Below are 288,358 nucleotides of genomic sequence, written 5' to 3' on the forward strand. Positions count from 1 at the left end.
GAAAAATCGATGAGAGATAGTAGCATATCGTCGCTGCCCGATGAAACTCACGTATGTCCAAAACGGTTACTTTTCAGGAAGTGGAAAAAACACAGTATTTCAAAGGCAGTTAAATGTAGCGTTGTCATACTTGGTACGGCATCTTTACATGTAACCATATTCTTGCCAGTGTAATGATATAATCTTTTTGACCAAACATTTGACCAAAATTTAGTTTAAATGGACATACGTGCATATTTTATAGTAACGGTGGTCGATACGCGTTCTTCCGATCATTAATTAGAGTGGCCAAGTCGCTTTTCATATTGACAGATGTATACGCTCAGTTTATTAAATACGCTTAGTTTATTTAATATTAATTAGAAATTCATTAAATGTCTCTTGCAAACTATGAAGGGACAATAAATCAATACACTGACATGGTAATGCAAGACAGATACTTTGTTTACACACTTTGTCACTCCTAGACGTACGTCTGGCATCAGGGGGGAAACGTTTACCTCGATGAAGGAAAGTCATTGTCTCACCAGGCTATGTTTATTTGGCTATCCCGTGCTGAGTTTCGATGAAACTTCACGAGACCGGCGAGATGCTTCCACAGGGCGGGAGATGCGCGGCGTGATTGACAGCTTTGACACCAAATGGATATATGTGAAAATCAGATGACATGATTTCACAACTTTTCATTGGCCATTTAGATATGTGAAGCATACTGTATACGGAAATGAACCTGGACATTCAATCTGTCGAAAAATCTTAAAGTCGGCAAAATGGACATACGTGGTTTTCATCGGACAGCGACAATATGAAGTAGCAAATATCTGCTTATGTGCTCTTCTCGTTTCCTATGTGATATTCCACCCCTAACTTAGACTTTGAAAGCAGGTGATTGAAAATAAAAATAAACGGTCATTTGCATGCTGTAGGTTTTTCTTTGGAAATTACAACACTACATAAATTAAATCATGAATATAACGCAATAAGCTAGCATAATAAGGTTTTAATCCTTTTCTATAACCGTGCTACAATCCCTCTCCACACAGCAATTATCCTCTGTAAACGGTAAGTATAGAATTGCTTTAGATTAAAAGTCATTTCTTTTATTTCTTTTCTCTCTCGCAATACAGATAAAACTGTCAGCACGGCCAGCGGCAGTGCATTGGGCACTTGAGGTCATTGAGATCTAAGCATTACACACATTATAGTAGCTTTGTGGCCTTAGGGAAACACATTTTGTTCTTTCTATAAAGAATGTGACTGTTTCAGCTCTATAAAGCTTCAAATGAAATGGTAAAAGTACCATTTTCATGATGATGATGTGTCAAAGAGGAATGCAGGCTGGGTGCGATCAAGAGTAGTGTTATTTTCGAAAGCCCTAACTAAACATCTTACCCTTCACATGATTCTTTTTAATGAAAGACCACTGCGTGACTGCAAGAAAGGGGAAATGTTGTGAGCCGGTCAGGAAGAAATGTTGTTATAGTCTCCCATTGGTGTGGGTTTAGTAGCATGACCGATCCTGTATGTTAAGTAAACAGGAGACCCCCGTGACTTATAATCCCCAGCGAGGGGTCTCGCCGCCTCTGGCCACAACTTTTCCAAAAGCCAAAGGGAATCCAACTCCGGGTCTGATAACTGGTTAATCCCCTCAGCTCATTAAAACGCTTTTATCTTCAACCAGCTCCATTCCAAGAAACATCTCTCTACAATTCCAATAAAATTTAAACTGGAAAAAAATCAATGGTTTTGAACGAATCGCCACAGCCAGCAACATCAGAGTGCCATAAACGTGTTTTATCGTCTCCCGCACAGAAAGCCTCTAATCCAGCAAAAGGTTTTGCTTCTAGCTGCCAATCCCCAATCATAACCTGTCATGTTGATGCAGGTGACAATCAGGGGTCGTTCGGGGCCATTTGGGACCATTCAATATATGCATATCTGCCATCACCTAGGTGTCATGGAAAGGTATAATCTGTCCATGAACGCTACACTTGCCTGAGAGCTTTTCCACACGGAGACGTGTTTAGCTGTATACGTAAAAAATTTTATCGAATCAGTATTTCGAGTGGATAAATCTGAATCTGACACTCTTGCATCTTCGTTTTTACAATCTATATATTTTTCACACAGATTACGGAAAATACACGAAAAAGATATGTACGTTTGCTTATCATCCTCTATTTCTCTCTGGAAAAACTACGCTCGTGCATTTATTTTCTGATCTGATCATGACCTTGCACATGAAGCGATCGATCTCAGTTTCAGCACAAATAGTGAAAGCTCCCTGATCTCTGCATTATTCCAATTTGCACACATTTCTTGTGGTGAATGTTGATCTGTATTTAAAACCCCCATATCAAAGAGATGAAAACATTTTGTGATGACACGTACGCATCCTCACTACGACACGCTACTTAAGACATTGCCACTTGTTCACACCTTACACATTTCTTGGGACGACTCTAGTGCTTAAGGATTGAAAAAGTAAAAAAAGATTGGATTAGGGGAAGCACTGGCTTTGTGTGGATGTAGCCTGAGATGCAGACACATTGCAGAGATGGATTGTTAATAAATCCAGTAGGAAAATCAATGGCTTAAAAGAAACATGATGCTTTCTTATCAGTTGGCCCAGAAGAAGAGAGGACACACCAACAATACAAAGAAATCAGACTACTGTGAATCAGGATTGACAGGTGATGTGTATAAACGGCTAATGCTGCGTATCTTGCCGGTGATGAGGCCATCTCATCTTTGCTCATCCAGTATCTCAGATAAGAGGACAAATGACTGAGAAGATGAGAACTCCTCACAATGAATGATCTGATGCAGACAAAGAGCATTAGTGCTATAGACTGTAAGGGGGCCACAAAATCATTTAACCCTGTGCTTAAAGGAAAACACCACCGCTTTAAAATATTTTACTATGTTCTTACCTCAACTTAGACAAATTAATACATTCCTTTCTATTTACAATGCATACACTTAATCTTTGTACAGCGCGTTGTGAATGTGTTTGCATTTAGCCTAGCCCCATTCATTCTTTAGGATCCAAGAAGGGATGAATTTAGAAACCACCAAACACTTCCATGTTTTCCCTATTTAAAGACTGTTACATGAGTAAAGACGGATAAAGCGGATAAAAATGCAAAGAAAAACCAAGGCGCTGTCCGAGTGCTGAAAGGTTTCGGCTCTCCGTGTGTTTGTAAATTCTTTATCTCCTGTTTGTTACAAATAAAGTATTTTTTTAGAGTACAAACCTTTTCTTGCATATTTTTGAATTATTTTATATAAATTATGTAGGCTATCCATACATTTACAGCAATTAAAAGCCTGCTAATTTTACTTCCATGACTGAAAGAAACGACTTTTAAAGGTTTTAATCCAAAAAAAATAACATTTTTAAAAAGAATCAAAACAACACAATTTTTTTACATCAATCTTAAACTGGTGGTGGTCTTCTTCCTCCGCTTAGTTTTTCAGTTTACAAATCTCACCATCTAAATAGGGAATCGGCTTGGCGCGAGCGCAACTGGCTTTTAAAGGGGATGAGAGATGAGACTCTCATTGGTTTATTGCACATTATGCCCAAAACACACCCATTTCTATATACAAAAATATCACAAAAATCACATCAGTATTGCAAAACAATGGGCACCATTCTGGTAAGTTATAACTTGTAAATCCTCTATTTGAATAGGCATGAATAGGGCAAGAATGGATGAATGAAACCGAGAAATGGAGCAGCAAAAGTTATTGACGCAGAAGAAATAAACGTGATTGCTTATTTCTAGACAGTCGTATCTCACCTCGAAAATTCCTTGACTGCAAGGTGCCCTCAGTTTACACTAAGCCCTATTTGCTTATCTCAGCCCTTCATTTTCATATCCTCATAAAGCTCAGGCCGGTAATTGGTGATTGGATATCATGCCTGGCTGAACTCTCCAAATGGGCATTAGGATAACACACAGGACCTTCTATGAGTAATCAATCATGTTGTTCTTGTTGTTATGCAAATCATCTGTTGATTGGTTCTGAATCAATTAGCAGCCTTCAGTTATTAAGCACAGGGCGATCCAGACGTCAGTGATGTGGGGATGTGTGTGTATGAAAGCAAATCTGCTCCCATAGGTGATCTGTGCATCTATGTGAATTTATCTCTTAGCTTTGTACAAAATGTTCTCGAGCATTTCTGTGCATGTTCATTTTTAATTTTCGAACTGAGTAAGCTTGGATGAAATGTACTTAAAGACCCACTGTAGTTTTTTATTGTTGTTTATGTGTCTATGTGGTGTTTTTTAATATGCTTTAAGACCAACCATGTGCAAATTCATCATTCAATACCATTGTTATTGAGTATTTTGTCCATAATATATGATTTTTCCAAAGACATCTCATTCCTGTGTAGGGGTGCCGCTAGCAATTTTGGGCCCTATGAAAGAATATGAGGTTGGGCCCCCTACCATACCCATTTCGCACCAAACATAAATTCCCATTGACTTCTTAAAGCTGTTGCAAGGTGAGAAGCATTAGATGGCAGCACAATCAACTACATATAGGTAATGAACATTTAACATGCGGAAAAACATGTGCCACTTACGTGCTGCTTGCACGTGTTAACATGGGGGCAAAAAATGTGACCTGATGCAGCAAAATGAGTCACAGTGACCCAAATTTCAAAATTGAGATTTTGGTATCAATGGAAAGAGCTTTCAAATGATATCCTAGTCAAAGTCATACCTTGAATGGTTTTAAAGATATAGACATTTGAATTAGGGTTGTCTGTCCTCTTATTCCAACTGAAAACCTGAGAAAAACGCTTTTGCCCGTGTTTTGTAGATATCTTTCAAAATCCATTGCATTTTTAAAGGAATAAACGATTTATTTTACAGCTTAATTTGACCAAAGACATTAATACAAATGCTATTACAGTAAACCAAGAAACAAGCTTATAAATCAAACAGAATTATATTTATTAAAAATGTGAAGTAACAAAAATGGTTTCTGTGATGGTTGGGGTTTGAGTTGGGGAAGGGAATAGAACATTACGTCTATGGAATGTCCCCACAAAACCAGAATGTGTGTGTGTGTGCGCGTGTGTGTGCGCGCGCGTTCGCGTGTGAGAGAAATTGAGAGAGGCAGAGAGACAAGCAAAAAGAAAACAAATAATGCTTGCCTATGCAATCATATCTTTGTGTAGGCTAGTTGACAATAACAGTGTAAACCATGGGGGTCCGTGACGGAACTGCAGGGGGTCCGCCAAATGATGTTTAACGACAAGCTATTTTTTGGTTAAAAACGTAAAAAATATGTACAAAAACGTAACATGTCTCCTTTAAGTTGTGCACGTGGCCGCGTAGGTTTGAAGGCGCGCGTTCAGTTTAGCCAGCGGACCAAAATAAAATATCTAAAGATTATAAATGTCCATTCAGGAAGCAGCAGTAGCGACGGAAAGTCATCATAAAACAGGTAAATCTTATGTGTGTCTTTCTTTCAGAATGTCATTTTAGAATCAGCGCGACATGTTGTCTCATCTATATTTCTGAACTTGGATGGCTGTTTCACGCGGCTCAGAAAAACACGCACTGCTCATGCATGCGCTGTGAAACCAGCATGACTACATGCCCACTTTTCCTGCTTGTAGAAAAATGTACTGTGGCATAAATGCCTTTTGCTCCGATACCTCTTAATCTTCGCACAGTTTGTCATGCATTCCATGAGAACCAAAAGCTGCTTGTTAATTCTTATCCTCTCTAGCGAAATTCGAAGAAAAGTCCCCAACCGAGCTTAAATAATTACCCCCTATATTGAAGAAAAATTAACCCCACCCAGAAAGCACCACTGCGGTATTCGAGTTCCATTATCTCCGCAAGTAGCCTAATAAACATTCAAGTCCTCCAAGCTTCATGTGGAATGAGTGAAGAAGCAGATAAAAATTATATTTAAATAACTGAGAGATGTCATGCACAGTTTTAACCAGAACTTATAAAGCTGCTGATAATAAACCGGAGGTATTACACACAGAACAATCAATTCTGCTTCTGTCCAGGAATGGATCGTATATGCAGAGCTGTATTATGGCAGGTGGAGGAATTAAGATTATGTCCTGTGAGAAGTTAAATTATTCAAATAATTGAAGCAATCTAACGCTTGCACGCTCGTGTTAAACAAAAAATGGGAACCATTTGGCTTTTGTGTGCGGCCTTGCAGATGGATAAGGTGCGGATTCTGTTTGCAGGGGAAGATGTGTTTTCCTGTGCACCGCTCTTTTTACACTCACCCCCTTTACCAAATATTGAATCACATAAAACTGAAAAGACCACATTATCCAGAGGATTCAAGGCAATTTGCATATTCATTAGAATTAATTAAAATTCGTTGCTGTCTCTATTTTTTCTCTTCATTTTCTGCACTCAAGAGGGGAAAAAGACAAAAAGAGAAACAATCTTAATTCACCCCTACAGAGAGAGAGAGATAGGAAAGAGAGATTTGACAACACCAGCAGAGTCGAGCGTTGAAAATGTGTTTTCATTAAAAATCAAGCCTTTCTACATGTATTGACTCCTTTAAAATTAATCAAACATGGTAGCTTTCTTCAAGGCTGAGAGAGGTGAGAGAGTTTGGGTGCTTTTCACATGAAAATTTTAATTCTCAAATGCTGCCAGTGCCACGCGCGGGTCACACAAAGACCCCCGTTGGCTTTTTGTGCATGTGCTGTGATGTATAAAGCAGTCAATCAGTGGAGTTGAATACACACCCGTCAACACCTTGAGGCATTTACAAGTGTTGAAGCGAGGTATTCAAGGCTGTGGGACAGGTATGAGATGAAGTGAGGATAGCTTTATGTAGCACTCATATGCACAACATCAACAGCTTTTTAAAGGTGTAAAATGTGTTTTTAGTGGCATCTAGTGGTGAGATTGGAAATTGTAACCACCCTCAATTTCGAAACGCAATGAGAAGCTACCGTAGCTGCCACAGGACAAACATGTCGTCGAAATGCACTCTGTAGAGCAGTTTGTCCATTTAGGGCTACTGTGGAAACATGACGGCGACTTCCATTGTATGTAGATAAAAACGGTTAATTCTAAGGTAATAAAAACAATACAGTTCATTATGTAAGGTCTTTTTTCCAGTGTTTTTTCATGATTTTCACTAAAGTTTAATGCCTTCCAGAAAATGTTCTTCTTTAAATATATAAACATACAATATACCAAATGAAAGAAGAGACATCTGCTTTCAAACAAAAAAAAAACTTTTAATCCTACCTTCAGTGGTTCTTTTGTAATCAGCTTTTGAATATAGGTTTGTGCAAAAACACCACATTTTGAGCAAAAAGCAGAGATAATTCCATTTTTGTGACGGACTTTTCATAGAGATCCCATTCAGAGCGATCTTTAAAACAGACACGGACATGCAGCCGCTTTCTATAGGGCAATACTTCCGGGTTTAAAAAGTTGCGGAAGGTGGATAATAGCGGTATTGCAGAAAGACGGAAAATCTCGTCATTGGCGGGGAAGCGTTTTCTCTTAATTGACGAGATATCTCGTCAATGGCGGTGAAAGAGTTAGAAAATAATCAATTTAAATGAATCCAATTTGTTAACATGAATCTGACTTTCCAATGCAATTTGAGTGACAGCTCACCCGTTAAAAGCTAATTATTATGTAATCGAAAACGTATTTTACATTTTGTCACCACAACCCTAATAATTGGAGAAAAGTAGCTTGTTGCTACTTACAAAGCTAAACTTTTTAGAGCTTTAAGTAGCTACTTTAAAGCGTAACTAAACCCCTAGTCAGAGCCTGACTCCACCCACTGGCAATATTTGAAAATGCAAGAAAAGTGGGGAGACCCTAACGGAGATAGAGGGGACGAACTGAGCACGTACCAAGTGTGTGGTGAGATTGTAACAAGGGCGTGGTGAGCTTGAACCTGCTTACGTCACGTCGTACCGCTTACATAACGCAGTACCGCGACATCCAATAGTGAAATTCAACTGCAGTAGCCACTGTTCAACCTGAAGAGGGCAGCACTCCATATTCCACGTTTTCACACCATATATTGTAGAATTAAAACACTTTATACTAAATGTCAAAAAAGTTACTCAAATCAATGAACAGCACTAATAAAGCATCATTCTTACAGATCATTAACTAAAAAAAGTTGGTTTAGAGTTTAGTTACTCTTTAATACTAAAATGTAGTGTCTGGCATGAGCCATTCCCAATGAATGATCGCTACAGCTCCACTCCATTAGTTGGCAGTCATTGTAAATGTATCCTGTGACAAACACAGTGTTTACGAGATGTTGTCGTCACCAAGCTGATCTTTACCCCTTTAAGTGCCGTCTTCTTTTATTCATGCTTCAGATGTTTATTAGCCTTACAGCTCCTGACAAGAGGCTCTGGGGAAAGAAGGAAAGTGAGGCCGCGAGGAAAGAAGTGAACCAAGTGAGCGAAAGAGAGGGAATGAGAGAGAGGGCAAACAGCATATGCGCATTAGGCAAACCCGGATCCCACCAGAGACAGTAATGTTCTGGGTATTACAGTCATGAATACTGCATTGCCTTGTTGTTAATGTGCCGTGCCAGAGACGGTTATCCTCTCCATTCATTTACGCCGTCTATGGTCAAGGGTGAAACTTACTGCTCGTCCGATAGGAAGGAGAAATAGGGACTCTCTGCTTCAGTAGCACTTGACCCGAGTCTCAGTCTCATGCTGAAAGCTCTAGACGGCTCTTTGGAGCCCACAGTACAAAGTTGAGCAAGAGACTCCTTACATTTGTGAAGCGGTGTACAGGGATCCCTGTCACACAAGATGCAATATTTGAAATGAAAAATTACATTGATTATGATTGGAATTGCTTGGTAAACTTGGAACTCTTTGATGAAGATGTATATTCTACAGACACGTCCTACTGGATTTTAAAGCCAGCTGCCAACTTACAACCTTCATACATTACCATTATCAGTCATGTATTTCTTGTATATTGTTTTAAAGCTCCTTTAGAGAAAATGCATGTTTATTTAACTAACCCTTTCATCCAAAGTGCATTCTAGCTATACATTTTTCATCAGTATGTGCATTCCCTGGGCATCGAACCCACAAGTTATTGCATAGCTAACGCAGTGCTCTACTACTGAGCTACAGGAAGAAAATATCACATCATATTACTTAATAGGACATATCTAGGCACTGGCGGTATGATAACTAAGCAAAAAAAAAAAAAAAAAAAACATTTTCACAGGCGGATGCCCGCTGTAGGCACTTTCCAGCTTTTTTCAACTTTGGTTGCTATGATACTTCTGTTTTGTTTATCATACGTTGAACAATGGGCCAGTTGGTTGTTGTGATATTTGTCCCACCCCTCCTTCACTGTGATTGGACGGCCGAGTGAGAAGTGATATTGACGAGCTGAGCGTGTCACCCAGATTTGAACTTTTTCAACTCTTGGCGCTCTGCGCTCAGCACCCAAACATGAAAAAACTCTGAGTAAAACCCACCAGCTGCTGGCATTTTTTAAAAGCACTGCGCTTTCATTGAAATCAATTGAAAGCATATGCCAACATTAACACCTTGGTGTGCACACCCCCTTAATTATTTATTTAATTTGTGTAAACACAGCTCATACCTTGGAATCAGGAAATTTTGGGGATTTTGAGACCTTGACTCTTTAAAACCCTGGTAATACCTTAAAACTGGTAACCGGTTCATGCCTAGACATATCACTGACCAATGTCATTATAGTGTATGTCCTATCACCTTATATTGGGACAATCCTAATGAAGCTGGTAAGATCCATCCTCAGGTAAAAAAAGCACACTAAAATACATTTTATTTGAGTAAACTTAGTTAAAGCAACACTATGTAGTTTCCATGTAAAAATGACTTACAGCTCCCCCATGTGGTTGAAAAGCTCAACAGTGCCTGGTATCAGACACTCTTCTGCAGTCAGGGGGAGGGGCGGGGCTGTGTGCTCTACCCTCCACCGCAACTTTCAGAGTGTGCTTGTAGCAGCTAGGAGGTTGCTCAGGTTGCAAATACAGTACAGTTTGTCCAGTTGTTCTATCACTGAAATAATTTTAGAGACATTATTTAAAGGTAAAAAAAACTACATAGTGTTGCTTTAACTCTTCAATTAAGAGAAAACGCTTCCCTGCCAATTACGAGTATTTCCGGCTTTCCACAATATCACTATTATCCACCAGATGGGCTCTTCATGCGCAACTCATAAAACCCGGAATTATCACTCTAGGGCAAACAGCTGTATGGCCATGTAGGTTTTGAGGATCGCTCTAAATCTGATCTCCTGAAAGTCCTTCACAAACATGGAATTATCTCAGCTGTTTGCTCAAAATTTTGAGTTTTTGAAGAAACCTACCCATAATTGAGGGGTGATAAAAGAGAACGAATGGATGAATTTTTTTTGTTGTTTGAAAGAAGAGTGTTTGTTCTTTCATTTGTTATATTGTATGTTGATATATTTAAAAAAAGAACATTTTCTGGAAGGCATTAAACTTTTGTGAAAATCATGAAAAATGCTGGCGCTGGCTGGCAACTTTTTTTTAAAGCGCTGGCGGGGGAAGAGTTACAAACATATGCAAAACATAGTATTTAATAATTATTAAGATAAACCTAAGAACATCTAAAGGGGCGTGCACACCAAGGCGTCTAAGCCGGTGGCCAGCATATGTTTTCAATGGTTTCAAGTGGAAGCGCTGTGCTTTTCAAAAAAGCCAGGAGCTGGCGAGTTTTGTCCACGCTGAGCACCTCCGCTCGGCATTTTTTTCACACTCAGTGCCGAGAGTTGAAAAATCTTCAACTTTGGGAGAAAAGCTAAGCTCGTCAATGTCACTTGTAAAATAAGTATGGATTCTCGTGAGATCAGGCTGGTGCTATTGTAAGACACCATTTATTTCAATACATTCAAAGTCAATTTAAGTACTACTGGTATTTAGTATACTTTTTAAAGTGCACTTAAGTACTACTGAAGTAGAAGTATACTTTTAATTAGTATTTTGTAGTAACTTTTACACTTTTATTTATCTCCCCCCAAAAAACAATGTACTACAAATGTACTTGCTGGTATTTGATATAAATAATATATATGAATAAGTTAGATTAAATACATTAAATATCATATATTACATAACTATAATAATACTAAAAATACTATATTTAAATCTATTTTTAGTACACTTCATTCATAAGCAATAAGCCATAAACAATTCCCATGGTCAACATTTTGCCTCTTGCAGTAGCATTTGCAAGTATATGTGCTTTTGTGTTCGATCAGATACAGAGTGATGTGTATTCTTATGGACAATCTAAATATACCTTTTATACCTGTGTATCGGCCTTCCACTTGGAGCTCACCGGTGACTGCCAAGACCAATCCTGACTTCCCACCAACAGCTGCCAAAAACTGTTTGTTGTTCCCAGAGGCCATGTGTAGGTAGAGTCATTAACCCAGTAGGCAGTTGGTGAGCTTTTACATTCACTGGTGACAAACACGGTCACATGTTGTACTCCCTTCAATTTTTTGCTTGCGTATGCAAAACAGGGAAACATCTGCAAGCCAATGGAATAATGGGCACTGGCTTAATTTTGCTTCATTTAGCGCAGGCACAGCAAGACATGTCTTGGATTTAAATTTTGTTCAGCGTGCCAGTGACCAAGTTTCTAGCTAGTCACCAAAAATGCAGAATGGAAAGTTCCAGAGAAAACGCAGCTTGAGAAAGAGATATTTTTAAGATCATAAAACGCCACAACATAATGTTATTCGCCTATTCTTTAGCAGGGGTTTAAACAATGGATCTGGTGAAGCACTTCAAAAAATGTGACATTAATTCCAACAAATTGTGTGGTATAAGTGTTGTCCTCAAATAACATTAAATTAAAACTTTCCCTTTAATTTTCTCCCCGCCTGTCTTGCTCACAATTCTGCCTCTCTGCCAGCCTCCACCCTGAGCTTGCAGGAAAGGGCCGAGTCTCATCTGTGTTTTCTCCAGCTGTGGAAAGCAATTGAGAGAGTTCAGAGCGGAGCAATATACTGAACTGACCTGGCCCCCCAGTGTCTGTTCTCTTTGTTTTTATTTGTAGGATATTCCAGCCAAATATCAAAATTACCCCATGTTAGGGCTGCAACAATTAATCGCGTGTCCCATTGAAAATTTTGAATAGATTCTGTGTTTCATGCACAGCTTGTGTGTGTACTACGGCATTTGGTCACTATGAAGTCCTTATCAATCTAAAATCATTATGAGTCGGAGTCGTTTATAACGTGCATTTAAAAAAGCAACACTCGTTAAACAAAATCATTCAAAATATTCTTTATTATCATGAAAATACGTGAAACAATTTGAAGAACAGCGACATAAATATTCCTGTAGACCTTTCCTGGAATAGCGTTCTTAATGCTACTTCTTCTGTGGTACAAGGGGAGTTTCTGCACGAGAGCGCCCCCTGGCTTTGGGATGTGCCGCGATTTCACCGTAATTCATAAAAAATCATTCATTGAGAAAACGCACATTTTCACGATTAATCGTTGCAGCCCTACCCCATGATACACATGTCCATCATCTTTCAGAAGAACACATTTGAATTTATTTTAGCAAATGTTCTTGCTTTTCCAAGCTTATAATGGTAGAAAACAGGGATCAGGGAACAACTTCTGGCTTTATTAACCCATTGGAGCCGTGTGAATTACCTCTGTGAAGAATAGATGTATTTTGGGGGGGGGTTAATGGTCTTCTGCGGGAAACCGATATAATTTTGTAAGAAAAAATCCATATTTTATACTGTAACAATGGCATCTTGGACTCAAGTGATTTACTGCGTGACTCATGAGTCCAAGATGGTGCAGTGACCGGAAGCTAGTTATTATGGTTTATAAAGTTTTAAATATGGATTTTTTTACAACATCGCATCGATTACCCACATAAGACCTTTATTAACCTCTTGGTGCCATGTGGATTTCTTCTGTTAAGGATGGGTGCACTTTTTTAGGGTTTTTCCCTGATCCCCTTTCTCTACGATTGTAGGCTTGGAAAAGCAAGGACATTTACTAAAATAACGCAACACATTCTCACTCCCCAAGGCATCAAAATCTGAAGCATGTTTCACTATTGGTCACTTTATCTACGAAAATGGGAACTCCGTTGCTTTCATGCTAATCCCCCAGCATCGGATATAGACGAAAGGGCATCCCGGAAGGTGATGCCGTCATGTTATGCGACGTCAACATATGCAATGATCGGCAGGATCATGTCGCTTCTGGACGATAACTACCTATTTTTAAACCATTGTCGCTTGGGGTTGGGGTTAGAGTTCGGGTTTGGATGTCAGTTTAAGTATTGGTTTATACTTTTTGCCTTCTGATTTTTAAACCATTGTTGCTTGGGGTTAGGGTTAGAGTTCGTGTTTGGGATAGGATGTTTGTTTTAGTTTATACTTTTTGTCTTCCGATTTTTAAACCCTTGTCGCTTGGGGTTAGGGTTAGGATGTAATTTTATGTTACAGAAAGTCGTTTTAACCCCAACCCCAAGCGACAATGGTAAAAAATTTGGAACAAAAATTCAATAGTTAACGTCCAGAAGTGGCATGATCCTGCCGATCGTCGCATACGTTGACGTCGCATAACGTGACGGCATCACCTTCCGGGATGCCCTTTCGTCTATATCCAATGCTGAGAGATTAGCATGAAAGCAACAGAGTTTCAATTTCATCGATATAGTGACGCATAGGGGCACCTTTTGCGTCTTCATACTGATGTGAAGGCATTTGAACATGCTTCAGATTTTGACACCTGGGGAGTGAGAATGGGTTGAATAACTCCAAAAGTGTTTGTCTGAAAGATGATGGACATGTGTATCCTGGATATCTTGAGGGTGAGTAAATCATGGGGTAATCTTGATCTTTGGCTGAAGAATCTCTTTAAGGGATCGCAGCTATTGAGTAAGAACTAGGGATGCACCGATATCACTTTTTTTTTAATACGAGTACGAGTACTTGCATTTCAGTACTTCTCGATACCGATACCGAGTACTTAAAAAAAACATGATTTAAATTACAGGTAACAGCTTTAGTCATATAATTTAACAAAAAAAACAAGGGACTAGTTTTCCAGTTTGTTGTAAACTCTGCCTCTTTGGACAACACAAGAGGCATTAACCCCTTACACGCCGCTCGAACATAGACATTTCTCAGACCGTGGTATCGATTCTCGGTATCGGGGGACTTTTAACGAGTACGAGTACTTTAGAAAATGTAGTATCGAGGCCGATACACGATACCAGTGTCGGTATCGGTGCATCCCTAGTAAGAACGTTTCAATAGTTGTCTGTGGGAAAACAGGGAAAAACATATTCAGTAAGTTTATTTGTGCCTAAATGCAATTAAGAAAGACCTATTAAAACAAAGAAATGAAAAAGTTACAACACAATGTGATTCTGAGGATCTTCAGCTCTCCCTTGAGTCACATTATAGGAAATTAAACTTATTGAATTAAATGATCCTAATTAGATTTGATATATTCCATGTCTGCCTTAGCAGATCTTTATTTCCCATTTCTCTTTTAAAAAACAAGAAGCAAGGAGAAATATCTTTCATATCCCACAGTGACTTAAATACGAGGACACTTTCCCAAAACAGCCAGAATATTAGCCAATCAGGCCACGAATGGCTTCTGCAAAATTACACATTTGTCAATCAGAATGTTCACTTATTTTCCGCTCCTCCTCTGCCTGCTCCAGGGTCATGGAGAGGGTGCCAGTACTCATTTGGCTGGAAGCGTTTAGCCTCTCCATTCCCAGGACAAATTTTGTTATTTTTCGCTGGTGTGAAATAGCGCACACAGGTCACTTCAAAATGTGTGCCCACGTTGAAGTATTCAAGAGAGAGAGTCTGATTTTCAGATATTTTCCCACAGAGGTTTTCTATAACTTGTTGACTACTGGCTGTCACTGCCAGTCGATTCCAGGAACTCGTGCACCTGTTTGCTGGAGATGTTACACTTTATTACGCTGACAGCTTTTTTGATGTATTGGCCCTTTCCTGTTAGCTTTTCAGCCTGGTTTCATCTGTCATGGAGCATTTTGGGATTTTACTTTGACTTTAGCAGCAGTCAGCAGTTGGGCTTGTTTTCTTTGCTAAAGAGGTCAAACATATGACAGACAGTACTGTATTCTGACTAACAAAAACAGCAGCATCTATTAACACTACTGTGAGATGCAGGACACTCATTATGCTGTTTATTGCCTGTAGGGCAAACTAAGAGTCATGCCACTATATATTATCATTTATGCATTTGGCAGACACTTTTATCCAAAGCAACTTGGGATTGAACCGATGACCTTTGCAATGCTAACACAATGGTCTGCCATGCATGCACCTGGCTTACAGGAACACCATGCCAATTCGTTTTGACCTATAGAGACTCCACTCAGACCCTGAGATCCCATTGTAAAAAATAAAAGTAATCGCCCTGTAATACTTTTAGTACAAAACATGATTTAGCATTATTGCTTTGTGCCATCACGGAGATCTGGTTGAAAACCCTGGCACCATGTATGCACCAAAATCTGGCATCTGTGTGTGTATCCGTGCATGTGTGGATGCACCTGGCAAACACAAAGCATTAAAAATTAGACTGTTCTAGTAAAATAAACACCCTAAATAACCACAGTGACCAAAGGGCACATGAACTGGCACACTAAAATCTTCTGGAAAAACCCTCGGTGCCAGGCTCCATACCAACTCGGTGAACTCATCACAACCACATGGGAGGAAACCAGGGCTGCCATTTAAACTAACTGCCTAAACTCAATAACCCCCGTATTGCACACTGATGTTCCTGCATGGGAATTCGGGGAGGATCTTTCTTGCACTCCTTTTTATGCCTACCGTTTTTACGCAAACAAACAAAAATGAGTCTGCTTGTCTAAGTATATTAACCTTGTGGGTCTTTGGTTGATCGTCCTGCCGTGACTCAGGAAGGCACATAATGAACACAGCTATTCAAAGAACATATCGTCACGGCTGTGTTATTAGAGTCAGGCTGTTTAGTCATCATGTCTCTTCACCTCCGAATACAAACTCGGATCACAACCGCTTTAGGGTAAACTCACAGGAGTTGCTGGGAAATTATGGGTACGTGTTTTATTGCCAAGTGTGAGAGAGAGAGAGACAGTAAGCTACCGTAGCTTATCATTGTATTTCGAAATTGAAGTTAGTTGCCAGATGCTTCTAAAAAAAACCATACTGTACCTTTAAGCCTTAAACACCAGAATAGCAAATTGCCCTGTGTTCATGCTGAGAGATCTGCTTTGGAACAAAACCAGAATAGACAGTTTTGTAACAACCACACAGCACAGTGAAAGCTTGACATTCAAGCTCGACTAAACACAAGATACACTCTGCAAGGAGCCGTCTTCGTGTTTCACAACAAATAGGCCGGCGTCTATACAAACATATAAGACAATGCGCCAACTGTAAACAGTTACTTAACATTTGGAGAGAAGCGATGGTAAGAGAATCAGCAGTAAATATATGCATAGGTCAGCTGCCACATCTAAAATCATCTGTTTGAGGACACTCGAGTTGAATAAGCGCTGTACTGGTCGAAGCATGTTAGCGCACAGGTCTCCCTGGGGCTTTGAAAGAGTGCTCAAGATATCTGTTTACTTTCTGGCTTTAAGAGGCGAAAGCCATTTGCTCCCTATAGATACACATACATGCACCATAATAGCCCAGAGTGTTGACACAAAGAGCACCGTTGCATGCCAGTAAATGTATATAAACCTTACAGGCAATACATATGCTTCACTTAGATTGCTCACTCATTATTTGGCAGGTCGTACCAATGCGCGAGATCAAAGAGTGACATTGTATTAGACAACTATACCAGATACCTATAGGCTAAATTTGTACTGCACCCTCAACAGCTTTGTGATACATTACCTGTTTACTTATCAATGAATTGACAGCTTTTACTGTGTGCAGCCTGACAGAACAGTAAAAGCAGTCCTAATCTTAACATTTTACGGAGAACATTTTAGTCATGACGGTGCAAAAGCAACCTCCACAACCGTAGGTAACTGTGGCACCGTACACACTGCAAAGTTTAGGGGGTGACAACCACATTAAAATGTGGGAGTGAATCCTCTAAATGATTGTTTCCATGTTTTTACGGAATAAAACTCGCTCCTGAAAATGTGATGATTGACACAGGGGTAACTATAGCAACTTTCGCTATTAGCATGTTTCCGTTGGGAACATAGACTGTCAAAAGTATCGACGTAGTGTCCATGCCGTCACCCATATGTCCGTGACTTCTGAGAGTGCTGTCTTGCGGTGTTTCCGTGACCATATAATTTTGGGCGTACCCATACCGTTGTGCCGCATAACCGCTTTTTTGACCTTGGCATTATTAAAATGTGAATGAAACAGTTGCGATATTTTGCTCTTTTAATGTAAATTTGCATTTGGATCTATTTTAGTTTATCATTAGCTTTTTTTGTTCGCTTTGTTTTTTTCTTGCAAGATCTGGTTTCACAAGAAAGTAAACGCTCGTATTTATGGGATTTCCTGCACAGTGCAATCGCGCACATAAAATATTTTTTTCTCGTCTATGTATTTATTGTTAAGAGAGACATGTGTTGTCTATAATGCATGTTTAAACACTTCTTCAACCACTAGTTGTAAATATGGGCTCTTTACACACTGCGCAATTTCTGTAAATACGGTTGTCACTACCTGTATTGTGCCGAAATAAACTTAGTAGTATGATACGGTTCTCACTGCCGCAAATAACTGAACTTTGTGTGTACAGAACAGGATTAAGGGGCTGGACACACCAAAGCTTTTCAAACATACTTGTAGCCAATCATGTCTACTAAGATTGATTTTACTTGCAGACTTCAACTGGCAGCCCGCGGGCAAAATGCAGCCCTCCAAATCATCTTTATCTGGCCCGCTGGTCATCTTTTTCTGATTTTAAATTAGCGTGGTTACCTTTAAGTCGCATTAGTTTCCACTGTACATGACAAATGATGGCCGATAAACCGGAAGGAGAGTCTCAAAGGGGCTGCGTTGGGTGCCAATCATCTGCGGGTGTGTAATTCGGATCTAATTTGACCTTTGGACACTAAAAAAATTTATTTGTGCGACTACACCGCATGTGACACGCCAACCGGAAGTGGTGTATTTCGGTGTGTTCCAATCAAAACAAGGATTGATTACTGAGGTAAATTATTTTATATTTGTAAATTAAGGCACTTGTGCTGGAATGAGCTTCTCTCCTATGTTGATATCGATTTATGATTAAACTGAAATTTCATTACCACTGCCACTAGGGGGCGAACTCCGACAGTCATGTCCGAATGTAGTGTACAAGGGAAAGACAATTGCAATTTTAGTCATTTGGAGGGGACTGTCTATTTTGTAAATACTTGAAATATAACAATTTATGAAAGTTAAACCGTTATAAACAGAAGAGGTTTAGAAGCTATGCATTACAGTTAGTGCTATACAAAAATACATGTGTTGATTATTTACACTCTCACTTTTTGTGCAATGATCATAGTTGAAATATTAACATTTGGCTCTTGCTATGTTAAACTACAATTGTTTTTAAAATATTAAAAAAGAAAATATTATTTTTTTTAGTAATTAAAATGCAAAATACTGAATACAAGATGTGTGCAGGGGCGGACTGGCCATCTGGCAAACCGGGCAGTTTCCCGGTGGGCCGACGTACTTTTTGGGCCGATACATCTCATACTATATTTGTCTGAGCAGCCCAGTTAGCGTCTTTTTTTCTTAGACAGACCGGTCCACTGACATTTAAGAAGCAGCCCATTGGTTATTTTTTTTTAAATGACATTAAGCTGGCCCAATGACTGACCAGCACAGTCATCGTCCTTTCTTTTCTTAGATAGACCGGCCCACTCACATTTAAGCAACAGCCTATTGGTTATTATTTTTTGAATGACATTAAGCTGGCCCAATCACCACTTTGGTCTCTGTGCAAGCGAGCGTGCATCGTCGGTCAGTTCACGTGTCAAAACAGAGAGAGAGAGAGAAAAAACGCAAGGGAGGCGCAGAAAAACTGCGTGACAAAAAGAAGCAGGCTCTTCAGGCAGACGCTGCAAAATGTGTTAAAAACACACAAATGTTTTCTGCGGCAGCAGAACCTTCAACTCCGCGTCGCTGGTGATAGTGATGATGATGATGGTGGCGGCACTGGAAGCACCAGCACGCAAAGTGTCAGTGAGGAGAGGGAGAGAGACGAGGGAGAAGTGAGTGTAGTGACTGCGGTAAGCAGAACTGCTTTCAAAACACAAGTGTAGATAGATACCCCTTGATAAAACTGAGTCAAAAACACAAAATATGGTGATAAAGCTGCAATAAAATAATTGCACTCTTTGCTCTGTGACTACGAGAGTGTATCTGATTCGTAGATTTTTCGTTGATTGTCTGTTTCAAAACGTATCATTTCTCTTCAAGCAAAATCAAACAATCGAGGAAATCTGCTTACAGAAAAATATATGTTTATTGTATAACTTCACATTTGACAGATAATGTAAAAAATCTCTATTACTGTGTTTAGTTCAGTGAATGTAGTGAATACTTTCCTGTAAGTACTGCAAGTAATAATCAGTTTTCAATATTAATGTAAGCAGCACTTTTGTTTGTTTTGTAAAAAGTCAGCAATCCAATGGCAAATTTTGCCAATTGCATGAAGCTTGTTTTAGGATTCATAAGTGTGGATTATACAGTTTTATTGCATTAATAAATAACACGTTCTAGCAGTGTTTGTTGTATCAACTCTCACTCTTTTCTACCTGCTATTAATTGGGTTTAGTGCTTTTATGGAATTGGAGTTGCTATTGCTATACATATTTAAAGGCGTGCAAAGATGGGTGGTATTTGTAATTATACACTGCAAACAATGATTTTCAAGAAAAAAAATCTTAGTATTTTTGTCTTGTTTTCAATAAAAATATCTAAACATTCTTAAAATAAGATGCTTTTTCTTGATGAGCAAAATGACGCAAGAAAATAAGTCTAGTTTTTAGACCAAAAATTTTAAATTTAAGTGATTTTGTGCTTAAAACAAGCAAAAAAATCTGCCAATGGGGTAAGCACATTTTTCTTGCATTTAGTGTTTAAAAAAAAATTTTTCAAGACATTTTTGCTTACCCCATTGGCAGATTATTTTGCTTGTTTTATGCACAAAATCACTTAAATTAAAAATTTTTGGTCTAAAAACTAGACTTATTTTCTTGGGTCGTTTTGTTCATCAAGAAAAAGCATCTTAATTTTTAGATATTTTTACTGAAAACAAGACAAAAATACTAAGAATTTTTTTTCTTGAAAATAATTTTTTGCAGTGTATGTAGTGTGGGCCGGTTTGGGCCAAAATGCCAGGGCCAAATTATTGTCCCAGTCCAGCCCTGGATGTGTGCATCTTTTTTTGAAAATGCATGATTTTTAATATATGACTTATGACAAAAGTAACAAAAACAACATATAATTATAATAATAATAATAATAATACATCATTTAATAATATTAATAATATACATAATAGATAAAAGTAAAAATATATAAAAGGTAAAAATAGGGTGTAAATTAGCCCGCATCATTTTTCAGCGCAAATTGAGTTGAAAAATCTGAACTTTGGCGAATAATCGCGCTGCGGTATCCAATCAGGAGCTTGCTCTAGTAGTGACATGATTACAGGAAGTGAGCGGAGTCGCAGAAGCCCCTCCCATGATGCAAATTTCCACGTGAATGTCTCGAATGACTAGAATTTCACGCGGAATGAAGCAAGTAAACTAAAAATGTTCAAGCATCCGAATACATGCAAATAGCGTGTTTTTGCCACTTCTACCGCGTCTGGTGTGAATGCACAGTTAAAGCACCCAGATGCTCTATTGTTCCCGATATTAACCAATAAATATTACCAAATATTATTTCCTACTCTTCCAGCTGATTTTACCCACAATTCATTGCAAGTGGGAGGGGTAAATATTACATAAATAATGAATAAATGAAAGCTGAAACGCAAGAAAAGCTTGTATTCTATGTGTGTTATTGTTAACAATGTTTGTCTAGGCCACTTCCTTTACACATTAGTACATCCCAGTACTTTCATCCCCTACGCACTTGAATGTATATTCTTTTGCCATAACAAAAATAGTACATACTTTTAGGGCATAGGTAATTTTTATGTGTTCTTATGGTTACAATGGTTTGACGGGTGGTGATCCTGACGAAATTGTCGAAATCGTCATTTTCCAAATAAACGCATGAGCACCTACAAAAGTATCATCACATCAAAAAGCAGCACAATTTGAGGCGTAATTCACATCTGTAGCACAAATGGTGCAGGATAAGTTTAAAGTCAGGGTCAAGAATTTAAATCTCAGTAACCCTCAGTGCCAACAAAAGCAATACTGATGCTTGCCTTACAAAACACCACCAAAAATAATGAAAAGCGATGGAAACCCAGAACATTTTAGTGTTTCTCCATGATACAAGAAGCTGTGTTGTATTGTGTTGTGCGAGCAAAGCACTTGATATTGATTTTTGGTCACACAAATCTTCTGAGGTTTTTCTATCCCATGGACATTTCGCCACTTCAGTTCAATTACTGTATCAAAATAGGGTCCGCAATTTCAATGTACAGGGCAAATGGGGTGGAAAAACATTGACACATAAAGAAAACAAAGAATGGGTGCTGTAATGCCCCCACGATGTCTCTGTCAAACTGAAGTTACGATGTTCTCCGAGATGGTGTTGGAAACTGTGTTATAGAGACGGCACTTCTCATCAACAGCAGCCCCTCAGGTATGACCCTCACATCTCCTCCGTTCTAGATCCCCCTCGTGGATCCCATACGTTCCGCTTCCGCAAACTTCCGCCCTGAAGGACAGGAAATGTCTCTGTGGGAAAAAGACTCTCATTTCGGACGGCGGCGCTCAGAACCCAATCTGAGCATTTATTAGAGGCGTCAGAGCAATCAGAGGACCCGTGATAGCTGTGAATGAATGAATAACTCATTTCTAGAAGTTGGGGTTAAAAGGCTCAGGAGGGCCCTGTTGTGGGTGCCACGGCCTCGGAGAAAGAAACTATCGGCGTATGAATTCGGTGGTGAATTTCACACTCCACTAGGAACAGTGTCATTATGATTCTACTCGCTTACCCTCTCGCATGGTCTCTCTCTCTCTCTCAAAAGCTTTTGGAGCTCCAGCCGAGCAGAAAAGCCCCAACCCAAAAGCTTAATTACAAATCTACCCTGAGGAGGAAAGAAAAATATACCTCGTTGCCCTAACACACGCTCGCCCGCATACACACACAGTCGTGTGTTTAATCAACTTGACACAGGCGTTCTAGAGAAAGTAGAGGAAATGGTTTTGTACGGTAGGGTCTGAATATCACTAAGTAAAAATCCTTCTATTTCATGTTTTTCCCACTGATCTATATAAATGACTGGATTGCGCATAGAACGCTTAACGTAACAGCGTGAGATGAAGCCAATGCAGAGTTCGAGCGGCCATCTTGGTTTACCCAACCGGCAGAGGGTGTCATTGACTTCCATTCAAAATCATCATCTAAATTCACCTGGTTTACAGCGTATCAGTAACACAAGATTAATTTATAGGATATGTGTACGTAAATTAATTGTTAATTCTGGTATTATTTGTAATGTTTATGTTTTAATTGGGCAGGAGAAGTGATTTATAAAACAAACGTTAAGGTGAGTGTGTCTGCTGCATTCTGTTAATGACACGGGTATAAATAAAGTTTTTTTTTGACATTCATCTACATAATCAGCGTTATTTCTCTGAATAAGTTTAGGTAAAATGTAAGTTTAGATAACATAATTACAAAACCAGCAAATTATTGCATGCACATACGATACAAAGCATGATTATTTCTTTAGAATAAGCGCATTTGTCATTAATACTAAATATGCTGCGGTCTGTCTGCTGATCTAATACAGTAATAAAGATGAATGTATAACAGTGATTAAAAAGCAAAATGTACATCTTTCAGTAAATTACTATGTATATGCTTAGGACGTTTGCATTGTAATAATGTACAGATATAAAAACAAAGACTAGTAAAGTGATGTTTTACCATCAAAATCTGATAGCGTCCATTGATTTAATAAAATGTTTGGCATACCAACATGGCGGCGTGATGGCTTTACAATTGTGACGTCATGCGCAATCCAGTCATTTATATAGATCAGTGTTTTTTCCCCATTATTTGACACATTTCTTCAATTAAATATTGTATTGTAAAAAGTGATGGGAAGTCCGACTCTTTTTTGTGAATCAGTTATTTCGGACAGTTCGTTTCAAAGAACCAGTAAAAAAAACGATTCACCAGTTCTTTAACGTACTTTACGTAATGACGTCATTTGCATCTAGTTGATTTATTATTATTTAGTTGTCAAACTAAAGCATATTCAAAAACTTTTAAAAGAAACCATGATCAAGCTCGTAACAACTTAAAATATAATCTGCACACACACCTAACAAATACATTTTAGTCAAAACGGTATTTAATATAATTAGCTGTAACATGCATATTTCCTGTAAGTTTTACGGTAATATTAAATACATTTACTTTATGTCTGTCAATCATCTCAGTTCATATAGTATTACCACAGCAACTTACTGATGTCCGTACTGTTTGGCTCACGCATGCTCAGTCTTTGATTAGTTCTTCTGACGCGTCCGATAGAAACTGTTCTCAAATCAGTGAACTGGTGACTCCATAAATGCAGCAACCTGTTCCTGACTCGAGAATCGCTGTATCGTGCTTTTCAGTAACGCATGCTCAGAATTAACGGCTCATCAAGTCGGACGCGTCCGATAGAAACCGTTCTTGATTTGTGTATTCAGTTTATCGGTGACTCTGGAATGCCAGTATGTTTGCTGCGCATGCTCAGTATCAACAAAGCTCACCATGTCTCGGTTCACTCAGTGATACTGTTGGGGAGAGCTTCTACAAGTTTAGATACAGATTACTCTCTCTTATTTAGAATCGGAATGACTGTCGGGCACATCTGAAAGTGAGTAACACATGGATCATTGCTGTCTCGAGACACAAACTTTTTTAACGATTCAGTCCGATTAGGTGTACTGATTCAACTCGTTCAATGAAAAGAATCGGTTCAAAAGAACGATTCGTTCACGAACTAGACATCACTAATTGTAAATATGACAATATGGGTGAAACATTGAGAAATGTACATGCATTATAGGTTTCTAATCTAAAAAAAAACGAACTTCTTTGGACATAGACGTTGTAAACAGTTGCAAAATTGCTAAAGATGCAATTAGAAACACCACACTTGATGAAAGTCTGGATCAAAAGGTAAAAATGAACAATCTAAACCTGACATTAGGGGGCGCTGTGATGCATGTGGTAGAGGTCTTCTTGGGTCCAAAGAAATGTACCAGACCCGAACCCTATGTGCATAAATATGTTTTTTAAAATAAAGACCTGACTTGAGATAAACCCGAGAAAATAAGACCTGACCCCGACCCAATGCCATTATTTTTAACCGACTGGACCTGAATGTAACCGGCACTGATGTGTGTGCAGTCTGAAGCCCTGCACGCACCGGTCAGACAGATAGAAACCCTATTGGCCTTGCATCCAATTTGGCCCGCTGCTCCATTTATTTTCCTTTGTTATCTGACGACGACACCAAGGTAACCGCTAAAATGTACATTCAAAACTGATTGACAGGTCTAGCTCAATCAAAATTAACTTACGCGCACCACAATATCTCCAAGCGCTCGTGACAAACAGAGGAGGGGTTGGTAAAAGACTTGATGTACACACGCGATATAGTTCAGGTCTTATCGAGTTTGTTCTGCAAAAACACATTCGTTTTAAATTACCTGAGGCCGCTAATATTATAACAGACCCATGGCCGAGGCACACATTAAACTTTTAAACCCAATCCCGCTCGGGTCTCGGGTCGGACCTCAGGTTTTCGGATCAAAGTGGACCCGTGAACACCTTCAGGGTTCCCACACCTTAGTTAACTTCAAATTCAAGGACTAAATGTGGGGACACATTTCAAGTGGGAGCAAGGTAACAACGTGTTACCTTTTAAGATACATTGTTACAGTTTCCTTTCGAGAGAACTCGCGCTGCGTCACTGTGGTGACACTTTGGGGACGCCTTCAGGGGTAAGTGCGTCTGAATGTGTATATCAAATTCAACCAATGGTGAGAAAAGACAGGGTGACGCGGGAGTCAGGAATTATATCACTATCTGAAATATTGCCAAAGACGGCGTTACAGGGCTGCAGGAAGTATGGCTAGGGAAACGCAGCGTCCTCGTTCCCTTCTCAGGGAACAACAGTACATACATAACTCGAGACGTTTTCATGTGTCAAACACAACTATGCTAAAAAGTATTTTGGTATGAATCAACATTCGCATAGAAGATATAAGCATTTAAAGTGAACAGTTTATCACATGTGCTTAAAAAGTCTAGAATTTTTATGATATTATCCTACACTACACAAGGAATAATATGGATTTTTTTCCCAGAAAACTTACTGCATAAAATAGATTTAAGCACTTTCAATGACCTGTATCTATGTATGTATATTTTTTAAAAACTTTGCAGGAGCTTTTGGAAAGGTTTTAAAAATATTTCCCCCAGATTCACAAACTTTCAAGGATTTCAAAAACCCGTGGGAACCCTGCACCTTGAATGTGGCTGGGTTGTATTCAGGTCCAAGGGCACACAAGGGACCCAAATTTGAATGTGATCCACGGTCGTTTCACATTCATCATCTGTGCACTTGGAGGACTTTGCTGAAAAATTGTCGTGCCTTTTAACAGATTCTGCCAACAAGCTGTTTTTCTGAATAGCCTGAGACTGGGATAAAGCGAACTGGGGGCCATAAAGTATTAGATGAACAAATAATTTGTGCCAAGAGCATTCGGTTAATATCATCATCACATTTTATGAAGGAAGTGCCGTTTAGTGGCTTTTGCATCTGAGCTTTTCATATTAACCCAGTATAATTTTATGGTCCCATGCACATTTGACCTACTGTACTACGGACTTAAAGGATAATTCCGGTATTTAACACTTTGAGTCTCATTTCTGGTTTGTTTTGGATGAACTACAGTGATGGACACTGAAATTTTGACAATGGGTCGTGTCTTGACTTTTTGACTCGTTTAGAAGCATCTCTTGACTGCTTCAGAATGGAAGTCAATGACCATGCACAAACATTTCATTCAAACAACACTTAATGTTCATTTTCAAAACTGTGCTACTCACCGAGTGGTTTGTGGTGTTCGTTGATGATTAAAAACAAGTTGGGTAGCGAAATACAGTTTCTGTCGTGTTTTATTTGGCACTTTTTTAAATTCCATTGACTTCTCTTGGAAGACTCATTGATCGGTGATATATCACTCCGCCGCCGGAAAAACACAAAAGGGTCTGTTTACATGTGGTTGTAGTTTTTTTGCTCGGTTTCTCTCAGAAGAAATTTTTCCCATATTTGATGGCTCAGTAACCAGCTTTAGGTTTGAAGTTGAGCTCGATTGTGACTGTCTATACGCTAGACACCGAGCGTACCTGTATGGCAAAGTGGTTGTCGCCATCAAGCAGTGCGACTTGAGAATCCATTCTCTGGACTTGTGACTCGACTTGGACTCGCGGATTGATGACTCGTACTTGGACTCGGACTCGAGGATATATACAATCGGACTTGAGCATTCATCACTTTGTTTTTGACTAAATATGTTATAAAAAATTATATAAGGTGTTACAGAGCAGTGCTAAATGTTGTGTGTGTAATCGCACAATTGAGGAAAAGACTGGGACAACCTCAAACTTTAACAGACACCTGTCACGGATGCACCCAGAAAAGTAAGTAAAATGCCTAACGTTAGCTTTTTTCAAAAATATTATTGAGTAATGCATAGTCAAAAAAACAGAATAAGCTAGGGTTAATGTATGTCTGGTTCAGATTACAGCATTTTTTAGTCCTCACCGTGCAAGATTGAGCAGTACCATGCTTTCAAATCTGATGCTTTTAAAATGCAACATGAAAATGCAGCATGATTAAACATGCAATTTGTAAATTTTCTACGCTAGTTCTCAATCACAAGTTCACAACAATGGAAGTAAACACATGCTTTTGATGGCGTCGTAAAGTTGCAAAGTGTGTTGCAAAGTGTATATGTCAAATGAGTAAATAAACTCCCTTTGCAATCGTAACAGTGGTGTCATTTTTGTTTAATGTAGAACCTCTTTAATTCATTTCATCAGTTTTTTGAAGGTCCCAGAGTGGAGACATGTAGGCACTCTCACACTCGAATACGGGACTCGAGACTCGACTCGGACTCGAACACTGGGGACTTGAGACTCGACTCGGAATCGAACTCTGGTAATGGTGACTCGACTTGGACTCGACTCGGACTCTTCTTTGGTGACTCGGACTTGGACTCGAACACTGGGACTCGAGACTCGACTCGGACTCGACAGTTGGTGACTCGATCTACTGGCCGTCCTTCAACGTTATGCCCAGCTGATGCCTGACCAACGATCACCGGCAGAACCGCTTAATCTCCGCTAATTCTCCTTATCCGTTCTCCCAAGGGTTTTTCCCTCCTAGGACTTATTTTTCCTCGGATAAAAGCCCAGGGTTTTTTTTCTCCTAGTCGGTTTTTTACCCCGGGGAGGCAGCCTTTTTGGGCTTTACCTAGCTTCCTCTTCTATACGTTGCTTTAGTAATACTTGCACTTATAATATTGAGTCATAGCCGCAGCAAATTTAACTGCTCATGCTATCATGTATTTTGTTGTGCTATCTGTCGTTTTTCTGTGCTTTTCACTGCTTCTATTTATGTAAAGCTGCTTTGAAACAATTGACTTTTGTGAAAAGCGCTATATAAATAAAATTGAATTGAATTGAACACTGCCATCAAGTGGTCGGGAGTGTGCTAACGCTTCAGACTCAAATATAGAGCAGAAGTATATACGCCGTTGTGAGGTATCTGAAAAAATAGTTCCCCTATAGCAAATAACACGGATTGAAATCATACATTGCGCCAATATATTTGTTTTTAATCACCAACGAACACCACGAACCACTCGGTGAGTAGTACAGTTTTGAAAATGAAGGTTAAGTGTTGTTTTAATGACATGTTTGTGCATGGTCATTGACTTCCATTCTGAAGCAGTCAAGAGACGCTTCTAAACGAGTCAAAGGCTACGTTCATACTGCAGTCTGAAACGACCCAATTCCGATTTTTTTGCCCCTATGCGACCTGTATCTGATCTTTTCATGACAGTCTGAACGACACAGATCCGATCTTTTCAAATGTGACCCAGGCCACTTGGGTATGTGGTCCTGAATCCGATACGTATCCGATCTTTTGAAATGCGACCTTCGTCTGAACGGCCAGGCCACATGGATCCGACCCGTACGTCACTGATACGCTACAAACGTCATAATTCTGCATTGAAGTAGGCAAGAACGATAAGATAAACAACAACCATGGGCGACGTTGCTAACACTGCTCCACATCATTAAATTTTGGCCGTATGGGTGCACACATTATATGATTTCACATATAACAGCGTTCTCCAAATATATTAATATATAGCATATTATTATAATGCTGCGAATAATATGTGAAGTAGCAGCTTTCAATAAATATTTTTAAAATGCGTTTATAAATCCAACAACCCCTGTGACCGGTCGACACGTCCATAAGAGGTTTCTATGTTTATAAACCATTGCCTCTTTGTTTCTACATTTAAAAGACAAAGCTGGCAATTCTGGCTATACTTTCGTTCTTTTAATAATTTCTTTATTTTATTTATAAATCACTCTGGGTTATCTGATTTAACTATTTGGCTTGTGTTTTGTTTCCGTGCACTTGAGGCATTTTGCATATTTGTTCTGCACTTTGTTACTTCTAACCTTATTTTATAAAAAAAAATTGTATTTATAATAAACGTAAATTCTGATCTAATTTAAGTCTGTAAATTTTGGATTGCTTTTCGTTGTATCGATGTTGCGCTATTGCGTGCTGGCCATGCTTGCGCATGCAATTTAGCCGAACGTGCTAGGTGCTCTTCGTCTCATATTTAGGAGTTCATCAAACTAAACATTAAAAAACGGATGTTTTTCGACGGGTATAAGTTTTTAAAATGTAGTTAAAACAAACTGGTTATTTTGTCAAAAGTTAAACTACTGCCGTTTCTTTAAATTTCGGTGCTGAAACGGAAAATATCTGCACCAAACCTATATTTATGCCTGACACGACTGTCTTCGTGTGTTCACTTTCAAATGATAGCAAAGAGATTCCTGAAATAAATAATATCATCAGGTCTTTCTGTATCTAAAGTGAATACAGAGATGATCAAAGTCAAAGCAAGGAAGCAGGTATTTCTATGCTAAATAATAACGCGAAGTGTCTATAAAATCATTAATTTCAGTGTTTTTCTTGTTATAAATTAACGTTTAATGAATTGTATATAAAGCTTAGTTTTTATCATTTACAGTAACAAACACAAATTATTTGTCTTTTCTCATTTGTCGTTTTTTTTGTCATGACTGCTTTGACGCGCTAAATCTCCAAATTATATAAAAACACTGAATTGTAGCCGGAGTTTCCAAGGCAGGATCACCTTTATTTTTTTTAGGTGTAGTTATCAAAATGTTTTTTGTGTGATGTTCTGTAGATCGTGCCTTTAAAATGATATGAGGAATAATTAAACAAATGTTACCTTACATTTTACATAAAAAACAGAAGATTGTAATTGTGCTGGCTCCGTTGGGAAAATAAATTTAATATTGCTAAAAGAGCTCCACTGTTGACTACAACGTTGTTGACATCCATGTTTAACGTTAGCTTACAAGTGACGTTCTTTGAACTTGGAGTACTCTTATGCGCATGCGGGTCACTTCTGGGTTATTTCACGTTCACACAGGAGACCACAAAAGGTCGCATTTTATTGGAAATGTGAACGGCCTTGCAAAAAAATCTAATTTTTTCAAAAAATCGGAATTGAGCATTAAGCCCTGCAGTATGAACGTAGCCAAAAACTCAAGACACGACCCATTGTCAAAATTTCTGTGTCCATCACTGTAGTTCATCCAAAACAAACCAGAAATGAGACTCAAAGTGTTAAATACCAGAATTATCCTTTAACATGGTCAACGGTCAATGTCAAAACACATTAATGGCTTATTACAGAATCATAAATGGTTAATTTATTGTATGCTATAATGTCTCTTCATTATTTTCAAAATCCTAAAACTGCATTTAAATTAGATTTTGAATACCAGACTTTCAACGTAGGTTTCAGACTTCCCGAACCATCTATAAGGGTTCAGAAGGGTAAAGCTATCAGCTTTCAAAACATCGGGACGCTCTCTTGAAATGTCCTGACAAAGACAGCATAATGATTAAAATGAGTTTATTCCCTAAGCACAGCCCTCTGACTTCTCCCGAGACAGTGACAGCTAAACTAAACCATCACATTAACCCCTAGCCAAACCCAGACCGTTTAACGTGGCAAAACTATGAACCTCCCCCACGAACGTAATGAATGCATCTGCTTCTTTTCTGAGTGAGATTGATCGTGCCGATGAACGCTACACTTATCATAGCCTGCCCCAATTTTTCATCCTTACGAAAAGTATGACAGAACATCTACTACATGCGCAAAAAGTTACTTGATTGGGAACAGCTTGCGTGTCCTCATCCCGACAGCATGCAAATGTATTCTCTGGGTCATAATGATGCTTTCCTTAATGAAATTAATAGCAATCAGAGGCTGCTTTCTCCCTCTACAAGGACAAAGGCAATTAAGGTCACCTAACAGAGCAACTCTGGTTAAGCGTCTCCCATGCAAATGAGAATACTAGTTAATGTGCCATCTTGACATTACTCACAGGCTTGGGGGGGCAACTGTATGCAAATAGAATGCAAATGACCAGATCAGGGACACAATGTCTTAACCCGCTATCTGAGGTTCTTAGATGGGACGGAAAGGCGTTGTCACTCTTATGGGAAGTTTAGTATATGCCTCTGAAGGTAGCATTAGCCAAACAAAATCTGCACATCTAGTTGCTTTACGCAAGAAGTGTTCACTTTAACAAATGCTACATGTATGATATTAGTATAGTTCATGCATTACTACCATATATGATTTTCTGCATTCCCTTAAATGTGATGTGCTGTTCTATAGTTAGAAACTGACAGTCACCAGGACAGCGCAGGGTATCTGTGCCATGCCTATTTAAACTGACAATCACCAGCTGGTGCTTATGAAGGGGGCACACATTACCTCATCTCACACAGACATTGCCATTATTAGTACCTTATTTAATTATTACATTTACATTAATGTATTCATCCATGACCTTTGCGTTGCCTGTTGAGCTACTGACTTTTCACAATTATTCATGTTCTGGCAAGCTGGGGCTTTCAAATCGCTCGCGCAACACTATGACATCATTCGCCGTACGTTCTGCGCAGCGCCACGTGTAGTCGAGCACAGCAGCATTGATAATACAGTTATGTTATTTATGTTATTTATGTATTTTAAAGCTTTGATTGTGTTTATAGTGGTCAATATAAGATGTGTTCATGATTCACGTGTAAAAAATGCAGTATTTTTCACACAATTGACTTATCTCTATAGCGCTGTTTTCACTGTCATCAAAACAGGCTGATGTCTTCCTTGTTCTATGAAGTCCCTCCTTCAGAAATACATATCGAGTTCTGATTGTGTAGTTTGTTTAGTGTGTTGTTATCCAATAGCAGCTTAGCTTGACGTTAGCTTAACTGGCGACTGACGTATTCCTGTGGGCGGAGTTTAGTCAAAAAACTGTTCTAGTGACGTCATTAAAGCAGGAAGTAGAGGACTGTAGTCCAAACCGGACGTTCGCTGTATGCTTTGAAAGGCGAATTCTGTTAAAGAAAATATATCGCCTGCAGAGAACTTTTAGCTTTATCATTTTACAGGTATTATTTATGCTCTTATAGCAACATTACACACTAACTAGGGTTTAAAAAATGGGATCAGAAAGAACGTGACCTGAATCCTGGTAGTATGAATGAGATTCGGATGTTCTACATCTGCCATGTTGATACATCACGTGACATACGTCATCATCACGTCATGTCATACCAGCGCAAATACAGCCACGCCTTCCGTCATTTCTTAATATGACGCCTCTTCTTCGTTGGACAACTTCTCTCCCGGGGCATCATGGGATAGTGAAGTGTCCGTCGTATGCACACTTCAAAATTGAACCGGAAGTAGTAGGTCATCTGGGTACTTTTCGCCATAGATATGTATAAAGGCTAGATGGCTTACCGGCACTGAGAGCCAATGGGACCCGACGACGTCACACGGCGGCCATCTTAGGACAGGACCGCTCGTCCAGTTATAACATTAAAGTCTATTGTGCATGTAGTGCTGAAATAACTATATTTTGCTCAATTTTCAACCGATTTTCAAACGGCTTGGTGTGTCATAAACGTCAGGGATGCGGCTATTTAACTGCATACTTGTGAAAAATTATAGCCACGGAGTTTATTAAGAAAATAGTATATTAAGCAGACTAGACAGGTAAAGTACTAGGTATACCATCAAGAATTCAGCAAGTTACGAGCATTTTAGTTGGCGTATGTCACTCACCTTCCGTCCACAGCAGCAGGGAGCAGCACTATGGCAGCACTGACCTAAGATGGCCGCCAAGTGACGACACAGCTGACTCCGCCTTGAGCCATCTAGCCTTTATACATATCTATGCTTTTCGCCTACTGTTTTTGTAATACTATGAATTCGGACATACTACTCACCTCGCCTACTGCTTTTCGCATACTATATAGTATAGAAGTAGGCAGTTTCGGACGCAGCAAAAGTAAAATGTCAGACGATAGGCGCTGGCATGTTATACAAAAACGTCAGTTTGGACACAGGGCACGTGCAGAAGGAATTGTCTGTGGAGTCTAGAGGTGGAGCTGTGGTATCAAACTTCGCCCAGACCCTTGCACGCCCAATTCAATCACGCCCCTTGAACGTCTCATTTGACTGGCTTGCTAAAATAAGGTAAGTTACATACAACTCAGAGAAGCTTTCAATCACAAATGTCAATCATAACGACACCCCCCGTTTTTATAGCATCAAATTACTAGCTAAAATGAAACTAATCACAAAAAAATGAACAATTGAACATATATAACAATTACCTTAAAGGACCAAAACCATCTTTAGGAAAATTTTATTGGAAGTGTAATTTATTTTTATATTTTGACACAAGTTCCATTTGTTTGCATGGAGAGGGCGGGGTTTATGACTTGTACTGCAGCCAGCCACCAGGGGGCGATCAAAGAGTCAGCAGCTTCACTTTTCAGGATGTATGAGGCACACCCAATATGCAATTTTATCATCACTGCATTTTATAAACACACAAATAATATCGCAATAACAGTACGCTACGGAGCCCCTAAGGGGACATGGAGCAAAAATTAAATAAAGTTTAGTTTCACATGCGCACAGATAAAAGTTTTTACTCCAATGTCACCTTAAGGGCTCTGTATTATGCCACGTATATAATTATGTTTTAATGTAGCAATTTTATATTCAGAAAAACATGTAAGCAATGCTTCTACTGAGAATTCTGGGAAGTGTAGTTTGGTTGCTCAAGCCTGTTAGATCATAAACTGACTAAATGATTTATTTATTTTCTTTATTAACATTAACTGCATAAAAACTACCATTGTACTTTCTGCATTACTATCTTATGGTTGAAAATGTACGTTTATTTAAAAAAAGAAAAAAAAAGGTCAGCAAGGTCAAAATAAAACAATTTCCAGACAAACAAACAAAAATGCACCATCAAAAAATTGATTAAATTGAATGATGATGTGTTACACGTTGTCCTGTAAAACAATAAACTTGGCAATATCTGTCAAAGCCTAAAAAAAATCTAATACAATCAATAATAAAATACACAAACAGTACATTCACTCTTTACAAAAAATCTTATTTTGTCTTTCACCAAGAAATATTGATCACTGTCAATTTGTATTATATTAAGTATTGTATAAATATAAAATTAACTAATATTATATAAGTTCAAAAGGTAAAGATAAGCAGTTTGGGAAAAGGCTTGCATTATGACATAACTATTAATAAAACACCTGTAATTCATATAAAATATACAGCATATACAACATGACCCATGTGCAATATCAATGACAAATCATCGCAGACACAATTAGTTTCGTATAAATTGGGGCAGACGTGCTAAACATTTGGCCAGCCAGTAATCTGAAGGGGCATCTGTCCGGCAGCATGTGGCAATTTAGTCAACAACTGCACATCTGGGTGTAAATATCAGACATCTGTGCATTTCACAAAATCATGAACAAAAATGACCCATGTTCCCAGCTGGATAACCCCAATCATTTTCCCAAAACACAAAGACTGGCATGATATACATTTTAATTCGAACAACATAGCAAGAATCCGGTGCGTTTAAGTTTATGACTGCCTTTCTTGCAACCATGGTATGCACACACCAACACCAAGATAAAAAACGTGAAATGCATTTAGCGTTTTATAAACTCAAGTGTTGCATTTGTTATAGGCCTCTTCTGCAATTTTTGCAATGCAATAACCTTCTGTTTTTTGTTGGCACTGTACAACAGACCTCTGATTGCAGCAACAGACACAGAAATATCCAGTTTAGTAATCAGACTCACTACTGAAACACTAGAGCAGAGAGAATGGAGAGCAGCCCGCTTCTGATTGGCCACATAGGATGCGGCGTTTCGCAGCGTAGTGTACCAGTCAGCCAATCAGTGCCCATCATAACACGCCGCCTGCTTTTATGAATGAGGAGTATCGTACACTGCGTTTGAGCGCACGTGTGTGGCGTCTCTACACTCACTGTGCATGTACGTTTAAGGATGGATCTGTGGGATCTAAACAGTAATCTATTAATGAATAAAATAATGTTTTTAAAAACATTTTGGAAAGGTGGATCATAAAATAAAGATACAGGGAATTAGACGCATGTGTGGTTTACATAAGTGCTTTGCAACACCGGCTGAAATTTCCCAGTGGTGCCTGTTTGGACAACAGCAGCAGCAGCTGAATCAGGCATTAATCAAGGGCACCCAAATATCAGTTTTCACATAACCAATGGGAACAGCTGCAAGCATTTGTTTTAACTGCTGGATGCATGCTATCTTCTGAATAACTGGTAAAAAAATCTGTGACTTTCCATGAACCTCGTGTCTGGCAAGCAAAACTGGGGAATTGGGTTAAGTGTCTGGGGCCTGTTTGGTGTCTCAACAGTGCCCCCTATTGGCAGACGAAGGAAAGACTACTAAAAACACATTACATCATAGATTCAGTGCCCATTCACTGTTCCTTGCTTTCAGACAAAGAGCAGACAGCCACAGAGCCACAGTCTTTTAAAGAACAGAGGGCGCATAGTCAATACAAAACTAATGTGAAATGAAACATTTAACCACATGGGCCTCAAAACACAAATAAAACATTGTTCTTATATTAAATAAAAAAATAAAAAATGCATGCCGTATGCACCTTATTAATATAATCCATTAATAATACTGCAGAAAACAGTGCACCTAAGCAATTATAATAAAGAAATATGCACTTATTTTGTTTATATAAAACAGTTAAATAGCATTACACTGACTACATGAGTAAAACATTTTCAAGATTGTGGATTGTGGTGACATCTAATGGCAAGCAAAGGAAAGGGAAATTATTACAACATATATTTTTGATAAATTTAATGGTTACCTATTAAAAACAGTTGGCACAGATCAGTAAACATTATTCATCACTATAAAAAATGTCTGTAAAAATGACAATATTACGGGCAGCTGTTGGTGTAACTTACTGTAGATTTAAATGTATGTTATTTACTGGCAACAGTTTGTTTAAAGTTAAATGAACATTAAATATTAACAAGTCTATCTTTGCAGAATAAAAATAAAATAACAGCCTCATGCAAAACATTCTGGGAACCAAAATCTGAAGGAAAAAACAGATAAAGGTTGATGAGGATTTCTGGTTCACAGAATGCTTTGCATGAGGCTGTTATTTTATAGACTTATTTTTTTACAAACTGTTGCCAAATAACATACATTTAAATCTACATTAAGTTACTGACAAACAGCTGCATAACTACAGCAAATTTTTATGAGAGAGTAAAAAACAATCACTTTCAAATATAGTTTTAATTTAAGTTTTAAGTTTTAATTTAAGTCCTCATATTCAGAAAAAAATGCTATGTGAGCAACTTCTAACAACAAATCCCTCAAGCCCTTTCAATCACTAAAAGGCAAGGAATTTTAGGGGAAATGTAGGTCTTGTATATCAAATTAATCCTTTTATTTAAAAAATGCAAACAATGTATGCACAGTTCTCAATAAGAAAACATCAAAAAAAGAAAATAAAAGATAAAAAGCCTTAAAAAAAATCGTATGAAATCAGTACTGTGCAGAAGTTTTATAGGCAAATTAGATGCTTCGCCAATATTACAAAAGATGTTTACTTATCTAAATACTGGTGCAAAGTGTTCAAATTAGTTGTATGCAAAATGCCAATTTGTTTTTGCTATTTTAAATAAATTAAATGATCAAATTAAAATTATACAAGAATAATCATTTTATTATAGAGAACTGTACGCAAAACATGCCATAATTAAAAATACTAAATTGTATTTTTGTTTCGGTGACAATGAATCATCCCTGTCAAACTGAAATAAAAATTGCAATTGACGTTTTCACATTTCATTTTCACTACAGTCTTGATGAAAGGCTGCCAATGTTAAAATTAAAAGGCAAATATAAAAGCGGCAAATAATTTTTTTTTTAAAGGCTTATTTTGTATTAATGCTCACATAAAAGTATGTTTTTGTATGATTTTCATTGTTTTATTCAACTGTCTGCAAAAATGCTGGGTTAATCAGTGGGTGGTTTACTTGCTCAGTAACTGTGTCTGTGTTGCCAACTTAAGCCTGGGCCACACAATTAGATTCTCAAAATGTGAGACAAACATTAAAGTCACCATAAAATTAAAATGAAAAACTGTAATTTGCTTTGGAATATTGTGGTATTTTTCACAAATTATGAATGAATGAATTTTATTCTTTTCTTTTTTCTTCTTCAGAACATGATCATTAGTAACAAAACATATTATAACAGAAAATAAACAATTTAAAAGTCTCAGCATGTTCAAAAGAAATGAAAAAAAAAAAATTACTTCAGTGAGCTTTATTTTTTTTAATTAAAGATGCAGTTTGAAATTTTTTCGCCGCTAGATGGCGCCAGATCAAACAATAACAATGATGTTGTTTACTGACGCTCTGAAGCAGCGTGGAATTATGGGATTTGTAGTCTTTAACTCAACCACTGATGGCCATCAATCAGACGCGAACGAGAAATCACGTAAGGTAATCAAGTCTTATAAATGTTGCGTTTGATGACATCGTTTATTTCATTATGTAAGTTTATATGTGATGTTCAAAACGAAATTGTTAGTCATATTGATATTACAGTATTAGTCCAAATTTGATGGTAAACACAGCACAGAATTAAGTTTTCAACTTACAATCTACAATGATTTTTGACATAATGTATTGACAGTACAAATCTTATTGTGAAGTGTCTTAAAATGACCATTTATATTACTGTACAATACCTTTGATGTGCATATCGTCCGCGGGAAGACGCGCTGATTACAGTCTACACACTAATGTTGTGATCAATATAATAGCATACGTTTTTTGAAGGGTTACGAATCAAAACAACTCACCCATCGCGTAAAACACAAGCAGGATCAGAATCTCGGTCTAGTTAAATGATGTCGTGAAGCTCTCTCCATCCAGATAATGCAACACCAAATTGATCCTCTCTCGTTTTCTTCCAAACTCTTCTTGGGTCGTTTGGTTGGCCCGTACGCTTACAGGAGCTGACACAACCAGCGGCAGAAGGTACAGAGATATCCATAAGTTCATAAGCAAGCGCGTAGCTTGACAGGCGCTATCGCATAGTTCCGCATTTGTCCACAACACTGTCTCGCTGCGTCCGAAAACTCAAGGCAGTGAGGACTTGTTGCCTCGCTGCCTCTTGAGGAAATGACTTCAGCTTCGGAGGCCTGAAGGCCGCTCAGAGAAAGGCTTTCCGACGCACTTCAAAGGCAGCGTGTTTGAAATATAAACAGAGAGCGCCTTTGTGATAAATAATCACATATTTGAAAACTACAATACTAATTTCTCGCTAGAAATGCAATTAAAATGCTTAAAAAGTGAAAATATACGTTTATTTTCACTAAATTTGTGCTCCAGCTGCTTCCTTGGCCGCAATTTTATTTTTTTCGAGCTCGACCACTGTTGTCATGTGGTTTACGTCAGTAAAGGCGGTGACAAAGGGTCACATGGATATTAACGTCATTGACAGGAGACTGCACTGCCCCGTGTCAATGTTTTGAATGGAAATTTTCTCGTGATTTACAAGTAGTTGAAGACATTACAGATATTGATAGTAATCAGCTGGACAAAATATATAACACTGGCCTAGTGGTTTTTGGACATTTTACTGCAAATATCTTACAAATTGCACCTTTAATGTGCCCTAATAATCTTTAATCAAAAACGCAAATCTCCTCATCTCCTCAAAACGATCTCTCTTTACGTCCGATAATATAGTATGGCAGTTGGGTGGGGTCCGGGAGAAGATCGCTGCAATTAGCAACACGACCCAACTTCAAACGATTCAATCATATCTCGACAAATTCAAATTCAGCACTGCCTTATTTCATTTCACTCAGATATACGTCACCAAAGGGAAAATAAGAATTGCTTCTTCCGTTTCATGGCAAAAAAAAGAGATTTAACAATGGGGTGTGGAGTGCCGCTATGTGGTCATGACTGCACACCACACATCATCAGATTCCCTTAAAGGTAGTGTAAGTAGGGTTTTAAGTGTTTTATTAATCAAAATCAATGTCTTTATTCATAAATATGTCCTCGTTGGTGTCAAATGACCTCTACCAGTGATCTGACTTTTCTTTTAAGCTTAGCATTTCTTCTCTTTACCTACATTGAACGGGTAAGTCCAAGGAGGCTTCCATGTCTTTCCGCCGTATTGATAAACTATAATAGCAGAGAGGGACAAAAAGCACTTGCCTACCAACGCGTTTCCACAACGCGTTTTCATTCAGAACACGTGAACCAGCTGCAACGGACAAGGAGATCAGCGATTACATAACGGCTACCGTAGTTGCAACACGCATTTGGAAAGGCGAGGCGCTAGAGAGCACTGTTCGTTTGAATGCAAAATACAATTTCACCACTAGATGGGGTAAATCCTACTTAATGTCCCTTTAAAGAACGCAAGTCTTGAATGGGAGCACAAGAAATCTCGCGGAAATCAAACGTGACTTCACAGTAAATTAACATGGCGGACAACACGGATAAATAAATTGCAGAAATACTATCTAGACTGCTTTTTACATCTTTGATGTCTGTCTCATACAGACTGTGCCTGCAATGTTGTGACTGGTTGTTTTGCTTTATGTCTTTCATAAAGCAAAACAATTCTGATTGGATATTGGTTCGACTTCTTTAACAAACCGTGCACAAGTGGGGCAGTACAGGCACCGAATGTGTACAGAAGTAAAACTAAGGTTCATTCAAACAGTCGCTAGGCACATTTTTGTGAAATAAAAGTTGCTAATGGGTTCCCAAAAGCTGCTAAATCTAGCAAGAAATGTTACTTATTTGTCAACACGACTTCATACACTCTGCTAGGCTAGCAAGTAAACCACACCCAATGATTAACATAGAATTTGCATACAAGTTAACTTTGAAAACAAAAACTATTAAAAACAACTTTGCACAATAATGATGACAAAAATAAAGTTAAAATGTAAAAATTAATAAAAAGCCTTTTATTTATTTGCAGTCTCTTTTCACGTTTGCATTTTAATATAATATATTGGCAGTTTTGTAGTGAAAATTTAAAATATATATATATATAAATCTGCCAGGGAGAAAGGATTGTCACCATAAAATAATTTTATTTTCATGTTTATTTTAGCACATATTTTGAATACAGTTTTCCATAATGAAAAGGCCAAGCGTGTTTTCATTTAATTTAAAATGGTCAGAATATACCTTCCACAGTTGACATCAATATTGTCCTTATTCCAAAGACAGAACTGAAGATCTAGCACAAAATCATTATTCACAATTTAGTTTCACAACAGCAAAACTGCATTAACAAGTTACTTCACATATTGAAGTATTAAAGGTGAACTTCCTAAAAAGTTACACAAGGTACAAAACTACACAAGCAGTATATCCACCTCATCCAATTTGCAATCATAAAGTGACGATACACTCATTTCCAAACATTTCTCAGGACTGGAGAAGGGAAACTCTTTGGGCCAGGGGTTACATATCCGGAAAACCACACTTTAAAATATCAATTACATCTGGCTGCTAGTGGGGGAAACAGCTTCACATCTTTAAATTTCTAATGTTGCATAATCAAGTAGCAATTTATTCACATGTGCATGATAGCTCGATAAGATTCCAGTCTTCAGTGCAATTCAGATACTGAAATACAATCATCTTTAAGGGGGGGGGGGGGGGGGGTACAGATTAGGGTCTTTCCAATATTTTGCTTTCAATATAAGTACAGAAGAACCTACAGAATCATTACATACAGAACATATGTACCATGCTGAATGAATGGAGCAATATAAAATTAATTTCTTGGCATGCAGAAATTATTTGGTAACAAAAGGGATGGGAGTATAGCTTAGGAACTTCATTCTAGATTCTTCTTTTCATCAAAATGACTACATAAAGCTCTCACTCCCTTATCTGTGCCCTGAGATTGACCATAGTGGCTAAAAGCAAAAACTAAATTAAACTAATTCACAGAAGCCACCACTCTGGATTATTCAAAACAAAAACATTTGATCTTGGTCATAAACCAATCCTATGATGTACGAAGAAACTAAATTAGATGCCATGGAAGCAAAAAATTGAACATTTATACAACATCTGCTCAACGCAGAGTAACACAGAGGTTAAAAAATGGCTGCCCATCACAAGCACCAACACGACAGAAATCATGCAACTGTCCACGCTACAAACACCTTAAAATTACATTGTGGGTATATCTACCCATCCTAAAATAGTCCAAACGGTTTCATCCAAAATCCAAGTGTAAACAGTGAACGTCACTTTGGGAAAAAAGGTCTAACACCAGTATGACTTATCACAACAAGACAGATCAAGTTCATATCCTAAGGAGGTCATCTAATGCCAGCGTGTCCAAGTCACAGGAGTCGAAAAGATCACTTATACCCTGCTCATCACCCAAGCTCATCATGTATTCATCACAGAGCAAAGCAGGAGACAGAGGCACGAAGGGAACAGACTCATCTGGCTGCTGGAGGATGGAGGACAAGGAGGAACTGAGGGGCGACATGGGTGCGTTTCCATCCGAGGAACCATAACCATAAGCGTTGGAGCTGCCATTCATCTTCACGCCATCAGTCGTTTCACCCGAAGCACATTCTAAAAAGAGAAAAACGGTGAAAACACATTCCTGTAGCTTAACAGGTAGAGCATAGAATTAGCAGCGCAACGGTCGTAGGTTTAATTCCAAACCAGAAAAAACATCATCAATGCAATATGCTTATATATTAGGGGTGCACCAATGTATCGTCCTATAATCGGTCTAGAAAAGCAATATTCCCACTATTGGACATCGGATTATTGTTTAAAAACAGATCTATAAACCACTGATCTATATAAATGACTGGATTACGCATAGACCGCTAATGTAATAGCGAGAAGTGAAGCCACCAAAAAAGTTTAAGTGGCCATCTTGTTATGCCCAACCGGCAGAGGGCATTATTGGCATTCAAACTCATGAAGCATATTCACCCAATTTACAGTGTATCAGTCATATAAGATTAAGTTTTAGGATGTGTAGGTAAATGAATTGTTACTTCTGATGTTATTTGCAATGTTTACGTTTTAATCGAGCAGAATAAGGAATTTATAGAAAACGTTAAGGTCTGCTCCATTCTGTTGTAACGACACGAGTGTAAATAAAGCTATGACATTAAGAACATACACGGTAAAGTAAAGCAGCCCTATATTCTATGGCTTTTTTAAGCATGGCAGCTTTGAAATTGGGTGTTTTTATTAGGGATGCACCAATCCGATACCTGGGATAGAGATCAGGGCTGATCCAGACCGTTAAATAGCTTGACAGTAACCACGGGGTAATGCACAGTATGGGAGTTGGATCGGTCCTGTTAGTCCAATACCAGATCCAGCAAAAGAGGACAAAGTATTATAAAAGCACCATAAACGTTTTTATGAACTATAATCAAATTCTTCTTAATGCACTTTATGTGACAGAACAGATCCATGTCAGATTTTTCACGGAGACTCCGATGTGGTACTTACTACTGCGTTAAAGGACTGGAAAAGCAGACTGGATGAAATGTGTTGCGCACACAAGGATTAAAAAAAGTCTCAGTAAGGGGCTTTTTACACATTTTCACTTAAAGCAACACTAAAGACTTATTGCTCTTTGCTCCCCCTACAGGTTAGAAGTGTAATTGTTCATTACCACTGTCGTAAATACTGCAGCATAGCTGGCTCTGATTGGATTGTAGGTCTGGCTTAAAGTTTTTGCAGTTTTCACTCGAACTACAGGACCACTACCAGACCGTTGGAAACTTCTTTAGTGCGGTTTTGGCCGATAGAGGGCTGCAAAGTGAATGTGAAAGTGCCATACACCCTGTTTTGAGTGGATGAACCACTGAAACTTTTTTGGAAACTTTATTTTAAGGTAAAAAAAACTCTTTGGTGTTGCTTTAATGCGTTTTCTCTGATCGGATAGTCAATCAATCAATCGTAAAAACACCAGGTGTAAATTAGAGGTCGACCCATTAATCGTCCGGGCCGATAATTTGGCCTATTTTGCAATATAATAAAAATAAAAAAAACCCGGCTTTGGCCGATTTTGCTGCAAAATTAGGCTGATTAATAGCCAGGCACATCTGCGGGCACCCAAGCGGTTGTTGTAGAACCATAGACCGTAAAAAAATATGGACGTAGTGTCCGTGACGTCACCCATTGGCTTGTGAAGATCGTTTTTGTAGCTTAAAGTAGGCGTTGCCTGCCGTCGCCATCTTGGCCGCGCGTCACCGCGAATCACTCGCGGAAAACTGAAAATGGTAAAGAGGCGGGACATGGGTGAAGCTGAGGTGAAACCACGCCCGCCTAGCACTACTTTAGGGACAGCAGTGGCTGGTCAACCGTCACTCAAGCGGCCACGCCCTTAATTATGCAGAAGTTTATGGCTTAATATAATTTAAACGGATGAGTTACAAAAAAATTCACCCCCCACCACAGTTTTCATAAATGGCAAAATTAGCTATACAGACCAAAAGCACTTTTTTACCAGGCTGTAAACATTATTTTCAACTGTATAAAGTTGGGCATTTTTAACATGGGAGTCTATGGGAATTGACTCCCTTTTGAAGCCAGCCTCAAGCGGCCAGTTGATGAATTGCAGTTTAAATCACGTCCGTATTGGCTTCATTAGAGCGATCGGAAGGTTGCCCCTCGTGTAGAACTCGTGACGCCGCTTCTTGTTGCTTCAAGCAGATCTCTCCCTTACTGACACGATAGCAAAAGGTCGGAAGGCCAAATCATATCTAGCAAGGAAATGTTTTCAGTGTTGTTACAGTAACACTGTTACAAGTTTTGCGTTGGCCAAACTGGATTAGCACAAAACGCTCACAAATCGTTTCAAAGGAGTCAGTTCGCGAATCGGTTGAATGAACGGTTGAAACAACAGAGCTGTCCAACACAAGACGTCACTGTCAGCGCAATCCATCACTCACAGCACCTCAGAAATGAGAATGTAAATGTGCTTTAAGAGCGATTAGAAAGATTTGCCCTAAATAACAGTCTAAATAAAAAAAGTTTACTATGTTAACTTTATTATGATTAAATAATTTAACTTATCAGGTCTACCAAAGAAGGATTTTATCCTACAAAGCAATAAAAGTCATGGAACAAAAACAGAGCAAAGAGCAGAAATGACGACGGCAGAGTTTCCGGTAATATCTATGTCTGATAAATGCATGGTGTGGAGGAGGTTGTAAAACTCTTCAGAAAGCCATAATTTTTTTAAATACTTTGGCGTAAAAAGTGACATTTTTACATTTAAAATATCTGCTAATGAGGAGGATGATTATGTAAACATAAAATCGGCTGCCCTGATTTCTAAATATCTGCATCGGCCAGAGAAAAATAATAACATGTCGGTCAGCCTCTAGTGTAAATGCCCTCGTAAAAGTTTGAAATCAGATAGCTATGGATGCAATACTTAAGCAATATCGCACGAGTAGGAGTGTGATATAGCTCTATATCATCATGGCTGTGATTAGGCCAGAGGCACGAGGCCGTAGGCAATCACAGCTGTGATGATATAGAGCTATACAGGCATGTGATTGGCTAAGGACAAAAAAGCAGGAAAATATATTGAGACCCCCCCACACACACACACGCCAATCAAACTGGTGGCGGATCTATACGGATAGTAAAGTAGGACCCATAACAACTTATTTGAACAAAAAAACACATTTTAATTCATTTTACAGCTAGATGTGCAACATGCTACTTTGTACAGTATGACACATAACAACTTATTTGGTGGATGTGTAACAGTGGGAATCAAAAGCAAGTGTCTTGTCCACTGCTCCATCACCACCTCTCTCTATATCAACAACCATGATAAAAAATATGTTTTAACTTATTTTTGTTTTGCATTTTTACCCAACTTTAACAGCTAAATGTGCAACATGCAAATGTTCATGTCAAAAGCAGGCCTATTTTGCCGACATCCAAATAAAATGTAGGCAATGGCTTATAAAGAACTAAAGGCATGGCTACTTTTAATTTTATACTTTAAATAAATTTCCAAGCCTGTACTTTGATACTTTTACTTGAGTAAAGAAGTTAAATCAGTACTTCTATTTTTACCAGAGTATTATTTTAATACAAATATCTGTAAAATGTGCTACACAGGACCATTAGTTATAATAAAGTGTCTTAAAGGTCTCTTTTTCTAATTTTAGACCCCTGTAGATGAGTAACTTTGTTAGCTGTTAAACATGAACAATAGAAGGTTGACACTAATAAATAGAAGTAATTGTACAAAAAAGTGCAGGTGCTATTTATTTTAATCAAACTGGTCAACCTTAAAACTTTAAAACACACGAAACCTTTGAAACAAACGATGATACAGAGGCCGTTTCTCAATCCTAAGTCTGCAGCCTTCCGGAGGTCGCATTTCTAAGCTGCATACGTCATCAAGACTCATCAAGAGTCACAATATTAACAATAATGAAGTTTACTATTATTCTTAGTTAATCGTAAATTGTTGTAATATGTTTATCAGGGCTTGACATTAACTTTTTGAGGAACTTGTCCTTCGGACAAGTAAATTTGTGTTTCACTTGTCCATGCACAAAAGTCACTTGTCCGGGTAAAGATTTATAATATAATGTATTTTTTGAGTTTTGCTAATCAGTGGCAGACCAAGGGATTTTTTCATAGGGGTGGCCAGGCAGGGGCCAGCAGTTACTCTGGGGTGGCATATAAAATCTCTATCATCCAACCTTAAAATACTTTAAAGTATTATAGTGTGTTAATCGGAATAATGTAACATACAATTGCTACAATAATTTAATTTTTATTAAAATGAATTGAGATTAACATACAATTTATAGTCATAATTCAACCTCCATGTTTTTTCATGTGAATCATGTGAATTTTGAAGGCTACTTTAATGTATTTTACTAAGATTTGTTTGGCTGCTTCTTGCTACTCTTTCTGAAGAAGGATGCTATATCTGCTGCCTTTCTCTTCATTTTTCCCTCATTTCAATGATTGTCTGGCATTAAAACACTAAAGCAAAACATTAAAACATTACCATGTTTTTAAAAACTTATTAGGGTAAATGTATCTAGATTATCTGTTATATATAAAATCAATCTTAATCCTAGCATTTACGCTGTAATGTCTGTGTGGGATTTTTTAATGTACAGTGACGAACTCTTGTCAGATTCAAATCGGCTGTCACGCGGCGCAAACACACGTAGGCGCGCTAAAAGAGAGATTCTCATTATAAAACAGATTCTTAAACAAGATTTTAAGCCATTTATGTGTTTTTACCGAACTTTAGAAGAGAAATTTATATTCACGTCGGAGCCTGAAGAAACATCACTCTTGACTCCACTCCGTCCCGCGATTCCCGCCCCTCCGTGTTCGTCGATCAGGTTTCATGCACGAATGTAATGCTCAGTTAGGTTAAACCAGGCTCGATGAGGTAACTTATTTCCTTGCCTTTTTTCGGAACCAATATTGTTGCATCGTCCCTCTCTCAGTCGCCACCAGGATATTCTGCAATGGCGCTCGTTTTTCCTCTCATTTCTGTGAAAATTGCTGCTCCAAATCCACCAAGTAAACCGACGTGTATATGTTTGCCGCTTTGTTTCGCGTCACGCGAGTGACAGCCAAACGTCGCAAATGAGGAGAAGAGAGGAGATAAACGATCGGGTCTGATTGGTGAATACAATCATACTTCGCCATCCGCCATTTGCGAACGGTCAGAAACACGTCCTTGTTGACACTTGGAAAGGAAGGAAAATGCATCTCTTTGTCATCTGCCACCGGTGTGGCCCTGTTGCGCGGGGACAGCTATTGTGGTTCCGTCCCGGGTTACCATCGCGACGGCTGTGAGATACCCCCCTCCCCCCTTATTATTTTTTTTACATATCTGCATGATTCACGTAGGTCACATTTTCAGGTCGGAAAATCCGGAATTCCGGATTAATCCGGAAAAATCACATCCCTGGCTATATCACACGACCCCAAGAGCAATATTGCTTTTATACAACAGTTCGACGGCACACGTTTGAAAAACGAAAACTAGAAAACAACGGAGTTATTTTAAAAGCCCCTTTGTTAAAAGCCCCCTGTGCTGTTATCAGTACAATATCGCACGCCTCTTAGCCAATCAGATTCGAGAACCAGAAAGAACTGTTGTATAATCATATCTATTATCTTTGTGTGAAGATGCTTCAAGAGTGTTATTCTGCACCTGGGAAGTACATAATGCTTTAGGCACATCAATTCGGCACCTGGGATGTGCATAAGCGTGAAGAACAGGTGAAGCACATCATTCCCAAAAATAACCATCTGCACACTAAAGCCTTGTTTACAGTGACAGTTTTGCACAATAAAGGACAATACATTTAGCCTATTTATTTGATCAAATGTACCCATTATGTCCTCTTAAACACTGCCATGATTAAATAATTACTAATGCTCTTGTAACTGATTTTGAATTATACTAGATGTAGCAGAAAGCACTGCACACATTTAACATTCTCGTGTGTGTGTGCGTGTGCGTGCGTGCGTGCGTGCGTGTGCATGCAATTTCAAATTCATCTGCTATCAGGATCGGACGATACTCCGAATTCTGGTATCGAAAACGGGTCGGTAATGGATAAGTTGAATCTTTGCATTCCTAGTTTTTATATTGCTGAATCAAACTTTTGTTTACGTTTCGGTTTCAAAATACATTAACATCAACACTTTTTACTGTACAAACAAAAACAATATTGTATAACAATTACAAAACCAGCAAATTATTGCATGCACATACGGTACTTAAGCATGACTTTAGTTGTCACAATGACAACGGAATCACAATTTGTAGGATACGCACATCTAGGATTTCATGACTTCATAATTTAAAACGAAGAGTGAAATTAAAATCCATAATGGCACATTAATTTGGTATTGTGTATCCCTAGCCTATGTGTCTAACAAATGCAAAGAATGTGTTCTTGCCTTGGGAGACTTTCAAAAAGGAAGTGTGATTTCCATTCACGTCAAGGCTGTTATGGATCAGACTACCGGAGTCACCACCATCCGTGCAGAGGAAGACATCAATGGGACCCTTGGAGCTACTCAGGTGGACCTGTAAACTCTAAACGAGCATTGCAAATATGGTTTAAGTACAAAAGTCCAAATAAAATTCACACTTCGTAACTTTTTAAATCAAATAAGCCGCCATTACCTCCTTTGGGTCGGGCACTTCCAACTTCGTCTCAGAAGGTGCTTTGACAGCTATGACTGTTTGATCCTTTAGGCTTTTTATTCTTCGGATGTCCTGGTATGTTACATAGGCATATGTGAGAAGAGTTAAGGACAAGACAACACAAAAGATAAGTCAAGCTGACATCCAGGTCCTTGCTTCAAACTTCACTGGATTTCAGTGATCACTGCACGCATGAAAAAGCCAAGCAAACTGCTAGCGAAGGATATTTTTTGCTGTGGATCTCCTCTGTCATCTGCTGGACATTGTGCGTGCAGGTCTGAATGAGCTCATCCAGCCGTCTCTCCTCCTGAGTGAGCTCCAGCATCTCTCGGGCAAGGCTGTGACTGGACATGGGTGGAGACAGCAGTCCTTCCTCTGCTGGCAGACTGGAGCCCCTGTAGGATCAGATCACAGGTCAATGCTTGGCTTTACAAAAAAATGTTTTATAGTGAGCTGAACCCTACAATAACACGTTTGGGCTTTAAATGGTTTCAAACTAATAGGCAAGAAGGATATCTGTAAAAACACTTTTCTACAACAGAAAAGCACAAAGCATGACAGACATGCAAAAATGTTTTCTTTTGTAAATAAGATTGAATAACTGTCAATGTTTGCATAAACATGATAAGCTAACATGTTAAAACCTAAGGGTATCCTGTAATCTGTTATATTGTGGGTCAAAATAAAATAAAAACTTAGTTTAAAAATATGCATTTCTTCAAGGTGGATTAACATTTAGTTACGCATTGCCATGCAAGTACTTTAAAATATCTATAAAATACGATTTCCATAGTTATAAAGTAACTCCGTTTAAGTAACTATATTTTAATATCAGCATTTTATGTTATCCTTGTGCATGTGTGAAAATGACTTCCTCTGGCTAACAGTCAAATAATTTTTTTATCGGCTAAAGAAAATTGGCAGCCTGTATCGGTCATCGGCTAAGGCTGATGGGGAAAAAAAAAATCGATATCGGCACAAAAAAATCCATATCGGTCAATCCCTACTTGAAACGGTCTTTACTAACTGATAAAAGACTATTTATTAGGTGCACTGAAAGTAATGATATTAATATACGTCATCTGTACACAATGTAGGGCCTTAAAAACATCAGCCAATCGTTTACGCGTTCGCATCAGCAGATGGCCGTCTGGCTTGTCAATCACTGCCATTACGTTCCTTGTTAGGGCACGTTGGCTCTATAGTAACTTTACCCAGGCGACACATGCGCATAGTGCACGAAACTCCGTTGTTAGTTTCGTGTTGTTTTCATTGTCGCTCCTACTTTTCTCCTCGAATTTGAACCATGGAAGAGAAGAAACCCGAAGGAGGACGCTGAGAAAAGGAGAAAACTGTCAGAAGAACATAATCTAACCAGAGTCGTTCTTGGAGAAACATTTCAACGCTAAAGAGCAATGAAGGAACAGAGAGGTGTCAAGAGAGACGCGCAGTTCGCAAAAATTCTTCTGGACAGGTAACAGTGATTATTCTTTCTTTGTGGAACAATTATTGTTGTACTGTTAGTCAGGTATATTGACATTGTTCTTCTACTGTAGTTGTAAGGCAGTGACCAGTCTGCTACATGCTAGTTGAAATTGGAGTGGCGTTGACTGAGCTAACATTACGTCTTATGTGTGTTTATTATTATATAATTTCACATAATTAATCCGCTGACTCGACACAGCATATGCCGGTGGTAAACAAACACTCGTGTTCCAATACTCGAGCAGTTTTGGGAGGCGTTCCCTAGAAATGAGCTGTGAAGGGGGGGGCTGTTCTTACGCATGCGCTCATTTAAAAAACTCTGTAAGAGTCGGCGAAAACATCCGCTTTTGCAGCTTTAACGTCAATACAGTTATTCATTGATTATGCATTAATGTTAAAGCCTAGAGCAGGGGTGTCCAATACGTCGATCGCAAAGGCAATGCCGGAAGATTGCACATAAGTTAACTGCTGCTCCACGCGCAAAATTGGCATCATGGTCTTAAAATACTTTTTCACAATTACTCTGAGTTGCTGCGCATTTCTTCTCAAATGTGTTTTTATAAATCTTATGCCAGGCAGCTGCAGCTCAGTCGTCTAACTTCCGAAATTCACCAGGATGTGCATTCTTGCCTTCACCCAGGAGCTGATCCACGCGCACGGTGTGTGTGTGCGTGAGAGAGCAAACGAGAGAGAGAGAGGGCGAGGCAGCGTAGCGCTGATTTATATGCTTTAATTACTGTTGTCATTTTCTAGTTTGTTTCACTAAACCGCATCTCCGCTATTTTAAGGAATACTTGACATGTACTCAATGATTTTTTTTTTAACTCCTCAAAAAGTAAGCCTAAACTCAATGTAGAGGTATAGTCGTAAGAAGCATTTAAAGTGTTAAAAAAAATTAACTGATAAACAACTGATAAACAAAGGTCTTCTGAGGTTAATCCGCGCAGTGTTGTTGTAGAAATATCCATATTTAAAACTTTATTAACGAAAATAAATACCTTCCGGTAGCGCCGCCATCTTAGTCGCGTCCGCATTCAGGATAAGAGCTTACGCAGCCTACGGAGGCTACTCTGCTGCTGCTCTGTGCCCCCGCCCTCCGAATTTGTCATACGTCACTAAGAAAAGTGCGCACACTACGCTAATAGTCTCTCCTGAATGCGGACGCGACTAAGATGGCAGCGCTACCGGAAGATATTTATTTTCGTTAATAAAGTTTTAAATATGGATATTTCTACAACAACACTGCGCGGATTACCCTTAGAAGACCTTTGTTTATCATCCTGGAGCCGTTTGGATTTAAGTTGTGAAGGATGGACGCACTTTTTTTGGACTTGAAGGTCGTGGACTCTGGGTGGACCCTGTAACATTATACATTTAATCAACTGAAAGATCTTAAACATTTTATAAAATATCCGAAATTTTTCCATTTCCTGAAAACGATGGACATATGCAACTCGGACAGCTTGGGGGTGAGTAAATCATGGGTTTAATATCATTTTTGGCCGAACTATCCCTTTAATTGGCTTGTTCGATCCATGCCCGTTGCCACCAGTGTGCATACAGTATGTGTGCACTCTTCTGATGACAAACTGCATCACGCGCAATGTATACAGACCCTAGCGTTTGTATAAAAAAGGACCATCATTCGGCCTTTAACAGTTACAACACTGATCATTTGGTCACCCCCACATCATCCAAGATGTTCATTTACTTCTTTGTGCAGTCGAGAAGAAATTACGGTTTTTGAGGAAAGCATTCCAGGATTTTTCTCCATATAGTGGACCTCAACATTTTATCGTTTCAATGCAGCTTTAAATGGCTCCCAACCGAGGCAGAAGGGTCTTATCTAGTAAAACGATTGTCATTTTTGCAAAAAAACAAAATTTAACCACAACTTCTCATCTTGCACTAGCCTATGATGTGCCACCGGGACCTTACGTATTACGTGATCGCGCTGAAAAGTCATGCATGACGCATGCGAAACTACCGCGCCAATGTTTACAAGTGTGGAGAAAGAGGAGCGTTCAGATGCTGTTGTATGTGGAAAGATACCAATTAATGCCTTTGTCTCAGTTTATTGTTTAAACTGGTCGGCAAGTGTGCGCTTCACATAGGGAACGCATAACCTTTTCGATGCAATTACATAACACTTATGGTTGCACTGGCGCGTCACATGGCAAGTGCAAGACAAGAAGTTTTGGTTTAAAAGTACTTTTTTTGTGGAAAATGAGGATTGTTTGTCTGGATAAGACCCTTATGCCTCTGTTAGGATCATTTAGAGTGCTTTAAAGCTGCATTGAAAGTACAATTTTAAACCATTTATATAACTTTTTCATTTTGATTAATCCATAGGTGAAAAACGAGTACTCTATTAACTAGGGGCGGGGCATACCAGTCAGGGTGAAAATAAATATTTACTGGACAGAAAGTTTAACTCCCGTTGTGGATGTGCACCATTACAGCGCGCTTTAAAACACGCCCAGTCGAAGCACAAGCTTCATAACATTAATCAGCTATAGCAATTAGCCGTGTCGTCCTCTCACCTGTTCTCAGTCAAGGTGTAATGCTCGTTTGGCTCTCTGGTATCTCTTGACATTTGAGGTTTAAATGAGATGATATAAGGGAGCTTGTGACGGCGCTAGTGTCATTTTGCACCTGACTGACTGTATTTTCATCTTACAGAAGTGAATCCAAAAATGAATGCATCCTTTTAAAACAATAGTGCCTCAATGTTGTGAGGCGTCACAGCGTTGCGCGGATCAGCGGGGTTGCCGCGGCAGACGCGAGTGCACATAGGAAGCTTTTGAATCACGCATGGTACTGATGTCAACTTACATCGACGTCAAACACTCATCCAGTCTTCACTACCACAGGCGCTTGTAATGCTAACCAGATATCCAAATGCCGGCATAAATAAAAAAATTTAATAAACTGTCATCGTTTTCGTAATCGATCGTCGATGCCACGTTCAAGTACTCCGTCAAATGATTACTGCCCATCCCTAACTGAAACTGTCCACTATATGGAGAAAAATCCCAGAATGCTTTCCTCAAAAAAAAAAAAAAACACTCAATTGCTTTTCGACTAAACAAAGAAAAATAAACATCTTGGATAACATGGGGGCAAGTAAACTATCAGGATTTATTTGAAAGTGGAATAATCCTTTAAACCTTTAATATTGACTGTAAAAATCAAGTAATTGTAAGTGAAACCCACAGCCATTGGATGTTGTTCTTTGACTTCTTTTTGATGAGGCGCACGCCCTCCAACACATTAGTGATGTCATAGAGACGTCTCTTTTGAACATTGAGCACAATGGCGGCCTTATTCAGATCCAATACGCCGTCCGAGGACTCGGCCAGCAGCTGACAGAACTTCTTGGTCAAGAAGCCCAATGATGTGTCATAACGCGTCTTCTCCGGCGGAGTTTTAGGAGCTGAAATGCAAGTCGTCATGCATACAGAATTTATTAGATGCACAGGTCATATAGGTTATCAACCCACTTATTACTGTGTGTTAAAACTGTGGAAGACACACTAAATACATTACCTTTGGGAACCTTTAGTTTAAGAGCTCCTTTGCGACTTCGAAGTGTTTTAGCCGGCTCACTGTATTGATGGTCAGTAATGTCGAGCTCCAGTCTCCTTTTGGCCTATGTAAAAAGAAAAAGAGCAACCAATAGAATAAAAAACTAAAACTCAGATTTGTGAACACAATACGTGACAGATGTTATTATATAAAGCATTTTAAAGTGATTCATGTTTGTACCCTGGGAATCGAACCCATGACCTTTGCACTGCTAAAACAATGCTCACCAACTTGAGCTACAGGAACAGTTGATCAACCAAACCCCCCACGAAAAAGATTTAAAATAGCCCTAAAATGGCAGCAATTGCACAGGTTAATTTCACATTAGCTCTTTGTTGCTTGCTTACGTTTCATTTAATTGCAAATACAATGAATGTCTTTTATTACCACAGCGTGAAAACTTAACTATCTTACCAAGAAGTAACTTAACGACGGCCACTCAAAGATAAATATAGATAAATGTCAGGAGCTGTTTTCATTAACTGCATCCATCTGTAGTCGTTTAAAATATTTAATAGCATTAATGTTTGTCATTTTGAAAGTAACTAACATAATTTAAAACTAACCTACAACTAGAAACCAAGACGAATGCATTAAATTACAAAAACGACCGCTAGCAAAGCATTCTGCTTAGCTCAGAGTCCGCGAGCTCAAAACCAACTCCATCCCCCAACCAAAGAAAACAAACCAGGGCCTACACTTCATTAATTCAATCTTTTAAACATAATGAAAGCATTAATATAAACTATAACATCTGTAAAAGCATCCCCGGAGTTTAAAAAAATAAAACAAATTTTCATATAAAAACGAGAGATTACATGAACAACACACACTACTTTGCTTGTATTCCCCTAAAAGTAAAACAGCAAGACACACATATGTTGCACTTACATTGCCTAGTACAGTTTGTGTACATGTCTAAGGTATTATTTTAAACTTAACACTCCAGAGCGACTAACTTATGCGAAAACACAGTAAAGTTAACTTACGTTTTGTAGTAAACAATCATACGCCATAAGAGTTTTACTGAACCTTATCCAACGATTTTAGTCGCTAAATATCCAAATTACGCCGTTAAACAAAACAGTGTTATTTTAAATGTATTAAGCATAAAAACACAACTCTACTGGTAGCCATGATGACAGCAGAAGTAAGCTAAAGGTGTCTTAGCTTAACAACTTATCGCTTGCAGAGAGTATGTTTGCAACACAACAGAAAGTAAACAAGCATTAACATTATTGTTACCGGTGGTCGTCCGGGTCGCAGTCCTGTCCCATGGGTCGCTGTTTGTAGAGGAGTTGTGTACAGACTGCCAACAGAAACCTCAGGCAAACATACATTATTTGTGGACGGTGGAGTGTTTATTTGTAGACGCGTTGCATTGTAAGCTGTAGATCGCCGATCGGAAACAACAGCAAAAACAGTGTTTTGTTCACGGGGAGAACTCCTCATCCCTAACATTACTTGTCCTGGGACCGAGGAAGACCCCTTTCTCATGATTTATAGAGGCGCAGGTTCCCTTTGTCCCACTTGTGGTTTAACGCTCAATTTCTATGATATCCGTCCGGGTAGACTTAAAATAATCACGGATTTTTAAAAAGCACAGTTTGAAGAATGCATCGCTGTAATATGAATTGAATTGCTCAATTTTAAAAGGCTCGATGTAAGCGATTAAAAACCAGTACGAGCTCCCTCCCCGCAGAGCGAAAAATGGCTCCAGGAAGCAGACAATGAAGTAGGGGATGAGGTTTACGCGCGAAAGGTCCTCCCGCGAAACTCGGATTTCCCGGGAAAATTTTGAAAGCGATTTGCATACGGCCAATCATTGGCCGGCACGATTCTGTTTTCCGGGTGATGACGCGTACGCGTCTTGGAACCAATGAGTGCGCTTGATGTATAATTCGAGCTATTCCGGTTTATCCTCTAGAGGGCGTAAGATATGCGAAAAATGCTGCCAAATTATTTTAACATTTAATAAAAAAAAGCTTAGTTAAACGTTTAAAGGTGCTTATCAATTTAACAAAAACGTAAACACAAAATGTCTTCCAGATAAAAGTATGATATTAAAGGGATAGTTCACCCAAAAATGAAAATTCTGTCATCATTTTCTCTTCCTGTTTTTCTAAACCTGTATGAATTAATTTTTTCTGATGTACACAAAAGAAGATATTTTAATAAATGATAATAAGCACACAGCTGATTGTAACCATTGACTTCCATAGTAGGAAAAACAAATACGATGGAATTTAATGCGTACCGTCAACTGTGTGCTTACCATCATTTATTAAAATATCTTCATAATTTTTCCCAATACTTCCATAATATTTGTTTTCCTACTATAAGTCAATGGTTACAATCAGCTGTGTGCTTACCATCATTTTTTAAAATATCTATTTTGTGTTCATCAGGGAAAAAAAATCATAAAGGTCATACAAATGACAATTTTCATTTTGGATAAACTATCCCCTTTAAAGGGGACATATCATAAATATCTGACATCTTCCATGTTTAAGTGCTAGAAAGTGTGAATAAGATCAACCCAGTAACTTAGTTTTGGTTAACCATTTTCTGCAAGCATGTGAAAAAAAGGTCATTGAAATCTGGCTCCCCTTGTGATGTCAGAAGGGGATAGTACCACCCCTTAATCTGCACTGTCCAACCACTGCACTGCCATTTAGTGCAGAGATCAGCTCATTTGCATTTTAAAGGACATACCCAAAAATGGCCATTTTAACCTTTTATAATACCGGTAAATTATCACTCTAAAAAAACAAACGGTGCTATATAGCACCAAAACTGTTGCTTTGGATCTTAACCATAGAAGAACCATTTTTAGTGCCATATAGCACCGGTGAAGCACCTGTGTAGCACCAGTAAAGCACCAGTGTAGAACCATATGTGGTGCTATAGTGGTTCTACACTGCTTCACCGGTGCTATATAGCACTAAAAACGGTTCTTCTATGGTTACGATCCAAAGCAACAGTTTTGGTGCTATATAGCACCGTTTGTTTTTTTTAGAGTGTATATGGTATTTTGAGCTAAAACTTCACATACATGCTCTAGGGCAGGGCTATTCAAATCTTACCCTGGAGGGCCGGAGCACTGCATAGTTTAGGTCCAACCCTGATCAAACTTACCCACCTATGATTGTCTAGTGATCATGAAGACCTTGATTAGCTTGCTCAGGTGTGTTTGATCAGGGTTGGAGCTAAACTATGCAGTGCTCCAGCCCTCCAGGGTAAAATTTGAATAGCCCTGCTCTAGGGATACCAATGATTTATTTGACATCTTAAAAAAGTCTTTTGAAATGTCCTGTTTAATGTTATGCCGAACAAAGCATTTGATTTGGAACTAAGTACAGGAAAACTTGCATGTACAGTTTTGTACATCTTAACTACACAATAACAACATGTTTTACGTATTGAACACGTAAAGAAAAGAAAAACATCAAATGCAGATCTGCACTCAATATTTATACACATTTATCGACCTTATACAAATAAATGAACACGATCGTTTGATAAATCTTTAAAATTTACTTCTCCAACTGAACTAAATAAAGCAAAACTGTTATGGCAGATAAAAAAGACTTTTAGTCATATTATACAGGTGGGAAAGCATCAGTCCAAGATAAACAAAAATAACCATTAGCTTTGAAGAGTCATTCGCTGTTTAAAAAAGACAATTTCACTACATTTTTCATGTCTTTAATAGAAATTCACAGTAAATAAAGACATGCTTTAAAATATTAAGATATTTGAATTTTAAAGGGATAGTTCAATCAAAAATAAAAAAATCTGTCAGTTACTGACTCCCATGCTGTTACAAACCTGTATACATTTCATTTCTTCTGATTAACACGAATGAAGATATTTTAAGGAATGTTCATAACCAGACGAGCCCCATTCACTTCAATAGTATTCTTTTTCCTACTATGGAAGTGAATGAGGCTCACGAACGGTTTGGTGGCAAACATTCCTAAAAATATCTTTATTTGTGTTCATCAAAACAAAGACATGTATACAGGTTTGTAACAACATGAGAGTGAGTAAACGATGACACAATTTTCATTTTTGGGTGAACTATACCTGTAAGATTCTGCTTAATCATCAAATTTGATCTTTTTCCCTTGGAATACTGTGATTTGTGCCTGTTGCTCTTTTCTCTTTCTGCTGGCTTCCCAAGAGGGGTGAAGGGATTGCTGGGGTGGATTTGAAATCTTGACAGGCGGACCTCTGGAATTCTGATGCTGCTCAAACTGCGACTTTCCCCTCCCGGCTCCTGGAGGTCCACCTTGCCTCTGCCCGGCAAACTTAAATGTCTGTTTGTTGGGATTGAAAGGTTCGGCCTTCCTGTCAGTGGCAGGGTCTTTGTATGGAGATGTTTTCATCCTACCCCCCGGACCTTTCTTCTGGTTCTGAAAACGAGGATGCCTTGACCGATCACGTCGAGAGCCAGGCTTTGTATTCTGGGAGTTGATGCCTGATTTGGACAAAGTTGAGCAAAAAACAGACTGTAATTTGCCGAGGTTTGGCTCGACAGCTACATTCGCAACATCTTGGGATTTGTCAGGCTTTTGGGTCTTGCTTCCCTCAACCTTAGCTTGGCCGGTTTTTCTTTTCTTAAATTTGCTCACTTTGCCGACGAAGAAGTCATCATCATCGCTCTCTTCTGAGTGAGATGACTGCTTATGGAAACGCTCCTCTGTGCTGTCGTCGAAATATTCCTTCTCTTCTTCATCATCATCAGATAAATCGCTCTCTTCTTCGTCCTCTTTTGACTGAGGTAGCTTGTTTTCAGGCAGGTCCTGTTTGTTTTGTGGCTTTATGATGTTTTCAGGTTTTTTGTCTGGTTTTGCAATGGTCTTTGGTAGCCTAGACTCTGTCCTGCAAACTGCTAAAGACTTTTCAGGTGAACCTTTTGAAGTTGTGGCATCTGCATTCTGTGATTTAACTTTAGCCGCTCCGGATTGTTCAGATATTGTGATCTCCTTGACTGGTGGCAGCTTTACAGCATCAGAGGCTGTGCTCTCTGACTCTACAGACTTATGGATATTTATTGAAGAACTGTCCAGTTTGTCTTCTACTCCATCATCATCCTTATCTTCATTGTCATCATCCTCCTCATCTTCATCATTGTCATCATCATCATCATCATCATCATCCTCATCCTCTTTATCGTTGGCATCATCATCCTCCTCATCCTCTTTATACTCATCCTCCCTCTCTTTAGCATCATCCCCCTTCTCACCCTCCACTTCCTCACTTTTATTCTTGGACTGCAGCCAGTTTTGTCTGTCTATCTTTCTCTGCTCTGCTGCTGCAGCCTTAGCTCGCTCTTTTTCAATGGCTTCTTTGACTTTTTGAAGCTTTTTGATGAAACGGGAATGTGTGACGATACGTGCGATGGCTCTGTCCAGTGGGCTCGTCTGAGGGTCCAGCAGCACCTTCTCAAGCTCACTGTTCTCCTGAAGGGCTGTCACGGTCAGCTGATCTGGTTTAAGGCTTCTCAAAGCCTGGATGTCTTTCATGAGTTCTTCTATCAGTTCTTGTTTCTCCTTCACCTCAGATTCTTCATCCTTTTTCTTCTTCAGAGCAGCCACTTGTTGTGTCAGTTTACTGATGACCAGCACCCTCGTTCTCTTCACCTCCTTTCTCATCCTGACCACCTCCTCTGGGACTTGTTCCTGTAGGAAATTCATTATTTTTAGGAAAATCTACATGTAAAGTGTAGTGTGATGTCAGGGTTTCTTTATGCTGTTTAAGATATTTTGATAAATTATTGTAACCAGAGTTGACGTACCCATTGGCCCATAGTAGGAAAAACAAATACTATGGAAGTCAATGGGTACCATCAACTGTGTGCATACCATCATTTTTCAATAAATCTTCTCATGTTCAACAGAATAAAGGAATTCATACAGGTTTAAAACAATATAAGGGTGAGTTAATAATGACATAATTGTCATTTTTAGGTGAACTGTACCTTTGAATGGACATTATACCCAAAAATGAAACTTCTGTCATCATTTTCTCACTCTCATGTTGTTACAAACGTATATAAATGTCTTTGTTTTGATGAACACGAAGTAAGATATTTTGAGGAATGTTTGTAACCATTCATGAGCCCCAGTCACTTCCATAGTGTTTCTTTTTACTACTATGCCCATGATCGGTTTGGTTACAAACATTTCTCAAAATATTTCCCTTTGTGTAATTTATACAGGTTTGTAACATCATGAAAGTGAGTAAATGATGACAGAATTTTCATTTTTGGGTAAACTATCCCTTTAAAGGATTAGTTCATTTTCTTTAAAAAAAAATCCAGATAATTTACTCACCACCATGTCATCCAAAATGTTGATGTCTTTCTTTGTTCAATCGAGAAGAAATTATGTTTTTTGGAGGATTTTCTCATTTTTTAATGGACTTTAATGGACCCCAATACTTAACAGTTTTAGTGCAGTTTAAAATTGCAGTTTCAAAGGACTATAAACGATCTCAAACGAGGCATAAGGGTCATATATAGCTAAAAGATTGTAATTTTTGGCAAGAAAAATAAAAAATATACACTTTTAGCACGACCTTACGTAATACATCATCACGTCAAGATGTCACGGATGACGTATTGAAACTATGCCCCAGTGTTTACAAGTGTGGAGAAAGAGGACCGTTCCGACGTTGTTGTAGGTCGAATGATAGGAAGAAGAGAATTTGTGGATTACAATTGCATTTTTTTTTCTTGCCAAAAATGACAATCATTTTGCTAGAAAAGACCCTTATGCCTGCATTTGAGATCGTTTATAGCCCTTTGAAACTGTTATTTTAAACTGAATTAAAACTGTTAAGTGTTGGGGTCCATTTAAGTCCATTAAAATGAGAAAAATCCTGAAATGTTTTCCTCAAAAAACATAATTTCTTCTCGACTGAACAAAGAAAGACATCAACATTTTGGATGACATGGTGGTGAGTAAATTATCTTGTTTTTTTTTCAGGAAAATTGACTAATCCTTTATGAAAACACCCTGCTGCACAAGTGTTTGATTGAGGTAACCTTTATTATAGGTTTTGTAGGTTCAACCAACTCAATAAAAAAAAATGATAAAGTCAACCACATATTTGCTTACCTGGATTGTTGACATCTGTGTCTTTGAGCATAGATTTGTCTGTTCATTTGATGTTTCCAGACTTGTCATCTGGCTCACGTGCGAAGAACCACAAGTTTCCTCCTGTGGTTTATCAATTATTTTATCACCCTCCTCTTCGTTCAGTTTCTCCTCTACATCATCATGTAATATCTCTAAACCTTTATCAACATCACTGGTTTCTTGTGGCTGATTTGGCAGGGTGATATCTTCTGCATTGTTTTTTGCTTGTTTTTCAGCCTTTTTTGTGTTTATTCTCTCCTCTTTAAAAGCTTTAATGGCTTCCTTTATGCTCCGTATTTTCTTGCTGAACTGCGGGTGCGTGGCAATTCGGGCAATGGCTCGTTCTGACAGGCTGGCCTCTTTATTCCGGCACACCTTCTCAAAGCTGATGTCCTTCTGCAGGGCAGCCTTCGTGACTTTGTCGGGCACTATAACTTTCAGCTCCTGGATCTCCTCCCGAAGTCTCGCTGCTCGCCTGCGGTGCCTCTCCAGGTCGGCCTGACTTCCTTTCTTCTTCTCTAAAGCCGAGATCTGACGAATGAGCTTTCGGATGAGAAGCACCTTCACCCTTTTAACCTCCGCTCTCAGCTTGACCACCTCATTGCTGAGGTTCAGCACTGCAGGCATGTTTTGGTACTTTTACAGGTCTGAAATGAACAAGGCAACACATTGTGAGCAAATTGCATGATGTGATTTCATGTCAGCTTGTTTAGATGGTCAATATGACACTGGTCTGTAGATGCACCAATGTTTCGGTAGCCGATATTGGCAGATTTTTGATCATTTTGAAAACCGTCAGCTTAATGACTAACATGATATGGCCAATGTAATAAACCAACAGGTTTATACCTCTGTTCATTTCATCATGTCTTAGCCCCACACTACACTATTACTAAATTCTATATTATTTTGAAATACTAAGTTTAGTTATAGTGAATTCACAAACTGGAGTAAATACTGTGGAACACTTTAATATTTACTAGGGTTCAAAACATTTTTAGTACCTAAAAATTACATATTTAGCTATACAGTAATTTATCATGTGGAAAAAGTAAAACATTTGAGAATGTTTCAATAATGCTCGTGCTAAATACAAATATACAACGTTCTGTACGTCTATTAATATATCTATCTTATCATCATACCCGTATTTTACACACTGACAAATGCTGTAAACACTATTTGGAAATACTTTATAACGTTTAAACCTTATTTCCACGCCATAGCCAACCACTGTTTCTTCACGTTTAGCTCAAGCATGGCAGAAAGCAAAGGCATGTGTTGAACTAATCGATGGTGGTTTATTTCAAAACACGTATTTTACCTGACATGCAACCGTTTTTAAACGAGTACAATTATGCAAACATTCACACATAAATGCCTGAATTTAAAGTCAACACTTACCTTTACAACACGCGTGTCAAAATTAAGCACAACACTCGTCTCCTCCGGGCGCCGCCATGTTGCCCAGGGAATGTGACGCGGCACCCACGCCGTCCTTACGTCACTAGACGTCTTCAATAATGCTGCATTCCAGACTCGGATTTAGGATTTTTCCCACTTCAATCTGGAAATAATATTTGGACGGCGCTATTTTAATGTTGCTAAATATATTAAATATTTGATGTTAGTAAATAATTTGTAACATAAATGTTTCAATGTTACTAAACACTTTTAATGGTACTTAAATATCTTATTTCCGGTTTTGAGGTGGGTAATATCTTAAATACAACTCGGATTTCGTCTATATAGTTTTACTCTTTAACTTTGGAAAGAATTACCTCAAATTGCATTTGGTGTTTTTATGGTAAACTTTATGGAGAGTAAAGAACACACTATTGTTTATCATTGTTTGGTTTTGTTTGTTTTTTACTGCAAAACTGTCTGTTTACTTTACACAGGGGTAAACTACTGTCTCACATACTTGTCATTAGACACAGTATATTTGATGCTGAATATTTGTGATCTTTCTCAGTTACATTTTCATGTAAAAAATATACTTTTTACTATTTACAAATTCATTTGGACCCTCAACACACAAATTGCATTTTCACAGTTCGTAGGTTAAAACCTCTATGTCAGTTTCCCTGAGCAAACCTGCAAAATGGATTTATCTTCTATAAAAAAGCCAAAAACATAAATTTCGGTGTAAATGTTATTGACCACAGCTACCCACAATGGTTATTAATCATTGTGAAGACTTAAGTGACCAAATGGTTTTGTGGCTTTCTTTCCAAGTCTCATTTATAACACGGTTGATGGCCAATCTCACATCTATGCTTACATGTCAAACAACTATACTAAATATAAAAATGAATAAACTAAAATAAAAAAATGTTGCATATCAACGTCTGTGCATGAAAGTTAAATGAATTATAACTGTTTTTAATCTGACTACTTTTAGTTTAAAAAAACAAGATATTTCTTGTCACATGATGCAAGTGATAGAGGAGTATAAAACAAACAAATTTGAAATAAATATTTTAATACATGTGAATAATGTAATACAAGCATTAAAATCAACATCAAATATGGGCCTCATAATTCCTCTAACAGCCACACAAGGCTGACCAAGATAGAAATACTGATAATGTCTTATTGTCAGTGGCATGCAGTTTCATATCTTGCTATTTATAAATCCTGCAAAATAAATAATCCACAATCTGAAATTTGCTATTTGCCAGTGTTTGTGTGTGAGGGGTGGGGGGTATCCATTACAATGTGCACAATGCAGGATATTTCTTAAACATGTTTAAGTACATTGGTATAAAGTACAGCCTCAAATTTAACATAAATTTATAACCAATTCTATTTGTATTCATCATATTTGTGTGTGAAACTGAAATTTAAATTATTTTAAAAAAAAAATGACGAAAGAAATCTTTATCTGGTGTAGCAGTTTTTAATTGGCAAACTCCATAGTTTAGCTCAAGATCATAGAGGTCTGGGGTATTAAATTAGTTTAAGAAAAGAGAACCAAAGTAATTGATATCAAAAACATGTATCAACATCTAGGGTATCATCACCCAGGTAAGGAAAAACAATAATATGAAATATTTAGTTTTTGGAAATGTGTCAGTCATGACCTGGCATAAAGTGATCTGTGGATATTCATCTCATCTTTAATCATCTTCTTAATTTTCTCAATAGTTGTGTCAAGAATTAGACTTCTTAGTAGACTTAGACTTAGTAGACTTAGTAGACATTTGCTGCCTCGCGTTTTTCTAGGGAATAAGCTTCTAAGTTAGCACTTATCTGTTATGTTACATTCACTAAGTCATAAGCTTTTCATAAGCCGCTCCTCGATTGACATCCTTTAACTGTCACTGTCAAGCAGGTGGGACGTTTGGCATTAAAAAATAATTTCTTACGGCCAACATGTGGTGGACCCAAGGTGTTATTACAAATTTATTTGTAAATATCCTTTAAACCTGAAATAATCTTGACAAACTATATGGTTGGGAAGCGCTAAGAATGTATTTTTCATATTTCAAGTTCATCTGATGATAGACATTCTATAGTGAACGTCATTTTGTGTAATGTCACCGACCCCGTAGAAATACATATGAATTCTTACATTCAAAACCTTTTCCTATTAATAATAATAATGCAATGACAGTACTTTATTAATTTGTGACAAGATAATGCAGATAAGCATTGACATCTAGTGGCATTTGTTGGTAAAACCACTAAAGCTGTGATAGAAACCTCATTCTTTATGCTTTTAATTTGAAATTGGTTCTCATTTTTAAGATTTTTAAATATAAAATACATTATGTATTGCAAACACCTCAGTGGAAAACTTTCAAGGGTCTTCTTTAAAAAGTGACCAAAATTTTGCTTCTAGACCAAATGGGGTGAAAGTTAAAAGGTTAAAATAAGCTGTGTTCGACTGCGCATGGTGTTGCGCAAATCGTTCTGTCTATGATATCAAAGTACCGCGAGAGCGATTCGAAAGCATGTGGAGCAATCAGCTCTCGCGGTAATTGCCGCAAGCCGATCGGTTTGTGCAGCCCAGCTTTAAGTCGAAGAAACATGCACAGTTTCCACGCGTCACTCGCTAAAGTCCTTTTGATTGACCGATGAAAATACCCGCCCACAATGTTTAGTGACTCAAGTATTCCCACAGATGTCGGTGTCACGGTAACAACAAAGTTCCGAGTGAGAAGCTTAAAAACGCTTCTCCGACTTAAAACTCCGCCATGGATGTCCTGAAATCAGCAAGAAGAGCTTTAATTCGCACTCCCGGTCTGAGTAAGCACTCCTGGAGCACAGGCAAACACCAAAGTGAGTTTTTTTTTTTTTTTTACAACATTGTGAGTTTTGTTTAGGGTTATTTTCACGCGTCACTTGTCCGTTAGCTTTTGCAAATGACCGCAAATTGACGGCGTCAATAATGCTTAGTAGGCTTCAATCAAATATATGCGTTTGCCAACCTTTATTAGTTTTAAGGGAAAATATGACTTTAAACGGATGATAATCATATTAATATTCACTGCATAACAGTTAGTTGTTTTATGAATATCCTTATTTACATCCTTTTGTTGAGGTTGCCTATTTTACTTTAAAACTAAATCACTTCACACATAAACGCAATGTAAACTAAATGTCTTGATGCTTGTTTAGCTCTTGACTGTGACAAACACACTCAGTAGTTTTGTTTGCAGGTTCATGTCTAACAAATGCACTCTAGGTAGACAGCTGTTGTCTGGATCATGGATTTATATGTTTCATAAAGAAAACTGATGATAACAGCTTTGTCATCAAAAGCCAGCATGGTAGCATGTATCTTTCTATTTTCTCTGGATCTGTTTCCTTATCTTTGCATCCATCCTGGATTAGTGTACAAGTAGGCACTTGTTGCTGGCCCATTTTTCTTAAAAAAACCTATTTAAAGTTGAAATGGGACCGATTCGGAAAGCAAAGCCCCAAAAGCAGGTAAAGTGGCTCAGCCTGGTTTTCAAGAACAAATGTACAGGGGTTTCACCTTTAGCTTGATTAGAGAGTTGCCTTGCATTTTAGTTTCCCTCTTAATTCTCTCAGGACCCCACCAAAGCTGCTTTGTTCTGGGGCTTTTGTGCTTATCTCTATAAGCTGAAATACCAGAAGTTTTACAGTGTAATTCCAGTTATAGTTTAATCACAGTTAAAGGACACACATTATGCCCATTTTTACAAGATATAAGTCTCTCAGGTGTGCCTAGAATGTGTCTGTCAAGATTTGGCTCAAGATACCCCACATTCAGTTCATTCATTCAGGCCCTTTGCGTCGAGAACGACGATTGGTGTGGCATTTCAGTCTTTTACTGTTGAGGAAGTCTTAATACTGCAGGTGAGATCTTGAGGTACCAGATCTTATAGAGGAGTGCCACATTACTCGGTCAGCGGCAAGGTTTTCCCAGTTATCACTTGATAGACCGAACGACCGAAGGTCACGCTTCAGGACATCCTTATAACGGAGCTTCAGCAATTTCGCCATACAAGATTGCTTTTGGTAACCGGTTTTCATCCATCCGGTAGATGTGGCCAGCCCAATGTAAGCGGCGTGTGCGCAGCATAGTGTAGAGGTCTGTGCACTTGGTTGTAAAAAGGATAGCCGCATTTGGAACGTGATCCTTCCAGGTTATGCCGATAATTGAGCGCAGGCAACGAAAGTGGAAGGTGTTCAGACGATGTTCGTGTCTGCGGTAGGTGGCCCACGTTTCACTGCCGTACAGGAGAGAGCTGAGTATACAGGACTCGTAAACTTGAATTTTTAGGCGGAGAGACAGCGAGTTGTTCTTCCATACTTTCTCACTGAGCCTGCCGAAGGTTGTTGATGCTTTCCCAATACGGATGTCCAATTCACAGTCTAGTCTGTTAAAGGTGTCGACTGTGGAACCCAGTAGTTGATGGTGATTGTGGGTGAAAGCATAGCAGGTTGAGCAAAGACCACTGTTTTTCCCAGACTGATCTTCAGTCCGAACTCCTCGCATGCTGCAGCAAAGGAGGAACACAAAGCCTGCAGCTCAGTCTCAGAGTTGGCAAGGAAGACCCGCAGTACCCGCTAACTGGGTGTTGGTCCCTAACCGTAGACCATGGAATGATTCTTCCGCTCAGTTATCTGCCATGGGAGACCGATTGCTGAAAACCTACAGCTACGGTCACACCATGACTGCCAACTCCTGCTGCCAAGCTAGCATTTTGCTATTTAACCCATAGGTGGGGTCTGGATTGGTGAAGAGCCAGGGCGTGTCCACACACCGGTGGGCCATAACTCAACACCTCTGGTGTTCCAGACTACTCCGAGATCCCTCATGCACTTAGCCTGGGGCCGCAAGGCACCCAGTTTACCATGGTGCACCACGTGGAGGTGGCATGAGAGTCTTGGCCAATAAGACGTTCTAACCAACATTGAGTTGGACTTACATAACTGCCTCCCCTTCGCTCTCATGAGTATAGATGGCTGTTGCAGCTGCAAGCAAGAGAGACAAAGCACCTGAGAGCCAGGTAACTAAGCACTCTACGCAGTTACGCTGCAACACTACACGCTCGAAGACCCTGTGTGACAAGACACACCACACCACAGATCATTTGTTATAGCTTGTCCAAAATGCATAAAGTGCTGTTTTCATGTGTCAACCTTTTAAATGCTAATGAGCTTCTGCTCCTCACTCCCTTAATGGGATTATTCCTTTTTTTTGGATTTTCACAGACAAATCCAAATTAAACCCTTGAGGCGCGTGATGACGAACTGATGTCCTAAGACACAAAACAATCGGTTCTAAAACACCACTATTTCCGATGCAATGAGCTTGTGCACATCACCAGGGTTTCCCGCAGAAAATGTGTTAGATTAGGCTTGTTTGAGATGAGCAAATTCTGCGCAGAATCGATCACCGGTGATCAGCGCAAGATGCATTCCGGTTAGAAAAGTGTCCGACTTACGTCCGACTTGCTCTGATATCACGCTGACGTGTACAAAATAACTCTCGCGATGGAGAGGCGGGCTCGTCGGATTCTACAGCCGAGCGCAGTTGCTCTCCACCGACTGCGTTGACGAAAAGCACGATGGGAAAAGACTTGCTGACGACACAGCTTAATGCTCATTTGCCCGGGAATGTCAGCTGATGACTTTTTAATTCTAAAAACTACACTTCCTGTAGTAGTTTTTATATTTATTCAACTTGTTCTTGACTTATGACATTTATATTATTAATAAATTCTTTTAAACTTTTGTATTGGTGTTGAATTATTTGTACTGTGCTGTTTATATTTCACACAGAAACGAGTTTGCATTACGTCTAGACTTAGATTACATTCCAACATTTACTAAGAAGCCTTTTCCAATAATGAACAGTTCAGCTTTGTTGATTCTCCTTATAAACATCTTAATGTAAATGCATTTGTTGGTATTTCAGTTGCATCTATTTAATCCGCGATAAAATACGCGAACGCGATCTCTTCCATTGCTGACGTTTGCAGTCAACAACACAGCGAGATTCATGAAGCGTCCGGCTTGCCTACAGTTTTTTCACTCCTCCCCTCACTGCAGCCGGCTACTCTCGCCTATATTTCAGGCGAGGCAAGCTGCATCTCAAACAAGCCTTTTATGTGGTAGGGTTGTGCAGGTGGGCGGGCCGGGGGCGTGGCAATCAAAGGGGCGGGCGTAAGCGTCATGATGAAAATATTTTTATTTAAAACCCTCAAATAAAAATAAATTTTGAAGAAACTATGACAGAAAATGAACACATACTAGATTATTAATGAATTAAATGTTTTATCAACAGGCTAGTTATCCTCCAGACATTGACATAGTGTTTCCCATATATTCATTTATCTGTGGCGGGCCGCCACAGAATCAACACTGGCCGCCACAAATAGATTTTTCATGATTCCCATTTACATTTTAATTTTACTATTTAAAACGGCTTAATTCATTGCAGCGAGTGCCCAGCGCGCCTCCATCCTCCCTCTCTCGTTATTTGCAGCGCAACAGCGCGCGCCCCCGGCCCCCTCCCCTCTCTTTGCTGAGCCTACACGCCTCTCTCACATAACAGTGAAAAGTATTTAACTCCGTGTTCCTCCGTGTACTTTCTCTTTTTCGCGTAAACGTCAACAGTCACGGATGTTACTGACAGAGAAGTCGGTGGCTGATTAAGTTCATCATGAGAGTGACTTAACAAAAGGTTAGCATAGTGTTTCCCACATATACCCGTTCTGATGTGAGTCTGTGTCCGAGCTCTCTCCCTATTATGCGGCATGCCCATGCACGTGTTCTGTAGTAACAGCAACTGTGTATTCTCTCATATTTCTGAATTTGCAACAAATTGTCTGCGCTATACAATAAAATACCACTCGTATTTCTAATAAAAAAGCGCTCATAACACAACAACACTGATAAGAAGAGCAACACCAGTACAGCCTCAATGTAAACGTATGATGATTTTTTCAGATAAGGTCGCGTTTTTAGCAGCAGTTTAAGAAAGAGCTGATTGGATTAAACAAAGAGTTACTGAGTCGTGGGTCGTTACTGGGTCCTGTTTAGTCACTATTTTATAGACAACAGAACAGAAACTATGTAAAAATAGCATCCTAGTTGTGTTAAAATGCAATATAATGTGACGGATCAAAGAGTAAAACACGACGCAATGACGTCACATATATGCTAATCAGCGTGTGACGTCATCGCCGTCACAGTATCTCAAAATCCTGTGGGAAACACTGTTGACGGACCATGTCTTTCTCTCATTTCGGCTATGTGGCGCGTGCCCGCTCGCAGTGTGAAGCGCGTCCACATTATTCTTTGAGATGCACTTGACGGCCTTTTGTGCAGCAATTTTTTTTTTTTTGGACGACCTTGTTAAGGCGGTAGGGTATCCCAGCTTAGGTGGGCCGCCCGAACTGAAAAGTGCTGCGGGAAACCCTGATCACCTTCTTCTTTTGATTTTATGGCGGGTTGCAAACCAACTTTATAGGTGCATACCTCCACCTACTGTATCAGGTGCACAGCAAAAGGGTGCATACAGTATACATTATACAGGGCTCCTTATACAGTAGGTGGCTGAAAGAAGAAACAAGAAACCTTCATTTTGGATGCCTTGGGGGTAAGCTGATAAACATAAAAAATCATTTTATGATGAACTATCACTTGTAGAGAATGTCTTGGGTCTTTCAGTTGTTAAAATGTAAAGTTACGGAGTCAACTTCCTTCAAGTCCAAGAAATGTGCATTTATCCTTCACAAAAGAAATCCAAACGGCTCCAGGGGGATAAACAAAGGCCTTCTGAGGGTAATCTGTGCAGTGTTGTTAGAGAAATATCTAGCTTCCGGGTAAAGCTGCCATCTTAGTCATGTCAGCATTCAAGATGAGAGCGTACGCAGTTTGAGGAGGGTTCTTTTTTGGAAAAGAAGAAAAGTGCTTACACTACACTGATACTCTCTTCTGAATACAGAGGAGTCTAATAGGGCTGTAATGATAAATCGCGTGTCCCTTTAAAAAGACCTGTCTATAATCAATTCTGCATCGCAAGGCTGCGATTCTGTGTTTCATGCGCAGCTTGTCCGTGTACTATGGCGTTTTGGTCAGTAAGAAGTCCTTATCAATCTAAAATCATTATGAGTCGGAGTCATTTATAACGTGCATTTAAAAAAGCAACACTTGTTAAATAATATCATTAAAAATATTCTTTATTATCATGAAAATACCTGAAACAATCTGAAGAACGGCGATATTCTTCTAGACATTTCCTGGAATAGTGTCCGTAATGCTACTTCTTCTGTGGCACAATTGGAGTTTCTGCACAAGAGCGCCCTCTGGCTTTTGGATGTGGCGGCATTTCACTAGCTTGGTAATACCATCCTCTGCTATTTTGCTTCGCTTCATAGACAGAGTCTGGCTGGGCATAATTGACAAACGTTTTCCTTCTCATGGGAGGGGCTTGTCTGAAGTTTAAAATCATTGGTCTAAACGTAAGCCAATCACATAACGTTTGGATATGATGTGTGTTATGCGCCGGCTCAGCCGCATCGAATTTCTGCTGTAAAACAAATGTATGATGTAAAAAAAAACCCATCGAGCGAAATACCGGAGTTAACATGGCTATGAACGACTTTTGCAGATTATGTAAATTAAATCGGGCCAGAGCTAGTTGAACACTATCCTTACGGTGTCTTTCCACTCACGTCTAAGTGGAGGAACGCCCCTCTCTCCTCTCAAACTCTTCCACCAGACAGCCATAACCACAAGTACACGGCATACAAAAGAGGTACAATATACTTTCTTCCCGCGTCCTCCTTGCGTGCACACGCCCGCACTCCGCATAGGCTTTGAAAGTATTTTACAGGATCATTCACAATTTCAGGATAGATGAAGAAAAGTAGAAGATCCATCACTGCAAACAAAGTTTAGAATAAACAAAAAGAAAACTGACCAGGAATGTGATGCTCTTCACATCTAACATGTATAGCTTGTATACAGTTTGTTCCTCAGATGAGGGCTCACATCCACAAATATTAATTACACAGCAAAAATGTAAATCATTCACTACTCTTAACTGAACAACTTTTGTAGTTGTACATTTACTTCTGTGCAGTGTTTTTATTTGTATTTATTACTTATGTTAAATCATAGATTGTTGAAAGAATTTCATAACTAATATATTTACATTTAATACAGCCTGAAAAGTAAAACAAGATGAGTATAGTCTTATGATTAAAATAAAAAATTGGTTTATTGTCAATAGCATGGTTGTAGTACAGTACAGTACATTGTGTTACAGTGACAGCCAAAATACAAAACACAGCCTATATGTAATTTTAAATGAAACTTTCAATAAATTGTTGTTAAATTGTATTTGTTTAATGTTTCCAGTTGATAAGATTAAGATTTAGATAAGACTATTACTGAAATATAGTTTAACCATTAAAAGCAGACTCCAGAAAAATGAAAGAAAACAAAATTTGAGAATAAATTAAACAGAATTTGTGCAAAAAAAAATCTTTTTTTTCGGATTTCATAGGAAACTAATAATATGTGCCTTTTAAAATCTGCAAATCTGTGCTTGTACAAGCTTTGGACCAACTCACCTATGACATTTTACATTGAATAGTGTGGCCCGGTACAGCTTAGTACAGCTCACTTTTTGTTAGTTTTTTTCCACTGTATACAGTATCTAGTACCTGATACTTTTTATTACCACCTAGGTTGAGTTTCCAGGAAAGCTGTACTGATACTGAAACGTGTAACACTCCAACATCATGGTTAAATGCAAGATTAGCTTCCCCTTGTGCACCATCGAGCAAACCAAGTGATGTCGTCATCTGTGCATTGTTATACAAGTTCCCAAACTCTCTTTTAGTGGTGAAAAACATCCACATTTTATTTTTTATATGTTATATTTTATATAAACCCCTAATAACAGAGGCGAGGCATTGAGAAAAATATCAGTCTGTGTCTTATCTATTTTAGATGAGGGAACTGTGTGTTATGGATATGAGTTTTTGGGAACAGCTGCAAGTTTTTGGGAGACAATTAAAATGCACTAACCAAAAGCAATAATACTCGACAAATGGAGAAGGGTTGACTTTAAATTGCATAAAACATAACATATTTAAAATTTTGTGTTTGTGTTTGAAGAATTTATGATCTTATGGATATTACCTAACTATAAAATAATAAAAATGCTTTAGTAACTTTAAGAGAAATGCACATGGATATTTACAAGATTCGATATGGTTAAAACATTTGCTCAAAACTAAATATGACATTTGCATGGAATTGCCCTTCTGTTATTCTGGACACAAACAACTTTAGAAGTTTAATTTATAGATAGTCATATAAAGAATTGTGTTTAAAGACAATATATCAGTTTGATATAAATTCACCTCGTAACAGTTCATAATTACATCCCCTTCCCTTTCCACTCCTCATTCAGCTATCTATTATTACTGATCAATGTGAGAAATGCCCTTGTGCCTCGTCCAAAGTCATGTGCCCAAAAAGAGAAAGTGCATAGCTTGCAGACATGTCTGCATTGTAATGAAGAAAGATTCCAGTGGAGATTTTTATGGTGTGTTATAGCGGTGAGATTTATCGCCTGTGCCTCTGGATTTTTGGTGTGTCTGTACCCTGCACATACTAAAAAGAAGGCAATCTAAAAGAGAAAGACATCCATGAGCAGTTGCTGAGACTTTTCCAGCAAGTCCATTTGGTAAAAAGCATTCAATAATTCTCATGTTGCATGACCTGAGACACCTCTGGGATGCTTGCTTGAGCTGTGTGTGTGGGTTGGCATTCGTTGTACCTTTTCTATTATTCAGATAACATTGTTTTACAGTAGTGCTGTGCGAGTCAACATTTCGAATATAGGATTTGTAAAACAATGACTTGGCGCATTATGGTAATGAGGATTTAATGGGGAACTAAGTAATTGTTACAAAAATGTCACAGTTGCATGATATGCCATTAGTTATTTTTAGGGGTTAAATGAAATGGAAATGTGTTTTTTGGGAGGGGGAGATTCACTCATATGCTCAGTTTATCTGGATCTTGTTCATAATATTAATAACAGGTTTGATAAGTCGTTCATCCCCTATACCTTTTATTTCTACTATTTGTCTCTCCATGCAGAAATGATTTGCTGGTATCAAAAGCATTATTCGTTTTTTCTAAACGCCATTCGTACTTCTTTGTTTGGCTGAGGTGGAAATCATTTGACGTGACCATGAATGCACATTCTCAGAATTGTTTAAAATACTATCTCAGTTTGCAGGATAATCATATCTGGCCTTCACCCAACGGCAAGGGAGCTTACACACTGCGGTCACCCCACCCTTAAATTGTTCTCAAGAGACATTGAAACAAAATAGAGCTTTCCCCTATGATTGAGGGCCTGTGGGTGTGTCTGTAATAGCCTATAGTCTTTGAGATGCTATCTGTCACTAGGGTTCTTATTATGCCCTTCGTTCTGTGTGAGAATTTGCTATATATTTATATTGATTAAGAGTTTAATGAGCCATTCGGGTCAGGAGGACTTATGGCATGTCTTACAGAAAAATTAAACTTATTTAATACTTCAAACTTGACATTTGAAGGTAATGTATGTAGACAAGCTTGTCTGAGTTTGATGTGTGCCACTTTGTCTGATTCCTAGGATTTATCCTTGGGCGTTTTCTAAAATTTTAATGTAGTAGCTTCATTGTCAAAGGCATTGTCGGGTGACTGAAGAACTCACAGGGGCGAAGAAATAAAAATGCATGAAGTGAACAAGTGGAAATACTCCTCTAGTTAATGGATAGTTTAAATATTTTAATGTTTTGTAAAAGCATGGCAGCAAGCAGCCTCTATTTCATTGTGTCACTATTGCAAGGCCTTGAACTTACATTTACACATTGTAATTTTAGCAATACAATAGAGGGTAAAAAATCACATTAGCCTTTCAAATGCACAGCCTTTCAAAGCATACTTTCATAGGTGTCATTTACACTGGGGACACTGGGGACATGTCCCCACCACTTTTTGAAATGGCTGATTTTGTCCCCACCACTTTTTAAAAGCATTTGGTTAAAATGTTCTGAAAAATCAAGCAATACCTGTGCGACTTTCACTGCTATTTTTGTCTTGCTTTCAGTAGAAATATCAAAAAATTCTTAAATTAAGATTTTTAGACAAAAAAATATACAATTTAAGTGAATTTGTGATTAAAACAAGCAAAAATGTATGCCTATGGGTTGAGAAAAAAAATCTTAAAATAACATTTCTTTTTTCTTAAACACTTAAATTAAGCAAACATTTCTCACCCCATTGGCAGATGAATTTAGCATGTTTTAACTAGACTTATTTTCTTACGTCATTTTGCTCATCAAGAAAATATATCTTGATTTAAGAATTTTTTGATATTTCTACTGAAAACAAGACAAAAATAATGAGTATGAAAGACATTTTTTGCAGTGTATACTGCAAAAAAATTATTTTCAAGAGAAAAAAATTCTTAGTACTTTTGTCTTGTTTTCAGTAAAAATATCTAAAACATTCTTAAATTAAAATAAATTAAGTCGTTTTTAGACCAAAAATATCAAATTTAAGTGATCTTGAGCATAAAACAAGCAAAAAAATCTGAAAATCTGAATTTTTCTTGAATTTAGTTTTCAAGATTTTTTTGCCTACCCCATTGGAAGATTTTTTTTCCTTGTTTTATGCACAAAATCACCTAAATTTGATATTTTTGGTCTAAAAACTAGACTTATTTTCTTGGGTAATTTTGCTCATGAAGACAAAGCATCTTAATTTAAGATATTTTTTGATATTTCTACTGAAAACAAGACAAAAATACTAAGAATTTTTTTTCTTGAAAATCTTTTTTTGCAGTGTACGACTGGTTTTGTGGTCCAGGGTCACATATGTTGCATTGTGTGCTTATGGTGCGTTTTCTTTTAGTGAGTATTTTTGTGTTGTTGACCGGCCTACGTTATGCCTATTTTTGATGTGCTGTTATTCAATATTTTTCCCGCCCTGCTGTAATGTTTTTTCATCTGATCTTTTGTCCCCACCACTTTTCAACACAAACTGCATACTTTTATGTTTAACTCAAACAATGGGTGCATGCTGTTCCTCTCCTGGCCTACAGGGTACACAAGTAACAGATAGGTCTGATGGTAAAAAACTTTACAGTAGAAAATTACAGCCTGGTACAAAAAGTGTTTTTGGTCTATATAGCTAATTTTGCCCTTCATGAAAACTGTGAGGGGGTAAATTTTTTTTTTTGTAAAAATTATATTAAGCCTTAAAGTTCTGCATAATTAAGGGCGTGGCCACTTGAGTGACAGGTGAACTGACACTGCTGTCACTAGAATCAAGATAGGCGGGCGTGGTTTCAGCAACCAGCCACTTCGGGTTCACCCATGTTCCGCCTTTTAATTTTTGGTTATCTGCAAGTGATGCGCGGTGACACGTGGCCATGATGGCAATGGCAGGCGACGCCTACTTTAAGCTTCAAAAAAGCTCTTAAAGGTGCAATTTGTAAAATATCCAAAAACCACTAGGCCAGTGTTATTTATTTTGTCCAACTGATTACTATCAATATCCATCATGTTTTCAACTTCTTGTTTCACACGGGGCACTGCAGTGCAGTTTCCTGTCAATGACGTTAATATCCACGTGACCCTTTGTTACCGCCTTTACTGACGTAAAAAGCACATGACAACAGTGTCGTGTACAAATGCGGAACCATGCATTAGCGCCGGTCGGGCTACGCGCTTGTTTATGGACTAAGATTACTCTTTACCATCTGTCGCTGGTTGTGTCAGCAAAGACAGCCCCCGTAAGCGTACGGGTCAACCAAACAACCCAAGAAGAGTTTGGAAAAAAACGAGAGAAAGAATGAGGTTCAATATAGGGGCTGCATTATCTGGATAGAGAGAGCTTCACGACAACATTTAACTAGACAGAGATGCTGATCTTGGTTAACACACCATCGAATTTGGACTGTAACATCTATGACTAACAATTTCGTTTTGAACATCAAATATTACCTTACTTAATCAAACGCAACATTTATAAGACTTGATTACCTTATCCATCAACGCGATTTCTCGATTGCGTCTGATTAATGGCCATCAGCGGTTGAGTTAAAGACTACAAATCCCATAATTCCACGCTGCTTCAGAGCGTCATTAATTCAACGGCTCCAAAAGCCGTAAATATTCCGTGTATGTTTGGATCATTGTTTTGAATCTGATCTTTAACAAAAATGCTAATCTCAGCTTATTGTTCAAAATGAGATGTTTTTGAAGAAACCTACCAATATTTGAGTGGTGATAAAAAGAACAAATAAAGTTAGCATGAAACAGTTATATTTTTGTTTAAAAACAAATCCTCTATTCTTTCATGTGATATATTGTATGTTTATATATTTAAAGAAGAACATTTTCTGGATTTGCATTAAAAATTTTGTGAAAATCATAGTACATTATGGCACTGGATGGAAACTTTTTTGAAAAAATTGCACTATTTTTATTGCAATACATACAAGCACACAAATGTAATTCTTCATTGAGAGCAGTGTATAGTTTTGTTTAATAAGACAGCTTGTTAAGAGAGAAACTATGCCAGAAATTTATGTTCAAGAGTGAAAGCTTTTATCTCTGATTCTTATCATGAAGGAGCTGGATCCCGCATACCACACAAACTATGACGCTCAAAGCTAAGATGCATGTTATCTTAGAGTTACAAATGCTTAAAACCTAGGACCTTGACTGGATAAGGATCTATAGAGGCTTTTGAAAATGTTTTTGGCCTGATGTATGAGGGTTTCTAGAGCAAAGGTTGATTTCAGCAAATATTTACTCCATGCAATGTTTTTCTTTTAATATTTCATAAGTCCTCCAGACCAAAGCAGTGCAAGTATCTTGTGTGTACTTTAACCAAAGCGATTTACTGTGTCTGTGCTGACTTGGTTTAACCTGCATGTTTAAATGTATTTGACCTTTGCTGTGCTTTTTTGCCTTTGTGCAGAGCTTTCTGAGAACTGGACCGACACCAGGGAGACTCTTCTGGAAGGAATGACATTTAACCTCCGTTACCTGGGAATGACGCTGGTGGACCAGCCCAAAGGCGAGGAGCTCTCAGCAGCTGCTGTTAAAAGGGTTGTTGCCACGGTTTGTTCTGTCAAATGACATATTCCTTCAATGCTTAAAATGTGTATTCCTGACCCTTTCTAAAAAACGTGATATATATATAAATATAAGAAGTTAGTTACCGCCAAAATCAGTATTGTATCAGGTCAGTATTAAATAGTCAATACTTCATTTTACGCAAAATCTGATATCCGCGTGTTATTCTGTCATCTTTTCTCCCTTTTTTCCAAACCACGACAAACGGCAGTTGTTCTTCTCTGCAGTATGCAATAAAGCTGCTCAACAAATCACAGCACACCATTCCACGCATTGTAAACAATAATGACAGCGCTTTGAATACACACACAATGCCATCTTTCAAAGGCATATAAAACCTGTGGTGGTTATCTGTGGCGGGGAAGAAACGTAAGCCATCAAATTTGAATAATTTACACGAGAGGCATTTGGCCGAAGGAAAAATGCCGTCTGTTGCTTGTTCTCCCGACAGCATCAAGCTTCTGTCATGCTAACACATTGACCCAAGGGGATCTTATGAAAAACTTGACATTATTTTAAATGAAGTCAATAAAAAATTGAGCAGGACCAATTTTTTTTACAGCTGATCGCTGTCAAAAAAGTTAAGCGATGACGTCCCAAGGATGACAGCAGAAATTACACTGTTATTAATATGACAATAAGTGTTTTGATTAATGCCATTAATGTTTATTTTTTTTTATCTGTGTATACCACTAGTCAACACAATGAATATAACATGGCAAAGATGAATGCACATTTATTGATTGATTCAACCGATTTATAGCATTTTGAAAAAAAACTGATTTTTTTGCATTTTGCGTAAAAATAATTTATATAATAAAATGATTGTTTTATAATAAATCTTTGAAAATCAAATTATGGATTTAAATTTTTAATGTTATTATAACCTAAAGATGCTTTGTGCGACTTTGTAACAGACAATAGTGGTTTTTATGTTGTCACTTTCTTGGAAATACATTTTACCAAAATTAGTCAAAATTGATTTATTGCGTTTTGGAACCAAACTCTTCATATCTAATATATTTAGTTTCATAATTACACAGAACATCAATGACTTGCATTCTAAATTCAGTCGTGTCTGGCACCAGATTAGTTTTTAAGATATGTGTATGTAAATTAATTGTTACTTTTTGATTGGCAATGTTTATGCTTTACTAGATTCATAGAAATAATTAAAGGGATCTGTTATTATAATCATTTACTTGCCGTCACGTTGATCTAAACCTGTATTTCTTTATTCTGTTGAACACAAAAGAAGAAATTTTGATAAATTATGGTAAGCAAGCATACAGTTGATGGTAACCAATGACTTCTAAAGTAAGAAAAACAAATACTATGGAAGTCAGTAGTGGACATTGTCAACTGTGTGCTTACCATCATTTTCTACACATTAAAACACAAGATTTTTGTTCCACTTACAATTGCTTTTATTTATTGTTAACTGCCAGGCTAAAGCCAGTGGGAAGAAACTGCCTAAAGTGGCTCTGAAAGTATCTCCTCAGGGAATCGTCTTGTGTGACCGTGTGTCTAATCAACTCATCGAGAACATTTCCATATACAGGTGAACTCCACACGCCTCAGCACATTAACTTCTCTTCTCTCCAACTGACTATTAAATATTCACTCACTGTACCGCCGAAACCACATTGCATTGTCAAAAGAAAAGTTTCCAAAAAGTAGACACTTTCACTTCCAAGAAATGAGTTTGTAGTCTGGCCTACAGCAGCAATGATTTATTCAACCCACCAATGTTTCACCATGTGTACCCGCGCACACACACAAGCAGTGGTTTTACCTCAGTGGTTGCCGCTACAAACCTTGAAATACAGCATATTGCAAAAGACCAGCAATAGCCCACATAAATCTCTTGTTCACAGCGGGATGTGCTTCATATGGTCCACCTGTCCATGCACGCACGCACACACACACACTCTTCTTTCCAGATCCCATATTACAGGAGTAGGCAATGTTGGTCCTGGAGTGCCGATGTCCTGCAGAGTTTAGCTCTGAAAACTACAAGTAGGTGAGGTTTTATTAGGGTTGGAGCTAAAATCGGTAGGATATTGGCAATCCAGGACTGATGTTGCCTACCCCTTCCATATTAGTTTAAAGAAAAACCATTACCATTAGTTTTTAAACATTACAGCGATACAAGAAACAGGCTGTGATGTTCCAGCTTAGATAGCTGCTGTCTACTCCATATCTACTTTGCAGAGCATCAACAAATGTTTTTACTCGAAAATTGTCCTTATCTTTGTTCTGTTTGTGACTTTTTTTACCCAGGATATCATACTGCACAGCTGATAAGATGCACGACAAAGTATTTGCTTTCATCGCACAGAACCAACAAAATGAGACGCTGGAGTGCCACGCGCTCCTCTGTGCCAAGCGGAAAGTTGTGAGTGTTTGACGCTTTCGTTATGAAAACCATGATTTTTTTTTTACTTCTGAAATCGAGTCAGCACAAACAAACATGAAGAAAAAACATTGTTTATTCTGAAAAACAGCTGACCATTGTGTCTAAGGACAAAATGTTTTCCTCCTGTGGAGTAAAACTTCATCTCCTCCAAACTTTAATCCAAAAATATGGTAACAAGTCTGCTGGGGATTGATACTAAAGTTTTGAATCGAATGCTTGGTTTTGGGCAAGTCCTTATTTTCTTGCTGATTATTTCATTGTTTTCTCCTAGGCTCAGGCTGTAACCCTTACAGTGGCTCAGGCCTTCAGAGTGGCCTTTGAGTTCTGGGAAGTTGCAAAAGAAGGTACAGAGTATTTCAAGATGGGGGCGGTTTCCGGACAGGGCTTATCCTAGTCCCGACTAGAGTGCATGTTTGAGCTGCCTAAATTTAAAAACATCCTGTCCTGACATATCTTAACATATATCAGTGCCATTGTTTTGTCTCAAGATGCACACCAGTATTGTTTTTTTGTAAGGTATGTTTGTAAAAACAACTTAAATGTCCTAATATAACTAAGGCCTAGTCCATGATTAATTTATAACCTGTCCTATTGTCTTCGAAGATAATATTTAAAAATAAAATGCTTATAGATGGTTTCATTTGACGCATTTGTCACAATTACGCACCTAAACTGAACTTTCAATCTCTATTTATCAATCTCTGAAACAAATACCTTGTGGAAAATGTAATTTTTGGTTTCCTATAGACAAAGGAAGATGACCAGCATGGATCACAACTGTGTGAAAAGGTTTGGCCGCCAGGCAAGCTTTCAAGGACCTATCGCTAATACACAAATTATTTTACACAGTAACATTAGCTCAGTGTACTAGTTGATACACGTTAAATATGATATATGAAAGAAGACCATTTATTTCAATTGTTATCAGAAGTAAACTACTGTAAAAGGACTCTTGTTATTATTGATTCTATGAGGCTGTTTACACTTGGCATTAACATGCGTTTTCGTCGATCGGATCACAAGTGGACGAGGTTAATGCCAGGTGTAAACGGTGTTCAAAACGTTTTGAGCTCGTCCACTTTCAACCACATCCAGAGGTAGTCGAAACCACTTTCGATCGGATCGCTTTGGAGTTGCGGAACGCACATGTGGTTGAATGTGTTCGAACAGCCACACGCGACCGCCTTCTCTCCGCCCATTTATCTAATCTGAGGTATTAAACACAAGTTTTACGTCTTTTTTTTACTTCTGACCTGAACATACCGTGAACAGCGCTATTTTTATCCTTTCATTGATAAAACTAAAGCGGGTGTTCTCCGTAGTTTCGTTTTGCAAGCGTGGAAGTTGCGCGATCCTATTTCATCAATTGCGCTGAAAATTCAGAGAAAGCTCTTACATACACACGTAAAAAACTCTGTGCAGAATGTTTACTTGCTAAACAAGCAGTGGACTCCGACATAATATTAGTTTGCGTCCATATAAACTCATATTACTCCCACTCGCGTTTGAATGACAGCAGAGAGACTCGCCCACCGTCTCACGGACCGTCCCCTCACAGTATTCAGGACAAAAGCAGTTGAAAGTGGACAAAAGAGACGGATTTAAATACCAGGTGTAAACGTAATGTGTCTCTCTCGTCCACTTGTGATCCGATCGATGAAAACACATCTTTATACCAAGTGTAAACAGCCCCTATGTGGAAGTCTACTGGAAGTTGCGTTTTTTGTGCATAAAAGGCGTTTGTTTATGTTGTTGTTGCTGAAACCATCTATAGTAAGACAATTTTTTGTGATGTCTGTTCTTGATGTAAAAGATTATAAAATATTTTCATTTTGTGAGCAGGATCTGCATGCATCATCGAAGATATATCTTGAGACAAAGTGTTCACAAAAGAAAGAAAGGATATTAAAGACTCTTGTGATTTATAAATATATAATGTATTGGTTCTCTTTCAGAAAGGGAACACTGTGTAAAGTGGGATTCAGCGAGGGAGATGTCCAAAAACTCTCATTTGGAGATATCAGCCGGCCTGACCAGCCTGAAAGGAGCAGGTACAAATAATGAATTTAAACTTTGCCCATTTTTGTGTTTTTACTTTATTAGTCTGTGTAAAGCGCACACAATTGTGTGTCAATTAAAAGAAAAGTTTACCCAAAAATGAAAATGACCTCATCCTTACGACTTACTTGGTGGCCATTTACATAACATTTTTTAAAAAACTGTAAACGGTAAAGATTTTATGAGGTTTGGCTCTTTGTTTTACACGACAACAGTGTTTTGGTATCCTGAAAATGCTAACTTTTAAAGACGGATTTTAAAGTGCAAGTTTTTGATAATGATGCCTTGTTGTAAACACCAGTCTGTGATAAGGGCGATGTTATGCGCATGTGTTAATTCAGTCTATAGGCATTGTCGAAAATAGCCAAAAGGTGGCCTAGAGCAGGGGTTCTCAACCTTTTGCAACGTATGGCCCACCAATGGACATTCCAAGGACCACCTTTCTAAACATGATAGTATCAATGCAGAATAACAAAAAAAAGGATTGTGACATGGCTTTCGTATTACTAAAGTCACTAATGGCACTTTTCCATTGCATAGTACCCCACGGGTCAGGTTGTGTCAGCTCACCTTACTTTCTCTTGGTTAGCTTTTCCATTCAGTTTAGAATCACTTCAGAGTGGGAGGGATTATAGGGCAGGGTCCCCACGGGTCCTTAATAAGTCTTGAAACGTCTTCAATAAACATTTTGATTTTTAAGGTCTGAAAATGTCTTAAAATCTGGAATTTCCCTTAAAGAGGTCTTAAATTTCACGTGGGACCTTACATTTCATGTCAGACTCATCATCCAGTATTTCCCATACATATTTTCTATATGTATTTGTAGTATTATAATTATAATATGTTAGTATTAAAACGGCTTTATTCATTGTTTGGAGCACTCAGCGGCGCCTCTTATGTGTGTGTGTGCTTTCTCTCTCTCTCTTATGGAGCATGAACGTTTTTCTCTTTTTTTTTGGTAAAGTCTTAAATATATATTTTAGAGGACTTAAAAAGGTCTTAAATTTGCAGTTAAAAAATGTGCAGATACCTTGTAGGGGTGTCGTTATATTTGCGCTGTCTACTGCGGTAACATCATAGAAGTGAGAGCGTTGTTGGAATTAGGGATGCATAACAGTTCATCTATAGCAGAATAAAAGTTGTTATTTACATCATATATGTACGTGAACTGTGTATAATAATTTTATATAGATAAATGCACACACATACATGTGTATATATTTAAGAATTGTTTACATGTGTATATACATTTGTATATTTTATGTGTAATTTATATTATATATAAATATTTAATATATAAATATATTTTTTTCTTAAAATTATACATGCATGTGTGCATATTTATTTATTTATTTATTTATTTATTTATTTATTTATATATAAATAAATAAATAAATGTGCAGCCACAAACCGTAAGCCTGGACAACACTGGTATGGTGTTCCTCATTCTCAACATGTGGATGTTTTTCACCCCAAAAGGGAGTTTGGGAACTTACAACAAAGCACAGATGACAAATATTCATTTGCTCAGCCATTGTTTTTGATATCTTGCTGCCATTCCCATCCTTAAATTGACTGAACCTCCCTTCAGGTGTTATTATTTGCATATTTGCTATGATAAGTGTTTTTAGGGTAACACCTAGCGTAGTGTGGGATGTGTTTAGAGGGGATCTGTGATTTCTTACAAATGTGAAGGGAAAGAGAGAAAAGTCCCTTATTTAATACAATGGCAATAATAAACTGTGTTTTGTTTAGCTGTAGCTACAGGGAACCTGTTGGACGTTGATGATTACACAAGTGTTGTGGTGGAAAACATGGACAACCACATCGAAAGCAACAATAACAACCACAACTCCCTATGGGTAAGGACTTCTTCAAGACACATTTACATTTGCTTTGTAATGTATGGCATTATTGTCGAGTGACTTCCTTTTTGTCCTGGCTTGAAACAGGATATGGATGATGGTCTGGAAGAGGCTTTTTCAAGGTATGAGGCATTCAAAGCTTTTAAATCTCCTTTAAATCTCTCTTTGGTATGCGCTCTAAGATCAAATCCTTGATGTAAAGATCATGCTGACCTAGCACACATCAAACTGATCTCAGACTGACCTTTCTTTAATTTCAATCATTTTTTGAGTTCACACAACCTAACTTCTAGTTAGAGAAAATCTGTGAAGACGTTGGAAAAATTATTTATTTTCAGATTTTTTTATACAGAACCAATTTAAAGCTTTCATAAGCGGTACTTTGTCAGTAAGTCACCATGGAAATGCAGAGTTGGTTTTGTATAATTTACTTTTGATATTTTATGAAAAGACAAACCTGACCTGAATATTTGTGCTTTGAGTACGAATGCTTCAGTATCATTTGATGAAGTTCACCAGGGAGCTCAACATGAAATGCTTTTGAAATGTTTGCAACACGCTTTCCAAATTATTTTTTCTGTCCCCCGCTGCTCTTGAAACTTAATGGTAGGGATGAAAAATAGAGAGTGACCTATTTATAACTGTACACCAAAGGGCACATTGGAAATGCATTTTATGTTTTGTTAGCTAAAATTATTATTCTTTTTTTGTCTTTTTGCCATGAATCTTTATAGAGATTTGTACCGAGGCAGAACGGATTGTCACATCTACAATGAAAAAAATTATTCATTCAATTTACTTTTTTAAGGTAAGCGGTTGCAATCAATTTATTTAAGCTACATTTAAACAAACGTTTTTTTATTCTATTTTACAATTTTGTTTTGTTTAAATGTAGCTTAAATAAATTGATTGCAACCGCTTACCTTAAAAAATTTAAGTAAATTGAATGAATCATTTTTTTCAATGTATTAGAATTTTGATTTATAAAGAAATCCTTGATTCTTCTACTTTCATTTTCCTATAGCTGCAGTTTGGATAGTTATGAATACTCTCCAGGTAAAGTGCGCAGGTCCTGTGCCAATCCAGCCCTCCAAACCCACCTTACCCTGTATCATACTGTCCGCCAGGCTGTGTAACCTCTATCCCATCCCGTCTCATTTTCTGTAGTGATCCATTTTCATGTAAAACTTTAAAGGTCACCTAATATGAGAAATTAACTTTTTTATATTATGTGACTCTGGTCTGGACCTCGTCTTAAGTAATATGGGTATATTTGTAGCAAAAACCAAAAATACATTGTATGGATCAAATTGATCGATTTTTCCTTTATGCCAAAGTCATTCGTTTTTTATGGATCATGTTTCATGAAGATATTATGTCAATTTCATACTGTAAATAAATGGTATAGTTTGGGAATGGATGAAGTTGCTTAGGACTTCATTTGGACAACTTTAAAAGCAGATTTCAGATTTTCAAATAGTTTTATCTGTCCTTACAAACCATAGATCAATGGAAAGCTTATTTAATTGACCCTTATGACTGGCTTTGTTGTGCAGGGTCGCATATGTTGTTTGAACATAATTGTGTGTGTACACAACCACCCTGTTATGATAAAGATCTGTCCATTCCTTTTAATGAAATCCCAACACCTCTCACATGGGACAAGCTGTAGCGGTATTCACTGCAAAAAATGACTTTCTTACTTAGTATTTTTGTCTTGTTTTCAGTATAAATATCTAAAAATTCTTAAATTAAGATGCCTTTTCTTGATGAGCAAAATGACCTAAAAAAAGTGTAGTTAATAGACCAAAAATATACAATTTAAGTAAATTTAAAATTAAAACAAGCAAAAATATCTGCCAATGGGGTGAGAAAAAAAAATCTAAAAATAAGTTTTCTTTTTTTCTTAAACACTTAATTTAAGCAAAAGTTTCTCACCCCATTGGCAGATAATTTTGCTAGTTTTAAGCACAAATTCACTTAAATTATAGTTTTTGTCTGAAAACTAGACTTATTTTCTTAGGTCATTTTGCTCATCAAGAAAATTCATCTTAATTTAAGAATTATTAGATATTTCTACTGAAAACAAGACAAAAATACGAAGCATTTTTTGCAGTATTCTAAGCAAAATGATGTCACTTTGCGCAGGCCCCACCCACAACCATACATAGTCATAATTTCTGTTTTAATTCTTCTTTACGTATTCATTATACACAAGTCTGATTAAAAACTCAGTATGGATAACAGTAAATGGGGAGGGAAGCTCATTTGCATTTAAAGGGACACACACAAAAACATCACTTTTTCTTGCGCACCCAAAAATGGGGCTTTTCAACATGGTATAATAAATTATATATGCCGTATTTGAACCTAAAACTTCAAGGCACATTCTGGGGACACCTGAGACGAATATTAAATCTTGAAAGTTGGCATATTAGGTGACCTTTAAATAATCTTTGTAGTTTTCCCCTTATGCTGAGTTTACACCAAACGCGGTTTGGGCGTCAAAATCGCGTCTACCGCGCGTGGTTTGCCGCTTGAACAATTTGGATGCCTTCGCGCGTGTAGAGCGGAGTAGACGCGCGGAAAAAGCAAGCATTTGACGCGCGTCAGAGGCAAACTCCGCTTCTTGTGGGAGGGGCAACTGCTGTGCGAGTGTCTGTTTGCAAGATGACTGATGTTGATTGTGCATTTATCGAGAGAGTTACCAGTTTGTATTTGGTAACCTTACTATGGGGAAAATAAACGACACCGGTCGATAAACGTCACGTGACTCAAAAGTGAAGTGTGTATTACAATTACCAGGTTGCCCAATGTCCTCACTGACACTCTTCCAAGCGAGGTCCTTTTTATTCCTGTCTCCTCTATAGAAATAAGAACTTGTGTCGTATAGCTCCGGGTGTCTGCTTATGGACAATATCAAGCCTTGGTTGAGTGAGTGACTCCGGGCGGGGCTGCCACCACAGCAGCAAGCAGGCTCCTGATTGGTTAACGCGGCGCGAAATTCCGCCAAAGTTCAAATTTTTCAACTCGGGCGTCAGCCGCAAATTCGCGTGAACCGCTAGATGCACAAAAAGCACCATTCGCGCTTACCGCGCGTACCGCGCACAACGCTCAATTCGCGCCTTTCGCCCGAGCTTCACGCGCGAAAGAGGCGGAAACGCGTCTTCCGCGCCGCGCCGAACGCCTCTTCCGCGCCGCGGGACCTCCTGACGCGCGTCAACGCGTCTTCACATTGACTTAACATTGAAATCACTCGCGCTTCACGCCCTTACCGCGGTCGGTGTAAATGCAGCATTAAGGTTTGTTTCTTGAATATCCCATGATCCTCAGCCTAGCAAGTTTTATATGTCATTTGTGTCAATTCTAGTTTTTTTGTCAATTTAGTTTCACTATTTCTTTATCACAGTTTTTAGCATCTGTTATTTATTTATAAACATAACACTTGTAAAAAGGATAGCTTTGATTCTGCATGGCTGTTAATCTTATAAATAAGAGCAGTAGGCATTTTTACATAGGCATAGCTACACCGTAAAAAAGTTGGTTTAACTTATAAAGTAAGTTACCAGGTTGCCTTAATTTTGAGTAAGTCAACTAATATTTTTAAGTTGAATGATAAGTTGTGTAAAATTGTTGTAAACAAATATTTTTAAGTTTAATGAACTCAAAACGTTAAGGCAACCAGGCAACTTTCTTTTTAAGTAGTGTAATAACCACAAAAAATAAACTTTTTAATGAATCCTTTAACTATATATGGGCAGTTCCTAAATAACCAATGTTACCGCTTTTTTTAGTTTTGTTACCTTATATTCCCATTGTGAGGTTGACATTTGCATGGAAATGCCCATATCTTAATCACTATTTAAAGAAACGCCCGCTAACATATTTCATCTTACAAACTTTTGTCTTTTTTTTTCGCAAAGACTCGCTGAGTCTCGTACTAACCCCCAGGTTCTGGACATTGGGTTGATGCCTCAAGATTGGAATTCTAATCCCGACTGGGACAAGACCAATGAAAGCTCACCGAATGCTGATGAGCTCTTCAGTATTTAAGCACTGATGGGTTTGTGGGGTGGAATCGAGCCTAAGAACCTTGCACAGAAGTCTGCTGTGGTGCACACACAGCGATCAGTGGAAAGAGGGACCAACAGGTCTGATATCTTTCACACCAAAGCAATAGCAGACAACTCTATTCGAGTCTAAATGTCTATGCTACCTGAGTTTACATGCTTTATTTTTATCAATCATTTTGTATACAGAATATCGTATGTAGATGCCGGAGTCAGTATTGTATTCATGTATTAAAAGAAAAGAGTTTATTGTAGAAAGTATACAGATGCACATTTTAATGAATTAACCCTGTAGTATGCTGCTTTGAGATTATTACCACAATGATGTTCATTACCATAACGTGGACACCTGATGTCCTTAACTTTCTACACAGCACATGAGTATTTAAGTATTTACATCAGTATTTTTATTAATGTTGTAACACCTGAGGGTGCCATGTAATATTTCTCTATAAATCTAATAAAAGTATTAATATTAGTAATTATTTCTATTATTTCTATAAATATAAACTTTCTGTTCCAAATTCATTTCATCCAGGAGAGGGCAGCAATTCCTTATTCCTTATTCTGGCATTGTACCTCTTGTCTGTAAAATGGTGTGTATAAGGGAGGTTTGAATTTTACTCTATAATAGAAGCAGATGAGAGCAAAAACACTTGACACCACAAGTGCTTTCAAGTTTGAATTTACTGAGCCACACTCCTTATGAAAGATCCTTGTATTCATCATGTTGCTATGAAGGCCATAGAGAAAACAACCTAAGCACAGGTTGCTGCAGTGAGACTCTTATGTAAATCAATTAATCTGACTACTATTTACTTCAATTATAATTCTTAACATACTACTGTTTACCATCGTCTATTATCACAGATAACCTATTGGAAAAAACACATTATACAGTACAGACTCCTTTATAATATGAAATATTGCAATCTAAAAGTACAGACAAATCAAATTATCTGAGCCATCTTAACTGAGATATGTCGGACAGAAATGTTAAACACACAGTATGGGGACAGAATAAATGACTTGGCTTATGTGACCCTGTCTGTGAAATCCAGAGTAAAGTCTCATAATCTATAGATTATATTAGGAAATATTAAAGATTTAAGGTTAGATTTTCACACAATGCTGTTTATAATCGAATTTGATGTAAGAAACAGCAAAGGAAATCCCAAACTGGGTCACATACATGGACAACTTTTGTCTTGCTGTTAAAATGTGAAATACTTTTATTATACAACCTATCTTCCAACACATTAGTTTTGGTCATTTGTTCATACCCCCAAATACAACCAAAAGATGCCAAATTAGCGCCTCTACTGGCAGCAGGTGAAACTTAATATATTAGGGTATGAAATTATATATATTGGGATATAATTTTCCAATGATGACATGTACTGTATGGAGCTAGAAGAGTCTCAATAAAGATAAATGCACACACTACATTCACATATGCACACACAGGATTCATAAATACACACGCAGGATACACAAATGCACACAAAATTCACAAATGCACACACAAAATTTAAGAAGCACAGAAGATTCACAAATGCACACAAAATTCAGAAATGCACACAAAATTCATAAATACACAACCAATTCAGAAATGCAAACAACATTTACAAATGCACTCAAGATTCACAAATGCACAGGACGAGATTCAGAAATGTATTTCTGATGCACACACAAATATATCTTCACATGACCTTTAAGCTGGTTTGCCAACCGCCAATAAAACCGAAAAAGAAGAAGTAGTTTACACAGCGTGATATGCACGTGGTGCGGGCGCGAGCTAAAGTTAGCGCGGTGAAGTTCTGCCTGTCAGTTGGTTGGTTGAGTATAATTGCAGATATTGTAATCACGATTATCTGTATTTGGTGTCCAAACATACGTCCGAAACGCACAAAAATAAGCACAAATGGATAGTTGTAATTGAGGCTTTTGGCGATTTATAACGAGATAACTAGCTAAACACTTTAAGTTCTACATACCGCTCCCCTGTGGTTGCCAGAAGCCATGTTGAGGTCTCAACCAACCAACTGACAGACAGAACTCCACCACGCTAACGTTAGCTCGCGCCCGCACCACGTGCATATCACGCTGTGTAAACTTCTTCTTCTTCGATTTTATTGGCGGTTGGCAAACCAGCTTAAAGGTCATGTGATTGGCTTATAAGTAAACAATCCCCCACGTGGGGTGCGTTCTTGTGATTGGCTAAAACAAGGGAGATATCTGATTGGTTGCAGATCATTCCCTGTTTAAAAAAAGGCATTTGTGTGTCGAGCCAAGTCAGGGGAGTCTCAAAATTCACACACAAATGCAGTAAAGTTTACAGACCAAAACAGTTTGTAAATCAAGATATATTTGTGTGTGCATCTGAAATACATTTCTGAATCTTGTCCTGTGCATTTGTGAATCTTGAGTGCATTTGTAAATGTTGTTTGCATTTCTGAATTGGTTGTGTATTTATGAATTTTGTGTGAATTTATGAATTTTGTGTACATTTGTGAATCTTCTGTGCTTCTTAAATTTTGTGTGTGCATTTGTGAATTTTGTGCGCATTTGTGTATGCTGTGTGTGCATATGTGAATGTAGTGTGTGCATTTATCTTTATTGAGACTCTTCTAGCTCCATAGTACTGGGATATGATTTTATTTTATTTTATTACACATTACACTATTCAGGCATTTAGGGATAAATAATGTACCCATTTATTTATGATACGATATAAAACACAGCATACCAAATAGTTAACTTTTTTCAAAACGTAGGGGAAAGCGGGGCACAACCAAGCTTTTGGTTTTGGCTCAATCATTAAAAAATATTTGAGTTTGATTAATTATATTTTTACACACACATCTCTACTACAAATGAACATTTGAAGTGTGTTTCTAGTACTTACCATTCTTGGACAATTACACCAAACGTGACAGAAGCAAAATGTTACAACTTACCCCATAGGTGGGGTTAATTGTAACAGGCAGGGGGTGAGTTGTAACGCTGGCTAAAAATTAAGTTTGCAGGCAAATATTTCAATACTATTTTGTCTATATACTTAAAGTGGATATTGTTTATATATCTGTCTATAATAGACAGGTATCCACACTGTATTCATTCATCCAGACCTTTTCTAACAATAGTTCAATAATAAAGGGATACAAATGGCTAAATATGTGAAAAAGCAGCACAATTATGACAAAACATTTTTTAAATGTGACCCAGTCTGTGATAACCATACTACAGTTTCAAAATCAAATTCTGAGATAATGAACACCAAAGTCTGATTTTAGTCATTCAGTTTATTATGATTTCAATCTTTGATGTGACCTTATTCAATCAATATTAAAGATATGAACAAAAATAAATTTGACACACGATTTTTGATAAGACAGGCACATTTATTTTGTTGGCAGATTCGTGTGAAGCCTATTTAAAACAATGGCAAGAATTATGCTAACGTTAGCGGTTTTCATATCGTAAGTGCTGAGGGGTTATTTAACACAGCGTTACAATTAACCCCACTGGGTCAAAATATTTTTAAGCCCACCAAAAAAGTTGCTAAGAGCTGCAGACATATTTTAAAATTATGCTATGTTTTAGTCACCAATACACTGATTAATATGACATAGCATTGGATATGGTATCTTACACACCCAACTTAGAAACAAACAAAAAAACATATAAAAAAATACTTACATGTCACCAAAACACTCGTTCATCAATAACTCTCTGGAAAAACATTATACATTTCCAATAATTTGAGTGATACTGTCTTCTAGCAGTGTGAGAAAAATACTGGAAAAAAACTAATCATTCAACCCTGTGCAACAATGTAAACGGTCCGTGTTACAATTAACCCTGCGTTAGTTTGTGCCCCGCGCACCCCTGCTTAAAATATTCCAAGTTTTCCGATGTCAAACAATCGATTTATAGGAACGAAAGATGCAAAAGTCACCACAATCCGCTGTAAATATCAGATCCGGTGTTCCCGCCAGAAGCAGCGATGATATGTTATCTTTAATTGTAAAATAGCATTGGCTATCGTGTGTCACGTGACGAATTGCATCTTTACGTTAGCTATGAATGTGAAGCGCTATTGGCTGTCTTGACAGATTGCGTCATGACTTCAGTTCGCAAGGCTTGCAATGCGAAATGTTTGTAATAATTTTATACTGTTGTTGTTTTTGTCAATATATGCAATAAAATAAATCCCTTTGACTGTACTTTTCACGTGTTGTGTTTTATATGGTTGAAAAGTGTTTGGGTTTATGGTAGCCTTTTACTACAGATGTTTAAAATTAAATGCGTCTTATCTGATGTATAAGGCAAAAACCTTAAAACGTAACCACAAGTTGTATAAGCTACTGGCGCTACAGGCCACTAACCGTTTACACGTAACTTTACGACGTAAATAAGTGCTTGCACAAATGAACTATCAGGTTGTTATTTTTAATTATATTTAATTATAAAACAGGGTTCCCATGGGTCCTTGAAATCCTTGAAGGTTTATGAATCTGGGGGATAATTCAAGGCCCTGGGAAGCTTTTGAAAATTAACATGCATAGATACAGGTCATTTGAAAGTGCTTGAATCTATTTTATGCAAAAAAATCTGGAAAAAAATCCATATTATTTCCTGTGTAGTGTAGGATCATAAAAATTCTAGACTTTTAAAGTCTTTTTAAAGTTTAGCACACATGCTAAACGGTTCGCTTTAGGCAAAAAAGCATTTTGGTATGAATTAACATTTGCATACAGAAGATATAAGCATTTAGTTATGTTTGACAAATGTTTCGGGTAACGTATGTAACTCTTGTTCTATGAGAAGGGAACGAGACGCTGCATCTCCCTTGCCATACAAGTGTCACCACATTGACGCAGCGCGAGTTCCCTCGAAAGGGAGCTGTGACAATGCATCTTAAAAGGTAACACGATGTAACCTTGCTATCACTTGAAATGTGTCCCCACATTTAGTCCTTGAATTTGAAGGGGAATTGGACCTGGAAAGTCCTTGAAAGCCAGGTCCTTAAATTTGAGGTTAACTCTTTCACCGCCAGCGTTTTTCATGATTTTCACAAATGTTTAATGTCTTCCAGAAAATGTTCTTCTTCAAATATATAAACATACAATATACCAAATGAAAGAACAGACCGTCTGCTTTCAAACAAAAAAAAGTTTCATCCTACCTTCAGTGGTTCTTTTGCAATCAGCTTTTGAATATGGGTAGGTTTCGGCAAAAACACCACATTTTGAGCAAAAAGCAGAGATAATTCCATTTTTGTGACGGACATTTCATAGAGATCACATTCAGAGCGATCTTTAAAACAGACACGGACATGCATTTTTTTTAAACTGACTTACAATTATTGATATTTGACTTTTAAATACCTATTCATTATTTGCTTTAAATCTAATGTTGTCAGCAGATTTGTGTTGAGGTAGGGTACAGCCCTGTTAATGTTACTATAAATAGTATGCAATGTATTTCATCTAATATAGCGTCAGTGTGCGTATTTGTTGCATGTGTGTAAAATGTCAGGTGTGTGTGTGGGATGTACCGTGTGACGTGTCCTTTAGAGAGACCCCTTGACGCAAACATACGCATTCACGCTTGCAGACTACCAAAAAAGCATGTATGAGAAAGTGTGGGAGGCATACAGCTTCAAAAAAGCTGGATCACGTCTTGTTCCTCTCTCTCTCTCTCTCTACACACACACACACACACACACACACACACACACACACACACACACACACACACACAGTATTATCTTGCCTGAGGATGTTGCCTCTTGAATTTGATTTGCATTTATTATTTGCACTTCTATAATGCTGCTTTAGATTATGTGAAGTGTTCATATAAAATGCATATATATCTTTATGCTATTTATAGGTGAGTAGAGGGAGAAGTGGCATCGATTTTTATCGAGGTCCAGAACAGATGAAGCATACAGTTTGCAGCAAGTAAAAATAGATGAAATCTAAAGGGCAGAAATCTGTGGGTGCACAAGCATCTGTATTCACATTGACTGGCTGATGGGATTTTGCTTGCACACTGAACACATAGAGGTGAGCAAGATTGATGGGTTTGATCACAGGAGAGTTGGCTGAGAACGAACAAAACCGTTGCATTATATTTCATGTTTTACCTTAGGTACTCAATCTGAAACATTCATCTGTAATTCTCTTCCTTAGAGGCTCAAGCGTTGATGTTGTTGATGTATTATGTGTTTCCCCCAGGCAGTCATTCGGTATAAAAAAACGTGATGTCTGTGTACGTTTTGAAAAATTGCAATATTGTGCTTTCAAGGTGCAAAATTTCACCTCTTTTACCACCTTTCAAGTGCTTTGACGTTCTTTGTTTGAAACCACCAGCAAGCTTGGAGGAAGAAATTTGGACATTTGTGCACTCTAAGAAAAAAAGGTTTAAATGTTGTATATTTTTTATTTGCTGCAAAAATTATGTGATTCTGACTTACTCCCTTGCTCTAAAACATGCCATACATATTTTTTTCATCCCTTTTAAACAGTGTTAACAACAGGTTTACTAGGAAGGGATAATGTAGAGGCAGCCGGTAGTTATCGGGAAATAAGCCCCGACAGTATCACACTGTCGGGGCTTATTTCCCGATAACTACCGGCTGCCTCTACATTATCCCGCTTATTACACGGCTTCTTGCCACATAAGAAAAAAAACTGGACATGAATATGAATTTGAAACATTTTATTGGCATATTTGTTTTAAATTAACATTTTTATCCTTCCGCGAAACTTTACACAGATGCATAAAATGATCGTAATACCTTATTAAGATCCTCTGCTTCATACTTCTGTCTGTCTCCATTTTTTTCTCTTTTAGCCAGTCTTTGAGAAGTTTTAATGCCCATTCTGTATTTTTTGTGTGTTGGCTTCGTAGCTGTCATGCTCTATTTTGTCAAGTTCAGTCTCAGTAAGCTCTCTGTGTCTTGTCGTTGTTCGTTCTTCTATCCACTGTTTAAATGATTTGTTTTTTCCGTACATGTTAAAATTAATGTCAAAATGTTCCATTCTTAATTGTGGTTGTCCAGTGTTTGTCACAAGATGGCGCCAAACAATAATCTTTGTTGGCGCGGAGGGATTTTAAACGTACAAGTAGTACCGGCTATGCGTTATTACTTTGAAGCGGTAATTATTTGAAAAGAACGAACCTGCAAATGTCTCAACTGACCAATCAGAATCAAGCATTCCAGAGAGCCGTGTAATAAGTAATAATAAATGTAAATAACCAACTAAATGTAAGTAGGCCTAACTAAGAATGAGCAGTTTTTAAATGTCTTTATTGGTGCTTTTCCTCTTCCACCTGCAAAAAAAATATATTAATATATATAATTTTTTTTTTTTTTGGTAAATTATTTAGCAATTGATTAATTTTGTATACTACCTCAACTACCCCTCAATGTAAACTACTGTTTATGTGTTTCATGCAGAGGCCTCTTATCGGCTGCAATTCAGAGCAATGCATGCCTGGCTTGAGGAAAATTACTTACATTTCTTGGTTTTATTGCACTGTCACAAAAACTTCATCTTCATCACCTTTCTCAGAACCTGAAGAATTCATTGGTATTTGCTCTATAACTCACATTCGCTCTCATTCCTTATACCATTAAATGAGCTACTGTAGTTGTGAAGCCGTGAAAGAAAATATCCAGTTAAAATGCTAAGATGCAGCCACCTAAATATACAAATATCAGTTAAACCTGCAAATTTTATAACAACTCAAAATACATAGGGGCTGTTTACATTTGGTATTAAGATGTGTTTTCATCGATCGGATCACAAGTGGACGAGAGAGACACATTATGTTTACACCTGGTATTTAAATCCGTCTCTTTTGTCCACTTTTGACCGCTTCTGTCCTGAATACTGTGAGGGGACGGTCCGTGAGACGGTGGGCGAGTCTCTCTGCTGTCATTCAAACGCGAGCGGGAGTAATTATGAGTTTATATGGACGCAAACTAATATTATGTCGGAGTCCACTGCTTGTTTAGCAAGTATACATGCTGCACAGTGTTTTGTATGTGTGTATGTTAGAGCTTTCTCTGAATTTTCAGCGCAATTGATGAAATAGGATCGCGCAACTTCCACACTTGCAAAACGAAACTACGGAGATCCTCGCTTTAGTTTTATCAATGAAAGGATAAAAATAGCGCTGTTCACCGTATGTTCACGCCAGAAGTCAAAAAAGACGTAAAACTTGTGTTTAATACCTCAGATTAGATAAATGGGCGGAGAGAAGGCGGTCGCGTGTGGCTGTTCGAACACATTCAACCACATATGCGTTCCGCAACTTCAAAGCGATCCGATCGAAAGTGGTTTCGACTACGTCTGGATGTGGTTGAAAGTGGTCGAAAGTGGACGAGCTCAAAACGTTTTGAACACCGTTCACACCTGGCATTAACGTCGTCCACTTGTGATCCGATCAACGAAAACGCAGGTTAATGCCAAGTGTAAACAGCCTCATAGATATTGTGGTTAATCCATTTTTTATACCCTAATCAGGCAATGTATCTCAGGGGTTACATTTCTTTCAAAGTGTGCTAAATAACAATATGAACAACATATAAATACATTTTCTTCTTCAGCACCTTAAGAAAATGTTCACAATTAATATTAGCAGATTATAATTTTTTTTTAAAGAAGAAAAGTAAGGTTAATATACATTTGCTTACCACAAAATCTGACCGTCCTGCACCAAGGGTGGTCATGTTGGATTTTGGTCAGGCTGATCAATCGATAAAAAAACTTGAAGCAAATCATGTTACCCACATACTTAATACAGACAAAGCTATGATAAGTGATATAAGGATTTAATGAAAAAGTTTTTTTTATGCCCCAAACAAAACACTGAAGAGAGCGTATCTCGTGGTGCACGTTGCCTGGTTACCAATATGCATCTTTTTGAAGTGTACTTTTTGAAAAGGTACCGCCCCCGTGACATATTTTTTGTGTGTCAGCAGTCATTTCTACTTGAAGACTCTCTTTAAAATATCTCAACATGCACATTTACAGGCCTACAGCACACTTAATAAAAAAATAAATAAGTTTGGTTCGAGCTCCCTTTGATGACAGCAAGCAGAGTTTGATTACCATTACTTATTAAGACTGTATAGGCGGGCATTCGTGAAATACCAATTCAGAGCAAACTGTTCTCTGAGAGGCCATGCAGACTGCAGTTGAAAATAATGTCAGACTATTTTACATACAGTAAAAAAAAACACTTTATGTGAAAATATAAAAAAAAATCCAAGGTTGTAAATGCAGTGTTCATTGTAAACAGTTGGTTGTCAGATGTTTGTGTAACCTGCCGGGGCGCCACTAGCAATTTTGGGCCCTATGAAAAAATATAAGGCTGGGCCCTCTACCACACCATTTCACTAATAAATATATAGATATAGATTTTTGGGGGTCCCATAGTGATGGAAATTTTCGTTCATTTAGGTGACTCGTTCATTTTCAGTTCGTTCACCAAAATGATTCGTTCAGACTCGTTCACTGATTCGTTCAGTGACCATTTCTTAATTTTACAAAAATACGCCAATAGGTGGCGAAGATGTGTGTCATTATGTGTTATAAGACAATGAATGACTTTTTGCAAAAACTCATTAGTTTTTAATAAAGCTCAAATTGTGAAATACTAAGCATAATTTTATCAAGTTACCGAATATATTAAGACACACGTACATTCATAGTACATCTAATCTGGATTTGTTGTAAATAAAGACTCCCGTGCATGCCTCCTCTGGTTCAGTCAGTCATCAGATCCTCGTTCACGAATCATATAATTTCGGTCATGTCGTTCAAGACTTCGTTCAGACGCAGATGACTGATTTAAGTTCGGTGAAAGGGTGGATTAAACTATATAGACATATAAAACTATATTAAACAGAAATACCAATTTTTTTCAACAGTAATTACCTTGCTTATCATTTGTATTAAGGTAAATAGTCCGCCTAAACATGGTTACTATAACTTTATTAAAATAAAACCACATGATTCTTTAACAAGATGTTTACGTTGCACTCGCTATCTATAAGATCTCTCTCATTCATTAGGTTGTAACCTGTACCAGTCATTCAGTTTGTTTAAGAACGCGATCTCTCTATCTCTCTCTCGTTCGTTCAGACTCAAAACAGCGGCTCGGTCAGTGAAGGGCGTATTCATTCAGTACGTTGAGCCAATCATATGCTCGGCCACAGCTTATACTCGATTGCCATTGGCTCGTAGTTTTGTCACTCTTTGAAGGCGGAAAGAAAGCCGCGCATCATTTGTCCGTGCTCCTCAAGAAGGGAGGGAAATTTCAGTGAACGAGAAATATGAGTCAATGGATGGCGTGAACGAGAACGATTCGTTCACATAAAAGATTCGTTCAAAAAGAACGATTCGTTCACGAACGTAACATCACTAGGGTCCCAATAGTACGTGGTCTATGGTGGTCCTTATAATGGGTCAATGTTTTTTTTTTTTTTAATGTTCAACTTTCAACCCCTTAATGTGTTAGGATATTAATAAAAACACACTGTGCAAAATTTTGAATTGTTCCTACAATATCTATTGTAGAGGTTGCTCAAAGCCTTTGAATATTTTCGAAATCAGATATTTTTGCAAAAACTGTACCATTTAAAAAGACACATAAAACTTGCTTCTTGGAGGGTAACTTTGTTCCAGTTATTTCAGTCTCTTCTGATCCGAGTAACCATATAGGGGACTTGCTTTGTGTAGCTTCAGCCATTGTCTCCGTGTATGTTGTCTATTTTGCTTCATTCACATTAAAGCTTTCTTAGAGTTTGAATTGCATGGAGCGTGGTCAAATAAGTCCATTGCTGCCATAAGTATATATTTTTAAACAATTAAGCATGCTAGCACAAATGATTTTATAATACAATGTGTTAAACTTCAAAATTGTAACATTTATTTATTCAAACATATTGGTGGGGTTAGAGCATGAACTTTTAAAAGTTGAAAAATAAGGACCACCATAATGTGGTACCTTAGAATTGTCCTATCTTTTGTGCCACAGTGAGCCCTGGCAATTGACCTATGACGAAGCCACGCCCCCAAACACGATGAGCCTATCACAGTGTGCATAGCAACCCAATACACTCGGACATTCTTTCCTTCCCCCGTCCATTGAAATGCATTGCAGTTAGTCAGTTTTTTCTTGTCATTTTTAGTTTAAAATGGTCAAACGGCGTGCATGGGGTACATGCAACTCCGACACTAGGTATCCTAAAGAGGCTGGGTGACGGTGTGTATTTTTAACCATTTCCCAAGCCACATCTCAACCAAGATAAGATTAAGTTATGCAGTAGACCACAACACCAACTAAACATAGATAAATTAAACAAGGATGACGTCTGTTCTTAGCTAAGTCAACAATATATTTGAACGTATTTGAACATTTCTATCGTAACTTTAGCCTAACATTAGAAAACGTTAACGTTAGCTTCTAGCTGTGCTGTACATCATGTCACTCAGCGTCATTAACATATCTGTAAATAACCGAGATAACAAATGCTATTTGTAATAGCAATGTTGTGCTGAATGATTCATGTAAATACTGTAGCACCAAACTAATGCTGAGTTTACACCAACCGCGTTTCGGCGGCAAAATCGCGTCTACAATTTGGATGCACGGAAAAAGCAAGCATTTGACGCGCGTCAGAGGCAAACTCCGCTTCTTGTGGGAGGGGCAAGTGCTATGCGGTTGTCTGTTTGCAAAATGACTGATGTTGATTGTGCATTTATCGAGAGAGTTACCAGTTTGTATTTGGTAACCTTACTATAGGTGGAAAATAAACGAAGCGGTTCGATAAACGTCACGTGACTCAAAAGTGAAGTGTGTATTACAATTACCAGGTCGCCCAATGTCCTCACTGACACTCTTCCAAGCGAGGTCCTTTTTATTCCTGTCTCCTCTATAGAAATAAGAACTTGTGTCGTATAGCTCTGGGTGACTGCTTACGGACAATATCAAGCGTTGGTTGAATTAGTGACTCCGGGCAGGGCTGCCACCACAGCAGCAAGCAGGCTCCTGATTGGTTAACGCGGCGCGAAATTCCGCCAAAGTTCAAATTTTTCAACTCGGGCGTTAGCAGCAAATTCGCGTGAACCGCAAAATGCACAAAAAGCACCATTCGCGCATACAACTCTCAACTCGCGCCTTTCGCGCTGCACGAAAGAGGCGGAAAAGCGTCTTCCGCGCTGAACGCCTCTTCCGCGCCGCGGGACCTCCTGACGCGCGTCAACGCGTCTTCACATTGACTTAACATTGAAATAACTCGTGCTTCACGCCTCTACCGCGGTTGGTGTAAACGCAGCATAACGGAGAGGTAACTTACTCTTGGTAAAGATGGTAAAAAAGCTTGTCCTGGAAATGTATGCTAAAGCTTTTCATCGACCTTCTCAACAATAAAATTATTAATGTAACCCTCCAATGCATAGTTAAGGCCCTTTTGGTAACTTTGAGATGATATATACAGTCTTGTTCAAAATAATAGCAGTACAATGTGACTAACCAGAATAATCAAGGTTTTTAGTATATTTTTTATTGCTACGTGGCAAACAAGTTACCAGTAGGTTCAGTAGATTCTCAGAAAACAAACAAGACCCAGCATTCATGATATGCACGCTCTTAAGGCTGTGCAATTGGGCAATTAGTTGAAAGGGGTGTGTTCAAAAAAATAGCAGTGTCTACCTTTGACTGTACAAACTCAAAACTATTTTGTACAAAAAAAAAATTTTCTGGGATTTAGCAATCCTGTGAATCACTAAACTAATATTTAGTTGTATGACCACAGTTTTTTAAAACTGCTTGACATCTGTGTGGCATGGAGTCAACCAACTTGTGGCACCTCTCAGCTGTTATTCCACTCCATGATTCTTTAACAACATTCCACAATTCATTCACATTTCTTGGTTTTGCTTCAGAAACAGCATTTTTGATATCACCCCACAAGTTCTCAATTGGATTAAGGTCTGGAGATTGGGCTGGCCACTCCATAACATTAATTTTGTTGGTTTGGAACCAAGACTTTGCCCGTTTACTAGTGTGTTTTGGGTCATTGTCTTGTTGAAACAACCATTTCAAGGGCATGTCCTCTTAAGCATAGGGCAACATGACCTCTTCAAGTATTTTAACATATGCAAACTGATCCATGATCCCTGGTATGCGATAAATAGGCCCAACACCATAGTAGGAGAAACATGCCCATATCATGATGCTTGCACCTCCATGCTTCACTGTCTTCACTGTGTACTGTGGCTTGAATTCAGAGTTTGGGGGTCGTCTCACAAACTGCCTGTGGCCCTTGGACCCAAAAAGAACAATTTTACTCTCATCAGTCCACAAAATGTTCCTCCATTTCTCTTTAGGCCAGTTGATGTGTTCTTTGGCAAATTGTAACCTCTTCTGCACATGCCTTTTTTTAACAGAGGGACTTTGCGGGGGATTCTTGAAAATAGATTAGCTTCACACAGACGTCTTCTAACTGTCACAGTACTTACAGGTAACTCCAGACTGTCTTTGATCATCCTGGAGGTGATCATTGGCTGAGCCTTTGCCATTCTGGTTATTCTTCTATCCATTTTGATGGTTGTCTTCCGTTTTCTTCCACGTCTCTCTGGTTTTGTTCTCCATTTTAAGGCATTGGAGATCATTTTAGCTGAACAGCCTATCATTTTTTGCACCTCTTTATAGGTTTTCCCCTCTCCAATCAACTTTTTAATCAAAGTACTCTGTTCTTCTGAACAATGTCTTGAACGACCCATTTTCCTCAGCTTTCAAATGCATGTTCAACAAGTGTTGGCTTCATCCTTAAATAGGGGCCACCTGATTCACACCTGTTTCTTCACAAAATTGATGACCTCAGTGATTGAATGCCACACTGCTATTTTTTTGAACACACCCCTTTCAACTAATTCAACTAATTGCCCAATTGCAAAGCCTTAAGAGCGTGCATATCATGAATGCTGGGTCTTGTTTGTTTTCTGAGAATCTACTGAACCTACTGGTAACTTGTTTGCCATGTAGCAATAAAAAATATACTAAAAACCTTGATTATTCTGGTTAGTCACATTGTACTGCTATTATTTTGAACAAGACTGTATATTCTTTCTGTCTCCAAAAAACATCAATTGCATGTCTCCTACTGTGACAGCTGCCATAGCGCCTGTCACCGAATGTTGATTGTTTGTCCGAGTGAGTGAAGGGGGCGTGGCTTAGCCATAGGTCAATTGCATCATTTGAACTGTACGTGGACCCAGCCTTACGCACAAAAATTTACTATACTTTGGCCTTCAGGGACAACTCTATAAATGTCATAGAGTGGTCCAACTAGAGCCCTGACTTGAACCGAACATCTCTGTACTGGAGAAACCTAAAAATGGCTGTCCACTGACGATCCTCATCCAAACTGACCAAGCTTGAGAGGATTTGCAAAGAAAGAATGACAAAACCCCCCAATTCAGGTGTGCAAAGCATGTTGCATCTAATACCCAAAAAGACTGTTACTGCTGCCAAAGGAGCTTCAACTAAGTACATAGTAAAGGGTCTGAATACTTATGCAAATATGATTTTTCAGTTTTTCATAAAAACCAGCGAGAGTTGCCAATAAGATCTGATTACTAGATAAAAAAGACGCAAAAACTTATTTGAAAATACATGGTCCTTTATTTTTTGTGATTGTACATAATTAGACATTTATCTATTTATGCCCATATAAACTGTATAAGTCTGTGTAGAATAGCAGAAACATGCTAGCCCTCATTAAGCATTGTTCAAGAACAACAGATAACATAGACTCGATGGATTACATAAAACATTCCTCCTGTTTTGAAATCCATGCGCTTTAGTAAATATATGCAACAACAAATGTTATTGTCACGTTAGATATGCATCAGTCTTACTCCCGCTGCCCCGTCTACCGCACTTCTTCTCTCTGGTCTTTGGGTTCTTTAAGGCAGATTCCCTTCGCTTTCTCTTCAGTAGACCACCGGGCTGCTTTACCAAAAATGCTAAGTTGCCACGACACAGAACTATATACAAGAAATGCTCTTAATGTATCACAATCTTAACCTGGTACCTTTATCATATGTATATACTGCCAGCTAACTAAAAGGATGACATTTCAGCATAAGGTTTATTTCACACAGACTGCCACTACACATGTCCGATGCATTGCTTCACAAAAGCTTAACATAAGCATATACACACCGTATTCACTTGTTTCCAAGGCTTTTTGTTCCTCTCACGTCAGAGCTAAATAATACGCTGTTTAAAACAGTCACACAGGGCCTATTTTTGTTTCTTTTTTTGAACCAGGAACTACATTCGCCAACTATTTATTTTCGCTTTTCAACGATGCACTTGTGAGGCTTTAAATACGTTTTCCCCTAACTTGAGGCATTTTATATTGCCTGTAATGTTTTTCGAGGACGCACGGTTACTGGAAGATCTTAGGAATACTTTTACAAATAGAATTTTTTTTTATGTCAACAGATTTTATTATATAGTTTAATAATTACTGCTGACTAAGGGTCCGATCACACAGAAAGCGTTTATGGCAGTGGCAGGCACCTTTTTTGAAAGATTTCATATGGGCAGTGAGTGTTATGCACGCTGATGAACATCACGCATTTTGGCCTCCTCCCGCGCCACGCGTTTTTGAAGAAATGTTCTGAGCGGAAAAGTGACCGATGTCGTTCGCATTTTTTTCATTGTCCAATTGTATGAGGGGAGAGGTTGTGGTGACAGAAGTTTACAAAGGCGTGGAATAACCGGAGACTCCACTTGCTCACTGTCTTTTGCCTGTTTGTGCACCTCTCACCCTCGATCAAAGTCAGAGCAAGCACCCTTTTTTAAAAGTTTTTGCTTATATGACAGTTGACAGCAAAAGAGCGTCCACGCTTTAATATTTGATTGACAGGACAGCTGCTTCAGTGGTTGCCTAGCAACATAAACAGCCATGCCGCACTGCTATTTTTATAAAGGGACAAATAAAGGCAGTGCGGCGCTTTCCAAGCGTTTGGTGTGATCGGCCCCTAAATCTTTATAAGAAGTTATAAGATTTCTACTTCCCACCGGAGGAAATATTAAGCTGTATGAAACTTCAAACAAATGCTGGGTTATTTTCAAGTTATTTGTGTTTAACCTATGCTGGGTTGTTTATATATATATATGGGTTCATGTTAGGGCTGGGCAAAAAAATCAATTTTTCGATTAATGGTTTTTTTACGTGGTTGATTCAAAATCGATTCTCAAAGGCCACAAATCAATTTTTATATTTATGTATTTCTGCAAACATTGAATGGAAATTAACGTTAATCTAATTCCTAGTCTTCTTCACTAGATGTCACCCTCTTTTTTGCCTTGCGCGATGATACCAATGAGCGATAGGCGAGACCTGTCATTCATTCAGTGCTTAAAATGACGGTTTCAGGTGCTTCATTGACGTTGATGCCACCTTCACATAAAAAGTCAGAGGTATGGAAGCGTTTTAGATTTCGCAAGCAAGACGACGACAATAGTGGCTTTTAATATCTTTTTATTAATTACCCACTTGTAAACTTCTGTTCATTGTTCTTTTTTATTAATATAGTATTTGTATTAAATCTATATTCATTGAATTGAGAATCGAGTATAAAAATCGATCAGAGAATCAGAATCGAAAATCAAACTGAGAACCGAAACCGAATCGATTTGATAGCTTGCGAATCAAAATTGAATCGATCTGGAACATCTGAATCGATACCCAACCCTAGTCAATTTAACCCAACGGCGGGTGTGTCCCTCCTTGACCCAACACTGAGTAAAAGTTATTTGTTAGCCCAGCATTAGCTCAAAAATGTTAAATTAAACCAGATTTTTTTATATTTGACCCAACATTGGGTTGAAACAACCCAGCATAGGCTAAATTACAATCCAACGGCTTGGGTTCGTCCCTTTTTTACTCAATGCTGGGCTGACAATAACCCAGCATGTTTAAAGTGCATGCTATCTATCTACATGGTTTTTAAATACCTTTGGTTATTTAGGGGCTGTTTACATTTGGTATTAAGATGTGTTTTCGTTGATCTTATCACAAGTGGACGAGAGGACACATTACGTTTACACCTGGTATTTAAATACATCTCTTTTGTCAATTTTTGACCATTTCTGTCGTGATTACTTTGAGGGGGTGGTCTGTGGAGACTGGGCGAGTCTCTCTGCTGACATTTGACAAGTTTATGGACGCAAACTAATATTATGTCAGAGTCCACTGCTTGTATTGCAAGTAAACATGCTGCACAGTGTTTTGTACATCTATATGTAATAGATTTATCTAATATTTCAGCGCAGTTGATAAAATAAGATCGTTCAACTTTTACACGCTCGCAAAATGAAACTAATGAAAGACGCGGAGATCAGCCGCTTTAGTTTTATCATTGAAAGCTTAAAGAGAGCGCTGTACACTGTGTGTTTGCGCTAGAAGTCAGAAAAGATGTAAAACATTGTGCTCCACACCTCAGATTAGATAAATAGGCAGAGAGAAGGAGGTCGCGTGTGGCTGTTCGAACACATTCAACCACATGCGCTACAAAAACAATCCGATCAAAAGTCTACCTCTGAATGTGGACGAAAGTGGACAAACTCAAAATGTTTTGAACACAGTTTACACCTGTCTTTAGCGTCATCCACTTGTGATCCGATCGACGAAAACACATCTTAATACCTAGTGTAAGCCTCTTAAATTACAAGCCCATTTCTCAGATTATTTGTCTATTCATGTTGCTTCATGTCTTGCTTAGTCTACATCTAGTGGTGTAGTACAGGGTATACGCATACAGAGTACACCCACTTCTTTATTAGATGACATGGGTGTACCCACTTCTAAATATTAATTAATAATATTAATTTCATAATGATCCTTATTCTGAGAAGTCAAGCATCTTATATGTCCCCATTTATAACACAGGGAGTTCAACCTTAGTTGGGCCACTTAAAAAAATGAGTATACTCACTTCTCCATGCACCACTGTCTACATCATAATACAAGCATCAGAAGCCTATCCAGCTTCTCTAACTGATAACCCGAGAGCGAGAGCAAAAAATGTGATCACACATTTGCTATGCCTCTCTAACTGTGGCTTGCAAAGCCTTTCCCAAAGTGTCGCTAAAAGGAGAATTACGTTCCTCAATAAGAGGCAAATGAGCTGCCTCATTTAAATCCAGACGTTTTGCTCTTTTTCTTTAGAGAGTTCTTTTAAGAGCTGAAGAATAAGGTAGGATAAGCTTGGATTGCGGGAGGGGGATACACTGCTCATTTAAAATGGGAAATTTGGAGCCTGATTGCGTGACGCTGTATAACAAGGATCTACCGCTGGCTTTCATTTTCGAGGGCATCATGTAAGCTGATTATCATTATGGCTATGTTCAGAATAGCAAACTACCAAGCTGTTTCTGCAGTGTGGTGCATGCAAATTGTCTGGATAACCAAAAAAAATATATATATATATATACACAGGTCACCTGCTGAATAAATAATATTTTGCATAATCATTTGTTATTATTGCATTACGATAGTTGTGGGAAGATGTGCTTTAATGGCCACAATGCCATAAACTGTATTACAGTGCCATGGTTATGAAAAATGCTTGATTTTTATTATGCAAAATACTTTATTCCTTTGAACTCTGATACTGTTTTATGGGATTCCCACTTATACAATTCCCAAAATGTGCCGTATACAGCAGAGAACACTACATTGAACATGGTATCCCACAATGCCATGACTTAAAGGGATAGTTCACCCAAAAAAATAATAATTCTGTCATCATTTACTCACCCTTACGTTAAGATTCTATCTTCTTTCAAACACAAAAGAAAATATTTTGATAAATGATGGTAAGAAAACAGTTGAGGGTACCCATTGACTTGGAAATACTATGGAAGTCAATGGGTACATCAACTGTGCACTTACCATCATTTATCAAAATATCTTATTTTGTGTTTAACAGAATAAAAAAATGCATTTAGTTTAAAAGAAAAAAATATATGAAAACGTTATTTTGTTAATTTTTGGGTGAACTATCCCTTTAAATTGGTCTTGTGATTTTTAACATCTCTCATTGCCAAACGTTCACATTTTAACATGAAATCTTATTAAAAACGCAAGATATTTAACAGTTGCTGAATTAAACATCCAGCGTGTTGAGGTGATGTGCAAATGTCATATCGAACTCTTCTTGCATAGTGTCTTGTACATCGTAAAAAAAAAAATCCCAGCATACAGTTTCAACTGCATGGTGTGCCATAGTAGCCCATTCCGAACATAGCCTCTATTTGCGCTTTTCTGAATTTCTCTTTAAATCGCCATCATCTCGTTTGAGATTTATAAGTGCTGCCTGTTAATACCGAATAGATAACCGGTTTGAGCCTGCGTTGAGATCCGACCTCTTTCCCTCCTCTCTTCGTTTACGCTAGCAGGCTCAGACAGAATATTGATATCAGCCATTTTTCACCCAGCAGTCTGCCTGGTCTCTCCCCTATGGCCATGGTTAATTAGCAGTTATTAAAGGAAAAATATACGCTTTCCTACACAGGCTAAAATGCGAGGATGACTTTTAGATGCCTTCGGAATTAAGGGATGAGTCTGTTAAGCTGTCGTCATGGTGATCGAGACGATGAGGTAATGGTCACAGACGCAGCAATGTTTAATTGTGCCGAGATTCCTTCAGGTTGATTAACTGCGCGATCCCTCTGAACAATGTAGCTCCCATCGAAAACCCAAGCACCTCAAGCATGTTACGATTCTTTGTATTTGAACGTCTTTCAATTGGAGACGTTTTGAAAAATGAGATGGCTCTATTTCAATTCCGCTGTACCTCAATACGTTGGTTTGAAGATTAAATGGCATCTTTTATGCTTCAGATGAAATACTTTAACAGTCTAGTGCATGTCTTCAGGAAAAGCATACTGTATGGTTAATAACCTCATTAAAGTTGAACTGCTGCAATGTTGTACCGCACTCGCATCAGTCCCTCGTGGTCATCGACTGTCACATGAGGAAATCGATGCTTTCGAGACCTCTATGACCTGCATTCCCAGAATTCTTTGTTCTTGACGTGTGGGGACTCTAGCTGATGGAGTCTAGCTGATAAGAAAGTCAGCCAATCAGAGAGCACTCTGGGTTCACAGTCAAAACCTAGGTCTGGTTATACATACAGTCCGCTTAAACTGTCAAAAGATTTCCCGCTCCAAACTTCGTGAGGACATTTTAAAGTCAACATGATTCGGTATTCGTAACCCACTTTAAAGCAACACCAAAGAGTTTTTTTTTTACCTACAAATAATGTTTCATTACACACTTTCACATTCACTTTGCAGCCCTCTATCGGCCAAAACTGCACTAAAGAAGTTTCCAACCGTCGGGTCGCGGTCCTGTAGTTCGAGTGAAACTACAAAAACGTACTTTACGGCAGACCTACAATCCAATCAGAGCCAGATTTGTTGCATTAGGCTAAATTATTTACAACAGTGGTAATGGACAATTCCCCTTCCAACCTGTAGGGGGAGCAAAGAGCAAAAACTCTTTAGTGTTGCTTTAAAGGCAGGGTGCGTGATTTTTCAAAAAACTCTTTGGAAAAGGGAGTCGGTCCGAGTATTAAAACACACTTGTAGCCAATCAGCAGTAAGGTGCGTGTCTACTAATCGACATGGTTGCCTGGGTTGCATATGGGGCGGGTCTATCATAAGAAGGTCTGGATTCTATTGGGGTAGGGGCGTGTTTGTTTGGGTGATTTCAAATGTCAACATTGGCTTTCAGAGATAATTTTCAAGAAAATAAGTTGGATTTTATTCAGAATTGCTTGGGAAGTGGTCTCTGTCACGTTAGCCAGAGGTGGATTAAATAAACCGGGCAAATACAGATTTCCTGTTGACTTTAGGACTACAACATTTCAAGAAATATTCCACTTTCATTAATAAATCCAAGATGTTCATGTCTTTCTTTGTTCATTCGTGAAGAAATTCAGTTTACTGAGGAAAACATTCCAGGATTTTTCTTCATATAGTGGACCTCAACAGTTTCAAACTGCTTCAAATGTCTTTAAACAATCCCAACCGAGGCATAAGGGTCTTATCTAGCAAAATTGTCATTATTTTTTACCAAAAAAGTACTTTTTAACCACAACTTCTCACCTTGCACTAGCCTTATGAAGCGCCAGCATGACCTGACATATTACGTAATCACGGCGAAAGGACGTATGCAAGGACCGGTCAGACGTTGATGTATGTGGAATGAAACTAATGAATGTCTTTGTGTCAGTTTATTGTTTAAAATGGTCTGCAAGAGTGTGTTCGCATAAGTAATGCGTGACCTTTCGATGTGATAACGCAATACATAAGGTCGCACTGGCGCATCACATGGCTAGTGCAAGGTGGAAGTTGTGGTTTAAAAGTACATATGTTTTATTTTTTGGGCCAAAAAGATGATAGTTTCACTAGATAAGATGCTTATGCCTTGGTTGGGATCATTCAGAGCCTTTTAAGGCTGCATTGAAACTTTAAACTGTTGAGGTCCACTATATTGAGAAAAATCCTGGAATGTTTTCCTCAAAAAACGTAATTTCTTCCTGACTGAACAAAAAAAGACGTAAACATCTTGGATGACATGGGGGTGAGTAAATTATCAGGATTTTAAAAATGAAACTGGAGTAATCCTTTAAAGGGTAAGTACAGTAAATCACAAAGCCAACAGAACAAACGTACCCAACTCTATATCGTAGCAGCACATCAAAGCCGTAAATAGAATAGCCGTAATCCTGAAGAATATGTCATTGAATGTAGTATGAAGATCAAAGTAACCATCACTGTACAATAATGTGCTCATTAGAGACAGCAAGCTGTTGATTAACTTGAAACACACAAGCGATTAAATAGATTTCTATCACTATTAGTATATGGAGATCTTCACCAAATGATGAATTTGCAGTTCGGTCTCAGTGGAGTGTTGGTCCGTCATATTCTTGTGTGATGTTTTTCCTGAATGCCCTGAGAGCGAGAGTGCTTAGAAGAAAGATTCGACTGCACCGATTAAACCACACCGGACTGTCCGTGATTGGCTACTGGAGACCGAAAGTTAAAAAATGTGGGTGGAATCGGGTGGGGGTGCATAGAGGGAGCAACTAGCGTAAATAAATCAATACTAGAAGGCTGGATGAAAGTACCAAATACGAGAGCTGTGGATGAGAAGGTGTGTAACGTATGGTATACGAGATAGAGGAGTGAAATATCTAAATGCTATCCCTGTCAGTGACAGAAGTTTAATGATAGTCCCAATCCCGTCTCAGAACCGATAACAGCGGTGGGCTCGGAAAAGCACTTTTCCACTTCATTTCACAACACCGTCCTGGTTTATTTAGGATTTGCCACATGCAGGTTTCCGGTTATCTCTGTGAGGATACACAGCTCCAGGTGGCATAGTGTCTCTGGTCTTAGCTAGGTTTGAGTCTTTCAGCTCTAAGGTGGCCGTTTTCAGCTTCAGTTGTAGACTAAAACTCAACAACTCACTCCGAACCTTCAGTGATGCAGTTCTGGAATCCACCTGTCCAGATTTTGTCCTCAGCTTTGCATTAATGTCCCAAACAGACAAGCACCAAAGGGTCCATGTTGGTTGATGGGAATGCCATGAAGTCGTTCGATTGAAGATGAGATGTGGGCTTCACAACTTGATGGCTTATTTGTTTTGTCTCAGAGCACTTTGGGGAAGACCAAACAAAAAAGGGGGTTGAAATAAAATAGATTTGCATTTTCTAAAGGGATTGTCAGCGCCTGCAAGGCAGCAAATGAATGCATTTAAAGTTTTAGATCAATGAGGGCTTGTTGTATTTACAGCTCTTGGTTGGTTGGTTTGGATCTTTTCCTGCAGGATCATGGGTAGGGGTGTATTCTTCACCAGGAATTTCATTGTAAATGGGAAAAAAGTGGTCCCAAGCTGTCACTGGGGCAGTATACTTTAAAAACGTCCTTATATGTGTAATTTAGGTATAGATATGTATACATTTGGTACCAATATGTATCTGCAAGGTACTATTATGAACTCTTTAGGTACAAAAGTTCACTTTTTTAAAAAGGTGACCATTTATTCTGACAGTGTAGATGATTTTGTTGAAATAGCATATTAACAAAAGCAGGTATCATCGATTAACAGGCTGTGAACTCACAGGAGGTATTAAAGGTTTATAAGTTAATGGGCTGCCTTGCAAGCGCTGTGATTAACTGCTACATTTACAGTGTTTGTGCTGTAACGCCTTGTAAATAATGTGGAGAGGATGTGCATTAGAAAAGACAGTGAAACAAATACTAAAAAGTCTTAAAGCTACAGTAGGGTAGTCAATATTTTTAGATAACATTTTTTTGTTATACTGGTTCAGAGTGTCTTTACATCCTGATATAGCAATCATTAAAGGTGCAGTGTGTACATTTTAAAAAGATCTCTTGACAGAAATGTAATAATAATAATAATAAACATAAAATTATTATTAATGGTGTATTAAAGACCTTACATAATGTACCGTTATGTTTTATCACCTTAAAAGCAACACTATGTAGTTTTTTTACCTTCAAATAATGTCTCTAAAATTATTTCAGTGATATAACAACTTTTAACTGGACAAATTGTACTGTTGCTGCAACCTGAGCAGCCTCTTAGCTGCTACAAGCACACTCTGAAAGTGGCGGTGGAGGGTAGGAAACACAGCCCCGCCCCTCCCCCTGCCTGCAGAAGAGTGTCTGATACCAGGCACTGTTGCGCTTTTCAACCACATGGGGGAGCTGTAAGTCATTTTTACATGGAAACTACATAGTGTTGCTTTAAAATTTCCATCTACATACACAACGACCATGTTTTATATACAGTATATTATATATACATTATGTTGGCTACCCTACTGTAACTGTAAAGGGACACTCCACTTTTTTTGAAAATATGCTTATTTTTCAGCTCCCCCAGAGTTAAACATTTGATTTTTACCGTTTTTGCATCCATTCAGCTGATCGCCGAGTGTGGCGGTGCCACTTTTAGCATAGCTTAGCATAATCCATTGAATCAGATTAGACCATTAGCATCGCGCACAAAAATGACCAAAAAAATTCTATATTTTTCCTATTTAAAACTTGACTCTTCTGTAGTTACATCGTGTACAAAGACCGATGGAAAATTCAAAAATTGCACTTTTCTAGGCTCATATGGCTAGGAGCTATAGTCTCATTCTGGTGCAATGATATTAAGCAGTGCCCGAAAATAGTCCCCTGCTATTGAAAGTTACCAAGGGAACATTTTTTTAGGTGCTGTGTCATATCATTGCGCCTGCTCCCATGCAACAAAGTCCTTGATTATTACGCAAGAATGAGAGTATAGTTCTTAACCATATCGGCTAAGAAAATCGTAAACTTTTAATTTTCTGTCGGTCTTAGTACACGATGTAACTACAGAAGAGTCAAGTTTTAAATAAAAAAATATCCAAACTCTTTGGTTATTTTTTAACGCAATGCTAATGGTCTAATTGGATTCAATGGATTATGCTAAGCTATGCTAAAAGTGGTAGCGCCAGACTCGGAGATCGGCTGAATGGATTCCAAAACGGTAAAAATCTCATATTTAACTCTAGGGGAGCTGGAAAATGAGTATATTTTCAAAAAAGTGGAGTGTCCCTTTAAATCAGCTATTTTTGAACTTATATTTTGCACTTAAATTTAGATTAAACCAAGAACAAAAAGCACGTACCTGTCCTGAGGCTAAAGCCTATTATTGCCGAAAGGTTTAGGCGGGATTAGACCTTGCTGCGCAGCAGCCCCCCTGTAGGATGTTCAGGAGTACTGCACTCTGATGAGTTCTTGGCTTTGTCCTTGTTATTGTTGGGCTCATTGTCTTTGATGATGTCATACTGGCGGCAAAAGAGAGCTATCACACCTGTTAAAGAGAGATCAGAACATTAAAAAGTGCTAGTGATGGATGGGCCGTTGTCGACAGACAGGAAGGAAAAATGCAATGATGGATCACGCTGCGTTTGCCCTAAAAAACAACATACTAATTTTAGCAGCGCTGCAATGATATGATGAGATGCTCTGTGGCCTTGAGTTTAAGTTGTGCTACAACCTTCCTGTTTGATCCTTAATTCGCTGGTCTTTTAAAATTGATGTTTGCTGTAGATTAGAGAGAAGTAAGATCATCTAAGGTGTACATATAGTAAATCAGCAATTTTTACTGATACCTGACAGTAACTTAAAAGAATAGTTCAGCCAAAAATGAAAATTAACCCATGATTTACTCACCCTCAAGCCATCTTTGATGTATATGATTATCTTTGTCGTAAGTTGTATGGGTATATTTGTAGAAAAAGCTAAAAATACAGTGCATGGGTCAAAATAATTGATTTAACTTTTATACCAAATATCATTAGTAAATTATGTAAAGATCATGTTCCATGAAGATATTTTGTTCATTTCCTACCGTAAATGTATCAAAACTTTATTTTTGTGAGTTGATGCAGCAGAATCTGGGATTTTCCATTCAAGTTTGGTTTATGTTAAAAGTCATTACAGCAGTAAGCCAGTAGAGAACACTAAAACAAACTTTTTAATTATGAAATTGTATGGTAACGACTTCATGTAGACGATTTTCTAAATATTTGGATATTTGCACTCTCACGTTTCCAGATTTTCAAATCGTTGTATCTCGGCCGTATGTTTTCCTATCCTAACCATACATCAATGAAAGTTTTTTTTATTTAGCTTTTGGATGATGTATAAATTGTCCCTTACGACTGGTTTTGTGGTCTAGGGTCACATAGTCCTGGCTGTTCTGAGCTTTATAATGGTAGTAAATGGTGCTTCTGATTTGAAGCCCAAAAAAGTCCATCTAGTCCAGTGTTTCCCACAGGATTTTGAGAGACTGTGGTGGTGATGACGCCACCCACTAATTGGCATATATGTGACGTCATCATGTCGTGTTTCATTTGATCTCGTGTTGGCACCTGAAATATGTTTCACTTCTACTCTTTGATCTGTATCTGTTTTTGATCTGTATTATATGTCAAATTATATTTTAAGCCGAATTAAGCTGTTTTAAATGGTGAAATAAAAATGTAAATGGGAATCATGAAAATTCTATTTGTGGGGGCCAGTGTTGATTCTGTGGTGGGCCACCACAAATAAATCAATGTATGGGAAACACTGTAGTCCTTCACAAAAGTATGGGAAAACCAGGGGGGCGATAGTATCGTGGGACGAAGGTACCAAGGCGATTCTCGAGCCATGATTTACATTTGCATTCCAAACTATGACAGCACATTTAGCATGCAACCCTTGACAGATGTGAAAAGTTTTGCGTTATTTCGTTTTGCGCGTGTAGGTCCAGAAAGCTAAGATAAGTAAATTCCTAAAGTGGCCATTTTTTTCTAATATTACGTTGTGTTTCTGGTTTCATGTGTAAAATACTGATCTTTTTACAGGTTATTTAGTGCTCTAACACATCCTTAAGTTTTCCATCTCAGAATTTTTCAAAATAAAAGTAAATCGGGTTTAATTATCAGGAGTTCCTTTGGGATGAAAGCAACTATTGTTATTTTTGTCCCGCTGCTTATAGTGTTGCATTATGTTGAAAATGTATATTATTTTAAGTGGTTTTAATTAAATTTTCATAATGTTCATACTGTTGATTTTTTTTATTCTCAATAGTTCAAGTTGAAATGTACTGAAATTTAAAATGAAAATGTAATTTCATTATTTTTGCAAAGATAAACGACAAAATATATATTTGCAGTTACATATTAACAAAGTCATAGTCATGTATATTTGCTAAAAACAAGTGATATTAAAAGTGATATTATACTGAAGTCGTTTTACATTCATTCACCTGGTATTGATAGACCACACTTGTAAGTTACTATATCTGTCTAAAACATTATGTTTTTAAAATTATTTTATTCTGAAAAATGCACACAGCTCCAGGGGGTTAATAAAGGCCTTCTGAGGGTAATTTGTGTGACTTTGTAAGAAAAACATCAATATTTAAAACTTCACAAACTAAAATAACTAGCTCGTTCACGGGGCAGTGCGTTTCCAGCGTATGACGTAAGACAGAGCATACGAGACTTAGTGGAGATTAGATGAGATGCTGGAAACGCACTCTCTTGTGAATGTACGTCGCATAGATTACCCTCATAAGGCCTTTATTGACCATCTGGAGCCGTGTGGATTATAGCTATTAAGGATGGATGGAATTTTTTGGGCTTTAAATTAGAAGCACCATTTACTCCTATTATAAAGCTTGGAACAGCCAGGATCATTTCTAACATAACTCAGATTGTGTTTGTCTGACAAAAGATAGCCATATACATTGAGGATGGCCTGTGGGTAAGGGTGTCACAATTTAGATTTTAAATCGAAATCGATCGAAATTAAGTCACAACCTCGAATTAAAAAATGGAATCATTGATGCTGCGACGCCGCCATTTCATGTCCAGTCGGCTTACCAAGCGGGAAAAAAAACACGTGTTGAGTACCTGGCGCATTTTTATGGTGCAAAATACAGACAAGAATGTTCACTTGACAGGGAGTTTTGTTTTATCAGGTATGTGCGTGTAACATTTTAACACGACTAACATGGCAGGGCATCTCTGGGTTCAAGGTCAGATATTATATTTCATAAAAGTCTTGTCTTAAAATGGCATAGAATTTTTTTGTGCTTTCAAAAAAAAAAAAATCAAGAATCAAACCATGACCTAATGCTGCGTTTACACCAATCGCAATAGAGGCGGCAAACGCGAGTGATTTCAATGTTAAGTCAATGTGAAGACGCGTTGACGCATGTCTGGAAGTCCCGCAGCGCGGATGAGGTGTTTAGCACGGAAGACGCGTTTCCGAGTCTAGTTCGCGCGAATGGCGCGAATTGAGCTTATGGAATAATTTGAACTTTGGCGGATTTAACCAATCAGGAGCCTGCTTGCTGCTGTGTCTGCAGCCCCGCCCGGAGTCACTCATTCAGCATGAAGGCTTGATATTGTCTGTGAGCAGTCACCTGGAGCTATACGACAAGTTCTTATTTCTATAGAGACATGAATAAAAAGGACCTCACTTGGATGAGTGTCAGTGTGGACATTGGGCAACATTGTAAGTTGTAATACACATTTCACTTTTGAGTCACGTGACGTTTATCGAACCGTGCCGTTTATTTTCCCCCTATAGTAAGGTGATGAAATACAAACCAGTAACTCTCTTGATAAATGCACGATCAACATCAGCCATCCTGCAAACAGACAACCGCATAGCACTTGCCCCTCCCACAAGAAGCGGATTTTGCCTCTGACGCGCGTCAAATGCTTGCTTTTTCCACGCGTCTACTCCACTCTTGACGCGAATGCTTTTTCCGAGCGTCTACTTCGCTCTTGACGCGAATGCATTCAAACTGTTCAAGCGGCAAACTAAGCACGGTAGACGCGATTTTGACGCCTGAAACGCGGTTGGTGTAAACGCAGCATTAGAATCGAAAATGTAATCGAATCGAGGATTTGGAAAATCATGACACCCCAACCTGTGGGTGAGTAAATCATGGAGTAATTTTCATTTTTGGCTATCCCTTTAATAAGATTTTAAATAAAAATATTTAGATTCTGCATTGCATACCCAACTGTAAGCTGGTTAATTTGAATATTTTGAAATGTCATGAAAAATTTATTTGTATATCTGATGCGTTAACATCTGATGAAACATTGATGCATTTCTTCTGTAATGTGGCATATTTCTTAGAATAATGATGAGAGAAACATTTTCATTTGAGCTTGATTTTATCCATTGGGAATTTATTAGATTGCGTGAATTGTGGGTCTTTTATTCTGAGTGAATTGAGGAGAAGAGTTATTATGGAGGCGAGGCAAGTTATTAATTTTGCTGAAAGATTACAAAGACTATTTGCCCTGATGAGCCGTGCACAATAAGACCGGAAACTTGTATTAAGAATATAAATTGGGCTATTTACGATTTAATGTTAACTAAGCCTTATATCTTCACTAATTACTTTATAAATTATAGAGATGTGAATGTGGTAAACATCGGAAACATCTGTTTGTTCGAGTGAAAGCAAATCAAAAAGGGAGGGTTTAATTATCGTGCCGTTTATTAGCAAAACACAAACTGCGCGATACTGCTAAGCAAAATTGCTTCCTACAGTATGCATGCAGATACACTTTATTACCTTTCACAGCATGGATTGTGGTATTAAAAATCCAGCACTAAATCTATCACCAGTATTAATTTCTTTGACATAAAGTTGATCCTGATTTTGCCAAGTAGGACGTGTTCCTGGTTGAACATCTTTGTCGATCCCGTAATAACAGTTCCACCAATCAGAAAAAGGTCAGGATTCACTACCTGCCACAAAAGATGTTGATCCACCACAACATCCTACTCGGCAGTCACAAATCATGCCAACATATAGGGCTTTGGACACAACTCCTTACCTGCCCACATGACAAGAACGACCACAATGATAATAAGCTCTCCAGCCCTCAGCTGACTGGACTGGCCAACCTCCTCCATGGTCACTTCATCTGTATGAAGCAAACAAGGTTGAGTTCACTCGCCCACACGTTTTACAAACAAAACAACATTTACACTTGTGCACTATCAAAGCACAGGCAGCATTTAATTAATCCTGACTATTTAATTGTCTTAGCCCAAAGCAAGTTGTTTTCTTAGGCTGAAATTTGACCAGAACGTCGTAGGCATTGCATCTAGCCAAGATTCCTAATTACGGTCAGTTCCTGTGATGCTATGAATTTGGTGCACCTCAGGGTCGATCTCTCCTGAGCACATCAGGAGAAGACCTCTGGGGTCAGCAGTTTTAAAGTATCTAGCAGTGCATAGAGCTGCGGTGTATGCATTGATTAACCACGGAGGGAAAAGCTATGTTATTCAACATCCCGCTTATCTGAAGAAGCAGCGGTGCTGTTATAATGACTGTGAGAATCTACGATGTCTTTGAGCTCTTCTCTGCTTTCGAAAAAATAAACATCGATAAACTCCAGGTGAAACCGAAACCTTATTGGATGTCTCTGGCTTTTAAACGTGGGGGATGTTCAGTAACCAGTCGACATCGATACACATCACGAATCCAGCAAGAAAAGCTACATGAAGCCACCCTGAAGCGATGAAGAGGAGAAGAGCGGAGAGAGAAAGATTAACTGTCTGTGTTTATTAGGCGATCTGGTCTTTAGTGAAGTGTAAAGGTGCTTGGTTGATTAATTACAGTGTAATGTAAGCAACAATGCCTGATGATTAAACTGTGTGTTTTTTTTTTGTAAAAGTCCTGTTATCTAACTGACAAGCAGCATCAGCTAAGAGTCAGCCATCCGTGAATGCTTTCTGTTGGGCTTCAGCATATTTCTTGGATTCATCATAAAATTGCTTTAACAGCAGTAGTGCATTCATTTGTAGACCGATCCTCTATATTGGAATTTGAAGAGTTAATGTGCAACTGATAAAAACATATAAATTTTGTATATTTGGTATAATACGTGTTTGCGTGGTTTATGGTAAAAATACAAAATCATACATTTTTGTAGCTCCAGATTTTACTCTCTTCATGAAACACACAGATTTGAAAAGTTATGTGTCCCTGATTGGTCAGCTAATCTGTACGTTGTGATTGGCCTGAACACCTCTGACGTCAGCCAGAAATGTGACGCTCCTTACCATATTTGAAAGATTCACTCACAATGCAATCTTAACAGGAGTTAACTTACAGGGCGTGAGGAATTCTGAAACTGTCGGTCTGGTCTACATCACCAATCCCAGGAAGTAAACAATCCGTGTGTTTGTTGTAGTCCAAGAAAACAGATTTACGTTGAAGATGATAACTCACATCATCATTAACTTTGGGATTTGTACCTTTCGCATATCATTAACATGTACTAATACACACTTACACACCAAAGGAAATGTAAAATCATGAATCGCACAATAGGTGCCCTTTAAAGGGGACATTAGAATTTAAATTTGCCTCGATCTTTTGACATATAACAGGTTTTGGTATCATAAATACGTCCTGCAAGATTTATAGTTCAAAACAACCTCCTTATTAATTCTCCAGAAAAAAACAAATATAAAATTGCTGGATAAGTGATGTCACTACTCAGATTCATTTTTATTTAAACTGCTTAACAGAAAGAGACAGCACATAATTGTATCATTGGCTCCGCCCACTGGCGTTCAGTCAGAGTAGCGACTCAAATGCATCTGAAGGAGTAGTTGTTTACAAAAAGATTGTATTGTGAGACAAAAATTGTGCTGTTGCTATCTGTGGAAAATTTGCATCTTTGAAAATAACTTTTATGCTAACTAATGCAATGCTACAGGAACCAAATATTATTATAAAATGCATATTTAAATTTGTTTTACAAATGGGGAGTCATGTAAACCTATAGCATGTTTTTATAGGCTGTTTACACCTGGTATTAAGATGCGTTTTGGTTGATCAGATCACAAGTGTACGGCGCTAAATACAGGTGTTAACGGGATGTGAAACTTTTTGGGCTCGTCCACCTTTGACCACATTCAGAGGTAGTCGAAAATGCATTTGACTGGATTGCTTTTGTGGTGTAGACGCTCATGTGGTCGAATGTGTTCGAACCATAGACTAAAAAAGATGGACAATGCTTCATTGTAGCTTAAATGAAACTTATTAGAAAAAGGAACAATTGAACATATCAGCAAGGACCAAAACCATATTTTGGAAATTACTATTGGAAGTGTAAATCATTTTTTTATTTAGAGTAGAGTCATGCTTGTTTGCATATCGAGAGCGGGGTTTATGACTTGTACTTCAGCCTGCCACCAGGGGGGCGATCAAAAAGCCAGCGGCTTCACTTTTCAAGATGTATGAGGTAGGGCTGCACAATTAATCAAAAAAAGAATCACAATCTCGATTCATACATAAAATGTATCCTCTTTGTAAATGACGGCGATTCTCTTGCATGTACAGTATTTCCCTGTATTCAGATACTGCGTTCACGTATTTACATTACAACAGTCCAGATGTTATGTTAGTTAAACTTGCTTACACTCACGCAGTGTAAAACCAAACCCTATTAATTCACCAATCTGACCCGATAATTTCTCTCCTCTCTTCTCCTCATTTGCGGCGTTTGGCTGTCACTCGCGTGACTTGGAACAAAGCGGCAAACCTAAACACATCGATTTACTTAATGGATTTGGAGCGGCAATTTTCAAACAAATGAGAGGAAAAACGTGCACTATTGCTGAAGAGCCTGGTGGCGACGGAGAGAGTGACGATACAACAATATTGATTACGAAAAAAGCAAGGAAATAAGTTACCTCTGGCCGTTTTTCAATCGGAAGGCTGCAGCCTCCGTAGGTCGCATATGCAGGCTGCATACATCATCGAGCTTTGTTTAACTTAACTGAGCATTACATTAGCAAGTCATAAACAATTTACAATTAACTAAGAATAGCCTAATAATCAACGTTATAATTGTTAATATTCTGAAATAAGAATATTGATGATGTACGCAGCTTAGAAATGCGACCTCCGGAAGGTTGCAGCCTTCAGATTGAGAAACGGCCTCTGTATCATCGTTTAGTTCTTTAAAGGTTTTGTGTTTTAAGGTTGACCAGTTTGATTAAAATAAATAGCACCTGTGCTTTATGTACAATTACTTTTATTTACTAGTGTCAACATTCTATTGTTTATGTTTCACAGCTAACACATTTTAAGTTACTCATCTTCTAAAATAAGGAAAAGAAACTTTGAAGACACTTTATTATAACTAAAAGTCCGATGCAGCACATTTTTGTTACTTGGGTGCAATAAATGTTTTTTTTTTGTTGAAAATTTGAGAATCGTTTGAGAGAATCGGGATCTCAATTCCCATGGAGAAAAATCGTGATTCACATTTTAGCACGAATCGTGCAGCCCTAGTGCTGTTCGAGAACATTCACAACATGAGCGGCTACACCACATGAAGCAATCCGGTCAAATGCTTGCAATACCTCTGAATGTGGTGAAAATTGAATGAGCTCAAAATGATTAACAGTCTTAACACCGGTATTTAGAGTCGTCCACTTATATTCCGATCGACCAAATTAATCTTCCATTGAATAGCATCAATAAAACTAAAGCGGCTGCTCTCCGCCTCTTTCATTTTCAAAGCTCTTACATAACTTTATAACACGGGTCTGTTGAATGCTGTATTCTGATTGGCTGAGAAATGTTCCGTGGGTATGAATTAATTTTTGATAACCGCACACCTAACTTGTCAAATGTCTTAAAAATAGACAAAAGAGCAATGTTTGTGGTAACCGTGGTATAAGAGGAATAATTGACAGTGGTCACGCGGCGTGCTTCATTGCACCTTGGGTGTGCATTATTTTCTTATAATTCAATGGCCCATCGTCAATTATTCCTTACATACAACACGTTGTGCACCATGTTTACTAACAACACAAGCAGGGGTACTCTGACATAATATTAGTGCACATCATTTTTAACAGGAGATAAGCGGTCGAAAGTGGACAATAGAGGCGGATTAAAACACCAGGTGTAAACAAAAATGCTTCTCTCTCGATCCGATTGACCAAAACGCATTTTAATACTAGGTGTAAAAGGCCTCTTGGTTGTTGACCAGTAGAGTTTTCTTAAATTATTTTTGAGACAAGGGAAACCATTTACTGAACACTGTGACATTTTTCTCATGTTTGAGGTTGAGCTGCATTCAAACCTCAGTGTACCGTCTGCCCTGACTCTAAACTGAGGGCTTGACACCAAATATCAACAACACTGTCCATTGCCAAATACTGACGCTCATCTATATGGCAAGGGCTTAAAAAAAACATAGAGATGTTTTCTCCACTGCAGCTGTTTGTTCAAGTAAGTGGGTCATGAAAATGGCTTATAAAACATACAATTGATTACTGTAGGTTGATCTAGATAACACAAGCACCTTAGTAACAGTGATTTTAATAGGAAATTGCACAAAAGTGTGCACTTTCCTCCCTGTGTTATGACACAGCATCGTTTTTAGAGCAGTTGTGTAACTGCCATCCTGCTGTTTTTTCTTCCTCCGCTGCCGCTACGGAAATTATTTGACCATTAGTCATCCTACAGATTAAATCTCTCATTTTTTATTTTTTAACTGCACATTTGAAACATAAAAGTGCATTCAGTATATCACCGTTTAATCTCTGCAAATAAATAGAGCTGAAAATGGGACACAGTGGGTTTTGTTATTGTCAGACGTATGGAGGTCAATACACTAAATGATAGTGCCACGTTAACATGCTGTATTTCAGCAAAAATAAAGTAACTGCATTTTTTTTACTATTTGGCCACAAACCAGCTTAACCAGGTTGTACACTGCACCAGGCGTATTGAAATAAACTCATTGTCATTTTTCAGTGCAAACATGCCTCTTTTTTATGCAAATGAGCTCTGCTATAGAATGTTATCTGTATTTGTCCAAGCGTGCCGCACAAGCCCTGAAAAGTGAAGCCAAAACGTCTCGATCGCCCCCCAGTGACTGGTCCCAGTATAGGTCATAAACCCCGCCTCTCCATGTTATTCAATGGGACTTGAGACCAACTAAAAAAATTAATTACACTTCAATTATCTTTTTTCCGAAGCTGGTTTCTGTCATTTATTGTAGTTTTGATCACACTGATGTAAATTCAAATGTTTGCTTTTAAAATAAGTTTGTGTTTAGTTAGTTATTTAATTATATAAAAACGGTGGTGTCACGTCATGATTGACAGCTGTGATATGCGCATTCTGCGAGAGCGAGGGCGGGGTTTTGATTTCGCGGCTTCACTTCCTGCTCACTACTGCGCATGACTGGTCCCGAAATCGCTACTGCGCAGACTCAAGACCCAAGATGTCAGCGCCATATCGGGACACTGGCGGCTTCACTTTTCACCAATGGAAGGGAGTAAACAGGCGTCGTCCATCTTTTTTTACAGTCTATGTATTTGTCTGGTGTGGAAAGAATTCAGTGTTTACGTAGATTGTCTAGTTATTTTGACCGGATCAAAATGACCCGAATCACTCTATTCCCGAACCTGATGTGCATAATAATTTTTTTTAAGAAAGACCCGACCCAAGACAAACTAAGAGAAAATTAGACCCGAATCCGACCCATTGGCAATTAATTTTAACCCGACTGGACTGTAAACGACTGTCATGTGTTCAGTCTGCAGCCGTGCATGGACCAGTCAGACAAAAAGAAACCCCAGTGGCCATGCAACGAATTTAGACTGCTGCTCCATATATATATATGTACCCATGCAGTACTCCGCTTCATGACCTCTTTGCACAATCTCTCATATATGGCCTCTGTTGTCAATGTAGCTTGTACGCATTTCGTTCCCCTTTGTTTATGTAGTTTTTTATCGGCTTTGTGAATCGATGATCACAATTGCCACCTTGTGGATAGACTAATTATTAACAAAAATTTTAATGCGCATGTGCAACCTGCAACTAGCCTACAAAGTATGCACAGTTTCAAAAGTCCTGCGGTGTTCATACAGTGTGTGCCGTGCGTACCGTATTTTCCAGACTATAAGTCGCTTTGGAGTATAAATCGCATTTATTTACAAAATTATTTCACAAAATCCAAGAACAGACATTTAATCTGGAAAGGCAAGTTATTAAACTAAATGTTAGCACACAGAACAGCAGACTGAATAGGTGTCTGTACATGTTAACGTAACATTAACAGTTATAACATAATACACAATAGCATACAGAACATACCTGGGAGGCTGAATAGGCTAAATTAAAGGCGGGGTGCATGATCTCTGAAAGCCAATGTTGACATTTGAAATCACCTAAACAAACACGGCCCTACTCCAATAGAATCTGGACCTTATTTTTATAGACCCGCCCAACACATACGCAACTCAGACAACGATGTTGGTTAGTAGACACGCCCCTTACTGCTGATTGGCTACAAGTGTGTTTTGGTAGACGGCCCAACTCCCTTTTCCAAAGTGTTTTTTTTTAAATCACGCATCCCGCCTTTAACATAACAAGCCAAATCAAGTTCACCAAGCTCCTGAAGTCATTCCACATCACTGAATCCATTGAATTACATAAATACAGGAGCACCATATAGCGGACTCTCATGGCTGTAGACGGTAATGTGTTTTCTTGGTTCATTTTGGTCAGTAGGAATTCATTTTGACATATAAGTTGCACCTAACTATAAGTCGCAGGACCAGCCAAACTATGAAAAAAGTGCAACTTATAGTCCGGAAAATACGGTACTAGTCTGATGACAAAATTTGCGAAAAAAGTTAATTATACCCAGGCCTTTAGGGGGCGGAATAGTTCAACATGGCGGAAAAGTCAGACAGACACCAACTGTGGGCGCTTGCAAGTGTTTTTCAGCTATGCGCTTTGTTTGCTATGATACTTCTGCTTTGTTTATCAGTCGTTAAACTATGCGCCGGTTGGTTGGATGTTGTGATGTGTCCCGCCCCCTCCTCCACTGTGATTGGATGGCTAAGTGAAAAGTGACGTTGACGAGCTGAGCATTTCACCCAAAGTTAAAAAAAATTCAGCGCTTAGCTGAGCATGGAAAAAGACGCAGAGCGCCATAAAAACCCACCAGCTGCTGCTGTTTTTTAAAAACGCGGCACTTCCATTGGAAACAATTGAAACATACGCTAACCGCATGCTTAAATTCCTTCGTCGTACACCCACTTAGTCACTGTTTCTGAGAATAGCTTACCTGGGCTTTTCGAGGCCAGTTTTTCAGACTCTTTGGGTGTGCGAAACAGAACTGGTTCACTGGGTGGACTGGATCCACTCATGCTAATGGACTGCACGTGGACGATGTACTCCGTGTCTTCCTCCAAATCCCAAAGTGCACAAGAACGTGTGGTAGTGTTGACTTCTTGGATGAATCTCAACATACGAACGTCCTTCTTCTGTAATCATCGAAACACCAGAGGTATAAGAGGACAATACAATCTGTAGTTAAATATCATATATACATTAAAATCAACATTTTTATAGCAATAGAAATTGTTTCGAAATATATATATATATATATATATATATATATATATATATATATATATATATATATATATATATATATATATATATATATATATATATATATATATATATATTTATGTGTGTGTGTGTAACCTATTGAGGTGCTCGTATACCAGCGCTGACATAAATGTGACCACTGCCGTACAACATTCAGTTAGGAGATAAACAAATAAAACACACAGACTCGTGCACATTGCTGGCACTCTGTCTTGTTTGGTTGGGTGACAAGCTGTAATGGCTTTGTACTCTAACAGATGGTCACTGCAGTACTTATTACTGAGGTCTCCACAGTGACTGCTTTTCTCAGATCTAAACACACACACACAAACTAATGTATGCATGCATAAAACATTTACAGAAATCTGCAGGCCACCTAAAATACCAACAGCACACGCTGTCCCTGAGAAAGCATGCCGGTCTCTATCGACACATCTGAAACGCTCAAGCAAGCATTCCTCCATGTTACTGCCACATTAAACTTGAATTATATGGTGATTTTCTTGTGTTTCGTACATGTACGGACTCTGTATGGACCATAAACTGGTTCAATACCTGCTGGGTGATGGCAAACCCGATGACTGGTTCGCCTTCCAGAATGTCCCATGTGACTATCGCAGAGTTCCCCTCTAGTGCTTTGATGGTCACATTAAGCGGAGCAGATAAACTGTCTGGTGGTGACAAAAGAATGAAACAGATGTTAATGTGATGTAGTATAATAAGACAGCGCCACATTCAAGCTCAACCTACATGTAATGCTTGCTGTGCAATACTCATAGCCAGACAATCTCCTATAATAGTGGCAGTGCCACTGATCCTTTGTTTTGAGTGGTTACTATAGAGACAGAGCGCCGCGCGTCATAACCTGAAAACCACGCCCACCGGGGGGGAAAACAATCCAACCGTCTCCATTGACTTTGTATTGCGAGAGGCTGCCTCCTTGTCATTTCTGGCTTATAACAAAAAACAGAATAATGCCTAAAAACTGCTGTGTGACAATATGTACAGCTAACAAGCCAAAGAACCCAGAAATAAGTTTTTATAAGCTGTCGGCCGTAAAACCCAGCTTTTAAGGAGAATAAAGTGGATCGCCGACTAGTTTCCCCCTATTGGACGCAGTTCTACTAATAGTATTACTATGAAAAGTTGCCTGTTTCCATTTTTGTGTCTTTAAACGCTCGTTTTTGGGGTCGACAGCTTATAAAAACTTATTTACAGATTAAAATTAAAAACAGAATAATACATAAAAGCTGCTGTGTGCCAAGGTGTACAGCTAAAAAGCCAAAAAACCCAGAAATAAGTTTTTTTAAGCTGTCGACCTCATAAAACGAGCGTTTAAAGAAACAAAAGTGGAAACAGGCAAATTTTCATAGTACTTCTATTAGTAGAACTGCGTCCACTAGGGGGAAACGTAGTCGGCGATCCACTTTATTCTCCTTAAAAGCTGGGTTTTACGGCTCGACAGCTTATAAAAACTTATTTCTGGGTTCTTTGGCTTGTTAGCTGTACATATTGTCACACAGCAGTTTTTAGGCATTATTCTGTTTTTTGTTATAAGCCAGAAATGACAAGGAGGCAGCCTCTCGCAATACAAAGTCAATGGAGACGGTTGGATTGTTTTCCCCCCCGGTGGGCGTGGTTTTCAAATTTGCATATCGGCGCTCTGTCTCTATACGATTGCTATTGTGTTCTGGCTTTTTTATTACTGTCTCTGTAATATCCTGGTCTAAAGACATGACTGGTAATAATAATGTAATGATTTAAAAGAGATTTTTATAATCCACCAGCTGAAGTTTAAAAAGTAATTGCACACCTTTCCTCAACAAGCCACCACTGAGTAAAATTGAATTGCTATTTCATAGCTCAGATTTGGTGGAGTTCTCAGTTGTGTTTTTGTATTTATTTAAACTTTCATGTACACATGACAACGCTGTCAAACAGATCCATGTTTACACAGATCCGCGAAGACAACTAAACCGCTGTATTAGCATCGAACAGTTGACGTCAGCTTTTTACAATATTTTACCAACTATTACAACTCTTCAATCTTTTCTAAGTGTTGATAATAAACTTTTGTGAAATGACAGCATTTTCACTAACCGATGATATGCGATTAAAGTTTTTCATCTTACGATAAGTCATTCCAGACATCACATCAACTGATGTTGGTAGGCTTACTAAAATCACATCCACCGCACTAGACATTATTTTTAATCGAAAGAGAGCATTATCCAAACATTAATGCCAAGGAAAGCCTCTTAAACCCGGTAGACACGTATGAGGTGTTTCTAGGTTTTAGTACATACCGCATCATCTTCAAATAATGATAGTGCAGTGCAAAAAATGATGTGTTAATTTTTTACACATTGTGGGCCCAATTTTAACGATCTGAAATGCAAGTGCGAAGCGCAAAGCGCAAGTGACTTTGTGGGTGGATCTTGGGCGCTGTTGCTATTTTCCCGGCGTGAGAAATAACTCTTGCGCCAGGCACAAATCAATAAGGGGTTGGTCTGAAGTAGGTTCATTATTCATAGGTGTGGTTTGGGCGTAACGTCAAATAAACCAACCAGAACATTCATCAGCGTCGGTTAAACAGGCGTGAGAGGAAATAGCCACAATTGTCTCATCAGCTGGCATTCCCATTGTTGCGCCAAGCGCTACAATGATGTCAGGAGACGGGGGAATCCCAAGCTTGCCAGCATAAATCGGGCACGCCGTGTAACGGGAGGTGGATCTGCCTCTACACAGATCTGCGTCCACCCTCACCTCTGAAAGGGTTTGGGGGCTTTGAAATCGGACCCAAGAAACGCAAGCAAGGTCCGACCCCAAAGTACTCTTACAAATCAAGTTCATATACATTAGGTTTTTTTATGAAAACATTTTAATTATTATTTACATAAAATAAACGTAATACAGCCAACAAACTTATGAAAATATTTTAAGCGTTATTTGCATGAGAATTTTTTAACGCAGCCACACAATAAATAAAAACTATCACCACAATGCTCACCACTATGATTCCCCTTATCTCGTGTATTAATATTTTTTATTGTAACAATTTATGATTTGCAAAAATAACTGTTGCATCTGTGTAGATTAGATAACCAAAGTGTGTGCGCGTTGTGCACGCTATACATTATGGTCAAGCATGCGCCCTTAAAATAGCATAATGAACCAACGCTGACTTTAGACTAGTTTTTTTTGGTCAGTGGCGCAATTGTCTTTTGAAACCGCAAAATAGCATCAGGGATGGTTTGCGCCAGAACACGCCTCCTTTTTTGCGCTGAACTGCCCAGGGAGCGCAAGTTAATTCCCTAGTTTGCCGATGTGCGTCTGTGGAGGGAAAAACCCGCTGTGCGCCGGTGCAAAATACGAATGATACATGCGTCACTGACAAAGTCAATTGCGCTGGGTGCAAGATAGGGCCCTGTGTGTGTCATGCCATCATTTAAGGCATTATTTCATGTTAAAATAAATGAAAGGGCCAAAACAAGTTGTGTTAAAAACAGTTACGAAAGTAACGCATTACAAAGTAATTCCATTACTGTAATTCCACTACTTTTAGCAGTAATGAGCATTAACAATGAATAACAACACAGAAGGTGTGTTAGTATAGGGACAACACATTAAATGTCATTGTGCTGCCCACCACAGTCCTGCGATGTTAGATCAGAAATGTCTTGTCTGCAAGTGTTCATTCATCACAAAATAGAGTAACACGAGTAACCAACTCATTTAAATTTCAGTAAACATGTTTAATACCGCTAAAAGTAGTGGAATAACAGTAACGGAATTACTTTGTAACGCGTTACTCCCGTCACTGTTTTTAACACAACTTGTGTTTTCCCTTTTATTTATTTTAACATTAAATAACACCTTAAATGGCATGACACACAAAATGGGTAAAAAATTAACACATCATTTTTTGTAGTGTGACTTACTTTCAGATAACCTGAAAATGTGAACTATTTCCATTGCAGTTTTATTCCTTTTACGAATGGCCTCATGTGAGCATAAAAACTTTTTTTGCAATTATATGGGAGTTTGCGCAATTTAAAGAGTAATGAAAGCTTCAGACTTGCGTTTACATAGTTCACACAAAGATGCCAAGGCAGTGTTCTTGAAAACGTGCACTTTGAAACCCATCTTCAAAACCATCTTTCAGGACCCCAAAACACCATCGTCATATAAACGATCAACCAAATCACCTAAAAACATTTCCGTTTACGTTTGACATTTTTTCATTGTAATCTTATTCTTATTTTTTTTTTATCTCACAGATGTTCATGAGAAATAATTTAAATACTTAAAGAGATTTCATCTGTGATTTGTCATAATTATGGGACTCATTTTCAGGTACAGTACTGTATGGTTCACTTTGACAGCACAAACAGTGCAGGACTTGGTATGCCAAAGTGATCTCATGAGAATATGTTTGTATTTTTACGTAAAGTGTGGTTGTACCACAGTTTAATCATTTATAATGAAATGATCCAAATTCAGCCCTTTGTCCAGCGATTTTGATTCCCAGTTCTCATCAGCGTCCGTAAACGTCAAATCTCGCGTTCGGTAATATAAGAAAAAATGATGAGGACATTGAAAATCTTGATGAATAAGTTTATTCTGGTAGCAGTGACAAAGCACATCATACTTTGGGTCCAGCGGAGTAAGATTGAACCCTGAGCAAAGTCAGTCTTAACACTTTATACAGTTTCAAACCTGTTTTCCCACCCCTAATGATAATGAGGTATAATTAAGACTAGTACTAGAAATGACCCTTCTCCTCCCCCACTGTGTGCCCAAATGGGTCACCGGATTTATATGATCAGTCTATCTTGGTACCCAACTGTGTGCTCAACCAAGTGATCGGATCAAGAAGCTTTGACACATTGCTTTACAGCAGTGATATCAAACGCTCATTGGCTCTTGCATGTTACGTCACAGATTTGTGGATTATATAAAAAGAATACATTTTTAATTTTTTGGTATACAAAGGGTTTGGGTTTAGGGTAAGGCTTGGGGTAGGGTGGTAGCATTATCAATTAAAGAAGTTAAAGGAAAATTATACTTCTTAATGGTATGACAGATTTGTAATTGTTTTACGGTTTGTAGCTGTAAAAACATAATACTGCTATGATTTGTATTGTCATTGTATGCCTTCCCTACTGAAAAACCCAGCATAAGCTGGTAGCTGGTTTAAGTTGGTTTAAGGTGGCAGTAGCTGGTTTGAGCGGGTCCTCTCAGCCTGGCAAAGCTGGTGGGTCAGCTGGTTTCCAGCCTGGCCAGCAAAGTCCAGCTAGACCAGCTTAAAAAAGTGACCAAAACACAGCTAGACCAGCTTGCTACACCAGCAATACCAGCTAAAACCAAGCTGGGAGACCAGCTAAAACCAGCTCACCAGCTTATGCTGGTCTTAGCTGGATTTTTCTGTAGGGTCAGCATTTTTTAAACATACAAAAATACATTTTATGTTTTTGAAAGTTACGTATTAATACTACGTATAAACGGTGAGACCAGGCTAGGTATGCACCAATGTTCAATGCTTAATGCTTTCAAAATAGAGGCAAATAAATACAGTAGGAACTAGTAGAAAATGTCTCTAGCAAGAACCTAATATGCCTAAACAGACATTTTGTAGACCCTCTTACGTATGCGTGAAATGATCCTATTAAGATAATTTTCACCAGAAATCACCCTCTCTTTTCTGTGTTTCTGATGCTGAAAAGGACAGTGTGTTTCGGCTGATGGAAATGCCCTGAAGCTCCAAATCACTGCTCTTTACTTTATTTACTGAGCAGGAACTCGTCGATTGTTATCTTTAACGACCTCTTTGTCTTTGATGGTCAAAAAAAATATCTGTCATCGTCTAGAAAGTAAACAATGCCAGATGCATTACATACAGTATGCATTTTGTTCATGAATGTGATGCGGTTATGACTTTTGTGTGCCATCACTTGTCGGAACGATAACATCCCGTCCCGTGAATTGGTACCGTGAAGATCTAATCACCAGTAATGTTTGTTGACTACACAGTAAAATGCTTGTCTGCTTAAAGTAATCAATCACAATATAACACATTCACACCCTCCAGATGGGGAAATAATGTATTTAAAGAGGATGAGAGACAAGCTTTCCTGAGAACATAATGTGCTGTATCTCCTACTGGGATGGTTGTCTTTGTTACACTCATACTTTAAATAGGGCAATGTAATGGCATTCAGATCATCGGACACATGCTTATTATACTGATGCTTAAACTGCCTTTCTTTTGTATTCCTAGAACTCAAGAAATGAAAAAAGATCATTATTGTACATAAACCCTTACAAGTAGAGATGCACCAATACAAAATATCTGTGCTGATACCGATATTCAATTACTTTCGCAGATACTGATAGTCTTCACCTGTAATTCAATTCAGGTTCAATTCACATCAAGACCAAGGTCACACCGCATACCCATATAACTTTCACTTACATAATGTACTTTGATATTAAGAAAGTCAAGCTGTCAATATATGTGTAACTTAAGACCTTGGGTGTCAGACATGACTTTAACACCGTGACTTTTACGGTACATTAACGTTACTTCAAGTGAGGCTAATACTTCCCGGTCGTGCGGCTAGTTGCTCTGGATTTCATTGGTTGGTAATGAGTGTCCTCCTATGAATCATGTGAATGTTCTATACTTTCTTGGCTTAGAGACAGATACCGAAACTAAGTGTATTGGTCTGTCTGTGAAGACAGATGTGTGTTGAATGTATAGACTTTTAGGGTAATAATTCAATGTGCACTTTTGCAATGAGCATGGCTTGGGATTAATGCACATTGGAAAGGTTCATACGACTCAAGAATCATCTAGCCTGGTTCTCTGCTGTCTGTAGTGTGCACGCTTAGGTGGGACGTCAGGTGGTACTCATTACATAGACCTGCATCTGTGATTTTGGGAGATCAAGGCTATGTGGTGAATCCTCTGGCATGGGATGACTGATTTTTCAGTGCCTGGACATGGCAGGCCTCGTAAATATATAACTTAGCACCAATGTCCCTCTGGAAGTCTTGGGGAGATATTTATTAGGGGAAATTTTGGCTGAGAGCCCAGAGTAAAACTTGGGGCAGAGCTGGGATTCTGTAACGCTGTTCATGAAATTAGAAAAGTTTGCTTTTTGTTCGACAGTAGATTGCGAGACGTATATGAAGAACGTATACTAGAGGTCTTCACGGGTCCACTTTGATCCAAAAACCCAAGGTCCGACACGAGCGGGTTCAGGTCTAAAAGTTTCACGTGTGGAAACATGGGTCGGGTATAATAATAGTGGCATTGGGTCTTAGGTCATTAAAAATTAATGTGTTTTGCCGCATGGACCTGAGATGGCTCGAACCATCTAGCTGTATGTGCGCCAATGTCCTTTTCCAACTCTTTCTATGTTTGCCAAAAGCGATTGCGTCATTGTGTAGCTGGTGGTAGGTTAATTGTCGTTGAGACAGGTCCGTCAATCAATTTTAAATGTACAATTTTAGCGGTTACCTTTGTGTCATCGTCAGATAACAAAGTAAAATAAGTGGAGCGGTGGGCCAAATTGGTTGCGGGGTCACCGGGTTTCTTTCTGTCTGACTGGTGTGTGTGGGGCTGCTGACTGCACACACGTCAGTGCCGTTTACATTCGGGTCCATTTGGGTTAAAAAAATGTCACTGGTTCGGGTCGGATTCGTGGTCTAATTTCCTCGGGTTTATGCACGTCAGGTAAAAAGTGATTCGGGTCATTTCGGGTGGGGTACATTTCTTTGGACCCGAGACGACCTCTCATGTATACTAGCATGTACAATAATGTAACAAAATCACATCGCATTATGTAAATAATATTGCTTTTTTGTTGACAAATAAACAATAAAATTACAGCAAATTACTGTAAGCAATATTATCTTATCTATCTTAATAGGTCTTGTTTTTTTCAAGGCAATTTACAGTGTATTTAAACACTATTTTATACTACATTCTAAAAATGTCTGGGTTATTTTTGACCCATAATGAGTAACTATTGGACAGAACACACCGCTGGGTTAAAATTGACCCAATTCTGGGTTGTTTTAACCCATGGTTGCATAACAACAAAATAACCCAGTCATTTTTACAGTGTACATTTTATCACTAACACTGTAAAAAATATGCAGCATTTTTGTCAAACCAACATATATTTTTATGTTAATTACTTTAACTTATTCAACTTGATTTTATAAGTCAAAACTAAAACTAGTAGGTTGAATTGACTTGCAAAACCAATATGTTTTTTTACTTGTTTTTTACTCTTTAATGATATTGACCGAATGCGCTCGACGCGTATTATACGTTCATTAAATACTCTTGCTTCAAATCCGCTTAATCCCGGCCTCAGGCCATTCAGAAATACCTCTTTGTTGACAGAATCTGTTAAAAGCCTGAAATTTTTTTGATAAACAACAAGGAGTGAGAGTTTTTTTGGAGGGTTTTCCCGGTAAAGGGAGGTTTACAGAATATATTAGGATATTGACCACATTTTAAGCCTTTTACCTTAATGCAGAAAGGACAGTGACTTTTTAGACTCTGAGATTTTTTGCATGCACTTAGAGGGTTTTGCACCAAAAGACAAATGTGTTTAACAACAATGAAATGTCTAAAGTGAAATTTGTATAGCCTTGGTTTCTCCATGCTGCCTTGTGCGCACATTTATTCACGCTGCAAGTCTAGCATGGAAACTATGGACCAATTTTTCCTCTGAAATAAAGAACCAATCACAGAACGGGGAAGGGGCAGCAATACGATGACGACGTCTATGCGACACACCGAAGCAGTTTTGTTTATCCAACACGGCAGCAGACGCGAAGATACTTTGCATTGAAGTCTTAGATAATGTTCTAAGTAGTTTTGAACGCAAGTTTTAAAAAAAAAGAGCAACTTTTGGCGTGAAACAATTTCATATCCAAGAAGGATGTTTTATAGGGACAACCTGCTAGGCATCTTCGATTGGATATGAGCTACGTACAGACGCATTTGATAGACATTCGTAGCGCCCAATAAACAGCTCTGGGCATTCATAAACCACGCCTCAAATACGAGAAAATGAGCATGTGGTTCCCAGACCACATCTCATTCTCTATGAGACTGGTCTGGTGTTAGCCAGGCTAGGGTTTTGCAGCAAAAGACAAATTTGTTAAAAACCAAAAAACAAAGTGACATTGGTGGAAACGGGACATTTCAATTATTAACTAATAACCTGTACATGGCCATTATAGTAAAATTACTGAACATAAACTTAAGAGCCTAATAAAAAATGCTTTTACAAGAATACATGACAGACGCACTTCGAGGGTTTGGCATCTGAACTCTTTAACTGTTTGTGTGTTTGAATATTTGTGAGGAAAACAATAACTTTGGACTAAACGTTTCATGATTCAGTCGTGAGATCCTTACTGTAATTTATGAAGATTCCCTATGAGGAGTATAAACAAGCTTCATATTATCTCTGACACCATTACATTTTTAATCGGAAGCAGTTTTGCCTGTGAGCTGTTTCTAAGCCAATCTGTAGATTTGAGAATATTACAGCCTTTAGCTTCAAATCCCATGGTCTCCCGTGAACTCCATGCCACCCCTCCAGCATCTAATAACATTTTAGATGGGTGTCTGCACCCTCTGTTGACCTCACCCAAAAATGTAATTGCTCAAATGTTGCTTTTTTATAGCTCAAGATGGGGCATTGCTAGACATAAAGCTCTACTGGGGCACAGGCTCCAGTGTTTGTGACTTTTTTTCTTGAAAGCTTGCTGTGTGCAAGAAGTGTGCATAATGAACATAATGAACTGTACAAAATGACTTTACTTAACCAACTATTCCTACACTGCAACACGAACTGGGAAGTATAGACATGTATGCATTTAAACATATTTAAGTGTCTTCTTCATCATACTTAACATGCACATTATTAACATGTTTGGAGGCATTAATGGCATAAAATGTGTAGAAGTAATTACAGCAGAGAAAATATGTTCTTGCACATTTGCATTTTACATTATACAATGATAACATGTCTTTTTTACATAAAAAAATTCTTTCAATAACATTATTTCAAGAAAGCACTCATTTTGTGACTGCTAGTAAAAGAATTTTAGCCATAGTTACTTGACAAAGGTTTTCCTGAGACTTGTTCCTCTAATGTTTGAGACCTGATTGGGTGAGGGTGTAGTTTGTCTTACCTCCCTCAAACTCATCATCTATCCGTTCTGCTTCCCTTTCCCTGCTTTGCACAAAACATTTCTGATGTCCATCTACAGGAGACAATAGTGATTGAGTCAAAATAAGATTAGCATTATTAAGAAACTTACGTTAGTGTTGTCACGTTTTTCATAAGCTAACTCAATCACGTGGCTTCACGGCTGCTATTGGAAGCCCTGTCCCAAACGGCACACTCCAGACTTGTGGACTTCTTTAAAGTCCACACTTTGATGACATCATGTAGTGCAGACCTTAGGGACCCTTGACGCAGGTCCACGAGGGCGCACCGGAGTAGTATTTTGGGACAGACTCGAGCGTTGTGCCGGAAATAGGAAGAGAAGTGGTGTGACTTCTTCTATCAGTCGTCTGATTGCTCTTTTGCAAGGACTTCTGGATTGGTAAAGTGCGTGGAGCCTGCAGTAGGGACACCCTATGGACTTGTAGGCTAAGTGAGCATGCGCAATGTAAGGCCATGAGACCAAAAGTGCGCCATTTGGGACACAAACCCAAATACCCACACATACGGTCTTGTCCATTTAAAAGGCGGATGCAGGAATTAAGTGCGCAAGACTATCCCATGTCTTAAAACTGGCAAAGTGCAATGCTCTTAACCCACTTCATGTGGACTCTCGGTCTTGTGGCCTTGAATTGCGCATGCTCGCTTAGTCTACGAGTTCGTAGGGTGTCCCATCTGTGATTTGTACTCTCCGAAGTGTGCTCATCAACGCCTTCTTTGCACACTTTAAGCGGGCTCCAGGGAAGCCATCACTGCTCAACACACTTTCATAACCCAGAAGTTCTTGCGAAAGAGCAATTAGACGAATCAGATGATGGATAGGAGAAGTTCACACCTCTTTCTATTTCCGGCGTGTCCCAAAATACAACTCTGGGCGCCTTCATGGACTCAAAGATCCCTAAGATCTGCACCAGGGTTTACCGCAGCACATTTCAGTTTAGGCGGCCTGCCTAAGCTTGGAAACCCTTAACTAGATCGTCAAAAAAAAATAAAAAATTTGCTGCACAAAAGGCAGTGAGGTGCATCTCGGAGAATAGCGCGTACGCGCTTTACACCGCGAGCAGGGCCGAAATGAGAAAGACGTGGTCTGGACCGTCACTGTCTGGACGATAAGCCAGTTGATTAAACATATCGGAGAATAGCACGGACGCGCTTCACACCGCGAGCGTGCACACGTGACACATGGCCGAAATGAGATAAAGACGTGCTCCGTCATGTCTGGAGGATAGCCAGTTGATAAAACACATGTTCGTGAGAAATGTAAGTGGACTTATGTTTTGGGTTTATTTAAGCCAGTTTTTGTATTAGTCTATAGTTCTTGCAAATTTAAAGTAAGTTAGCTGGTGATTTTGTTGTTTGAGCAACCTTCTAGCTAGGTTTCATGTGCCTGTTGATATAATTGACAGAAACTCCCTTTGTGCCATAGAAGAAGTAGCATTACGAATGCTATTCCAGGAAATGTCTACAGGAATATTTATATCACTGTTCTTCAAATTGTTTAAGGGAATTTTCATGATAATAAAGAATATTTTAAATGATTTTGTTTAACGAGTGTTGCTTTTGAAATGCACGTTATAAACGACTCCGACTCGTTATGATTTTAGATTGATAAGAACTTCCTACTGACCAAATGCCGTAGTACACGCACAAGCTGTGCATGAAACAAAGAATCGCAGCCTTGCGATTCAGAATCGATTTCAGACAGGCATTAATGGGACACACGGTTGAATCGTTACATCCCTATTCATTAATAATGTAGTATGTGTTTATTTTCGTTCATAGTTTCTTCAAAATGAAGTTTTATTTGAGTGTTTTAAATAAAACTACTTTAATTTTCATCTTGACGCATACGCCTCGCCCCTTTGAATGCCCTTGCCCACTCGCCCAACCCTACCACCTTAACTAACAAATTTTCTGCGGGAAACCCTTTGCACTACATGATGTCATCAAAGTGTGGACTCTGAGAAAGTCCACAAGTCTGGAGTGTGCCATTTGGGACAGGGCATTACGCTTCTGAGCAGTATTTAAGGCTAGGCATATCCCATCATGCATTATGTTCTGGATGTAAACCATGAGACCCAAACCTCGCAAGACGTCACGGAAACTTAAATACATTTTATAAAGTTAATAAATGAATATTACATATTTTGGTAGTTAAAAGAAAAGTCATGCACAATTCACTGGTGCAAACAATGTTTATAAAATATCTGTTTTTATTACATAATTAGAAACTGTGTCGTTTATTCAGGGACTTGAAAAATGAAGAGTTTTTTTTACATGTTAAAAGAATTCTGCTTATGAAAGTTTTACATAAGTGTAGATAATAATAATAATTAAGTTTAGCAAATGTTCATTTCAGAGGGTTTATGTGTTTATGTGAAAAAAATTAAATATATATTTATTTTAAGTAGTCTAAATTAAAAACAAATAAAAAATTTTGGTGCAAATTGCTGCCACTACCTGGATTGACATTTTTACACTTGTCGAGTGCAAAGGCCGCAAGTGTGGGTATTTGGACGTAGGCACAGACGCATGCGGACATGGATTTGTGTGCACCTGTGCTGCGTCGTTTTAAAAAGCGTGAAATGTAGATTGTACGTAGATCTGTTTTTGTCGCGATTAAATAAATAAATACACTGGGAAACTGCTATAACTTAATTTTGAGAGTTACACTCAGGCACAGTAGATTTACCCTTCAGAAAATTAGCCATGGTTTTACTACAGTTATTACAAAAAACATGGTTAAAGCTTTAAAAACCAAAAGCCCCATGGTTTTGCTAATAGTAATCAATACACCAAAAAACAATGGCTACTTCACTTTTATCACACACACAAAAAAAAAAACATTTATAAGGGGACAGCGGGGCACATGCCCCAGTAAAAGTGGTCTAGTGACGCCCCTGGCTCAAGAGTTTTTGAGTTCTCATTTATGTTTCATGTAAGATGTTTCTCTCTATTTTACGGTGGCTAGCACAGTTCAGATCATTTGATCATAGATTTGCTCTAATAAGCGGTGCACATGGGTGATTGCCCACAGATCGCCACTAAACAACATGAAACTCATCAAATATTCACAATGTCCTTCTGTAGCTTTGATGAAGCACTGGCACTGTCAGATGAAACAAATGTAAAGAGCATGAAGCGAAGAACTCTGTGCTCCACACTGCGGGGGCATACTTGCCTTTCATCACAGGCGTCATAACAAAACACAACAGGCCTGTAAATCACAACAATGTCTAAAATTGGATATTCTGTAGCATGTTTATTTCGCCTGCTTTCCCTATTGTCTCTTATTAAACATTTTGATGCAGAATTGACGCTTAAAGATAAAGATAAAGATATATGGGCAAAGGCTTTGTTCTGTCTTTTTGTCAGAAGAAAGGGAAAACCAGAGTGAATCAGTTCAGGTTGCTGGATTGGTGTTATCCAAACAGCATACAGTATATATTTATATGTGCATTCTTAAAAGGGGCTTCATGATGCCATATAAGAACATGTTTGGTTGAATGGTTCCATAAAGAACCTTTAACATCCGAAGAAGAACCTTTATGTGTCACTAAAGTTTTTTTCATGAAAAAGGTTCTGACTGTAAAATGTGGTTCAGAATTTTTAAGGAAACACATTTTTCAGTATATTTAAGTTCCCAGGTTTATAAGAATGGGTAATAAAAGACTTTGTTATATATTTTATGGTAAATTGTTATTTTTATATTGGCAAACAGATGATATTGAAGTAAAACAGTACTGTAGTTTTCCTTCAAACAACTGTAATACATTAAAATCACAGGTGGCTTCCTTGGGGAAACCATACATTAAATCCTGTAGGTCTCTTAATAGCTATTATTTCATGTGGATTGTAAAAACACTGTGATGCTCTGGTTTATCCAGGCCAGACAAAAATATATAGTCTACTAAATCTTATTGCTGATAAATTATATTGCTACCAAAGATAAAAAAATTAATGGAGAAGAGTGAATGCAAATGGGATAATATGGATTTAGGATGAAAAGCCTACCTGTATTAAAGTAATGCATTAGTACTGCTGTAGCCTACTTTAGTGTCTGATTTTTTTGTCCAATTTTACCACAGCACTACAATGTGTAGTGTGTGGTGTCCACATCCAGACAAATTCCCTAAATCCAGAAACCGTCAAATTTGACATTCCATATTCAATTCCAGTATAATCTCTTTTAATCTCATTTAACAGATTTAGTCAGGATCACATGAAATTACACGCAGTGTGAATGAATAGTTGAAAGCCACGAGCGTCTCCTGCTTCCCAATGGAGGCTGAACAGGTAGCAGCGCATCATTTATTCATCCCTTACCCGCAACATCAACGTGTCAGATCGGATTTTATATAAACATATAAAACAAAATGTTTATCCATTCATACAAAAACAGTGCACGAGGGTTTGATTTGTTTTTACATCTCGTCCTCGGTGGGTAAAAGCCAAACGCTGGCCATTGCAACAATGTCAATGTGTCAGTCAGATAAAACAAATAAATTCACCCAAACTTACCGGCATCAACCGAGGAGACGGAGACAAAACCCAAAAGCAGGAATAACAGCGCAGCAAACGAGCCTGTAATTCCCCGCATCCTTTAAGGAAATCTTCACATTCTGTACGGAAGACGTTGAATCCCATTTACTCGCGATGGTCGTTAAACTTATAAGTCGGCGTCTGTGTGTTTAACATTCACCAGCAGCTGCCGTCGTTATTCCCGCATCAGTGGAGAGAGACACTGGACCTAAACTCCGTACCTGCCGCAGAAAGTCGACATGAGAGGACTGCGCGAAGATCATCAGGCGGCATGCCGCTTTATTCAAAAAGACCTACAGGTGTTGTCCTGAAGGGGGCGCTCTACGGCTCAAAAACACAAAACCGCACGGAAATCTCTGGATATTTAAGGAATGTGTGCACGTTATAAACATATTTGGTTACATATTATATTTTTGGAAAATTGCCTGGACACAGACGGAAATCCTCCATAGCAATATGTAAAAAATAGGCTAAATAAAAGGCTGTGATTGATGCTGCTGAACCGCAATAAATATATATATTTTTTTGTCTAGAAAAAACGTCTGGATAAATTGTCTAAATAATTAAAAATACGTGTGGTTGAAAATACACAGTCGGTTATTTTTTTAAAAAGATCATTAAAACACACATAACCAATAGGAGAGAACGCATAGCTACTAAGCCCCGCCCATTTTATGACGCCTGTCTCATTGTAATTGCCCTTCTACGTTCTTTATTCTGTTGCATTGATATATAACCAATACCTGGGACAGCACATCTAGCTGTAAATTACATCTTTAACTAAAGTATGTATTGACTTTTTCAGTATATCCTATTATGGGGGAATATAAGCACAAATGAGGTCAAAATGTAAAGCATATTTACTCTCAATACTGCAGAGCGAGTCTCTCTCTCTCTCTCTCTCTCTCTCTCTCTCTCTCTCTCTCTCTCTCTCTCTCCCTCTCTCTCCTGCCTGGTTGCTCACTGAAGGGAACCACCACGTTTCCTAAATTTGGGGGGTCTTTCCAGCTCTGCTTTCTCTCATCTGTACCTCTGGCAAATGCTGATGACAAAAAATACTCCCTGCATACTGAAAGGTCCGTCCACAGGATAACACAACATGTCATCACAATGCAATTTTGTAATGAATAGTACTGTTGGCCAAATATAAATACACCTGAATTTAAGATGTGCTGACATTTACCACTGCAGTGTATTTTTTTATAAGGTGTAACACAATTGTGATGTATGGGATGTGTCAAACCTCAGCTCTCTAAAGACTTCTTACCTTGCAATCTGGCTGACCTTCATTTCAAGATCAACTTCAACACAATCCAATTTTAATGACTTGATGAGAAAATAACATTTGGAGGCGACAAGTTCCCATACGTCGTTCCAAGATGCCATCTGTTTGGGAACGTCATGTCCATTTTTTCTCTTGTGCCACTGCCTGAGTCAGGTACAGCTGAAGGATAACGCTGTTAAAGTATTTTGGACATTCTTTAATCATTTCAGCTACTGAGTGTGAATTAGTCCAGATTAGATGATGTTATCTTCTGTCTTTTTTATTGTTTGCATATGTGCACTTGTGGATTTGTGTCTATGTACAAATACACATCATAAAGTTACAGGATCGATCTATGACTTCTGGAGATATAAACATATTTGAGTAATATTGAGACTATATTATGTAGATTGTTTCATTTTGTTGATTTGTTTATCTTCCTAAGCAGGCACAACACTGCAAAAATGACTTTCTTACTTAGTATTTTTGTCTTGTTTTCAGTAAAAATATCTAATAATTCTTAAATTAAGATGTTTTTTCTTGATGAGCAAAATGAACTAGGAAAATAAGTCTAGTTTTTAGACAAACAACATAAAATTTAAGCAAATTTGTGCTCAAAACAAGCAAACAAATCTGCCAATGGAATAAATGAAAAAAAAATCTTGACTTGAGTGTTTATGAAAAAGTAAACTTGTTTCGAGAAAATATTTTTTATTCCATTGGCAGATTTGTTTTGCTTTTAAGCAATTTACTTAAAGTTTATATTTATGTCTAAAAACTAGACTTATTTTCCTAGGTCATTTTGCTTATCAAGAAAATACATCTTAATTTATGAATTTTTAGATATTTTTACCGAAAACAAGACAAAAATAAAAAAAGTAAGAAGGTCATTTTTGCAGTGAACAGGGTTCCCACTGGTCTTTGAAATCCTTGAAAGTTTGTGAATCTGAGGGGAAAAATTCAAGGCCCTGGGATGTTTTTGAAAATCTATATATGTTGTAGATTTGAATCTATTTTATGCGAGAAGTTTTCTGGAAAAAAATCCATATTATTCCCTGTGTAGTGTAGGATAATATCATAAAAATTCTAGACTTATTAAGCACACGTGCTAAACGGTTCACTTTAAATGCTTATATCTTCTGTGTGTGAATGTTGATTCATACAAAAATGCTTTTTTGCATAGTTGTGTTTGACACATGAAAATGTCTCGGGTTACGTATGTAACTGTTTTTCCTTGAGAAGGGAACGAGACGCTGCGTCTCCCTTGTCATTCTCACTGCATCCCTGTAACGCCATCTTTGGCAATATTTCACATAGCGATATACTTCCTGGCTCTTGCGTCACCCTGTCTTTGTCGTTAAGCCTTGCCATTGGTTGAATTTGATATACACATTCAGACAAACTTACCCGTGGAGGCATCCCAAAGTGTCACCGCAGTGATGCAGCGCGAGTTCCCTTGAAAGGGAACTGTAACAATGTATCTTAAAAGGTAACACGGTGTAACCTTGCTCTCACTTGAAATGTGTCCCCACTTTTAGTCCTTGAATTTGAGGGTATTGAACCTGGAAATTCCATGAAAGGTCCATGAATTTGAAGTTAACTAAGGTGTGGGAACCCTGAGTGAACACAAAACCTCTTCCAGCAAGGCTGCATGTTTGTATTGTAATGAGATGTGACGCAAAGACACTAATCAAAAATGCAAGCCTTCGCAAAGGTGAAACTTGCGGCTATGCAGTCGAAAGTTGAAAAACGTTCTTTCTGCGGTGGGCTTTGGCATCTTTTGTCTAATGGATGTTCAGAGAGGCGGATCCGGTTGATCCAATTCACTTAATCCATTTCCTGTCCATTCTGGTTTAATTTTAAACTGACCCAAAAACACACACTCAAAACCTTCAGTCCTTTCTGCAAGTACCCTCATCTGCACAGTGTGACACAATCACAACCATTTAGGACATCATGGACAGCCACACTCTTAAAAATAAAGGTGCTTCACGATGCCATAGAACATTCGTGCCCCAACCATCGTGCTAAAAATGTCCTGGGAAAATGTGTATAATAGCTACATAATAGCAGCAGCATGATGAAAATAAACTCTTTGTTGCAGTAACCATGGGTAAACTTTAAATGTAGGTTTGGGAGGAATTAACATTTAGTCCTGTGCATCATCATTAAAAGCATACTGTATAAGCGGCAGTCTCCAAGTGTCCGCTCAATTCTTCCTGCTATTTTTTTCTCTCTCTGTGCAGTTCTGTTAATTAAACTTGGGACTCAAGCCCGACCTTAGGTTCGAGCTGCCTTCGAGCACAGAAAGCCAAGTTCGTTTAGCATTAAAGGTACAATTTGTAAAATATTTGCAGTAAAATATCCAAAAAAAAAAAAAAACACTAGTCCAGTATATATTTTGTCCAGCTGATTACTAACAATATCTTTAATGTTTTCAACTACCTGTAAATTATGAGAAAATTGCCCTTCTAAACATTGAAGGGGGCAGTGCAGTCACCTGTCAATGACGTTAATATCCACGTAACCCTTTGTCACCGCCTTTACTGACGTAGAAACCACATAACAACAGTGTCATGGACAAATGCAGAAGTAAAAGCTTCTGTCGGGCCACTCGCTTATTTATGGAAAGTTTTGTTGATCTGAACACTTAATCAGCGGTTGAGTTAAAGACAACAAATCCCATCATTCCACACGGCTTCAGAGCGACATTAATCAATGACATTGTTATTGTTTGAATTGGATTGTGCACACCCAAAAATGGCACACTTTTGCTCAAACCTATAAGTGGCAATTTTAACATGTTATAACAAATTATCTATGAGGGGTATTTTGAGCTAAAACTTCACATATGCACACTGGGGACACTAAATATTTATTTTACATCTCAAAAAATTCTAATAATAGGCCCCATTAAGACTGAATGGGCAGGCGAACTCGTGAAACAATGAAAGTAAAAACCAAAATATGCTTTTACACTTCTACTAAAATAAAGTCATTATTTACTTTCCTCATGGATGGTTCTTGATCTTTACTTTCATTTAAAACTTTATACATTTCGCAAAGTAGTATTTTCAGCACTAACAGGCACTAAAAATAAGTGATGGAGCAGGTATCTGCAACTAGAGTCTTACTCGCACATCAACCCCCCTTCCATGTTTTACCCTGAAACTGGCCCACGGTGTAAAAAAGGTGTGGGGACCCTTAGAAAGACCATCTTGCTAAATGGTTCCATTAAGAACCTTTACCGTATTTTCCGGACCATAAGTCGCTCCAGAGTATAAGTCGCATCAGTCAAAAATAAGTTTCGAAGAGGAAAAAACATAAATAAGTCGCAGTGGACTATACTTTTTCGAAAATTATTTCACCAAATCCAAGCCGAAGAACAGACATTTAATCTGGAAAGCCAAGTTATTCAACTAAACAATATCAGACAGAACAGCAGGCTGAATAGGTGTCCGTACCAGGGTTATTATAGTAATAAAACGCCTACCGCTTGCTTGGCAGTGTAAGCAGACGTTTTTTGGTTGCTATGCACTTAACTAATCAGATACTATAATATGCTTTCACGGATAATCAACAATTGGTTTAGTCAACAAATAATTATATTATGTTTGTACAGGGATGTCTTCTAGTACAGAAATTGACACTCGTAGACAGAACATTAAACTTTGCCTTGATTTTCAGATGTTGTGCAGACATAAGTTTGTACAAGTAGGATGTGCTGACTCACTCTTAATTCTGCTGCGTTATTTTTAACCCAATTCTGGGTTAATATTAGACAGAACACATGTTGGGTTATAAATAAACCTATGCTGGGTTGTTTTAACTAATGTTTGGGTTAACAACAACCCAGCATAGGTTTATTTTATTAAGACTAAAACTACACTAAAACTAAATAAAAACTAAAAGTAATGATTTTTAAAAAATAGAAACGAAATCAAAACTATTTAAGCACCACTAAGAAGAACTAAAACTACCGTACATGTAAAAGTAACATAAACAGTTATTTACAAGATACACAATAGCATACAGAACATACCTGGGAGGCTAAATAGGCTAAATTAACACGACAAGCCAAGTCAAGTTCAAAAAGGTCCCAAAGTCATTCCGCATCACTGAATCCATTGAATAACGTAAATACAGGAGCAGCTGTAGACGGTAATGGTTTCTCTGAAGTTCCAGGACCCGCCAAACTATGAAAAAAGAAAATACGGTACATCTGAAGCACCTTTATGCTATATTAATACTATATTAACTAGCTTCCGGTAGTGTAGCCATCTTGGATGATTCATGCAGGAGTTTTAGCGTCGTGAGCGTTCATTGCCATAGGTACGTTGTGCATTGACTCTCGTGAATCGTGTAGATGGCGTCGTAACCGGAAGCTAGTTATTATAGTTTATTAAGTTTGAAATATTATAAAATCACATTGTTACATATGGACCTTTATTAACCCCTTTTAGCCATGTGAATTAATTCTGTGAAGGATGGATGCACTTTACTGGGGTTTAAAGTCAAAAGTTGTTCACTGATCCCTGTTTACTCCCATTAAACTTGGAAGAGCAAAGACAATAACTCCAAATGTGTTTGTCTGAAAGATTATGGACATTGTGTATCTCTGACTTCTTGTGGGTGAGTAAATCATGGGGTCATTTTGATATTTGTTTAGAGTTTCAGTTTAAGTGTAGATGAGAGAAAATGTCAAAAAGCTCATATCCAAATAAAAGGTTACTTTTATCGCTTGACATGCCCAGTCAAAACATCCTGTGAATGAGCCGTTATATTGGTTCTCCGTTAGCAGTTAAGCTCGGTGACTTGGGTCACATGGCAGTGGACTCCAGAGAAATTTGATGTAGCTGGATGTGCCAATTCATTTTTACACCAGTAACATTCCAGAGTTTCTTCTGCCTACGGCTGCTGTATAATGATTATTGAGTACTAGATCAAGGCGGAAATTGCTTTTAAATGGAAAAAGCAGATCGATACACAATTAGCATTTCGGTAAAAATCTCTTTTTAAAATGCTTTAGTAAAAATGAATAAATTAGTAAGAGATCGAATAATGCTTGGGGGAAAGAGCAAGACTTGCTCAGTTATCTGTGAAAGAAACATGATTTTTGGTAATAGATTGTCCCCTCAGGCAATAGATGTTATTGTAAGGGGAACTATCAGTAAAAAGTGCTGTCTGCCGTAGATACTGGATGTGTTTCAACACACGTTTCTCTTACAGCAGCGAGAATGAATGTACACAGAATGCGAGTGAGCTGAAAGATGCCTTTAGGGGACTTGAAGGATGACAGCCACATTGATGTAATGGCCATATGGCTTACGTTACACTTGGGTGCCCAGCTGAAAACTCGCTGTCTCTTTCTCGTTCTTAAAGGAATAGTTCAACATTTATTCTTTCAAGCTGACTGTATGCTTTTTTATTTTGCTGTTTATAGGTTTTTATATTTCTCCTCTATTTTAAAGATAAAAGAGAAACCAGAGCACAGTGTCTCTGCACAGGGCAGTGGTTGTAAACACACCAGTCTATAAATTGGTGTGAAGGTGAATTTCTGTGGAGCTTTAGTGGAGCAGATCCTAAGGGATGACTTCAGATCTTTGTTTTTCACAGCGTGAGGTCATTACTACCTGATCTCTCTCTGCTTCAGTTAAACTGAGTGCTACGCCTACTTATATTTCAGAATGCATAAATGTGATCCTGTCAGTTAAATCCATGCTAATGATAAGATTATGAGCATTTGTTTGATTTCAATCATTGATTTCACATTCACAATCTTTGGTTGTGTTTTTTTTTCAGTCAATATTAATCACTGATTAAGTACACTTTAAGAGTGCACACTAATTCCTCAAAGGTACATAATCATATCTCAAACAAACATTTTGGGAGCTCAAAGGTACATATCTATACATATTACGGTATTATTCCAGTGACAGCATTTGTACATTATTTCTGAGTGTACTTTTATTGTACATATCAGATTAAATTTTTTCTATTTCAGAGACCGTAAACCCAACCCTGAACAGCACATAAAAACAAATTGGAAGACGACTGTATGTCTATGGGGAGTACTTGACCCAGAATAAGTGGTACTGTAAAAGTGATGTGATGTGTTAGAAGTGAAACACGTCTTTCATGTTTTCTTGTCAATTAGAATTTTTAATCAGGCTCTTATGTTTATGTTCAGTAATTTCACTTTAATGGCAATGAAAATGTTATTAGTCATTATTCAACGGGGCTGTTTAATGCTTTATTCTAATACATTATTTGCGATAAACACACATCTAACTTGTCAAATGCCTTAAAATAACCACCAGAGCAATGCTTTAGTCTGTGGCAACCATGGTAGGCGTTTTGCATTGTGCCACGTTACCACCTTGGGTGTGAATTGTTTTTTCGAATAATTCAACAGCCCGTCATCAATTATTCCTTACGTAATTGAAATGCCTTACTTCACAAATGTCACTTCAGTCATTTTATTGGTATTTAACCCTCAAACGGTCCTTGGGGTCTATATGACCCCAAACGACTTTTCATTAGTTAAAAAAAAGTTTCCTTTCCTCTCAGAGATATAAAACTTTGTGACTTTTTCTAAGTAATTTATATTTACGTACCCCCACATAAAGTGACATCCTAAGTAGGGCTGAAACGATTCATCGAGTTACTCGATTTACTCGATTCAAAAAATTCCTCGAGGCAAAAATTCTGCCTCGAAGCCTCGTTAAATTCCTATGACGCGCACTACACACGCCGAGATCTGATTCACACGGACCGTTGTTCAATGTTCAGGAAGCACATCATAGCGCGTGGTACATTTTGAATTTAGTTGGCGCGATGGCGGAGCGAAGATGTCCATAAACGGCAGAGAGAGACTGTCTAAAGTTTGGGATCAATTACATTATCATTACATTCAGCATCTGAACTGAAAACATCCACTGCTGTTTCACCAAGCGTCGATGAAACAAGGTAACATAGCTTTCGCTGATTTTAATCCCATACTGTATTTGTAGCGGTTTGACTAGATATGATGTTTAGCTTTGATGTTTTCGTATTCACGTTCAATTGCTTAAAAAAGAACCCCTTCACAAACACGCATGCACTTTACAGGTGTGTGTACCAAAAAACGGCTCCACAGTGCAATCATTTATGGGCAACTTGTAATCTGACATATTTTGTTCCATTATAATAATCTCTGTTTTATTGGAGTTTAGCATAAGTTATTCTCTCTCACGCGAGTCAGACCGATCGCGCAATGCATCATATGCTTAAACTTTTATGTAGCCATGCAACAATAATTTCAGCATGCATTCACTGTATACAGCGGGACGTGATGTCGTAACGCGTTTTTTTTTCGAACGGATTCTTAATCTTAAATGCACCGCAATGCAAGTGATGCAAACCAAATGCAGCGTTCTATTGAAAAGGAATGTATGTTTTTCTGCCGTACCAAAATGCAATGAAGCAACTGAACGTCTGACTGGGGTATCACTCTTCCTCAAACACAGCACGCGTGCACACAGAAACACAGGTGCACGTGCGCGCGCACACACACAGGTTGTTACCATAGCAAATAGGCTCACCCCAGAAATGATATATTACATGTTAGTAGCCTAATGGTAAATGCTGCAGGTGTAGAAATGTACATAAACCAGATATTTACTTTGATGTCAGTGCTAGATTACAGCATGAAACCTGTTATGCATATTAATAAATTAAAGTGCTTAATTGTTGGCACTGGCACTTAATTTAATAATAAATAAAATAAATATAATAAATAATAAATTAATAGGCTTATTTTTTGGAGCCAAATACCTCTGTTTTTTTTTAGAAATAAAAGCCAAATGCTTGAACATTTTACAGCCACGTCATTTTCGTTATGCATTATTTGTTTTGGTTGTTTAAAAACACAAACAAAATTTTTATCCGATTACTCGATTAATCGATCGATTCAGTGCTAGATTAATCGATTACAAAAAGAATCGATAGCTGCAGCCCTAATCCTAAGGCAAACACCAAATCTAACCCTAAACCGAATCGTCAATAGTTTAAAAATAGGACAAAACAGTTGAGTAACAAATATGTGACAGTGACAGGTAAACAGAAACGCTTGACATGTTCACGCAAAAAGGCAGAAGAACCGTGTCAGTGTCACGCAAAAGACTCACAAATTTTCGTGACTACGGGTAATTTTGTGATACTGGGTTGTCAAATTCATCTTCCAGACACTTTGAGGAGTTTGCTGAAAAATCGATGTGGCGTTTAGCAGTTTTTTCACAACAAAGTGGTATTTCTGAATGGCCTGAGGTCAGGATTAAGCAGATTTGAAGTGAAAGTATTTGAATATGTGCAGAGAGCATTCAATCAATATTATTATCTCATTTTGGATGGAGGTGGCATTGACAAGCTTTTGTATCTGAGCTCTTTAACTCAAAGTAATAATAATAATAAGTTATAATTACAAATGAATAAACAAATCATATATAAAATAAAACAACTCATCACACATAGTAAGTTAAAATGACTTTTCCGGACTGAATTTTAAGCCAAGACATTTTTTATAGTGTGCGGCTCAGTCTGATTATGCAGACTGGGGCTGTGTTTCATTTATTTTTTTCATTTGATGGAACAGTATAAGTTTTTTTATGCTTGGATGGATTCTAGACCTTGTACAGAATATTGATATCAGTTTAACAATATCTTTAAGAAAAAAAATGAACCTGTTTATAAAATGCCATGTGCCTTTATGTTGCAGACGGGCATGCTGGATCACTAATGGGCTGCAGTGTTGAGGAGTAATTGATAAGAGAAGGTGGAGCTTTTCTCCACATGCAAATGAATAATTTCCAATTCCTTTTTCCCTCTGGCCTCATATATCTCTTTCTTCTGGTCCTTCTGAAGGTGCTTCAGATGATTCATGCACTTTAGAGAAACTCACACGTTTTGGAGGATTTAATTGACTGCTCCAAAGAGTATTATAAATATTGAATGGTGGCCCGGTGATCCTTATATTTCATAATTAAACTTCATGTCAGAAAGGTTCACTGTCTTTTTTTCCTAATGAAATCTAATTCCAGTGACACAGACTATGGGAATACGGGCAAAACAAAATCACAAATAAGCTCAAAATGAAAACAAACAAAGCAAAATATATATAATGACGTCACACCAAAAATCGAAAAATCTGAAACTTTTTAATAAAGGACTGATGTTTCGAGCACCTCGTCCTTTTATCAGACTTTAGTCTATCTTTCATCAGACTGTTCAAAAATCTGCTTAAAAGCAACATAACATAGTAAAATGTAAAACCCCAAAAAATGTGACTTGACATTTTCAAAGGCTTTTCAGAGTTTCAGAGAATAAACCAGCAATTTATATTAGCATTATGTGCAAGTGCATAATGCCACAATCTGATCAGAATACAAATTTAGATTCTTGCTGTGCCCCTGTGACTGAACACAATAAACGTACTTATGTTACAGAAAACAATAAAGACACTTCAGCTTGATAACAACAACCAGAACAGAATGTCGTCTCCGTAATGCGCAGCCTCTAATGACTTACTGCATCTGCATTATTTATGAATACATGCACACAATCACAAGTACATTAATCGTTTGATTACATTTATGCATTTGACTCAAAGCGACTTATTGTACATGATATTCAGTCTATACAATTCTTTTATCAGTATGAGTGTTTCCTTGGGATCAATCTGCGTTGCTAATGCAATGCTTTATTTATTAAGAAACATGAACATAGGTTCCTCACAGTTTCTAAAAGGACCAAACATGTCATATACATATCAAAGGCTTAAACTGTGCTCTACCCAGCAACGTTGGCAGCCATGGCTGGGCAGATGAAGCTTCCATGTATGGAGACAGATCTCCGTTTGATCTGTAAATATTTACCCAGCTTGTGAGTGGGTGCTACAGCATGCAAAGGACACTTGGCCAAGCTCACTGGACACTGTGTGTGTGTGTGTGTGTGTGTTTGTGTGTGTGTGTGTGTGTGTGTGTGTGTGTGTGTGTGTGTGTGTGTGTGTGTGTGTGTGTGTGTGTGTGTTCGTGTGTGTGTGTGTGTGTGTGTGTTTCAGACTGTGTACACAGCCCAGCATCCCTATAGAGAGATTTAGAGAATTGACTCTCTTCCCTCGTCCATTCAACACTGTAAACCTTATTTTCCAAAGACTCAATTTGAAGCGCACGCACTGACATTAATTCAATAATAAAAATTAAATATTGTATTAGCCAATCAGGCGACAGTGGCTGAATGCATAAAAGCCTGTAACAAAAGGGAAGGAATGTGATCTAAGTGACTTTGACTGCAGAATGAATGTTGGTGCCAGGCGGGTTGGTCCGTGTGTGTTGGCAGTCGCTGGTCTTTTGGGATTTTCACGGAAAGAGTTTATAATAAATGAAATGATTACAAAACATTCACATTAGCAGTTTATGCAGTGCTATGCATCTATGAATGCTTGTAAAAATGTCACAGTGGGTTTGAAACACCTGGTTTAAATCCCTCTTAAATGAAAATGTTATTTGTTGTGAATTTTCTCTTCAAAAATGTGATGACAATGAATTTTAGTTGGCTGATGCTTTACTGTTTTTAACATAATATCATCCTAAATAATGTGAAAAATTGTTGCGTTTAATATTGACATATTGTTAGTAAGAAATCAAATTAAAATCAATAAATAAAATTAAACTTTGAGTCTCCTAATCCCATATTTAGATTATGGGATTTTAGCCTGGATTTCACAGTCAGGGTCATATAACTGTTGTTTTATAGTCTCATACTGGAAATGTATTTATTTGTTGGCCAAATACTATATTTTTGCTATTTGCATTTTTGTGTTTCATAAAATATATAATGTCAGATTCAACTGCACTGAAAAAAGCCAAGTAGAATTTACTTCATTTTTATTTTGCACGTTTTTGCACGAATATTTGTTCAAGTAAAATTTACACATATGGAAATTAAGTAAATCTAAGTAAAATTACACTGTAAAAAATATGTAATATTTACTTAGAAAAAATTTGGTACAATATTATAAATAAATATTTATAAAGGCTTACTTCTTGAGATAAAATCTACATGATTTAATCATGCAAAATTACCTCTTTTCTTTACATATTTATTATTATGTACCACATTACACTTTATGATGAGCAAGTAAGAAGAGACTGATCTCAGTACTGGCGTTAGCACAGTTATTGTTTATTGAGTGAATTAACACACATCATGATTTTCATTGTGTCACCTACACAAGCACCACTCCTTTAAACAATGGTAACCTACAAAACTCAAAGAAGAAACAGAAACTGTTCTAAATCTCAAAGATTAATGAACATTAAACACTAACAAGTCTTTCTTTTTAGTTAAAAACAGATACAATTTAAAATTTTACGCTCCAAATGCTGTCTCATGCCAAGCATGAAGGGAACTACAACTCTGCTGCCTAGTTAGTTATGTCAACCAAACGAATGTTATCTCAAAAATCAAAAAACAAAGGAGCGCTGCCCGGACTCAAACAATATGTAAAAATGGAGGTGCTCTTTGGATAGGGGAATAGAAGTATAGCAAAACCAACGAAAAACTCCAAGGCACTCTCTAAAAAAGTAAAAAGCCTTTATTAATACGGCTTGGTCATAATAAACCTTAAAAAACTCCTATGCGTTTCGGCAAACAAGCCTTCGTCAGGGAGTAAACTCATTACACCAAACAGGAAGAGATTTATAACCTTTGACACCAATCAGAATAACACCATCTGTTAGAAATTAAGGTACATAGTTGTAGGATTGTAGGACAAACGAATGTTATGTTTATCAACACAAAATTATTAAGTTAATTTCCTTCTTCCAAATTTAAGTTGATTATACATGGAAAAATTAAGTTGAATTTACTCAATGCAGCGCAATGCAAGTGTCTTTAACTAGTTTCAACCCGACACAATTATCATTGTCACGTTTAGCACTTCTAACGTTGTTTTTAATGTTGTTTAAATAGCAAATGCATTTGTGCCCAATTTTGTGGCCATGGGCGTTTTGGTCTGAAAATGAGGTGTGATCAGGCACATTGTTGGCACGTTGCTATTTTAAAGGGGATGAGGGCTGAGACTCTCATTGGTTTATTGCACGTTACGCACAAAACACACCCATTACTCATTTGGAGAATATGAACAACCCCTTTAAGCTGTGTGCTTGGCGCATAAACCATTTTTCCCATCATTAAATTAGCAAGTGGAATCGGACACGCCCATTTAACATTTGCGCTTAGATCGTTAAAATAGGGCCCAATGTGTTCATTTACATTGTAAAACATTTTTTTGCACTTAAATGTTTAAGCTTAATCAACTAGCATTTTCAAGTCATTGCAACTGTATTGACTAGTGATGAGTTGCTGTAACTTATCAAATAAAGTTGACATAATTAAAGCAAATTCAACTTTAAATTGAAGTTACAAATAAGTTACAGCAACTCATCACTTGTCAAGATAGTTGAAATGACTAGTAAACCAGAGTTGATTAAACTTTAAAATGTAAGTGCAAAAATACAGTGTAGAAATATTTAGATTACTCATATTTTTATGTTATTTTAACTAAAATTCTGGTTAAAAAACAAGAATTCTATTTTTTTATATAGTCATTTTATTTAGTTAAATCTACTAAGGCACATAATTTTTTTTTTTACATTTTACAGTACATATACACTGATAAAAAAGGAGAGGTCCCGCACACTATCCACTTGCAAAAATAGAAAAGATTTATTACAACGTTTCGATCTTTCGATCTTCTTCAGGCATCAAAACATCTGTACATATACAGCCAGGAGATATTCGCTGCTGTAAAAAGTGTGACAACTAATTTCCCCAATTTAAACAGAAATGAGAATTTTATATCTGTTTTTACTTTTGCATCTTCTTTAAGTTGGTATAGGGCTCAAACTCTATTAAGGTTTTACACAGTATACAAGCACAACCTAATTTTGGACCCGTGTATTGCATTGGCATTAAAGAAGATATATGAATGTCCCACTCCAGCAGTATGGAGACAGGCCGGCTGCTTCAGTATTGGATGGGGTTTAATTAGCTCACAGGCCCTGAAAACGCAGTGAAGACTTCCCGGGATTAGTAAATTGCATTCTTACGCTGCCAGCATTTTCCCATATCAAGTCTAATTTGTATTCATGGTATTTGGGGAGGGGGAAATCACATTCCCTTGACACGCTTTTTTTCTTTCAGTGTGTTGTAAAGGGAAATAAACCTATAGGGTGCTACAATGTTATGAAGTATTGTGCTACAGTAAGGTTGTATGAGGAAAGAGTAGAAAAACTTTAACTCTTCAATCTTTTCACTCTTACATATTGAGGGCTAAACAAAGTGCTTTTATTGACATAATTGTACAGGTAACTTCTTTCACAATACAGTGACTCCACAATACAGAACACTTTTTTGCAGTATAACAGTAAATGTTTGCTCTGTTGGTGTATGAATATCTAAATAATAATTACACACAGTACACACCAATTTTGCAAACCCAAACTTTTATTTTGTATACGATTAATCGCAATTATTCGTTTGACAACTCTATTAAGAGCAAATAATAATCATGTACATGGGAGTACAATACATTAGCAATGGATGTGTATAAAATAGGTACATTGTACACGAAAAAAAATCATTCAATTTACTAATTTTTTTAAGGTTAGTGGTTGCAATCAATTTATTTGAGCTACATTTAAACAAAAAAAATAAGAATTAATTGTTTAAATGTAGCTTAAATAAATTGATTGCAACACATTACCTTAAAAAATTAAGTAAATTAAATTAATAATTTTTTCAGTGAAAACTTGGTTTTGCAAGTCAATTCAACATATTATTTTAAGTTTTGACCTGTGAAAAGTTGATATAACTTATTTTAAAATAAAGTAGCATAAAAATATATGTTTGTTTGACAAGAATGCGTTGTAAACAGGTAACTTAACATTCACATCACCTGCCAAAACAGAACTCATTATGCAATTTATGCCTTAAATATCTCTGGAAAGTCATAGACCTATAAGTCAGAAAATGAAAGTATCGTCAGCTGATGATAGATAGAGCTTATAGTATTGCTGCCGGTGCATTTTTACATATTTACTGCAAATAGTGCTTGAAAGCGATGTTGTATGTTTGTTCTTACAGTTTGAATCTCTTATAAGCTTCATCAGTCTCATTTCAAAGGCAATTGTGCTCTCACACCACATTAAGTCCGGCTCTGCCCGTACCACACTAGCTGGAGTTTAATAACCTGTGCCACACACGCTCCATCACTCATCCAACCTCTCACACACTGCACAAACATTTAAATTTGCCTCCTGAGAGCTGTGCATTTGTTTGTGTGGGATGAGTAAGACAGAGGAGGAACAAGAGAGACAGCGAGCCGGCGGAGAAGAGACTCGGGGTAAATGCTTGTCGATGCAGGACCTTGTTAAGAGCAGGAGCTCTGATGCATATTTATAAATGTCGTGGTGTGGCCCGTTTGTAGATGTGTGAACGAGATCTTTGCTGACACTGGCCTTTTACCCACAATTCCCTCATGCCCTGATGTGTGTTAGACTATACAAGAGCCTGTTGTTGTTCTTACTGGCACAAGTTATTTGTTTTCATGTAAACATGATATTTGATGTTTGCCAGTTCTGTGCCAGTGATTTGCACAACTCTGACCGAACTCTCTGCTCCTCACCAGGGGCTTCTCGGGTGTTGCGAGGAAATCACTCCACCCAAGAAAGCAGTGCTTCGCCTTCTGAGAATATAGTTCCCTTATGTATACTGTTAAAAGATGGCTGTGTCTCATATGACCTTGTTATTTGTACACGGTGTGACTATTCAAATCACAACACATACATAGGAAAATGTTTGCGTAATTTTGTCACTTATTGGGAGCAGTATGCTAGCTAAAGCCATTCACTTCCAGTCTTTGTGCTAAGCTAAGCTAGCGGGGGCTGCGTCAGACAGAGTTACAGAACGCACAGAGATGAGAAAGGTATGTATGGACTTATCTAACTCTGGGGGATACGGTGAATAAGCGAAATTCCCAAAATCTGGGCGTGTTCCTTTAAGCATATATTTATATTGCTGTTCTTCAAACCTTTTCAGGTATTTTCATGATAATAAAGAATATATATAATGATATGTTTGATGAGTGTTGCTTTTTCAAATGCATGTTCTAAACGACTCAAGCTAACAGTGATTTCAGATCGATAAGGACTTCCTGCTAAACAAAAGCCTACATAATTCAGAATCGTTATCAGTCAGGTATTATTAGTATGTATTGGCATTTATCGTCAAGCCCTTCTTAGAAGTGACACATTAAAATTGTGTTCAATTAATTTAAAATACCTCATTAAGAGCAATAAGTATATATATTTAATTAGTCTAACACAAAATGAATATGTACTATAATTTATTGATTTCTTTTTAATTGCGTTAACACAATTAGTTTGAGTTTGGGTTCTGGAAAAATAATTTCCCAGCATGCTTTGCATGCAACTGCTTTTGGAGAGTATTTTTTTTAATTAAGTGTTATTTTATGCATTTTTAGGTAAAGAGAAAGACTTAATAGTGTTTAATGTCCGTTTATTATTAATTTAGAAGCGTTTGTGTTATATTTTTTCAAATTGTTTGGTTACTGGTATTGGTACTGGTATCCAGTAACCACGCGTGTAACCACAGTAGCAGCGCAAACGTCAAAGAAGAAGATGCTTAGCAAGTTAACCCACAAACGAAGAAGAAACAGCAACTTGTTGTGTATTATTTAAGAAGACCAGCAATGATGGAGGTAAATAAACAACGACTTTTGATGCAGTTTGAGTTAAATCACTCCTAAACTTGACTCATCTTTGTTTTCACCGTAACAAACGGAAATACCTATGACGCAGTTTTTTTAACCTGACGGGAGGGGTTCTGGTGGACCAATCACAGAGCTTGCGGTCCACGTAGATCTGACGCGCTGTTAAAATTTTTGTGAGGTGCGCGTCAGCCTACGCAGAGCTACGCACAGGCTACGGATAGCCGTAGCTACGGCGTAGAACCTACGCACGACTATAAATCGGGCTTTAGGGGTACACATTCATATTGGATGGAAATCCTGCCCACAATTTTATTGAGTTAGTCCAATAAATCATTTTTTTTTCATGACATTACCATACAGTATTCCACTTTCATAAAAACAAATTCTGACAATTTACTCACCCCCATGTCATCCGAGATGTTGATGTCTTTCTTTGTTCAGTCGAGAAGAAATACATTTTTGGGGGGAAAACATTCCAGGATTTTTCTACATATAGTGAACTTTAGTGGATCTCAACGGTTTTAAGTTTCAATTGCAGTTTAAAATCGTAGTTTCAATGCCGCTTCAAAGTGCTCTAAACGATACCAACCGAGGCATAAGGGGTTTTGCACACCAAAACTTTTAAACGCTTTTTTCAGCCGAGCGCTTTTTAGATCTGATACTTGAGCTGTGATCCGTGTTGGTTGTTGTGATACTTGTCCCGCCTCTCCTCCACTGTGACTGGACGGCGGTGTGAGAACTGACATTGACGAGCAGAGCTTTTCACAGCTTATTTGAAAAACGCAGAATCAATCAATTGAAAACATGCGCCGGCCATGGCGTAAAAGCTTTGGTGTGCATGCCCCCTCAGTGTCTTTTCTAATGAAACAATCGACATTTCCTCAAAAAAAGGACTTTTAAACCGCAACTTTTCATCTTGCACTAGAAATGTAATGATCCAGCGTGACCTTGCGTATTACGTAACCACATCGAAAGGTCAGGCATGACGTATGCAAAACTACCGCTCCAGTGTTTACAAATTTAGAGAAAGAGGACCGTTCAGACGTTGTTGTATGTGTAATGAAACTAATTAATGTCTTTGTGTCAGTTTTATTAAAATGGTCCGCAAATGTGCGTTTCACATGTTACGCATCACCTTTCTACATGATAACTTAATACGTAAGGTCGAGCTGGAGCGTCACACGGCTACTGCAAGATGAGAAGTTGTGGTTTAAATGTACATACTTTTATTCACTTATTTATTTTTGGCGAAAATGGCAATCGTTTCGCTAGATAAGAGCCTTATGTCTCGGTTGGGATCATTTAGAGCCCTTTGAAGCTACATCGAAACTGCAATTTTAAGATGGATTGAAACTGTAAACCGTTGACATTAACTAAAGTCCACTATATGAATGAAGAAAAATACTGTAATGTTTTCATCAAAAAAGTACTGAACAAACAAAGACATCTTGCACTCTTATAACGGATGTCTTAAAAACAACACATTAGTGTCGATTCTGGGAAAACAGACTAAATGCGTCGGCCATATCTGTGTTATTATTGAAACAACTAATTTTGTGTTACTTTGAACATAACTTGTGTTTTATTTTGACACAAAATGACACAAAAAGATGTGTAAAAAATTAACAGTGTGGATGACATGGGGGTGAGTAAATATTCTGTATTTTTTTTTAAAGGAAGTAATCCTTTAAGTGTTAAGATTTAATATAGGTCCTGTGTTAGTTTTATTCTCTACAATCAGGGCGCAGCGTTGTTTTTCTATTTAGTTTCTTAAAATTTACCTCAATTCAACGTACTGTATCTCAACACTAAAGATTACTTGGATCAATTCAGCTTGCTTGCCTTACATCGACAGCAGTGAATCGTGTGCATTGTGTTTTGACCTCCCCTAACACCTGTAATCTCTGGGGATTACAGTCCCGCAGGTGCAGATTGTTTAAGAGCGTTTCAAGTGTTGCTTTGAAACAGATTGGCTGAGTTGCTGAGAGAGAAAGAGATGGAAGCAGGGAACAGACTTGATGAATAACTGCAGTACTGCCACTGACAGCACACATCAGAGCTTTGTTTGCACTCTTATTGATGTGTGTGTCTCTGCCTGTATGTGTGTACGACACACTCGCTGCCCCTATATGCAGAGCAGAAAAGCAGTGCCTGCTATAGATGGCATTATCATTCAAAAGCCTACATGGTGTGTTTTTGTGTCTCCATCTTCGTTACAATATCTCATGCACCGCCGGTGCATCACAACCGAGTAGATGGTTCATTGGCGCAATCTGCACAAACACACAAATTGTTCGCCTTTCTCTCCAGCTTCAGTATTACTTTGCATCCATCAATCTGCCAGAAGTCCTGTAAGTTTAGAGAAGTGTTTAGTTTGCACATTCACATTTGTGTGATTATTTATTGACATGCCTTCTCTCTGGAGTTTCTAGTATCTACTGCTTCTGTCAACGGGCAGCTGCCTGCCACTGATCAATCTATTTACTCATTCAGTTAGTGGGCAATGCACAAACTCACTGTGCTTTAGTGTGTGTGTGTGTGTTGGGAACACATTAAATACTTTAAATGCACTGTAAGTCATAAAATCGTCTGCCAAATGCATAAATGCAGATAGCTGAAAAGACTACTAAACACATAAATGTGTCATGTAAACACTACAGGCTTCATGAAGGTTACAGGCTTTAAATCTTTAAGAAGGGGACTTAACCAACAATGTTGTTGATCCACATTTACACATACATACATACGATGTGAAGGAAAGAGAGAAATGCAGGGCACAGTAAATGCAAAGTGATCTGTATTTGGCCCTACGTTGCTTAAAACCATCTCCTCCAAAACAGATTCACATACGCTAATCGTTTAACAGCCACTGCAGGACCATATTTTTCACCATTCTGTTGAATGAATCATTCTGTCCCTGCATGGACTCATGGGAAAGCGGATCAGAAAAAATCTCTTTGTGTCTTAGCATGGTGCTCCACAGCCCCCTTGTTCTCATTAGAAAGAAACGGGGGCACGTTTGCTATCTGGGCTGAATGAAGGAGCAGACCTCTCTCCTACTGCAGTTTTTTTTATTCGCTTTTATCACCGAGCCGTTTCATTTTCCCCTTACAGCCGTGTTCTGTCTCTCTTTGTTTTCTAATTTCCATCACTGGGAGCTCTTTTCTTCCCCGGCCCACGTGTGTCATCTGACTGATGATGCATTCAGATTCAAACAGACGTTTTGTGTCTGCCATTCTTGCCTGTAAATGTAATGTATTACTCCGGTGGACATCCATTATATCTAAAACATGCAGACTTGAATAAAATGTAAGGTAGCGCTGTACAAAAAAGAGTGATACTTTTATAGTTATATATACTGTGCAAAAGTCACACCAATCCAGAATTAGAGTTGTTGGTTTTGCAATGTTATAATGATCATATATAATTGTTTCTCAGTCTTTTTAATAGAATACATCCAGAAAATACAGGAAATGTGTATATAGTATTAAAAACTGTATATGAATGTAAACTGATGTGTCAGGTTTTTAGTGTAAACTCCCCTTCCACTTGAGCAATATCAGGAAGCTACAGGATCTCTAAAACCTAAATAAAATGAAATCCTAATTTCTAATTTTGAAGAAATTAGTCTTTTTACTTCATTCTGCTCAAAAACGCTCAAGATGTGTTTCGTGCCAAGAGAGCTCACACTAAACACCGACAATGCCTAAAGAAGACATTCAGTGTAGTCCTGAATTTTTTTTGTTTTTTGTACATATTTCCTGTATTTTCTGTTTGTATCTTAATAAAATAGATTGAAAAATAAATATGTATTAAAACTTCTAAAACAACAAGTCTGGTGGTGGTGGCCTAAGACTTTTGCACAGTACTGTATATCATTATTTTAATTTATTACTCGGATCATTGGAATGCTTGATTCTGATTGGCCAGTTCGTGACATTTGCTGGTTTGTTATTCCCAGATAACTATCGCTCAAAACGAATAATGGTAACCCTTATGCTGCAGATCATTTTGACAGGTACAGTTTAATATTACAAAAAAAATGAATATAAATATGTCTTTTAAAAAAATATATAACTTTGTATTTACTAATTCTTAAAGGCGCAAAAAGGATGTTTTTCACCGACTGAGAATGCAAAAACGGTTACTGAGTTTTTTAAATGAGCGCATGCGTAAGAACAGCCACCCTCCTTCACTGCTCATTTCTTGGGAACGCCTTCCAAAACTCGTGCACGAATATTTGAACACGAGTGTTTGTTTACCACCGGCATATGCTGTGTCGCGTCAGTGGATTCATTATGTGAAATGATATGATAATAAACAAATAAGACGTTAAAACGTTAGATCAGTCGACACTACTCCCATTTCAACTAGCATGTAGCAGATCACTGGTCACTGCCTTACAACTACAGTACAAGAACAACGTCAATATACCTGAATAACAGTACAACAATAATTATTCCCCAAAGAAAGAATAATCACTGTTACCTGTCCGGAAGAAATTTGCGAACTGCGCGTCTGTCTTGACACCTCTCTGTTCCTTCATTGCTCTTAAGCGTTGAAATGTTTCTCCAATAACGACTCTGTTTACATTACGTTCTTCTGACAATTTTCTTCTATTCCCAGCGGCTTAAAAAGTCTTTCTTTTGCGTCCTCCATCGAGTTTCTTCTCTACCGTGGTGCAAATTCGAGGAGGAAAGCAGGATCGACAATGAAAACAAACCGAAACTTAAGACGGAGTTTCATGCGCTATGCGCATGCGTCGCCTGTGTTTAGTTACTGGGGCGCGCACGTATCTCACAAGGATCGTAATGGCAGTGATTGACAAGCCAGAGGGCCAATCGCTGATGCGATGACCGCATGAGCAATTGGCTGATGTTTTTAAGGCCCTATCTTGTGCACAGATGATGTATATTAATATTATTACTTTCAGTGCAGCTAATAAATAGTCTTTTATCATTTAGTAAAGACAGTTTCAAGTAATATTGCAAAAATGTATAAAACAAACATCCTCTTTTGCACCTTTAAACCAAATAGTGTCTTCATGACATCTGAACCGAAAGTAAATGGGTTTTCCTCGCAGAAGTTCTGCATTCATTAAAAATGAGCAAATAAAATAAAAACGGAACCTAACCCTAACCTAACCCTAACCCCGGCCGAGATACGGAGTACCACAGCCTGACCTTTAAACGGACGTAACTCGGGCGCCTTTGGTCCGATGCCTTCGCCCTTCGAGTCCCTTACTCTACTGGAGAGGGCCTTTCCAATGAGAAATAAACCCCTTCAGTGCGATTCAAGACCCGACACAATCACACTGTCGGGGCTTATTTATGCAATGACAACCGGCTGCCATACATTATCCCTTACATGTAGTTAATGTACATATGAAGAGCTTGGTTCCAAAACGCAATAAACGCCATTTTAAAAAAAAATTGTTACTGCCAAAATCAGTATTGTATCTGGTAAGTATTAAAAAGTAAATTCTTAATTTTACGCGAAATACAATATCCGCCGTGTTATTCTGTCATCTTTTCTCCATTTTTTCCCAAAACGCGTTAAACGCCAGTCTTCCTTCTCGGCAGAATGCAATAAATCCGATCATAGTCATGCTAACACATTGACCCCAGGGCATCTTATGAACAACTTTCCATTATTTTACTAGAAAGCAAAGAAAATCGAGCAGGACCAAAACATTTTAAAGCCTATCACTGTCAAAAAAGTTCAGCGACGACGTCCCAAGGATGACAGCAACAATGACAGTGTTCTTAATATGACAAAGTAAGTGTTTTGATTCATGCCATTAATGTTTAATCAGATTAATGCAAATTTATATAGGCTATTGATTCAATAGATTTATAGCATTTTGATAAAAAAAACTTGGATGGATTTATTGCATTTTGTGGAAAAAATTATACGTTTTTATAATAAATCTTTGAAAATCAAATAATGGATTTGATGAATTTTTTTATGATTTTTTAATGTTTTTATAACCTAAAGATGCGAAATGTGAAAGATTGTACAGAAAATAGTGGTTTTCATCTTGTCACTTTCTTGGTATAGAAAACACGTTCAAAAAAACAAAAAACAAAACTAGTCAAAAAGGATTTATTGCATTTTGGAACCAAACTCTTTTTATACATGACCCAGTCTATGAGCTAAAGTCATTTTTGTGATCTATCATTTTCTACAAAATTCTTTAAAAATTTTACCTTGATATCTTTAATAATGACTGAGTCATATCAGTGATTGAAATCAAACTTAGTTTACTTTTCAATAGTAATGAGTGAAATAGATGTCAAGGATGACTTCACACCACTTTTACGATACTTGCTCTTGAGTGCAGTCCTCATTTATTAAAAACTGTATGGAACAGCACGGCCAGCACAAAATGCGTCCTCCCGTGTCCTACCAAAGAAAGTCATACAGCTTTAAAATGATGAGGGTGACTAAATAATGAAATCAATATATTTTTAGATTCCTTTTATATATACTGTAAAACATACAGTCACAATTGTGTGTTTATCTACAAAGGCGTCTATTTATTATACTTTTGTGTTTTCTGCAACATAAGATATTTCTTTAAATGTCTTTTATAGCTCAGAGGAGAGCGTACCCTTCAGAACACATCTATGCTTAAATGCTCATTTGGACACCTATTCTTGGCATTTCCACACATTTTCCTCTGGGCACGAAAACCTCTTACGGGGACATATTGGTTCGTACGGTTCAGCCAACTCCCTCGCTTCTTCGGAGCAGTAAGTTATAAACTCTTCTGCAGTAAGAGACGGATGACGTTGTTTGTCAGCGACCTTGAAGCACCGCAACAACCTGAAACTGTGAGATCAACACTAAGAGCAAACAAATGAACCACAACTGAAGCAAAAAACAGCGCACCTGTTTCTTCTCATTACTGAACAGACGTTGCTGCTTAAGTTTAGCCATTACGGAGATTATGGGATGCCAGACGTTGTTTCAGTCATCCAGTAAATTACATTGAAAAAGGCTGGGGTTTCTGGTAATTTGCAAAAAGTTAATGGAGATTTTCAAGAGTGCCTACACTGTTAAAAGTAAAGGTTCCCAAAATGTTATTCAGCAAGTTTAATGGTTCCATAAAGAAACTTTAACCTTTAAGACCCTTTTAACCTTTAAGCTTCAGCTTCTTTGTAATTATACCCTAAATCTCAAACAAGCCCAAGTTTTTAAGTAGTAGTTTAAGGAAAAAATGTTAAATGCTCACTTACTTTCAAGGGAAGTCATGCCACTAGGCAGCTATTTTCGCATTTGTTATTTCGCTCATGCAAGACTTAAATCCTATCTACCCTGTACTTGAATGAGAAGGGCAGATATATCTAAAATTGTGTGCTAAAATCACAGTTAAACAACATATAGAGTATATGTATAGATCCCCTCCCAAAGAGAATCATCAGTCTTTATTAGTAGATGATTGGTTCATTTAAAGGATTAGTCAATTTTCTTAAAAGAAAAATCCAGATAATTTACTCACCACAATGTCATCCAAAATGTTGATGTCTTTCTTTGTTCAGTCGAGAAGAAATTATGTTTTTTGAGGAAAACATTGCAGGATTTTTCTCATTTTAATGGACTTTAATAGACACCAACAATTAACACTTAAATCAACACGTAACAGTTTTTTTCAACGGAGTTTCAAAGGACTCTAAACGATCCCAAACGAGGCATAAGGGTCTTATCTAGCAAAACGATTGTCATTTTTGACAAGAAAAATAAAAAATATGCACTTTTAAACCACAACTTCTCGTCCAAATCCGGTCGTGATGCGTCAGTGTGACCCCACGCAATACGTCATGACGTCAAGAGGTCACAGAGGACGAACGCGAAACTCTGCCCCAGTGTTTACAAGTGTGTTGAAAGAGGACCGTTCCGATGTCGTTGTATGTCAACTGATACTAATTAATGTCTTTGTGTCAGTTTATTGTTTACAATGGTCCGCAAATGTGCGTTTTATATATGTAACACGTGACCTCCCTACGTCACTACGCAATTACGTTAGGTCGCGCTGGACCGGACCTACACGAAAAGTTGTGGTTTAAATGTACATATTTTTTATTTTTCTTGTCAAAAATGACAATTGTTTCCCTAGATAAGACCCTTATGCCTCGTTTGGGATCATTTGGAGTCCTTTGAAACTCCGTTGAAAAAAACTGTTAAGTGTTGAGTTAAGTATTAAATGTTGGGCTCTATTAAAGTCCATTAAAATGAGAAAAATCCTGCAATGTTTTCTTCAAAAAACATAATTTCTTTTCGACTGAACAAAGAAAGACATCAACATTTTGGATGACATGGTGGTGAGTAAATTATCTGGATTTTTCTTTTAAGAAAATTGACTATTCCTTTAACTGGAAGAAGGGACTTCTCCGTATTGCATTGTCCCCTATTTATAGATATAGAAGTGCCTAATGTTGTTATGTGCAATATCTCTGGTTTCGAACTAGCAATAGGAGCCGGAGAAGATCCGCTCCAAAGTTGGCAGCTTTGGTCTGGATATGTTACGGACATGCCCCAGAGTTTATTTCTATCTGTTGATATTGTGTTGCCGTGTATAGATTTCAAATATATTCATTCTGATTTGAGACAGTAGTTGTGGACACCTCTGTCATCTACACCAAGTATTCGAAAACATTTCAGCCCACGACCACTAAAATAAAGGTATCAGCGATTCGCAACCCCAATCCTCAGAGGTGGTTAAAGTAAACAAACATTGTTGGCAACAGAGCACAATAATAGCCATATGCAAACACAAGCATAATGACAACACAAAAGAACACAATCTAATTGCAATAACATTATTTTATATTACTTTACATGTTTACTTTTATTTCGACATTAATCTCACCTAATGAGATGTTTAGGCACAATGCATGGAGCACAGCAAGTCCATTCTTGTTACAGTTGCGCACAACGGCACACACAAACTAATAGGCAAACTGACGAATACTATTGCTATTTCTAATTGTTAAAAAAATGTATTGCTATTTCTAATTGTTAAAGAAATGTGACTTTTGTAAATTATTTTGCAACCCCCTCCTTACTGTCCCACGACCCCAATGGGGGTCCCGACCCCTACTTTGGGAACCACTGATTTACACTACCTGTAGTAGCTTGGGATCAAGTGGTAAAAAGTTTTTCCCACTAAATGTAGTCCTAAACGGGAGGAGCCTAAACATTAAGGCCTGTCAATCATCATTAAGAGCGTATATGAAGCCTGGGATACACTGCAGGATTTTTGCACTCCTATAAGATCATTACTTTATCAAACTGTGTGAAATGTATAGTTTAAACTTGGGTACAACAAGCATGTAGACTGTACGATGATGACACCTATTGAATCGAGGGATCAAAGGCTATGTCACATGTTAGCACGACGCCACCAGCATGCGCTAGTGGTAACAGGTATGCAGGTCGTAGCAGAAAACACACTGTGCGTTGATCATGCTGAATTTCAGACACTGTCAGAAAACTATCGTAGGCTATCTTTGGATGCAAGACCGGAAAAACGGACGTCTTTAAACCTCACTCACTGTACCACATAGGACCATCGATGAAGAGCCACGTTCACAGAAATCAGCACGATTGTTTCACGATGGCGATCTTTCGCCTGGGACAGCCAAAAATCGTGCAGTGGATCTCCAGTCCTCTGCATCCAGCTGCAATTCTTTTGGCATCCCTCCTCCTCCCCATCTCCTCCTTTACTGTTCTCTTTCATCCTCCGTGCAGTTCTGTTGCGGGGGTTGAACGTGGGGCTCGAGCCCCAGCCTCAGGTTGGGTTTCTCTGAAGGTTCTGAGCTCAAGTTTAGATCTCCCTTCGAGGAAAGCAAGCCAAGTTCATTTACCATTACTCATTAAGACCAGGGGCGGGGCCAGGGGGGGGGCCAGGGGGGGCACGGGCCACCCCCACAATTTGATTGGCCACCCCAAGTGCCCCCCCTCCCACACCATCAGTCTCGTCAGTATTAATTATGTACTAGTGGTTTTGCTTTTCTTAAAATAAAACTTCATATTTTACAGGGCTTTGATTTATTTATATTACATTTTTTTATTAGCTTAAAATATTAAAATAAAAAATTTTGTTGAGGCTCCGCCTATGAAAAATTGTCTAGACCCGAGGAACCACTCTACCGTGACATGTTGTTATCGGAGTCAATTAGTAGGCGCACACTTACAGTATAGTAACGAACGATGGTGGCACCAATAAAAAGCAAGGAAAAGCAAGGAAAAACACAGAGGACGGAGAAAGGAGTTTTATGCAGATAGTGAAAAAGGACAACAAAGTCATAGGTGAGTGAGCTGAGTTTTGATATGTTTCCTTAAATGTGGAAACCTGCGATTAGGAAGTTAGAGCTAGCTCCTCTCTGTTACTGTCGAGAATGCTCATTACTAAAGTTGAAGACAACCTAACGGTACATTAAAAGAATATATAAAGTCACGTTTGCCTTTGCGTTTGTAATAAATAGTGGTGTGTTAGATCGCAGTTTATCCATACGGATCAGAACCCACGTTTCAACCCGCATGCGATTCGATCGCGGATTAAACAGGGATAGTTTATAATTTACACGTGTTTTAAAATGTTAACCTTCAAGTGCTTTTAAGCAATTTAACACTAAAAAGGCACTAAGTGAGTAGCTGTATGCAAAGACAGGTTGAATGTGTCCGGTCCCGTTCCAATCAGACGTAATCCTCCCTATATCCTTCAAATATTGATGTGTAAACTTTAGGGAGAGTTGCGCTATTGTATCTCATAGTGTATGGAATAGATCAATGAAAAACAACGTAACGTTTTTATGTGGAGTGACTGTTTAAGCTGCGCCGTCTGTGTGTGCATGGGTTTATTTAAGACGACAAACAAGTGCCCTCAATAGTCGACACACGGAGAGAGCTTTGCGTTGATTCGGCGCATGCAAAAACATTAACATGTCATACGACTATGAATAAACGTCTAGAATTTCCTCAGCCTCTAAACTTTCATTGCTATTAACTGTTTTCCTTTTGTTAAGTACATTTTATGTTGCATGAAGCAGGTTTCACTTTCAGGTTCACAGGCTTTGCAAACTCTAGATAAAACACAAAGTTTAAACCAAGCACTGTCCAACATCTGATCCTGATCTAAACCAGTTTGGATTTATCTAGATTTGTCGACTCCAAACTTACTCTGAATTTTGAAAATTAAGAGTTTGTTGTTCAAATAGCTTCATGCAACAGACCACAGCCTCAGAAGCATATTTAAAGAAAACAACATAAACATTATTTCTTCTATACATTAACTCACTGGGGCTCTGTGCAATATGCCATTTAATACAACCAAATGATAGGGATGGCGAAAACGAAAAATGTTCTTGACCGGCCACCGAGCCTCATTGGCCGGTTGAAACCGGTTAACTGATAGGCCTATTAGTTTAAAATATGCTATGCTATTTAAAATAAACAGCCATTTCGAGCCGCGCCTGCAATTTCGCAACTCCCATCTCTCTGCGCTCTGCCTCCGGCTCACACACACACACAGACCTCACAATACTTTTTAAATCCCCTACAGCGCCAAACATGAGTCCCGCAAACGCGGCGCCGTGCTTAGTTTTGAAATAGTCAAGGTACTAGGTGATCGCGTTGAACTTGAAAATAAAGGCGTTTGTGAAGCTCATTTGAAAATTTCCGCGGCTCATTTAATAAAATGACAGCTCAGAAGAGAGACTGCGCTTTAGTTTGGGGTAGTAATATTAAAGACATAGGATGATCATCATCACCTTTTCTGTTACCACTGAAATATAGATGTAATGTATTTCCAAATCTAAACCCATCTTATGCGGAATGTTGCCTAATAGACTGCAACACGATAAAACCAATGGATTAAACGGGCACCTTCAGAATGTGTAAAAGCACCGGCCAAAGCAGGTCTCGCACTGTGTTTGTTCTAGAACAAATGCAGCAAAGATATTTAATGCTTGTATGAGGCATATAGGCCTACGCTGAGTTTTATTTAATTATGATGAGGTGCGTTCTAATTAACAATGCAATGCAAGTGAACGCGCAGTGCCGGCGCCTTCATGCACGGACCGGTAATTATATACTCTGCTATATTTGCTTTTTATTTAATAAATACATGCATTTGGTTGATTAAACATTTATTAAAATTAAGATACAATTTATACAAAACGAAATTCACTTCAAAGAAATGCTTTCTACAAAGCAAAACTTAATAAAGTGGTAAAAATCATGGCTGAGGATTTACAGAAACAAAACTTACTCTGCACTTTACTGTTAGCCTAAAAGACATAAATGTTAATAATTTGGAACACAACCAGGAGAGACTTTAATTTTAATTATTGTATTACTGTATTTTATTTACTATTCGAATAAAGGAATTTATCAAAAAATAGCCTGTAGCATTTACTTTTCGCAAACCTTGTGAACATGCGAAACCAAAAGCAGTGACCTCACGCCAAATGTTTTTTTATTGGTTTATAAAGTACAAACAGACCAGTTATGAAAAACTGAGTGTGAGGGATTTGTTCACTTCACACAAAAAGATCTTGGAAAGAAAGAGATGACTAACTGTAGTAGGGTTTAGTCTATAATAGCCCTTTACAGATCCCTTTTTTTAACCGACAACCGACAACTTTGACAGGTTAACGTTGATACGGTCAACCATCGGTCAAACGGTCATCGGTTAACATCCCTACCAAATGTAATATCTTTATTAAGATGATATGCGGACAACATTCAACTTTAGGAAATAAATTAGTTTATGACTTGACAAAGTAACTGAGAAAAATGCATTATTATTTCTTTAGGGACAGACAGACAGTCAGATACAGGCAATAGGACCAATGAAAAGGTCTCAAAAATTTCAGAATTTCTTCATTTTGAAGAAAAAAAGAGAGATAGAAGCAGAAAGGCATGAGGAGAGGGAAGAGAGGAAGATGCAGCAGTAGTCCACTGACTTTTCTGCAAACCAAGGTATTTGTATTACATGCAGAGACCAGAGGGAGGTTAAAACAAAAACACATCAGGAGGTTTAAATGTACTGAATGTATCAGGATACAGTATACAGTATTATTACCTTCAATGTAGGGCAAGTTACACTAATTCACTGTTTATATGTATTTAAATGTGCCACCCCTCTCTAAGTCTGTGCCCCAGTCCGGCCCCCCCATGAAAAATTCTCTAGACCCGCCCCTGATTAAGACTAGTGCGAACTGGTGAATTCAGTTTGAGATTATATCTAAAGATTGCAGAGTGAAGGTCAGAGATCAGGGGATTCAAAACATCATACCACATTTATGTGTAAAATGCAATGCAGTGTTTAGTTGAAAATTAATTCCATTAAATGTAATGATCTTGATTCCTGGCTGCAGTCATCACATTCTTATAAATCCAAAATATGAATAATAATAACTCCTTGAAGAAATACCTGTCCTTCAACACACACATGAATGCACCTCCATCCTCCTCAGCCATATACTGTCCTGAGCTAAACCTGTTTCTAGGGAGGGAAACATGTGCTCTCCATCTCTCTGAAGTCCCCACCCATCAAGACCACCGCAGGACAGCGGTGACTTTCAATGAGTCATTTCTCTGCACTGCCTTTACCTCAGCCATCGAGCCAATTCAGGATTTTAATAGCACAGTTAAAAAGAATGCTATGAATGAACATAAAGGAAGTTATTTTGGCACGGGGCCACCAGCAGTGTCACCTTGATTTCGACAGCGTTGAGTATATCACAGTCTGCAGGTGGGTGTAGGTCACGTATGGACTGGATATCCCGGTGTGAATGTGGAAACAGATGTGTATACCTCATTAGGTGCCCAGCGTGGTTTGATCCTGACGGGGAGACGTCGTGACCACCTTCTCCCCTTGCAGAGCCTGGGGAAGAGATTGCTAATTAGAGCAGGTGTTTCATTCAGGTCCTTTCACCTGCTGCTTTAAGTCAAGAGCAAATTTCGCCTGAAGGTGTTTTAAGAGAGATTGTAATCATTTACTTTATCCGTGTCATCCTCTGAAAGTATTTATCTTCCTGAATAATTTACTCAGGCCTTGTGTTGGTATTTACGCTGTGAGCGGGCTTAAGTATAATTTCATCTCTCTCTCTCTCTCTCTCTCTCTTTCGCTCACACACACACACACTGTTGCCCACAATCCGTGTGTTTGTTGTAGTTCAAGAAAAGAGATTTACGTTGGAGACGATAACTCACGTCATCCTCTATTTTGCGGTTTGTACTTTTTGCCTATGGTTAACATGTACTGATGCACACTTACACACCAAAGGAAATTTAAAATCGTGAATCGGACAGTAGGTGCCCTTTAAAATGCAATGCAAGTGTGTATTATATTCTCTGAATTACCACAGGTGGCACTATAATGCACATATGTGTAAACTTTCTGTCAGTTAGTTAATGTTAATTCAACAGCTGACATTTTATAGCATAACACCACTTTGGTTTTAACAGCACAGACATTAAAAGCTATCTGCCCCTTAAGTACTGGTTAATTATCTCCACAAAATACAGGAATACACTGTAAGTACTACATACTGGCAGCTCTTTTGCATTTGTGTTTCTGGCCTAAGATTGTAATATCATTGGTTATTTTGTTAAGCTGTACAGTCACTGTATGTATATGTGGAGCCTACTGTATACTGCCCTCAACACTTTGGCTTTGAACAGTGCCTTTGAAGAGTCTTTGTTCAGAATATAATCTCCAGTAAAGTATTTTCTGGGCTAACCACAGTACAGTACCGTTTATTCACAAATACTTTGTTTTTACATACTATGATTTTGGCAGATTTGTAAAGCACATGTACAACATTAAACTACAATCACTGCAACATTTAGGTTGTGTTGAACTGCATTATAAGGATTAGTTACCCCCAAAATCTAAATATGGCAAGATTTCCAGACTCTCATACTGGAATGAAGACCTATAAGATTTTCCTCCAAGGAACAATTTTAGTAGTTTTTAGCTGCATAGTTAAAGCAAATCAAGATCTCGGATTTACAGAGGTGTTTACAAGATTTGGAAACTTTGGTTGGATAGGAACAGTGGTGTAGTGCAGGGTGTAAGCAGGTATATGGAGTATACCCACTTCTTTATTCTACATTAAAACAAATAGGGGCATAAATTAAGAGTATACCCACTTCTCCTGGCACAACTACACCACTGGATAGCAAGATTTTGAGAACATTGTGATTACACTTCTGCAATAACCACACCCAGCCACGGTACAAAGCACTCGCACTAGTCAAGTGCCTCATTTATAAAAGTGCGACGTAGGAACTATCCTACATTTCATCCAAGACCATTTCTGAAATGATCGTACGTGTGATTCAGAGATAACAAGCTTATACGCACAAAAAAACGTGCGTATGCCTCTTTTCAAGATGTGCGGTTTATAAATCACAAATGATCTTAAAATTGTGCGCAGCGGAATGCTCTTAGAACTCCCCCTGGTAAACGCCCCTAATTTAATTAATTAGCATATAAATACTAAATTATCAAAGGCCAAATTCTCTGACTGCTACAATGGCGAGTGGTAAGAAGAGATATTTGTTGTCGTTTGCTTAAGTTTTTAATATTTCTAAATTCTAACATGGAAACTTTATTGACATCACTCGAGTGAAGGCGATTATTAGTGGACCTTTCAATTCACGGGTTTCATTTAAATATACGTTTCTATACTGAATAAACAAACAGCGCAGTTTGCATGCTTCGTCCTTGTTGCATTAGTTTATTAAAATAATTCTGAGCAGATTTCTATAGTTCAAAAAAGTCTGAATTGTAGTTGAGAACGTCACGGCGCACTTTTAAAACATTGTCGAGTTTAAACTGGGCTCGGGCGTGACACAACGTGCAGGGGCTTCGGTTATGGTTTTTTGGGCCCGATCTAAGCTTTTATACAAATTATATTGATGCTGTAAAAGTTAAGAATATGCCTACCTGCAATACTGCAATATTGCCACAAGGAAACGTGCGTACGTCAAGTCAGAACCTGACGTGGAGGTAAGTACTTTTCCACGTCAAAGACAAGTTTTATAAATCCGAGCGTTGGAGTGGATTTGAGCGTACACACGGTCTTTCGAATCTGTGCGTAAAAACGCTTTATAAATGAGGCCCCTGAATTTGAAGGTTAAATGTGGCCGTGGTTTGATTTGGATAGTGTGAGTTTGAACTGAGTACAGTACATTCAAGCTATGCCTTTTATAATGTGTGTTTTGATATTGAACTCATGACCTTTGTGCTGCTAACGCAATGTTCAATTGAGCTATGGGATTTAGATAATAAATCTAAAATAAATACATTTTACATATCACAAGAGCGCATGCAACACTGTTCCAATAGCACTGAGCGTTCCTGCTGAGCATTATGGACTCTTTAGGCGGGCCGATAAGCTCCAAGTCATTTAGGCGGAGACAGGATAAACATGGATGGAAGTGAATTCCTGAAGAGAGGGACAGGGATTGATTTCCCGCTGAATCCCACTTTAGCGGAGCGTGAGAGAGTATCGAGGGACTTCATCTCTCCTCACTAGCACACTGTGTCTCAGTGTGGGTGAAAGAGGCCATCCAAACTGTGAGCTAGCAATATGTGTTCTACTTGGTCGCGTCGCTAGCTGTGTAGATGGGGTGTGTGAGCCCGAGACAGAGTGTGAAGGTGAGAGAGATGGTTTTCTCTCATTAAATGATTTAGTGTAAAGTGATAAACATAATTATTCAAGTGTTAATGTGAGAACGGTGAATAAGAGACTAATTAAGTGTGTCACAGAGGAGAACCAAACAAAGGAAGCACACACACACACATGCATTTTCTCTGTAACAGTAAGGACATCTCATACTTTCGTTGTTGCTGCAGCCTTCAAAAACTGAGTCTTGCCTTCAAAGTTCGTGGCCTTAGAAGGATCCAGACCCTGAACTGGGATGCACCCATACATATAAACTTGTTTGGGTCGCCCCAGACACACACACATGACACACACACACAACAAGCTCAGCTTTTATGTTTTTTTATTAATGATAATATGACTAACAGTGAAATAGTACAACTAAATGATTTTTTTTTGTATAAATTTGCACTATATATTTAACGTTTTGGTAAAAGCACCGTTTGGAGGTTAAAGTAGCTTTCCTCTCTGGTCAACTTTAACTCTTTCACCGCCAGCGTTTTTAAAAAAAGTTGCCAGCCAGCGCCAGCATTTTTCATGATTTTCACCAAAGTTTAATGCCTTCCAGAAAATGTTCTTCTTCAAATATATAAACATACAATATACCAAATGAAAGAACAGACCCTCTGCTTTCAAACAAAAAAACGCTTTATCCTACCTTCAGTGGTTCTTTTGCAATCAGCTTTTGAATATGGGTAGGTTTCTGCAGAAACACCACATTTTGAGCAAAAAGCAGAGACAATTCCATTTTTGTGACGGACTTTTCATAGAGATCCCATTCAGAGCGATCTTTAAAACAGACACGGACATGCAGCCGCTTGCCATAGGGCAATACTTCTGGGTTTAAAAAGTTGCGGAAGGGCGCCACCTGGTGGATAATAGCGGTATTGCGGAAAGACGGAAAATCTCGTCATTGGCAGGGAAGCGTTTTCTCTTAATTGACAAGATATCTCGTCAATGGCGGGGAAAGAGTTAAGGGGGCAGCGTCCCAGCGCCCCTAATGACCAGCCGCAAATAGTGGTAACCATGTTTTAATAAAGTAACCATAGTTTTTTTTTGGTTTTAACTGTAGTAAAACCATAATTACTCCTCATAAGTATCTGTGTATATATCCCAGAGATGGGGACTCGAGTTTGGAACTCGGACTCAAGTTCGAGTGCGCACACACAGTGACTTCAGACTTGACTTGAGACTCGTCCTCAAAAGACTTCAGACTCGATTCAGAATCAAGCTGCGAGACTTGTGAACAATGTTTATTTTTATGAAACGTCTGCTCCCTGTTATTCCACTCCCTCCGTTACCTATAATCTACTCACGACGTAACACGTGACGTATTACGTATCTCCTCTGCGCGTGTGCCACACATTAGATGACAGTGAACAAACATGTCGATTGCACCGCCACTGCTGTGCCATTCATCGTAAGCTTTGGGTAGTGCTGTGACGGATCACAGTTGATCCACGATCTGTACGGATCACGATACGCGGTTCGGCTCGCATGCAAGTCGCGGATTATTATGCACATTTATATAGGGAAAATGTATCATTTGTTTATGTCTTAAGTGAATTATAGAATCAGAAACCAACCTCAATTAACCTACTTCAGTCTGTGTCATTAATGTTAATCAAACAACCCAAGACAAAGAGAAAATCACTTCCATGGCTCTAAAAAAATAATAATAATTTAATTTATACAATAAAGAAAATGTTATTATTCATTTAATTTGATTTCTGTACCTAATGCTAATTTTAGATCTTACTTAATATACAACTTTGTTCTTTTTTATAAATGTTTGTAATTTCTTGATTTGTTATTAGAGTTTTCCCACCCTTTTTTTTTGCTGATCCGAGAAAAGATTCGATCCGTGCCTCAAAAACTGTAATGTGATCTGAACCATGAGTTTTGTGATCCATCACAGCCCTAGCTTTGGGTTTAAAAAACTTCCAAAACGACGGCACAAACAAAAGAAGCACTCAATGCAAAATATGCGGCCTCAAGATAAAAGATCAACCACATCTAATTTTATCAGGCATCTGAAAACATATCCTGACATGATGTTTAACATGTTTAACGTTAGCCCAGCATTGACCATCTAATGTTACCGCTTGCTTCTTGGTTTAGCTACGAGCTAATATTACGGGAGGTTAACTCTGACTTTCTTCCTTATGAAATATAAATTAGCATGTGTTTAACCCTTGTATGGTGTTTTTAGAAAGTGGGGGGAAAAGTTTTTAAAAAGTGGAAATTTTAGGTCCTGTATACCTTTACTATGTCCTCATCCTGTCAGGGCCTGCTGTTATTGTGTGTGTTCTTGTATATGGTTCATGAGGACACCAATGTGTATGACATGGGTATTACAACAAGACTTGATGCTTGACTTGGACTCTAGCCCAGAGACTTGACTTGGACTCGAGCTCAGAGACTTGAGACTTGACCTGGACTCGAGCTCAAAGACTTGAGACTTGACCTGGACTCGAGCTCAAAGACTTGAGACTTGACTTGGACTCAATCTCAGAGACTTGAGACTTGACTTGGACTCGAGCTCAGAGATTTGAGACTTGACTTGGACTCGAGCTCAGAGATTTGAGACTTGACTTGGACTCGAGCTCAGAGATTTGAGACTTGACTTGGACTCGAGCTCAAAGACTTGAGACTTGACTTGGACTCGAGCTCAGAGACTTGAGACTTGACTTGGACTCGAGCTCAAAGACCTGAGACTTGACTTGGACTCGAGCTCAAAGACTTGAGACTTGACTTGGACTCGAGCTCAGAGACTTGAGACTTGACTTGGACTCGAGCTCAAAGACCTGAGACTTGACTTGGACTCGAGCTCAAAGATTTGAGACTTGACTTGGACTCGAGCTCAGAGATTTGAGACTTGACTTGGACTCGAGCTCAAAGACTTGAGACTTGACTTGGACTCGAGCTCAGAGACTTGAGACTTGACTTGGACTCGAGCTCAGAGATTTGAGACTTGACTTGGACTCGAGCTCAAAGATTTGAGCCTTGACTTGGACTCGAGCTCAAAGATTTGAGACTTGACTTGGACTCGAGCTCAGAGACTTGAGACTTTACATAGACTCGAGCTCAAAGACTTGAGACTTGCCTTGGATTCGAGCTCAAAGACTTGAGATTTGACTTGGACTCAAGCTCAGAGACTTGAGACTTGACTTGGACTCGAGCTCAGAGACTTGTGACTTGACTTGGACTCGAGCTCAGAGACTTGAGACTTGACTTGGACTCGAGTTCAAAGACCTGATACTTGACTTGGACTCGATCTCAGAGACTTGAGACTTGACTTGGACTCGAGCTCAAAGACTTGAGACTTGACTTGGACTCGAGCTCAGAGACTTGTGAGCATCTTTGATATATTCCTCATGTTTTTATTGTCTTTTGGTTGGTTGTTGAATGTAGTAGCTCTGTGTTCGTTTAAAGTCATTGTCAATGATTTCATGGTTCATTTCTGGATTTATTTTCATGTTTTGTTTTAATAAAGTTTTCATCTGCACTTAGAGCCTGCCTTCTTCTCATGTCTGGACAACACACATTACAACGTCACATTAAAACGAAACATTAAAATGTGATCATACAAATTAAATTGTGGTATTCAATTCAATCTAAATTTATAATTCAAATGTTTTTCTATAAAACTTTTTGCAATTCCGTATTACAGCAAAGCAGCTTTACAGTAAATACATACTTTATTAATACATGTATACCATGAAAGATATTTTATTATTACAAAAAACAAGGTATTTGTCCAAAAAGCCTAATTGTGCTATGCTTTGTGCTGTTTTATGATATAATAAATAACATTTAATGATAAAATAAATGTTGCCATATTTATCCTACAGGCATGGAGGGATTTTAAGATAAGCCATGAAATTGCTGTTGATGGAAGACTAAGTCAGCTTTACCGGGAAAAGCAACACCGATATGAAAACTGTCACATCAACTTAAAGTCAGATATTCACTTTTTCCTGTAAGCGGAGTAATTTTGTTTACTTGTTTTCTCTGTGGACTTGTATATATATATCTCCTCCAAGAAATAGCACGATTGCTGAGGGCAATAGAGATTGATTCGTCTGGATAAGCATGTTCAGAAGATAAGTACCAGGTATCTCCCCTCACAGAATGGTCCTTAATCTTATTTAAATGCAATTTTGACTCTTGCCAAGGGTGTTCCATAAAACTCCATAATCATAAATAAAATGCTGCTTCTGAAACCATATGAAACCAAGTTTGGTTCGCACAACATTAATAAAAACTGTGTGAAGATCATCGCCCAACCTTGAATAAAATATACTGTGTGTGTGTGTGTGCGCCCTTGTGTCATTGAGTTCATCACATTTATCTTTTTTATTCTTTTTGCCGTTATATTCATCAGCGGTGATGTCCGTGTCACATATCTCAAGGTTCAGCTCAGTTCACAGAAAACTCTCACAGACAGCCTGAGCTCATGGCCACGTTCTTGCAATATTACATTGCTTCTTGCATATACGGTGTCAATTCTGAAGAGAAATGTCTGCTGAGTGACACTAAAAGCCGATTGAATTTCCTTCTATGATACTTTGAGTTTTTTTTTACTTAAATGCTTTATGTCCCAAGTGCAATGTCCTAACTGAGCAACTGTTTAAAGTATGTACAGAAATGCACTTTATTTAGAGTCTTTAGAAGCAAAAAGTTAAACATTATTAAAGTCTGTGTAAAGTAATATGTGTTCTAAATTTATCACAAAACCACGCCCACTCGCGGGAAACCTGCTGTTTCTCTCAACTTTCTAATACCGCTACAAACTGAATTGCGATTGTGTTAGGGGTGGGGCCATGCTCATTGACTCCAGTGCATCATCGAGCCACAGTTTTAACCCCACCCAAATTATCCTGTGCACAGAAATGTGAAAAAAACTGTTAATGCTACAATTTACAGGCTTTGTAATACATTGCTAAAATTTATAATGTGTTTAGAAACAATTATCTGAAATGACTTTAAACAGACTTTGGCCTGGTTTCACAGAAAAGGCTAAGCTAGAGGCAGGACTAGCCTTAGTTAAATTAAGATGTTTAAGCATCTTTTATAAACATGCCTTAGGAAAATACATTACTGGTGTGTATCATGAGACAAATTAATGGCACTGGCATATTTTAAGATCCGTACGTGCAAGTTATTTTCAGTAGGGATGTGCATCTCCATAACTGAGTCCGATGTGATAAGCGTCTCGATGCATAGCCTATGATACAATACATTAAAGATACATTTAGAGCAGTTACCGATGCGATACGATGCAGTGCGGTCCGATTTCTATTTAGTTTAACACGATGTCATTCAATGCAGTATGATGCAATGAAAAAATATGATGCTATGCAATTTAATATGGTACAGACTGTAAAATTATTTGCTGCTTTAATTTTTTTGTTTAATCAAGTGACTAGAGATGAGTTGTTATAACTTATAAAATATAGTTGAAATATGTCATAAATATTTTTGAAATATATCTGTATTTGATGCACAGTTTTTAAACCAATGTATCGCATCGTTAACTTTTTATGCTGATGCACTGAGCGAATCGGGGAATCTTCCCATCCCTAATTTTCAGTTGAGACAGCTCAAACATGTGTTTTAGTCTAGGACTAGACTTCAGTTTAAAATAGGGAGTTATTGGCATTTAGAAACACTTACATTTTAGCTGCTGCAATTTTGAGAATTTTTGTAGGACTGCTTGTAGGAATAAGACCCAAAATACTAAAATGATGCTGGGTTGTTTCAACCCATGCTTGGATAAAATATTGACAAACCCAACCAGGGACGTCATGCACCAATTTTTTTTAAGGGGGCACAGTGTGCACAGCTCACAGAAATTTGTGCATACACAGACATCAAACAAAATATTATAGAGCTTTCAGTCTTTTACATGGCACTATTTTGAGCCTTCCTGCCTTAATGACAAAAACCACCAAAATAAAAGTGTTGACTAACTTTCATATCAAATACTATTCAATCGAATAATGACATATTGACACCATATTTACATCTGAAACGCCATTTTTTATTTATTTAAGTTTTAATAAATGACTTGTTTAATTGTTTCATTAATGCATTTTGCACAACAACTGCATTACCCTATAAATGAATGTAATTTTAATTCCATAAAGTATATAAACAACGAAAATTACATAAGCTATAGCCACTTGATTGACTTTAATTTTCAATAATGATTTTAAAAAATGTGTAGATAAAATTATTAGAGGGACGGATTTTTGCATTAAATTCTTCCTCATATGTGAACGTTTGTGATTCCGCGCCCCGTGAACTCTGACGGACTTTGGCGTTGTACCAAGAAGATGAATCTAGAAATCTCTACCAATATAACTTCGAGACGGTCACATTTTAAACCATACATTTTCTACACAGAGGAGATTCTGCACATTAACGTACTGGGGTTTGGAAATGTTGTGAATGTTTCTTACTCGTTTTAATTCCTCAGATAGCAAGATGCAGAAGCAACAGCAAAGGGCTCGTGAGCGCACTCAGACGCTAATGACGTATGCGACCACGCTGACTGCAGCGCCTGCCACCAGCCTGTAACACGATCAAAACCGTGAAAATCTCAGAAAAGTGACAAGGATGCAGCACAGAATTGACAATAGTGTGCATATTAAACAGATTAAAAGTCAAATAACAGATTAATGGACGCTTCTTTGATTTTGAGGTTGCATGCAAAATCCATTTGGCTCAAAAAAATCAAGGGGGCATGTGCACCCTCAGTTTGAATGGGCATGACGCCTCTGAACACAACCATTTGGTTTAAATAAATCTATGCTGGGCTGTTTCAACTCATGATTAAGTCAAAAACAACCCAGCGTTGGGTTAAAAAGGGATGAACCCAACCCGTTGAGTTAAATTAACCCAGACAATGTTTATAACCCAGCATGGGTTAAATTACAACCCAATGGGTTGGGTTTGTGCCTTATTGACCCAACGCTGGGTTAAAAATAACCTAGCATATTTCAAAGCGTACACTGTAAAAAAATTCCGTAGAAATTGCAGCTGAGTTGCCGGTAATTTACCGTAGATTTACATTTATGTTTTTTACTGGCAACTTTTTGTTCAAAGTTAAATGAAAATTAAACATTTACAAGTCTTTATCTTTACAGAGTAAAACAAAAAACAGCATCAAGCAAAACATTCTGGGAAACAAAATCTGGACCAAAAAACAGAAAAAGGTTGATGATGATTTCTGGTTCCCAGAATGCTTTGCATGAGGCTGTTATTGTATAGTTTTATTCTGTAAAGATAAAGACTTGTTAATATTTGAAATTTATTTAACTTTGAACAAACTCTTCCCAGTAAATAACATAAATGTAAATCTACGGTAAATTACCGGCAACCCAGCTGCAATAACATTGAAATTTCTACGGAATTTTTTTACAGTGTATGGACATTTTCTAGGTTAATTTAACCCAACAATTAGATTTGTCCATTCTTACTACATGGGTTAAAACAACCCAGCATTTTTAGAGTTTAGTATCATAACCTTACAACCTATTTTTCTTCTTTAACACTTTTAAAAATTGCTGGGTTATTTTTGACCCATAATGGGTAAATATTGGGCAAAACACACTGCTTGGGTTAAAATGGACTTAATGGTGGGTTGTTTTAACCTAATTGCTGAGTTATTATACCCCATGGTTGCATAACAACAACCCAAAATTTGGTCATTTGTAACCCAGCATGTGTTCTGTCCAATATTTACCCATTACCCATACCCATTGTTGGGTCAAATATGAACTTTTGGGGGTTAATTTAACCCATTAAATTATCTATTCAATTCAATTCAATTCAATTTTATTTATATAGCGCTTTTCACAATTGTTAATTGTTGCAAAGCAGCTTTACATGAGTAGATGTAGAGGAGAACACAGAAAATCAATACATAGTATAAGAAGTAGAATAAAGCGGCTATGGATAAACCGTGGAAGCGAGCGTATTAATAATGTCACGTATACAGTAAAGTGCTAAGTTAAGCCAAAGTTGGCTGACTCTCCCTGGGACTAAAAAACCCCCTAGGAGAAAACCCAATGGGAAAAATCCTAGAAGGACAAAAAACCCTAGGGAGAAATTAATATTTCTATATATAGACACGGTAGGGATAGGAAGCGGGTAAGCGGATTAAACTGGTTCAGGCGGTGGTTGTTGGTCGCGCATCGGCTGGGCATCACGTTGAAGGACAGCCAGTAGATCAGTGGTGCGATGACCTTAACAGCAACAGGAACTGGGTCTGTTTGTCTCATTGTCCTCGGGGTCGAGGACGAGACATGGAGACAAAAACAGAATTCTATTAGCGTAGGGGCCGTTCGCATGTAATGCAAGTGTCATACATTATAGTGGTTTAATTCAGCTCGGTTTTATAAACAACATTTTAGGCAGAATTTACAGTGCAGATCTTGATGTTCAATCAGATTTGTTTATTATATTCCGACTATATGCCCTTACATTATGTTTTTCAAAGCAACTCGTATCTGATATCTGCATTTACACTAAACACTTGGGAAAACAATAAAAGAGATAAACATACTGACCCAGAACCGCTTAAATTCCAGAGGAACTGAAACGTCACAATATTCAATGGACACAGACAAAATGATTATACAAGATTACAGAGCTTTATTTCTGTGAAAAGACATAAAACTTCAGCATTGCTTCACTTAGTGAAACCTTCCTCCTCCATAGAGCTGCTAAGAAGAGTCTGTGATCTCAGGTGGTGTTGACGTCATTTGCTAATGTAATTTTTTCAATGATGCCTCATTCATGCATTGCGGACGCAAATCATGTATGTGCTTTGTATCCGATTTATAGTCTGTTTGGCAAGTGCAATAAAAACTTTCATATGGAGCGGGAAGACATTGCATAGTGTGACAGGACTGGATAACATCTCTTAGATGTGCTGCTTATCACTACACGCTGTGTGCCGAATATTGCCTGCCAATCAACTTTATCTCTGTATAATTCGCTCACTAAAGACAAGTCTCATCGATAATGCTTCTGTGAAAATGTGAATGTGTGAGAGTTTATTTGTTTGCCAAACACAGACAATTCGAAATTAAAAAGTGATCTGGGGATCACTTTTCTGGGGATTTTTTGCTTTTTAGAGAAATGTCAAGCAAATGCGACAGAGTGGGGTGCACCGAACAAATTTTTGTGTATTATTCAAGGTGAATACTACCATTAGTAACAAAATATTTGTTGTTATCTGTTACAAATAGAAGATTATTTTTAATTTAATCTTTTTTTAAATATTTATTCTTTTCTTTTCTGGTTAAGAGTCACAATCACAGAAATCACCACAATAGAGGATCATTTTGTGTTATCTGTACATTAGGCTATAGATCCATAGACATAGACTAAAATCTGCAACACATGATGTTTGTTTATCGTCATCATTACCAAAGTTTGTGAATGAAATGTTAAGGTTCAAGTACATCTATATTTACATCAATCATGTTGTCTTTATTTTTAACCATTTGTGCTATCAGTCAGTGCATGATTCCCAGTGTCACACAAACTGTATGAATGACGTTATTTCTTCTCAAGTTTCCGAATGTGTTCGTCACATGATGTTTTTTGTACAGACACGCGTTGGTGTGCTTATTTCTAATGCCTTCTGTTCATCTGCGTCTCATGTCCATCTCATGTGCAGACGTGCGAATCTGCTTTCGTCAACCCGTGGCCTCCTTCACTCCACTGGGAGGCCAAGAACACCCACCAGCCCCGGTTACACAGAGCCTGTATCCATGGAGACCGGACCGAGCCATCTGGAACGCAATATCCATGTGTCGTAATCACATTCAGAAATAATAATCATTTCTTTTAATAAACTCACAAAAACCTGGAGGATGCTAAGTCATTTCTTTGCGCTAGCATTTGTCGGACCGGGTCTTGGAGAGGCATTAATGTTCCTGTTTTGTTTAATGGTGGCTGTCGGGATTTTGAGGAATGAAGGCGTCAGATGTAGGGATCTTCTGTGCCGGCTCAGTCACAACACTTCAGCTGCCATGATGAAGCCTCAGCAGATGATCAGGAGCTGTGTGGTTTGCAAAGCTCTATAAACACACTGTCGCATATTAAAATCTGTCTGATATCTGTTCAACAATACCAAAACAAAACCTTTGGGGTACTAATATGCCCCAATATGTACCTCTGAGGCACCAATATAAACTTGTTAGATGCAAAGGTGTACTTTATTAAAAAGTAACACCGCAGTGACTTTTTTCTGGCAATGTGGGTCAGTAATGAGTTTTATTTTGGGGTGAGCTATTGCTTTTCTTTCATTTACATTCTCATAGGTTTTAAAACCCTTCATCATCATGTGCAGCATGGAGATTGCATCGGTTGTAAGCGTAAAGTTTGTGCAAATTAAAATTTCACCCTCTTCTTACTCCCACAATTGCATTTTGTGAATTTGCAGCTGCAGCGTCAGACAAATATGCGATTAGTTTGCAGACGTGTAGAGACCTGCCGCCTGGGGATCGATTAGAGAGGAAGAGTAATCAAGCCATACTTTATATGGTGTGCGCTGATAGGAATAGTAACAGCAAGATTTTCATACGGTTTGTGATAATATGGGTAGTAGGCACGGGGGTGAATGTTTAGATTTCACTCAGTCTCTATATAGAGTCCCTATAGAGTGTTTATTATAATTGATTTCAGAATAGTGGACTCTGTAGAATTATTTATCTTGAATGATCATGTGACCCATTCGTACATTGTTTTGTATACAAGCATCTGCTATACTTTGAGAAAAATGCTCAAGAAATGGTTCCTAGCTGTACCCTTTCAAAAAGTACACCTATACACATAAAAAGTTCATAACAGTACCCCAAAGGTACATACTGGTACCAAAGAGTGCATATACTCTAAACAAATGCTGGGTTATAGCCATTTTTTAAAGAACACCTATTTTATTGCTAAAAACAATGTAATTTTGTGTATTTGGTATAATACAATGTGTTTGTGTGGTTTATGGTTTAAAAAAACACAGTGTAGATTTTTGTTGCTCCAGATTTCACTCTCTTCCTGAAACGCACAGATTTCAAAGCTTTGTGTCCCTGATTGGCCAGCTAATCTGTCTGTTGTGATTGGCCTGAATACCTCTATCATCAGCAGGAAATGTGACGCTCCTTACCATGTTTAAAAGATTTGGTTGCTAACAGGAGCGGGAGGAATTATGATAATGTCGGTCTTGTAAATACATCACCAATCCCAGGAAGTAAACTGTTGCCTACAATCTGTGTGTTTGTTGTAGTCCAAGAAAAGAGATTTACGAAGGAGACGATACCTCGTGTCATCTTTTACTTTGAGGGTTTGTACCTTTTGCATATCGCTAACAGTTTTGGGGAAAGTTACTTTTAAAAGTAATGCATTACAATATTAGGTTACTCCCAAAAAAGTAATTAATTTTAATTAATTTACGTTACTTTTTAGTTACTTTTGCGATACTTTTTCTTGGCTGAGGCTTGATCTCTTTCAGGCCTTGAAGGTGTTTTTATGACTGAAATTATGCTCTGTTCTTCAGAAAAGTAATATTTCGCAATGCATATTACTTGTAATGCGTTACCCACAACACTGAACGTTAACATGTACTTATACACACTAACACCAAAGTAAATGTAAAAACATGAATCAGACAATAGGTGCTCTTTAAAGGTACAGTATGTAGGATTGTGGCCAAAACTGGTATTGCAATAACAAAACTTGTGGCTAAAACTGGTACTGCAATCACCCAACTGGTGGCCAATACACAAAATGACAACATAAACATCAGTTGAGGGCTGCAACTCTACTTTTTAAATGACAATATCCTGGCCAGACCACTGTTGTGAGTGATATAAGTATTTGAAATGAAAATAATTTCTTAAAGTCTAGTGACATATCAGGGCCATTTTATGATTAATTGATATAAATTTCTTACATACTGTTCCTTTAAAGTGTACTTTAGGTGTAGTTTTTACTTTTGGATAATAGGTGCCCTATTAAAGGGCACTGCACCCGTTACAGCTGTACGGATCATTTCATCTCATCTGGGCGATTTTCATAATATTAAAGGGGACATTTTTCATGTTTAAGAGTTATAATTGGGTCCCCAGTGCTTCTAGAAAATGTGAAAAAGATCAACCCAGTAACTTAGTTTTGGTAAACCATTTTTACTTTTGGATAATAGGTGCCCTATTAAAGGGCACTGCACCCGTTACAGCTGTACGGATCATTTCATCTCATCTGGGCGATTTTCATAATATTAAAGGGGACATTTTTCATGTTTAAGAGTTATAATTGGGTCCCCAGTGCTTCTAGAAAATGTGAAAAAGATCAACCCAGTAACTTAGTTTTGGTAAACCATTTTTACTTTTGGATAATAGGTGCCCTATTAAAGGGCACTGCACCCGTTACAGCTGTACGGATCATTTCATCTCATCTGGGCGATTTTCATAATATTAAAGGGGACATTTTTCATGTTTAAGAGTTATAATTGGGTCCCCAGTGCTTCTAGAAAATGTGAAAAAGATCAACCCAGTAACTTAGTTTTGGTAAACCATTCTCTGCAAGCATGTAAAAAGGTAATTGAAATTTGTGATGTCAGAAGGGGATAATACCGCCTCTTAATCTGCACCATTCTGCACTATCTAACCACAACACTGCCATTTAGTACAGAAATCAGCTCATTTGCATTTTAAAGGACACACACAAAAATGGCACATTTTTGCTCACACCTACAAAGTGACAATTTTAACATGATATAATACATTATAAAAAAATCTGGGAACACTAAAGATTTATTTGACATCTTTAAAAAGTCTTGTGAAATATCCTCTAAGATTTTTTTCAGGTTCCAGATTTTAAAATTGTTGCATCTCTGCCAAATATTGTCCTATCCTAACAAACCATACATCAATGGAAAGCTTATTTATTCTTCAGCTTTCAAATAAAAAATAACCTGGTTTTGTGAGGGTCACAAATGTAAAATATTCCCAGACTCTGGGCAGGAACCGAAACCATGTCCGCGCAGAATTCAGGAGCTTCTGTCCGTATCTGGGCCGGCGTCGTCTGCTGTCTGGGCTACGTTTACGGTTACATTACTGGCTCTGAGTCTCTTTCTGAGTCACTTCTTTATATTCAATGAAATAAAATATCCTGTTTCTGCATGACCTCGATGCCAAACGTAATATCCGTTTAATCATATTTGCTACAAAGAAATCAATACTGTAGATTAACTGGAGCTTTAAAAAAAAGGTAAACCCCATCCCCGGTTATCAAATCGCAGTCATCCCTCCTAAAACAAGGTCACAATTTGACCGCACAAAAGGCAGCATTTGGAGACAAAAGCTTATAATATAAACAAACATTAAAACCCAAGAGAAATAACCAGAGGCAGAATCCTTCATAATTCTGCTATCAGCCAGCACATCCCAGCCTAACAACCAAATGAGCTTTTCTGAGCTCGAGTCTGTGATAAAGCCCATTGTGAATCCAGACTATTGGCTGGCACTGTGCTGTCCTGAACAGATAGTAAATCAGGGGCTCATCCAGTGCCTCTTCTATTAAAACTGTATTATCTCTGCTGAAAATGCTTTGAACCGGCTACACTTCCAACAGAAGCCTCAGAGAGGTAAAGCGAGCGACGTAATGAAATGCATGCCGGCAAAATCAATTGAGAGTTTGAGTGGTTACAGTTGGCATAGAGTTGGGCTGAACAGCACAGCTTGAGCCGTGGATGTTGACTGAGAAAATAAAATCAACAGTCTAACAGCTTTCAGAGGTCAGGAACAGTCAAGAAATGTTTTTAGACCGCTTTCGGTTCAGATCAAGACATTACACACAGCCCAAAAATGATGTCCAAATCTACAACAGCAGGCCAAATGGCATTTAAGAATGAGTTGATTTGGGTGAAATCAATTGATTTTCTGGAGAGAAAAATAAGAACTGCTTACCTGGTGGCCATCTTTAGTGTCACAGTCAGTTATGTCCCTTCCAACTATTTATTTTTGAAAATGTTAGTTCCTTGAGGAGGGATTAAATAATGACTGAAAATTGTTGCGGAGGATGAGAAAATTGGTCTTGGACACATTTATATTCCTTATTTATATTTTCTCTACATTTACCAATGATCACCAAATACCACGTTTTTCTTTACTGTAAATGTTTATAGTATAACATGCACTGAAGCTTTTTATTTTTTTAGATTTTTTAATTATAAATATTTCCATGTCAAAGAACCCATATCCAGTCATGGACACGTCACAGTAATTAAATGTTCCCCCTTAAATGTGGAAAAAACAACAAAATTCGTAAATTCAAAATTCAATTTGTATGATGTCATTCATACATGTGCAAAATAGTACATGAAGAGATGTTTGTAATCAAAATGTTTCACGACACCTCATAAGTCTAATTGAGCGAGAATCAATCAAATTGTGGTGCTTCTTTGCTGTATAAAAAATAAACATTTGCAAAAATACTTATATGAAAAAAGCTGTATTGCAATTGTGTTCTTGACCGGTCTTGAAGTAAAATCCAGATTCCTTTTAGTCTGACACCAAGACAAGGCCAAGTCCAAATTTGGTCGAAACTGAAAAAAGACCAAGACCGGTCCTGCAACAGTACTTCAGCGGTAGATGACAGAAAATCCACAGTTATTTTTTTGTTATTTACTCTTTTCTACATAAAATCTTCTTAAATATAAATATCTTTAAAATTGACTGAGTATGTTCATGTCTAAGATTATATTAAAGTAAAATCAATGACTAAAACTTTGATGTGCGCCTAATGTCAAAATTATATTATAAGTATATTACATCAATTATTCATAATAATTACATGTTTTATTTATTTATTTATTTATTATTTATTGTTTTTTTTTACTTAACTTTTATTATTTTTATTTATTTTTATTTATTTCACTTTACCGTTTCGTTTAGTTTTTTATTTAACTTAATTTAAAGAGCACCTACGGAAGAGGATTAGGGCCACTGGTGAAAAAAAAATTATTTTATTTTTTAACTTAACGTATTAACTTGCCTTTAAATATTTTAATTTTTTTATTTAATTTAACTTTTATTTTATTTTGATTATTTGAAGTTTTCAAATTATATTTTAGTGCATCAGTAAATTTTCCCTTTTTTTTTTCCAAATATATTATTGATGTTGTCATTAAACATTCTGCTTCGAGCCACATGTGTTGATATCTTTTGCTTTTCGCACATTTCAAAATTTCTTGTGTGCCTTTCTGAAAGACAAGCTGAAGTGTTTGAAGTGTGTGAAGCAACCACTCGTCAGTTCACATCACAGGTAACTCAGATACGTCTCATGAATCAAAGTATTATAATACGTCAAGTCATGTCACAAATCCTCAAACTATTGAAGTGAAAGTCTAATCCAAGTCCAAGTGAAGATTTCCCAGGCTGTATCTGTGGTATTTGAAGTGGTGGATAATGAATGTCTGAATTGCTTTTATTGATCTCAGTGGACAGCCTGCCGTTTCTTTCTATAATTTATTCTTTTATCATTGCTGCTCATCTAGTGCTGTGATCATGACAAATGACTCACGCTGTTGATCTGAAGGTCATCCTACATAAAATATAAGTCGGCTGGCATTTCTAAGCATACTCTGTGCTGTAGATGAAATGAAAATGTTTGGTGGTTTTAGTTTGGGTGTTGCTGTGTCAGATGTTTGTGTGCTCAGGTGATGTATGTTGTTGCTCTGTACCTTGTTGACATTTTATATTTTGAATTTAAGCACAAACCAGAAAATAAACATGTCTCCTCTAACTCCAGTTTTTTGATGAGATGAGTGTTGTTAAAGGGACAGTTCACCCAAAAATAAAAAAATAATAGGAAAAATAATACTATGGAAGTCAATGGTGCTCAAAAACTGTTTGGTTACAAACATTACTCAATATATCTTCATTTCTGTTCAGCAGAACAAAGAAATATATAAAGGGGAGAGTAAACAATTGCATCATTTTCATTTTTGGTGAACTATCCCTTTAAAACTGATTTTAAAAGGTTTCTTACTTGTTTTTTCTTTGAGGGTTTTAGGTTTAATTGGCACAGTAAAACATTAAATTAGTTTACTATATTTATTGTGTTTATATAAAATGTAAATTCATATGCTTAAGAGCCCCAGTTTGGTTTGGTAATTTGGGCTATTGTGGGCTCTAGAGAGTCGTTGTTTAATATTTGCCCGTCAAACAATTGCTTTGTTCCAATTCACTTTCACAGTTCACCAGAGATACTGTTTTGCCATTACAATTTAGCAAGGAAAATAACAATTCACTACCGTTCTTATTAAAGAAACCAGCCACTTGTAAAAGGTTGTAATGATCTTAGTTATGCAGTGGGGTTTGGTGATTAGCAGTGGGTCCAGTGATTTAATGTGTCTGTATACTTTTTCATATTAGCAACAGACTTAACTTGCCTTTCGTATGGCTAAAAACATATATTTGAAGATTACTAAAATAATACAATTTAATTATGGATCTTAAAAATAATTGATCGTGAGATTGTTCAATTTTACTGAATTGTAATGTTTGTGTGAATAGGCCCTGCGCCTGAAATTACCAACTTTCATACTACACAGTATGCAAAAATCAGTACGCAACGGTATCTCAGAAACTTTAGTATGCAAACAAACAGTAATTGAGATATTCCTGGATGGTCTGCAGCTTTCGCCGAGATTTCTCAGTATAAACAGACTCACTTTAACATAGTCATGCCACTTGATGGTGATGTTTGCAATGCCTCCAGGGAGTTATTTTCAGTCACAGTCGCAGCCTCAAAGTCTGGAAAAAATTTAGCAGCATCAAAAGTTGTCCTCTGATTGGTTGTGTCACATTTTTAACGGTCTGCCTGGTAACAACACAAAGCCAAAAGGTATGCAAGGTTCACAGCATAAAGTCTTTAACCAAACTTTCAAGGCCATTCAAAGCAGCCATGGTTCCCAGACCTTCAGTATGAAGGTCAAATGAGCTCTCATGAGAATACGTCTGTATTTTTACATACATTGTGGTTGTACACTCTTCAGGGGGTTGCACACTGGATGCACAGTTCAGCGTCGTTCTAAAAAAACCAAACACTATGAGTATACGCACACCCGCGCCAACAGTTGGCGCCTCTCCGCCGTGCCCAGCTATGGCTCAGAAAGTTGCTTAAATCCCTGTCGCACCACAGAGTCACATAGTTTAACATTAAATTACATCATATTTGTTCCAAGTCATTAACATTGGCTGCTAACGTATATTTTGCATTTTGAAGTAGACACTACTATATCTGACTAAACTCGCTCTATTTAATGTTCACTTCCGGCGTACGAAAGCTCACAGTCGTCCTAGATTCGGTGCAACGCAGAGCTGCGCGCCCCGGCTTGCGATCCCCTTTAGAAAGGATGTGTTAATTTTTTGTTAAAGCTTTTAACACACTATGTGTCATTTTCTGTTGATTTTGTGTTCAAATAAAACAAAGTAGTGTTAAAAGTAAGATTTTAGTGCATTTAGTGTGTTGTCCCAGAATCAACACTAATGTGTTTGTTTTAACACATCCGTTCTAAGGGGCCAGTCACACCAAAAGCGTTTATGGCAGTTGCAGGCGCCTTTTTTGAATGATATTCTATGGGCAGGGCGCGTTTGCGCGTTGTTTATGCGCGCCAAGCGCCTTGCGGTTTTTTGCCGCCTGCCGCGCACGCGTTTTTGAAGGAGCACTGAGAGCGGAGAAGCGCCCGACGTCATTCGTGTCTTTCCATTGTCCAATCGAATGAGGGGAGAGGCGGGCCTTACGTTGTGGTGAGGGAAGTTTACAGTTGCTTTGAAGAACCGGACACCACTAGCTCACTCTCTCCTGTGTGTTTGTGCACCTCTCATCCTTAAACAAGGTCAGAGCAAGAGTCCTCTTTTTAAAGTTTCTGCTGATATGACAGTTAACAGCAAAAGAGCGCTCACGCTTCAATATTTGATTGACAAGACAGCTGACTCGGTGGTTGCTTAGCAATATGAAAAGCCGCGTCGCACTGCTCTTTTTTTAAAAAAGGCAGTGCGTCGCGCCTTGCGTTTCCAAGCGTTTAAAGCGCTTTTGGTGTGACTGCAGCCTAAGAGTGTACATATGTACATACCTTTTCATACACATTGAAACATATAATATCGATGTGTTGACAGGACTAATATGTTAATTATTTACGTATTAACAACTTTACAGACTTACAGATTTGTACGTATTCCTATTGCGCATTGGCGTTTCTTACTCATAATAATGACATGTTTTTAGTCATATTTTCTGATTTATTAAGACAGGTTCCTCATTTACCTAATGATCTTTCAGACAGTTACACAAAATTAAAAAAAATAATAAAATCTAACAATACATTTTATTTTTTATTTTTTAATATTTAGGTTGTTTGCAGCAGCGACCGTAAACATAAAATCTCAAATTCGTTATTAATTTGAATATTGCGTCTCTGTCACATTGCTTTACGGCAGTAATATTAAAGCTCATTTCGTGCTACGTCACAGATTTGTTACACTGCCGTCTTTCAGTCGATGTACTTTGAAATTTGAAATGCGCGCCTTGACAGAGAGAAGCTAGATGAACGTTCTCGTGGATATTTTTCTGTACTTCATCATATACTCCAGAGAGGACTGCAGCAGCAGCACATCGTCTTTTTAACTACTTTTGGTACTGCTTTTGAAATTTCACGAATAAATAAGTGATTGTGCTTACACTTGTCTGTCTGTTATGCTTTATATTTCTAACAATACATGATTTTAATAAACTGTTTTGTGTACCTTTTTGAGATCACGTCACTCTGCTCCTCCACTCTGCTCGTGGTCAGGGCATAAGTCATGCAAAACTGAAGTCTTATTTACTTAAATAGGGAAAGGAAGATATCTCTAAAATCATGTGCTAAAGTCAAAATTAAGCCAATAATTGAACCTGACATCAACTGTTTCATAACTTTTGTTTTAGCTCAAATTGTGCTTTTCAAGTCACTTCAGCTACTGCACATGCACAGTCTTTATAATTGTAAGTATTATATATTTAGCAAGAAATGTATTCTTCATGATTAAACTGTACTTGTTTAACAACACCTGAGTAAAGTTGTTTTATGATGGTTGTTATTACATCATAGGTCACATGACAACGAATGGCAGGTGTAGTAGGTTTTTAATGTATGCATACTACACCCACACATACACTTGAAGTACTGTATGTGTTCTTTTGTATGGCTGTGGTTATTTTAGCACCTCGGCCAATTGGTTTAATTACCAAATGCGCGATCAAATTAGTGGTTACACTTTATTTCGATAGTCCACATTTTACTAATTATAAATTACTTTGTAACTACATGTCAACTTACTCTCATTAGTGTAGTAGACTGTTAAGCGTAGGGCAGTGGTTCTCAAACTGGGTTCTCCTCCCTTGGGGTGCGTGAGATGGTGCACAGGGGGCCCCAGTTTTATGACTTAAAAAAAAACATTAATTCACCATTATTTCTCTGCCATTAAATTCTCAGAAAAATAAGGTTACTAACCAGTAGCACTACATTGTATATTTTTAAATGTTTAAAGGGGACATTTCACAAGACTTTTTTAGATGTCAAATAAATCTTTGGTGTCCCCGGAGTACATATGTGAAGTTTTAGCTCAAAATACCATATGGATGATTTATTATAGCATGGGAAAATTGCCACTTACTAAGTGCAAGCAAAAATATGTAATTTATGGGTGTGTCCTTTAAAATGCAAATGAGCTGATGACATGCAAACTGATCGCCATGATGGTGGTTTGTTGAAATTGAAACTCAATTATGCTCTCTCTCTCTCTCTCTCTCTCTCTCTCTCTCTCTCTCTCTCTCTCTCTCTCTCTCTCTCTCTCTCTCTCTCTCTCTCTCTGCACTAAATGGCAGTGCCGTGGTTGGATAGTGCAGATTAAGCGGTGGTATTATTATAATAAGATCCCTCTCTGACATCACAAGTGGAGGCAAATTTCAATTACCTATTTTTCACATGCTTGCAGAGAATGATTTACCAAAACTAAGTTACTGGGTTGTAATTTTTCACATTTTATAGGTTTATGTAAGCACTGGGGGCCTGATTATAGCATTTAAACATGGAAAAGTCCGATTTTCATAATATGTCCCCTTTAATCCAAATTCTAATTTGGTGATTGTTTTATGTCATGAATTTTCTTAGATGGCATCGCAAAGGGATCTATCCTTCGCAGAGGGTGCATGCTGAAAAGTTTGAGAACCACTGGGTTAGGGTTAGTAGAACAAGTAGTTGCAAATATACGTATAGTTTGTAAAATGTCTAATGACAATCTAAATGAAGTGTTATAAAATGTGTGGATCTTGACTTGATTTTTGCCCTCTTATTCTCTGCCAGGAAAACCTATTCACTTCATTTACACTTGGCTGCACAAACATCATATTCATATTTCTATGATATCCCCTTTAATCCTAAATTCAAACTTTTCTCATATTGCCATATTGTTTTCTGCAGTGCAACTTAATAGATCCATTAGATATCACTCCTGTAGAGGTCAAGAGTTGTGAAGTTCAGAGATCTTTTGGGAAATCTGCTTCTCTCATGAATTATTCTGCGAATCTCACAGTACAGTGTGATGTTAGACTGACCTTATAGCTGTCACTGCCAGACAGGAAAGTGTTTACTGTATGCAGTTAGTATTTTATATGTTACAAACTATGGTGCAGTGGTATGTTATTTTTGGGGTAAGGGAACAATTCATACCATTTTACTTTGATATACAGTAGGTATCTTACTCAGAAAGTCTGTTTCTCACAGGAATACGTACAGTATTTTACGAGTTGGCTTATTATGATTTCGAGAATCAAACCCCCAACCTTTGCGCTGCAACACAATGCTCCATCAATTGAGCTACAAGCACACATTTCACTGGATTCAGAGGTGAATAGTGTGTAGGGTAGATGTGAAGAATAAAAATGTGTAATCAGAATAACAGAGACCGAGCAGAGGCAGTGATGAAGGCATGCAGGGGTTTAATGTCATTATTTCCCACCCTAATGTGATATCTGTAGTTATGATATTGTGTTTCTCTTCTATTCACATAATTTGTTTCTTCAGGAGGCATAGCCCCCGCCCACCCAGCGTCCTTTTGAGCTAAACTGGCTGTGACACAAAGGCAATTAGACGAAGCCTTGTAAGGAACACCGTGTGCCATTTTAACTCCCTTCCTCTGACTAACTAAATCAAAACACAAACAATAAACCACCTACCTATATCATCTCTCTGTTATTTTAGTAAGGACATGGCATGCTTCATTTGTTTCAAACAATTACCTGCTGTGCTAATATGTAAGGAATAATTGACGAAGGGCTGTTGAATATTCAAAAATAATGCACACCCATGGTGGTAATGCGGAGTGGGTGCATTATTTTTTTAATAGTTCAAAGGACCGTTGTCAATTATTCTGCTTATTTTCACGGTTACCACAAACATTGCTGTGTTTTTTAAGACATTTGAAAAGTAAGATGTGCTGTTTACAGAAAAATAATCAACACCCATGGAACCGTGGTAAATAATGTGACCATGCTTGTGAAAACCAAGCTAAAGTCATCTTATTGTGATTTACTGTTAAATAGTAGTAAATATTTAAAAAGTAAAAATAGTAAGTTGTATTATATATTTTCTTGTATTGTTTAACTGTTTTATAGTCACTGCACATAGTCCTAAAATAACTTATTAAAAATATTGCATGTTCAAGTCAATTTTTACTTAAGCGTATAAAATCCATTAAAACATTTAAGTGAAATAAACTTAAAATTATCAGTACATGTTGTAATTAATATCCACAATTCTTTGTGCCTGAATATTTTGATTATTTAAGCTTTTTTTGTGTGGTTATTATCATTTATTAAAATATCTTCTTTTGTGTTCAGTAACATAAAGAAACTTATACAAGTTTGTAACAACATGAGGGTGAGTAAATGATGACAGAATTTTCATTCTTGGGCGAAATATCCCTTTAAAGTGATATTGTTATTAATACAAAACTATTATTCACAACATAGACTGTGAGTTCTCTTTAAGCAAGTAAAGTTCACAAATTTTCCTTGGTCTCCTCTCTCTTTAAATTACCGCCTTTCTTTCACCACAATACTTTTCTATACAAAATATTTAATTGGCTCCTGTCACACTGAAGTGCTGACACTTCAGGGGCAAAGGAACTAAAACGAGTTTCCGCACACTAATGACATCATATCTTATACCTTTACTACTTTAAAACACTCCCTTATTGCACGTGCTGACTTTGTCTGACTTTAGGAGACAGTATGTGATGTAGGCCTGGATGATTACTGTATAGTAAATGCAATTTAAAGTAACATTATCACACACTCATGACCAAAAATAGTCTCCCTATTATAAGATTTTTAAACAAAATCTTTTTTTGGTGTTGTACTATTTGTTTTCTTTGAGGATGCTTCTAGCTGATGAATCAATATAGAATATCTTACTATCTTTTATTTAATTTTAATGATTTATTATATAATTTTTCCAAGTTCAAAAATGTCTACCTGTAATGCTGGTTCTCCCTCTAGAGGCCAAATGATGTAATTACACGTGCGTTTCAAAACATCTGGATTATCATCTCATTACATGACTTTAATCTCGAGACGGAGAGACCAGCAACAAGTGTTACAATAAATTTCTTATATCTTTACAGCTTTTATTTATTTTCTGTATCCTGTTGGGGAAAAAATCCACGTGAGAACCAGTAAGATGTTGTTTTAGCAGTGAGGTAAAGAAATGTGAGATTTTATAAAATGTGAGAATTTTGACTGCATTGCAAAACATGCTGAGTGAATGTAAACGTGACAGCAGGACATGCAAATGATGAGCATGTGACGGCTTTTATGCAAATTAGTGACTGGCGCGTTGGATGAGGTCATGCTATGAATCAAATCTGCGTTTTACTTACGTTGGCACATGGAAAGGACACATTTTGTGTATTTTAATTAACCAAAACACCTTGCAGATGTTGATTCCACCCAAAAGTAAGAATTACAGTTACAGAGGAGAGGGATGCGAAAGTATGCTTAATCAGACAAGTTTCAGTAAGTAAATGTGACGCAGATGAATCTAAATCATGGTGTATATTAGAATGTTTATTATTCTCTTCCAATAGGATTTTTTTTTATATATTTATTGGTTAAAAATTAACAAGTTCGCCATATGCCAGTTAACATCCCGTCTATGAGACCAACAGAGACAATGACATTTTTTAAAATATAATTCCAATTATATCCATTACAATTTCCGTGATGGTTATATTGTATTTAGCAGGGTTTTTTTTAAGGAAAGTCGTCAACAATCTCCCGAAGACTTTTCTACTCCACTTTTTGTTTTACCACAGCAAAAACAGGAACGACCCCGTTTGCGTGAGTCACGACCTTCAGTTTAAAAAATGTAAATTTTTAGCTTGCTACTCTTGAGTAAATTGACATTTGCATGTATTTGCATCTCTAATAACGAACAGCAGGTGGCGACGTTGTTATAGAAACGCTTCCGGTCTCGTGCGTCAGCCGCCACCCTGTTCAGCCGCCCAGGATTTGGTGGTCTCGTCTTCATTCATGTCACGCTTCGCCGCAAAATATCATGCACCAGATTCCAGTGTGCATTTGAATTCAGCTCTGCCACTTTTATCGTCCATCATACCTTTAGTGTCAATTAAATGTTAAAAACAAACAAACCGACGTATTTTACCTGTTACCCGTCACCAGTCTGCTATGATAAACACTCATCATGTGTGTATGGATAACTGGGTGTGTGTTAAGATGTGCAGCACGTCTGCTTGGGTTTGGGAAGAGGAGTGGGGGATGGGGTCCCATCCTGTTGGGAAGCAGGATACTGGTTTACATTTATTCAGTGCGTCTGCACCAATTTTTTTTTTTTCCTTTTTTTGCATGGGTCTGTGTGTCCATCTGTGCGCATGTTTGGTTGTGGGCATGTATGTCGAGCATCACAGTAAACACCGGAGGATCTACAAATCAGACGGATATAGGTCACAATTGGCATTTCTGAAAGGGAGGGGCACTGTTTTTATTTATTTATCCCATTTTCTAGTAATTTATTAATTCACCCTCTGGCTTAGTAAAGGGGGTGAAAAGACAGATAGATAGAAAATGAGAGAGAGAGAAAAGCTTTATATATTAACACCATGGTTTTCTGAATGTGGAAGAGGACGAAAGTATCACCATGGTAACACTCATCCAGTCTTGCCTCCCACCTCAGTTTTATCCCCCTCTATTTCTCTCCCCTTTCCCTCTCTCTTTCGCTCCCTACTTACCTCCCCCACTACCTCTCTCTTTTTTTTTCCACATCTCTCTCGCATTTCTTTGTCTTTCCATCTTCAGTTCCCTAACCTGTCCATCACATCTGTCTGCGTTTCCATTGCGCTTTCTTCATCTTCTAAATTCTCCACCACTCATTTCTTTAAATCAGGCATTTGGGAAAATTGAAGGGTTGCTCAGCAATCCATGAGGTGTGAATTGTCTTTCCTGGGAAAATCCATGACACCTTTACGCTCATCCAATCACAGAGAGCGGATTCTATCCCCGTTAGCCATTTCAGTACGTATGGAATTGTAACGCTCCCTCCCTCCCTCATCCAAAATATGACGAGCCTGGATTTCTAGTGAGCCAGATTTCTTTTTCATGGTAATTAAATGCTGAGCCTGATTGTGGGTATTATTAGAAACTCCTCTTACTAATTAGTACAGGACAAAAGGCTTTTGCTCCGAATCTCATCAGGTTGTTTCGTTTTTCCTGTCGTTTTTTTATCAGGTTATTGAACTCTACATTTCTAACGTTGAAATAGAGACGTTTCATACTATTACTAACAGTCTACTGCTCGTATCTGTGATAGAGAGTTGGCTTGTTGCCATACGGTTGACTGGAATATACATGTACACACACACACACACACACACACACACACACACACCATTCATATTTCACCAAAGACTCTAGGGCATGCGGTGAGCTTTTTTCCTATCTCACTGTACATCAAAACTCATGTTTCAAGTTCTTTTGAAAAGACATTAAAGGAAGCTGCCCTGGAATGTGTGTGTGTGCATATGTGTATCCATTTGTATGCCATATACACAGAGGTTCAGTGTAATGTGAGGGTGTAAAATGAGACATCTCCCAAAACAATGTCGAACCCTTAGGAAATGCATGTAATGATCCTGAACATAGTTTCCACCTATAACCCGGCATCCGTTTTCACCAGAACAACCCTTTTAAAAAGGATGGATGTGTTTTTTTAGCCCTTCGAGGATTGCATTCCTTTATTCTGCCATTCAACACATAAAACTAATACCACAGTTTCAGTGTGTGAGGACGAATGAAAGTAGAAAATGATAGATTAGGAAGAACTGATCTGATATGTGCTATTCTGCAGACATAATACGAAGAAAATGGACAAGACTTTGTGATTGTGTAGTGCTTGTACTTTTAAATTCGCTGTTACTGTGCCAGGGGGTTGGTAGTTGGTCCATGCCACAAAAACTCTCTATAATATTATTCTGCTCTTTAGGTTGTTTTCACATATATTGGTGCGCACTGTGGTGCGGCCTCGGAGCGCACCAAAATACATTGTATCATTTTTCAGTTAGTGCGGTCCGTGTTCACATATATATATTTTTTACTTTACTCGAAATGCCGCACCGTACACCATGTGACAACGGTCAGCGCTGTCATTGGTCTCTGACAGCTCTTACCGTCTCATGACCACCCCCACGTTTCCACGACAACCAGCTTGACAGAGAGCGCGCAGCTATCAAGATGTGGAGATAAACGATGCACGTCTTTGTGAAGTTTCTTTGCTTTAACGCGAAATTGCGTAGCTGTTCTATTAAAGCCTTTCTCACAGAGCCGTTTGCTAAAAAGCCCGTAATGTCACTATTTGTGTGTGGAGGACAGCTATGCATTTATAAAATCATCAGCTCAAACGTAAAGGAGACAGCGAATCTCTATGCAACGGACCAGGATTGGCTTGTTTGTTGTTAACCCACAATATAACACCCGGCTCACGTCACAACGAAAGCCCAGTGGCTCAAACATGTGGAGAACTTCCTGTATTTGGTTCGGCCCGAGGTCCAGCAGTGTTCACACCACAGGTGGGTCGCCCCAGAGTTCGGCAACAGCCGCTCCGAGACCACCTGTTTAGAGCGGTCTCGGAGCGGTCGTTTAGTGCGCACCCGAGTGCGGCTGTTGTGTTCACACTGACCCAAACGCACCGTACTCGGAGCGACACGTCATTTGGGCCGACCTAAACAGTGTATATGTGAAAACACCCTTAGATTCTGATCTTCTGAACCCATTTTTAATATTAAGCATTTTCCCTATGAACAATTTGAAGGATTTAAAGGGATCGTTTATTGATACAGAAGCTGCGTTTCCATTACCCTTCAAATTTGGGAATATCACGCTTGGGCGGGACTTGTCAACCTTGGGCATGTCCACTTTCGGCGCAGTTAGGTTATGTATCTAACATCCTGTAAGGCAGTGGTGGAATGTAAGTTAACGTACAAATACTTTGTTACTGTACATTTTCCACATATTTGTACTTTACTTAAATAGAATCTAGTGTGTATACTTTTGAATTTTACTTTATTACTTTTTGCTACAAATTATCTCTATTTTTACTTTACTACATTTCTGCATCGTTCCTTTCTCAACAACTTTTTTGTTTAATCTGGACCATCCACCGGAAGTGGATGTGCACAAAGATCGCTGAAAGCGGAAGTACTACGTATCAGCGTGATAATCCCCTATTGCGCAAACTGAAGTAGCGAATGGAAAATGTGCTTAATGAAAACACAACAATTTCGCATGAACTACAATTTAACGCAAAAAAGTTTTTACGTTCAGGTGAGGTGGTTTCAGGCAATTCAAACAAGGGATGCATCGCAAAATTGCAATGGAAACAGTTTTTCTCAATTTACAGGTGCGTAAAAGTCATAGAACCGACAAGCGTATGACATCAAAATACACGTCAGTCTGCGCGCTGTCGTATGAGGTCAAACACACCCGCCGCCATGGTTTTTGAAATGACTTAACGCAAAATAATATTAGTTCATAGAGTTTTTGTCGACATTTCGAAAATAGCGCTACGGTTTTGTGCAAAAATCTCTAATGAAAACACAGCCAGTGATACAAATGAAGTCATCATTTACTCACTCTCAAGTTGTTTCAAACATCTGGGGCACCATTCACTTCCCTATTACTATTTTCACTTACTTTGGAATCAATGGTGCCCCAGATCTGCTTGGAACAACTTGAGTAAGAGTAAATGATGACAAAATATTCATGATTCCGTGAATACTTTAAAGGCGCTCTAAGCAAATCTGTGTGACATAGGGTGGCCATTCGTGCCAGTTCCGCCGGACACGTCCCGAACATGTTTTCGGGTTCGTTCTCCGGAAGTCGCGTTGGTCGACCGCATACGTCATCAAGGTTTAATATTTCGGGTTTAATTTAAAAAAAAGCAACCGTTACATTTCAAGGTAAGAATGAAACTAGAATGATTGTATGTCTTAAAATAAATAAATATTAATTTTCTAATGTATTTTAACTGAAATGTGAGAACCTCAATGACATATGCGGTCGAGCAACGCGACTTCCGAAGAACGAACCCGAAAACATGTTCGGGACTTGTCCGGCGGAACTGGCACGAATGGCCACCCTAGTGTGACATCACAACTTGTTGACATTCGAAGTGTTGTCAAACAAAACGGAGAGTAGCTAACTCTTCCCCCCCTCTCCCTTCCGTGCTTCCTCATGTGCACAAACGCCCCAATTCTTCTTGTCGTTTATTGGCTGGAACTTGTTTGTTATGTTTTGTGGTTATATGCTGCGCCACTTTGTTTTTGTTGCCGTTTGTGGAGCCTGGGCTGACTACAGAGACCACATTTTTTTACAGTGTGTTTAGGGGACAGGCTGATAGCAGATAGTGAGGAGATGTTTACTGTATGAAAAAAAAAAACTTTTATGGCCTAAAAGACATGAATTCGCTTAGAGTGTCTTTAAGATATTTTGTATATGCTGCAAATGTTTGTTAGCATTAAAGGGCTAGAAAAAATTCTGTCATAAATCACTCTCACGTTGTTACAAACCTGTATACATTTCTTTGTTCTTATGAACACAAAGGAAGATATTTTGAGAAATGTTTGTAACCAAACCATTCGTGGACCCCATTTACTTCCATAGTATTCTTTTTTCCTTCTATAATAGAAGTGAATGGGGCTCATGAATGGTTTGGTTACAAACATTTCTCAAAATATCTTCCTTTGTGTTCATCAGAACAAAGAAATGTATACAGGTTTGAAACAACATGAGAGTCAGTAAATAACAACATAATTTTCATTTTTGGGTGGACTATCCCTTTAAAACCCTGCCCTAATTTATTCTTGCTAAATTTCATGTACAAGTCAAAATTAAAACAAATTCGGTTGCTCTTAAATGCTTTGTTTTATTGGGAATGGATGCAGAAGAATACAAAAAAATTGTTCAGCAGTAAAGCTGCAGGCTTAAAGCAATGTCCTAATTATCCAAATGGAGACCCGTGACCTGGCCAAGTAGACTTTGTTCTCTTGGCACTATATTGCTTGTTTTTCAAGTAATGTGCAAGTAATGTCGAATGATATTGTAAATCCTCTGTGTAAGTTTCCGCTGGTTGTATATAATAATGCTGTCACACACATATATATATAAAAATAATCATATATATATATATATATATATATATATATATATATATATATATATATATTCGTCCAAACACAATAACTGAGTGTGGCCTTCATGTTATTGGTGAAATAAATGCAATAGAGCCGTTTTCAAGGCACCAATAACTGAAATGTATTATTTTCCAACATATAAACAGGAGGCCTTGAAGGTTTAGATGTGCACTTGTGAGCTAAGAAAATATTTCTTTGATTTTATATTGAAATCCCCCCCTCCTCTCTCTCTCTTTCTCTCTCTTTCTCTCTCTCTCTCTCTCTCTCTCGTTATAATTACTGGGCTAAAGCCTCACAGGTCCTGTGCCTCCCTGATCAATTACAGGTCAGACTGTTGAGGTCCTCTTCCCCTCCAGCGACACTCTTTCATCTACATTATACCTCTCAGACAATTTTCTCTCTCTCTCTCTCTCACTGTCTCTCTCTCATCTCACTCCACCTCCATATTTTAACACCATTTTGTCCACCCCTGTATTTTTCTAGACCTTAATCGTGTCTCTACTGTAAATTGTGTTTCTGTCTATGTTTTTGTTTCTGTCTTGCCTCTCAGAGTTTGCTAATATGTTCCTTCTCAAACATTATTTTGGCCTTTATCGAGAATACTTTTCAGTTACTGACTTGGATATTGTATTATTTTGTTTTGTATACATTGATAATGTTCATACAAAGCTGAGCTCAACATTTTTTATTTGTAAATAATGTACAGTGGTCAAATCTTGCAGTATAGACAGAGATTCACTGTTATTTAGTGCGACTCTTTTTTGTGCTGTGTGCTTATTTTATTTTTGTATTTATTGTGCTGCATTGCTTTGATCAGTAGTCTGGAATTTATTATGCGGTGCTATGTTTTTGTGTTGGGTTGTGCTGAGCTGTTTTGCTGTAAGATGCTGTGTGTTATGCCAGCTTTATCTCATGGGAATTTGTAAGAATTTTGGGGTTGCTAATGACATATGATGTTAATCATACAAAAGCATATGATTATTTGAAAGAAAGCAATTCTTAAACCCCACCCCTAAACATCATTTCAGTGTAAAAAAATTTTGCACTGAAGTAGCCTAATAAGTAGCATCATTACTTGTAGTTAACCACTGCAATACACTGGTAAAGGTTATTCAATTACTTTATTTCAATACATGAGCATAAATGATGAGTCCCGTCGGACCAATTTCTATCATTCCATGCCCAATATTTTTCGATATTTTTCCTATTTAAAACTTGACTTTTCTGTAATTACATTGTGTACTAAGACCGATGGAAAATTAAAAGTTGTGATTTTCTAGGCAGATATGAACTTTTCTCTCATTATGGCGTAATAATCGAGGACTTTGCTGCCGTAACATGGCTGCAGCAGCGCAATGATATTACGCATCGCCCGAAAATAGTCCCATTGGTAACTTTCAATAGCAGGGGACTATTTTCTAATGGTCTAATCAGATTCAATGGATTATGCAGTGCAAAAAATGACTTTCTTACTTAGTATTTTTGTCTTGTTTTCAGTAGAATTATCTAAAAATTCTTAAATTAAGAAGCTTTTTCTTGATGAGCAAAATGACCTAAGTAAATAAGTCTAGTTTTTAGACAAATAATATACAATTTAAGTGAAATTGTCTTTAAAACAAGCAAAATTATCTGCCAATGGGGTGAGAAAAAAAATTGTGAAATAAGATTTCGTTTTTCTTAAACACTTAATTTTTTGTCTAAAAACTAGTATTATTTTTTTAGGTCATTTTTCTCATCAAGAAAATACATCTTGATTTAAGAATGTTTAGATATTTCTACTGAAAACAAGACAAAAATACAAAGTAAGAAAGTCATTTTTTTGCAGTGTGCTATGCTATGCTAAAAGTGGAATTTCATGGTTTTCTGAATACATTTTTCTTAAAATATGATCTGATCTTCATCTAAGTCAAGGTTATTGACAAACATAATGTGTCTAAAAATAATTACACAAAAAATTCTTATCTTTCATGTCTTTATTGAGAACAACCAAAAAAACTCATAGTGCTTGTGGAAAAAGTATGTGAACCCTTGAGTTAACTTCAAAAAAGCTAATTGGAGTCCGGTTTTAGCAAACCTGGAGTCTTGTTTAGATAATATGTTTGGAGGTGTGGACTACAGCTACTTTGACTGATAAAAAAGTTGGGAGTTTGCTCTGCACAAGAAGTAAACGCTTATGTTAGCCATGCCTCGCCAAAAAGAGCTTTCAGAGGATCTACTATCAAGAATTGTTGCTTTACATAAAGCTGGAAAGGGTTACAAATTTATTTCAAAGACTTCACAAGTCTACAGCAAACAATCTACGAATGGAGACGCTTTGGGACTGTTGCTACTCTACCAAGAAGTGGGCACCCAGTCAAAATGACACCAACAGCACAACGAAGACTCATCAATGAGGTAAAGAAACAACACAGAATAACAGCCAAAGATTTGAAGGCATCTTTGAAACTTGCTAACATCTCTGTTCATGAGTCTACAATACGTAAAACACAGAACAAGCAGGGTATCCACGGCAGGACACCATGAAGGAAACCACCGCTTAGTAAAAAGAACATTGCTGCATGCCTGAAGTTTACAAAAGAGCACACGGACACTCCACAGCAGTATTGACAAAATGTTTTTTGGACTGATGAAACTAAGATTGAACGATTTGGAAAAAACACACAATGCTACATCTGGCATAGAGAGGGCACGGCATATCATCATGACAACATCATCCCAACTGTAAAGTATGGTGGAGGAAACATCATGATTTGGGCCTGCTTTGCTGCATCAGGGCCTGGCCAGCTTGCAATCATTGAGGGGAAATTGAATTCCCAATATTTCAGACAATTCTTCAGGATAATGTGAGAATGTTTGTACTTCAGCTGAAACTGGGTGGTGGGGTGGGCGATGCAACAGGACAATGACTCAAAACACCACAGCAAGTCCACAACAGAATGGCTTCAGAAAAACAAAAACTCGAAACACCAGAGCAAGTGCACAACAGAATGGCTTCAGAAAAACAAAATCCGCCTTTTGGAGTGGCCAAGTCAGAGCCCAGCGCTCAACCCAATAAAGATGCTATGGATTGACTTGAAGAGGGCCATACACATAAAGGGGATCGCACACCGGCCGCGCAGCTCAGCGTCATGCCGCGTCGCGTCTAGGACAACTCTGAGGTATTGTAAACCGGAAGTGCACATTAAATAGCGCGAGCTTCGTCAGATAGCGTCTACTTCAAAATGCAAAATATACGTTAGCAGCCAATGTTAATCAATAATGATTTGGGACAAATATGATGTTATTTAATGTTAAACTATGTGAGTGGCGCTGTGTGGCGCGACAGGGATTTGAGCAACTTCCTGAGTCACAGCTGGGCGGCGCCGGTGTGCGTATACTCATAGAAAACAATGTGTTCGATTTTTTTAGAGCGGCGCTGAGTGGCGCGGCCGGTGTGCGATTCCCTTAAGACTTCCAAAGAATATGACAGAGCTAAAGCAGTTCTGCCAGGAAGAATGGGCTAAAAATCCTCCTCAACGATGTGCAGGTCTGATCCACAGCTACAGGAAGCAAATTTATTCAGAAAACTATGAAATTCCAAAAGGTTTACATACTTTATCTTGCCATTGCAACTGAGAAATTAACTAAGAAAGAATGTTAATCAGCATACAGTATATTCATGAAGGATATTTAACTCAATTTTTGTGGGGGGGGAGTAAGAGACCTGGATAAATGATAGAGGTGTCCTAAACAAAAAAGGTTGAGATTAAGTAGATATTCCAGCAATCCAAGTTGCTGTGTCTTCACTACTGACTGTTGAATCATCCAATGCTAACTACTTGAAATCATGAGTTGTTCGTACTTTAACAAACTACGTAGCTTTTCCAACACTGCTGAGTTGTGCTGTGCTGTTTGAAGTTGTGTTGCAGCGTGTTAGAGTTTGTTGTGTTTGGGCGGGGGGTGGATCTGGCGTGGGTAGCTGAACTGGCTGCCACTGCCAGGCCCTTGTGCCTGCCTGGCACAGAGATTGACGCTGTATGGCACTCATGCCACTAAATCATGGTAATTAGGCGATAGACGCACCCCTGTGATTAGGGCATCCCGCATGGCCCAAATGTCTGTTAAACACACACTACACAAAATCTCATCCAGCAAACAGAGAAGATAAGGATGAAGACAGAGGACAAGCTGCGTTAAAGACGTAGGGGAGGTAATGAAAGAGAAGAACTAGAGCAATACAGAGTACAACTTTGCTAAGAGTGGATAAAGAGGATGGTGAGACCTTATAAAGGCAGTGTAAGATATGAAAGATAACATAATTGATATCCATTTTACAACCGGCTATTTATCAATGACTATGAATTACTACACATCAAACTGTTTGCACTTGTCTTCAGTTAGCTAAAAAATACTTAAGACATTCTAAAATATTAATACAGGACTGCATTCATGCGAGCTACAATTCATAAGAACCAAAAGACATCATAGTGCCGCTTCTTGGGTGATACTGTCGAAATGTATACCTTTGCAGAAAGGTCAGAGTGACTCACCGTCTCTGTGTGAGATACTCACTGTAGATGCAGTTACAGGTTTTTGTAAAGTCCAAGTCACACATTTGGCAGAACCAGCATTATGAACACACATTAACCTCATTATGTTGGCTTTAGGCAAATAAACACTTACATATTACTCATGCTTTGACACATTCCATTAACTAGCACACTCTTACAAAATGGCCGGTTTCATCTCATGGTTGGATAAAATATGGACAAACCCAATTTTAAAAACAATTCATGTGGCACCGTCAGGAAATCCTTGGGTTCAGTGCCATTTGTGCCAGAAAAGCACAAAAGGAAATTATTGAAGGAAATTAATCTCTTCAACTATAAGTATACTCTCCGGAAAAGGATACAAAGATGCCACTGGAACGGTACATTTTATAAAGGTCCTAATATGTACCAGTATGTATCTTATGGCGCATTTCCATTGCATAGTATCCCACAGTTTAGGTCAGGTCGGGTCAGCTCACCTCACTTTGGCATGGTTAGCTTTTCTATCGAGTTTAGTATCACTTCGCAGTGGGAGGGATTATAGGCGTGACGTTATATTTGCGCTGCCTACTGCTGTGACATCATACAAGTGAGAGCGTCCTTATACATTCCCATCGTGTTTATCACTACTTCTGTCCACATGAAAGTTTCTGTACAAACACCCGTGGCGTCAGTTGACGCGCTCCGCTGAGACTCATTTAAGTTGCATTTAAGCATATATGCGGATGTGCTTGTCGCGAATGTGCCACCACAAACTTCAAGTCTGGAAAAAAACTGGTATGGTGTTCCTGATTGTCAACCATGAATGTTTTTCATTGCTAAAAGGGAGTTTGGGAACTTATAGCAGAGCACAGCGCAAGCTAGCATTAAGGTAAAGCTAATATTTTACATTATATCGATGACGCTGGTAGTGACGATTCTCTCAGATCAATCAGTGATCTACAGTTTTTTTGCATCACGTTTTGGTATCAGCTCGGGTCGCTTGGAACATGATTGAGGTGGTACTAAAAAAAGTATCTGGTACTACGTACTGCAGCTAGTGGAAAAGCTCACAAAAGTAAGCTGACCCGACCCAAACCAAACCAAACCGTGGTGTACTATGCAATGGAAAAGCGCCATAAGGTACCAATGTACCTTTGAGGTACCAATATGCAGGGCTGTTTCTAGATATTTTGACAGCCAAGGCGAAACCCTTATTGGCACCCCCCCAAACAAGATCCCCCAATTATACAATTTTACATGCAATAATAAATCCAAACAACACAAATTATGTAAAAATCATGTGTAACACTACAATCTTAAATGCATTAAATTCAACAAAGCAGTTAAATAAAAAAATACAATTTTTTTTTCATTGCCTGTTAAAGTTTTATAAGGGAAAAAGAATTTTGTGTGCTTTTCACTGAACCAATTTTTTAATTGACCTTTGAACCATTAGATCTAATGGTGGTGTTGAGCTCTGAAAATGCAAAGATCAGGCAGTAACTGATAGCCCTCGGACCAATTGCATATACAGTAGGCATCAGATTGATAGTACACCAGCCTAATGGTGCTAGGGGGACTGTGGGGGCAGCAATCACATGTTACGGTGGCTGTGCCCAGGTTGTCCTACTGTACCCATTGAATCAGAGGTAGGTTATTTTTTTTAACTCAAGTGCCATCATCAAGTTTTAAAAAACATTTTAAGAGCCCAGGAAAATTTTGCTTTATTTATTCCAAATCGCCACTCAATTATTATATACTTTACCCTGTTTTTAAGAACGCAATTTACAGAACAAAGTACATTTGTGGTTACTTAATATAAACTATGTTTATTATAGCTTAATCATGCTCCATTTTCTTAAGGGCAAATGATTACAATTGCATTGCTTAAATTTGCATTGTGTACCTTTTAAAAGGATCTCTTGACAGAAATGCAATATAATATGCATTACTATATTGTCAGTGGTGTATTTAAGCAATATCACTCGAGTAGGAGTGCGATATAGCTTACGGCCTCGTGCCTCTGGCCTAATCACAGCCGTGATGATATAGAGCTATATCACACGACTCCGAGAGCGATATTGCTTTTATACAACAGTTCGACGGCACACGTTTGAAAAACGAAAACAGGAAAACAACAACGAAGTTATTTTAAAAGCCTCTTTGTTTGGGAACTACTTTCTTCCGCCAAGGATTTGAAGGCCAGAATGACAGGTAACACTTTCGGCTGTTTTGAATCTCATAATAACTCCATGGACGGATTCGCCGTTTTTAAATATAACAATTTCTTGGTCACAAAGTGTAGTTTTAAGATTAGTTAAATCGAGAATATATATGTATAATATTTAAATCTGCAGTCTATAAGTAAAGATAGCGCCAGTTTGAACGTTTGCTTAGCAAGATTCGGTACTCGAGATCCAGAGCAATGAGCGGACGTCAGTGTTCACTCGCCCCGCTGACCATCGCCCTATCTGGGCCACATCTCTGACAGGGATTCCCTGGCTCTGATGTCGGCCCTGTCTGTGTTTGATGGTCAAAAATGAGATCAAATCAGCAGTATTTGGTGTCATGAAACTATTACTTGTTTTCTTATTCATATTTTGTTATTGTTTTGGCGCGAGGTAAAAGTTAATAAAACTATATTTATATAACAGTGCTTTCCCATTTAATCTTAACGCGATACGAGCACTCGCTTATTATTAGGCTTTGTTCTTGCCAGTACTATATAAAACAGTTTTTTCATAAGTGTCAGAGAGATGTTTTTTGCATGCTGCTTATAAATATATCAGTGGCGATATCTCATAATGTGTTTTAATAGTCACGTCACGATTAGATAAATTATCAATTGTCCAATTTAAAAGCTACAGTGCTTACCTGCAGTTCCACAGTGTTTTCGCGTTCTGAGGACAGAGATCGCTTCAGAGAATAATTGTTTTCATTCCTTTTTCCAAGTGTTAATCGTCCACACGATGTGACAATACTCCACTTAAGTTTAAAGTTACATCCAAGAGCGCTGATCTTTGACAGGATAAGTACTTCCGATTGGGATTCACAGACTGATTCACGAGCTAGGGAACTAATGAGACACACGGAGAGTGTTTAAAAACAGCGCGTCTGTGCGTGCAGTTTTTCCAGTCAGAGATGAGCCTATTAAGAACCTCCATTCATTTACTAATACTAAAATGACAAGTAGGTGGCGGAATGATACGAAAGGTGAAGCGGTTACTGTGCCGTTATCAGTACAATATCGCACGCCTCTTAGCCAATCAGATTCGAGAACCAGAAAGAACTGTTGTATAAAAAGACCTTACATAATGAACTGTATTGTTTTTATTATATAAGAACGAGGGCATTTTATCCTTACTGTACGTTGTCTCAGACGACGACATGTTTGTCCTGTGGCGGCTACCGAAATTGCGGTTTTGAAATTGAGAGATGAGCCGTTGGTTGCAATTAGCAATTTCCCCACTAGATGGCGGTAAAATTCACACACATCACCTTTAATAATTGTTACATATTAATTATGATTAAAAAAATTAAAACAGAGGAAAGCAGATTGTGGTCTTGAGAAATTGCAATAGTTTTGGACAAATCATATCTGTCTGATGCTGGTGAAATATTTTACCCAATCTCACGGAAATTTGTGTTATAGTCACGAAAATTTTTATTTATGTTTTCGTGTTATTGACACAACTTTCTTTATGGTGCCATTTTAATATTTTGTTTTCTCGTTGTTTTCTCAAAATAACCCCAAGTTACAATGATTTAAAAATAGGAAAAACGTGAGAAAAAAATTACACTAAAGAAAGTCGTGTTACAGACACGAAAAAACATTTAAAGAAATTTGTGCTAGGTGGCACGAAAAAGACATTCGTGCTCCAGAGACACAAAAAACATTGTGTCAGTAACATGAAAACATTAATCACATTTTTCGTGGCAATAACTTGACTTAGATAGGGTAAGATAGGGTAAAATAATTTGCTGTCCACACTGTGTTTAACACCCAACATTCAGAGTTTATCTTTTATTTTGTTGCAGTGCTCCTTTTTCACTCATTCAAGTCAGTGAAGCAGCAGTCAAAAGTGTAGTTGTTCTCTTTGGTGCCCCCCGCAGCTGGCGGTGCCCTAGGCGACCGCCTACTTCGCCTATGCCTAAAAACGGCTCTGCCAATATGCACCTTTTAGGTACCAAAGTGAAAAGTTACTGCCACGGTGATGACTTTTGGCAGTGGCTCAGTTGTTCATGTAGGTTGTCTACAAACCGGAAGGTTGGTGGTTCCATCCCCGGCTCCATCTGACCAAGTGTCGAGGTGTCCTTGAGCAAGACACCTAACCCCAGCTGCTCCCGACGAGCTGGATGATGCCATGCATGGCTGACACCGCCGTTGGTGTATGAATGAATGGGTGAATGTGAGGCAAAGCACTTTGGATGGGCATTGGTCTGTTAAAAGCGCTATTTAAATGCAGTCCATTTACCATTTTTCAAGTATACCAGTCTTAAATACGTCACAACATTGCAAACTACCAAGAATTCTTGCTTTAAATGGCAGAGGATGGCCAGTGAATGTAACTTAGACCCTCATAGGTGGACACAGGCTGACAGTGATGAATGAAATGGACTGACTCATTAACAATTCATGGCTTACTGATTGAAAGATTAATTGTTTCTGTCTAACAGGAATAGGTTTGGAGCTTAATACTTCTGTCATCTGTTATCTACGCTGTCTATCACACACAAACTCACTCTCTATCTCTCCATCTCCAATTCGGTATCTTACACAACCGCTCCGGCCTCAATTCATCCCCGGAGTGTAATAACGTAAAACAATTACATTCGTCCTGTGCGTCCATACCGCTTGGTCTCGGCTGTGTACACAACACAAGATAATGGACTTTCCAACATTTTCGAGAGCAGAGGAGGAACTGGGCCACCAACACACATAGCCCACACCACAGCTAAATATGCTTCAATTACAAAACCACGCTTCATTTATTATGCAACACCCCACTCTGTGCCATGCATCCTGTGTGTGGTTGTGATCGCATTTGATTATATCGTTCCTTGCTCTTCAGGATTTCTTCTCATGGATTGTTGTGAACGCATTATGAAAAGGAAAAATGCGGTCTCCATGGTTAAACGTGTATCGTAACTTCGACCTGTCGGTGTCTCTGGTTGTATCGGGCTTTGTGTCGAAGCTTGTCTGGAATGAAAGGAACGGTCCTCCGATAATCTGGGTCATGCAGGCACCATCTGCCTTGACAAGATTACTGGGTAGTAGGACAAGAAATCCTTTCTCTTTGGCCAGATTAAAGTTGAAATATAGGGCAGTGGAGATTGAGAAATAGTGGAGGTCAAGTATGGGAGGAAGAAGGGACAGTTTGGGTTTGTGTCTGGATTAGAGCTGTAATCGGGCCTTAAAAGTTAGGCCCGAAATGTCCGGAGCCCGACAGAATGCAGCCCGAACCCGAACGTACATTTAGATTGACAGCTTTTTAAAAGCCCGAACCCGTTTACAGCCCGACATTATTTAAATGTGCGCACACACACAGCTTTTGTCAAGAATGAGAAATTTACACAGGTTTTAACATTATTTATTCATGACTAATAATCTACACGCCACTTGGAAGTTGAAACAAAGAAATAAGTAATCTGTAACATTGTAACATCTCATTCTAAATAGGCTTATGCAATACACTATAAATATGCCAATAAAATTATTATTTCTTAACGAATTAAATTAAGATAATACATTCTGAATTAAGATGGGTATTTGGCAATAACGAAATTAAGAGGCAGGCTCCGCGGGATTTGCGTCGGCACTTCTCTCCATTACTGCCAACATTAGTCTATATCCTCTGTCTAAATTATGTAAGACTCGATTCATATTTAGTTATACATTGAAAAACCTACTCACCAAGATTAGGCTACATGTTTTTGATGAGGAAAATCATTAAATCCACTGTAAATGAATTCAGCGCGATCCTGCGCTACCGATTTGAACTTGACCGCTCATTTACCTCACAAAGCCGGAGCGGAAGCCCGAGCCCGCCCCGAGCCCGTGTAAAATGTTAGAAATGAAGCCCGAACCCGCCCGAGCCCGTCGGGTCCCGACGGGTCCCGTCGGGTTCGGGCAAAGATCTTCAGCTCTAGTCTGGATCAAGCGTGCCGCACAAGCCCTGAAAAGTGAAGCCAAAACGTCTCGATCGCCCCCCCCAGTGACTGGTCCCAGTATAGGCCATAAACCCCGCCTCCCCATGTTATTCAATGGGACTTGAGACCAACAAAAAATGTAATTACACTTCAATTATCTTTTTTCCGAGGCTGGTTTCTGTCATTTACTGTAGTTTTTATCACGCTGATGTAAATTCAAATGTTTTTTTTAAATAAGTTTGTGTTTAGTTAGTTATTTAATGATATAAAAACGGTAGTGTCATGTCATGATTGACAGCTGTGATATCGTGTGATTTGCGCATTTTGCGAGAGCGAGGGCAGGGTCTTGATTTCGCGGCTTTACTTCCTGCTCATTACTGCGCAGGACTGGTCCCGAAATCGCTACTGCGCAGACTCAAGACCCAAGATGTCAGCGCCATATCGGGACACTGGCAGCTTAACTTTTCACCAATGGAAGAGAGTGAACGGGTGTCGTCCATCTTTTTTTACAGTCTATGGTCTGGATGGGGCATGTGTCGGGAGCTGGTGATGGGGTGAATGGTCTCAAATTTATGTCCTTGATATTTTTATTTTAAATGTCTGAAAATATATATATACTTCGAAAATAAAGCATTGTATTTAAAATTAATTCAGATTTATTTTTCTTAGCCCACTTGCAGATATTTTACCTGTTTTACACATATACTGCAGTGCATTCTGGGATTGCCTTGTTACTAAAGTATACATGCCAAGCCTTAAAAATGTGACAGCATATAAGACAGCATTCCCTGGCGGCTATCTTGTGTTTGAAACAGCCTTACATCCCTTGTCATCTAGATCTCTATGCTAGCCCACATTATTTTGAAATGGCGTTTGTGTGTCTCTCTCTCCTATGTTTAACATGACTGGATGACTTTTCATGTTTGCATGTTCTCGTCGTACACGGCACAGCAGTGCAGGTGAGAGCGTACACTGGTGGCTTTCGGGACGAAGGCGTGAAATGAAAGTCGATGCGGTTGCCATGGAAACGCAGTTTCCCTCGCTGGCTTTCTTCCACTCTGCACAGCACTGTGCTTTGAGTGGCGTTTCTTTTGATGAGGCGCTCGCACAAAATGGCAGCCGCGGTCTCGGCTCTCCCTTGCTCACGTTTCTAATTTCGTCTCTAGTTTGCTCTTTATCTTTTCTTTTGAGCTGACGCAAGTGTCATCATCCTTTATAACGACCTGTCATTATTAACAAGGCACGGACACTCTTAATAGTTCTCATTAAATGTTAACAGACAGTCACTCACGTCACATCCAGAGTTGTTTACCAGTAACGGAGGAAAAAGCAATGTGTAATTAGAAGCAGAGGAGAGCTTTATCTGGGACTCCTCAGAAAGAGCAAGAAACAGATAAGAGAAAATATATGATCACGTAGGACTGATTCTGTCATCTGCTGGCTGGAGAATGACATCAGGCTGTGTTCCCGAGCACAGCTGTGTTACATTGTTGCTAACTCTTGTCTGTATCACTCAGTATGTATGTGTGTGTCTGTGTAGAAAAGGAGCGTTCAGGAATGTTTCATCGGAGACTCCGTTTTTTCCAAGTCAGGTCCTACAGTGGATCCTGTCAAAACAAGTCTGAGACATTTTTGTCACCCAGAAGAGACTGTCAAAGCCTTTTTATGGCAGGTAAACATTGTTCGGTGTAGTGTGACAACGTGCCCCACCTGGACAATGGGATAAAAAAAATTGTATTTATTCAATTTTATTTTATTTGACCGGGGAAATAGTAAATATCTATAGGCAATACTTCAAAGTATGTTTTATTACAGTTAGGGTTAGGTTATCTTGTCAATTAATTGATTTCTTGTTCTGTATGGGTATTTTTTGAAGCTTTGTGGGTTAACGGTATTATAAAGGGTTTTTTTAGAGCAATTCCATACACATTGCTGGGGTTATTTTCAACCAGTGGCGGCCAGTGACTTCTTTTTTCGAGGGCGCATGATGCGAAGTTCGTCACGCTGGCTGTGTCCCAATTTCAAAGGCTGCGACCTTCTAAGGACGTATTTTAAGACCGATTGTGTCACAGAAGCGCGACTTGAGAGTAGTAAGGCCGTCCCAATTCAAAAGATGCTTAGAATGACGCATCAAAAGGTGTCCTTATTTCTCCGCGCTGTTAAGGATAGAACGGATGGATCCTTAACAGCCGAGGATATCCCAAGAGTCATTGCGCGCCTGCAACGGCTGCATATAATGGCTGTATATTCAAAAAAAAATATAAAAGTGTGTACTTATCAAAAACTAACAGTTTTAGTATTATAAGTTATGTTTTGTGTTAATATTATTCTGTTTATGTTGCGTATATTTCTAAGGTTGGTTAATTTAATATACTGTTGAATAGTTTAATCTACATGAACGTGTCATATTATCTTAAATAAATGAATATTTTTCTGATTCCATATTTATTTTAATAAGTCAGAAACGTCTCCGCTGTGGGCGCGTGCAGCAGGTGACACCAATTATGGGTCCTCCGAAGGTTAGACCGTCTCATTTCAGTTCTCTTCGCGAACTTCTGACTTAAATCAAAGACTGGGTTTGTCTCTCTTTGACCCAACGCTGGGTTGAAATTAACTTTTATGTTTAGTTATGTTTATTAATAACACGGCTATTTGGATGCTTGATTCTGATTGGCCAGTGGTATTTGCCGGTTTGTTATTTCCAGGTAACAACTGCTTAAAACTAGTAGCACATAGCCTGGCTGCTTCAAGCTAAAAAAATATATTAGTGCAACTTTCATGAAGTAAAATCAATAAAAGCATTCTTTCCGCTAGAAAAAAATTGTCCCTGGTGTAATATGCATGAAAGCTCAAATAAAAACAACAAACCTTTCTCAAACTGATACGTGTGGTTGTTAAGGGTGTTGCTAACGGTGCAGTGATAAATAGAACCGTTGGGTGAAGCGATCATTGCTGTGTTTTATCATGAATAAAACACAGCTATTCACCAATAAGAATCAAGAATTGGAACTAATCGTTTTATAATAACATGTATATGACATTATATTAAAAATGATTAAACCAAATAGTGTGTTATCTTAAAAACGAAAGTAAACACGTTTTCCTCGCGGAAAGTCTGCATTCATTAAAAATGAGCTAATCAAATCTTTCAACTCAATATTAAATGTTCCTTACCTTACTTGTGAGGTAAATATCTGTGAATTAAGCGGGATAATGTACAGGCAGATGGTTGGTATTGTGAAATAAACCCCTTCAGTGTGATACAAGACCCTTTGCTTCGTGTTGGGTCCTGATCACACTCGGGGCTTATTTCTACTGCCTATACATTATCTTTTACTTATACCATGGGTCTGTTGAATCAGGGTTCCCACAACTTAGTTAACTTCAATTTTCAAGGACGTTTCAAGGACTTTCCAGGTCCAATACCCTCAAATGCAAGGGCTTAATGTGGGGACACATGTCAAGTAAGAGCAAGGTTACATCGTGTTACCTTTTAAGATAGTGGTTCTCAACGTTATTCCTGAAGGCCCACTGCTCTGCATATTTTGTATGTCTCCCTTATTTAACACACCTGATTTAAATCATCAGCTCATTAGTAGAGCTCTCCATGAACTGAACTGAGTCTGGCAGATAAAAGAGACATACAAAATGTGCAGAGCAGTGGACCTCCAGGAACGGAGTTGAGAAACACTACATTGTTGCAGTTCCCTTTTGAGGGAACTCGCGCTCCGTCACTGCGGTGAAACTTCGGGGACGCCTCCGGGGGTAAGTGGGTCTGAATGTGTATATCAAACTCAAGCAATGGTGAGGCTTAACGACAAAGACAAGGTGACGCGGGAGGCAGGAAGTATATCGCTATCTGAAATAGGGAGGCAGGAAATATGTAAAAGGAAATGCAGCGCCTCGTTCCCTTCTGAGTGAAAAACAATTACATACGTAACCCGAGACGTTTTTATTTGTCAAACACAACTATGCAAAAAAGCATTCGCATACAGAAGATATAAGCATTTAAAGCTAACAGTTTAGCTTGTGTGCTTAAAAAGTCTAGACATTTTATGATTTTATCCTACACAGGGAATAATATGAAAACTTCTTGCATAAAATAGATTCAAGCACTTTCAATGACCTGTATCTATGTATGTAGATTTTCAAAAAATTCCCAGTATCTTGAATTTCCCCTCCAGATTCACAAACTTTCAAGGATTTCAAGGACCCGTGGGAACCCTGTTGAATGCTGTATTCTGATTGGCTGAGAAATGTTCCATGTTTGTTTTCTCTAAACCACACACCTAACCTGTCAAATGTCTTAAAAATAGGCACCAGAGTGATGTTTATGTTAACCGTGGTATAAGCGGAATAATTTACATAAATTATTAACAATTCATACAAACTCTTTACGAGTTTGTATGAATTCATAAGAAGTTAATTTTGCAAAGTCTTACGATTCTCATGGGTAAAAAAACGAAACCAAACCCCTAACCCCGCATCTAACCCCAATGTCACAGGGTCATGGCAAATTGTACCAAAACTTTCAAATGTGGTCTTATGAATTAATACAAATTACCCACATGTAAAATATGTACGAATTCTCATGAGATAGCGTTGTTGACTCTGGTGCTTTGAATTATTTGAAAATAATGCTCCGCTTCGCGTCGCGTCGTGCCTCATTGCCACTTTGGGGGTGCATTGTTGTCTTATAATTCAACGGCCCGTCATCAATTATTCCTGTACTCTTATTTACCAGAAACTGAAATTACAGTACATCAGAGACTAACATTTATTTATTCTTTACCATTATGCTTTGTTCCATTCACACATGTTTCTCAATACACATTAACCACATCTAAATTGAAATACACATAACAACAACAGAACGAATAAAAGCAGCAAACAGTACAACTATGAACAGTAAATCTGTAACACTGTGATGCACATTATTTATTCATGCTGTGGTGCGTGCTGCATACTAAAGTATGCTAATGCGATCTCATAGTTCCCTTGACTTTTAGTTTTGAGTCCAGCTAAAGTTTCTCTAGGTTTATTGTGATGCTGCCCGAGAGTTTTTGCGAAAGAAGGCATCTTCATTTTCAGCCTACATTTTGGAGCAGCCTGTGATTCACCCGAGCAGCTCTGATGCCTTAAAACCTAAGACAGCTCACTAGACCACTCACTGGGTTTTGGCTAAGGCTGTGTTATATGTGTTGGCCATGAAAACTATAGCACATACTCGTTTTAACATTGTATTACATTTCGTTTCAGTAGATATGATTTCTTGATTCATTTGCTTTAAATAAACGTGTTGGTGCGTAAGCATGCACGCTTCTGTTTGGTCTGGCATTCTGCCATCTGAATCCGTTTGAATACAGGTGAATGTTAATTTACATGCAAGCATGGAACTAATATTCCTAGTTTTTTTAGGAGCCGTTTACCTTCCCCTCCCCCCAAACAAACACATCAATGCTCTTTCATTTCGCCATCTCCCTCAGTCTCTCTTTCTGACGCTGTCAGAATTTGCCAGGTGACGGTGGATGCAATGTGACTCCTGATTAGTTGCTCTGGCAACTACCGGGAACGTTCACTGGTGGCCATGGCAACAGCTGAAGCATGGCGATGGAAGCCCGGCACATTATTTAGATTTAAAACAGGAATGAAAACATGGAGGTGGGTTGGCATACCACAACGCACGGAAAAGATGTTACTTGTCAATAATACTGCTGCTCGATTGCCGTGTGTGCATGTACGTTTTCTTTTGAGATAAAAAAATACTTCAGGAGCATATTTGGGAAAAAAGAGTTCGCTCCTCGTGGAGCGGCCAAGCCGGGGGTGGGGAAACTGTTTAGTGTGGAGGGGAAGAAAGCTCTAGGCAGCAAAGCCTTCAAGCAGTTTTCCATTATACTTAATTCCATAGAAACCAAACCCAGAAAGACTGAAAAGAAATGAAAGCTTTGCCTAGTTATGTGAGGGAATGTGAACCTGTAGTTACCACTGTTATGGGGTCACTGTGGTAAATTCACAAAATAGTGACTGTATTTCAATATTTTTGATAATACATGCGGTTTTCCAACACAACCTTATTGCAATATGTGCGTGTTTTACGAGGTGGCTATTTGGTACGTTTTGCAATCGCCACTGTGATGTCTGGTTAAGGGCGGGGTTTCATTATTTGCACATATTTCGCACATATTTGTATGATTCACTTGGTACAAAGTTATACGAAATAGGCAACTCATAAACCAATTCCAATGAGATGAAGCTGGTATTTAAGAATTATTTTATTTTTTGATTTATCAGTTTATACGATAAAAAAAGAAATGATAAATAAAACCAGTTGTATATTCAAATCTACACTGCACTGCAAAGAGATTTCAGGTGCTGCCAAATAAATTCAATGAGTGCTATTCAGTCTTAATGAATTACACCGGCTGTTTTAGATCTATGGAAAAACACAATTTTCACAATGAAGTCTAATCGTACCAATGTCTCTTTAGATGACTATTGGTAACTTATGTTGTGGCAATAGTCAAGGCAGGGGCATCAGTTTGTGTTGAAAAGTGGTGGGGACAAAAGATCAGATGAAAAAACATTACAGCAGGACAGGAAAAATATTGAATAACGGCGCATCAAAAATGGGCATAGTGTAGGCCGGTCAACAACACAAAAATACTCAGCATAAAACCCTCAACAATGTCGACTGCACATGTAACAGTCCCTACAACACCAGCTCAACTGAACAGTGCCAAAGCATCATACTGTAGAAAACAGCAGCATGTTAAGTCAATGATTACAATGAAATTCATTACATGTGTAAAAGAAAACACACCATAAGTGACCCTAGAGAACAAATCGTACACTGCAAAAAATGATTTTCTTTGTATTTTTTAAGAAAAAATGTTCTTTGTATTTTTGTCTTGTTTTAAGTAAAAATATCTAAAAATTCTTAAATTAAGATACTTTTTCTTGATGAGCAAAAATTTAGTTTTTAGACCGAAAATACCAAATGTAAGTGATTTTGTGCATAAAACAAGCAAAAAAATCTGACAATGGGGTAAGCAAAAAAATCTTGAACATTTTTCTTAAACACTAAATTCAAGAAAAATTCAAGAAAAAAATGCTTACCCCATTGGCAGATTTTGCTTGTTTTATGCACAAAATCACTTAAATGTGATATTTTTGGTCTTAAAACTAGATTTTTGCTCATCAAGAAAAAGCATCTTAATTTGAGAATTTTTTGATATTTTTACTGAAGATTTTTTTCTTGAAAATTTGACGTTCTTTCTTAGTATTTTTGTATTGTTTTCAGTAGAAATATCAAAAAATTGTTAAATCAAGATGTATTTTCTTGGTGAGCAAATGACGTAAGATAATAAGTCTAGTTTTAGACAAACCTACAATCTAAGTGAATTTGTGCTTAAAACATATCTGCCAATTTTAGATTTTTATCACAATTTCACTTAAATTGTATATATTTTTTATATTCTTAGGTCATTTTGCTCATTAAGAAAAATCATCTTGATTTAAGAATTTTTAGATATTTCTACTGAAAACAAGACAAAAATACTAAGTAAGAAAGTAATTTTTGCAGTGTAAGTCGCACATGCTTGATTTTTCAGAACATTTTAACCAAATGCTTTCAAAAAGTGGTGGGGACCAAATCAGCCATTTCAAAGAGTGGTGGGGACATGTCCCCAGTGTAAATGACACCTATGAGTCAAGGTCAGTATTTATACTGTATATTTAGGTGTAATCTTTAAATTGAGTAAATAGGGGTGCGCGGGGCACAAATTAACGTGGGGTTAGTTGTAACACGGACTACAAGGTTGAGCATTTTGTTGTTCCGGTATTTTTTTCACGCTGCCAAAAGACGATCTCCCACAAATTATTGGAAATGTATAATGTTTTTCCAGAGAGTTATTGATGAACGAGTGTTTTGGTGGCATGTAAGTAAATTTTTTCATCATATGTTTTTTTCAGTTTCTAAGTTGGGTGTGTAAGATACCAAATCCAATGCTATGTCATATTAATCAGTGTCTTGTTGACTAAAACATAGCATCGTTTTGAAATATGTCTGCAGCTCTTAGCAACTTTTTTGGTGGGCTTGTAAATATTTTCACCCAGCGGGGTTAATTGTTAATTAAACCGCTAACGTTAGCATAATTCTTGCCGTTGTTTTAAATAGGCTACACACGAATGACTGATGGCTGCCAACAAAACAAATGTGCCTGTCTTATCAAAAAACGTGTGTCACATTTATTTTTGTTCATATCTTTAATATTGATTGAATAAGATCACGTCAAAGATTGAAATCATAATGAAATGAATGGCTAAAATCAGACTTTGGTGTTCATTATCTCAGAATTAGATTTTTGAAACTGTAGTATGGTTATTACAGACTGGGTCACATATAAAAAATGTCATATTTGTGCTGCTTCTTCTCATATTTAGACATTTGTATCCATTATAATTTAACTTTTGTTAGAAAAGGGCTGGATGAAAGATTACAGTGTGGATACCTGTCTATTATAGACAGATATATAAACAATATCCACTTCAAGTATATAAACAAAATAGTATTGAAATATTTGCCTGCAAACTTAATTTTTATCAAGTGTTAAAACTAACCCCTGCCTGTTACAATTAACCCCACCTATGGGGTAAGTTGTAACGTTTGCACTTCTGTCACGTTTGGTGTAATTGTCCAAGAAAGATAAGTACTAAAAACAAACCTCAAATGTTCATTTGTAGCAGAGATGTGTGTGTTGCTTGTGTAAAAATATAATTCATCAAACTCAAATATTTTTTGAATGATTGACCCAAAACCAAAAAGCGTTTGGTTGTGCCCCGCTCTCCCCTATAGTGTATGTATTTTTTGCATTGCTCAGGCATCGACAGCATCACTGCTTTTTCTTAAGAATCAAACAATATCTGCTTATCCTCGGGCAAATGAGGTATGGTGTGTGTTTCACATGTCTGTGTTTGTGATATGCCTTATAGTGTGTGATATCTTTAGATTAGAAACAGGACCTCATATAAATTGCAAGCAACAGATCACAGCTTAAGATCTAAGCGATTTATGCACACTTTTATCCCACTCATTTTCTGTGCAAAACGCAGGTAAACAGGTTGGCTTTAAATACACATCCTCAGCTGGTAAACAGGTTCATGCCTGTATGATTATTCTTTATTTTCAGGTCATTTGAGCCAGATTGAAATAGGCTTCCACAAGTGCATCAGCGCCGCCTGTAAAAATGACTACTGGCCTGAAAGAAATGTCTGCTTTCATAACTCATTATCACAGAATGTGCAGTGTACAGATTGTAAAACTGTATTTATCTAGGCATAGATGAATAATAAGAGTTCTGTACATGGTAATGACATTTCGTGAGCCTCAAACACGATTGTTTCCTTCTTCTTATGTAAACCTTGTTTACATAAGAAGACCGCTGGAAAATAGGCTAATATCAACATAACACCGACTGTGACAATATAGTTGGGATGTACGCCTCAACATTAAATTAATAACAATTTTGTTACAATGCTAAAACAAAGTTGTGACCGCTGACGCTATATGCTAATGCTAGTTAGTGTTTAGGCTCAAGTTCTACTATTGACGTTACAATTATACGTTTTGCAGGTCCATACTAAAAAAACACAAACTTACCACTCAGAAACGTCCATTAACAATCTCGAAACATTTGATTATTCTTCAAAATCTGTATCTTTGTCTGATAAAGGTATTTTTGCACACATACACAGAGCTACTGAAATGAGCTGCTCTGTGAAACAGCCAATCAGAGCGTTCTTTGGCGCCTTTATTGTGTATGATTATTTGTCTTCTCTGTGTCGACAGCTCAAAAATGATTGTTTCTTCAGTCTCAATTTTGTTCCTGCTGCTCAACTGGTAGCGTGCTGCACTGGCAACATCAAGGTCCCTGGTTTCTAACACCTGTGATGACGGCTTACTTAAGTATGACATGATTTATTTCTCATTCTTTCAACCCCACTGCTATCTGTGATTGTAAAACTGTCAAGAGTATGGCTTAAAATGTCATGGGAAACTTGAACTTTAAAATAGCTGATTGATTCTTGGTTCCTCTAGAGATCCCAGTGCGGATTGGATGCGAGCTTGCGGTCCAGCGTGGCCTGCCCTGTCCCATACAGAGGCATGATATACGTGAGTCTCCCACAGAACATATGGTATTGGGGTCAGTTCTGATGTGGGAATAGTGCCTATATATCTATCCTAAGATGCTTTGATTGTTTCTTAATTATGTTTTACATGAAAACATTGATGACTTTGTTTAACAAAGATGTATATAGTTAAAGTTTTTATACCTTTTTTTGCAACTATTCCTACAGTAAGCTACTGTGCAAAAAGTCTTAAACCCCATTCACACAGCACTTCCATAAAATTGGCAGAGAGGCTTCTTTGTGAACACAATGTGTCCCGTAAATATTCTGGAATTGCTCCATCAAAGAGGACCTAATAACAATGCTGTAACATTAAAGGACAAGTTGGGTATTTTACACTTAAAGCCCTGTTTTCAGATTGTTTATGGTGAAATAAAATGGTTTTGACTGAAATTTTGACATTTGCGGCTGCCCTGAGAATTTTCGCGTGTTTGTGTTTCCCCTCACACCTCTACAATGGGTTTAATGGTGCACTGGAACAATCCTTCCTAAAATGCATTAAACTTTCGTTTACAAAGACGTGAAACTCACAGAGTGGTCAGGGGTGTTCACTGATATGCTCACACAAAAATCGCTGCAAAAGACGCATTCCAACAGGTTTTATCGTAATTTTTACCAACTCCATTGACTTGTATTAGATGTCCTGTGATGTACGGTATAGAGGGCTGCATTGGGACGGGACTCCAGCGGGACCCGCGGGACCCAACGCAAATCTCGCGGGAGCGGGCGGGTTCACCTTTGCTGCGGGCGGGAGTGGGCGGTCAGAATTTTTTTGCGGGAGACCCACGGGTCCCGGTGGGATTTTGCATGTAATAGAAATGGGGTCAACAAATAAAGTTGAAAAGAAAATGAAGCTAAAAATTATGTGGGACATACCGTGGCAACTTCGAGGAGCACATGCCCAATGCTGTTATACACTATGTGCCTCGCGTCTGGAAGAACTGGTGAGCACTAGTGACAAATCAGGTTGTTAACAGTTAAACTGTTTGTTTAATTAATCATTTATTGTGTGTGTATCATGCAGTATACATTTGAAACTGGGGTTTTGTTTTAACGGTTAATGTTACAAAACACTGCTTAAAAAATTATGTCATTTTAACTGCCTAAAACTCCACGCGGAGTGAAGGCTGAGTCAAATCCTTGGTAATGCGGTTGTTAGTACGAATTCAGTACTGTTTGATCTTACAGAAATTATAGTATAGCAAATATTATACTCTAACCCCAAACGCAAGCAAAGTTGAAAGTTTGAGGACATGACAAAGTACTCTATCAAACAGACTCGAAACACCAAGTAAGAGCCCGGAGCGAACGAAAAAACATAGGCTACATAACAGACTGCACGGTCGGCATATGAATCTCTTCTTTATTTGGTTTGACATTTTTTTATGAAGAAACACAACCATATTTAGCCTACTTGCTCCGGTGAAAGCCTGTTCTTAATGCCAGCGGAGAAAACTCTGCTTAAACAGGCATTTGCAGTTCCGCTTCATTTTCCATATAGAGCACCGCATATAATAAATGTTCACCGTTTAGTTTTCCATGTCTGTCTCGTTAAGCTGTAATAACAAAATAAAATAAGCCATAACAAGAAGCTAACAAATCTCTCATGATGCGCGCTGATGCGGTGGAGAAGCACATCTAAATTAAACCTGAGCCGGTGGACAAAAACTGACAACCCGGCGTTTAAACTCTAAATACTTAAATAAATTAGTCTGCGATCTGAATTGCCAAAACAATCAGACATACAAACAAATAAATTTTCATGTATATGTAATTTATATTTGATGTATATTTACATTAAAGACTGTAAAAGACAATACATGAAGTGAAAACATTAAATGCGGTCAGTGCGGTGGCGCATTAAAAACAAACTAATATTCCAATAGCATCTTTTCCATTAGAATTATTATTGCAGATCAAATATTCGACCATTCGTGCACATCTCTAATTTTAAACACAATAATGTTGAAAGTCTGTTATTCTGGATGTTAATCTGAACCAATGTTTTGTATGAGCATGCATTTGTGTACAGTTTTCACAAGCTCTGAGAAAATCTGCGGGAGGGGGCGGGAGTGGACACAAATATTGCGGGCGCGGGCGAGAGTGGAACACGCAGGTTGCGGGAGCGGGCGGGACTGGTCATAAATTCAGCGGGTGCGGGCGGGAGTGAGTTTAAAAAAACAGTCCCGCGCAGGGCTCTAGTACGGTATTACTCCGCGCCGGGAACTTTGTTTCTATTCTTGCAATTGGCAAAGTCGGATTAGCGCCACCACCTGGGCTGGAGTGTTTATTATTCAAGCTCTAAGCGGAAGAATGTACGGGTGTGAGGCGTTTGGAAAAATAGGTCCACAAGTTAACAACGAATGCTAAAACAGCTGTTGGAAAGCATCTTTTGCAGCGATTTTTGTGTGAGCATATCAGTGAACACCCCTGACCACTCGGTGAGTTTCACGTCTTTGTAAACAAAAGTTTAATGCATTTTAGGAAGGATTGTTCCAGTGCACCATTAAACCCATTGTAGAGGTCTGAGATGAAACACAAACACGCGAAAATTCTCAGGGCAGCCGCAAATGTCGAAATTTCAGTCAAAACCGTTCTATTTCACCATAAACAATCTCAAAACAGGGCTTTAAGTCTAAAATACCCAACTTGTCCTTTAACGGAAAGCATTCTGTGTGAACAAGACACAGAAACAATGCCGTAGTGAGAATCATTTGTCATCGCAACCAGAAGTTATGGTTTAGCTTTTTGACACAGAGATTTTAAGCAGATCAACAATCACGACGAGAAATGTTGGCAAACTGAACTGAAGCAGAGATCAGGGAGCTGAAGCTGAGATCATTCACCAGAATGACAGAACAGCACATCACATGCTCCGCATGATCTTGTCATAAACTAAAATGCACTTCAGACGCTGTGGAAAAAAAGTTACTTGTCTTTACGGGATCTGTACGTTGTGTGTGATCTCTAGTTTGTGTTCCGTATTCCGGAAATTATTATAAGTGTGAATAAACAAAAAATCGAACGAACCAGACAAAATCCTGGGAACACTTTCCGTATATTTTCCGTAATCTCTGTGTGAAGAGGGCTTTAGGCAACCACAAACTTAGTTTTTTTAGCAAAGTTTTAACCATCCTTTTTTTGCTCTCTTTATTAAGATACAAACAGAACAGGAAATATGTACAGAAAATGTAAAAAAGACAGAACAAAATTAATTCTTTAGGTAAAAGTCAGTATTTAGTGTTGAACACTCTTGGCACTTAACACATCTTGAACTCTTTTGAGAAGACTAAGTCATTAGATTAGTATTAGAAATTAGGATTTAATTTCATTTAGTTTTAAGAGAAAAAACTTTTTTAATAATGCATACAAATTTCCTGTCTTTTTTGGATGCATTCTAATAAAAACAATTACATGCCCACATTGCAGTTCTTTAAAGTAAATGTAAATGCTCCTACCTTAAATTTGGTGCTCACTAAACAAGCAAACCGAGACCCACCAAGCGAACTCTGGTGGGGTTAAGCTGATATGTGAACACACATGGACCAGAGACAGAGCAACAAACCAAAAACAGGATGTAATATCACAAGATGCAACCTTGACAGAGATTGCAAACATGGTGCAATGGAGAGGTAAAGAGCCTTATTAACATTTGGTCCATCAAGCATATGCTGGAAGAACACATGTTAAGTTTATAAAATTTTGGTGATAGTAAAGTATCTTGATGAGCTGTTAATAATACCTCCATTTAAAATGAGCATGTTTTTACTCCATCATGCAGCATTTTTGCTGTGGATGATCGGACTTCTGTTGCATAAAATTCGTCATCAAAGCAGGCCAAACAGGTGGTGGTGAGTGACCTTATTCTTATGCATTATGGTTCTTACCTTCAGGTTTGCTGATAAATTGCCAGTGTGAATGTCAGTGTTGGGTAAGTTACAAAAAAAACCCGAATTAATAACTAGTAGGCCTAGTACTTATTACGTTTTCAATCATGTAATTAGATTACTGTACAAATTACTCTCTCCAAAAAGTATTTAATGTCTTATTACTTTCTAAATCCTATTTAGTAAATGATATAAAGATAAATCATCTTCAAATGGCTTGAATAAATCTCATAAAAGTAAATAAATTATTCTGGTCACACTTTTTAAACTCCAGTTTTCACTATTAACTACTTTTGCCTCAATATACTCTAATAACTGCTTATTAATACTTTATAAAATAGTTGTTAAGTTTAAGTATTGGTAAGTATTATGTTTTATAAATAAGGTTTTGCAGAATCAGTCATTAATATGTGCTTTTAAAGTATTAATAAACAGCCAATATCTCTAAAATACATGCATTTTAACCTTAAAGGAACAATGTGTAGTTGTTCCTTTAAGTTATTTATTAGTCAAAATCAATGTCTTTATTCATAAATATGTCCTCATTAATATCAAATGACCTCTGGCGATGATCTGACTTTTCTTTGTAAGCTTAGAATTTATTCTCTTTATTTACATTAAACAGGTAAGTCTACCGAGCCTTCCATGTCATTTTGCCATATTGCAAAACTATAATAGCAGAGAGGGACAAAAAGCACTAGCTTACCGCAACATGTTTTCATTCAGAACATGTGTACCAGCTGAAAAGGACAAGAGTTCAGTCAGTGATAACATAACGGCTATAGTAGTTGCAACACGCATTTGGAAAAGTGAGGCGCTAGAGAGCACTGTTCGTTTGAATGCAAAATACAATTTCACCACTATATGGGGGTAAATCCTACTTATTGTCCCTTTAAACTTAAAATTTTGATGTTAAATCCACTATTGTTTTATATATATATATATATATATATATAGTTGATTTACAGTCCATACAGAGTATTTAGTTGACTTAGATCAGAAGTATATGTAATCAAATTACTGGAAAAATAAAAGTAATCCCTTATTTTACTTTTTCAAGGAAAACATATTTAAATTACAGTAACTAATTACTTAGTAGGCCTAAATAGCTACAACCAACACTAAAGCCCTTTTCACACAGACATTCCGGAAAATACACGGAAAATGCATCCTGAATTTTTCCGGGATTGTTAGATTTTTTTGTTCATTCACACTGCCAATGATTTGCCGGCATCTGAGAGGTCCCGAGGGTCTGAAGTTAACATATTATTTATTAGTTCTCTCTCCAAAACCCACTCGCGTGCATTTTTTTTAATGATAGGACTATAAAGGAGCGCGTGACGCGCCGTTCTATGCTGGTGAATGATCTCAGCTTTTGAGCGGATATTTGACGAGCTCCCGGATCTCTGCTTTGATACAGTTTTCAGTAATTTCTCATCGTAATTGTTTATATGCATTTAAAACCCCCGTTTTGAGGAGCTGAACGATATATCTTGTTGGGATGATGTGCGGGCATTTTTGTTTATTATCAACTCAAATGAGCATGTGATGCGATATTCTTTTATACTGCTGAATGATCTCCGTTTCAACGCAGTAAGTGACGAGCTAACTTACCTGATATCTGCTTCAGTCCAGTTTGCTGACATTTCTCGTTGTGAATGTTGTAAATCCCTCATTTTAAAAAGTGGTGAACCAACTTCATGTTGCTGACACGCGTGTCATTGTTTATGCGTCTCATTTATCATTTCCTGATAACTGCTTCAATCTAGTTTGCGACATTTCTCGTCGTGAATGTTGATATGCATGTAAATAGCTCGTTTTAGTTGAACCATTACGCCCATTACAGCATTGTTACGGCTTGTTGTTCACATAGAGGGTTTTCCGTGTATTTTACTTTCCGGCAACCATCATAGAAGATTTACGGGACATGTTTGCGTTTACACAGAAGCTTGTCTGGCAATTTTACGGGTATTTTCTGGGACCAAAGGTCTGTGAATGGGGTTTTAGTGAACCAGGACTTAATAAATTGTTTTCTCTTTTGGTCCAAACCATAAGAACCAAACGAACTGAACTACAAGTATAAACAACACACCCTAAGTGTATTGTCTTCATGTTTGGGCGCCAAAGACGAGACGCCAATGATGTGTCCACTTTTTTTTTAGGTTAACTTCTTTGAAGTTCCCCTCAAATTCCTTTTATGTGACGTAACATAAACATCAACATAAATTATTGAACCTTTAGCTCTTGTGTTATATTATAAAGCAGTCATGCATGTTTAGGAATGTGACTTCTCCTACAGTTACATTGTTTATTGGGAGGTCATACTGACCCCCTAAAAGACACAGGGTAGATAAAAAAGCTAAATATTTCTGAACTATCAACTTTAAGTTAAAGTTTAAGAATGTTTGTGAAACCCAAAAGAGATGTATGGGAAAAAGATGCATGGACTGCTTTGATGATACACGGGGGACTGAGAGACCTCAACACCAAAAACTGGACATGAGAGTCAAATGTATCTCGCATTCCAACACTGCAGCCTGTATTTATACCAACACTGTCAGAAGTACGGGTCACAAATGGATCCAGGCCGTCACTGTGGAAATGTCCTTTAGAAATACCACATAAGTACAGATATGTATACATTTGGTACCAATATGTACCTCTGAGGTACTAATATGAGGTCTTTAGGTGTACATTTTGAAATGATAACACACAAGTGATGGCTAAGAAGCATTTTTTGACCTTTTTTTTTTTTTGCAAAGTGTAGTGTTGAGAAATACATCAGCGCATGCACATACACTTTAAACTATGTGCCTTTATGTCAAGTATATGAGGTTAAATATGTACAGTAAACACACATGGGTTTAGCCTCACGTCCCTTGAGATGGGATGGGAGGGGCGCGAAAGAGAAACTGAAAATGCCTCGCACTCGCAAAAAAGGTTAAGATAGCCAGAGAGCGTACAACCTCACAGGGGTCACACAAACCCGTCCTCTGTTGGTGGGATGCCTGATGAAAACTCCCCCTGACAGCCACATCAATAATCTAAACTTCCAACGCCCTGCCTTCACTCCCGATCGGCTCAAACTCTCCCCTGCACCACAGCCGAGGAGAGAGAGGCGAAACTGCTATAAAAAATAAACGACAAATCCCAAAGGGCAGACTGCAATAAATGTCAGTCCGCATCAGGAGGAGCAGGTCTGTGGAGCGAGCAACTAGCGTCGAACCGCAGAAACGTCACGGTGGGGACAGGTTTCTCTCTCTTGCAGCCGTCGTCTATGAATAACCTCAATAAAAGAAGACGGCCTGGTTCTCACACGCCGCCGTGTGCCCTGTTACTGATCTGAACAGTTTAATATTAACGTATATGGCATGACTCATAAACCTATCATAGTCTTGACAAACAACACAAGGTATGGTCCACATTGTATCTTATTCAGGCAGAAGAAGAGACAGTATGATTGATATTTAAAGCGACCAATCACAGTTTGTTTTTTTATATGTTGTTAGGATGGTCTGTGTACGTGCCATCTGTGGCCAGTCAACATTTTCGCGTTTATATATGTGCGAAGAATCACCAATGCTTTTTTTATCATCACGTTTGTCCATTTACTTAATAGCTCTTTAATTTGGTGGACGCTTGGAGGAACAAGATTACAGATTGCTGTAATGATCCCACAGTAAATAACTGAAGCAGCCGAACGTAAATTGAAACACAATCTCTCTTATCCTACAGCACCGATTCATATCTGTCACGCCAGACTGTTTTGTTCTGAACACTTTCAATTATTCTTATTATTGAGGCTGAATTCCCATCTCTTTATGGTTGTATGAATCTTGCATTGTAAGGCGGAGAGAAAGAGTCGGAGTCGGGGGTGTGCATGCGTTAAAAACACATTTGTAGTTAATGGAAGACTAGCGGGTCTGTGCGTCGCCTAGAACGATGTCCGTTGTCATGGTAGCAACATCTCGCTTGTTTCCGTGGGAACAGCGATCCAAATCCTCACTGACTGGATCCTGTCGATGGCTGACTTCACCCCAGGCAAAAGAAGAGCTGGAGAGATTGTATGACAGGAAGAAAATGGCGAAGAAAGACAATGTTCCCCTCAAGGTCTGTGAGTGACCTGGAAAAGGCCCGTCTTGTGTTAAATGCCTTCTGTTTTATTGATGCATTTCAGATGCGCTATGCTTCCATGCGCTGCCGAGCATCTGTAATTACGTAGCGCTCTGAGCCAAATGCAGTCAGGGTCTCCAAATGTAGGCTCTTCGTGAGCTCACATGCATATTAACCAGATTTACCCGCACAGGACCGGCGAGTGCCATTTTGGTTCATGTCAAGATGAGGCGGCATGTCGGAAGCTTGCAGATTCATTAAAACATAAATCTACAACCTTTTATCTAACCTATACAACCTAATCAGCCCATCACCCATTAAAATAATAAATAATAAAAGCCAGTGGAAAGTCCTGGTCCACTGATCTGCATAAATACACATTCAGATTAAAAGAAAATGACTTCATTGCATTTATTAATTAGGCCAGCTGAGGAGAAGATTAAAAGTCATGTTAAGAAGATTCCCGTTTTTAACCTTCCTGGCCTTTAAAAGTTCTCCTGTAGTCAGTTAAAACTCATTTTTGAGCACCATAATAGCATATATAAAAGTTTTACCTGTGACAGTAATTTCTTCATGCTTTAAAACAGCTTAACTCATTTAGGATGTGGATCTATGAATATGCAAATTAGTCCCCGCCTCTACTCAATCACACAACATGGACTATAGATATGAATAAGCAAATGAGTGCCCGCCTACACCCTTTCGCACCACCTCGGACCATAGATATATAAGTAAATAGATGCTACATTCGACAGTTTCAGACCGAGGGGCAAATTCCCTGTAATATAGCCTGGTACAAAAAGTGTTTTTGGTCTATATATAGCTGATTTTCCCCTTCATGACAACTGTGAGGGGGTGATTTTATTTAGGGATGTGCGGTGATGCGTGGCCAAGATGGCGACGACAGGCAGCGCCTACTATTGGCTTCAAAAAAGCTCTTCACACACCTATGGGTGACGCCACGGACACTACGTCCATAATTTTTACAGTCTATGTTACAGTCTTTGGTTTCAGACAATGCATACGTGAACTGCACATTTGCAGCACTAATCTTGTCTTATCTGTATAGCTCTGTTTTCACTGTTCTCAAAACAGGCTGATGTCTTCTTTGTTCTATGAAGTCCCTCCTTCAGAAATACATATCGAGTTCTGATTGTGTAGTTTGTTTAGTGTGTTGTGATTCGAGAGCAGCTTAGCTTGCCGTTAGCTTAGCTGGCGACTGACGTATTCCTGTGGGCGGAGTTTAGTCAAAAAACTGTACTAGTGATGTCATTAAAGCAGGAAGTAGAGAGCTGTAGTCCAAACCGGCTGTTCACTGTAGGCTTTAAAAGGCGAATTCTGTTAAAGAAAATATATCGCCTGGCAGTGAACTTTGAGCTTTATCATTTTACAGGTATTATTTATGCTATTAAAGCAACATTGCACACTAACTAAGGTTTAATAAATGAGATCAGTGACCTTTAAAATGCGGAAATGAGACTGTCTCTAATTTTATGAAAAAAATACTCAGCAGTGGTGTTGAATGATGAATTTGCAAATGTCTTGTCTTAAAACATATTAAAAACACCACATAATCATATAAACAACAACAAAAACTGATTTTCCCTGGGGACTTTTAATGAAATCGATCAAACTGTAGTGGAGGTAAAAGATTTGAATTGGAATTGAATATGGATGAGTTGTGAACTCAAGTCATTTGCAAACAAAAGCACATTGAGTCCCAGTACAATGAACATAGCATCCTGATGTTTCCAAATCTATCAGGCTAAATCTCCGTGCACACCGCCGGCGACTAGCAACGGCCGAGTGGCGCGATCTAATTCATTTCAATGGCAGCTTGGCCTTTTATGTGGTCATAAATTTGGCTCTGTCACGTTGCACTTACAGGCACAAGCAGGATACATGTTTCATTCCTAAACACCAACATAAGTAAAGATCATATAGGTGGGAAAGTTTATTAGATGTGCTGTTTCTAGTAGGGCTAAGCAGTATAACGGTATATTCCGTTACCTTGAAATAAAATGTCAGATGTAACAATTTTTTCTACTCTGTGTATGCCGCGGAATGTAAATAAGTGGGCGTGGCCAACTCGCCACTCCCACATCCTAGAGTGTGACAGATAATCAGGAAATAATAAAAAGTATTTTCTGTAATGTCATAATAAGCGCCAGTGAATCCACCGCGTTCGTGTAGAGGTCTCTCGCGTGCAGAGGTCTCTTGAAGAGTGCGCGAGGAGCTGTGCGACCAAATAAACAAAACCCTTCCCACACATAACGCTGTTAATTGTTGCAAATTTTTCTGAACTTTAAGCAAGCTAAGACAAAACCTGCATTTTTATCAGTGACACTTGCGCAGCTGTAGCGATGTCGTTTGACAAGCTGTCGACAAGACCTCCTCAAAACAGACGCCATGATCATCAGCTCACCTGTCATATTTATATCTCCATATCTGTAGACAGGGAAAACACTTGCATATTCATACTTGTTCGGTTTACATATATTTAATATATTTAAATATTTATATATTTAATGTACACTATATAAACATAAAGCTGATTGTATATATTATATATAAATATACCATTACCGTGAAATAAAATGAATCATTCCGTGAACTGGATTTTTGATCATGCCACCCACCACATGTTCCTAGCTACTGTATGTGTTTATGGATATACGTGTGATGTCCATTATTTTTTAACAAGATCTCCATATTTTTTTGTGCGATCTTAACTGTTGGTGTGATGCATTTCAGTGCAGGGTTGTTTTTCGGCAGTGAAAAACGAAATTAGAAGGATCCAAAAGATTATGGAAATGTGGCACAGAAAACAAAAAAATAACAATGCAATACACACAAATTATATGTATCTAAATATAGTAAAATATTTACCAACCTCTATAGAGAGAGAGAGAGAAAGAGAGAAAGAGAGAGACAGAGGGGTAGAGGCCATGGCGAGATGGATGAGTTTATCTTGTCATCTTTCCTAAGGGAGAGAAGGGTGCCAGACACTCATACCGACAGCTCAAACTAACCCCTTACACTTTATGTGTTTGTGTCTGCTGTGTGTGTTTGTGTGTGTGCGTGCATGTGTGCATGTGTGTGCGTGAGGGCATGGCGAGGTCCTCTGATTGGGTGATTTGTCTGTGCAGTAGCAGACAGAGAGAGCTTCATTCAGAATGGTGCAGACAGCATGAGATGGGTTAGAGACAGGCTTGTTATTTTTCTTGCATGTTTCTGTCTTTATTCGTTCCCATTTCCCTCTTTCTTTTCTCTTTCCTCCCTTTCTCTCTGTTTTCAACTGATGTCTTGTGGCACACAATCAGTTTTTCTGTGCCATTGCATTGTTCCTGAGAAGCACATTGTGCTCTTGTGTTTGCCTGTGTGTGACATACAGTACAACAATGCATTAGTGTTCATCATTGTTTCAAAATGATTTCATACCAAACACTGGAGCAACTGATTGGAAAATGTATTGAACATATTGCTAAAATTAACCCTTACTGATCATTAACTATGTTATTTGTCAGTTCAGTGTGCATCGTTGTGTAGGATACAATATACAGGTACAGTGTAGTATTGTATACTGTATATTTTGGCAAGTGTAGGAGATAGTATGGTATTCCATTACTTTTCTGCATTAAGCATATCCTTTTTCTAAGTTACATTCAATGCATTCAAGCTATACCAACTAGAGATACACTGATATATGATACAATAAAATATAATATAGCCAATAATCGGTATCGGTTAGTAAATATTTTTTTTTACACTATACCGTCAATCTAAAGAGAACAGGAAAACTATGAATTTGAGCTCTGTGTATAGAAAATGTAAAGTAAAATCACTAGTTTAATGTTCAATATTAATGGTCATGAATGAATACCATTTAGAAAATCTCAGATCCGGTGTACACTCGTTCAAAACTGCCTCCAGAAGAATCATCTTTTATTGTGAAATAGCATTGGATCTTGTGTGACCATTACATCAAATACATTTAAACTGAAGATTAAAACGGAAAATAAAATGGAAGATTAAAGGCACAATATGGAAGATTTTCAACACTAGAGGTCACAATTTTACAATAACAAAGGTGAAGCTTAATGACGTAATGAAGGAGAGGTGAATGATTGGAGATGTTTTGACCAATCATAGATGTATTCGTTAATCATGTTCACGGATGAGGTAATGAATATTTTTTTATTATCTGTAGGTTTGATCACATTATTTTATGCCAATTAGCTGCAAGGCACAAAAGCTGTGCATCAGATGCTGTATTAACACCACTTCCACATTTGTCCACTTGTGGTGCCATAATTTCTACAACCTGAAACTTAGGATAGCGCAGATATCAAGTCACTAAAATCGCGACAATTACAAGGAAGACAAGTGGCAAGACATTATTTAAAGTGCACCTATTTTGTGTTTTTGGTATAATTCAATCTGTTCGCCTGGTTTATGGTTAAAAAAAAACATTATTTTCCACATACCGTACATTTTTGTAGCTCCAGATTTCACTCTCTTCTATTTTTTGTACAAAACTCTTGATCTGAAAAGTGCTGTGTCCCTGATTGGCCAGCTAATCTGTACGTTGTGATTGGCCTGAATACCTCTGACATCAGCCGGAAATGTGACACTCCTTACCATGTTTAAAAGATTTGGTTACAATGCAATGGTAACAGGAGTTAACAAAGCAGGAGGAATTATGATAATAACCATCGCCTCCACGTCAACCGGTCCAGGAAATAAACTGTTGCCGACAATCCGTGTGTTTGTTGTAGTCCTAGAAAAGAGATTTAAGTTGGAGACGATAACTCGCATCATCATTTACTTTGGGGTTTGCACCTTTTGCATATCGTTAACATGTACCAATACACACTTACACACCAAAGGAAATGTAAAAACGTGGCCATAGTGCTCTGTAAAACAGGAATTTCCACAGGAATTTACAAATCCATGGGAACTTTTGGGATCATGTAAGTACACAACTCTGAAATACAGTACTGTGCTTTAGGCAACCACCACCAGCTTTGTTGCTTTGATAAAGTTTTAGTGTCGATCCATATTTATTTTTTAATCTTTTTATTAAGATACAAACAGAAAATACAGGAAATATGTACACAAAATTAAAAACAAAAGTCCTGAAGTCATTCAATTAGAATTAGAGATTTTATTTCATTTATGTTTAAAGGGATAGTTCGGCCAAAAATGATATTAAACCCATGATTTACTCACCCCCAAGCTGTCCGAGATGCATATGTCCCTTAGAAAACCTTTGTTTATCATCCTGGAGCCGTTTGGATTTATTTTGTGAAGGATGAACGCACTTTTTTTGGACTTGAAGGACGTGGACCCCGTAACTTCACATTTAATTAACTGAAAGATCTAAAACATTTTCTAAAATATCTGAAAATGTGTTTGTCTGAAAAACGATGGACATATGCAACTCGGACAGCTTGGGGGTGAGTAAATCATGGGTTTAATATCATTTTTGGCCGAACTATCCCTTTAAGAGGTCCTGCAGTTGCCTGCTAAGTGGAAGGGGAGTTTACCCTTAATACTTGACACTTAAGCTTATACTTTTATACTGTTTTTAATACTACATCCAGATTTTTTGGTTGTAGTTTAGTAAAGAGACTGAGAAATAATTATATATGTTCACTATACCAACAACTAATTTAATTGTGGCATGGTGGCTTTTGCACAGTACTGCAAGCAGTTTTTTGATATTTTACTACAAAAATCTTACATATTGTGGCTTTAACGGAAGAGGTAAAGATTTTCTCACACAAAAATAAACACATTTCACATTGTTTCCCACCATGGCCATCAGCTTTTATCCCACCACCCTCATATCACCACACCACATAGGGGGTCAATTAGGGGGCTCAGGGGAAACTACAGCAAACATGGTGGGCTTGAGCCTCTGAATCATTTTTGAGGTTCAATAAAACGTCTCTGCAGTACTGTGGGGAAAACTGATTTTTAGTTAAGGATCTCTTGTTGTAACTAAAAGTGGAATGAAAGTTCCTCTGAAAGCTGGAACAAATATGAATCTGATGGATTAGAGGAGTTTTTGACCAAATCAATTTCTTGTCTCATCATTGGCCAAGCCTGTTTAGAAACCTTTGTTTCTAGGGTGACTAAAGTAATTCATACTGTGACCAGATGCCACTGACCCACAGTCAGCTGCTGAGCGATACTATCGCCCCTCCTTAGGACTTTGCCCTGTTCTCAGGTCAGGGACTGATTGCGAGAGAAGTGTCGGCTTGTGGTGTTTGATTGATGGACGCGAGTGACCAAATACACCCAGTGGTCTTCTGTCCACACATGCACTGCACACTGAACTATTAATCAAAGTCCTGTGTCCTTGTGCTTTTATGGCTGAGTTAATGTTATTTATTACCATATATCTGTTAAGTGGTTAATACTGTGTATTTCCATAACTTCTTATGGGAAAGCTGTAATGTTTCATTGCACTCCAAGGGCGTGTATTCGGGTGCGCGGTAAGCTTTTAAGCATTAGCAATTAGCTCCCTCTCTGTACTAATGTACGGTGGCCAGTTAATCTTACTGTGTTTATTCATCCAGTCTGTCCATCAGCTGATTATAGACTTTACCTTTTAACTGTGCCTGGATGAGCAGATTGAGACGGATTAGAGACGACAGAATTAATAGTAATTTATGAGCTCTGGCCTTTTAGCGTAAGCTGTACAGCTCTGTGTCATGGTACAAGTCTACCTGCGTCAGTAATACTGTGACTCCCTCGGACGCTCTGGCAGTTATAGTCTTTTTTAGTTTATATCATGGGGCTGTTGAATGTTTTATTCTGATTGGTTATCAGGGTTCCAACACCTTAGTTAACTTCAAATTCAAGGACCTTTCATGGACTTTCCAGGTCCAAAAACCTCAAAATCAAGGACTAAATGTGGGGACACATTTCAAGTGAGAGCAAGGTTACCTTTTAAGATACATTGTTACAGTTCCCTTTCGAGGGAACTCACGCTTGCGTCACTTTCGTGACAATTTGACATTTAACGACAAAGACGGGTGAAGCAGGAGCCAGGAAGTATATCGCTATCTGAAATATTGCCAAAGACGGCGTTACAGAGACGCAGGAAGTATGGCAAGGGACATTCACCAGATTCACAAACTTTCAAGGACCTTTGGGAACCATGTTTCATGGGTGTGCAGTATTTTTCGATGAATGCACACCTTACCTGTCGAATGTCTTAAAAATTACCACCAGAGCACTCTGCTTTGCATTGTGCCGCATTACCACCTTGGGTGTGTATTATTTTCAAATAATTCAAAGGCCTGTCGTCAATTATTCCTTACTTATTATACGCTTCAATTTTTAGCAAAATGTACAGATTGCAGCTATAGCGTCCAATTCAGTTAGGTCCATCTTGGTTTTTACCTTTGCAAGTTGAAGTGTGTATGATTTTTTGGACCTCACTGGAGGGGTTCTAGCGACCAATCAGAGTGCTAGCGGTCTGCATTGACCTGACATGTTGTTACATTTTTGGAGAGGTGGGTGTACGTCTATGCAGTAGGCTATGGCAGTGATTTTCAAACTGGGGGGCTGCGAGATGGTGCCAGGGGAGCCCCAGTTTATGACATTTTATGTTTTTATATTTTCGTGCTTTGAAGGGCCATTCCATGTTGCAATAATACTATACATCCTATTCCAGTGGTTATCAAACTTTTTCCGCGTGCGGCCCCCCCTTGTGTATGGTGCACTGCTTCGCGGCCCTCCCAAAGAAAATTTATGACAAAAAACTGTTCTAATTTTTAACATTTTAATTAAACAAAACATATTAAGTTATACAAAGTAGTGTTGTTGGTTAGTAGCCTTATTTTTTAGGTTTAATTTTCACAGAACGGCCTCCAGTTTGAGAATTACTGTTCTATTCTATATATTATATATTTAGGTTTTCAGTTTTTTTTTGTGTGTTTCATGACTGCTTTGAAGCAATAAGGAATAACATATATATATATATATACACACACACACACAAATGGTAGGACACCTAACAATTCGCCTAATTATATACATTAAACTCTATATATGTAAGTGTTTATTTTTGTGCGAGTTTTGATCAGGCATATGCAAACATGTTTATTAAAATTCAGGGGCATAGATCAGATATTGTCAGTCATGCGGGTTGTGCATCAGACACTCAAGATTAGATACATTTTCTTTGCTATGCTGATGTGCACCAGTAGTGGATTTTATTCATCTCATCTTTGATCATCATAATAACATCATGTTTTCCCTTTGAAAATAATTTCTTTATTATTCCTTAATATAGTACACCAAACGTGTACACCAAAGCATTTTAACACGGCTGAAAACGCCAAGTGGACGCCAACTGGTGGCACTTGCCAACATTTTATGAGCTGACCCTGGTTTGCTATGATACTTCTGTTTTGTTTATCAACCGATGTATGATGCGCCAGTTGGTTGTTAAGGTATCTGTCCCGCCCCTCCTCCACTGTAATTGGACGACTGAGTAAAAAGTGACATTGACACATTTTTCAACTCTGGGTGCTCAGCGCTAAATGCAGAAAAGCACAGCTCACATTTTTTAAAAGCGCAGCATTTCCACTGAAAACAATTGAAAACATGCGCAGAAAAAATACGTCTTGGTTTACATGCCCCCTTAGTAAATGCAGAAACATGGATATAAAAATTTGTGCCTGTCTCTACTCATTCACACTTGCTTGGTCTATCTTTTCCACTCGTTCAACACTTTGACATTATTAGTTACAACATGCTTCTAACATAAAAAATACTGCATTTTTGAGACTTTGTTTTGTAAACCACAGTAGAGATTACATGATGTTGCATGTTGTTTGACCCAAAGCATATTAAGAACACCACATAGACACATAAACGTTAAAAATATGATTTACACCAAAGGAGGCCTTTAAATCCATTTAAATTAGTTTATTAGACCATGGGACAGTGATGAAATCAAATAGTATTATTACTGTGTTGTAGTATTTGCCTAACGTGTTATTATTCAAAGTTTATGTATCGTGACCCAGTGACACCAAATGTCATTGGATCTCAGATCTAACTTCCAAACTTGATGCGACAAGGGTCTGCAAAGAAGACATTATAACCAGTAGAGGATGTCAGATTTTCTTTTTTGGTTAACTAGACCTTGAACATTTTATTGTATACAGTAGACCATTCACAGTGTGTCAACATTTATAATTGGATGAGTCGTGGAGTGTTTGTGGCGAGTTGATCTGTTAGCAGCTCACTCTGGTTGCTCCTCAGGAAAGGCAGGTCTGGTTCCTGAACACTAATAGCAGGAGCCAGCAGCCCTCAGGCATTTCCTCAGCTATGTTGCTTGTGGATTGGGCTTTACCTCTGCCTCAATTAAAGCTTGACATTTCCCTCATCCTACAGTACAGTCAAAACCAATGAGGCTTGTCACGGTCTTTACTTTTACTCTGTCCTCCAACCTCTCTATTTCTGGATGCTTGGTGTAACTGTAGCTTGGATAAAGATATCGGATGGATAAAACTGAGATCAGGACCAACTGGGTTTAACGGTTATTGACTCTAATGTCAATGTGGGGAAAAAGAGTCCGCCAACAACAGTGTAATCGGACCGTCTTGTGGATTCTAACTAAGCTACATTATAACCCAAATGTTCAAGTGTGCTTTCAGGAAATATTTATTCTTAGGGATGCATCGATAAAAAATTGTGCTGATACCAATATAGAATTACTGCCGATACCGGTGGGTTTGCTATTTACTTCTTTTTACAAATTATTATGTTGTGAAATCCTAAAAGTGCAGAGCATACAAAAGGCAATTCTCTTTTCATTGTCGCTTAAACTAAAATAATCACACACCAAGATTTCTGATGCATTTTTCAGCCCTTTTGATTGCCAGGGTATGATTATCGACTGTTGTTAAACAATTGGCCGATATCCAATAGTGGGGAAAAATGCTTTTATCTGCTGATACAGAATATAGGCGGATATATCAGTGCGTCCATAGCAGGGACGGATTATGGCGATGATGTGCCCTGGGCACGGATGTCTCAAAGGCCCCCTTTACCAAATTTTGGGCAACAGCGTTGCAATTGTATGCACAGGGCTCAAGTGTTGGTTCGCCTCTGCCTGTATGCCCCATCTTACAGGATTAACAATGGCACTAATACGCGGGGAGAGAATGCACACAATATTCTGTACTTTCACACCACAAGTTGTTTTTTTTATATATCTCACCAGTATCTGTCAACATACAACATACTGTACAACATACTCAATCAAAAAGATTCTGACCTCTCCAAATCATATCACAGGAGAAAATTCCATAAATATTTTACATTTCTACATTTAATAGACATTTCATTACATTTCATGTGTAACTGTCGTTCACCACAGGCATTTAGGGGCTGGACACACCAAAACTTTTAAACGCGGCTGAAAACGCCTGGACAACGCCAAATAGCAGCTGTTTTTCAGCTGAGTGCCAGCTTTCTTCAGCTAAGCGCTTTGGTAGCTCTGATACGTCAGCTGTGAGACGGTTGGTTGCTGTGATACTTGTCCCGCCCCTCCTCCACTGTGATTGGACGGCCGCTTTAGAACTGACATTGATGAGCGGAGCTTTTTACCCAAAGTTGAATATTTTTCAACTTTAGCTGAGACGATTTCCTCAGAGATATCGCTTCCACAACATCATCAAAATTCAGTTCCCTCACAAGATCGCATTCAAGGGCCATTAAAGACAGTGAATTTAGAAGTCCTTGACACATTTTGCTTCTCAGTTCGTTTTTTACTCTTGCCATTAGAGAAAATGAACGTTCTCCTTCACAGTTGCTGACTGGCAGGTGAGGAAAAGCTGTCCTTTTGTGCTTTCTTATCACTGATCTACTTGGTTGTGGTTTTAAACTCATTTTTGTTTTAGTTTTTGAGTAACCGTCTTCTACACGTGACTTTTATATTACGCAATGCTTTTCACTCGCCTCTAGATGTCCCTCTCAACAGCGCAGCAATACATTTAAATTATTTATGTGATTTATTTACTAGTTAATACTTTGCAACTGCAAAAAAATGCACATTATCCCTCAATATTTAACACATTTTTACTGAAAATAAAATTAAAATATTTATTTGAAAAGAATAGACACAGTAAATTTGACAGGGCCCCCTGCTGGCCAAGTGCCCTGGGCAAGTGCCCAGTAGGCCCGTGCGTTAATCCGTGCCTGGTCCATAGTTATTTTTCATGTGATGTTGGGGCAGGTTTTGATATTTGCATGGGACCTAACAACGCGATCATGTTTAATAAGACATTTCAAACCAGAATAGTTTTCTTTTTTATTGCATTTTTTTAGATAAAGAAAAGAAAAACTTTGTGTTATTTAAAGTGACAAATTTCAACATGTAGTGTAGTAGCCTACAATGTAAAAAGTGAAATTTAGATTAACTTAAAAAAAATTGTTTTGTCTACTTAAATTTTTCACTTTAAATTGAAAATAATTCAGTGTTTTAGGTATTATCTAGTAATTTTTTTAAGTTAATCCAACTTTAACTTCTTACGGTGTAGCATGCCCTGCTATTCATTTTTTGGTAAAGCTACAAAATATTTGGGGTTGGGGTTAGAATGACTTTATATTACATTTCAGACCAGGCCCGGCTCCAGATGAGATGAAGGTGGGCCTTTCTCCATTTGTAAAAAAGTATTTTTTATTTCACAAAAAAAGTATTTTTTTGTACATATTTTGGAACTATTTAGTAACATAAAAATGGTTAACATGTCGGACCCGTTTCAGACATCCAAACCACAAACCAACCCCAACCCTAAGCCATAATGGTTTAAAAATAGAAAAAAAACAATACATAAAATGACAAATACATAAAGGGGCGGTATCCCGGACAGGGATTAGACTAGTCCTAGAATAAAAAAAAAAGAAATATTGTGTGTCACAATATGAAAAAATATTTTGTTAAATCAACATATATTTTATGTTACTTTAACAAAACAAATTGAGTTAAACAATTTCAACTTGTTTTTATAAGTTGTTAACTTGTCAAAACCTTAAAATAGTAAGTTGAATTGACTTGCAAAACCAAGTTGTTTTAAAAAAAATTTACAATGATACCACTAAATGCATTGACGTCAAACGTAATTTATTTATAAGTCAGTATAGTTTGAAATCTTCAAAACGTTTTTCAAGTCTTGTGTGTCTATGTAGAAACAGACTTGTGAAATATTGACATAAAGTGTGACAACTAGCCCCTTGGCTCCGGTGATGATGATGTGTTAATGAGTGAATGAATCAGTTGTTTGCTCTTGGATGCAGGTAAATGATTCTGTTGAGTCATTTATACTCCCAGGGCTCAATGACTCTAGAGATGCGAAATAACAAGCTAGAGTCAGTGTCTCATGAATTTACAATGATTTGATGCCCTTGTCCACATTGCCGTCTGCATGCAAAACAGCCATCAGTAATTGTGCAAAAAACCTCCAAAACATGCTAATGCTAAATCTGTGTTTTTAGTTTCTTGTTTACAGGATTTCTGTGATGTTATTACACAAAGCTATTCTCTCTTCTGTTATTGATTTTCCATGTTTCCCACTGAACAAGTAGATACAAAAACATCCTTTGGGTTAGCTCACAAACCAAAACAAGAGATTTGGGCAATCGCTTGGTTGTTCCTGTCATTGCTAATTGCCCATATCTAAACACAGTCCAGATATGCTTGGTTTTGTTGCTGTTGTTGTTTAAGTTAACAAATCCCTGTTGAGAATATGACCACCATGTGTATTGTACTTTCTAAAGTTTAGAAAGTACAAGACCAGCACTGTCCCAGTGACAGCTTTTGTACCACTTCTCTGACAGGGCAATAATCATCAAAGTAAAAAAAAATGTGTTTTGTTTTTTGAGGATAACAGACTTTTACAGAAACATTTGCATACTTAATTTAAAAGCACTCCAAATAACATTAAACATACAATTGGCATTATCAAACATCAATTGGAAGCCATGGATGCAAAGCTCTTGTTGACACACTGCCACATGCAAATTTTGCTCCTTTACAACAGCAGCAGTTGACGCAAACATTGACTTGTGTACAAATAAATGTAAAGTGACATGTGTCACGTCAAGCATCAACATTACTTGACAACAGCCCTTTTCGGCCGTGTGCTGATTTGATGGAGCAGTAGAGAAACCAAATGTAGATACAGGGTTACGGAAATTGAATTTGTTGCTTGGTTTCTCTGTCTGTCTCCGTGCGCTTTGGCAACATCAGATGTCTTTTATGAATTGTTCAGATCCCAACACATCACTCTGTGGCTTGGAGATATTTATAGCTATCTCATACAACACCTATCCCTTATGCTGGCATTTCTAAAAAAGGGAAAGTAAATGTTTAGTAATCCATATATGAACCTGTGTCCCTTGCATGCAAATGCTTAATCTCTCCGTCACACTTTGGCGTCACTCTGCTGGCTGTCATGTCGCTTCCTTTCGTACCAGGATGCACATGGAAGAACGCCCGAATACAAACGTGTATTGTATCAGGATGTTCCAGGATATTTGCTGACCTTCCCCACCTTCTCCCCATCCATTCCTCTTTTTTTTGCTCATCTTATCAGAGAGCTCTTTGTCCCCATCAGATGGAGAGAGAGAGGCTATCTCTTAGTCTCTCTATCTCTCCTTCTCATCCTTACTTTTCTGTTCCTGCTGCCCATGTAAATACAGCAAAGGCAAGGTTAGTGCCGGCTACTTACTGTGTACTTGACATTTTAGGACACGCTTGTAATTTTTTGTCCAATGATAAACCGAGGATGGGCTCTGTAGGGTGCATGCATATTTAAAGTAGTGGTTTGGGATACGTTTTCTTTCCATCTCTTAACTTGAACTAAAATCATGCTTGCTCATGAATTGAACCGGATCTAATCCTCTTTCATGAGATGAGAAAAATCATGTAGACTTCGTGCGTAGACAGTAATCTGTGTTAGGAACCATGTAGACTGTGAATAGAGTTCATCATGGGTCACTGCCACGCCAGACTCCATCTAACTCCTTCAATATCTCTCTCCCTCCACAAGCCATAAGCGGAGGCAAGACCAATCACAGTTGACACTTCTCTTTTTATAATCAATGGCCGCCTGTTAGCTCTTGTGATATCTTTCTGAGGTATTGACGTTTAGACATGGCGAAACATGTATGGACATGTATAGAATGGATATCATCAAACATGTCAAGATTATATTTCACATAGAATAAAATAAAAACTTTTAATACAGTAAAGTATATTGGGTAACAATTTACTTTTAATTGAAGAGGTGTTCATAAGACTGACATGACACCTTCATAATCATGACATGACACGTGTCATGAACATGAAGGAGATTTTATGCATGTTTATGACAATTGTCATTAAGTGTCATTTGTTCAGTTATGTCATTTTTAATGCAAAGATGACATTGTTCGAGACAAAGACATCTCAAACAACGTCATCTTTGCATTAAAAATGACATAACTGAACAAATGACACTTATTTACAGTTGTCATAAACGTGCATAAAATCTCCTTCATGATTATGAAGTTTGTCATATGTGTCGTAATTTCCATACCTTTTGTAAGTGCAAAAAATAAAAACAAACACAAAATACATCTCAATACAAACATTTTAAAACAAAAAAAATATGCCACATTACAATGAGAATCTACACTCTAAAAAAATTCTGGGTTATTTTTTTAATCTAGTGTTGGGTCTAAAAGGGTTGTAATACAATCCATTGGGTTGTAATTGGAGCTATGCTGGGTTGTTTTAACCCAATGACTGTAATGTCAATAAAATTGATTTAAAACTGTACCCTTTCTGTCACTGGGGTGGTACCCTCAAAGGTTAATTTTTGTACCTTTATGGGTCAACAACACATTGAAATGTTTACGTTTTGGGGTGCAATCATAGACTGCAAACAAATATGGCCGTGACGTCACCCATTGATTTTTTTATATCTCTAGTTTTGTATATCTGTAAAGGGACAAAACAGAACTTTATGGTACGACCCCAGCGATGGTTTTAAAAAATCAGACATTCAAGGGTTGTCCCTTTTGACCCAACGCTTGGTGTTTTAATGGTTAGGTCAAAAAGGGACAAACCCAAACGTTGGGTTTGACATTAACCCATGCTTGGATGTATTAATCCAAAATGCGGAGTTGTTTTAACCCATTGTTGAGCCAAATCTAGGATATTTTATCCTAATAGTTGGGTTCGTCCTTTTTTGACCCAACCCTGGGTTAAAAAAAAACTTAATTTTTCAAATGAATGTGAATTACAAATAAGTTAAAATGGAAAGATCTTTTTTTGTGTTAATGAGAATTTAGAGGAAAATTTCTTTTTGTAATGAAAATAATGTCACAATGCAAGCAATCGTAATGACTCTAAAAAGGCTTTCACTCTAAAAAAAATTGGGTTATTTTCAACACAGCCTTGGGTAAAAAGGGCAAACCCAACTGTTGAATCAAATTAACCAAGAAAATGTTTATAATTGACCCAACAATGGGTTAAAAACCAGCATTACTTAAATTTCAACCCAACAGGTAGAATATGTCCTCTTTTAAACCAACGGCAAGCATTTTAATGCAAAATATTTGAAGATTTGAAATGGTGGAATTTGCCCTAACCATACTGATTCACTCGAATATGCAACAGGGTATTACATAAACATGTGTCAGTTCTTCATGTTTGCCATCATGGCAGTTTATTCCACTTCCACATTTGTATCGCATTCCTCCTTGCATGTAGTCCTACTCTCTCATTGGTTCCCACCAAATTCACTTGAATTTATTTAGTAATTCTAATCAGTGTTTCCTTTAATATGGTTGTGTGTATCTGTTTGTGTGTTTGTGTGTGTGCTTGCCAACCCTGGAATTAACCCAGGACTTTCAATCAGACTCCAATCATGCTCAGTTCCTGTCTGTGGGACAGTGACCTGTATAGCAGTGGTCAGTGTGTGTATATGTGTGTTTCTGGGTGACAGAAGGATTATAAGGGGCTTTTCGCCTCGTCCATTCCCTGCGGGCTGTGTGAAGATAGAAATGTCAAATGGATGGCTGTTCCAAAAACAAGCAAACAGGAATTCGACAACAGAAAAAAGGAATTAGAATTTACACAAATACACATTTTGGAATTGTTTAAACATCTTATTGTTTTGTTTTAGAGGGCAATAAAATTAAATACTTTACTTTAAATAATTTAATATGTGTTATCACATTCAGTTGATATAGTTCTATCTTCTTACTGTGTCAGTGTGTCCGGTCCTTCTCAAACCTGCCCTGAGTGGGATTCGAACCAGCGATTGGAGCGGCATAGGAGTCAGGCCAGCTAACAAGAAGGTTAAAAGCTACAAGCCCAAGTATCTTGTCACAAGAGCACCTCTTGAGGTCAGGGAGTGAGATTAAAGTCACTGTTTTAAAGCTCAGTCCCATCCGGGTCACGGCACCACCGTAACCGGTCCTAGTTGAACCAGCCTGTAGTGGGACTCGAACCGACAATCGGTCCGGCATGGGAGTCTATGAAGGAAGCTAAATGCCACCCTAGTGACCCTAAATAAAGCACATCTTTACTTTGGGGAGTGAAGTGTACTTATGCACAGCTCTCACACGTTAGCTGGCCTCCATTACATCATCATTTATCTCAGTTGTTACTTTGTAATTTTACCTCCTCCAAAGAACTTCAAAAGAAACATCTACATCTAAGAAAATGTGTACTTGCGTAACACTAAACTCCATTATGGGAAGAAAGAGCAAAATCAGAATAATGTAAATGAGCTTTGTGCTTATATAATCTATCATCATGTTATGTGTGTGCCTTTTGTGAGTTCTGCAGCTGTGATAGGTCAGCTGAGTTGTGCTTGGTTTTGGCTGGATATAGTGAAGGCATTGTAGGAGTTCACATGAGATTTTTAAGAGAAATTGACTCAGGCATCTCTAGCTAAGGCACTAAATAAACTGCAGGTATGCTATTGGCTGCGCTATAAAATTGAATTCGCATGACCTGCTGAGAATGTGAGAAATCGCATCGTTATTATGATAAATAACCGAAATACGAGAGGTTCGTAAAGTATGCAGTGCTCTTGAAATAGGGCCACTTAACCTAAAGCGCACTGAACACTAACTCAGCTATCAGGGATCTAGTACAAGTACAGACACATGCATAAGTGTGATTCTAGTGAACTTACCATAGTAATATTAACACTACAGTCATTATATATGACATAAGAATTGCAAGGCTTGTTTTAGTCTATACAATGCATGTCTGTTGCTTTTCTAACGCTGAATAATCTGATACTACATACCTATGCAATGTGAAAACTGCCCACCAAGCAATAGTCACCATTTCACCGTCTAGGTAAACTGTAGAGCCGGCCATGAGTAACCCACCTTATGCCAGAATAAACTTGAATTTGGTCCAAAATAGCTTTGAGATGTATGATATTACATCATGTAAACAAAGTCAACAGCGATTTATGTTTGGTTGCATTTATTTATTATTTTTGGGCTATGGTCAGACATCTTTTACATTTTCACTAGCTGTGTTTCAATTACTATTTAAATTGAGCACATTTTAAATTGTAGAATTCAAAATGCACCCAATGGAAACAAAGCATTTTCGCATGAACTCACATTTACGCTCCTGTGAGGTGTTTTTAAGGCAATTCGAAAAAAGAATACATTCAAACTGCAATGGAAACAATATTTTTGGGCATTTACAGGTCATCTGACGTCCGTAACAGTCGCATGATCATTCTTTAAATATGCCGTGGTATGTTTGATTGGAGGACAAGACAGAAGAGATGTGTTTGACTGCATGTGGTGTCACAAGAACCGTCAAGCACTTGACATCATATAACATTGGGTCGATATTTTGATGTCATTCACATATTGGTCTGTGCGGGGGACGTCTGAAGTTATACATACCCGTCGCCATGATTTTTGGAATTACTTATCGCAAGCCCACAAAATTACATTTTAGCCGCATAACATCAGTTAATGGAAACATCCAAATTTCGCAAGTTTTTTGTCGACATTTAGAAAATAACGCTAAAGTTTTGCATAAATCATTAATAGAAAAGCAGCTACTGGCAGCCCACATTTTGCTTTGTTTTAGCCTCGACATTTGTGCAATGTTTTGACGGCTATATGTCTTTTAAACGCAAAATCGCTTGCTGGGTGCTGACTCGTTCACTTATTGACCATTTAGTAGGATTGTTGCATGCGACTATACAGTAAATAAGTGAATTCAGGCACGGCTATAGCTAGTTCACTCTGCTTGATGTTAAAATCAGATATTTACCCCACAAACAGTATATGTGTGTTTTGGATGAAATTTGTAAAAACTTTTTGGACTGCGAACAACTAAACAGATTTGAATATGCAAAAACATATTTTGGTGTCCGTCTAAACAAGGTCTACGTTATTTTGGATAGATATAGCTAATTTTCTTAAAATGTTTGTAATTGTTTTGCTTGTTTAACGTACCCCTAAGCAAAAATTGTAAGTGTGATTGCTTAGAAAAGTGGACACTGTAAAAAGGTTGGTTCAAACATTTTTGAGTTAATTCAACTTTTAATTTATATTTTTGAGTGAGTTTACTAATGTTTTTAAGTTGAATTAACTCAAAATTTTAAGGCAACCAGTTAACTTCCTTTTTTAAGTTGAACCAACAAATCTTTTTACAGTGTAGCTTTCCACCACAAAAAAACAGCATCAATCAAGATTCATTCATTTACAGTATGTCTTGTGTGATAATTGTGGATGAGTTCAAATTCAAGGCCCTAGGAGTTTTTGAACATATACATTCATAGTTACAGGTCATTGAAAGTGCTGAGATCTATTTTATGCAAGTTTTCTGGAAAAAAATACATATTATTCCCTAGTGTAGGATAATATTATAAAAATTCTAGACTTTTTAAGCACACGTGCTAAACTGCTCGCTTTAAATGCTTTTATCTTCTGTATGTGAATGTTGATTCATACCAAAATGCTTTTTTGCATAATTGTGTTTGACAAACGAAAACATTACAGGTTACGTTTGTAACATGCCTCCCTTCCATACTTCCTGTGTCCCTCTAACGCCGTCTTTGGCAATATATCAATATTTGCTGGCTCCCGCGTCACCCTGTCTTTGTCGTTAAGCCTCGCCATTGGTTGAATTTGATATACACATTTAGACGCACTTACCTTTGGAGGCGATCCCAAAGTGTTACAGCAGTGACGTAGCACAAGTTCCCTCGAAATAAACTGTAACAAATTTTTCTTAAAGGTAACACAATGTAACCTTGCTCTCACTTGAAATGTGTCCCAACATTGAGTCCTTGAATTTGACAATATCACAGTAAAATCGGTGCGTATTCACACGAGTGACAATCAAACAGTGGGAACTATCAAAATGACTCGCTCGGAGAGAATCGCAGACGAGTAACCGGCATCCGTCAGATATCTGGCATGTTAGATATCTGGACCTGTCGGCAATTCAAAATAATGCTGTGTGAAATGTATTCTGACAGAAAATAACCTACAGCCAATGAGAGAGCAACATACAGGGCAGCTGGAAGTTCAGAGAGTGTCTTCAACCATTTCCTCCTTCATAATCTTAATCTGCAAATGAGCGCACATGCCATTTGTATGGCAAGCTTCTTGCGGGCTACCATTTAAAAAAATAATCCCACTCTCACATGACCTTGAACGTGTGACCTTGCGTTGTTTCCTTGTCACTTCTTGCGTGTGTTTGGTTGTGAGACGTAGTTTGCAGACTGGGACAAAGTTGTTGGCGATTCTTCCTATTGTAAAGTCATTCAGTGTGGAACCCCCTGTCGTAGAACCATCGTGCAGTGTCAACACAGCAGCGACTGAACGCTTCTACAGATAGTCATGCAGTGTGAAAAGATCTGTGACCCGACTAAAAAAATCCCAATCCTAAATGTTTAAGCAATCACAATGGTTATACTGCTTTGGCAGTGGACGTTGTGAGACCATATCCAATATTTAACTCCTTGTAGCTCAACTGGTATAGAGCATTGCATTTGCAATGCAAAAGATGATGGGTTCAATTCCACAGAACATACATACTTATAAAATGTATACATTGAATGCATTATAAGTTGCTTTGATTATCTGTCATATGCATGAATGTAAATCTACTGTGGTTTATGTGGAATGCAGATATATGCATATTAAGCCTGTTAAACCACAGGCCAGTTTATGAATACATGAGGAAGTTTAATTAATGTATTCCGGTCATCCGCGCTCCACACTGTACTAGTCTACGAGAACACATTGTTTTCCTCCATAGAGAGATTTGGCAGGCTGAGAGGTTGTTTAACTCTAATGAATGAGGTCAGAAATCTATGTTGACTTATTACTGATTCATAGACGAGATTTGCAATCGGGAAAATGAACTGAACTACTTACCAACTTGGATTATGCAACAGCAATCCTTTATGATCAGCACTTTGAGTGAAGAATATTTAACATAGACCCACATACATGATCATGCACACAAACAGGCCATTGAAGTGGATGAACAAAGACTCCATCAACGAAGAAAGTGCGTCATTACTATACATAATGCTCGCCTTTGGTTAATAATGTCATCTGACCATTTAGAAGGCTGATGTTGCACCAGCACAGCTCCAACACAGGTCAAAGGTCGGGGTGAGACTTTATTTCAGTAGGAACAGACAGTTCAGTGGGCTCTTGGGTATGTGCGTATCAATTAAGTTTAAATGCTTTCTCTCTATGGTTTTAGCCTTAAATTAATACAGATATTACTTGCACAACATCAATGCCCTTTATGAAGGTAACCATTGGGCTGTAAATGTAAAAGAAATGAAGAGTAATGCCTATAATTTGGAGCTGGTCTTCAAGGTCCTTCACTGTCCTTCAGATGCTGTGCCTCATTATCCTGAAACAGGTATTGGCCAATTCAACACATCCAGTTTTAATTTCTTCCAAGATGAACTACATAAAGTCAGTCCCATATCTATTATTTGAAATAAATGGTTCTCAATGCTGGATCAAATATTGCTACGAGGTGAATAGTGGTGTTTTTTTTAGAATGTGTAACACCACTAAGAAGGTTTTATTATTATATTAAAGTCTATCAATGGTTGACTCTAATTACTAAGGATGCTACGGAATTCCGGACAGAGGTTTATTTTTTGTTTTTAGGAAAAGCTCAACTCTCCATGAGCTCCACTGGAATTCTGATGTCTACCAGAGTCAGAAAATAACTCCACAAAATCCTCTCCAGTACACAAAAGATGTTTTTGTTTTTCTAGCAAATACCCAAGAATGTCAATCTCACAACCCAAAACAAACAATTGTTGCATCTAGCACAAGAGCTCGAGATTTGCAAAACCTTTATAATGGGCACATTCCACATTCAGAAGAAAGCCAGTGAGGTAGCTGTTTGTGTAAGTGTGTACCTGGTAGTTATCACGTTGTGGGGACCAGTTGTCCCCACAAAGATAGAAATACCAATATTTTTGTGACCTTGTGGGGACATTTTGAGGTCTCCATGAGGAAACAAGCTTATAAATGAGACAGTATGATGTTTCTTGACAATGTAAAGCAGGAGAAAGTTGTCTGTGATGGTTGGGGTTAGGATAACCAGAATGTTTGTATGTGTGTGCAGATTTGCATAAAGAGATTAGATGACATAGATATATGGCTTAGATAGGATCAGGAAAGCTAGTTAGGTGAAATTAGATGTTTGAGGATTTTTCTACAAGTGAAAAATGCAGAAAGTCATTCCTGTGGAGTCTTTTGTAATGTGAGGGTCAATTAAGAATCATTAAAAATGTTGAAGTGTTCCCAGAAATCAAATCTAATTCCTCAAAATCCTGTTTGTATATTGTAAAAGAAGCCAAAGGACTGTGTGTAGAAGGGCTTGTGTTGAGTGTGCAATGTAAAGGAGTCATATCTTTACATACATGTAAAACAGGCATCAGTTGACAGTAGTAAACTAGATTTTTAGATTTACAATATAAATATATTGTGTTTATTCTGATCGCTTGGAAAAAATGGAAACATACACATATCTTCATCAAGCTGCATGATTTGTAGTATCATTGATGTATATTGGTAACTATTGTATGAGATGGCTTATTTGGATGATCTAATTTGTAAGTTTTAGTTGAATCTGCTTCGCTCCTGTGATGTTGGGGTTAGGGATGGGGTTTCGTTCGTTCCTTTGAAAAAAAAATGGACAGTTCACATTGTACAGCTTAATTCAAAATCACCACCAAAAATAGCTTTTTTTATATCCCTAACCCTGCGAATGATATTTTTCACACTTCTTTATTCAAACCAACTTTTATCAGTCCATGCATTCCCTGGGAATCGAACCCATGCTAGTCTCTAAGTAGAGGTCTTCTCATGTCCAAAGACTTGAAATGACCAGAATCAATTCTTACTCAAACCCAATTCATACCCAAGGCCGACAAAATTAGACCCGAGGCTGACCCAGTGGCAATTTTTTTTACCCGTAAAAAACGGGTAACCTGCACCAACGTGTGTGCAATCTCCAGCCCCACAAAACCAGTCAGACAGAAAGAAACCTGAGTGTCCTCGTAACCAATTTGGCTCGCTGCACCATTTATTTTTATTTGTTGACGACAAATACATTTTCTAAAGATGACACAAAGGTAACCGCTACAGTGTGCATTCAAAATTGATTGACAGATCTTCTCGCGCACATTCAGCAAAAACACATTCATTTTAAATGATCCGAGACCCGATGCCGCTAATATTTTACCCAACCTGTGTTTGAGGCACACGCAAAACTTTTAGACCCGAACCATCTGGGGTCTGTGGTGGAAATTCAGCAATAACCTGATATGAGGTTAGCGGATTGTTTGAGATCAGGGGTTCTGGGTGTCCAGAGGTGTCCACACTAAGTTCGGTATTGATATGGTGCTCCTGGACGAGCCCTGGACTACCAGGTCGTCTAAGGAGGGGTTCACCGGCCCAGGTCGAAAAAAATATATTGTGTGCAGGGCAGCACGAGAATTACTTTCTACCAGTTGAGCTATAATGTTGTTCTGTCATATGAACGTTTTCCATTTGCCACGTGTTAGCATTAGCATTAGAAGCCTTAGCAATGTACTTATGTTCATGTAAACTAGGAACAGAACCGACCTTCATTTAGTATTCTGTGTGTCATGCCTTGTAATATAATCACACCCAAAGCCCCTAGATTCTCCATCCTGTGCCTCTTCACTTCCACAAACGCCCCCCTGCCATTTCTGTCTGTTTTTTCGTCCTTCCAAATGTAAACACTTTGGAGGGTTATCACGGCGTGGAGCAGATTCCTGACATTTTTCCCAGCGCTGTCCCTGTGGTCATGCAACAAAACTCACTTGAGATGTGCAGGAGACAAGAGGACAAATGAAGATATCTTTTATAAGGGAGCAAAACCAGAAGAATTTTGACAACACACAAGGGGCCTAAAATTCACCTCACTTATGTAGGTCTGAGGTCTGGTATTTCTGGAAGTTCTTACATTCATCATAAACATTGTCCAATATTTTCAAAACATGTACAGAATTCTGGATCCTGGATATGTGAATGTAGTGTTTCATGACTCGGTGAGTGATGTGTTTTGTGACCGCTAGCACTCATGGAATGGCTGCTGTATTGTTTAGGTTGTGTCTATGGGCAGTGGTGTGTTGCAGGGTTTGTCTCTGTGGTCAGTACTCCTCACGGTCAGTCAGGCTCCAGCTCTCCCAAATGGACCGCTTATAATAATAAACGGACACTTTTAAAGTAATGCACCCAAAAATAAAAATTCTTCCTTCATTTACTTACTGGCTGCTCTTCCATATCAATTGGAAATGAGGCTGTTGGGTCCAAAATGAGTCTAATGCCCAAGTATACTTCATTTTAGTCGAACACCCTTTCAAGGTAAAATTAATTTGACTCATGTTCAAGCATATGCATTGGGATGTAATACCTATCCTTGCCTACATACTACATTCTCCTTTAGCCATTAAATGGCACCTATAGTCTGATTAACGATTTTACATTTACTTTGGTGTGTAACCCCAAAGTAAACGATGATGCGAGTTATCATCTCCAACGTAAATCTCTTTTCTTTGACTACGACAAACACATGGATTGTAGCAACAGTTTACTTCCTGGGATTGGTGATCTAGAGAAGACCGACATTATCATAATTCCTCCCGCTTTGACTCACAGCCTGTAAGTTAACATCTGTCAGCAACCGAATCTTTCAAACATGGTAAGGAGCGTCACGTTTCCTGCTGGCGTCAGAGGTATTCAGACCAATAATAACGTACAGATTAGCTGGCCAATCAGGGACACAGAGCTTTTCATAGTGGTGAGCTTTGTACAAAATCATTGCGTTTCAGGAAGACAGGGATATCTGGAGCTACAAAACCACGCGAACACATTGTATTATACCAAATAACATTGTTTTTTAGCAATGCCCTTTAAGGCCGGAGTATAGTCTCTTTTTAATGTGGACACAAATGTATGTGCACGGTCGAATGTACAGCCTTGCAAAGTATAATTCATTTAACTCGTTCGTGTACACAGATTTTCGACGCATGTGCATTGCAACATATTGCAATGCATCTTCTGGGCTACATACTACATTCTCCTGTTCTGTATATGTCACAGGGTTTCAGAAATCTGGCGGTGCGATACAGCAAGTGTACAGTGTGCACGCGCTCTACTGATTTAAACATTTTAACAAAACTTAAATTGTGTTAAACTGAACTTACTGAACTAAGTGTTGATGGTGTCGGACTTAAATGAAGCGCAACAGTTTGGAAAAGCTCTGAAAAATTGATGAGGCACCTAAAAGCCTGAATAATTTAAAGTGATTAAACGGGGAGGGACGCTTGCAGTGCTTTAGAGGTGCAAATCAGAGCATCCAATTAGGCTCCTGCAGTCACAGGGCTGATAAAGCAAGGTGTGAATGAGTGGAGTTTAAGAACCAGTGTTAATTGTAAAAGGCAAACAACGCTGATGAACTGTGACTGTGTTAACATTACGCTGCATCTAGACTGTAAGGTGTTACGCGATCTGCTAGACGTACAACTGCGTGCATATGTGTAAATGTATTCATTCAGTACTTTTCTTGTAGTAAACCTAAATATCACACTGGCATCTCAGTCTACAGCAACTGCAGCATGAATGGCTGTGCCTGAGTCGACAGACATATTTAAATGTAAGACAAAAACTGTGTTTTGGCATGTTGTCACAGTCGCAAGCTTTTCTGTGCTATAAACAATAACCAACCAGTTTAGATACTGTGTGTGTGCCTGGCAGTCCCTATGATTTGGGGACCATGTATACCCACAAAGATAGTAATACCAATCATTTTTGACCTTGTGTGCACTTTTTATGGTCCTCATGAGGAAACAAGTTTACAAATCACACAGAATTGTTTTTTGGAAAACTAAAATAGCAGAACGTTTTCTGTGAGGGATAGGTTGAAGGATTGGGTTAGGGGACATTTTGTACCATATAAAAGTCCATGGAATGTCCCAAAAAAATGGAAACCAGTGTGTGCATATGTGATGTCCCTTGAATTTCACTGAAATTTCCCAGGCAGCAATGAGATTAAATGCAGAGCAAACAGAGAAACTCTTTAGATTTTCACATGAGATAAAGACCTGCGTGTGTATTATCTAGAAGACAGCTCAAGTAATAATGCATTATGCTCAAATTTTACAATATACCACAGTCTGTGATCAAAAGTCAAATATTTTAACTTAAACAGATATATGCCAATTCAATTTTCATTTAAAAATAAAATATTTTAATGTGCATGAAAATCTAATCTATTGTGAGTCATCATTACATCATTACAACTTCTGCTGTCTGGAGTCCACTGAGTTCCTAATTAAAGCCACAAACCAAAGAAGTTTCCCCATGTACTGTGTGTAACTAATGTGTGTGAGTTATGGACACACCCTCCTCCTTCCCTCAGGCATGAATCTCAGCACCTGTTTGACATCAGCAGCTGTCATTGTTCCGGTCCCAGATGTAAGTGATATGCGAGATCACCTTCTTCTTCCCTCTAACTCAATGTCTCCTGACCTTAAGTCCTAATCAGTCTGTCTGTGAGAGCAGATATGGGTTAAGGGGTATTTAAGGAAAAGAAAAGAGAGTGGGAAAGAGTGAGTGAGAAGAAAGATATAGAATGAATCAATGAATCAAAGAAATAGAAAGAAAGAACAGGAAGGATGGAAAGTTGGGTGTGGGGAAGGCAAGAGAAGAAAAACATGAAAAGGAAGAGGTGGGATGAGAATGCATCAGAAAGGGATTAGAGAATAATAATAATGAAAATTTGTTACATTTATATTGCGCTTTCTGCAGCACTTAAAGCACTTTACATATGAAAGTAAGCGATTTCTCTCAACCACCACCAAATGTCAGCATCCACGGCAGCCATATTGTGCCAGAACACCCACCACACACCAGCGGAGAGGAGACAGAGTAATACTGCCATTAAGTATATGTGAGGAGGATCAGTAGGCCAATGGGCAAATTTGGCCAGGATGCCCGGGCACACCCTTAATTTTTTTCGAAAGACATCCTGGGATTTTTAACAACCAAAGACAGTCATGATCTCAGTTTAACATCTCATCCAAAATATGGAAGGGGAAAATGGGAAGAAAGGGGGGATTATGGGAAGAAAGTGAGAAGGGAAGAGGTGGGAAGAAATAAGAAGACATTAGAAGAAAGGGGGTAAGGGAAGAAGTGGGAAGACAACTTATAGGAAAGAATTGGGGAAGGGATAAATTGGAAGAGTGTGGGAATTATGGGAAGAGAAGGGACAACATTGGAAGAAAAAATGGAAAATTAAGAACATGGGAAAGAATTGGGAAAGGGGGAAGTAGGAAGAGGTGGGGAAACATGGGAAGGAAGTTGGGAAGGGAAGAAGTGGGGAGAAATAAGAAAACATGGGAAGAAGGGTGGTAAGGGAAGAAGTGGGAAGAGAACTTATAGGAAGGAATAAATGGGAAGAGAGTGGTAATTATGGGAAGAGAGTGGAAAACATGGGAATACAAAATGGAAAATGAAGAAAATGGTAAAGAATTAGGGAAAGGAGGATAAGAAAGAGGTGGGAAAACATGGGAAGATGGTGGGGAAGGAAAGATGTGGGAAAACATGAGAAGGAAGTTGGGAAGGGAAGAAGTGGGAAGAGAACTTATAGGAAGGAAGAAAGGGAAAAGAGTGGGAATTATGGGAAGAGAAGGGAAAACATGGAAATAAAAAATGGAAAATTACGAACATGGGGAAGAATTGGGGGAGGGAGGAAGTAGGAAGAGGTGGGAAAACATGGTAAGACAGTGGGGAAGAGAAGATGTGGAAAAACATGAGAAGGATGTTGGGAAGGGAAGGGAAGAAGTGGGAGAAATAAGAAAACATGGGAAGAAAGGGGGTAAAGGAAGAAGTGGGAATAGAACATACAGGAAGAAATATATGTGAAGAGAGTGGGAATTATGGGAAGAGAAGGAACCTGGAAATAAAAAATAGAAAATGAAGAACATGGGAAAGAATTGGGGCAGGGAGGAAGTAGGAAGAGGTGGGAAAACATGGGAAGACTGTGGGGAAGGGAAGTTGTGGGGAACCATGAGAAGGAAGTTGGGAAGGGAAGAAATGGAAGAAAGGAGAAAACATGGGAAGGATGTGGGTTAGGGAAGAATTGAGAAGAAAAGAGAAAACATATGAAATAAGTTGGTGGGGAAAGAACTGGAAAGAGGAACATGGGAATGTATGGGGAAATTAAAAAGTGGAAAGGGAAAACATGGGAATCAAGGGGGGAAATTGAAAAGTGGAAAGAAAAGCAAGGGAAAAGTAGGGAAGGGAAGGAGTGAGAAAAATTGGGAATAGAAAGGAAAACATGGCAATGTGCTATGTAAGAAATGGGAAGAAGGAAAGAAAAAAATGTGGAACATATGTGCATGTGTGATTGTATGTGCTGTGGCCTCTTTGCTGAGTGAAAGCTGGGTCACAGCTCGTGCTCCAGATGGCTAAGAGAGGGTTGTGTGTCGTGTGTGTGTGTTCTCTGTTCTACAAGAGGCAAGTGCTTCAGGCTCTGGGCCTCAGGTTACATTCACAAGTCTTTGACAAGAGCTCATCTCCAAAAATGTCCCCATTTCCCTCATTCTACCACGTATTATCTGCTTTTCTATTTTGTGTTGCTCTGTATAATTAGGCACTTCAACAGTTACAAGAACCAAATGGAGTGTGTAGCTGGACTGTAATGAGTCTCATCATTACCTGCGACTGAATGGGCGAGAGAGCTACGCACGACCTCTCATAATCACTGCTATAAAATCAGCCCTGTACCAACAGCATGTCGTACCACATAATGCCACAATGCCTTCTCATCACCTCCCACGGTACGAGCGACCAGCATTTAAGCCTCGTCTCAGCTGCGACGGGCAGTCAGGAGAGGATTTTAGTGTCTGTGGCGATGTAAGCACTCCCAGAAAGCACCCGGGAGAGAACACTGGATGCAGTCTAAGTGTTTTTGCTCCTTGTTCTCTAGTAGATTGATTTTTAATGAAATCCTGTCAGACTGATATGATTATAGTACCTAAGGGTGGCAGTCGGGCAGAGGTGGCTAATTAAGTCTATGAGGTCTGTTCTGCAGCAGAGCTGGCATGCTACGTTAACCAACGAATCACAATTCCAGCCCTGTCATGTTATCTTCAGAAACAGGGTCCGTTTTTAATGTTCGTCCGGTGAAAGGACTTGGTGATTTATTAAATTGTCTAATACTTTGTGTGAATTCATTTAAATAACGTTTGTATCAATTGCGTTTTTTCTCGATATGATGCATTTTGTCATTTGGGGCCCTATTTTAACGATCTGAAACGCAAGTGCGAAGCGCAACGCGCAAGTGAGTTTGTGGGCGGATCTTGGGCGCTGTTGCTATTTTCCCGGGGTGAGAAATAACTCTTGCGCCGGGCGCAAATCAATAAGAGGTTGGTCTAAAGTAGGTTCATTATTCATAGGTGTGGTTTGGGCGTAACGTCAAATAAACCAATCAGAACGCTATCCAACATTCCCTTTAAACGCAAGGGCGCAAGTTCCATGGCGGGTTGCTATTATTATGACGGATTTACCAGGCGTAAGCCAGGAGCGGTTCACAGCCGAGGAGACCCACGTTCTTGTAAGAGCAGTCAAAGAAAGAGAAGTTGTTTTGTATGGGGATAGGAGAAACCCGCCCAAATCAGCGTAGGTCAAACAGGCGTGAGAGGAAATAGCCACAGTCTCATCAGCTGGCATATCGTTGCGCCAAGCGCTACAATGATGTCAGGAGACGGTGGAATCCCAAGCTTGTCAGCATAAATCGGGCACCCCGTGTAACGGGAGGTGGATCTGCCTCTATACAGGACCTGACGCCAGCAGAGGACATCGCTGCGTCCACCCTCACCGCTGAAAGGGTTTGGGGGCTTTGAAATCGGACCCAAGAAACGCAAGCAAGGTCCAACCCCAAAGTACTCTTTCAAATCAAGTTCACATACATTAAGGTTTCTTGTGAAAACATTTTAATTATTATTTACATAAAATAAACGTAATACAGCCACACAACAAACTTATTATTATTAACTTATGAAAATTTTAATCGTTATTTGCATGATAATTTTTTAACGCAGCCACACAATAAATAAAAACTACCACCACAATGCTCACCACTATGATTCCCCTTATCTCATGTATTAATATTTTTTTGTGTAACAATTTATGATTTGCAAAAATAACTGTTGCATCTGTGTAGATTAGATGCAAAGTGTATGAGCGTTGTGCACGCTATACATTATGGTCAAGCATGCGCCCTTAAAATAGCATAATGAACCACGCGCAACGCGCCACTGACTTTAAACTTTTTTTTTCTGGTCAGTGGCGCAATTGTTTTTTGAAACGGCAAAATAGCATCAGGGATGGTTTGCGCCGGAACACGCCTCTTTTTTTGCGCTGAACCGCCCAGGGAGCGCAAGTTCATTCCCTAGTTTGCCGACGTGCGTTTGTGGAGGGAAAAACCAGCTGTGCGCCGGTGCCAAATACGAATGATACATGCGTCACTGACAAAGTCAATTGCGCTGGGTGCAAGATAGGGCCCTTGGTGTCATTACCCATGTGAAAAAATACTTTAGTTTTAATGTAGTAAACTGTAGCAAATTTTGTAGGGTTGTCATAATACATTTTAAAGTATACTACAGTATTTACATTTTTTCAGTTTACTGTAGTTAATACTACAGAATACTACAGTATACCTGAATTACCATAATATACTAAAGTATACTACAGTTTGGTTTGCTATAGTAAATACTAAAGCATACACATATTGTAATGCTTATTTAAAGCAACACTAAAGAGTTTTTGCTCTTTGCTCCCCCTATAGGTTACCACTGGCTCTGATTGGATTAAAAGTCTGCTGTAAAGCAAGTTTTTGTAGTTTTCACTCGAACACCAGGACCGCGTCCCGACACGTTGGAAACTTCTTTAGTGCGGTTTTGGCCAATAGAGGGCTGCAAAGCGAATGTGAAAGTGCCATTCAACCTGTTTCGAGTGGATGAACGACTGCAACTTTTTTGGAAACGTTATTTTAAGGTAAAAAAGCTTAGAAGTTTAGCAGCCAAACAAGAATTCAAGGGTCTGTAGCTAACATTGTATAGATTAATATTACACATTAGCTTAGCACAGTTAGTAATGTAAATTATTTAATTTATACAGAAACAACTTATTTATTCAAAAGTGTTTTAACAAAACATTAACATTTAAATATATTTGTGATGTGTATAATGTAATGATAAACAACCACCTGTGTTGGCAGCGCTAAGGTCATGGGTTCAATCCCCAGGAAACACATACTAGCTGCGTTTCCATTATCCTACAAATTGCGCAAATTGACATTGCAAATTTAAAATATGACCAATGGAATCACGTCAATTTCGTCAAAACTCCCAAATATAACCAAAAACTTTTTAGGCCCTGTTTAGTTGAGAACACTTGAGGGTGAAAGCATAAAAAATATTTTATCGGATGTGCCTATCGTTTACACGGCGACAGCATTTTTGGGGCTTAAAAACGCAAAAAAGTGAAACCACCCTCCAGAGTGGAAATCCGAAAAATGCTCTACCGTCACGTTCCCATCTAAAGGGTAAAACACAAAGTCTGCTCACGGTGGCTCTAGTCACGTACGCGTCTACGTCACAGGCATACGGCAGTTCAGGACAAAATTTTTTCCATACGTCGGACCTTCATATTGCCATAGCAGCTCTGATAAATATACAAGAGTCTTTCCAGCAGTTGGAAGAAATATTCACAGCTAGTATTACTGATCAAAGAAAGGCGCATTAATTACCTCCACCAAATTGTTCATGCGCCAATTCGTCAGAGGCAAACCAGACGGCTTTGGACGAGACTTCGGAGAGAAGTAGAAATGGAGGTTGTACGCAGGCGCAGACTTGGTGTTGTTGTGTGTCAGTGCTTCATATTGCCACCTAGCTGCCTGGAGTGCATACTACATCAAATATCACACACTTCTACGTCACCATATGCACGCAAATTTCCCCCCAAATTGCTCGTATAAACATGGAATAAAAAGTGATAGTGCAACGCCAGTTTTGCGTTTTCTCTTCAGATTGTTTCTTTGTAAACGTAGCCGTAGGCTCACATGATGTGGTTTTTCAAGCAATTCGGAAAATGTGTCGCAAAACTGCAATGGAAATATTTTCTGGTCACCTGATGCAAGTAAGTCACATAATTATTATTTGAAGATGACGGGGTATGTACTAAAGCTTCCCAGAAATACCTCATACGTGTCTGCTCCCAAGTATAAGAGGCATTCCTTGCCGAAAATAATGTAATATTACCTCAAGAAACACCTATACATTGCCGCTTCTAAGTATAACAGGCTTTCCTTGGCATTAATGTTTGGATAATACTCTTACGTCTCCTTTGGTCTCAGTCGACGTGATGTTTGGAATGACTTATTGCAAGAGGAAAAACTATGTTTTGGTCACATATCATTGGTTAATGGAAACGCAGTCATTTCGCAATAGTCTTTTGTCGACATAAAAAAAAATTACGCTAAAGTTTTGTGTATATCTGAAATGGAAACGCAGTTACTTTTAATAAGTATGGAATGAAAAGTCATTTGGATAGACATTTCGGGTAAATATATAAAAATACTGTATATAGTTTCTGTGGTTATAAGAATATATGCACATTTACACTGTTAATTCAGCCAGGAAGTTTGATCTGCTGAAGTTTTTCCTCCATGCTGGACGGTTTGACGTCAGAGCGCTGCGCTGCGAGCCGCAGTTTAAAGAGTGACAGATGTTAGAGTGTAACAAGTATCCAAACCTAAACAGAGGAAACAGGTGATGCTCGCTGGGGTGGGATCATATTTAGGATGTGTGTGTGTGGTTGTGTGTGTGTTTCGGGTAAGAGGGTGTTGGGCAGATGGCATTTGAAGATGTGAATTAAAACACTCGAGCGTGTTGATGATCCAGCAGATGGGGCTTTGGTTTGCTAAAACTAAAGGGGTAAATCGACAAACAACCAGTGACAACGGACAAACAACAGCCAGTCACGGCGGGCATGTGTGTGTTTGTGCGTTTGTTTTTTCAGATGCATGTAAATCAGCCTTTGAGAGGAAGAGTCAAGAGACACTTGAGTCAAAAATCTGAGCGATAGAAGTGATTGTGGTACAGTGGATGAATCTGATAACGGGACATGGGCGTAAAATAGATGTTTTTCAGAAATGCAATTCTTCTATCTCCATCAAGACTTAAAAATAAGATTTAGTTATACGCAACAATTGCAGAATACACATTAGCAAAAAACCTGCAACTGCAATGCAGAAATAGGGTTGGTTGCTAAGTGTTTTTATCCCGTTGCTATGTGGTTGCTAGGCTATTCTGGGTGATTGCTTCTCTTCTCTATAGCTCTAAAGTTGCTTTGGGCCAAATACGTAAATGTAAATGCCTGGTTATGAACACTCTCAGGAAAAATGGTGCAAAAGTTGTCACTGGGACAGTAAAAAACTATTTAAGTACAGGTACCAATATAAAGCTTTGAGGTACTAATATGCACTCCTTAAGTATAAATGTGTAGTTTTGGAAAATAAATAGCTGCATTACATTTAACAAGCTTCACAATTTCATCTTTAATGTAATAGTGTATGACGAATTATGTACAGAAGAGCATTTACGGTTTGTTGAAATCCCCGTCCCAAAATCTGAGCAGTATAATGACAGTAATGCCTGCATGCTGTATTTGACATGGGTGATTAGGGTCACATCAAAGTCTTGCTCCTTCACTACCCCTGGCAATCAGCCTTCCTGCTTTTTGAGTGTATGTAACAAGATCACCCATTAAGCATATAAGCGCCTTGTGCCACTCAGCTAGGTTTCTCTGCCTGTGCTCAGTCAATACAGATTATCCCAGAGTGTTTAATGGCAGACGCTCGCCCTATTGTCGTCGCCCTAAAAGCCCATTTTGTGTCTGAGTAAACATATTCACTGACCAGCTGCCCAGATTTGAATCTGTCTGTTGTTTTCTCTCTCTCTCTCTCTTGCCTGTCTTTTATTGTAACTGTGTCCCTCTGTCTGTCCTGCTAGCGTCCATATGCTTGGAAAGATTAGCCTCTGTTGTTTCTCCAGTGTCTTGCCCCCTGTGATACGGACAATGATTGTCGAGAGCGTAATGTTTCTGCCACTTTTGTTCTTTTTGTTTTCTTGTTTTGCCCTCTTTTCTTTTTTCTGTCTCCTCTGAGGGTGGCATGACGGCAGGCGGGACAGCTGTGATGGAGGGTTGGGTTGGCAGGACAAGCACTTTAATGCCCCCTCCATCCGACCACCCGCTGCTAGACGGCCCGGCCATTGCTTCTTGTATTACGGGGCAAAACATTTGAAAATAACTGGGAACTTTGGCTATATGCATACTCCTTTAACTTACACTTTTAGATTAGCGCTAATATGTTTAAGTTCTAACAGGACATATGAAGAGTTTCGTTGCAAAACGAGATAACTCCGTTTTTAACATTTTTGTCAAAACATGTTTCTTATTATTATGTTATTATTTTGTTTTATGGTTCTACTTAGCTGTATTTTTTAAGTTATGAAGGTTTAAATCAAAACAATTAATTGGAATGCACAATCAAAAAACGAGATTTCTGAAAAATAAAAAACGGAGTTATCTCGTTTTGCAACGAAACTCTTCATATACACTGCACATGATGTATGGCAAAACGTATTTTGAAATATATATATATATATATATATATATATATATAAATCATGCACCCCGCCTTTAATTATGGCTTGGCAAAATTGGCTTATTTGCAAATAAAACATACAAAAAGAAACATTAACTATTATTTATTGTAATAGTTAGATATTTATTGCGTGAAATTGACTTATCTATTTGTACACAAATAATCTGCTTGACCTCATGGAAATCTGGAAGTGTTTTATAAGGTGTCTAATTTGTATGAAATCAAACAGGACAAAACATGTCGTAAAAACACACAATAGAAAAAAGCATTAATCATAATCCACCTCTAAACCCAGGCCTGGCACCACAAAGGGGCAAAAGGGGGCATTGCCACCTCAGGTATGATTTGTGTGTTTATTTTTGGTATTTGTGGCAAGGAAAGATAATTAATTTGTAAAATATGTAATATATTTCATTATTTAATATTACATTTTTATGCAACAGGGCTATGCGTCTCCGACTGGCAATGAAGTATAGATGACTAATCGCACTAAAAGATGATTGGACAGGAAGGAATAAATAAAAATTTCTCTTGGCTGGAAAACAATTTTTATACACTCTATGCACGCCTTACTGCCTACGTATTTCCGCCAAAATCTCAGTTTTACGCTGGCTTCCGGTCTAGCATTATCCGATAGCAAGACGTGGTGGTAGTGTGGTCTTTTTGTCATTTTCAACTAACTAGCGATTGCGATTTCTAATATTATACGTATTATCAACCTTAGTTACATAATAGTTTTAGTTTGTTATATTTTTACAACATTTTAGTTATGAGTTCAACACGCTTTAAGTGTCTTCGGCGGGAAGGTGCGACGTCTCAGTATTGCTGTGTCCCATTATGTGACATATCCTCAAGGTGTAATTCGGTGATTAGTTTCCACACGTTCCCTTTGGACATGGAAATACGAAAAAAATGGATTCATTCTATTCGTCGTGCCGATTATATCATCACTCCGAATTCAAGAGTCTGCAGTCGACACTTCAAGAGTGACGATTTGATTGAGCCGTCAACTCCCACGGGACGCCGGCTTCTAAAGAAGGGGGCTGTTCCCACTTTGTTCGAGTGGAACAACTTCGCAACTTCAACACCAAGGCGCACTGGGGTATGGCAAAGAAGAGAAGTTTCCCCTCCACAGAACGAAGATCCACTGCCTATGGAATTCCAGCAACCAGAACATGATTACTGTTCATCTCCCGTTCCGGCGGCAGTCGATCTTTCTTTAGATCGAACTGAAGAACTCCAAAAGGAGGTGGAGCGCTTGAAGAAGCAAGTGGAAGAGCTGTCTGTCCATCACAGTTTTTGCTTGGGGCGTTTTGCTGCATCTGACGATGACATACGGTTCTTTACTAGGTAAGAGAGGAAATTACCAGATGCTTTAATATCATTATTATAAGATGACATATTAAGACATGTTGTTATTTTTACATTTCGGTATGAAAGTTAGCTTAAACTGTTGGGCATACATTACCTTAAATGTATATTATCACAAATATGTCCAACGTTTTATCTAGGTTTATGACCTACAGTCATCTCATGGCGTTCTGGAGACTCATTGAGCCTGCAACCAACAGAATGGTTCGTGTGACAAGGGCAAAAGGAGCTACAAAAAGCGGTGAAGTTGGAGCAACAGGCAATGCATCTGTAAATATATATATATTTTTTTATTTCTTCATATCATTTATTTACATTATTGATATATATTATGTGTGGGGAGGGGTAAGGAACACAAATGTAGTACTTTTTATGTACGTAAACTGTTTTTTACATTTTATTTTAACAGGGTCACTCCCTACCGCCCATAGATGAGTTTTTTCTCTTTATGGTGCATCTGTCCCTTGGTCTAACACAGAGGGATCTGGCTCAAAGATTTAATATTCACCAGTCCACCGTGAGTCGTATTATTACAACCTGGGCCAATTTTCTTTATACCCTCCTTGGATCAGTGCGCATCTGGATGTCTGAGGAGATGGTCAAGGCTCACATGCCAAAGGAGTTCCAGGATTACCCAGATACGCAAGTAATCATTGACTGCACAGAGCTCCGGTGTCAAACACCATCCTCCCTGTTGCTTCAGAGTGAAGTCTTCTCCTCTTATAAATCCCACTGCACCTTCAAGGGGTTAATTGGCATGGCACCACACGGTGCAGTTACTTTTATTTCATCCCTGTATGCAGGATCTGTCAGCGACAAGGAGCTTTTGAAGCAGTCTGGAATTGTGCCTCTACTGAAACCTAATATGGCTATTATGGTCGATAAAGGTTTTCTGGTGGATGACTGTGTGCCATGCAAAGTCTACAGACCTGCTTTCCTGTCAAAAAGGGAACAGATGTCGGCTGATGAGGTAAGGAAGACGCAGTCCATTGCTCGTCTGAGGGTCCACGTCGAGCGTCTCATCCGCAGGGTGAAGCAACACAAACTATTTGATACTGTCATCCCTCTTTCAATCACAGGAAGCATAAACCAGCTGTACACTGTTGCTTGCCTTCTTGTCAATTACCAGAATGGGCCCTTGGTAAAAGCATGGGCAACGGATTAAAGACTTTGTATGGGATGGATAAATTTTGATTGGCAGAGAATCCTATGTAAATTAAATGTATTTGCTATGTATGTTTTTGTAATCGAGTAACAGAAGCATTTCTTTCACAATGCTAATGTAAAAACTGTAATGCAGCAATGTAAATAAGTAATTTTGATGCAGTTTTAATGTACACCACTAATGTAAACATGTAAATAACTGATACAGTGTTTCTGTAAAGATGAAAATATAAACAACTTTCAAAAAGCTTGTAAAGTGCACCACTAATGCATGTAAATAACTTAGATACAGCTGTGCGCCACTAATGTAAACATGTAAATAACTTTGATACAGTTTCTGTAAACATGTAAATATAAATAACTTTGATACAGCTGTGCACCACTAATGTAAACATGTAAATAACTTTGATACAGTTTCTGTAAACATGTAAATATAAATAACTTTGATACAGCTGTGCACCACTAATGTAAACATGTAAATAACTGAGACCGTGTTTCTGTAAACATGAAAATATAAATAACTTTCATAAAGCTTGTAAAGCACACCACTAATGTAAACATGTAAATTAGTGGTGCGCTTTACAAGCTTTTTGAAAATTATTTATATTTTCATGTTTACAGAAACACGGTCTCAGTTATTTACATGTTTACATTAGTGGTGCACAGCTGTATCAAAGTTATTTATATTTACATGTTTACAGAAACTGTATCAAAGTTATTTACATGTTTACATTAGTGGCGCACAGCTGTATCAAAGTTATGTAAACATGTAAATAACTTTGATACAGCTGTGCACCACTAATGTAAACATGAAAATAACTTTGATACAGTTTCTTTCAACATGTAAATATAAATAACTTTGATACAGCTGTGCACCACTAATGTAAACATGTAAATAACTGAGACAGTGTTTCTGTAAACATGAAAATATAAATAACTTTCATAAAGCTTGTAAAGTGCACCACTAATGTAAACATGTAAATAACATTGATACAGTTTCTGTAAACATGTAAATAACTGATACAGTGTTTCTGTAAACATGAAAAATAAATAACTTTGATACAACTTGTAAAGGTATAGTTCACCCAAAAATGAAAATTCTGTCATTTACTCATTCTCATGTTACAAAACTATATACATTTCTTGGTTCTGATGAACACATATGAAGCTATTTTGGGAAATGTTGGGAACCAAACCATTCGTGGACCTCATTTACTTCAATAGTAGGAAAAAATACTATGGAAGTAAATTGGGTCCACGAACAGTTTGTTTACAAACATTTCTCAAAATGTCTTCCTTTGTATTCATCAGAACAAAGACATTTACTCATTCTAAAGATTTTTACTAAACTATGCAAATGACAGAATTTCATTTTTGGATGAACTATCCCTTTAATGTGCACCACTAATCTAACTCTGGTACTACATTTTTGTAATAAATAACTTTCTTACAGTATAAAACAGTCTGCTTTTTTTACATTTTCAGAGATTTTGGCAGATAGAAATAAAAAAAGAAATGGTCAGCCCTCTCACGAATGGTTTTAAACATTCTGCTGTCTTTGTAGATGCGCTGGATCATCATGTCATCCTGCGCATACACAACAAAATCACACCACTCCAGTCCTGAAATCAGCATTTGACCCTGAACTTGCCAGTAATAAGCATGCTGTTCTTTTAACTGTGGTGTGCCATTTTGCAACTTCAGGTAAGGGCAGTCAACGTAACTTTTTACATTTGGGCACTTTATTTCCAAAAGGCCAAAAACTTGCTGTTCAGTGGGGTCAAAAACAATGCCGTCAGGAGAGCTGCCAAGCCAGGGTGCGTCTGGGTGAATTAAGAATCCACAAGGATAAAAGTTCACTCCACACACCAGACAGTATTCCTCTACCACAGCAGATTCCATTTCAAGACCTCTTTTCATGTCCGCTGTTTGGCGAGTTCCTCTCTGGATCCTTTCAGCCAAGTGTTCAGCTGAGCTCTGGCCACGCACATGACAGACCTCCCTAAAACGAGACGATGTTACTCGCGGCTTTCGTACTGAGTGCCAATCCAGTGATGCACTCTGGTCTTTGGTGGCATCCTCAATTTTGTGAGACATTTCCAGAGTTACAGCCAGTGACTCCATGTGTAGCAGTTCATGTTTGCTATACACAAACAAGCACACAGACGAGTCAAGGCTGTAATCATCTAGTGGCAGATGTGGTGGTGCTGGGGCATCTTTATGGGGCGTGATGTTCCGGGTTGTTGCTGCTGGCTGTTGGTATGACAGAACACTCCCAACCTGAACTTTACCAAAGGCAGAATCCACGAAAGAATCATCATTACACATCCCAATTGTGGTGACTAAAGGGGCTGTAGTGCTGGCAAAATCCTTATACTCCTCTCCCACTTGCAGGACTGAGAGGTCAGGCAGCTCACCAGCAACTCCTTTATACAAGGTACTCCTGAAACAAAAATAAATATTTTACCTTTAAACTATTTCTCATTGCCAGTTAAAAGGTTTGTTTGTCATCATTTTTTCATTCTAGGCATGTAAGATACTTTTTTTTTTTTACAGAAAAACGTTATGCTTAGTCACCACTAACTTTATAGTATGGATAATCTTAAGAACATCTAAGTGTATTCAACTGTGTATTCTGCTTTGAGAGACCATGAATATGAACTGAAATGTATGTAGTTGCCAATTGTAGGAAACTTAAACCCATTTTTGTCTAAAGTAGGGTTTGAGTTTACTTTAGGTTTTGAGAGATAGTATCTTAAAGGTGTGTTTTAATTCATATTCTTGATGTCTAAAAAATTTCACAGTTGAGTACACTGAGATGTTGTCAAGTTTATCATAGGAGGTACTAAAGAAGAAATTTTAGTACATTTCGTAAAAAAAAAAGACCAAGTACATTATGGAAGTACACTTTTTCACCTGCGAAGATGTCTTTCTGTATGTCCCAGAATAAAATCATATGGGTCCGGAATTACATAAGGGTATATAAATGCCATAATTTTTTAACTATCCATTTGTTTAAACCGTAAAAATTTGCATATTACACTATCAGGTTACATTTATAGTTGATTGCAGTATCCACCTTAGACCAGCAGCAAGTTTCCTCTCTTTAGGTCTTGCAGATAAAACCACCATCCCAGTGACAGGACCTGGCCGGACTCCCTAGGAATACCAATGATAATTTTAGGATGAATGTGCCAGATATGTACCATGAAACAAGCAATATATGTCTTGGTCATCTCACTAATTAGACAAAGTTAAGGATACAGGGAAGCAATGCTTATTTTAATAATTGTAATAACTTACCATTGTTCTTGGTTTGTGCCAGCTCTGCTCCGTTTCAGTACAGCTGCTCACTGGAGGAACTGCACTGATGCCAAGCTGAGAGAAATGTGCTGCCTGGTACAGTAGTGCAACTATGTGATTACACAGTGCAGTGCCAGCAACACAAGAACAGCTGCACTGGGACAATATGACAGGGCTGGAGTCCTTTAACACAATCTATAGACAATGACACAAATGACAAAATGTCAATAATAAGACCCCAAATTATCGAGCATTTGCATAAACAATGAGTTATTTTGCTTTTAAAGTGCTAAACATTTACTGAAGATACTTGCATACATGTACAAAAGAAACTGTTATAAATTTAATAAGACAATAAACTTAAAATATGAACAACATGTCATCATTCATGTCTATGTTTGTCTGCCTACTCTCAGACTATGTGGCTTCTCTGTCTTCCTCATAGATCTGAAACAAGACGCCTTCACACTTATCTCTCCTGTTACCTGATCCTTATTAGAAACTGAAAAATGCACAAAGTGACAGTTACAGTGTATTAACATGATAACACCACTTGCAAAAATATAAAAACAGACAATCTGAAAAGGTAAAATAGGAAGAAAACACAACTCTGACTCTAAAAGTAAGAATGTTTGCAAACGAAGCGTAAGGTTACCTAACGTTAGCTAGTTTGTACGCTTGTGAATACTTACCCTCAAAGTTGTCGATGTAACTCGAAATGTACAATTTAAATCCTTTCTCCTTTTTACTGGAAGGAGTGACAGATGCCAACCTCACAATTCGGTTGACGTCGTTCACCGTAATCCGGGGAAGCTCTTGCAAGCAGCGAGTGTAAAATGACATGCTGCTGACAGCGCTTACTAAAACAGTATGTAATAAGCGCTGCGCCGGAAGCTACAGTACAACTGAGACAAAACGCGGAAGTGACCGTGCATAGAGTCTATTGGCTGCCTGTCATGCTGGTTGCTCTCATGTAATGCAACTCAGTGTGTAAGGTCAGCGGTGAGTCATGACATGCATGTAAAATGCAAAACTATTGTAACCTTGATTCATGGTAACATTGTGACATAAAACGATAATCTTTTGTATGTGAGCTACCAACCTTTATCCTCATAGGTATTGGTGAGCAGGCACGTAAACAGCAGTCAACCTGTAAAATTAAATTACTATGGACAGGTTTTATCCAACATTTATCTGCACTATTATTTGTGTTATGACTTATGATATGCGCTATTAGTTTAGAAAGTTTGAGGTACACTGCATGTTCAGAAATTCAATGCATAATTAAGATATTATTATGGTACGAATCAGGATTTTACATTTCCTTTGGCATGTAAGTGTGTATTAGTACATGTTAACAATATGCTAAAGGTACAAACTCCACAATAAACGATGACGCGAGTTATCGTCTCTAATGTAAATCTCTTTTCTTGAACTACAACAAACACACGTATTGTAGGCAACAGTTTACTTCCTGGGATTGGTGATGTAGTAAAGACCGACATTATCATAATTCTTCCCGCTTCGGACTCACAGAGCGTAAGTTAACTCCTGTTAGCATTGCGTTGTAACCAAATCTTTCAAACATGGTAAGGAGCGTCACATTTCCGGGTGACGTCAGCGGTATTCAGGCCAATCACAACGTACTGGTTAGTTGGACAATCATGGACAGTTTTGTACAAAATCTGTGTGGAATAGGAAGACAGGGATATCTGGAGCTAAAAAAATGTACAGTACGTGGAAAATAATGTGGTTTTAACCATAACCACGCAGACACATTGTATTATGACAAATACACAAAATAACTTTGTTTTTTAGCAATGAAATAGGTGCTCTTTAAAAAAAAGCCAAATTAAAATGTAAAGTTATAATTATAATAGTTTTGTCTGTTTGGTTAGTTGTGCAATATACTTCTGCAAATATTGTGTTTAAGCGAACGCTGCCTTAAAGCAAGTAATCTGTTTTTTGGTTTAAAGTTAAGTATTGTATAAAAAATGTAATAATATTAATAATAATAATAATAAAGGCATGGATAAAAATTACTAAGATGTGATACAAATCAGCCAATAGAACATAAAAAGTGTCTGCAGTTGAAGAAACACCCAATTCTTATCTTCTTACCTCTTTCCATTTTCCCTGTACCTCACCCCAGGTTAACATCATTATCCTCTCTCACTTATATCCTCTGTGGCCAAGTTGAGTCTATTGTGCTCTCTCTCTCTCTCTCTCTCTCTCTCTCTCTCTCTCTCTCTCTGATGCTCATCTACTCTTGGCTAATTCATATGTATTTCTTAGCTAACTCAGGAATATCTCGTCCTCTCTCAATTTCTCTCATCCTCTCTCATCCATCATTCAAATTTCCATCTGTCTGCCCTTATGTTTCATAATCCTCTCTCTCTCTCTCTCTCTCTCTCTCGTGCAGTGTACTTGACACTTTTGTCTGGGGAATGATGGATGACCTTCTTCTCTGAGCTCCAGCCACTGTAAACTAATCACTCGTTTTGCCAAAAGCGCGCACACACAAACACACAGAGACACACACATGCATTTACACATATTCTGTTTCAGCGGTTACTGTGATATGTTTATGTGTGTTGTCGTGGTTTTAACATGAACTTCACAGATAATTTTGGCTGTTTGTGTAGCCGAGGAATGGGTGGTGAAGTTGGGTGGTGTTGTGCTAAGAGGAAACTCATGCACACAGAATGACTGTGGTCGTGCTAAGGAGACACTGGTTAAGACAGCTGCATGTTTCAGATGGTTGATCCCACGACAATAGAAACCGAGTTTTTTTATCTGCAGGTTCATTACATGTCTTGCATTGACCAGTCTGGACAGCTGCACCCCACCCATCTGTCCCCTAACTCTTTATATCACACACAAGCATGCGTACACACACATATGTTTGCAATTCTCTTTATAAACAGTAGACAACACACTGGAATTATATTTATTGTTTTACACAAACACATAAAACACACACGCTACTGTCCCAATGTGTAGCAGAAAGCAGTTGTGTTTGAGATTTTGGGAGTCGTGCACAGCTGGAAAACAATGTTTCACGCTGGCTGTGCAAACATAGCAGATGACAAGCCGGAGATAGCTACAGCTGCTCTATGTAAAGCATATATTACAAATGCATATCTGTCTCTCTGTATGTCTATGTGTATTAGACTGTGAAAGTTCTCAGATGTAATTCGGAAACCCACTAAAACAGTAAAAGGTAAAGCAAACAGATCTCAACACCAACCATACAAGCTAGGCGAAACAGTAAATATACAGACTTCAGTAATTCCCTCATTTAATTAAGAGGCATATTACAGTGTGTACAGGTCTGTCAGACATTATTTAACATCTACACATGCCTGTTTGAGGGTGTGTGTGTGTGCTATAGACGACCCTGACCATTCCCCAGCTGAGAGGGCTGAACCTGTAGTATTCTATCCTGTTTACCCTACAGGAACTCAGGACTATGTACCTCATTTATCAAACTCAGGGTCTCTGACACCGTCTCTGAATCTAATCGCCACATGCGGGCGTGTGCTTACGTCCAGACGAGAGATACAAGGGCAGAAATAGAGAATTTTGTGTGCGTGTCCTCAAATTCACTGCAGCTGTGGTTAGTCTGTCTGTGTTGTTGTGCTCATGCACAGAGGATTGCTCATATGTCTACATGTAGAATGCAAATGTTGTGGGTTCATATCCCATGGAACAGGGGCATAGCCAGCATCTTAAAGGTGGGGGACAGGGCTGATTAGCATAAGAAACAGACAGCATAGCAGTAGTGCACTCCATACATTCACTTAAAACAAAATGTTTAGTTTTGAGTAAATATGTCAGTTCAAGCGCAAGAAAACATGAAGTCAGTTAGCACCCTGAAGCCTTGAGACGCGGCATTACGGCCACACGCGTCAGCACACATATACATTTTAAGCAGTGTGTGAGTAAATCTGTTTTGCGTCTTCTTTTCCTTAAATATTTCATTTAGGAATACCTGAAAGCGAGTGAAATGATTGCTTGTGCCGACCCAGCACTGCAGTGACAGGTCTAGGCTGTTTCCATTCCCGGACGTTGAAGCTCAACCAGACGCGTGTGCGCAAAAGATGATTCACCTTATAACGCTCACTTGTGACTGGGTATGTTACTTCACTCAAATCTAAGTAAGAAACAAAAAACATGGGCGGGAATGGTGGTAGCGAGTTGAAGGCTAGAAGGGATACAGCTACGGCCAAACTCTGAAGTCTCGCGGGATAAGCGCTGTTTTCATCTTAATCCTACCCCCAGGGTTCCCACGGGTCCTTGAAATCCTTGAAAGTTTGTGAATCTGGGGGAAAAATGCAAAACCCTGGGAAGTTTTTGAAAACATGCATACATAGATACAGGTCATTGAAAGTGCTTGAATCTATTTTATGCAAGAAAAAATCTAAAAAAAAAAAAATCCATATTATTTCCTGTGTAGTGTAGTGTAGGATAATTTCATAAAAATTCTAGACGTTTTAAGCAAACGTGCTAAACTGTTCACTTTAAATGCTTATATCTTCTGTATGCGAATATTGATTCATACCAAAATGCTTTTTTGCATAGTTGTGTTTGACACATGTAAACGTCTCGGGTTACGTATGTAACTGTTGTTCCCTGAGAAGGGAATGAGACGCTGCGTCTCCCTTGCCATAATTCCTGCATCCCTGTAATGCCATCTTTGGCAATATTTCAGAAAGAAATATACTTCCTTGCTCCCTTGTCAACCTGTCTTTGTCGTTAAGTATGGTTGAATTTGAGATACACATTCAGACGCTCTTACCTTTGGGGAGGCGTCCCCAAAGTGTCACCGCAGTGACGCAGTGCGAGTTCCCTCGAAAGGGAACTGTAACAATGTATCTTAAAAGGTAACATGATGTAACCTTATGTGTCCCCACATTTAGTCCTTGAATTTGAGGGTATTGGACCTGGAAAGTCCTCGAAAGGTCCTTGAATTTGAAGTTAACTAAGGTGTGGGAACCCTGTACACCCAAACCTAACCTTAAATACAAAAATTCACAGAATTTGGCTGTATCTGTATCCTATAGCCAGAACCACTGTTTTTCATTGTAATACTACCCCCAAACCTATCCCTAAACCCAACTTCTTGTGAATACAGCTACTTGGCTGTACTCATAGGAAACACACAAACTGAGAAAAATGTATACCCTTGGATGCACCAAAAGTTGCTTTTGATTAAAGTTGACGATACCCATTGATTTCCATAGTAGGAACAACGAATACAATGGAAGTCAATGGTACTGTCAACTGTGTGCTTACCATCATTTAGCAAAATATCCCCTTTCTATTGTGTTTAACATAATAAAGAAACTCATACAGGTTGAAAACATTAATATTTTTCAAAAAAGTCTTTACTGTATGTTGCAGTATATTTGTAAGCTTATTTGAGCGCTTTTGGGTGTTAATATCTAATGTTCTTGTTGGAGTATAATAACACATCTCATGAGACACTCATGTGACCTTTCTGTATGTATGAGTAGTGAGTTTATGTGCATATCTTTATATACAACTATTAATAGTCATCCCCGGCAGGAAGCATTAAATCGTGTTACAACCGCGATATAATGAATATTTGGAATTCTTTTGGCTGTTCTGTTGTGGAGTTTTCGAGGGCATTTTTGCAAGGTCACATCTGTCCACAGGCACGCAAGCATGCAAGCTGCGTAATGGTCCAGAATAGAGCTCGCATTCGATATGACTTGTAACAGCATTAACCAAATTAAACCGCCTTTATTCAGTAAACTTGAATCAATAATTTTCTCTGGGAGTGGGCAGCGATAGAGATCTGATTCATGTAAGACTGTGACAGATGAAGGTCCTTGCTTTTCCTCCAGGGGGAATGAAGATTACGGACTGAAAATATCATTGAGATTTAATTGCTGTGATATAAACCTATAAATCCACTCTAGTAAAACCACACTGTAAAGAGTTGAGGTATGCATCAATTGATTCTGGTTACTTGGGCATTTAAAAGACACCTTTTTGAGCAAAGTCATCTGCAATACCATGATTGCATGGACCCACCGTGGGTTAAGTGCTTTGCTCGGCACATAAAAAGAACCTTATTAAAGTTTCACTTCCTGTCTTGAACATTCTTTGAACTGCTCAGCATTGCGCCAGATCCTCACCTTTTATTAGTCATCATCCCTTACCAAGGCATGTATTGTTGCCTTTAACCAACTTAACATTGCGCTGGTTATATAAATACCACTCACATTAAGATTTCACTTCTGTCTGTTTCTCAAGCTTTTTCCACACTGAGATTCCAGGAAATACAATGATAATGTGTCCCAGGATTTGTCAGCGTCTCTGCATTGACAAAGAAGGCACTTTTAAGGCAATTTTCTTGGATCAAGGCGGACTGTGAATGGAGTGTCAGATATGTGCAGGATATTGGCACTGACGATGCTGGTGCGACTGTTCAGAGATTTTGGGTATTCCCACAGTCTCCTGAAGCTGAGCCAAGAGGGTTTCCCCTAAAACCAGACAAGAAGGCTTGCATGTTTAGATTTGGGAAAGAAAACGGTCAACCAAACCAAAAATGTTTGGAAATAGTGCTCATGCATAATGTATGTCAGAACCATACATACCATACATACTTTTGGCCACTAGCATTTAAGTCTAAATACTCTCAGGGCAAATTTAAAATTCATCCAGTGTATGTGAGACCAAGTATAAGTTTAAACAATGTACATAAGAAAAAGAATTTGTGCGTAAAGACCCCGTAGTCTGTTTATGCCTCCCATTTCCAATGACGCATTCTTTGTCTTCCCAGCGGTTCAAGCAGTTCATGCGTGTAATGGTATGCATGTGTATGTATATGTCTGCATGTTTATTATCTCACTGACCCTCATTCCTGTCTCATAGTTGATGGATTCTTCCCTCCTAACACAGGAAGTGCTTCGAAGCCGCCTCCCCCTTTCCCAGACTCCCATGCTGCTGCATTCCTGACCCCGCTCCCTCGCTTTCCTTTCTCTCCACTCACATCCGCTATATCCCAGTTCCAACTTTGTCTCCATGTGTGTGTAAGAGAGAAAGAGAAAGAAAGAGAGAGGTTGAGTTAGGGTCAGGATGTTCTGGGTCTTTGCCCAGGTCATGGAGTTTAACTCTGTCCGCACTCGACTGTTCCATTCCAACACACACAGATGTTGCTTCCATTAGAAAATGTTGCTTATACTGCAATAAAGTCTGTTATGTTCTTAATCAGAATCCTGTTCTTGTACATGCAATCTGGTTCTTGGGTCCTGTTCTTGTATACTTCCAGATCAATAATCACAGCAGCAGATATGTGACAGACCTTGTAAAGAAATGATTTCCATGCAAATTTTCCAGATGCTCAAATCATTCTCGAATAACATAGATCATTGGGTTTTGGCACAAAATTGTGGAGTTCATGGCAGTTGAAGTGCATGCTGTCATTCAAGTAAAAGAAGGGAAAACCAAATGAAATGTAACTCTTCTTAGTATCTTCTAATGACTCAATCTGTATTCGTACCATCATCTTCTACAAAGATTAATGAGTGAACCCTTCCTCATTATGTCTGTCAGATTTATGAATGAAGGAGAGAGACACTAAAGAGCTATTTAGGGGGAACGCCATATTCCTGTTTGGAAATGCATCACTTCCTGTTTGACTCACAGCTGGAGCCCAGGGGGATACAGAGGTGATTATTCATTGCGAGTACTGTTGATGGTGCAATCTCGTTTGTTATGCACAAAAATCTTAAGTGGTGACATCCCTGTATTTGCTCTTGTTAATAGGTTTCAATTGAAAGTGAGTGTGAATAACAGGATTTTTTCCATTTCCTTAGTTTGCAATATTTGGGAACTGTGCCGATTTAGAAGTAGAGGCCACTGACTGACTGAATGAATGAATGGATGAATGAGTGCGCTAACAAAAGAACTGTGGAGAGCACAGTCAGAAGAATGGATTGACATTTAATTCACATACTTTCAGTTTTCTTGTCATTCATGGTATTCAATAGAGCTGTATCAAAACACTATGGTGCAAGGTTTCGCACTAAACACAGGGGCCCCGAGGAAACAAGGAAAGCACCGAGAAAAACAGAGAACTCTATTTAGCTTTAGTCATAAACGTGGGTGTGTGAATAAAAATGTATTGATGTGTTGAAAGAAACCAAAAATATTGACGGCTTATCTAATTGTCAGAGTAAAATACAATTTTTATCCAATAAACTTGTTTTTAAAATGAGAAAGTTTCTCTTGCTAATATCATCAAGTGGTGACTAGCAATAGCAAGAAGCAATTTCTAGACCACATCTATAGGGGAACGAGCCCTTCCATATGCCCCACCCCAAAATTTTCTGCTTTAATAGGAAATGCCTCAAAAGAGGAAAGAAAATCTCTCACCAAGCCATTACATGGGGTGTTTAATAACAGTAAGCCACAAAGGACTCTGTGTTACTTCGATTTGTTTTTAGTGTAGAACTGTCAAAGGCAAGAAAATGAAAGCAGAGTTGGAGAATGTGATGGAGGCTTAGAAGACTAAAGTGGAGCTAAAACTTGGTTCAGAAGCTGGTGGGAGGGATGGCCATGGTGTGTAGCCACGGGGATGGAGGGCTGAGGCACAGAAATCTGTGATGGAACCAGGGAACCAACAAGATCAAGGCCTCACTGTACATACACACCGCCGCAGACTTGAGCTTCTAAAGAAGCTCAGGCCGCCGGGCCAAGGACGCTTGTCAAAAAGTACGGGAAAGCTTGTTGACGCTTTGGCCGCTCTGAAGTCTGTGTTCACGGAACTAATGTTTTGGTAGGAACGAGTTTACATCGTATGTTTCTCCGGAATCAGCCAGCGATGAACGTCTAGGCTATATTCTGATTGAACCGCGTCATTGCTCATTACCATAAAGTTGAGCTTCTTTCAACTTTCTGATTGACGCTCTGGTCGCTCAAGACGCCCAAAACGCGACCCCATGGATTTGACGCTCCTTGCAGCTGAGAGAAGCCAGCTTCCATTGTAAATTAATGACTTCCGGTAACTTTGGAAGCTCAAGTCTGTGGCAGTGTGTACGTACAGTTAGGGTCAAAAGGCCCCGGTTGAGCTGCAGGGTTGGAGGGCTGATAAAGAAATGGGCTCTGAAGTCCACAGCAGAGCTAAATAGTCATAAGGCCTGGACTGTGGTCCACGGTTGAATAGTGCTGGCCCGAAGACCATGGTCACATTGGTGAAGCTGAAGGGTTGAGAATAACAGGTGACTTGGTCTAAATGGGCACAGCCAGTGGAGGGAAATGAGTTAAGGAGCTAGGTCGAGATGAATGGGCCAGAGAGCTGGATGGAGATGAGGGAGACAGACTGAAATAAAAGAGACAGGTAGCTGAGTGGAGACAAAGGAGCCAGAGAGCTCTGGGGACTAGGAATGAATAGGGTAATGGAGGGCTTGGGAACAGACGGAAAGTCCAGTATTCCAGGTAAGGCCAGCAAGGAACAGTTCTGTTTTTTGGTTGTTGATATGAAGAAACTCCATGCCAGGATGGACATGGCTTAGCAGATGACCTGGCGATATGCTTGGGCACCACAAGCTCTTGCTTCTGGGTGGACAACTCCACTGGCCAGAGGACTGCAGTGGGTGTAGGCTCTGGCTCTAGGTTCGTGGTGGGTGTGGACTCTGGCTTTTGGTATGTGGTGGATGTGGGCTCAGGATCTGGGTGGGTGGTAGGTGGCAAACAATGTCCTCCTCCACCTTGCCTGCTCTGAATGAGTACAAGCTCAACAAAGTCAATAGGCTTTATGCCCAGCTGCACTACTTCCTGAACTTCAGCCAGCTCCTTGTTTCTGTCTTCCATTATTGGACAAACTGATTAATCCAGGTTTGCCTGACCTCAGTAGTCACAACAACAATAATTAGACACACCTGGATTAATCAGTTTGTCCAATAATGGCAGACAGGAAACAAGGAGCTGGCTGAAGTTCAGGAATTAGTGCAGCTGGGCATAAAGCCTATTAATCTCCCTCGAGGACTATCACAGGGAAAGGGGACTTTAACAGTTTGATGAGTCAGCATAGTAAAAAGAAATCAAGTCTGATAAGCAATATATAATAAACTCACTTGTGTGGTCCGTGAGGCAGCGATTATGGGAGATGAAGAAGAGGCAAACAGCTGCTTTGCGTGCTGTTTCCCACCCGAATCATCTTTTTATTGACATTTAGTTGCGTTGTGTTTGTTTTATGTAATAAAACCGAGCTGCACTTAGATCCACATCTTCTTATCTCCGTCGCTGCCTCCCTGTGACAGTAACAGAATGTTGCTATGCAACATAAATAATGATCATCTATGGGTGCTGCGCAGCGGTAGATGTACTATAAATAGTAGCATCAAGTACCGGAACTATCCATTTTATACAGTTTACTAATTGTAGGTTGTTTGCAGTTGCCAAGCAATGTTCGGCCTCAAGTGTGTTTAGTCGTCCTTTTACATCTTTAAGTGCTGGTCATTCAATCAGTATACAGAGTTAGATCTTTCCATTTATAAGGCTTATTTTATGACATAGACTCATTTTAGTTTGAAGTGTCAATGATGATACACCGCAGGGAGAAATGTGTAAAATGTGTTAAATGGGTACAAATGTCCAGGGTTGATCAGCAGTGTGTATGTGAGGGTAGTAAAGATTTAATGGCTGTGGATGTGACACCGCACAAGCTAATTAAGTGTGTATGTTTGTGTTGCACGAGTGAATGCTTGTTTGTGCAGGGTGAATGACACATGACACGGAGACGCATGCCATTCATTCAGCCAGGCAGTAAACACATTGGCGACCGTCCTTCTCTTCACCCAATCACAAAGTACCACTGCAGACAAACAAATAAAAGCAATCATATGAACCAATGCTCAGACAAAAGAGCTTATGATATGAGTAGCTATTATAAAATCCAGTTTTGGACCGTATAGACTGAATCTGGTTTTACGCTGTATGGATAGTAAAATGTGTTTAATGGGGCTGGTGGTAAAATGTGTTTAATGGAGTTGAGAATATTATACTCTTAGGAGCTAAAAAGATTTTTTATCTTTCATTGCATATCATATCTTTTTTTTATTGATTTATACCAGCTGTCGAATTATCCCATCACCTATTTCTCTACAATTTCTTTATCTTTATTTGCACACTCGAAACTTATTACTATACAGTTATATTAGGGTGTATGCAGTGCCGAAGTGTCAAAATAGCCAAATCCATAAACAAAAATGACAAGTCTCATTATCATTGAAAAGTCTTATCATTGCAAAGCACAAACACTATAAAATAAATGTGAAATCCAGATTAATGTTGTATAATCTGAGATTTGGAGCATCAAAGTTTGATTTTACATTGATTTCAATCTCTAACATGACCTTACTCAGTCAATATTAAAGATATCAAGGTTATATTTATATAATAACATTAGGATGATTTTATGTTGAAAAAATGACTTTAGCTGTGTTTTCACAGACTGGGTCACAAATTGGTCACCTAAAACCTCATTAATAAAGCATACGTATGCACTGATTTGATGGTAAAGTGTATATTTATTAAAACTATCTTTGACGTGGAAAAGTGATTAGTGCCACGTCGGGGTCTGAGCAGACGTACGCACTTTTGCTTGTCCGATTGCTGCAGGTTTTTGGAAGCCATTCTTGCTGCCTGAAAAAGATTTGAACATTGACAGGTGCTCTTTTATATGTCAATAACATTAATTAGGCATCGTTTAAAGGCGCAAATCTGCTGCGCACAATTTCAAGCTCATTTTCCGATTTATAGATTTCACGTCTGAAAGTGATGCGTATGCGCATTTTGTATGTTCATTTTATTTATCACATGTGCACGCTTTTGTGAAATGATCGTAAGATCAAATTTAAGACGTTTTCTACGCAGCATTTTATATGAGGCCACTAAAGTTTAATTCTTTGCATTAAAGGTTCTTCAGATCCATTGAATTTACCTCAGTGCATCCGTATCGGTAGAAGCCAATGTTGATTTATTGTGACTTTGGCCCTAATAGCCTGTTGAGCAGGTGGTAGGATTTCTGCTTCTAGCATTTGTGACATATGTGTACACACACACACACACACACACACACATGCACGCACACACACGAACGCACGCACGCACGCACGCACACACACACACACACACACACAATCTCTCCTTCAGAGTGTAGTGTCTCTGGTTTTACTGGTGACATACGAGCTGCCTGTCTTTCTCCATATAGGTGTGTGTGTGTATTTAATGAGTGACATGAAGGGAGAGTGATGTCTGGGATAAATCTGAGTTGATGAGACGTGTTGACAAGACTGTGAATCAGTTTGTGAAGTGCCCTGTGTGTATGTGTTTTATAAGTGCAATCTAAGGATCTGATTACTCAGAATAAAGCCCTTCAGCCATAAAATAATGGGTGCAGAAGAATCAGTATTATCTTCATCTGCTTTCTCTGACAGCCATATTCATTCACTGCAGCCTAACCTCTCCTCAGCCAGGCCTCTGTATCACGAAACATACAGATAAATTCATCGGTTCAACTATTACAAGGTGTGCTGATTCACTTTTTCCTTTATTTCCACAATACTGTTTAGTTTACATGTCAAAAGATATGAATGCAGTATAATACTAGTGCAAGTCATGTGACGTCAGTATGCACTGACAGAAAAAATGGTAAAAACAATGATCCCAGGTGTCACCGGGGCAGTAGCCTTTTAAAGAGGTCCTAATATATACAATTTAGGTTGAGATATGTATACATTTGCTATTAATGTGTACCTTATGAGTTACCAATACGCACTCTTTCTTTGGTACCAGTACGTACTTCTGAGGTACTATTATGAACTCTTCACGTGCAAAGGTGTAGTCTTTAATTTGACCAAATACTTTTGACCACACCCCCATGTCATCCAAGATGTTTATGTCTTTCTTTCTTCAGTTGAAAAGAAAGTTTTTTGAGAAAAGCATTCCAGGATTTTTCTCCCTATAGTTGACTTTAGTGGAACTCAACAGTTTGCTCAATTTAAACTGCATTGACACTCAATGCATTTCAAACCTAGGCCTTCAGTGCTGTCCTACAGGAATTAATCCATATCGTAATACAACAATTATGACGTCAGGGCAATAGAAACACATCAACCAGTAAATTGCAAAGTCAAATGGAAATTATTCTATTATACACCTCAAGGAATAACAGTCAAATTTTACCTTATTAAAAAACGACACTACAAAATGAGGCGCAGCGAATATTATACAGAAACCCATTTGAAAGGTATTTGAAATGAAGGCAAACTCTTTTTTTTTTCTTTTTTTTTGCAAAACAAATCGTATAAATAGTTCTTGAAAAAGCTTAACAACTGTTATGAAGAATCAAAAATATAACAAATTACTTTGTTGACAGTCTATCAGTGGCGGCTCATGACTGCTCATCTGAGGGGCGCTAATTCAAAATAAGTGTTCGGAGTGTCGTGTGTTGCTTGTGTTTTCAAAATATGTGTTTCGTCATGTGAACCATGTGCATCACGTGTTTTGTCAAAATAAGTGCCTGTTGCAAACGCATCAAAACCGTTTATGATAAAAGAATGTTCACGCTCACGTTCACACAATACACACAAGACACTCCCTTAACAGTAAACTCTGATTACGCATGAGATTATGTGAGTATCTGGCAAACGCGAGCGTCACTTTTATCATAAACCCTTTAGACGCGTCTACAGCAGGCATTAATTTTGACAAGACACATGATGCACACAGGATCACTCGATGCGCAGAACACATATTTTGAAAAAAAAAACACACACATAACGGGCTACATACATGTTGTGACGAACTTCGAATCGAGCGCCCTCGAATAAAGAAGTCACCGGCTGCCACTGCAGTCTATTATAGTACTTGCTTATTATATAAAATACATTAAATCAGTGCTGGACTGGTAATCTGGCATACCGGGCAAATGCCTGGTGGGCCGACGTCCTTGGGGGCCGGTGAATAATATGATATTTTTTTATTGGCCAACGACCGGCCCATAAAGCAGGGACAGCGGCCCATTGGTTCATTTTCCATACTGACACTGGGCTGGTCCAATCATCTCTTAACAAGCTCCACCCCTCTGTTTCTTGTGTCAGATGGACAGAGCGATGATCTGACACAAGAAACAGAGAGCGAGTATCATACAGACGTATCATACATCTGACACTATTTCTGACCAGCCCATAACACTCGTACATCGCGCAACGCAGCCCGTTGCTTTCTTTCTTTGTTTTAATGTAATTCATTAATGGCGCAAAAAGGCGCGGTGGCAATGTACTGCATTTTTTAAAAAAGTTAGCGTAAGATGTTTTTTTTTTTTTCGGAAAGACCGGCCCAGGAGACACCTAATCAGCAGCCCATTGGTTCTTTTTTATTTGACATTTGGCTAGCCCAATCACAACTTTTAGGGCATTTTATGAAGCATGCAGAGTTAGTGTGCGTCAGTCAAAATAAGAGACGACTGAGAACCGAGTGGACGTGTGGTAAGCAGAACTGCATCTAAAACACTGTTGTTAGATATCCTCTTGCTAAAACGCAGTCAAAAACACAAGTGCTATAGACCAATGGCTGTTTGCAAAATGACAGTGATTACACTGCAATAAAATACAGTGTGGGCAAAATTATTAGGTAGCTACATCAAACTTTTGATCACAGTTTTTATCAAACATATTTACTAATTCCAAACCAAATGAATCTTAATAACTACACTCTAAAAATGGTTGGGTTAAAAACAACCCAATTGGCAACCCAGCGCTGGGTAAATATTGGACAGAACACATGCTGGGTTAAAGTAACCCAACACGTTGGGTAACACATTTTAACCCAGCAGGTTGGGTTGTTGAAAAAACCCAACGTGTAGTCATTTTAACCACTTATGAGATTAATATTCTGGGTTTGGGTTATTCTTGCTGGGTTATTTTTATCATGTGCTTTATTGTAAATCAAGACCATTGTGAACACCAAATAAATGTTTATTTGACTTCAAAATAACTACAAACTCTTACATTTTTACAGTTGGCAGTTGCAAAATCATTTAAAGGACTGCTGCTTACTGACATCAAGTATAAATATATTTATTAAATATCAGAAATTATGCACATTGAAGTAACAATGTAACAGGTTAAATCAATTTGTTTGAATTTAAGACAGAATTTGTATATAAGTATATACAATATATAAATGAAATACTGAAATGTACATAAACAAAACTGCAGCAGTGTAAGAAAATAAACAATGTAATTGTTAAATTAAAAGTAAAATCATTTACAGATGTGTAAAGTTTTTTACAGAACAGATGTTCCAAGTTTCAGAGTATGGAATGTATTTGACTAAAAATACTTCATTTATTAAAGTTACTCCTCACGAACAAAGATGTACAAAGGAACCGAACAGCAGAGGATTCATCCATTTGGAAAATGACAGACTACAGTAGATGCACATTGCCTGGAGTATTTATTTTCAAGCATGTAAAATGCCTTTAAACCATAGACTGTAAAAAAATATGAAAGTAGTGTCCGTGATGTCACCCATTGGTTGTGAAGAGCATTTTTGAAGCCTAAAGTAGGCGGTGCGTGCCGTCGCCATCTTGGCCGAATTGCAGTTTAAGTCACTTCCATATTGGCTCCATCAGAGAGACTGATAGAGAAAAAAGATTGAGAGATCTGTTGCATGTTTCCCATGGCCAGGAAATAAAGGAAAGGATTTCGAGGATTCTGTCCAGAGAAGAACTTCCACCACATTTCTTGCAATCTACAAAAGAGGAAAAAACTTTTAGTGGTCTGAACTAAATTATCAGATTTAAGTGTTCAGAAAACCATGTGGGCCAAGTGAATTATACATTTTATAAAAATTATAAGACTTTCTTTTGCATCCCTGGCCGCATTACCACCACGTGTGAGATTTTTTTCCCCAAAAATGCAATGGCCTGTCGTCGGTTTGCATAAGACTTTGGTGTTACACTCCTTTAATTGTTGTGCCAACAACAGAGGCTGCAAACCACACAGACTGACAAATAGGATGATCTTACTATAAAGAATAAAGTGCTGCAGAATAAAATGCAGCAGATAATTAAGACATTCCCAATATATTTTAAATAGGAGTTATTAAATGTTATACTTACTGGCTGAAGTTGTATGAAGGTCTTGCTAGCCTCATTAATGGATGGACATAAAAACTCTGCACACTCTAGAAAAAAAGAATTGGAAAACAACATCACATCTGATCTCTGCCAAAAACATAACATCTCTGATACAGTATCAGCCACAGATCAGAGGGTTGGTCAATATAAACTTGAAATCACAGGAGACAACCCAAGAATATTATTAAATTAATATAAAATAGTAACTAAATACGACTCAATAACACATCTTCATTTATATAACACATATAAATGTTTGTTAAACTGTACACGCAGTGACACGCAGTGTCTTGGTGACAAATGCGTTTATGTTTTCAAGTTCATGTCCAAACACTTAAATTATTGATTCATTTTAAAAGAGAGGACCAAGCAATATACATATAAGACACCGGTTCTTGGAAACGCTGTTTCGTTTTCATTTATTGACGCGTTACCTGCCGTACCGACTGTGAAGTGAATGTGCTGCTTGTCCCTGCCTTTCAGTGACAGAGTAGACGCCGGCTCCGCAATTCTCCGCCGCCATTTAAGTTAACTTGTGCTCACGCCTCGCGGTCTGTCTTTCCATATCGAATGACAAGAAAGCAACTCGTTTGTCATCACCTTTAATTTAATAGTGTCGCTATTGCTAAGCTGGGAAATCTATGCGTGTGTGTGATACAAAAAGCCGAAGTGGGGTTGCGGAGGTCGACTCGGTACCGGTTTTGACTCGCTTTGTTAAAGGCTTTCAGAAATTGTCATGAGTTAACGTAATCAACCGTATGATGGGGATTTTGTAACATCGATTTTATTAATTGTATTAATTGTATTAATATGCCATATTAAACATCTTATAACGATTATTCGAGTCAATTTGTGTAAATGGCGATCTGAGGTAACAGTCGTCATTCCTCTAAATTACACCCGTCGTCTTAGTCTGTATAAATTAACACGTTGCTGTCTCGCAAAATGTTATAATCTTGTTTATATTCATGAAATGTTTACAAAAACATATAAACTTACCTTGAAACAACTGCTTCCAGTGACTCTGTCCTTTCACAACGACCCTTGCTGAG

The 288,358-nt window shown here is 38.2% G+C and overlaps 5 protein-coding genes and 2 long non-coding RNA genes across 10 annotated transcripts in view; 2 read left to right on the forward strand and 5 right to left on the reverse strand.

The window, feature by feature from the left end:
• Positions 1-38,692: 38,692 nt before the first annotated feature.
• On the reverse strand, positions 38,693-55,065 carry e2f3 (E2F transcription factor 3). Its single transcript, XM_065294516.2, has 7 exons — positions 54,603-55,065; positions 53,319-53,421; positions 52,986-53,205; positions 48,508-48,679; positions 48,264-48,374; positions 48,035-48,173; positions 38,693-41,662 (listed from the first exon to the last, which is right to left on the reverse strand). The coding sequence occupies exons 1-7, from the start codon at positions 54,852-54,854 to the stop codon at positions 41,382-41,384; spliced, it is 1,278 nt and encodes a 425-aa protein (XP_065150588.1). The 5' UTR covers positions 54,855-55,065; the 3' UTR covers positions 38,693-41,381.
• A 1,603-nt stretch (positions 55,066-56,668) lies between these two features.
• On the reverse strand, positions 56,669-61,992 carry srfbp1 (serum response factor binding protein 1). The gene is made up of 3 exons (XM_065294517.2): positions 61,910-61,992; positions 60,485-61,152; positions 56,669-59,044 (listed from the first exon to the last, which is right to left on the reverse strand). Exons 2-3 carry the CDS (start codon positions 61,130-61,132, stop codon positions 57,461-57,463), a joined length of 2,232 nt encoding a protein of 743 aa, XP_065150589.1. The 5' UTR covers positions 61,133-61,152; positions 61,910-61,992; the 3' UTR covers positions 56,669-57,460.
• Positions 61,993-64,599: 2,607 nt separating this feature from the next.
• On the forward strand, positions 64,600-177,240 carry ldlrap1a (low density lipoprotein receptor adaptor protein 1a). Of its 3 annotated transcripts, XM_065294522.2 has the most exons (10): positions 64,600-64,792; positions 76,997-77,139; positions 78,603-78,715; positions 79,438-79,552; positions 79,845-79,917; positions 81,529-81,624; positions 83,387-83,493; positions 83,584-83,618; positions 84,521-84,552; positions 87,420-88,821. In XM_065294522.2, the coding sequence occupies exons 1-10, from the start codon at positions 64,708-64,710 to the stop codon at positions 87,464-87,466; spliced, it is 846 nt and encodes a 281-aa protein (XP_065150594.1). In that variant the 5' UTR covers positions 64,600-64,707; the 3' UTR covers positions 87,467-88,821. The 3 variants fall into 3 exon arrangements, with proteins under 3 accessions (XP_065150594.1, XP_065150595.1, XP_065150593.1); XM_065294523.2 differs by lacking the exons at positions 84,521-84,552; positions 87,420-88,821 and adding an exon at positions 177,156-177,240; XM_065294521.2 differs by lacking the exon at positions 84,521-84,552 and having other exon boundaries at positions 64,601-64,792.
• fndc5b (fibronectin type III domain containing 5b) lies at positions 109,229-139,782 on the reverse strand. 2 transcript variants are annotated; one of them, XM_065294518.1, is made up of 7 exons: positions 139,500-139,782; positions 134,944-135,015; positions 125,272-125,387; positions 124,388-124,586; positions 117,104-117,193; positions 112,372-112,557; positions 109,229-110,344 (listed from the first exon to the last, which is right to left on the reverse strand). In XM_065294518.1, exons 1-6 carry the CDS (start codon positions 139,576-139,578, stop codon positions 112,418-112,420), a joined length of 696 nt encoding a protein of 231 aa, XP_065150590.1. In that variant the 5' UTR covers positions 139,579-139,782; the 3' UTR covers positions 109,229-110,344; positions 112,372-112,417. The 2 variants fall into 2 exon arrangements, with proteins under 2 accessions (XP_065150590.1, XP_065150592.1); XM_065294520.1 differs by lacking the exon at positions 117,104-117,193.
• An 88,669-nt stretch (positions 177,241-265,909) lies between the features above and the next one.
• On the forward strand, positions 265,910-268,347 carry LOC135772909 (uncharacterized). Its single transcript, XM_065282499.2, has 3 exons — positions 265,910-266,638; positions 266,800-266,929; positions 267,069-268,347. The coding sequence occupies exons 1-3, from the start codon at positions 266,058-266,060 to the stop codon at positions 267,822-267,824; spliced, it is 1,467 nt and encodes a 488-aa protein (XP_065138571.2). The 5' UTR covers positions 265,910-266,057; the 3' UTR covers positions 267,825-268,347.
• Positions 268,348-270,901: 2,554 nt separating this feature from the next.
• LOC135772919 (uncharacterized) lies at positions 270,902-271,977 on the reverse strand. Its single transcript, XR_010543296.2, has 3 exons — positions 271,819-271,977; positions 271,127-271,321; positions 270,902-270,982 (listed from the first exon to the last, which is right to left on the reverse strand). It is a non-coding gene; the product is annotated as an uncharacterized lncRNA (long non-coding RNA).
• Positions 271,978-285,879: 13,902 nt separating this feature from the next.
• LOC135772925 (uncharacterized) overlaps positions 285,880-288,358 on the reverse strand; it is a 2,490-nt gene continuing 11 nt past the window's right edge. The window contains exons 1-3 of the long non-coding RNA XR_010543304.2: positions 288,306-288,358; positions 287,289-287,353; positions 285,880-286,918 (exon numbers count right to left, since the gene is read on the reverse strand). The exon at positions 288,306-288,358 is cut by the window's right edge and continues 11 nt beyond it. This is a non-coding gene — a long non-coding RNA (uncharacterized lncRNA). The remainder of the gene's footprint in view (positions 286,919-287,288; positions 287,354-288,305) is intronic.

This window comes from Paramisgurnus dabryanus, chromosome 19 (genome assembly GCF_030506205.2).
Source record: "Paramisgurnus dabryanus chromosome 19, PD_genome_1.1, whole genome shotgun sequence".
In the NCBI taxonomy this organism is placed as follows: Eukaryota; Metazoa; Chordata; class Actinopteri; order Cypriniformes; family Cobitidae; genus Paramisgurnus; species Paramisgurnus dabryanus.

Bases quoted from the DNA above. Each gene is read 5' to 3' on its own strand.
- ldlrap1a (XM_065294521.2), top strand. From the start codon at position 64,708: ATGGATGTCCTGAAATCAGCAAGAAGAGCTTTAATTCGCACTCCCGGT. The intron at 64,793-76,996 runs GTGAGTTTTTTT...GCCTTTGTGCAG, and splicing joins GAGCACAGGCAAACACCAAA to AGCTTTCTGAGAACTGGACC. The intron at 79,918-81,528 runs GTACAGAGTATT...GTTCTCTTTCAG, and splicing joins CTGGGAAGTTGCAAAAGAAG to AAAGGGAACACTGTGTAAAG.
- fndc5b (XM_065294518.1), bottom strand. From the start codon at position 139,578: ATGCGGGGAATTACAGGCTCGTTTGCTGCGCTGTTATTCCTGCTTTTG. The intron at 124,587-125,271 runs GTATTGAACCAG...CGATGATTACAG, and splicing joins GGTTTGCCATCACCCAGCAG to AAGAAGGACGTTCGTATGTT. The intron at 112,558-117,103 runs GTAAGGAGTTGT...TCTCTTTAACAG, and splicing joins CGTTCTTGTCATGTGGGCAG to GTGTGATAGCTCTCTTTTGC.
- e2f3 (XM_065294516.2), bottom strand. From the start codon at position 54,854: ATGAGAAAGGGGTCTTCCTCGGTCCCAGGACAAGTAATGTTAGGGATG. The intron at 53,422-54,602 runs GTAACAATAATG...CTTTTTACATAG, and splicing joins TGCGACCCGGACGACCACCG to GCCAAAAGGAGACTGGAGCT. The intron at 53,206-53,318 runs GTAATGTATTTA...CTTGCATTTCAG, and splicing joins TAAACTAAAGGTTCCCAAAG to CTCCTAAAACTCCGCCGGAG.
- srfbp1 (XM_065294517.2), bottom strand. From the start codon at position 61,132: ATGCCTGCAGTGCTGAACCTCAGCAATGAGGTGGTCAAGCTGAGAGCG. The intron at 59,045-60,484 runs GTAAGCAAATAT...AATTTCCTACAG, and splicing joins CACAGATGTCAACAATCCAG to GAACAAGTCCCAGAGGAGGT.
- LOC135772909 (XM_065282499.2), top strand. From the start codon at position 266,058: ATGAGTTCAACACGCTTTAAGTGTCTTCGGCGGGAAGGTGCGACGTCT. The intron at 266,639-266,799 runs GTAAGAGAGGAA...CGTTTTATCTAG, and splicing joins GACATACGGTTCTTTACTAG to GTTTATGACCTACAGTCATC. The intron at 266,930-267,068 runs GTAAATATATAT...TTATTTTAACAG, and splicing joins GAGCAACAGGCAATGCATCT to GGTCACTCCCTACCGCCCAT.